The 237,058-nt window shown below is 44.2% G+C and overlaps 3 protein-coding genes and 1 long non-coding RNA gene across 7 annotated transcripts; 1 reads left to right on the plus strand and 3 right to left on the minus strand.

The window, feature by feature from the left end:
• Positions 1–16,635: 16,635 nt before the first annotated feature.
• UBE2V1 (ubiquitin conjugating enzyme E2 V1) lies at positions 16,636–34,229 on the minus strand. Of its 2 annotated transcripts, none has more exons than XM_068149902.1 (4): positions 34,136–34,229; positions 23,231–23,379; positions 19,777–19,902; positions 16,636–19,357 (listed from the first exon to the last, which is right to left on the minus strand). In XM_068149902.1, the coding sequence occupies exons 1-4, from the start codon at positions 34,149–34,151 to the stop codon at positions 19,211–19,213; spliced, it is 438 nt and encodes a 145-aa protein (XP_068006003.1). In that variant the 5' UTR covers positions 34,152–34,229; the 3' UTR covers positions 16,636–19,210. The 2 variants fall into 2 exon arrangements, with proteins under 2 accessions (XP_068006003.1, XP_068006002.1); XM_068149901.1 differs by having other exon boundaries at positions 34,130–34,206.
• Positions 34,230–37,179: 2,950 nt separating this feature from the next.
• PEDS1 (plasmanylethanolamine desaturase 1) lies at positions 37,180–58,340 on the minus strand. The gene is made up of 6 exons (XM_068149900.1): positions 58,041–58,340; positions 54,639–54,758; positions 43,140–43,231; positions 41,440–41,584; positions 40,589–40,801; positions 37,180–38,366 (listed from the first exon to the last, which is right to left on the minus strand). The coding sequence occupies exons 1-6, from the start codon at positions 58,303–58,305 to the stop codon at positions 38,245–38,247; spliced, it is 957 nt and encodes a 318-aa protein (XP_068006001.1). The 5' UTR covers positions 58,306–58,340; the 3' UTR covers positions 37,180–38,244.
• An 8,746-nt stretch (positions 58,341–67,086) lies between these two features.
• On the plus strand, positions 67,087–69,464 carry CEBPB (CCAAT enhancer binding protein beta). Its single transcript, XM_068149903.1, has one exon. The coding sequence runs from the start codon at positions 67,370–67,372 to the stop codon at positions 68,357–68,359; it is 990 nt and encodes a 329-aa protein (XP_068006004.1). The 5' UTR covers positions 67,087–67,369; the 3' UTR covers positions 68,360–69,464.
• An 11,598-nt stretch (positions 69,465–81,062) lies between these two features.
• LOC137446879 (uncharacterized) lies at positions 81,063–232,699 on the minus strand. 3 transcript variants are annotated; one of them, XR_010988744.1, is made up of 6 exons: positions 232,488–232,699; positions 219,070–219,137; positions 155,868–155,925; positions 87,273–87,480; positions 82,181–82,352; positions 81,063–81,682 (listed from the first exon to the last, which is right to left on the minus strand). It is a non-coding gene; the product is annotated as an uncharacterized lncRNA (long non-coding RNA). The 3 variants fall into 3 exon arrangements; XR_010988745.1 differs by lacking the exons at positions 219,070–219,137; positions 232,488–232,699 and adding an exon at positions 191,100–191,273; XR_010988746.1 differs by lacking the exons at positions 155,868–155,925; positions 219,070–219,137; positions 232,488–232,699 and adding an exon at positions 97,925–98,004.
• Positions 232,700–237,058: the final 4,359 nt, after the last annotated feature.

The following is a 237,058-nucleotide window of genomic DNA, read 5'->3' on the forward strand; positions in this document are numbered from 1 at the left end:
ACAGTGCCTTGTCCCCTTGACTCTTATCACCCTCTCTGTAGTTCAGAAGTGTCACCAGCCCTGTTCCCAGGTGGAGAACTGGAGTTCTGTGCCAGCGATCAAGGAAATCTGGTGCTTCCAAAGCACTGCCCTGCACGATGCAAAGTGCTGAGCTGGTGCAAACACATTCTGCCCCAGAGTGTATCTTCAAAATGTTTTGACAGGTCGATTTTGCCCATCCAGTTTTCACCAGCTGACATCTCCTCTGTCTGTGCCACACCAGCTGCACACCAGTACACCAGTATTCGTGTGGCCTCCACTGCCCACAGAAGGCTGTAAGATGCCCCCCACAACAGCCCTGGGACCAGCCCTATCCTGATCTCTGCAGCCCAGGAAAGGAGGTACAGCACATGCATATGCCTGGTCCATACCCCTGCGGTGCACAAAGGGTTTGCCCCAGATTTCAGGAACCCATAACAATTCCTTCTGTTGGCACTAACGACTTTCTTGATGCCTACACCTAGAAAGTGCTCTGGCAACTGCTGTATTTTCAGGCATAAGGGAATTGTTCACATAAAATCATCGAGTTTCTTTGGAGGATTTAGGAGTTGAATAAATCAAGTACCCAGGCAGGCTACAGCCAACACTACAGGAGTTATAATCGGAAGTGACACGCTGTAGATCTTTCTCCAGATCAGTGTTGGGTGGAAATTGCATCACTTGGGAAAAAGAAATGGATGTGAGGGGTAAAATGAATTAAAACCAAAAAAAAAGGGAACAAAAAGAGTGCCTTTTCAAAAGAGGCATTGGGTAGAAAGAGACCCCCAAGGACACACCAAACCAGAGGCAGTTTGGGCACCTTCAGCTTGCAGCAGTTTTGCTGCCCAGCAGTGTTGCTCCCATGTCTGGCATGGGGATGGAGACAAAGGAGCACTGAGGACTGCAGTACTGCTGTGTCCTGACTCAGGGCTGGGCACACAAGGCTAATTTTAACCCCTTCAGGAGCCCTCAGGCCTGGACGCTGTATTTTCAGGGTCATATTATCCTCCAGAAGAGCAACGTCTTTAGCTTGGTAGTTTCTGGACAGTCTCTCTCCCTGGCATCCACTTTTTATTATTGTCTGCAGAGGCAGTGTTTCTAAAATGAATGCAGTGAAGCTGCACACACACACACACACAGACACACAGACACTCTCGGGGATGGAAATGGGCTCAGGCACCAGCAGACACATTTGGAAGTGCCAAGATGGAAAAATGTCTCCGAGCGCCACGTGACTGTCGTGCTGCAGGAGCGCTGGGAATGCTCCTGCACCCTTGGCTGAGTGCAGAGAGGCAGCTGCCAGCGAGGAGGTGTCTGTGTCCGTGCAGAGGCATTAATGCACACACCCCAGTGTGTGCCTCCCCCGCCCACGTGCACTGGCACCCAGGTGCCCGCGCTGCTGCCTGCGCCCCGGCGGCTCCCAGAGTTCGCTCCTGCCCTGACAGCCAAACGGGTGTGCATCTCCCGTGCCGAGGGAAGGGAACAAAGGCTGGGATCCCCGCAGATGAGCGGGGGGCGGGGGGACAGAGGAAGGGCAGCAGCAGCCCACACACCGAGCCGCCCGTGGCCTGCCCCACCGCCCGCGTTCCCAGGCCACTTCCAGGGGCGCGAGCCAGCGTCCCTCGCCGCCTGCACCTGGCTGCTATTAACTGTTCAATCAAAAAGGGATCATGAGCCAGATAGAACTAATTCGGAGGAACTTTTTTAACACAACAAGCCCCTTTCAGTTTGCTTGTTTGGTTTTATATCTAAAGCTAACTCCGGCGGGTTTGAAAATGAGCAGGGCTCTTGGCCGCTGCGGGCGGCGCGGGGACACGCCACGTTTCCAGCAGATGGAGGTGGGAGTTCTCTTTGGTGGTTAAAAATAGCACTACAAAGAGAGGCGGGATACGATGCTGGCGGTGCTCAGAGGGAGGTGATGCAGCAGGACCGTGCACTGGGGATGGGACAGGCCCTTCAGAGCTGGAGGGTTGTCCCCCCAGAGCTGGGCTTCAGGTCCTTCACACTTGTCTTCCACTGCAGTGAGGATCTGGTGCTGCCTGGCTCTCCCCAGGAGAAACAAGGTAGTTCCATTGGCAAGGCTCACCTGTGATCTGCTCTTGGACCTTCCCCAAAACTGCATTCATGTAGGCAGATCGTGATGTGGGTCTTTCATGCCATATGCTTGCAGCAGAAGCTCTCCCAGTCCTGGGAAAGGCCCTGACATGCAGGTCCCATGGCACATGGCTGGCTTGAGCTGAGTGGGCAATACAGGAGATTGTCAAATGTTGCCCAAACTCAGCCATCGCAAAGCAGGAATCCCAGAGGACACATGGGGACAAGATTCTGACCTTCCTGTGCCAGCCTTGGGTCCCCAGCAAACAGCAAGCAGGTGTCAGAACTGGCCCCAAATGTTTCCCACCCAGTGTCTTTGACCATATTTCAACAAGGAGCCCCAAACGCCATCAATCATTTGTGACACTTCCTTCCTCCATGGCTAGAGAGTCCTGTCTTCTTATTTTGTTAACTATGAGAAATCCACACAAAACAGTTCCCTTTCTTCCACCTCAACAGAAGCCCAGCAGCAAACACTGACAGCTTCTCCTCAGCCTCCTCTAAATCCCCATCCTAAGGGCAGTTACTTTTCCAAAATGCAAAAAATGAAGGGAATGACAATAACAATCACATGTCCTACAGGTGCTGCCTGGGAAGCCTCTGGAGGTGCAAATGCCTTAACCCTTGTGAGCCCAGATGGGGAACAAGCAATGAGGTCCCTACACCTGCCCACTTCCAGCTCCACACAGCGCTGAGGACACATCATGACTATTCAGTCTGTCCTGATCACCCACCCTGAGATCAGAGCGTGGCTGTGCTGCTCTGGAAGTGGCAGAGCCATTCCCTCAATTTCATACCATCTGCATGAAGTAAATCACCAGTTTCCTTCTCGTTTCCCTCCTCCCAGCAGAGAAACTCACCCAGCATGTGGGTGTCCGGGCTTTTACGCAAGCATCAAGCAGAAACCAAAGGCTTCCCGCAGCTTGGAGGCTTCCCATCCTTCCAGCCCCCAGGAATCCTGCCCAATGTGCACTTATAGGGACCATAAGTGAGGCATTCCCGACGGCGCCCCTCTGCACATGGGCATGCTCAGAATCAGCTGGGACATGCTGGCTTTCAGGGGAAGGCTCCAAGGAGGTTTTAATTTAATGCTGGCGCTTACCATGGGAAGAATTCCCCAAGTAGGTGGAAATGCATGATCTCCATCAACACAAGGTGAAAGGAGGGCCAGGGAAGGCATCACCCTTCCATGCTAATGTTCCTCCTTTTGGGGACAGTTTTGGGTATTTATTCCCTGAACACTGATACTCCTCTTTCCTGGGAATTCTAGCTGCCTAAAAAAGTTGGCCAGCATTTGCATGTTATTTACTCTGGCTTTTGGGTTCCCATGTGCCTGGCTCCTGCTGGTAAGGGGACCCGAAGGACCGCAGGGGCTTTTCGGGCTGTGCTGATGCTCAGGCTCAGCTGCAGGCAGGAGCTCGCTGGCCAGCTGGTTTGTTTTCACTCAGGATCACACTCACTGCTGTCTCGGTGGCTCCCGACAGCTCATCCTCCCACGGCTGATGTCTCCTCCCAGAGGGCACAGGCCGTGCCTTTGCTAGAGGTGTCCCTGGGAAGCCTAGCATCACTGGGGCCAGTGGCTAAAGGCCCCCTCCAGCCTCACCAGCACCCCTCATTCAATGGCCCTGTGGGGGAATGAGGTTTCTCAGTTCCTTGGGATGCTGGCAGCATCCCTCTTGCTGGCCCCAGCCTCCAAAGGAGGGAATTAAGGAACGGATTTGGCTGGGAACAGCCTCCAGGTTGCTCTTGCAGGGAAAGGGGGGAAGGCAGATGTAAAGCTTTGTCCTAGAAAGGACATTAAAGCCCTTGCCCTGGAGAAGCACCGCAGTGTTGGGTGATGGCCAACGTGACTAAGCCTCCTCTTCCTCTCTCCTCACCCCTCTGTCTGCAATGTCAGAACTTTTACAAAGCACCTTTAGTTTTGCAATGCTTTTGCTCAGAGCCCCATTACTCAGGCTGAGCTGGCCCCGTTTCCTCACCAGCGAGCTGCATCCCATCCATGCCTGATAAGATAAGCTCCCCAAAGAAAGGTTTTGGGACCTTGACTCACTGGAGAAACTTTTTTCTGCAGGGCATTTGTACAGCCTCTAACACACTTAACTATTTGATGGGCTTATCACTGAAATTCAGATGCCCATCTCTGTTCATTGAAGGGGAGCCCCTTATCCAGGAGCAAGGTCATCCCAATCAGGTGTTAAGCATGGAGACTTGCCCTATCTGTAGGTCTCCAGCCTTGGTACATATTCACAGCCCTTTCTCCACCCTGTTTCCAAACCCCTCCTGCCCTGACCTCCTGCAGAGACTCCCCCAGTATCAGTGGTGCTGGAGCACTGTTCAGCTGGGGCTCTGAGTGGAGGTTAAAGACCCCTGGCAGGTGCCCAGCACCCGCTGCCAGCTCCCAGCCCTCCCCAGGCAGTGCTGAGGGTGTCTGTACCCAGTGGCCATGGTCTGAGCTCCAGGCTGCAATTCCTGATTTACAGGCAGGATCTGGCCCCAGGTTATCACTCCTGCTGCTTCTGGCAGCCCATGTCTGGCTTTGCTGCTGGGCAATAAATCCCCAGAGAGAAGCAGCTGTAAGGTCATGATCCAACTGACTGTGGACCCCCCCGAGAGAAAGCAGCTCCAGGACCCCAAATATTTGCTCTGATTTGCCCTCTTGAGAAGTTACCAGTGGTTTTCTTTTCTAGCTATGGTAAGTTCTCACCCTGAAGGATGCCAGCCCTGGGAGCTCTGATTGCATCAGCAGGGCTGCAGACACACCTGAAAGGAGGTGAGGGGAGAAATCCTCTTCCATGGGCAATAAACCCGTGACAGGTTTGGGAGTGGTCTCTGGGCGTGCTTGGCTCTTGGCAGGTCAATTCACTGGGCACTGCTAAGGCAGAAGGGACTTCAGAGACAGCTTCCACCAGCATCCAAACCCAGCACCTTGGGCTCCCCTGGGGCTTGCCCCCAAAGCACCCCATCCTCAGGGTGGGCTGCCCGGGCCCTCATAGTTGCTGCACTGGGATGATAAGTGTGCAAGGGCTCTGCGTGTACATCTGTGCCTCTGTGGCTGCAGGACCCAGCAGGTTAACAGGCAGCTCTGGAAGCCCCCAACAACTGCAAATGATCAACCCCAGGGGGATTTTTTTTCTTCCCCTCAGCTCTGGAGTCAATTGTCAGCCCTGCTTTTAAAGACACCCTTGTCGGCAGCCCGGCTATGCTTTTCTGCTTCGGAGGAATTCCTCTAAAACAATAATAGTGACATTGTTCCTCACTTTGCTGGCGGTTTTATAGGGCTCACGTTGGAGAAAGGTGACCATGGCTGCCTTTTGGCCACATGTGTTTACACAAGGAAATGCATGTGGGTTTTGGGGTGGCGCCTGGAGTCAGCAGCCGCTCTCTGTACTCCTGACCCTTACAGAGCTGCTTTCTTGCTTCTGGGTACGTTTACTGCACTCCAGATGTGAGCTGGCTCCAGCAAGGCTGCGGAGCGCCAGGGATCTGGCATCCCCAGACTCATCAGTCCGTGGGGTAGAATGCCATGGTGGTTGTTTTAAAAGCTGTAATGCGTCTTGGTAACACATCATGATTTATTCAGCCCTTGTTTGACAGGGCGCCTTTATCAAAAGCTGATGCGAAGCGCGGCTGCACCGCGCGCTCGGGCTCGGCGTGGCTGGCTGCCGTGGGCAGCTGGGAGCCAGCCCTTCCCCAGGGATGGGCTTCCTGGAAATGCTTCAGAGTGGGGCTCCCAGCGAGGTGGGTCTTCACTGTGCCACCCACCCCAAAGGGCTGCACTTGGGGACACCCATGCCTGTGGGGCCACCTCTACACTGGGCTTGACTGAGGTGTTGCAGAGATGAGCCCTGAAGGGTGTTTTGAGAAAACCAAAGTCCCTGCTGCTGGCACTGGGGCAGCAGGATGATGGGGTGGCCCCGGGGGTGATGTTCCCTTGTGGCACCACTTGCTGCTGGCCTTAATCTACCTCACAAGAGAGAGCTGCTGAAAGGAGGGGAAAGAAGGAGTTTGGGGAAACCCAGGGCAAAATGAGTGGAGTGTGGGGTGGCACGGGAGCCCTGGGAGAGCCCAAGCGGCAGCAGGGCTGGGGAGTCCCTGCCCATCCGCAGCTCCCATTGCCCCACCAGCTGCCCTTATGCTAAACCCCATGCTTTGTTTTATCTTTCTGCCCTGCAACTGAATAAACCACAAAGCATAGTTACAGGGGAAAAAGGAAGGGGATGGAGGGCGGCGGGGGGGGTGTGTGCGCAGCAGTATACAACCCGAGAGCAGCTTGCTGCTGGCCTTGGCTGGCAGCAGAGAGGAGCCCTGGGAGAGCAAACCCTGCCATGGCCAGGAGACTGGCACAGGAGCTGGCAGGGACCCAGGGAGGTTTGGGGTGAGCAGCTCAGGACAGGGCAGCTGGGCTGCATCCCTCACCCCAGCCTCCTCAGCCGGTGCCTCCGAGGCGCTGTTCTCATGGGCACAGAGGGATGCAGGACACTTTAGCTCTGGATTAGGAATGAGCCTTTGGTTCGGGGATATTTATTTGCTTTTTATCATAATGGGGGGGGGTGGAATAATGAAACAGCAGATAGAAGAGGAAGGAAAAAAACCCCAATCTAGGTCAGGATCTCACACTGGCTAGTTCACTTCACAGTTTAAGTAAATAGTTCTCATCCCCAAACCCTTCAGGGTCATATAAATGTGCCTCTTCGCATGGAAGGGACTATTTTGATAGTAGCTGGGTGCCTGATGAATTTGCAACTTTCCCAAACTGTCGGTGTCTAGAATGTGACTCGGTTTTTTTCACAGTGAGATATAAAATCCTATCAATTAATCTAACTTTTATTGCACCTCTGGGGCATGAACGTGATGTTATTTAAACAAATGGTTCCCATTACCTTCAATTATTTTATAAATGTTTTTCAGTGATTTATAGGCTTCTATTAAATGGACAATATACTTCTGTGCTCCTCGAGGGGGTAAACAGTAATCTAAGGGCTCGGGCCTGCTGATCTTTTTTTCCTTCTTCTCCTTCCTTTTCCACATGCATAAGAGGCTGCTGTTTAATTACTGGGGAGGTGGGGAAGAGCCCGGCCAGACGCCCTGCTGACGGCTGCCTTCGCCAAAGCCCAGTGCCCCTGCAGCGCGGCGGCAGCTCCCCGCACCGACACCCCATTTGCGACGTACCCCGAGGTGCTTCCCCCTCCCTGGCTACCCGGCTGGGCCCCCATCCGCCCTCCCTGGGAAGTCTCCTGCCTTCCCCCTCTGAAAACCCTTGCTCTCTGACAGGCCTAAGCAGGGGGCTGCTTATCCTTGATTTTTTTCCAGCATCTTTGCCCACCAGCTGCGCTCACGCTGGCTCAAGCAGTGTGTGAAAGGGATGCAGCCTGGGGTTATGGGGATTGTTCTGCAGTGCATGAGTGATACGTCTTTGCTTCTCCTCGGGAAGGGACAGGGAGATTCATATTTTGCTCCTCTCATATATCATTGAAGGAATTTCTCCTGCCTAGGATATCTCCCTGCCCGATGGAGAAAGCTCCCGGCCAGCCACTCTGCAGTGCCTGGTGCCTTGGGGACTCATGACACTGCCATCAGCAGCCTCTGAAGCCCATGGGGACTAGCAGCCCTGAGCCCCAGCAAGACCAAACCCCCTCAGCTGGCACGGGGAGGAGATGACAGATCATTTTCTGCAAACCCAGGCCCTTCTCCCGGGATTTTTATTCTGGGCCTGGCTTCGGGGGAAGGCCAGGGAAGGTCAGTGCAGCAGGATGAGACAGCGATGGGACGGCGCAGACTGCTTATCTCAGCAGGGGTCATGCCGGGACGTGGTTTCTGGAGCAGTGACCCCAGCTGCCACCCCGGCACAGGACCCCATCTATCTCCCTGCCACAGCGCTCCCCTGCTAACCCTCAGTGCCGCACGCTGACAGACAGGACGGCAATTAAGTCCTCGCTGAACTAATTCACTTGAGCCTGTCTACATTTCAAACGGCTCTGCAGATAGGCTCTGTTTACAGAGCCTGCCGACGTTTATTATTTTTCGGGGGATGTTGCATGGGGTAGGGAGGGAAGATGTCATTTGGGGAAGATAAATATGGCAGAAGACCCTGTAAAGACAAAGGGCTGAGTGTGGCCCCGCTCGGCCTTGGGACAGGGCAGCAAAGGGAGCAAGGAGAGGATTTCCCAGCTCCAGCTGAGGACGTGCAAAGCTTGGTGCGCGCACCCAGGGGCTGCTTGCAGCTCCTCCCCAGGCCTGGGCCACCCTGGTGCCAGAAGATGCAGGAACCACTCCAGCACAGGGGTACTTGGACAGGCTCCATCCCTGCCAACAAGGGTGATGGTAATTTGTAGGTGATCCCCCAGCACAGCAGCACCCTGGCTCCGCCCCCACCCCCCCTTTCCTCCCTGCCACCATGCCAACATGGGCATATGGGGGGAGCCACAGAGGTGTCCTTCCCTCCCTGCTGGGATCCATCACCTCTGTCAACCACAGTGCTAGGGCCACTACTCACCATCACCACACCTTCTCCCCTATGTTGTGCCAGGTGTAAGACGTGACCCTGTCCCCAGACTGACCAGGAAAACATAGTTTGATGCCAAGGCAGAGGACAGTGTGGTGTGGCTACAGCTGCCCTCTATGTACATCCCCAGGAGAGATGCCAGGGAGGCAGAAGGGCAGAAGCAGAGTAAATGGGAGAGCTGCTAGGTTGAAGGAAAGGAGCCTTTCCTGCAAAGGAAGCTTTGGGGAGCTCTGCAAGGGCACAGACACTTCTTCACACCTCATTACAGGGCAGATGACTGGGAGAAGATCTGGGCAGGACTCTGCCCAGTGGGTATGCAGATGCTGCAGCACCACAAGCGAGCAGGGAAGTCCAGACTTGTCCCTGTGCAAACTCAGGAACTCACAGCACACGCCCTACAGACATGGGTGAGGGACATGGGAAAAGCTGCTGGGGCTAGTGCCACAGGGGAGGTGCCCATTCAAAACCCTCTGGGCTCCTGGAATGACCCTTAACCCCAGTACACAGGTGCCAAACATGCCCAGCCCCTCCTCTGCCCACTGACCCCCACTACCCTCTGCCATCCCCACAGCCCCAACAGAGGGGACCACTGGCCAGGGATCCCCAAGGGCTGCTGTTTTCCTGAAAGGCTGATACCTGCCTCCAACCCAGGGCAGCATTTTTCCAGCAGCCCAACAGCCCTGGGTTTGTGCCTTGAAGGGCAGGCATGAGGAGCCTGCCTTGGCTGCCAGCACCCACCTGGTGACTGCTCTTGGCAAACAACTACTCCCCCCAAGTTGTTAAACCACTGAAAATAGCTAGTAAGGTTTCAGTTAATTAAAGGGAAGGAGGCCTCACAATGCCTATCATCACTTTTTCCCTCTGCCTTGCCCTGATGACACGTCCCAGAGGGGAATTACCCAGGCCCTGCTCTGGACCAAGCATGCGCTGAGGAAGGCTGTAGGGGCAGGGGTAAATAACAACAATCAAAACACCTCTTCACCTACCACCTTGTCTGTCCTTTGCTTAAATCAGGTCATGTCTAGAAGACAAAAACACTGCTTGGAAGTTAAGTTTTGGAGCGATACAAAGGGGAGTCTTGTCTAAGAAGCCTGGCTGGAAGTCAAGGCGGTGAAGCGATCGCTGTCCGGGGCTGTTTGCACAGCAGTGACTCCGAAATCATATTTCATGGCAGCAGCAGAGAGTCTTCATCAGGTTCTCCAGGTTTCAGCTCGGGTCTATTTCTTGCTGCAAGGTTATTAAAAACACTTGAACCTGAAACAGTCACATTGTATCCACACGTTTGCTATTTATTATTATAAACAAGGCTGCCAGGGCCATTAAAAATAAATGGAAAGGGGTAAAAACCCAGCGAGAAACGCAGGGAAGTGCCGAGATGGAAAACACCCAGCCCAGCATCCAGGGCTGACAATTCCCACTCGCAGGAATGTTGTCTGTGCTACAGACAGGGAAAATAACTTCTCATTTTTCTCTTCAACCAAACTGCACCCTTTTGCCAGCAGGGAGTGGAAAGACAAATGGATCCAACTCGCAGCCTCAGATCCGGCCACTCCTGGAGTCTAATTGGGAGCAGTGCCAGCACACGTTTGCTCCCACCACGGGGTTGGGGTCTCATAGCCAGCTGTGGTGAGCAGCACCCACAACTGGGCAGGGCCCACACACCTGTGCAGCACAAGTCAGAGCAGTGCCAGGTCATGAACACTGAATGAACTCATGCAGTTTGCCCTTAGACTGCCCACTACTAGCTTCAGCTTACCTTGGCAGTCTCTGGCTGGGGTGAACCACTGCACAAGAAACGATATGGGGTATCCCCAGCTCAGATGTGCTGCCAGCAGACAGACTGAAGGACAAGGCAAAAATTCTCCTGCCCACCCAGCCCTCAGCTGTGTGCCAGCAGGATCCTTGTGTCTCTGACCCTACGACACTGCCCAGCTCAGGGCCATGCCCAGCTCAGGACCATACGCATCTCAAAGAATCACAGAATAGTAGGGGCTGGAACAGACCTCCAGAGATCATCTCCAGACTCCCTGCTAAAGCAGCTTCACTAGAGGCCAGAATCATGCCCAGACTCCAGAACTAGTCTGGGCAGCCTTTAACCCTCTGAAACAGAAGGCACAGAAGGAGCTGGTTCATGGGCAGGTCGTGAACGATGTGGGAGCAGAGAGGGGGGAAAACCAACACAAAAAGCCCAGGGTAGAAGCAGCAGTCTCTGGGCTTGGATTTCACCTAGGAGCAGTGTGACTGTGGATCATACAGTAAAAGCCATACATGGGGCTTATCAGAGTCATTCCAGCCCAAACCCTGACAAATTATGGGTTATAACTGCACATTTCTGCCTTACAGAATTTTATTGCTTGTAAAGAGAGATAATTAATCTAAACCACAGCATGTGAACTGATGAGACACCACCTTCTGAGAAGCTGGCTCAAAAGCCTTATTTCCCAAACATCATTATTATTATTGTTAGAATTGGCCATTATACATGCAGGTAGGAATGCCATGAGGCTGTCAGATGGATGGATTCAACTTGTGGATCGCACACAGAATGCACAAGCAACATCAATCCTGGCAGGCAGAGGCAGGATGGTTCCACCCCAGGCAGGAGCCAAGGGCACTGAACAGAGCAGCCTATGGGAATACTGCATTCCTGAGGGGAGCACTGCCTTCCTGTTGGGAATGCTGCATTCCTGAGGGAAACACTGCCTTCCCTTTGGGAATGCTGCCTTCCTGGGGGAAATGCTGCCTTCCTGAGGGAAACACTGCCTTCCCTTTGGGAATGCTGCCTTCCTGAGGGAAATGCTGCCTTCCTGAGGGAAACACTGCCTTCCCTTTGGGAATGCTGCCTTCCTGAGGGAAATGCTGCCTTCCTGAGGGAAACACTGCCTTCCCTTTGGGAATGCTGCCTTCCTGGGGGAAATGCTGCCTTCCTGGGGGAAATGCTGCATTCCCAAGGGGAACACACTCTTGCTGGGAGTTCTGCCTTCCCGAGGGGAACACACTCTGTTCGTTAAGAGCCCTTCTCCCCCATGGCTCCACAGTAACAGGGAGGGTTTTGACAAGCGAGAAGCAAAGGCTGCCCTGACCTTCTCAGATTTGGATGTTTTGGCTGTCAGGAAGTGAAATTATGGTCCTCGATTTCAGGAGCTCCCGTTCAGTGCCCACTGCAGCAAACATCTCCCATGGTGATATTTTTGGGTTTTTCAACCAGAGCTATAAATAAGCTGTTTTGGGGGTTCATGTTTCAGCAAGTGTTTGGGCGCATTGACTGTCTCCACTGAAGCTGCCAGGTGCTGGATGAAGCTCCACGTTACGCCAACCCTTCCAGCCTAAATACCTGAACTATTTTTGTTAAATCCTGCCTTTTTGCCCGTGCCCTTAACACCTATGATTCCAAACCTTTCACAAGGAACAAACACCTCCGTAACGTGAACTGGGTCCAAGGTTGGACTGCGTGATCTTGGAGGTCTCTTCCAACCAAATACGTTCTGTGATTCTGTGAGCTCCTCCACTGCATCTCACCCTGAGCAGCTCCAGCAGTGATACCAGAAAAGAGGTAATCAGGAGCAGAGTCCATTCAGGGGAGTGAAGCCAACCCAAGACAGGTGAGCACAACACACCCCACATCCCCCCCACCACACACCCGCTCCCTCTGCTGCTGTGGCTCACACCAAGGAGTAACCCAGGCAGAGCCACATTGTCTTTGCAGGTTGTGATATGTCAACTTAAAAGCAAGGAGAGCAAGGGTCACCTGCTACACCACTACAGGCACCAGCCCTGAGGTATAAACTCATCCCCTAGGACCCAGCCCCAACACACTTTCGTCTGTGGAGCAGCCTCTGCCTCATAAACATCCTGCACCTCTGGCAGGAACCTGGCTTGGGTGTAAAATCCTACTCAGTTTAGGGCTAGCATAGACCAGGCCTTGGAGAACCGAGGCATCAAAACCTGATGAAAACGATGGAGAGCATTAGAAGGGTCTTGTTTCACACCAGTGGGAGACTAGAGAGGGTCATTTCTCATCGCTCATGTTTGAAGACTAAAGCTCCTGGGTGGCATTAGGCACAGTTCAGAAGAACAACACATCAAAAACTCTTTCTGTTTTTTTTTAATACAAGTAATAATTAAAAACATGGTTCTACATGCTGGATTTAATGAAATCCTCCCCTTCTGGCAGGCCTGCACAAGCCAAAACCAAGCTTAAAATGAGTGGACAGTGTGCCTCCAGAAGAAGGGATGCTGAAAACGTTTCTGTTGTACTCGTGGGGCAAGGGGAGGGGAAGGGACACAGGACCCGGGACTGTGTTTAGCTGGGAAGCATGACGACATCCAGGGAAGGAAGGGAACACTCTCAGCCTTATGGCCTAAATTATCTGCTAACACAAATAATCAAATTCCAGGGACCACACGGCTCTGGCGCCACTCGAGCAAGGGGGAGGCCTGGCCCCAGCGCTGCAGGAGCAGGTGGCAGCCCGCGCCTGACCCGCTCAGGATATCCAAGCGCGATACACAACACACTGCTGCTCTCCAAGGAAGCCAGCAGCGCTCACAGCATCGTGGGAAGTTTTTAATGGCTCACTCAAGGCAAGGCCTCTGAAATGTTTATATTAATACTTACATGTTGGATAGCCACTCACTTGGTCTCAGCTGGAAACCAGTCCAAACAGCTGAGAAACATCTGGCCGCTAACTTTGGACAGCATCTAATCTGGTAGCCCAGGGATTTAAGAGGTCTCTTTGGAGGGACAGAAGTTTGGCAGATACCTTACTGAGATCTCTGTTCTGCTATGGCTGTCTCTCAAGTGCTGCTCCAGGATGACAAGCACAGCCGGTGTGCATCCCGATCCCACTCACGCAGCATCCCAGCCTCAGCGATTGCAAAAAGCTGTAAGGAGATACTGCTCCCAGTTTCCAGGGATACTCTTGAAGGTGTGTCACTGTGTGCACTCCCCCTCCTTCAGAGGAGAGAAAGCAGCTGTTTGTCAGCTCACAAAACCTACATCTCCATGTTACCCTGCCCCAGTCTGCATGTGTGGGATCGGTGCCACCAGCCCTCCAGCCTCCCCTCTGCTCTCCTCCTTCTCCCTGCACTTACTACCATAAATAAGCATATATCTGCCCCAGAAAGCCTCCACTATGAGGCAAGCAAAAAACCTGTTCTCTGTAGATCTGGAGACCACTACCAGGACAATTATAAACAAGAGGGTTTAAAGCAGCTCAATAAAGAGTGAAACTGGGCTTATCATTTCTGATGAAGATGGCTCAAAAGTTTGCTCCCCTTTTCTCTCCAAAACTCTTTTGTTTTTTCCAAAAGAAACTTCAGCTTTGGCTGTCCTGAAACATTCTTTGGTGAGTGGAGAGCTACTGAAGTAAGACAACATAAAGAATAGACGTTGAGCAAGAGAGAGGGGGAAGGGACCTTCAGACAGACCATTGTCATTTTCTCCACTCCTATTACCCACCAAGGTACTGCAGGGCTTTCCAGACATGTCAGGGCAAAGCCACCACCAACCTGGCTCGAGTCAGAAAATTAGGACAGGACCCACATTTCTGAGAACCCTTTGTAGGTTTTATTTAAAAGGAGATAAAGATGAAAGAGGCGACCAGATGCTTGACAGATATAAAAAGATGAGAATCTAGCTTATCTCCTTATCTTCCACGTCATCTTCTGCTCTTGCTCTTTTGTTACAACAAATGTAGGGGACATCAGGGAAAATGCAAAGGCACAAGCACCAAGGATGCAGCCCTAGGAAGGGAGGACTGGGAAGAAGATGCTCAAGAAAGGCTGAAAAAGTCTCTTTCCTAGCAGAGGCTGAGCGTGCTGGCTCTGGTCCAACAATGCACTTAAGCATGTGCCTAACTTAAATTTGACTTCACTGGGGCTCTCTGTGAGCTTAAAAGTTAAGCACATTCTCCAGCAATCTGCTACAGCAAGACCAGAGAAAAGGAGAAGCTATTAAGGGACCTGAATCTCAGTGAACAGCAAGGTTATTACCATGCTTCTGGAGAGCACCCTAGCCAAGGATTAATGCAATATGGCAATTTCCACTGACTTCAGAAAACCATAAGCCATCAGAAAAAGCTTCTTAAATATAAAGTAATATGTAAAAAAGTTAGATATTAGGAATAATACCACCAAATTCTTTTCACTCTCTATCAGCTCAAGGTAGGTAGAGCCTGAACCAGACACATATTTACAGGTATGTGCAGAACTGGAACTCCCTTGTTTCAGTAGAAGCTAGTGCCAGCTTGAAAAAAAATACAGAACTCACTGTGCTGTGTCTTGATGTAGAAAACACTGCCCTGTAGGTAAAGCACCAACCTCAAATGCCTGATGGCCAGTTCCCACAAACAGCAAAATAAGCCACAAATAGCTCCTGCAACCCTGGCAAGACACTACTAGGCTGTTTTTTTGGCAAGGGAATCAGAACATGTCTCACTGCATCTCTGTTGGGCTTACTCCCTTTATCAAACCTCATGCTGTTCCTCTATATCACATCTGCCTGGTAGTGCCACAGGAGCTGCAGCACCACAGCCCTAAGCAGCACCAAGAGCACTGGGAGCAGCCTGCCCCTCGCTCAGGCTCTCTGCCCAGGACTGCCTCGCTCACCAATGGCTGTCCTTGCTCTGAGTCCTTGTAGGACTCCAGGGTGAACCACAGAGAGCACCAGCCTCTCACAGAGCAGCTGGTGACACTGTTTGGCTTAGGAGTTATTATTCTAATAGTAGTGGAAGATACAAACTTTCAATCCAGAGCACTGCAAGAAGTTGTAAAAGGCATGTTTGAGCGTAAGCTCCCTACATACACGCACAGAGCTTAATTACAACAAAGCAAGAAGCAAGCAACCATTAGTCTTTATTAACATTTAAAATCTCATTGCAGTGCTGGTTTCCCCCCTAGCAAGTTAATGCCTCTAGAGTGAGAAAATATTGATAACCAGGCTTTTTAAACTGAAACTGATTCAAGATAACCACCAGTGGTTCCCACCGGAGGACTGAAGGAAGTGAGCAGCTTCTGCACCTTGCTCGGCCCTAAGCCTTGTGAAGCTTGCTGGCTCCCTCTACCGTCCTCACGCTGTGAGTGGAGCCAAAAGCTTGCTCCACACCCACGGAGAGAGAGCGCTGCCCGAGAGGGTTTCACGGGAAGTTTAGCACACGGATGGCTCACAGACTCTCTGCAGCTGACAGTCGGGACCAGCCACATGACCATCTCTGCTCACACGTCCCCTCCCTGAGCTTTGCATCAGCCATCTCCAGCAGCACCTGCTCCCCCAGCAGCATTCATTTTCCAGCCAACCCACTGATTTATTACCATTTCATACCTTAACTCTTAGGAGACACTGGGTCAGGACATCAACTGAGGGTCAGTGGGCATCTGTGAAACATTTTACCTTTACACTGCCAGGGTTAGGGTAAACACAGGTAAGACATCATTTTGTTCCACCACCTCATTTGTGAAACATAACCCAGCAGCAGGCTGTGGGGGGATTGGTCTCTTCCATTCTTACCTAGGTCACACACTGACAAAGCTGCAAGACACAGATTCATCAGTAGCTGACTTTAGGCCATTACTTTCCCACACAGATCCTGCCTGGGTGGCAGTGGAACAGCAGCACACTGGAGCACTGCTGAATGCAGAGTGCAGCTCCTGGTTGAGAACACTGACAGGGAACCTCCTGGGTTTTTTCCCAGCACCAGCCAGTCTGGTAGAGCAGGTGCTGCCAGCACACAGCTCTTGTCAGCGAGGCTCCTGGCAGAGCATGGCCCAGGTCAGGGTGGAACGCTCTAACAAAGCAAAACAGTTTGAAGGTTTTAAAATTGTTACTGGAAGTATGAAGGTTGGGGGAGGCCCCAAATGTACACCAACCACACATATCCGCCTGAATAGGGCAAGGGCACTCTTACAACAGCTCTGAAAACCAGAGACAATCAAGCAGCATGCTGTAATTATCAAGCATTGCTCTGGTTCCCATTGAACAGCATTTAGATACCAAGCCCTCTGAAATAAACACACAGACACGATGCTGACAAAGGATTAGTCACGTTGTCTTCACAGATACCTCCGAGCTACCAAAGGATTGAGTAGTATTCCAGGCTAGAAGCCAGCAGCAAGTTTCACAGAGTTTCACAAAAGGTCATTCCTAACCCTGAAGAACCTTTGTTTCACCACAATGCTGAAGTGAGTGCAGAGCGCCTTCCGGCAATCCTCTGAGGTGGGGATGCTTTACACTTGGGAAAGGCCAACATTTCACAGCCTCCTTTTAATCCCGACTTGAAGAGCAGCTCAGCTTTTTACATTTCACTGTTTGAGGGACAACAGGTAACATCTCAGGTTGTGAAGTTCTCCTCGAACTCGACAGACAGCGTAACATGCAGCTGTACGGGGGATTTGATTTCCGCAGGACTACAGCACATAAAGGTGATGGCAAGGACAGAGCTCCTTCAGACAGCACATATATCTAGAAACTCGTTTCAGCAGCTCCTCAGCATCACCTAACAATACCAACAGCCAAGTCTGTGGGACTCTTGAGGTTTAAATTCAAACTAAAGATTCAACTTGGCACAGCAGCAGCAGCTGGATAAAGACAATTGCCGTTCGCCACCAGTTTGCCTCCTGTTAGCTAAACCCGATCTGTAGGAAGATGCTTCCAACAAATCAGGAATTCCATGAGGGATCAGAATTCTAAACATAAATACAATTAAAGCCTTCTAATATTAATGCACACTTTTTATTATATTAAAATCAGGCAATGGTCTGATACAATAAAAAGGCTGCTCATGGAATACTGTTAAACTTTAATTACAGAGGATGTTAAATCCTTACCACTAATATTTTCCTCCAAAGAGTTAATGGAAACATCAATTGTTCATTGATTGATAGCTGCTGCTTTAAAATGTGTTTATTTTGACTTTTCCTCTTTTTTTTTTTTTTTTTTTTCCCATTTTTCCTTTTTTTTTTTCCTCCTTTTTTTTGGTAATTTTTTCTTACACAAACACTGAATCTCTCATAAAACTTAGGACACACTGGGTTGGTTGTACGTAAGCTTGCATCCACGTTTCAGCAGCTAGTGGTCCGAAGTAGTAAACCAGAAAAGGCAGTGATTTGCCAGGATGCAAAGCCAAAAGAGGTCCTGATCTGCTGTGTGCACTGCTTTCCCCCAGAATCTTCACTGAAGAGATTTCTCTCCCATGACTTAAGGAACCCTAATAAAATCCACTCCACTGATTTGATTTGTCTGCAGTCATCACGTCTTTGCACGGGCCAAACGTTAAGTGCAACATTTCATTCATTAACATTCTTGGGTCAAACCAAAGCACCAAAATGCAACTGTTTGAGCTGGAGTGTGTGTGTGTGTGTGTGTGTGTGTGTGTGTGTTCAGAATCTCTGTGTGCAGAGCCTCCCCACTAAAGTTTGGCAGCAGAAGATTTCAGCAATCCTGGTAAATTACTGCTCTTTTCACCATGTCAAAGCCTATCTAAGAACAACAGCCGTGGCCAGCTTGGCGGTGTGGCAGCAGTGCTGGAGGGAGAGGGAAAATCCAAGTTTGCGAGCAGAATAGATACTCTTGTTTCCCAGGCTGGTGAAGACTAAATTTGTTGCAAAACCAAAAAGATAAGCAGGAGGAACAGGTCAAGTCATTGCCCCAGTATCACCCCTGTGCTGGCCAGGGGTGAGAAGAGTCACAAAGAGGGGCAAAAAGAAAGCAGCACCCCCGCTAAAAAGAGGGGAAGAGGAAAGAGATTAAAAGAACCCTGGAATCCCTCACCCAAAGCCCATGTCAGTGGTGAAGGCGACCAGGAAGAGAAATACAATCTATGCCTTGGCCAAAGGGAAGAAGGAAAGCTTGCCCCAGATTATCAGGGCATTAAAAAAAAAAAACCACAACAAAACCAAAACCAAAACAAAAAAACCCAACCCAAAATGACCACAGTCAGTCACATTCAGCCTTTACTAGAGATAGCACAAAGGGAGGGATGACTGAGGTTAGCACACATCCCCATTAGTAGTCCATAAAGCCCAGCGTAGCACTGGAAGCGAAAACCTTTGTGACCACTCTAATAAACAGCCCTGAGCTTCGACTCTATTGCAAAAGACAGAAAAAGAGAAGAAAGAAAGAAATATACAAATAAAAACCAAAGAAACCAAACCAAAACCCAAAACCAACTCAGGCCAGACACGCAGCAAGGTGATTGTGGGATGTATGCTTTCACAGTTAAATTAGATGTGCCACACTGGTCTTGACAGCAATCAATTTAAATAGACTCTTCCTGATAGCAGAAGTTCAGCTACGTGGACAGTGGTTACACGAGAGGATGATTTGTTATAGCACAACTTATATTTCAAATGAAAAAAAAAAAAAATAAAATAAAACAAAACAAAACAACCCCCCAAAAAAACACCCCAAATTAGTATCATTTACAGTATCTCAAGAAAAAACTTCCTTTGAATGGGAACTTCCTTTCCAGTATTTTGAGGTCTACAAGATGCATCTAGAAAATTTACTACTGTGGAAAATGGAGACAGCTTAAATTGAGTAAGGGGAGGGAGGGGGGTTGGGGGGGGGGAGGGGAGGGGGCATGTTTGTTTGTTTGTTTTTAATTAATTGCTGTAACATTGTCCTTCAGGTGGCTGAGGAAGTTTCATATTTTCTTTAGACATCATTAGACGCCGAAGCTCTTGCAGAACAACTTTGATACTATAAGAATTCTGCCATTTTGCTAGGACTGATATGGCTCTGGGGTCCACCTAAAACAAACAAAAAGAGACCATTCCTGTCAGAATTCATCTCTCTGATACACTGAACAACCCCCTCCCCCCCCACACACACCCACCCACCCACCCTCCAACTAAAGGTCCTACAAGAAATCTGGGTGGGAGAAACCAGAGAAAGCAAAAGCAAGCAGAGTGGTTTCCTAAAAGCATAACAGATCCCTGCACGATGAGAGCATTTGTGAGTGACAAGACAGCAAGCAAAGCAAATTCTCTGCTTTGATTTCAGAACACACTTGGCTCAGACACTTCCCTTCTACCCCTCTTTCCTTCTCCACAAAGAAAGCGGCAGCAGCAAGCAGTGTGTGGTTAAGCAAGCTGCAAGGATAAATAAAGCAAGCATTCAAAGCTGCACATGAACATCACATTGAAAGGAAGAAAAACCAAAGACTTACCACTCCATTAGAACTATTTACTCCATTCATATTAATTTTTGTTACAAATCTTACAAATGGAGGTGCTTCTGGATACTTAGGCCCACATTCTATTTTAAGGCTGTATATTCTGTTTTCATAAATTGTCTGAGGGGAAAAGAAAGGGGGGGGGGGGAACAATTACATCAGGCAGTTGAGTAAGCATTTGGTTCAAAGAGGGGTTAATTTAGCAACGTGCAAGCTACTAAACATCAGGGCAGACACTTACATAGTGTGCTGGCCACCTCTGGTTTGGGTTCATTTTAGGATATTCAGAGTATCAGCTGTTACCTCTTCAGGGTAATAAATTCTACTGGTCTTTTAAGCATCAAATTTTCACCTCAGGAGTGAACCTGGCATTGCTTCCCATTCACCAGCTGAATCATCATATCAATCAGATACCTACTTTTCAACCAATCTTTAGAAAGCAGCTTGGTTTTATCAGTTTACTAATCAGCCACACTGCCTTGAAACTGAAGCCACAACTTTAGCTTGTGCAACTGTCTGAAGTCAGCCTGTCCTAGAACTGCACTTGAAACATATTCTTTGGTCATAAACCAACGTGCCAGCTCTCAGAAAGGGGAATGCTCCAAGATTCGACACATTGCAAAGTACATCCTGATCCCAAACAGCTCTGTCACTTCATCTCCACCCAAGTAACATGCTGTGCTACTACTCCACAGATAATAGAAATCCTGAATCATGAGTCTGTAAGGAATCTATAGGTAAAGAAGAGAGACAAATTTAACATGGCAACTTTGATTTTTCAATAGTTAACTACAAGAAACAACAACAGTCAATGTTGTGCTGCATTCTGAGAACAACTGGGTTTGATGTGCTGATCTGGTGCAGCCTGGTGCAGAGCTACAGTGAAGGCAGGCAATGCAGGCAGCTGGCAGAAGCATACAACAGGAACAGGATCATCATGGGGAAGTTTAGGCAGACAAAGCTCTCCAGATTTAGAGCTTCTGACACAATTTCCTGCACCTTCAACACTGCAATGAACATTAAACTCCCAAGGCAGAGACCATGAACAAAAACCCAGGCAATATGTGAGTGCAGAAGCCCAGAAGCAGCCAGCAGGTCCTGCTCAGCTGCAGCAGCCAAGCACAACAGCTCCACCAGGATCTCAAACACAGCTGCCCAGGTACAAAACCTTAATAAAAAACTCCAAGTGAGCCCTTTCAGGAGCCTGTTACACTCCTGAATAACTTAGTATTTCCCTTCATACTAATGAGCAGTTTGATGCAAACGACTAAAAAGGCAAGAACTGACTTCCTGATTCAGCTGGTTCTCATCTGGGCAAATGAAGTGGCTGTGAACCAGCCTGCAGCTACCTACAGCAGGACCCAGCCAGCACTGGCTACCAGTGGTACCTCTTGGTCACTTCTCCAGCACCCCAGCCAGCCTTTCACAGCTGCCTGTCCAGCAAAGGCAGCAACAAAATGAATGCTGTCACAAAGTTTTGGGGGAAACAAGTCACCCATCATCTATCTTTGGCCTGCCCAGGTCTCCTGGCTAAGACCCTGAGCATGTCTTGTGCACAGAGCAGTGAACAGCCCAGAGGTCTGTGCAGGTTTTAGGGTCTCTGTAAATAACAGCACCACAGTAAGACTAGAGCACAGAAAGCCCTGGCAGTGCACATGTCCACAGCCAACGTGAAATATGTGCAGATAAAGCTGAAGTTTTGACAGCACCACTGTTTTTAAATAGCCTGTGTAAAAAAGATGAATCACTGGCTGCAAAACCATCCACACAAAGTCTGGGAAGGAGAAGCATGCTTCCATGTATGGTAGCATGGACACTCGGAGCAGCAGCATAAATCCAACTCCGCAACACAGCTCCTTTTTCCCTCTGGGATGCCCAACATAAGATTCTGCCACCTGCTACCAGTGTGACTGCTTTCCACCCAGAAAGAAATAGGATTTAGAAATTTATATATCCAGAGCCAGTACTCCCACATCCTATTAAAAAAGGGAAAAAAGAAAAAGGTAATAATATACTGGAGTATGGAGAGTGCTGAAAGCAGGACAGCCACCTAGCAAAGCTCCCAGAGCATCTCTCAATACAGGCTGCTGCTTTCAAGCAGTAAGCTCAAGTGAAGTCAAGACACTTTTGGAAAAGGAAATAAAAACCTACATTCATAAGCATGTCAGAAAGACGAAAGAGGCAGAGCTGAATCATCTCCTGTGCTAGTCCTCCAGCCCTGCTTAGCAGGATGACAGGAACTACAAACTTCTCCCGCCGCTGACGAGCCAGCACGTGCCTGTCTGCACACCGCAGCTGCTACTGCATTTTCTAAACCAGATTTCAAGCCTGCTTAGCTTTTCCAGAAAGTGTATGCACACAGTGAGTCTTCTTCACAGTCTTAATGCAGGCTCATTAACACTCTCCCAGTGTTCTAAAATCAAATGCTCTTCTACAAAAATTATGCAGGCCTTATCACAAACAAACAAACAAACAAACATCACTAATGGGGAGATGCTAACAACGGCAGACAAAGGAAAGGTAACTGAGAGAATGGAAACACACAGGGCAGTGGCATTATTTAAGGCCTGTAAAGGTTTCCATAACATAGGTGGAAAACACTGGAATTGTTGAGAAGTGATACTGAGGCCAGCTAGAGAAGACATCATCTACTGCTGTGGGCAGGAGAATCAGCTACTTGCACTTCATGGTCAGGATGTTAGGGAAACAGGCCAAGGATACACAGCGAAACTGGAGACAATGGACAACTTTTGCTTTTAGGACACATGCACAGGAACAACGCAGAACTAAGTCCCTCAAGTCCCCTGTTAGAGTGGAGACCCACAGTTTAGCAGGGTTTGGGGACAAGAAAAGAAAGAGAAGACAACAATACTACCACAAAGACCAGTAGCATTCTAATAAAGCTACTTCAGGAGAGAACATTGAGAGAATAAATCGAATTCATTACAATCTGAATTTCCTGAGTTAGCTGAAACTCTGCAAGAGCAAGTCAGTACTGCTGAAATAAAAACCAACCCATGAACTCAACAAGAAACAGCAGAAAGACTAAGCAGTACTGAACAAAACATCCATGTTTTACCTACATCAGCTCCACATGTAATCTCACTAGCCGAAGGATTTTAAACCTTGCTGTATTCAAGAGTACAGGACACTAGAATCCTGGAAGCTCAAAAGTTATGTCTTAATGAATCTGTAAATATAAAGCAGACATGTAACAGAACTAGCCAGAGAGAAATATTCCAAATTACAAGCAAAAAGACACATGGATACATGAAACCCATTGTTATGGAGAGCTGGAGCCTTCAACATAAATCATTTGCTAATAGCAGTGAGGCTTTTTTCACTTATTTGTGGTTTGCTTTCTACTTCAGTGGTTAGAATGAGAGGAAAAAAAAGGGAGAAGATTAAAAAGTAACAGCACTACTTTAATATTTAAGTGGATACTTACTCTTGGAGGCCCAATAATCATTCCTGTCCATCTTGTAAGTGTCATGTCCTCATCATCTTCAAGGCCCCAGCTAACTGTTCCATCACCTACTCCTTTCTGACCCTCTTCAAGTTCTTCCAACAGACGAAAATTACGAGGAACTTTTACTCCTGAAAAGAGTCAGGAAAATATTTTGAGTTGAGAAAACTAGGGGGGGGAAAATAAATAAATAAAGCTAAGAGTGATTTCCCTGACACTTTTGGTCATGCTACAGAAAACACTGTGGGTGAAAACGTAAACCGAGTACTATTCCTTGAATGAAAATGTTTCAACACTAAGAAAAAGATCCTTATATTTAGTCTGGCTTTTACAGACAAAAATCAAGGTATCTGCAGTTAAGCATGCTAGAATAGAATAGGAATAGGAATAGAAACAGACCAGACCAGACCAGGTTGGAAGAGACCTTCAAGATCATCGCATCCAACCCATCATCCAACACCACCTAATCAACTAAACCATGCAACCAAGCACCCTATCAAGTCTCCTCCTGAACACCTCCAGTGATGGCAACTCCACCACCTCCCTGGGCAGCCCATTCCAATGGGCAATCACTCTCTCTGTGTAAAACTTCCTCCTGACCTCCAGCCTGAACCTCCCCTGGTGCAGCCTGAGACTGTGTCCTCTTGTTCTGGTGCTGGCTACCTGGGAGAGAGACCAACCTCTGCCTGTCTACAACCTCCCTTCAGGTAGTTTTAAAGAGCAATAAGGTCACCCCTGAGTCTCCTCCTCTCCAGGCTAAGCAGCCCCAGCTCCCTCAGTCTCTCCTCACAGGGCTTGTGTTCCAAACCCCTCACCAACTTTGTTGCCCTTCTCTGGACACGCTCCAGCAAGTCAACCTCCTTCCTAAACTGAGGAGCCCAGAACTGGACACAGTACTCGAGGTGTAGCCTAACCAGTGCAGTGTACAGGGGCAGAATGACCTCCCTGCTCCTGCTGGCCACACTGTTCTTGATGCAGGCCAGGATGCCATTGGCCCTCCTGGCCGCCTGGGCACTCTGCAGGCTCATGTTCAGCCTACCATCAACCAGTACCCCCAGGTCCCTCTCTGCCTGGCTGCTCTCCAGCCACTTTGACCCCAGCCTGTAGCACTGCATGGGGTTGTTGTGGCCAATGTGCAGAACCTGGCACTTGGATGCGTTCAGTCTCATGCCCCTGGACTCTGCCCATCTGTCCAGCCTGTCGAGGTCCCTCTGCAGAGCCTCTCTACCCTCCAGCAGATCAACTCCTGCCCCCAGCTTGCTGTCATCAGCAAATTTACTGATGATGGACTCAATGCCCTCATCCAGATCATGCTGCCAGGCAGGAAAATGAAGGGCAACCTCTGTCCATTCAGAGATCCACAGGTGTTGTGAAGTTCTAATCAGCACTTGCCTACACAGAATACATACATAGAATAAACCAGGCTGGAAGAGACCTTCAAGATGATGTAGTACATAAAAATGTAGAAGATTCTGCAAAATGACACCATGTGAAGCTTGACATCACTCACCTCAGTCAGAGCTTTTAAATACACCATTCAAAGCAAGTAAAACTCTTTCATAACATTAGTAGGTTAATCTGAAGTTAATTTAAATGGGCTTTGTCAGCAGCAATAGCATCCTTTGTACTTATGACCTCCACCACCAAGGAACTTCAGTGCTTCTTAATTGCTGGCATTTATACCCAAAACACAGCAAACCAGGGGAATTGTCTTATTCCCATTACATTAATGGAAAATAATGGTATAGAGAGCTTAAGTGACATACCCAAGGTCACACACAAAGTCCATGGCAAAGGAAGATCTTGAGCCCAGGCCACAGATGACTTAATTACTCATTCTTCTTCCAGGTAACTGTACCTCAGTCACCACAAAACATAAATGCACTCTAGGGCACCACTTTTCCTTTGTATTGGGTTTGCATGGCAAGATTTTGATGGTGGGGGCTACAGGGGTGGCTTGTGAGAAGTTGCTAGAAGATTTCCCTGTGTTAATAGAGCAAATGACAACAGGCTCCAGGACAGACCTGCTGCTGGCCAAGGCTGAGACAATCAGCAGTGGTGTTTATGTCTGGGATAACATAATTAAGAAAGAAAACCACAGCTGTGTAACACCACTAACAGTCAGAAGAGAGGAGTGAGAACATGGAGAAACAGCACTGCAGACACCAAGGTCAGGGAAGAAGGAGGGGGAGGAGGTGCTCCAGGTACCAGAGCAGATATTTGCCTCCAGCCTATGGTTAAGACCACAATGAGGCAGGCTGTCCCCCTACAGCCCATGGAGGGCTCCAAGCAGAAGCAGGTGGATGCCTGAAGGTTGCTGTGGTCCTGTGGGAAACCCACAAAGGAGCAGAGTCCTGGCAGGACCTGTGGATCTATGGAAAGAGAGAAGCCCATGCCAGAGCAGGTTTGCTGGCAGCACCTGTGACCCGTGTGGGGCACTCACACTGGAGCAGTCTGTTCCCAAAGGACTGCACCCCACAGAACAGACCTAGGTTGGAGGAGTTAATGAAGAACTGCAGCCTGTGGGAAGGCCTTGTGATGAGGAAGTTTGTGGAGGACGGTCTCCTGGGAGAAGAACTCCATGCTGGAGCAGGGAAAGAGTGTGAGGAGTCCTACCCTTAAGGAGGGGGAAACAGCAAAGACCAAGTGTGACAAACTGACTGCAACCCCCTTTTTCAAACACAAAGGAGTCCATGCCAAATCTACACCTTCACCTCCCAGCAAGACCTTCTGTTTCCATGGCTGCTGAGCAGTGCACATCTTTGGCTTTGAAAGGAAATGAATCAGCTGCTGAAGCCATCACCATAAGACTAACCAAGCACTAAAGCCTTGGTGGTTACAGGGTATCCTGGGGACCACTGTCACCTCCCCATTTCCACTGCACAAAAAACTCCAGTGTTCCCCCTCCCAGTAAGTCTTAAAAGTGTGAAGTAGGTATCTTGTGTACCTCAGGCACACAAAGGTTCAAGTCTGCAGCTCATACCTGAAGGATGACAGATTAGCCACTTCATCTTTAATTACAGTCCCAGTGCTCTCCATGCTGTAGTTAGGGGAGGCAGAGAGCACAGAGGATAAGAGCTGGGGGACAAGAGAAACAGATGGAGTGCAAGTTGAAGGACAAGGTGCCACTCTGCCTTACACACCCCCCACACCTATCTGAGTTTTTCTGCTGCAGCAGATGCATGGCAGAGCTGGCGACTGGGAATGACTCACAGCTGCACGATGCCTGAAGCTGCTGTCTAGGCTTCAGCCCTGCCTGTTGGCACCCTGGGAAAGACAAAAGAGAAACAAAAGGTCCTTCTAGAGGGTGAACTCCACCCTCCCTCTGCCAGCAGCTCTCTGAGGCAGGTGATGCTGCAAAGGAAACCATCCCTGGCTATTATTAGAAGCCCAAGCGGAGCCGCTCCCCGCTACAGGAGTGAGGGGGAAGCCAGCGCAGGTCCTGCCTCACATCGCTTGTGCTGCTACAAAACACTTCTGCACCACAACATCACCGTGCTCAGCAGGCATCATCTCAGTCTCCATACTTCAATACCTGAAAACACCACTTTGCATTCACCAGTGGCCCAAGGACCATTTACTCATGTTTACACAAACCACCACGACTGACCTAGGAGGGATCAGCTTTATGGTGAGCAGACACAGGCCACACACCAAAGGAGGGAAACAAAAATACTGCCTGTCTGCCCTTCCTCTGAGCATCACACCCCCTGCTCACCAAGGCAGGAATCCTGCAGAAAGAACATGAAGTGATCATGTAATGGAAAATGACATCACCACACAGGTATCTGAGGAGGCCATGGCCAAGGCTGCAAGGCAGCCTTAATTCTGGCACTTGCTAACCAGAGCTAGGCTTGGCTTTTTACAACCTCAAGGGACAAGAAGGAAACTTCACTTCCGTGCTCTCCCCAGATACAGCTGCTCTGATTCAGCATGAATTCAGCATGAATCAGAGCCATAAAAGGCTCACACAGAGTGTTATAGTTCTCTGACAAGCCTGAGGTCTACAGAGAGCTCGCTAGTCATACCGGGAACCAGCTCTTAGCACAGGGAAAAAGTTAACTTAAATGATCATTAATTCTGCAGCAACTGCTCACTTGTGAGCACTACAGGAGGTATACAAAGTGAAGCACCTGTATTTGACTATGCATTTTGGAGAAGTCAAAATGCTCATGGGAGATGATTGGTCACTTTACAACAAGCCACACTCTCCACTAGTGACACCGCCTTCTAAACATGATTTTTTCCCTATGTTAAAGCTCAGAAGTGTAAAATGGAAGACCAGCACCTCAGCCACTACAGAAGGCATGTTCAGAGTCACAGCAAAGATGGTAATCAGCTCCCTTCCTGACATGTTCTCAGGAGATTCAACAGGAACAAAACCACACATATACATACAAAGGACTAGGGCCATACAATCATAAATGCTTCTAAATAATTGCTAAATAAGCTGTCCTCAAGCAGGGCAGAATAATAGACCAGATTCACCCTTCTGGTCAGCCTGGAAAGATGCACAAAGCCATTGAGCCAAGTCCAGCTCTTCATTTGCAATGGCCTGGAGCACTCATGGTCAGCTCCCACATCCTGCTGGGACCGAACCTCACAAACCACACAAACTTTACCACTTGCACAGGAACACACCATCAACACATTTGCTGTCCTCCAAGATCCCTAGAAAGTGATTTGATCTGCTCTAGGCATACACAGTGCTTGCCAAGTCAATTCCATGGCTAAACCATGGCAGATTCAGAGTTAGATGTCCTGTGCCAGCTGACACACCATGAGTCAACTACCTATCTCCCTCCACGCCCCCACCCCCCATAAATACATTGCATAATCTTTTCAGTGTAGCAATGGTGACTTTCAAGGCAGTAACCAAACCAACCTGTTTTTCTGAGAGTCCTTCACTTAACACAAGAAAACCTAAATAAAGAGGCAATTAAAAAGTAATCAGGTTGTTGAAAGTACTTTCAGTTATGCATTTTAATTTAGCCTTCACTCGGGCTCAAGACGACTCTCAAACAGCAGCTTTATTTGGTGCAAAAATACAATAACAGCTAGATAATTGCTTCACTTGCAGCTTGCCTAACCACACTGAAATACTGCCAGAAATTGAATGGAAAAACCATTTCAGAGCAAAAGGAGATGTTTACTATTAATCACTACAGCAAGGCTATGAGAGCTGAATTATGACTGCACTGTGCACCTCGCAACCCAGCTGCTTCCTCAGCAATGCGCCGCAAGGCTGAGGGACAGCAAACCAAAAAGGACTTTGACCATGACTGCTCAGAACCTCACTAAGCAAAGTCCTGCACTAGGAAAGAACAGAATTATTCTGGAAGAGAGTGTAATGCCAGCCTGGACTTTTACAGGCATTAAAGAACTCTCAGACTGAGTTTGTATCACAGCACTACCAGAGACACAAATGAATGTGTCTTTTGATAGCCTTAAGAGGAAACCTCACCAGTCTGAGATTTTTCTTATCTTAAATTTACATTCATGTGAAGGACACAGAATGTTTTCAACAAGTTAAAACCAACACATTCTGACAGATTACACTTTTCAATCTGTTCATTTTCCCCAGTCACACAGTGTAAGCAATTCCAAATTCATATACCTTACCGAGACGAAAGGGGGATGGTGAAACCAGCAAAGCAAGGTGGAAGTGTGCCTCTGAGAGCAGATCCTCTTCATCAAAGTCAGTAGAACAAAATACACACTTCTCACAGAAACTTCCAAAATACATTTCTCTTTCCTTTCTAAGGAGACATCAAATTACAAGCTACAAGCATTTCTCCTCAGGTTTAAAGCACAAACAGACCACACAGAGCACCCCAGTGAAGCAGACAGTAAAGGCACTTTGCTCATTAGGGCCTCTAAGGGGGAACCATCTTTTTGTTGAAGGTTTCTGGACATCTTCACTGATAACAAGAGACTTATCAAACTGGCTTTTCGTGTCAATTTTAGCTTTCTGTCTAGCTCTTGATTTACAGTAACTGTAGCTAACTGAAATCTGAGCTTTTAACACCTCTTTTACATGGTATGTTACTGCCCTTTCTGTTGCTTGGGTTTGTGCCTTTGATGTTCAGTCTTGCTTGCATCTTTCTCCATACATCTCTCATCTCTTTGCAGAGACTGCAACTACTGAAAACTGGGCACCTTACCCCTGCAGCGCTGCAACTGTGAAACATGAGGAAATCATTCCTTGTCACAGTGTTATATAAAGTATCTGAAGTGATGGAATGTTTAAAACTGAATGAAAAGGCTTTCAGCAACTGTCATAAACACCTTTAGGAGACAGGAACTGGAGACGTCTTACATATAGTCGTGATTCCCACTCTGATAACGCAGACGGGCTCTGAGATGTTTTGCAGATCCAAAATAGCTTCCTGAGCACATGAAACAATCTGAAGTGATTTCTCTGCAACGCAAACTAGAGCACTGGCTCTGTCTTTCAATACTTTTAGCAGATTACTTGGAAAGAGATTGCTTAAAACAGTTGTCTAGGGCAGACTGGCAGTGTCATTCAGGGCTGAAGCCAAGCAAAGCTTTCCAGCAGCAGCAGAGTTAACATCAGATGCATTCTGTGCTTTGTAGCACGGATGAAAAGCAAAACATTACCAGCTCAGCTAGAAGTTACTCTAGAAAATAAGTCACCCTGAACAAGCATCCTGAACAAACTCTTTACACTCCATCTCACCAGGAAAAGCCCACCCCTGCCTCCACGCGCTGCAAAGGACCAGTTGCTCCCCACCCAGTGCTCCTCTCCAGCTGCCTCTTCTACCCACAACCCATCCCTGGCTTCTCTTCACACCACCCACCACAAGGTGAACACACAAGTGGGTTCTCAGATTTTAAGATTAAACTTTAAGACCAAGAGGCCACAGGGATAGACTAAGGCAGTTACCTGTTGTGAACAGGACTCTTATCACCCAAGCTGACAAGCACAGGCAGGAGCAGCAGAGGAAAGATGCACTGCCCCCAGCTTTGCTTTTGGGCTGGGGCCAGGTCAGGCTTGGGAGGAAAATGCACAAACTAATCAGCAGCTGGAAACACAGTAATTTCAATCTGACCTGCAACAGTTAAAAAACACTCTTAGAACCTGAAAACCCCAGCCTTCATACACCATACCAAGCTTGTCAGCATTCTGCCTGCTATGATCCTTACCTACTTACATATTTAATACCCTAAAGAATCATTTTAAGTTCTCAGCCAGAATGCCACTTTTCAAACACATTATGTAATTTATATCACTATACATGAAAAGATTCAACTGGATACCATCTTGCAAGAGTTGTTGAATTATTTACCTTTTTATTTAATCTACTGCATCCTTCCATTAGAAGACACAAGGAAGCTCTGCACCAAACTCCTTCAGCACCTGCTATTTCAGGTGCTCTTATGAGCCACCTTATTTAAGAAGGCATATATTATCTTCCCATTTTCTCATTCATTACTTTTTCCCTACCCTTGGAGTATTTTACTTACAGAGTTAGAAGGCACTTGGTGGCTGGCAGTATTTATTTTGAGATAGCAATGACTACTGCATGCAGTGCACTCCAAAGGAGACATCACGGTCCATTTGCAGAGGCTGGGTACACCCTCAGTACCCTTCAATACACAGTTTCTCCTTCACTGGAACCTCTCCTTTGCTTTTCACAAGCATAACTTTGAGTTTCCTGTGACATTATGGGTCCTCCAAAGATATACTACACTTAAATCTGTGCTCTTCTCTCTGTTAGGAGCATTAAGCCACAAATCTCAGCACTATTATACACCTCGTGAATTGTCCCTTCTGGAGTTCTTCACATTCCTCTGATTCTGAGTAACTTAAATCTGGGCAGATTGGTTTACTACTCAGTTCTTCCATGTTGTTGGTAAATACACAGCCTTCCAACAGACCCCCTAAACAAGCCTAGGAGAGAAAAATGGGTCAAGTGAGATTGTTAAACTTTTCCCAGGATGAAAGTTAAGCAAAACAGGATTCCACAGACCAACATGGTCAGGTTTTGACCCACTGCAATACTGGAGACTGCAGCAGAGTGCCATGGAGCAAGCTTCTGCAGTCTAACTGCAACACTGACACTCCATGTAGCCCAACTTCCCTGCGTGGCCACAGGGTATGTGAGCCTCTCAGGAACCCTTGATTTCTGGGCTAGATCAGCTCTAGTACCTGAGCCAGGGGAGTGCCCCTGCCTGATGTTTCAGTCTGAAGGACAGACATATGCTTACAGCGGGGTGCCTGTACAGTCTTCTACCAAAAGCCTCCTTAGAATGATTAAAGTCAGTCCTCTTAATTGTGTATGAAATCCACATTATCAGGAACACAGGATCCTCCTCAGTGTAAGTGAAACTGGTGGTCCTTGCATCACAACATTTCTTCCAGGTGAGTATTGATTTTTTCCCCTGTTTATTGATACCAAAGAAAGGCTTACCTGTCTAAATCTCAGGAGCAGCCCTGTGACTTTAAGCTACAGGGACATTCGCTACCATTTCTTCCTCTGGGTCAGGGGCTGCTTTTGAAGAAAGGCTGAGGATTTTTCATCCTCAACCTCTGTTGAAGCTCTTTTGCTGAACCACTACAAACACAGGGTATCAAACACATCCAAGTGTTTTATAAACAAATATGAAGGAATTTGTGAGGATTTCATGAAACAAGTATTGGCAAAATCTTGTTTACGTGAGTGAAGCCATTACTGAGCTACCTGCCCAAAACCCCAGAGTCAATCAGAGGCAGAGGACAAGAAGGTGTCACTTCCAGCCTCCATTTATATGTGCTAGTCAATGCCTTCAGTGCAGTGTCAAGAAGGAACCACACACACTGCATTGCAGTGCCACTACCAGTACCTGGATGTTCTGTTCTTTTTTATCAGGAGACTCCCCAACCTTTACTAAAGCAGAAGACCAGGCCTGGCAGGTCAGGGTATGATTTACAGCAGGACAAAGCTCTAAGGCTCCCATCAATGTGAACTGCTGTCTGTATCTGAAAGTTCTCCCATACTGCATTTAGAGTTTACTGTAAAAGTTCAGTGTTACTGCAACACATGTACGAGTCAAACACTGATTTTGTTGTTGTTTCCCCCACCTCTTCCTCCAAGCAGTTTAACACACAGGATCTCATGAGCAGATGAAGCGCAGTGCTTGTCAAATGCCCGCACCTGGCTGCACACTGCTTCACGCTTCCAGCACTGAAGAAAGGAGACAGCTTTCAGAAATCCAGGAAATAACAGGAAGCAACCCAAAAGGCACAATGTGGCTAGCAGATGATGGTGAACAACAGCTTATCACACAGCCTGTTCACTGCAAAAGGAAAGCTGGGCTACAGTAGGACTAGCTTTGGACTTCATCGCTGCAGATAAGTCACACATACCCTCTGTGCCCACCCAGACAATAAACTGCACTGGCTCACAAAGGGAAATATTTGTCTTGTTCTCCCAGCCAAATACAAAATGAAAAGTCAGCAGCTTGAAGAGAAAGCACAACAGCCAGAATAAAGTGACATAAGAGAGGGGAGAAGTCCCTGCTACATTTGGGGTGTATTTTAATCAAGCGTTCCAACTCCTCACAGTCACGTATGTTCAAACACAGATCTGTGAAGCACAATTCTCAGGAGAGCATCCACTGCATTTTAGAAGTGCTTTTATAAACTTGACTACTATGAATGATCTGCACTGCAAGGGGTACTTTTAAAAGTTGAAGGTGGTTGACAGAGACAAAAGAACTCCGAAATGGTTTTGTGGTATCTTCAAGAGCAGCCTTCTGGTGATCTCAGAGTCAAACTTCGGAGGAAATAACTTGAAAGCAAGTATGACAGCAGCACAATGAAGCCCTCTATGCACTGATGAAAACAGGAAAATGAAAATGGCTAAACAGAAGTGAAACTAATTTATTTGATCTGTCAAGCCCATTAGAGGATGTCAGCAGAAAGAAAGAAAGAAAACCCACTCGAAATCTAGTTGCAGTATTTTGGTTTAATGGCTGACGATAAATGCAAAGATAGGATGTGTTTGGCTACTCAAAGGAGTGGAGGAGCAGTTTTAAAAGGGGGTAAAATTACCCCGAACAACTCTTTGAATCACACACATCCTGACAAGGCAGCTACATCTTTCTGATCTAACGGGAAGGTATTATCAGTGAAAAAGATTTTTAAAGCAGTTCATTTCACCCACGTAACTCCAGTCACGGCTCACTGACCAGAAAGCCGAGGGTCAGCCCTGACCACACGGAACTCGCCGGAAAAGGAGCACGTTAAGGAAGAGCCTGCAGGGCGGCTCTGCGAGGCCAGGACCAGCCGCCGCGCCGGGCGTGCTCAGGCTGTCAGCGGCCGGGGCACCCTCAGGACCGAGCCACGAGCTACGGGCCAGGCCAGCCCCGAGCAGGGGGTCTCGGCCCCGGCCGCCTGTCCCACCGCCGCTTCACGGTGCCAGCTCGCAGAGATCGGGGACAGGCATCCCGCAGGCCCCGGGCTGGTTCCACTCAGCCCTCCCGTCCCCGGACCGGACTCGCCCCGCCGGGGCCGCTCCCACCGCGAGGCCTCGGCAGCCCCCGGGGAGGAGCCGGCCGGAGAAGCGCCGATGGCTGGCTCCACCACTATGCCCGGCCGGATACTGGGCCCCTTTCTGGGCCTCGCTTCTCCGACCGGCCCCGCCGCCCCCGCCGCCCCCTCCTCCCCTACAGCCGCCGCCGCCCTCGCCCCTCCGCCGGGCGCCTCCCGGCCTAGTGCCTAGCGCCTGCCACCGCCCCTCCAGCCCAGACCAGGCTTCCCGGCCGCCAGCAGCCGGCCGCGCCGACGTGCGCGGGGGCCGTGGCGGCCGCGCGGCGAGAAGCGGCCCCGCCCAGCTCCCCCCGGCCCGCGGCCCCGCCGCCCCGGCGCCCGCTCACCCGCACCCGTGGTGGCCGCCATCTTGCGCCGCTGCCGCTGGAGCCCCGCCCCCTCCTACACGTCAACGCAACGCGGGAAGTGCGGCGCCCAGGGCGCAGCGCGGGCGGGCGCGCTAAAGACAGGTCGCGGCGGAACAGCTACACAGAGAGCTCATTGATTCACGTAGGGTGCCTGCTCAGCTCAGAGGTGCGGGCGGGCTCCCGGGTGGGGCGGACGAGTGCTGTCGGGGCAGCCGTGGCTTTGACAGAAATCCTGGGAAGAACAATCCCAGGGAGCTGGAAGACGCCAAGCATTTAACAGTCTATACAACTCCAATGGAAATAATATGAATGACTGGCGAGCTCTCGTCATTGCGACCCGTCTAGCTCTGCAGCTCCACAAACCGTCACAGCCCCTTGGTGACAGCCCGATGCTGTGCATCGCTAACCTATTCCTTCGCCGAGCCAGGGCAAGCCCGAGGACACGCCGGTGCCCTGAGCAGGGGATCCGATCTGCCGCTTTTTGCCTGTCGCCCTCCAGCACTCCCAGGTTCAGCCCCAGCAGCGCCCGGTCCGGCAGTGAGTAGTGGGCAGCCGGGGCCGAGGGGCTGCAGCCCACCGCGACAGACAAGACAGGCCGAGGGCCTGGACAGCCTCTGCAGAACAGAGGACATGGGACATTGCCACACAGAGCTCGCTGTGCTCCAGGGACTGCTGCAGTCCCCCACAGGCTTGAACTAGCTGATGGGAACCTAGAGGAGCTGTAGCCTGAAGAGATGGAAAGAGCATCTGGAAGATCTGCAGTGCTGCACTTCAGTCAATAGCATTTCTTTCCCTGTTCCTCTCCATTGAAAGGAAATGAAAAAGGAGGAGGGAAACTTCTGCTTTGTCTTGCAACACCTATTCCAAAACTCGTGCCCTAAGACACCACATGAAAAGCTGCAGAAACAACTACAGAGCAAAATGCCTTGGAGACCCATTAAGTACCTATCACATATCTGCTCTGAGCAGCAAACCACCAAGTTGCTGGTTTTATCAATTATTCTTTAAGGCTGCTGTAAAATAGCAATGTTGGTCTTGCAAGTTGGATTTTATTGAATTCTAAGCTTTAGTATTGGAATTCAGTATTGCTGTCTGAGAGCAGCAATAGTTGAAGCCAGCAGTGAAGCAGCTAGGTGGCATGAGAGTTCAGAGAACCTGGCCAGCAGATGGGGAACCAGCCTCCAGGAGAGGCCCTGCTGCTCACTGGACTGTCAAGCTCACCAAGACAACGCTGATAGGAGCAGCCAGAGCTTCCCTTTCACTTTTTAGGCCTGCCTCTAGCCAAGTTCCAGGAGGACTACAGACAGACCACTGCACCTGAACCATAACTTCCAAGTTCTAGCCCTATCTCATATAGGCGTCTGCTGATGCTGACCCTCCTATCTTGTGCTGTGGGCCAAATCCACTCTTCATCTTGTTTCTTTTCTGTTTTGAATAGTTCAGAACAAAAAACACACCAGAAAAGGACACTGCTGCCACCACACTTTGCTCTGTAGGCTGCCATAAGTTTATCACCTCAGCTCCAGCAGTCACTAACTCTGAGCAGGGCTTTTCCTTGTTTGTCCCCAATATTTTGCAGAGGCATCAGGTCAAGGCTGCAGACCAGTAGAGACACTTGATCCAGCAGGAAAGTAAAATAAAGTGGAGAAGCTGGGAGACAGAAAACTGAGAAGTTTGAAATGGGGCAATGGGATGTTCAAACACCAGCCCCAAACCCATCAGGCTATCCCAAAGATTAGATTAAGAAAAGGCCAAGCAGGATTTTAAGGCATGTTGCTGCAATTTCCCTCAGTTTTCCACAGTGCAATGCTTCCCCTTAGAGGCAAGACCCCAAACAGCTCTGCTTGAAGGACCTCTGCATCACCACAGATACATGCAAAAAAATCCACTTCTGCTTTTGCTAGATGCTCATGTGACTATGAGCAGCTGGCTCATTGGAGAGCAACTACAGCCTTGTTAGAGTGAAAGGCATGAAAGACCTGAAGGTCCAGGGAGCAAGAGACTGAGCACATCTTTCTATGGAGGTGAGAGACTTGAATAGCTTTTAAAAGCCTTTAGATGAAGTGAAATGCAGGCCATCTCTGGGGAGTTCAAAAGGAGTGCTTTATTCTGCTTTAGCTCTAATCTGTTCCTAATCAACTTAAGACAACTTTGTCTTAAGCCAGCTTTACATCTGTTAAGAAGGATCTGTGTACCCTTTTGCTCCAGAACTGCCATATTGATTTTACAGCAGCATCCACTACTTCAAATGAGTGGAACAGTTTCTGGAAACAAACTGAAGACCAAAGAACAAGCCAATCCATACAGGTGTTCATTAACCCTCCTCCATGGTGTAGGAAGCTTTAAGATAACACTTTGACTCACAAGAGGGAGGGAAAGATCAAGGATTACAATGACAGGACTTGCTCACAGGCCATGCCCCTTACCAGGGCCTCATGATCTAGTGACATGCACAGGAGACCCTGGGAGGTGCCAGCCATGCAGAAGCCAACTGTCATGTCTGCATTCAGCAGTTTCAACTGAAAGAAAGCTGCCACGTTCCAACCCTTTCAGAAGTTGTGGTCCATCTTATCTGAAGTAGTTGAGAGCAAGGTCAGCATATTCAAAAATGCTTTACCCTGCTCTTCAGGTAAAGACAATTTGAATCCAGAGTTCACAGCTAGGGAAAGGAAAATAGACTTGACCATTAGTAAGCTTTCACTTAGGAATTAAACAAGATCCAAATCATATTAACTTGATAAAGGGCCTGTTGGATGTTCTTAGGAGAACCTCTCCCCAATCCAGCACAGTTACTCCTTAGCATCCAAAGCAGAATTACATGCTGCTCTTGAAAGGTGTTGACCTCTGGCAGACTACAGGGTCAAGCTCCTACACCACCAACCAACAACTGATCACTTCACCCTAAACAAGACTTTAATGGGCTGCAAGGTGTTCCCAGTGGCTGGAACAGCAGGAACCCTTTTGCAACCGGTGATCACATTCTTGGACTGAGCGCTGACTAATGCATGAATAAAGAAGAGCAACAAGACTTAACAAACATGATTAGTATTATCCAACTGCTTTGTTATAAATATATTATATACATTCAAACATCACATTAAAATATTATTCCATTACACCAGAAGAGATTAAGGCTTTATATTATTTACAGAAACAAGCAAGCACCTTAAAAAAAAAAAGACAAAACCCCAAAACACCAGTCATTGACATTTCCCTTCTAACATGACAAGTTTGATACCTTGAGCTCCTGAATACAGCTATTTGCAATGTGCCCAATGCTAGAACTATTTTAAACATGTATTACCAGGGTTGGAAACACTTAATAGAAGACTCATCAGTGAGCACTCCACATGAACAACCATGAGCATGTGTTGTACTGGGTGCCCTCCCTCTCCTCAGAGGCTTGTGAAGTTGAAGGCTTACGCAGAAATGGTTTAATTCCATGTGGAGAGTAGAACAACTTTAAGGGACACCGAAGACACTTGAGGATTCGCGGCCCACTGGTGGAGTGGGATTCTTGAAGTCTGTTCCATGTGACATCAATTAGATTTAACATGATAGTGAAGACAGCTTTATTGATCACTAAGTGCATTGAACAGTGATGATTTTCTAGGCTTCCTTTACTCCGCCACGCTGTTTCCATGCAGTGCATTTGGACTCAACTGTGAAGCGACAAACCCTTGTCACCCATTCTCCCTACAGGTCTTGGGCAACAAGCTACTTCTGAAGTGTTAAATAATGTTGATACAACACACATTTACTACGCCACCATGTACCAATGGAGTGACTGTTCTGCCTTCTGGCTTGCCCAAGAGCCTTGAGATACAGTGATGAAGTGTTTTTGTTTTCTAAGATGTAAGCAGACAAGGCTAAACAAAAAGGTGCTCAGCAAGAGTAATCATCTTCATTTCAAGTATTGTTTTAAGAATTAGTTCTTTTCATTACAGTCTGTGTTAGCACTTTTTAGTTTGTGCTTTAGAGTCTGTTATTTCTTTGCAGGTCTTGATTTTGGCTGATGGCTTTTTTTTTTTTTTTAAGAGAAAACAACAAACAACATTGGCAACAAGTTAAGGATTGCAGAAGGCTGGCAAAAGTTATTTGATTTTCTGAGCCCATTTCATGTCATCTGCTCTTGGCTTCTCCCCAGTAACTGCTTGGATAATGTTCTCCAAACACCTCCAGAATCTTATCTTCTCTAATGGATAGTTCAGCCAACCTGAGTAAAAACAAAACAGCACACAAATAAGGATTAGTTTGTCATAGCATTCAAAGTTCAGTGTCTTGCAGTGTGCATCTTAAAACATTCACTGAATGAAACACAAGGTAAATGTAAGGGGAGTTGAGAGGTAGACCATAAGGCCATTGCAAAGCTATCAGATAAAGGACCACCAAGCTGAATGGTTTGTGTTAGAACCAAGACATCTGTGTTAATAGCACCTCAGATTGAGTGCTGAAATTTGAGTAACTAAACAAAAATCCCAATCATTTCTCCCCACCCAAATTCATTTCCCCATCAAAACCAGCTCAGGTTTCCCCTGTGCTTCAATTTGGGCAGTAGAGAAGAAAGATGGCTCTGAAGTCTCAAATACACTATCAAAAAATAAAGAAAGAAGTAATTTAAACAAATTTAAACTATCAAGATTTCTGTTTGGGACCCAAACACCACTACCAGAGGCTTAGCAAACTAAAAGCTGCTTTTTTCCCCACTTTCTTTTCTTTCAAAGCCTGAAGTTTAGATAGTTACAACATCAGTTTTTTGTTTTAAGGTACTTATGTGATGCTCTCCCTGGACAAAATTCAAGTTTGCATAACTGATTGCCAACGAAAGCTATGATGAGGAAACCTTGTTCCAGCACCATGCTGCACTGAACAGCAGCTGGTGTTGGACACTTCCTGAACTACAAAGGTAGCACTGCTTGCAGCAGGCTCCCAAAGCTCAGCAACTCAGCCAACAGAGCACTTCTGCTTCCCAGTAACCAGGATGGCTCTAACAGGTTGATATGGGACAGGTTTTTACTACTGTATGAGACAACAGCAATAAATGCAGTCACTTTCTGCAGACATGAGTTCAATGCATCTTTTCTAGCCCTGTTATCTGACACCTTCCCTGGCCATGACTCAGGTGCAGACCATTATGTACACAGGTCAGCTCTGAAACCAAGTGTACTCTATGGACTTGGCTTATCTATTCTTAAGTCAAGTCATGATGAGTGCTTTACAATAACTAGTTCTATTTTACACAGTAAAGGTCTCTTAAGTAGCTCATTGATTGCATACTTCTGCTCTCCTTCTCATTCTTCTCTGGAAAGAGGCAGCTTTGGACTGCAAAACCACTTTGTTCCACTGGGAAATCCAAGTTTACACTCTAGTGTGCTGTATTATGTCAGACTGGTGTGGTATGAACACTTAGAACACAGAGTGAAGAGAAGAACACATGAGATTTCCTCCTCAATGAGATTAAAAATGCAACTAGCCAGGCTTAAACTTCCAGGACACAGTAGGACCAAAAAAAGCTCTTAGGGTGATTTTTGCCATCATCTGTCAAGTCAGCCTCCTTCATTGTTCCATGCTACATGACATTCTTGCCATAAGAACTAGATTCTGTGATTTGATTCCTGGCAGAGATTCTAAAAGCCAAAGAGAATGAAGAACCAGGGTGGTTTACCTCCAGCTGTCTGATGAACTGATTAACTTATTCAGAGTTGTGTAACACTGGTGACCAAGTATGCCCAGCTGTACAGCCCAAATAAAGTTTAACATAGATACAAGAGGAACCCAAAGCTTGTTTTTCTGCACATCTGTCTACTCCTCTGCCCTAAATCAGAATGAATACTTAAAATCCAGAAGCCTTGCTTTAGAAACACACATTCAAGATAAGCTACACTTGCAGATGACAGGATCTTTTTAAGGAACAGCAGCCCTAAGACTTAATGAACAAAAATCCATTACTAGCATGAGATTACCAAGCCATCATGCAATGGGATCTCAGTATCATTGGGATAGTCAGGCTGAAAGTTACCTTTTAGCCAATCACAAGTTTTCCCCCCACATTTTCAGGCTGGATGTGAGGAGGAAGTTCTTCACCATGAGAGTGGTGAAGCCCTGGAATGGGTTGTCCAGGGAGGTGGTTGAGGCCCCGTCCCTGGAGGTGTTTAAGACCAGGATGGATGAGGCTCTGGCCAGCCTGATCTAGTGTGGGATGTCCCTGCCCATGGCAGGGGGGTTGGAACTAGATGATCCTTGTAGTCCTTTCCAACCCTGACTGATACTATGATACTACTATGATACATTTTTCACTCAACAAAGCCAGCTGTAGGTTTGCTAAGAGCACAGTTAACTTCCCCATGTCATTTAACAGGCTGTCACTAACTGACATCTGGCAGGTGAATTGCACTAGCCTACTGAAGAGAGCTTGCAGGATGAGCAGGCCAGCAGTACCAGTGGTAATGCAGAAGTAGGTCTCGTGTGGAGAGACGTGATGGATCCTGTGGTGCTTCCGCGGCAGGATGATGTGCCAGTCCTGCAGGAATACCACCCAGCGCGGCAGACCGAAGTACGTGTGGGACCACTTGTGAATCTGGTTTGTCATGGTTATGAAGATGATAAGGGCAAAGACATAACACTCCCAAGGACACGTTTCATACAGTGCCTCTGCAAAACAAGATGTGGATCTTTAAATACCATTCATGAAAAGGCAAATTTCTACTAGAAAAACGATGCCCTGTCTAGACAGAGTTGCCTGTTGCTGCAGCAACTAACAAAGGCCTCAGCAAAGCTGCTTTGGCAGAGGTGTCACAAGAACCAGTGAGCTACAGGCAATTCCAGAATGTCACAAGACAGGCTGCTAAGTGTCAGCATCTGCCAGCTCACCATGAAGAGCAAGTTACATTCTGAATTGACCATCTCTAAAGCTGAAGTCATCTTTTAATTCTTGCACTTCTGGTTTGCAAAGTGCTTGTACACAGATTAAGCATTTTTAGACTTTAGAACAAGTTTCCCTATATGCACACAGTTTGATCCCCCTCAAAAAGAATATTTATCTAACTCCTAATGTTTCCTTGCATGAGTCTTCAGCCACAGATTCTCTGCTGATCTAGGGGATTTAGCTGTCCACCTTCTAGCTGTCCCATCTCAAGAAAATAAACTCTCCTTCCCTCCTCCCAGCAGCATCATGATTCCAACAGCTGTCATCTTACAGTTACTGATTCCTTCTAGATTCACAGACAAAATGCTCACTGAAGTATCAACAAAAATGCTAAATCCACCTGAAGCCAAAAGCAGCAGCTTACCTGGGGGAAAAGAAACAAATTTGTATGCCATGTTTGCCAATGGGACCAGTGTCATAAAGCAGTTGTCTCCATTGGTCTCTATAAAATCATGTCTGGTGATCGCTGTGGGGTCAATGTGATGTTCTCTAAAGGGTCTGATGAAGGCCTGGAAAAAAAGCCAAATGGATAAACAATGAGACCATGGCTCAATAATGATCTTGGAAAGAAAAACACAAAAGCCCCTCAGAACCTCACTCACATTCAGAGCTGATGACTGAGTCTAAGAGTTCCATAGTACAGAATTCACGCAAGCAGGACTCAAATGTTTGCGATGACGACACTTCAGTCAATTTGATTTAGATTTGCAAAACAACCCAGCTCCCAGACTCAAAGGCAGGTTTGTTTTATTGCTCTTAATTTTCACTTAGGACCTTCAGTCTCTGGATCTCAACACCAAAGCATCAGCATCCTATTTTTCACAGGCAGAGTAAGCCTGTGAAATTCACAAATATAGGTCACTGCTAAGCAGCATCAGCCAAGAAAATGCTTTAAAATAATTCAGCTTAATATTGTGTATAGGCTACAGAAGCCAGTGCTAACAGACCAAATGCAAGTTAAATGACTAGACAAACCAATGTCAGTCAGCCTGCAGAAAAGTCTTCTCTAGTGGTAGAAATCCCACCTGAATACATAATCCCAAAGGAGACAGAGCAAAAGTGATAGGTAAGATTGGGACAGCAAACCCAGTATAATTATCTGCCTTGAACACATTCATCATGTGCAGTCTATGCAGAGGGGTCCTGACCAGTCTGAACTCCTCTTTGTTTAGTGCAGAACCTCCTGCAGTGCCTCTTTAAAAAAAGGAAACACCCCACCCCAAACCACCCCCAAAACAAACAAACAAAACCCCAAATAAACCAGAACCCCAACAAGCCCTGTGGTCCAGACAGATTCAAGGATTACCAAGTCTGCTGAAGGTGAACAAAAACCCGACCATTATTTGCTGTTCTGGTCCATGTATTTCTGGATAATTGCAAGGAATATCCCTGATACTTCTTTTTTTAATAGCAATCCCTCTAACACTGCAGGAATGAGTAATGTGTGAGGAATAAAGAATGGTAGCTGTGAAGAAGTTTATTAAGAAATAGGTAATTGCTTATTATGGAAGTCAGTGCATCTTCCACTAAGCATTTGTAGCTGCAGATGTATAATACACCCCAAATCTAAATCTTCAGTCATTGCCACTCTCATGCTACTACATGTAAAACAGGGGCCAGTAGCATTGAGAACTAGAAAGATTCCAACTGGAGTGTTTTACAAGCCAGCTTTTGGAGAGTTTAACTGCAGGAACAATTCTCTACATCTGTGTTATTGGCCTTTTAGAAGATGTACAGCTGTCTAGCCAGGTTTCTACCCTTGTGGTGTCACAGGCTATTCCCACAGTCCCTTGGGAAGGTCTGTGAACACTGGTCATAAAAAACTGCGTGCAAACCCTAGCAAGGTGATAAAATGGAAGCATGTCATCTTGCACGTCACCTAGGCCAAGCATAAACATGGCACTTCACCAGCAATTGAGTGTCACTGAGTGCAGGGGCTGGGTGTGTTGGCAAGACTGCAAGATACATAGTTTATAGACACTGTTCAACCCAGCTGGGATCATTGGAAACGTTCCAGAAAAGTATTTCATAATTTTTTCAAGCTTAAAGATAAGAAACTCAAACCTTTCCAACTATGGGTAGCTCCACAGATCCCCAGGTATCTGCTCCCCAGTGAAATAATCCTGACAGAAAGTCAGCTGTAATAACTCCTGCAACTTGAATGAGAGAGAAACAGTTAGATACAAGTACTTTTACTGGTGTACTCACATTTTATACTCAGCTTCAAGCTTACTTGTCTGCTTATTTCTAACTCAGATGTTTAGAATCATATGAGATCTACCCAATCTGAAGCAGCAAGGCCTGGCATCTAGAAAAAAGTCAACAAGACACCATTTGATAGTTACCATTGTCATGAAATGTGTTCAACCCATCTGACAAACTTTTACCATTGCTGGTATGGAAAACACAGACAGTTCAAACTGAATCACTTTGACCTGCCTACCCTCTTCTTTAGCAGTGTTTGACAGGTTAGTTGGCTGTAAACCAGCTGTTCTAGTATTATATCTGTTGGATGGCTATCTGCAGATCCTTCCTCTTCTCCCTTTGTCACTTATTACAAACAAGCAGCACTGAATTCTACTGACAAGCACCAGTTGTGGAGCCACTCCTGGGTGCAGGAATACTATTTACAAAACAAGACTGGAACATCAAGCAGCTCCAGGACTGTGGTATCTGCAAAGCTGCAGGCAGGGCCCCACAAAGCACGCTAAGGATTACCTGGGAGGGACACAGCGGGCCAGTAGCACAAGTGCACAAAGTTAGATACATCACCACAGGGAGTGACACTGTTGCAGCAAGCGTAAAGATTCTTCTGTCTGCCGAGCAGAGTGACATTAAATCTGTGGTCAAGCACAGCTCTTGCACATAAAGCCCTATTCTTGCCAGCCTGTTCTGGACAGTCTATGCATCCAAGTTTGTCACTCATCATGACATTTAAGAGTAAAGACAGAGATATCTGAACAGCTGTATGTTTTCCAGCTCACACCAGGCCTGGCAGATGCTGTCCAACAGGCAGCTATTGCTCTTCACCTGCACAAGTCATACAACTCCCAAGTTCCCAACCCTTTAGTAATGAACTCTCCAACACAGTTTGGGACACTCTTGAGTTTTATGCTTTTGAGGAAGAAAGTTCAGAGAAGACTGCCAAAGAAGTTCCTTTGTTTTTAAAGGAGAGGCTGGGGGAATGTGGCACAAAGCACAGAAATATGGCTACAGCAACACAAAGTGAGATATTGCCTTGGGGCCTCTATGCTTCAGGGATTTAGTACTGTCAGATCCTGCCCTTCAAAAGGCAGAGGCACCCAGAGGTACCAGCTCTAGCCTGCACATCTCACTCTGAGCAGGTTCAAGAGAAGATTAACCAGGCCTGGATGGAGTCTAGATTTCCTGAAGAATAAACCAGACTAAGAATCAGGATCCTTTTTCAGCACAGCACTGTCCCTTCAGGTTAATAAATACACCAGAAAGATCCTTCTGTTCATTTTTTCTAAGATGGATGACCCAGTGAAGATGTACACACACACACATATGCATACATATACATACAGAGAGGCACACTTAGTGATTCTCCACAGAGCCAGCACTCAGGCTCTGGAAGGGGGAATGCAGCACATACTTAGCTGCAGGTGTGGTTAGAAGAATTCAGTGGAAGCAGGGCCCAGATTTCAAAGCACCGATTGCACCCTATGCAAACATGAAGTACCTGGGAATTGATAGCATCTGAGCTTGCACAAGGCCCTCAAAACCACACACACAAAGTCCATACCAATTAAAGCACTACAGACTGATCTTGCAGCCTACTGTTCAATGAGTCACAGCAACAGAAATACAAAGTTTGTGTTCAAAACATGTTTGAAACCAGCTCAATTAGCCATTCCCCACTCTCATTTGGTGCTCAGAGCACAGGGCACCATCACTTACTGTTGTCGTGCCTGGCAGGTCTCAGAGAAGCCTGAGCCCATGCAAACCACAGCAGCAATCACAGGCCCAGGGCAGAGTGGCTGAAATACAGTGCTTTAGTTTTCCCCACTGATATTTACAAAGACCAGGTTGTTTACAGAAGTTGTCCATTCTAAGTGTCTTTGCATCAGAAACAGCAGTGAGTAGCAAAACCAGTGGTGATACAGCACATTTATTTCTTGCTCTGCTTGCCTCACCAGCTCTTCTTCAGATGTCTGGGAAGCTAGAATTGCTGGCCTTCTCCTCCATGAGCCAGCATTTGCTTTACTATGTGTCTGAAGACTTTCTTCAAGCACAGCCTCCTATCTCTAGCAGAAGCTGTTTGTGACAGGCAGGTATCCCTCTGCTTGCTAAGATATCAGGCAAAACAATTCTAATTCACTTGTAATCCAACCCAAAAGTTAAGAGTTGTTTTCATCTTGCTTTGACTCCAAAGCATCTTGTTACTCCTTCCTCTCACACAGAAACTTAAAAGCAACCTGAGATACATCAGGAAACATATTTCCCCCTAAATCACACAACTTTTATTTACCTTGGTCAAGATCTGGACTTCCTGATTTCCCTACTGCAGCTGGGGTGTCTTAGGTCAGCAGCCTTGAGAGTCCAGTTTAATAAAGTTCTTGTAACATCAGCAAGATTGCTGAGTAGCAGGTACTTTTTAGAACACAAAAGAGAAGCAGGTTGTCCTCCTACTATTGATCAAAAGCTCTTCACCTTCAGGGCACAGCAGTAACCTGCAGTGCATGCAGCACAGCATAATTCAGATGCACCCCTCCCTGTGGTCCCCTTGTGCTGAGCTGCTCCCTCTCCTCTGCAGTCCTTTCATTTTCAAAATGGGAGAAGGAAAAAAAACCCAATAAATCAGGAATAGTGTGGCATTCACCACCCTAAAAGACTTCATTTTCATATTGGAAATCTATCCCCAGTGCTGAAACCATTCTCTAGCTTGCCCAGACTCTGAAATACAGCAGGATACACTTCATCCTTTATGTATCACCTGATTGTCCTAAGGACAGCTAATTTGTATAGGCAGGAAATTCTGTGCACTTGGTTTTGTTTCAGAGCACACATTCAAGCTGCAGCGAGACAGGGTGGAGCACAATAGCTTTCAGATCTGCACCTAGCTGCTGAAAGAGCAAACGGCCTCGATTCAGGAGGAAGATATCCAAGCACTTTACTTTGCAACAAGTAAAATACCATTCTTGCTGAGGTAATCGCCCGATTAGCCCGCACTGCCTCCAGCACCCTGCATTACCAGAGCCTGAAATAACAGCAGGAAGAACAACAAAGAGGGAGGCAAGACACTGACAGTTCAATGGATACTTCCCATGTTACTTGGATGGCAGCTGGTAGAGAGCTAAAAGGAAAGAATGAAGGGTGCCTGAAGCAGTGCATTATACCAAAGCAATCTGAAAAGCTCTAACTACCAGAAATTGTATTTTAGCCTCTCTGCAGAAGGGCTTGCTGGCTCTTCAGCAGTTGTGCATGGCAAGTTGTAATAAGAGCAAAAACTGGACCAAAAGTTACGTGTGACTAGCATGGCAACACTGTTTGCATCCTGTCTCCAGTCAGAAGGCACATCAGACAGCAATGAACTGTCCTTAAATTGGAAACACCAAGGCACAGGTGTTCAGCTGCTTCTCTAAGATGCTCTATCATCACGGTTGGGAGGGTGAGAGAAGACTGACAGCCCTGAACATCAATTAAGAGTTAATCATGAAGTCAGAAAAAGCAGAATATCCCCAGTATAGATATCTATGAAGTGCAAACACTGGCTTTAGACCCTCATCAGAAGCAAAGCATTAGAGCAATACTGCTCTGAACACACTGGCCTTTCTGCAGCCTGCTGAGTGGTGGGGTGGAGGATCAGCCCAGCCACGGCTTCTATCTGAAGAGGAATTTAGTACTCAAAAACGACAGGAGGCAAGGAAGGCAGCATGGTAATGAAGAACTGAACTGCAGAACTTCCTTAAAACACCAGGATTTTTGTTTTGGAAGCAGACTGCTGAATCAGGAGAAAAGAAGAAGGCCTAGCATCCAGGCAGACCAAACGTGTACAGATGAACTTCAACCAGTAGCAGTTTTAAAACAAGATGACAGATGACTGACACATTTGCTAGCCTGGCTGTTCTTCAGCTGCCTGTACTTGTGATCCTTAACAGAGGCATGACTACAGGCACAGCAGCACCCTCACACACCACCAAGGAAGTGAGTCAGAGGACAAGCTGGAGCATGACACTCAAACAGCCAAGTCGCCTACCAGGAAGTGAGATTGGCCCCAACATATAATCGACACAAGCTGGCTTTGCTCCCACTCATGTTCTGTTCAGAACCCAGATCGTATGTAGGGGCTTGTATCACAGAAAAGCCCAACTCCTCCTCTTCCCTGCTTAAGTACCACATGGAGACTTTGCAACCTTAATGAAGGGCTTTTCTCGTGAGTCACACACCACTTCCCGCAGCCTGGCTGCTCCCGAGCAGCAGGAAGCCACATGAGAGCAGGACATCTGAGGTTCAAGGTGTTAAAGAGATAAAAACTGTTTTGTATGTTTGCAACACGATGTTGTACTGACTGAAATTTTACAGAGTCATGTGCAAGCCTGGCTTTGCATAGATATAATTGTCAAACTGTAAGCCAGAAGCCTTCCAGCAGAGCATATCAAGTTTAACATTTACAGTGAAAATTCCAAGTCTCTAGGGGTGGGGGGGAACCAAAACAACCCCACACAGTAGAAGATTTTATTAAGTAACTTGGTGGTATTGTGTAACATCCCTGAGAAGTGCAGTCACTTTCAATCAGAGACTGTAGGAACTAGCTAAATGTTGCAGCACTAAGGAGCCAGGGCAGGGGCTAATTCCAAAACAGAAAACACAGTGTTTTGTAGAACTCAGTATCCTAAAGTAACAGTTTGTTACTTACTTGCTCCAAAACATCTTAGTCATCTCCCTTCCACACTCAGTTTTCAGTAGAGGAGAGGCAGAGGTTTGATACTATGGCAAGTTACAGGCTAAGAAAATAATACTTCTTGAAACATTCAAGGGTTAAAGCCCAGCAGCTCAACAGCAAAAAAGGCAGGTTAGTCATTTCAGCTACTTAAAGGTGAGAAACACTCCGTAAGAACTGGACCTGGCAGCACAAATAACAGCTAAACTATGAAAGCAAAGGGCCTAGATATCATATGTAGTGTGATTATTAGAGTAATTATATGCTATTATAATGCCATGCCTACAACATACACACTCCAGAGATGGGAAAGTCTATCCTAAGTCACACAAGCTTCTTCTGCATGATTGGCATGCTGCTCAGAGCAGCCACCTCCAGACCCTCCCTGCTGTGGGAATTCTGTGTAATCACTGCCTCAGAACAGGGCAAACCTCTGCCTCACCTCCAGCTGTGACAGACCTGAACGCCAGCCTCAGCGCTGAAGCCACGAAGCTTGTAACACTGCCAGAAGCTACCAGCAAAGGGAGGTCCCCCAAGAATCAGAATCTCCCCTGGAGCTGAACAGCAGGAGGTCCCAAAGCAAATACCCATTTATCAAGAGCAGACCTTGGCTGAAAGTCACTACCTGATAATGACAGGAACAGCCAAATTGTATTTGTGTATCTTTAACCTTGGTCTGTTAGCACACAGCAACCTCTTCCTACTACTTCTCCAGCTGATGGAATGCTTGTGAAGCACCCATCACATGTAAATAACAAAATCCTCTCTACCTAGGCCTCAGGCTCTTAAACACAAAGTACCATTGTGTGGTTCCCCACCCCCCCAAACACATTACTAGAAAAGCAATTAGTCCATCCCAGAAGAAAGTGATTAAGAGAACAGAGAACAAAGGATTCTAAGTGCAAAGCAAGAACAAATTTTCTCTCATTAAAATACAAATAATAATAATGTAAAAATCCAATACTTTGATTAGCCACACTAATGAAACCAAGCCTCCAGTTTCTTCTATTTAAAACACTCCCAGGAATGGAGGAGTGTGAGCTCAGCTCTCAGGAGCTCTGACCAGCTGTGCACACAGACTGGCATCCAGAGGAGACCCAGGACCTGAACATTGCCTGGTGTGGGGTACAAGCAGCCATAACACTGGTTTTGTTCAAGCTCTACACTCTCCAAAGCTGATTACTCTGTCACCATTCACTATAAGTCACTCAATCAAGACAAAACCCCAACATGTGTCTGTGTTTTGAAGTGCAAGAGGCACTGTTCTGAGTGAATCAGGGCCACTGAGACCTATAGTTCTTAAATCCCTCAGCCAAAGTCCCCTGCAACTTTAAGAGAGCCCCTGACAACTCAGCAAGCACACAGAAGTTTCTTTGTCAGCAGCAGGGACTGGGACAAAGAGCAATAGCATGTCCACTGTGCACACAAGGGGGAAGGCACAGATGGGGACATGTCACCAGCTGCCCTTCACTAGCAGGGTAAGCAGTCTGGGGCAGGGAGGCCTCATCTGCCCCCATCAGGGGATAGCCTTCATCCACCCTGCTCAGGAACAGCTGCTAGCATGCCTGAGATAGTTGATCCTCTAACCCAGGTTACATGAAGAACAGATAACTGGTGTCAACATCACCTGCCTGAGTGCAAAGGAGCAACTGCACTCGGTAAATCCACTTTGAAGACCAACAGCCTCCAGGATCCTTCGGTGCTGGAAAGGCCTGGAGCTCCCAAGTTAATCTAACTGCTACAGAACAGCTCAACAGGAGAGGAAACACAAGTTGGGGTAGTGCAATGCAATTTCACTGGTGCCATACAATGTGTAACACAGCAGACCTATTTCATCCCAACTCGTGGAGTCACCCTCTTCAACAGATGATACACAGTTTAGGAAGGAAAACACAGAGTTACCTACAGCTAAGAAGTAACTCATAGTTACTTCAGGTGGGCTATATTAGGAGGTGACAATCATCTGGCTGATTTGGACCAACACTGAAACAAAGGACAACCTTCCTTTGTTAACTGAGGCTTTCCTGGTTAAAAAATGAAAATAAAAGTAATGCTAATGAAAAACTCCTTGAAATTACAAGTGGAAATCCACTTTAATATACAAAGCAAATCCAGAGTCAAGTGACATTGCTGTAGCTCTGTCTCTTGGTGGAAAGCAGCAGGCCTCTGAGGTGGCTGACCCACATGCAGAGCAGACCATTTTGAAAGCACTGGTGGTCTCCAGAGTGCTTTCACTCCAGTGTGTGCCAGAGCATCCCTACATAGTACACACTCATCATTTGGCTCTGCAATGCAGCTAAGCAAGGGCAACTCTGCAGAGCTACTCAAGCTTGAAACAAGAAAAAAAAAAAAGTGGTTTGGGCCTTGGTCAGAAGGAGTTTCTATTTTAAAAGCCAACTAAGCAATTCCTTTCTGCACACTCCTGCAATAATGAAACATGCACCTCAAACGAGGTTAAAGAAATAAGTTCCCCATCTGTCCAGTCAGCAGTGATTAACTGCATCTTGGGCTATGGCAGAAGATGTTTCTCAGGATACCTGCCCTCCAGTGGGGCAGTTCTTATGAATATAAGCAGGTTATAACACAAACTTCACGTCTTTGTTTTAAAGGCTACAATAAGCAATCGTCTGTTAAGAGCAAACATGGCTGCAGATTAAAATCAAGGGTTAGAAACAAGTCAGCCAGTTGGAAAAAAAGGCTTCAAAACCCTTTACAAAGACAAGAGGGAAGGAGGGGAAATTAAAACCAGAATCCATGGTGTAACCTGCCAAACCTTTATCTAGATGCTCTTAATTTACCACCTATATATACACACACAACTCTCGAGCCAGCAGTGTGCCCAGGTGGCCAAGGCAGCCAACGGCATCCTGGCCTGCATTAAGAATAGTGTGGCCAGCAGGAGCAGGGAAGTCATTGTGCCCCTGTACTCTGCTTTGGTTAGGCCACACCTTGAGTACTGTGTCCAGTTCTGGGCCCCTCGGTTTAAGAAGGACATCGAAACACTTGAAGGTGTCCAGAGAAGGGCAACAAGGCTGGGGAGAGGCCTTGAGCACAGCCCTGTGAGGAGAGGCTGAGGGAGCTGGGATTGTTTAGCCTGGAGAAGAGGAGGCTCAGGGGAGACCTCATTGCTCTCTACAACGACCTGAAGGGTGGTTGTAGCCAGGTGGGGGTTGGTCTCTTCTCCCAGGCAACCAGCACCAGAACAAGGGGACACAGTCTCAAGCTGTGCCAGGGGAAGTTTAGGCTCGAGGTGAGGAGAAAATTCTTCATGGAGAGAGTCATTCATCATTGGAATGTGCTGCCCAGGGAGGTGGTGGAGTCACCATCCCTGGAGATGTTCAAGAGGGGGTTGGACGTGGCACTTGGTGCCAGGGTCTAGTCATGAGGTCTGTGGTGACAGGTTGGACTCGATGATCCTCGAGGTCTCTTCCAACCTTTGTGATACTGTGATACAGAACTGCTGGATGGTGTCCTGGTTCAGCTACAGCTGAAAAAGCAGGGGGGATGAAGCTCCCATCACACCCAGTCTTCCTAACCAAGGCTTCCCTGGAGTTAAGAAAGCAAATTAAAAAAACCCACACCAACAAACAAAACCAGATGGAAATCTGTGTAACCACCATCTTACGTAGAGGAAAAATGCCATAGCTTCTCAGCAGCTGATGACACTCAGCACAGGGCGTGACTGGATTTAACACAGAAAGAATATCAACAGAATAAATCCATTGTCTCTCATTTTAGTTTTATTGATATTGGGGGGCAGGGGGAGAACAGGGAGGGAAGCACCTTGTCTCTTCCAAACCAGCCTGGAAGACAAGAAACTCACATGCCTCTTCATTTCTGGGAAGATCATCTTTAGTCAGCAGGAAACAGCCCAGTTGAAAAGCTACTCTAAACAATGCCAAAAAGTTCTGGCCTCATACTTCTTCCCTCATTCCGCAGCCAGAGTACCCTGCCCACGGGTGATTCAGCACAGCAAATGACAGCCTGCCACCTGAGTTCAGCTCTTAGCAAACTGCCTGCTCACACCACACAGGGAAGTAAGGGCTTATGGACTGCCAGCATGAGGAGGATTAGATCCTTTACATCCTAGGAATTAGAGATCAAGATATTTACAGTATTATCAAAGGCATGCAAAGAGCAGTCTTTAATTATAGATAGAGGGTTTATGATGTGTGAAATGATGCAGAAGATACAAACTACTCCCTATTTCTTAAAAGAAGATACATATTGATAACAAGAGTACCCAGGGGGTCCCAACCAGCCCATTGGATCACTGAGCACTTGCAGATTTCCAAAGACCTGAACTGGATCTAGGCAATGTCTTTATTAGCATAACTGGTATTTTGTGATCTCCACTCAAAGGTCAAGGTTCCAACTGAAGCTTCAGAAAAGCTCTCAGTGGGAATACATCTGATGATGCCTGTGACTCAATATTCCCTGTCTTACCCACTGTGTTGCATGTGGCACTTAGTAACCTGGACACATATGGAGATGAGCCTCACAAAACTTAATAAAACCTCATCATCACTGTGAATTAGAGACAACCTTCAGATTTTGCCTGGTGAAACAATGCATTGAAGAAAGACAGCAAAACAATAAAGCATGCAGCATGCATTTTATTGCACTCATTTTTGTACACACTATCAGTTATTTCCACACTACTTTATTTGCACAGAATCCAGATGCTGCTACTGTAATCATTCACTACTACTTAAATAATATTATCAGTGAATTAGCTGCTTTATCAGTTAAACTGGTAACCAGGATATCAGAGAACTCAAGTTTTTAATCAATATTATCTCTGAGATGAAAGCCAGTTGCAAACAGAGTGCACTACTATCATTAACTATCATTACTGATTCTCTTGTCTACATCTGTCCTCATCATCACGGAGCAGTTCTCATGCCACATTCTTCTCTATTACCTCCAACACCTCCACCTCATCAGCTGAGAGTGGGCATGATTAAATTAGGCCAAATGAATGGGTAGGATTCATAGTGGAAGAACACCAATTCCCTCTTAGCCCCACCACAAAGCAAATAACCTTTAACTCAACCCATAACAAGAGGCATCAGGAATGAGCACTTCTCAGCTTCAACAAACATCTGTAGCACCAATCATGCATCACTGCTTGATCCTGATGTTGTGTGGGGTTTGGCCTTTTTGTGTGTGTGTTTTTGGGGGTTTTAAACAAAATCATGAACAACATATAACACTGATTATGGACAAGTGCCATTCTCTTCTACAAGATACACCACCTCACAAAGCTTATGGAGAATTGACTCTTACTGTAAAGCACAGAAACTTTACACCTGTGACTAGCTTGTGTGGTGCTCTAATGAATGGTACCATTTGTTCTCCTGTCAGTTAACAAGGCTCTTGACATCAAAGTATGCAAACATGCATACACACCCAACATGAGAACATTCAGCATGCATCACAAGTACAGCAAAAGACTGATGCAGTGCTTACTGCTCTCTCCCCTCCCTCACCCCATGCTAGCAGCTTACAAGCTTTTGCTAGGAGAGGTGTGCACTGTAGAGTTGACTTCCAATTTCTATATGCAGGCCTGCTCCTTTCCTCACATCCCCTCCCCTACATATGTGGCCATACAGCTACAAGTCACCTGTGCCCGCCAAATAATGCCAACAGACAAACACTGCTTCAGCTCCCCCTGCTCCATTGCCCTCTCTCTCTTGTGCCTGTCCTCAACAAAGTTTCTGTAGAACAGCATTTCAACACTGCTCTGATAACACAAAGCTCATGTCAACACTGATACTCCTTGCTCCAAGTGTTAAGCAACATTCATGTTGTTCACAGGTTTAGATTTCCAGTGGTGCAGTGAACATTGGGGAGTCACTTTTCACACCCAGCTCGTTCTAAGTTTTCCCTTTAGTTAATTCCATGCAGTTCCAGACTTTATCGGTAAAGCCGTATGGCATCAAACTAAAACCTTTTACTAGCTCTTCCTCTCCTTCAGTGAGAGGCTGAAATGACCAACTCATGCTGCACCTAGATCAGCTAGCTCTATACTGCCAGAGTCAGCACCTAAACACCTCTTACACACCCAAGCCAAAGATATGAAGCTCGCCTACACTTCCAATCAAACCAAGTAATAAGAGAACAAGAATCAGTTATTACCACAAGAAAGCTACAACTTTGGTTATACTGATGGGGAAAAATTAAGTTATCACTTAGGATAAAAGCCAAACTTCATATCCTGACATAAAAGCATAATCCACCAAAATACTTGGGTTTAGTAATCAGTCCCCATGAACCAAGCCAGTGTGATGCCTGGAATACCTTTAATGAGATCTCCCTTGGGGTTTTGGTTTCTGAAAGTCCCTGCAAACATTTTTGTTAGCTGATGTTCTTCATTTCCAGCTCTGACAGTCCTGGCAGCTCTCAGAAGTCCTTACACTTTCAATGACTGTGTAAGAACACCAAATTTAATCAGCTACATGAAAAACTTCACCTTTTGAGATGCTGAGAAGCCACTGAAAGACAACAAGCCGTAGCTACTTTTGCAGATGGTCTCGGTTTCAGAGGCGCTACAATTGCACACACACAAACATCCCTCTGCCTTTCCAACAGCCAGTGCAAGCCTGAAAGCTCCCACATTTGTCTGCAGCATTACAAGAGAAAGAGCTCCTACTTACATATGCCCACAATGACAGAGGGTGTGTGTTCCAGGCGTAAGTAGAAGAGAAGATTGTAAAAATTGAAGCAGATCAGAGCGAAGCACAAGATGACAGAGATCCATTCTTGTAGTCTCTTTCCTGTTGGAAAAAAAGGGGAAAAAAATGGTTTACTTTTAGCTGAGAGGACATTTTGATGTCCACAATGCCACAGACAGACTATTCTACTGCCCAGATGACTCGTTCCATCTGAGGGGGAACTGAAACAGAAACTTATTTATCCGCAGGAGGTGTGCGTATTTTGTTAAATGACATTACTCATCCTTGGGCCACAACTAACCCCTTCCCACAGCCCTTGCCCAAACACCAGGGACAAATCAGACATCATCTCACACTGTCCTAGTTTCCTGTTCCCTGGGGTTGCTGGCATAATGTTCCCCTGCATCACATCTTTTTTCCAAATTTGCATTTCATTCAATATTCAGTGCTGCTGCTGTGGCTGGATCTGGGAAAGAAGTTTCTAGCCTCAGATGCCCTGTGTTTAAACCACCTTATGGCCTGCAAGATCTCAAAGCTCAGATCTTGTAAACAAAGCTGTCGTGGTAGCAAGAAAAAGCAATATCCTGTATTTTGGTGGCCATAGAACTGCTTGTCTAACATGATAGGTACACTTTTTCAGCTTGCCTACTTTAACTCCTGCAGCCTTGTCTTTGCCTTCCTGCTTCCAGGCAGAAGGCTACAACCTCTCAGCCATTCTGACATACAAGAGACAGAATAAGCAAAGAGAAAGAAGCAGCACAAATTCTCTCATACCTCTACAGAAGCCTCCCTTATTGCCTATAAAAAGGGAATAGACACATAAAAGTATAGAAACACTTTGAATATTTAGATTGGCAGCAGAAAGCTTCTGCCTAGTCATCAGTGCTAGATCTTCACAAGGCATTGATGCTGACAGCAAGGGAATGCTCAATCCAAGACCTGTATGGATTAAGGGATCAGAAACAGAACTTTAATGCCTAAATCCAGGAAGGAGATCTGAGCTGCCACCTTGACCCAGAAGGCCCTGGCTGTAGTTAGCTCTTCACACACTCAGGAACAGACAGTCTTTACCTATTTTAAGGGCCAGTCAGAATAACTGTCTCTTGCTTGGGGCTTCCCAGAGCAGCCAACCCCACAGTTCACTCCCTCCTGCACCCTTAAACACTTTTCACTGCTTAAGTCTGAGGCAAAGCCATGTGCAGGGGAACAATCACTAAGGACTACGTACAAGCTGCACGTCCTCTCCCAGCAGTAGAGGCATATTCACATGTCTGGCATGTGTTCAGGATAAGAGCTTCTTTCCTACTCCTCTATGTTGACCTGATCAAATTTCTTCTCCTAACTGCTAAATCAAGGCTGCCCTCTCAACTATACCAAGCAATGAAAATGAAACTAAGAACATCAAAGAAGGAGCAGTATTATCTCTCTGCAATATGACTGCAATTTTAAAGAAGCAAGAAGAGAGGCTTTCATAGTGCAGAGTTTTGTTCCTGCATACATGAACATCCTCTGCAGCTGCTGAGAAGAAAACTGTAAAATTAAGACACAAGAACAAATGTATTTCAAGACAGCATCAGGTCACAATATGAAAGATTCTATAAAGAGATCCCTGGAGTAATGAAAGTAAGAGTTAATTAACACTCACTTCCTGCAAAAAGCAAGCCACACCCTGATTAGAGGAGCTAAGTGGGGAGATCCTCAAGGAGCAATTAGCTGACTTGAGGAAACACAAGGCTCCTTACTAGCAAGTCCCATGAGATCAGTCTAAGCAAACACCACTGTACCCTGATGCAGGAATACCAACATGACTGTCTGGAGATACCTGAGTCCAGAAACACAGTCCCAGTTCCAGACAGACCAGGAAGGCAGAGCAGTTGAAGGAGCAAATTCAGCACCAATAATTTGTGTTCAAAGAGCACTCAAATTTAAGAGTATGTCCTGCATGAAAGAATAAGGTAACACAGCCACAAAGCATGCACTTAAAGAAGTCATGGAACTACTCCAGAGTCATGCTAACTGAGTATAGGATACACAATCCTTATTCTTAAGAATTCAGTAGTTCAACATCATGTACTTCCACCATAACACATACTCTGACATCATTTATGCAAGTTATGCAATGCCAGGAAAAAAATGCATGTCTAATATACTATCACAGCTCACTGCTGAGAGATATCACTATGCATATACTGCATCACAGACTTCCCCAGGAACTTTGGTCTACAGCTAAAGATAAGGGTAGCAACTTGTTTGGAGAGGAAAATCTCTTCCTTATGAGCAAGAACAGAGCATAACAGTAAAGCCACCGATTGCTGATAGCGGTTTCCTATGCCGTGTAAAGCACAGTGACCAGTCATTGCCTGGGTCCAAACTGTGTATACTGACCAGATGGAAGAGGTCACACACCACCTCCTCTCAAGGCATGGAAGATGTGATAAGTACAAGCTGAAATGGGCAGACTTGCCCTGAACAGTCTAGAAAACTGACAAACTAATGTACGCCATTGTTTTCTTATCATTACTTGCTCTGTGCAAGTAAGAACCCTTGCTTTGCCAGTAACTGCCTTGCATGTGTAAGCCAAGCTGTTCAGCTGACCTGCTGGGAAGTGCAAGATGCTGAAAAGATATCTACTCTTTCTCAATCCTTCACCTGCAAACGGATTCGTTGGGAAAGGCAAGAACACCTAGCACTACTCTCGCTGTCAGCTGACATCAAATGACACACTTTGTCATAAGGAGCTTGCAATTATTTCCACAGCTGCTGTCACTTCACTGTGCCCTAGACTAACTGCAAGCTTCAGGAAGACAAGGCCAAAACAAAATTCAAACATCCCTCTGCCCCTTTCTGGGGAGCCAGGACTGAGCATCTCTGAGTAGTTCACTGAACCAACATTCTGAAGTGACAGCTTCCGTTGTTACCTTGCTTAGCAACCAAATTTGTACATCTACTTTAGGTTGGAAAGGTTCACTTCTTGTTTGCTTATCTCTAAAGGGAACAGTACTCACTGCGGGCAATTTCCAGCTGGAAAACCTCCACCCCAGCAGCAAAGCTCATTTCTTAGACCTCTAAGCAGCCGCACTCAGCAGCTTAGCTCAGGCCGCGATGAGGGCGGGCAGCAGACGGCCGTCGGGCTGCCAGCATGCGGCATCCCACCGCCGACAGCCCTGGGCCGCCTCACCCAGCCCCAGCAGGGCCCGAGCCGGCAGGGCCCAGCCAGGTCCCCACTCCTCCTGGGCTCCCTGGCCTCCGAGCACCCTTCAGATGGGAGCCGGGCCTGAAGGCAGTCATCCCCCAGAAGTGCCCGGCCCCAGTGCTCGAGGGGAACCACCCGCCCTCCTACCCGGCCGCCCCCCGCGGGGCGCTGCCCGCCGCCGCCGCCCTCACCTGGGGAGTAGAGCTCGGCCAGCTCGCGGGCCCCGGCGTGCTGCGCGCCCCACCGCCGGCTGCAGCCCTCGGACTCTTCCGCGGCCTCTGCCTGCGGCCCCGCTGCCACCGCCCGGCGCGGGACACTCTCGGCGGTGCCGCCGCTCGCCATGGCCCGGCCCCGCGGCCGCGGCGGCTCCTCCTCCTCCAAGCCGGCGGGCGGCGGCGAGCGGCGCCCAGGCCCCGCCGAGGTGCCCGGCGGCAGCGCTGCGGCCCGCGGCAGCATCGGGAAATGGGGCCGCGCCGCGGCGCTGCGGTGGCGGGGAGGGGACGGCGGGCGCGGTTAGCCACGCCCTAGCACCGCCTCCCGCCTATCGCCGGCCCCGCCGCGCGGCCGCCGGGCCAATGAACAGCGTCGCCCGGCTAGGAGGAGCCAATTGCGAGGCGACAGGGTCTGCGGTCACATCTGGAGGCGTCCCACCCCGCGGGCCGCAGCTGGCGGCGGGAGCGGGCGGAGGCGCCGGCTGGGCCGGGCCGGTGGAACGAGAGTGGGGTGGGCAGGTCCCGGCACTGCCCCCCCGCGCTGCTCCTCCGGACGGTGCCTCGCGCGCCTCCTGGCGGCGCTGCTGCTCGCAGACGGTGCCACCGGCTGTCACCGGGCGCCGCCGGAGCCGTCAGGCGTGCGGTGTTAAGAGAGCTTTCGGGAAGCACCTGCGCTTGCCTCGACATGTAATCGCCACCCCTCGATAGGTGATCCGGCCCCTGTTCCTTAACCGGCGGGGTCGCGGCCCCGCACCGAGGCACTCTCTGTTCACAAATATACATGAAAAAAAAGCCCCAGCAGCAGGAGGTACTGCACCATGCTATAGAAAACATCGATGTCTGCAACAGAGTCGTTTGAAGATCAAATAAAATAGCGCTCAAATAAGGAATGTTGAAATAATTCCATAGATTTCACTTAAACATTAAAACGCATCTGTTTGCAGAGGGTGGACACTAACACAGGTATCTAATCCACAGGTGTGAAAAACACAACGTGAATAAAATGCTTCTCTATGCCACAACAGCTAGGGCAAAGTGACAGTGAAGCACAGGCCAGTGTCATCTGGGCACCACAGCTGTACCCACCCTAACAGCTCTGGACCACCACATCACCCATCCAGTGGGTCAATGCTGACCCTGCTCTTGCAGGATATTACAAAGGGGCTGCCTGTTGGGTCTCCTCCAGAGCTGGAAGAGAAGCACTAGTTGCATCAAATCACCTGGGAACTGCCCAAAACTTGACCACACTGATGGTTGAGGACTGCTGTGTGTGGTCACCTCATGACATTGCCACATTGCTGAAGCTGGCTAAACCTCTGCTAGGTGCCTCTCAGGGCCTGCCTGTCCTGCTGCTTGGGGACTACGAGCTAATTAACAAGGAACTGGAATCACATGCTCAAATTAGCAGTTCCTACAGAAAGAATGGCTCAGAAATTCCACAAGTCCTGATCAAGAGTTATGTGTGTATATACATCTATATATCAAAAGTTCTGGAAACTATAAATGATGGTTTGGCACTGACACAGGAAAAGGTATTTACCTGAAGGACTTTTCTCTTTTTCATTAAGAAATAGGCCAATTAAAAGACATTATCTTGGGGTGCCTCAGTTTGTAGGACTAGGCAGTGTTCTGTCAATGTTTGCATCACACTTTTGTGAGGTTAGGCTGCTCTGACACTAAGAGTTTTGCTAAGGTTCTCTTAGGGTCACAGTGACATCGATAACGTCAATACAGAGGGGATGTAAATGTGAGTGAATTAATGTCAATTCAGTGGGGTATGGCACCCTTAGATGTTTTGTGATCTCTGACTATACATCCCAATTATGAGTGTGTAAAGTACAGGAAAGATATAAATGGGTTTGATTAATGTACAGTTTGGGGAGTGTTTCCATCTGCTCCTAATCTTGTTTTGCCAAGGCAAAAGGACTGTGAGTATGAAGACAAGGCAGCACATTGCTGGGAACATGTGGCTTTGGATGGGTTATCAAATTATCTTGGAGAACATTTATTACTTTGGCCCTGGTATTTGCTGCAATAAAGCTGCATCTTTCTGTATTGATGTCCATGTGGCTGCCTAAAGACAGGCCTTGCAAATGGGAACAGGTGCTTTGAAGCCCTCTCTAATCTCACTTTCATGGGACAAGGCAGAGGGTTGGTCCTTCCCTAGAGACAAACCAGCACTTAGGCCACATCTGAAGAATGTTACGGTTTTTGTCATTGTCTGGGAGGGAAGGAAGAAGCAGTGAGTTAGTTCATCAACTCTGGTGAAACGTCAAGAGCTAGTACAGTCATAGTGCCACCATGTTTCAAGAAAGGGGAGTCACAAGGGTTTTACACTGTGCGAGGGCAATGCCTTTTAGAGACACCACCACCACAAAAATGATGTATCAGGCATCCTGCTGGTGAGCTGGTACAGGTATGAACACAGCTAGGACAAAGCTCTGTCTGTACTAAGAGAGTAATTCTGCAGGAAATCTTGATGCTGTTTGGAGAAGACAAGGACCACATCAGCATCACATCAGGTCGCATCACTCTAAGGAGGCCCTTTAAAGAGCTGAATCCCTGGCAGCAGACAACCAAGTGGCTGCCGTGCTGTTTTGCGTTTGGCACCTGGTCGCCGGTGCAAGGTTCCCACTTGTCCTCAGGCGCCCCGGGCATGAGCCGCCTGCCCGGCTCTGACACCGGGAGACCGAGAGAACGGGTGCGTGTCACGGGAAGTGGACAGGCTGCTCCGTCCCCCTCTGAGCAGTCCGTGCAGATATGGCCTCACAGGACACAGCCCCAGAGGCGTGAGGCTCACGGCTCCTCCGAGAAAAGAAGTTAGAACGGAGCGGCCCGGACCGGGGGTTGTCGCTTCAGTCCCGTCGGTGCCGCTAGGTGGCGCCCGAAGCCAGATGACGGCAAGGCTGCCTGGACCGGAGCGGCGGGGCTGTGCCCGGGGAGGTTGTACCCGGGGCTGTGCCTGGGGCTGTGCCTGGGGCTGTGCCTGGAGTTGTGCCCTGGGCTAGGCTCGGGGAGGCCGTGCCCGGGGAGGCTGTGCCCGAGGAGGCTGTGCTTGGCACTGTGTCCGGGGCTGTGCCCGGTGGGCTGTGCCCAGCGACGAGCAGAGTAGCGAGGCATTCAAATCCTGAGGAGCGCGACCCGTGTGAAGCCCTGTCCCCTTCCGAGAGTCCGACTCAGAGCCACCTCTGGAACGGGGCGCAGGGCAGCAGCATTCACGGGAAAACTTTCTATGGTTCCAGCCGCACAGCCCGTTTGCCTGTGAGTTATTAGGAACATCACCCGAGCAACCCGAGGTTTTGTGTATTCCACATAAAACTCATCACCTGGTCCTTCGCTGCTGTCAGCATCTGCAGTTTCAGCCGGGCCACCCTCCACACTGTGGTGGACAATGATTTCGGTCGGGACAGCCCTGGCTACTGTTCCACTCTGCGAACTCAGAGCAGTCAGATCACCTTCTTCCTTACAGCTATGCGCTCGGAGCTGACCACTACCACGGCCGGCTCCTAGCACACAGCAGCCTTCAAGCTCATCTCTCTCCCCTGCTCCCCTCATTTGGGCAATTCTGTCTCTTCCTGAGCCACAAGGCATTTAGGGAACAGAAACTGGCTGCAGCTCCCTTGCTGGACTCTCTCACATGGGAAATCGTCAGTGGGTGGGAGAGCTGGAACAGCCACTCCTACGGCTCCCGTCCGCAGCCAGAAATGCAAAGATAGGGAGATGACAGGGACCATGAAGCAAAGTATGTGGAGTACAGAGCACTGTGGCTATCCCCACCTGGTACCTGGTCCATCCAAGGCCAGCTGCCACATGACACAGACCAGCCCAGGAGCCGTTCTTAGATGCCAGTATTCAAAATCAACAAGTCCTAACTGCTTCCCTGGCAGCCCCACTTTCTCCACGGAGCTCAACATCAGATGAGAGCAGACAAAAAAAAACCCAAAAAACCAACAAATAAACAAAGAAAGAAAGAGGAAAAAAAAGGTCTGGGGCACAGACCTTTAATCCTTTTAATGAAGAAAAAATTTCACTTAAGCTCACTTTCCTGTCACCCTAAGACTGCCCTTGGTTTATGTCGCTCTTGGCAATGCACACCACGGAGTTTCAGCTACCTGGCCTACAGACTCAGGACCTCTGAATAGTGCTCCTCTTTTAGATGTTTCCTAAATGAATTACTAAATTCTGTTACTGGGAACTTCTGACACTTGGCATCCTTGGTGTCCTGGAAGGACAGGATTCCTGTTCCCCTGACAGACCTTTCAAAAACTTTGATACGTTAGAAAAAAACCCCATTAATACATGATCTATAACCAAATCATCCAAGTAGGAGGCTACAATCACCTAGGAAATGTCAGGGAACTATGAAGAATTTCTGGAAAGAGAGCTGCTCTGCCATTTTGGTCTGAAAACAGGGAAACAAGCTACTTAAAAAATACAAATCACTTCTTCCTGTCCCTGCTCAGAAACACAGCCCACATCTTGCCAGCCAAATGGCTTCAACATGGACTTTTTCGACAATGCAAGACTGGAGACCGCAGCTTTTGCTTTGTCAGTGCCCCCTTCTGTGCATGTTTGTGTGCTCTCTGGCTCTCCTTCCTTTTCATTCCTTCACAGGGCCACGGAATGGGTGCTCTGACCTCCCATTTGCTCTGGAAAATTTTCAGTCTGCTAGGGGCAGGTATTTAGCTCATGCTGTCCCACCGGCTGGAGGCAGTGGTGTCAATCCCCAGGTATCATCTCTGCAACACTTGGTAGGGCAAAGAGCAACATGTAGATAAAAGTGGAGATTGAGCAACCCAGCACTGCAAAGGCCAAGCATGCTAGGTCAGAGGTGAGCAGAGAATCAGCATAAGACCAACAAATACCCGAGCATCACCATGTCACATGGGAACAAGGGGTGAGGGAGCACTTAGAGAGGGGGAGGACTCTTGTCTGTAACAAAAGAACCAAAGGAGGCCAGGAGACATGGCCTGACACTGTCTGGGGAGCTCCCTGCCACTGGAGACTGCAAGGCAGAGTATTGCAGCTCCGGGTTCAGAAGTAAGGAAAGCATGTGGCAATCATCTTTTATGTTAAAATAAGGCAAAGCCTTGAGCCTGGTCTAAGCTGGGGAGGAAAGAGAGCCAACCTCTCTCCAAGCTGAGACATTGTCCCTGACTGACATTTCACAAGTGCTGTATTTTATGGCAGATAACAGCAAGTGGAAGGCAATAGATTGAATTCTGGCCTCTGCCAGGTACAACCTAGGAGTTGTTGGCATAAGGTGTGCAGCTGTATAAAGAGGGACCTGGGGCTAGGAAGAAGAAAAGACAGAGCATAGAGTGTGCTCAGAAATAAATTTCAATTTTATTTCTCTGTTTCGCAGCCTTTATTGCAACACCACTCTGCTTAAGGGCAACACCACTCTGCTTCAGGCAGTCTTGCAGGCAAGGTCCCCTCCTACCCCCCAGAGAACTTCCCGCACCACCTCTCTACTCTCTCCCAGCCTGCCTGCTTGCATGGATACTGATCTGTTCTGGAACCCCCCACATCCCCCTCTTTAGCTCCAACGTACTGCCTGCACTGCATCTTTCACTGATGCAATTGTCAGCTTCTGGCATTAACCTCCTTTCCTCTTGCCCTTCCATGTTGTTCTGGACTGCAAGTCTATGGGTGCGAAGCTGTATTCACAGAGGGTGTAGTGTGATGCAGCTCTGATCTTACTGATCTGATAAGAGCTAAGGGAAATAATACATGAGACAAGTCTGCAGCAAGAAGCACCAGAAATTACAGAACAGCATTTTCTAGAGGCTGACTCCTCAGTCCATGGACTTTCTTATAAACACCTCAGGGTTGGAGCCATCACCATTAAACTAATAGCATCTCCCTGAAGCTGGTGCTCTTCCAGGGACAGCTGCTGTAGACTTGGAGCACATGAACTGGAGAGCTTGCAAGAAATTCTGGAAAAGAAGACAATTTCCAGGAAGAAAAAGCCTCTAACAATGCTTTATTGTAGGTCTGAGTTTGGAGCTGGAAAGTTGTGGCTTCTACTGTACAAAAGGGAAACTGGAGAGCAGCATTTAATTCCTGACAGAAATGAGAATGAGATTCTTCCACTTTTCACTGTTCTGCTACCCTTCTGTTACCCTCCCAGTATCTATATTGCTTCACATGTGAATGTAGAGAACTCTGGGTTCTGTTGCATCAGATTTATTTTCCTTTTCTGCTCAGAAATGTTGATGTTCTTTCTAAGTAATTTGTGAGTTATGCTGCCTCCTTCCTTAGCTGACTAGCTCTGAAAACAACAAAAAAAGGCAAAAAGCAATGAACTCACTGGAAAGAAGATGCTTTTCACAGAAGTGCTGCTTTGCTGCTGAAAATTGCTCTGTGGGAGACATGCTGCAGAAGGGCTGCTGCCCTCCGGTTTTTCGTGGTGAAGCCGCTGCCTGGATCCCTGCAGCAGTAATACCTGCATCTCTTTTTCTATCTAAAGCATCTCTCTGAGGATGTGTTCCAGGATGATTTTTACCAGCCTCTGCACATCTGGCCAGGCTAAGCCATTGCATTCACAGGGACAGACTTTCATGTGCCCAGACCTCCGTGTGCCCAGACCTCCACCCAACCCTCTGTGGTGCGACTCTCGCTCTGCACCTGTTCCCATTTAAAAAAAACACACCAAAACCCAACAAACATTTCTGGCCATGCATTTGTTATGACAAGTGCAGAAGCAATTTAAAACAAACCAGAGTTAGCTCAAAACCTGCTTGCCGAATGCTAGGGTTTTGGATAAGTGGTTAGTCCCGCCAACAAGTTTCCCATGAGAAGCTGAGAATGGACGTTGGCTCTGTGAGAGTGGATGATGGGGTTTGAGGTGAGCTGGAGGAAGTTTAAAGAGATCCAGGTAAAGCAGGGAGGTGAGGGGGAGAAGGGAAGGAGGGGACAAGCTGGGCATCCAACCTCAATTACCACCCTGGCTGACGTGTGATCTTGGTGACTGCAGGATTACTCAGCACTGACCTGGAAAGGAGGTGTGGGCCACACCATCTCTGATACAATCTGTTTCACATGACAGTTGCAAAGACGTTTTATTTTGCTAAGGAAGATCAGCCTGGACAGGAGCACAACTTTCTGCTGCACAGCAGTGGAGAATAGGGCAGATATTTGAAGAAGGCAAGTGTAGATCTCCAATAACACCCTGAAAAACTGCCCAGGACATTTGCCAAGAGGCTTCAGCCCTCAGATTTAGCCAACAGCTGTGGCAAGCTGGAGACCTGTCAGGGTAATGCCAAGAAAGACCAACCATAGTTTTCAGCAAGTCACCAGAGCAGGAGACATTCTGTTTGCAGGTCCCTGAGACAGTTTGGAGGTAGGAAGCACATGAGACTGATTTAAGAGTTCGTTTGCAAGGGCCAGTTGGGGCAGCCACTGGATGTAACTGCCAGATCAGAATGCAGGATAAAGACACAGCATGAAGGAGTAAACAGCCAGAAGAACAAGCCCTGGCTCACTGCAACTTGCCAGCATTTGCACCCAATGGTGATGTTTGTATTTATGAAGGTATGGGCTCCAACTACAACCTCCAGCCCCAGCTCTCTGGCCAGGCCCAGCTCCAATTTAATCTCCGGTGCATTCACCAAAGATTAACTTAGCAGATAAAGATGGAACTAGAAGTATTTGCAGCCTGAAAACCTGTTAGGGTACTTTTGTTATGGAAAGAAAAAGTCCTTTTGAAAAGTAAAAAGAAAAAGCAAATTAAAGAAAAAAAAAAAAAAATATAAATAATCAAGCAAAAGTCCAATGGTCCACTGGCTGATTCTTGAATTCTTCCTCTTTTCAAAGTTTTGAGGTTTGAGCATGATGAACAGTTGACTGTTTGAATGGTATAATGCAATACCTGTTCCTCTGGCTTAACGTTACAATATTTCCCACACCGCAGGATTGCTTCACATTATTCTAAGAGGCAGTGTCATTTTCCCTGCAGTGCTAGGTCTTCTTTACTGAGGCGAAGGACACTCCTACTTCCTTTAATTATATGTTTTGTTTTAAATTAATGTCCTTTATTCTGGGGATGAATCACCAGCTTGTAGACAGGTAAATGTGGGAGTAAGAGAGTGAAAATATAAGTTTGATTCCCAAGGTGGGTGTCTTTAATTAAAACGGACATCAAGATTGAGTCTTCCTTCCCAAACTTACACCGCAATTCTAAAAACATTTGGATTCCACGTTTCTACCCACATCTCTCACTTTCCTTCTGAGTTGTGTCATGCACTGTCTGCTCTGGTTTCAGCGCCCAGGTGCCCTATCGCTGTGTACCCTGACAGTTGCACCACAGCATGTAAAGTCAATACATCAAGACAAACTCTAAGGCCATCATCCTTTCACGCAGAGATGGGGAGGGGAGCTCTGGGTTTGCTCCACTTTGGCCGCGGGAAGGAAGCCTGGAGCACGCCGTGCCCTGCTCCAGCTCCTCTTCGGTCGGCTCTGGGTAGGTCCGTGGGGTTATTTCACCCCGCCGGTGGGATTCACTTGTGCACGGGCTGGAGAATAACGGGATCTACCTTCTGTTTGCAGCTTTCTACTGCCTTGCCAAAAGCACTTGGAAAAAAATCCTTCCTGCCCCAACTTCCTCCCGGGTAAAAAGGGGTCAGGCGGGGTCTGCGCCCACCTCTGCAGGGCACTGCCAGAGCCCAGCACCGAGCCCCGCGCTCCGGTGCGAAGGGCGGCGCGGAGGCAGCCCCGCTGTCCCGACACACGCGTCTGTGCTCTGGAGCCACACGGTGCCCGCTGGCGTCTCCCCACCCACGGCCACCCTGGTGCTCCCCACACCGGCGGGGTCCCGCAGCCCGCTCCCCTGCTTTCGCCCGTTCCTCCCTAGCAGAGCCCCGTTTTTATTGCGGGCGGCCCGGCGGGGCACCGCACCGGCACACCCGCCGCGGGTGCCTCCTCCGGGGCCGGCGCTTACCGAGCGTGCGGCGTGGCAGGCGGCCAGGCGCTGACGCGCCTGTTGCTATGGGATCCACCGCCCCTATAAATAACTGAGGAAAGGAACTTTCCTAAGTCAGAGACTTTAGGACACGGGACCCAGAACCAGATGGTCCGGAGGAGACGCGCCAGCCCCCGCCGCAGCACCCGGAGCGGTGAAGCCCCGCCGCGCCGCCGGACCTGATCCAGCCCCGCTGGGCAGCGCAGCCGGGGCCGTGTCCAGCGCCAGAGACTGAGGCAGGGTCTGGACACCCCCCACCCCCCCATCCCGACGGCGGCAGCTCGATCCTCTGCCGGGGGGGGCCCCCCTGCGTCGTTTTCTCCTCCCCGCATCCCCCTTTGCTTTCATGCAACGCCTGGTGGCCTGGGACGCAGCATGCCTCCCCATCCAGCCGCCCGCCTTTAAATCCATGGAAGTGGCTAATTTCTATTACGAGGCGGACTGTCTGGCTGCTCTCAACAAGCTGCACCCGCGGGCGGCCGGGGGCCGCTCCATGACCGAGCTCACCGTAGGGGACCACGAGCGAGCCATCGACTTCAGCCCCTACCTGGACCCCTTAGCAGCATCCCAGCCGCCGGCGCAGCCGCCGCCTCCGGCAGCAGCAGCAGGGGGCAACTTTGAGCCTCCCTGCAGCAGCGGCGGCGGCCAAGATTTCCTTTCCGATCTCTTCGCCGAGGACTATAAAGGCAGCGGCGGCAGCAAGAAGCCCGACTACACCTACATCAGCCTCGCCCGGCACAGCCACCCCTGCGCCAGCCAGAGCCACAAACCGGGGGGGCTGCCGGGCTGCTTCCCGCCCCAGATCGTGGAAACCAAAGTGGAGCCGGTCTTCGAGACCCTGGACTCTTGCAAAGGGCCCCGTAAGGAAGAAGGAGGCGCCGGGCCGGGACCGGGGGGCATGTCCTCGCCCTACGGCAGCACCGTGCGCTCCTACCTGGGTTACCAGTCGGTGCCGAGCGGCAGCAGTGGGAACCTGTCCACCTCGTCCTCTTCCAGCCCCCCCGGAACCCCTAACCCCTCCGAATCCTCCAAGTCAGCGGCCGGCAGCGGGGGCTACTCCGCCCCCGCGGCGGGCAAGAACAAGCCCAAGAAGTGCGTGGACAAGCACAGCGACGAATACAAGCTCCGCCGGGAGAGGAACAACATCGCGGTGCGCAAGAGCCGCGACAAAGCCAAAATGCGCAACCTGGAGACGCAGCACAAAGTCTTGGAACTGACGGCCGAGAACGAGCGGCTGCAGAAGAAGGTGGAGCAGCTCTCCCGGGAGCTCAGCACCCTCAGGAACTTGTTCAAACAGCTGCCCGAGCCCCTGCTAACCTCCTCGCCTCGCTGCTGACCCCCGGCCGGGCCGCGGGGCGAGCGGAGCCGCCGGCTCGTTGCCCTGCTCAGCGCTCCCGGGCCGGGGCGAGGGGGAGCCCGGGGGCGGGTGGGTTGGTTGGTTTGCTTTTAAATTTTTTTGTTGTTGGTTGTTTTTGTTTGTTTGTTTATTTTGTTTTGGTGTTTTTTTTTTTGGTCTTTATTTACATGTTGGCGGAGGGTCCCGCCGCCGCGCGGGGGCCGCACCGGGGGCTGTTGGTGGGGGCCCAGCGGCCCCGGCCCCCCGTCACGGGCGGGCTCTGCGGGCTGCTGGGCGCTGGGGTTATTTAAAAGAGCGAGAGGAGAGCAAGGGCAAAGTGATGCAATCCTTTAAGCATGGCTGGGAATGCTGTGTACATGATGCAATCTCGTGTAACTGTCAGTCATGAATTGAGTAATCTGTTAAAGATGTTCCTACAGGTTTTTTTTATTATAAAGAATAATCTATTTCTATAAGAAAATACATATGTATATTTTGGGATCTATGCATTCTTGCTACATTTGAAGCATTAATGAACAATTTTAATAAACTTTATGACTAGGTTAAAAAAAACAACTAGCTTGTTTTGTTTTGAAGGCACATTGAAAGTTAGATCAAATGCAGGGCTGAAGTTATTGCTGTATCTCGTTCAGCTCTGTGATCAGGGATCAGGATTTTTGTTAGTCTTTTGGCTTGCTCTGTGTCTCAGAGAAAGGAAAAAACAAAAACATAAGCAAAAACCCCAAGAGAAACCCAGCAAAGAGCAGAGCTGGAACCTTTAGCCAGCTCTTGTTGCCTCATTTTATTTCCTCTAATCACTTGCTTTAGCTGCCGCTTGGGTGTTGTTTGGGGAGGAGGTGTTTGTGCTGGGGTTTATTTTTGCACTTCTTGCTGTTCTGAATGTGTAGAGTGAGACGTGCTGTCCAAACCATGACCAATCTCTGTCAAAGTAATGCCAAGTCTGAAGTGGGAGGAAGAAAAAGTAAGGGAGGAAACTTGAAATGAGCTTTTGTTTGTGTTTTCTTTACAGAGTTTCTATTCTCTAAGTTATGATTCAGCATTTTTTATGTTTGCAGTTTACAGGAATAAACATGAGAAAGTAGCATTTCTGTTGGATGTCGGTAATTTTGGTCATTGCTCAGGAGGTTCTCATGAAACCGGCCAGGTGAGAGGCACACAAACAAGTCTCTTCCCTTTTTTCTGGGGACATTCTTCTGAAATCTGTAGGTAGAGTTTCTCTGATGAGAGGTGGTTGTTCCTGTGTGCGTGTGTTTGCTGGGGGCAAGTAACAGAGAAGTAATGGGGGGTCGGCAGAGGAGGTTTGCATCAAGCCATAACTTTATTTCACAGATAACTAGGGCTCTGCCAGCCTTGCCAGGGCTCCCAGCCGTTGTTATTCCCCCAGCTGTATGCTGTTGGGTTGAGGTCTGTAGAAGTTAACAGGCTCAAGCTGGTATTGTGGAAGAAGTTGGGCAAATGATCAGCTCTTACTCAGCATTTTCCATTTTCCTGTTAGGCCAAATTTAAGCATTAAGTTTTTAGATTCAGATTCCCAGTTCCTCAGCAAATAAACTCCTTGATCATCTGTGCTCAGTTTGACAGCTGAAGGAAGAAGGAGTTTTCAGTATAGACATAGTGGACTTGAATTTGTTACTCTACATTCTAATACAAACAGGTTGCAGAAGGGAAAATCTTCTGTTTGATGCTTATTTCTAGTGTTTCTTTAAGCAAAGCATGTTTCCTCCTGAAAGTGCTGTTGTACCTTTTTTCTCTTCTTTCTTTTTTTTTTCTTTTTTGACACTTAAGATCACAGCCTCCTGCAGGTGAGTGTTCCAGAGCTCTTCCTGAAATGTGTTACCCATTCCCTGCTCCCGCAGCCCTCCGTACCTCCTGCTGGGAGCTGTAGGAAGCAGTGGAGTGTTAGTCCTGATGCAGATTTAGGTTTTGATTTGTACAGTGCAGTTAAGTTGTTTTTACAAGACCCTAAGAATAGATTTTCTTGGGTGAGCCTAGCTCCTGCACCAGCATGACTCAAGTTCTTGCAGGCAAGATAGACGTTAGATCTTGTCTTGACTGTCCCTCGTGACGATGATTACTCCAGCCTCCTGTGGCTGTTTATTCTACTATTCTTCTAGTTACGAAACTTATCCACATCGTTAGATCCTATTTTCTTGTTGTGCTGTAGGCCATGTAATGTTACCCAAACTTGGAAGCAATGCTCCCAGTCAGAATTGAGTGCTGCTAAGGGTGGAATTGCTGGAGGACTGAAGATGTCCTCAGATCCATTTCTTTCTTTCTTTTTCTTTCTAAACGACAAAGCTTCCAACAAAATTCAGTTTGTGGGGGCTAGAAGGCAGGGTGGATTGCAAGATAAGATGTACTAAAGGTATTTATATTTGTTTAAATAATAGTTTAGTTGTGGAGATAGAGCTCTATCAGGCATGAGTGAGCTAATCCCCATCCTTAAACTTTGCCTGCTGTAGCTTGGGAGATCCAGGGCAGTGTGGCTGCAATTTAAACAATGCTTAAATTATTGCCGTATTCCATTCTATCTCCTAATTAGGATTACAGATTTCTTCTCGTGAGGAAACTTGTGTGGCAATGTGATTTTGCCCAAAACATGCAGTTGCAGGCAGGAAAACTGGACATAAGTGCACCCATTTTACACTCGGCTCGGAAGGGATTTGTGAAAGAGTCAAAAAGAGAGTTCCTGAATCCTACATTCCTAACCTTGTATTACTCACAGAATTTATATTTTAGGAGCTTTGTAGTGCTAGTAAGTGTATGGAGGTCTTGAAACACCCTGCTTTATAAATCACACGGAAAAGCCCCTGTAATTAAAATGTCTCCTAGAAAAAAATTAGTTTGGAAATGAATCTGAGAAAACTCCAAGCACTGAAACAGAAAAAAAAAAGATTCCAAATACCTTTTCTAATCACAGAGGGGAGATTGGAAAATCCCTGTCCAAACAGTGGCTCAGCTCCAAATATTGATATAGTTTCCCATTACAAATAAGATTATGTTAACTGAAAGCAGTACTTGGTACATTTCAGTTGTCTTCTGCCAGAGCCTCTTGAGCTTCTTTTCCTGGTGCGACTCAGTGCAGCGTGTGGTGAGACTTTGCAGTCTGAATGCAGAGAAACCATCAAAGAAGCTAAGGCACTTACTCCAGCAGTGTTTTAAATGTCATGGAAGTTTGTAAACAGCACTTTTAAGGGGCTTTTATTTGTTCTTTTCAAATAATTTATTGCATTGATTTATTTATACAAAGTTTTTCTCCTTATCCCTGAAATAACAGATATTCTTCCTGTGTAGAACTAAGGCTGTGAGTTAAGTCCCTAGAGCTGACAACTCCTTTTCAAAGCCCCTAGCACTCTTCTACCATTTGCTAGGTGTCTGAAATCAGGTATGCTTAGTTCTGCAAAAGGAACTGTGGGTATCATTTTAAAACAAAGTAATTAAAAATACATCTATAATTTAATTATCAGTTCTTCAGTCTATTGACAGGAATTACTACTCTGCTTATCTGCCCAGTGTATGTGTAACCCTGTGCAGCCCTGACAGAATGGTGTTGCATTCACACTTTTCCCACTGCTTTCCATAAGTGACTCTTGGAAGATGCAGGGAAATTTGTGTTTGATTCAATACTAATTGTTTCTCTTGTATCAAATAACATCACCAAATTGCACCCAGGCACCAGAGGGTAACTGGGCAGGAGGCTCGATCACATTTGATAACAGTATGGGATTTTCTTCATTAGAATTCAGCCTTCAGATATTGAAATTGAAACCTGAAAAAAGCTTTGTGCACACTGTTTACCTTTACAATTTCATTGCCAGAACAACTGTCATCGATGTGGGCGTGTATAAAAATATGAAGTTACTCTCATACTACCTAGTTTTCAAGCAATGTTTCACTAGCTGTGACTAAAATAAAAGTCAATGCAACGTAGTATCTGCTTCAATAAAGAGAAAAAAATATGTATGAGGCCACATTACACATCTTCTTCTGTTATTTATAGTGATAGCATTTAAGATACAGTAAGCAGTGTCTTGCATCTTTCTGTCACTCATATCTAAAGCACCACCGAACTAGAATGGCAGGGTCCTGCATCCAGTTTGTACTGGATATGGATGATTATATGGTGGGTATGGGGTAATGATGGATTTGGTTCTAACTCCTTTAGCTACCAATTGCTAATGCAAGAATAAAGAAAAAGAGGGGGGAAAAAAAAAGTCTATTTCTACTATCCCAAGTGTTAGCCTTTTTTATGTTTAAGTCTACACAAATGCCTGACAGTCAGAATTTTAGGGCAAACCTCATACGTTAATGTGAAGCATCCAGAACCATTTAAAGCTATGCACGTATGTTGAAGGGGTCCTAAAACGTTAATCAGGAAACCCAGACAAAACTAGGAATATAGTTAAATACTCTCAGGGAAACAAACACTTTCAGAAATCAATCAGTAAAAATAAAGCCATGTGGCAAGATCTGTACATTAAAATTGAAAGAGAATTAGCTCTCTTTTGAGAGACACTTGCTGAACGGACAAGGGAAATCATTAAAAGAACGAAGTTTTATTTAACTCTTTGTTGGCACCTAGAGCATAGCCTGAGAGTTTAATCTTTGCAACATAAAGCTGAACTTTGGTACAAACTCTATACTTGGATAATATCCAAGAGGCTTTCTGAGGTTCCTGATTCTTTCATGTGAACTGAGGCTGTTTTGCCCCAGCTTGGGGAGATGAGCAGCACAATCTATAGTGAGTATGTAAACATCTAAAAAGATTAGATAGCCTTGGACTGACATCAGGATCATGTGAAATTTATGGTGTGGTGTTAGCCTGACTACGTGAAACTCCAGGAGAGTTTCTCTTCAAGATGATCCTGGAAGCTGCAGTGTGGCTGCCTGGAGCACCACCCCTGGGGCCTGATGCCAGCACACCAGTTTGGTGATGGCACACCAGGCCTCAGCAGCTGCAGTCAAACACAGCTCTTCGGTTCAGCATATCTGTAATTCTGATTTGCTCAGTTTGATCTGTTAGAAACTCTACTGGCAATCCAAATGTCTTTTTCTGATCATTTCCACGCCTGCTAAATTGTTTGAATGCTTTGTTTTGAATTAAAGGCTTTCCTCCCCTCCTAGAAATGGTGGTGGTGGTTACATCTGCCTGGATGTGAAAAACAAAAGGAATACTTTCTAGCTAATTAAAAGCTAAGGAAGACTTTGATCTGCATCCAATTTTCACCTTGCCCTGTCCTATCTCCTCTTGCCCCTGGGATTCCCCTGTATCACACATTACACAGCTAGCAAAGCACTTCTCAGAGTTCAGGGTATTTAAATCAGAGGTTTTATTTAGGTCTCTTCATTTCATACAATGTGGAGAATAAATCCTCTAAGTCACACTATAGAAGTGCTGGCTCAGTCAGCCAACTTGGTTTTGATGAACTCAGATGCAGACACCTCTGTATGTCATGCCAGTCAGAGCAAAGAACTGGATTTTGGGCAGAGGCTACAGGATGCTACAGTCCCAGCCCCACACAAAGCAAGCGCAACGGCTTGTTTGTTTTCTATAAATACCTTGGGTTTGCTCCTACATTGCAACAGCAGTTCATTAAGCCTGCGATAAACAGCTCATTGATGTTGTCTAGAAATTACAGTAACAGGAATCACAATTTCCCTCAAACAAAGCAAAAATCCCTCTAACCTCATCTTCTGTGTCCCCTTCTCTGTTAGCTCACCTGGGTCCTGAGCCCCCAAAAGCTGTGCAGTATCTTTTCTATAATCAAGCAGAGGAGCTTTGGTTATAGAAATGAGTGTCATGGTGACACGATGGGAAAATATTTCTGTGCAACATGATGAAACAATTACTTGGCTGAAGTAATTCAGGAAGGGAATCACAAGAACAAGAGAAAGTGCCTGGAGCCGGTTTGAGAAGCAGAAGGAGAGCAGTGGTGGCTGCTAGCAGAAACATTGTTCTGCTGATTTCCCCAGCCTCTGCCATCTAGACAATAACTTGGGGCTGGATTCTTCTGACAATGATTTGCCACTTTTCTCTGAGCCTAGGTGTCTGCCTTGAAGCAGTAAAATACAGATTCTCTTGGTTGTTATATGAAATACAAAAAGTCCAGGAAATGAACTTAGAATGTAATTTATTAACATACTTAAGTGTGTCCAGATTTAAATGTACACACAGCAGAATAAATCTGTGAGATAACTTGGCACAAGATGAGTAGAATTAAAAAGAGGAAAAAAAAGAGGCAAGCAGTAATTATCAAGGAGTTTGGTTGCTTACAGCAATGCAAGCTGGACTCTAGCACCTTACACTTCACTTCAGCACAGAAGCCAGCTGTTGTACCAGCTTCATGAAGGTAACTTCTGAGCAGCACTGCTTTCTTCCTGCTGAATTACTAACGATTACTTATGGTGGCAGAAAATATTTTGAGCTTTAAGTGAAGAATAGTGCTGATTGGTGGGTTGTGTCCTCAAATCTAAAGGAGTAGAGGAGAAGGCAGAAGGCCTTTATGTGTGACTTTAGCTACTGTGTACACAGTGTCCTTAATCGCTTTCAACGCAAATTACAGAGCTGCAGAACTAATGAGTGTAGAACAGTGACAGAAACTGGGATGCAAGAGATAAATGTTGAGCTTTGAAACAAAAGACATTTTTCTGGTCCTGGCCCTTTCACCAGTTTATAAGATATCTTTAGATTATCAGTCAGCCCCTAAATGTAATAGAAGTTGTGTGCACCTACATACATCTCTAGTCACAGTGCAGTTGCCATGGCTGCAGGTATATTTGCCTATTATATATTTAGATCCTGATCTTACATTTGTGCTTCATTTTATACATGTAGCTGTAGTGATTTCAGTGGAACTATTATTACTCAGATAAGTAATGATAAATACATAGATCTGTATTTACATGGATGTATTTACATGGATCTGTATAGACAAGGACCTGAGATCACAGTGTCTCTGGGAGCACATGCCCTGGCAAATGTTGAGTACTTTCATTTCATATGTTTTCAAATTCAAGAGAGCAATCCATGGACATGGGCTGATTTGGCTGTCTCTTCCCGTACAAAAGGAGATGACAGTTGCTTCAGCAGTTTTGCACTTCTCAGGGAAAAACAAAACAAAACCAAGCAAGCAAGCAACCAAAAAACCACAACAAAAAAACCTACACAACTCAACAAAATATCTGACAACTGGGGAGCTGCCTGTGCTCTAACAGCTGTCACTGGGGCCCAGTTCAACAAAGTGCTTGAAGTTCTACCTGAGCAAAACCAAAACAATGCTGAACACAAGCTTGAAAGTTTGGGATGTGCCAAGTACTCTGCTGAAGCACATACTTCCAGAGCCTGAGTGGCAGCTTCCTGGCCTCTGGAAACTGCTGTGATGCAGCTGTGGCATGGGCATAAGTCCTGGGAATGAAAACATGATAGAAAATCTGGCTGCCCAGAGGGATGGTGAATGGGATGCACTCAAACAGGCCAAAAGGATTCCTGATTTCCTCCTACTGTATTGAAGGAGCCCATCCAGTTTGTGTGCTGGCCAGGTCTGGCAAGACACTGCTTCAGAGCATGGCGTTAGTACCTGGCTGCTGATCAAAGGATTCTTGAGCAATAAACCACTGCACATCAGCAGGAGCTGCTGCCAAGAACCGTGGACTTCTATGGGCTGGAAGGCAACTGATACAGCAGATGCTGAGAAAGGCAGTGATGCCTGCATTGGGCAATGAGTGCTACCAATGGCTACTAAAAAAATGTTATTTTTATTACAGTTCTGCAGTTGCATAAGCCTGATTTGCTGAAGACTCACAGTGACATAGTGTTTGTACAGGGATCGCCTTTGTTGTTTGGAAAGGATTTTATTTAGATGAACAGATGCTCACTCTTTACAGGGGAAAACCACTGCTCCTTGGTAGTTCGTCCTCTGGCAATAACAAATAAGGGCTGACTGCACCCTTCTCTAGAATTAGCTCCTGTGGATTTTGGCCTGTGAAGGATGGGGCATTCAGAACAGGTGGGAATGATGCAGTCAAACTCTCAGCCCTGTGCCTGGCTGTTGTGGATACAGTGCATGGGTGAGGCTGACAGATCAGAAAGGGACTGGTAAAAAGGACAAGAAGGCAGATCTCCATGTGGTGAGGAGGCCTGAAAAGAAGGAAGTGATACCAAAGAGCACAGGGTTCTGGGAAGGCTATTGCAAGCTGTGGCAGTGATGGGAACCGTTTCCAGCAGACAGGCTGGGGGCAATGAACTGTTTTCCCACTGACCCTATGGTAACGTGAAGTGAAAATTCCACTCCAGTGTTTTCTGCCAAGTCCTTAAAGGCAAAACCTTAGCAAATGCCTCCTGCTTTTGCATTAATTCACTAACAGGTGCTCTTCTGCACGAGCCCTTCAAGAGCTTTATTACCAGAGGTACACTAACTATTAAACAGCCATAAGCTTAACCTGGTATTTACGGTAGGACGGTGCCTTTTATTGTGCAGAGGGAGGGAACTCCCTTCTCAGCCCTCCAGGTGGTCCCTTCAGGGCAGGGTTGAGGCACACTGGTGAGAAGGGGTGGGGTTGGGTGGGAGAGGCTTTCATTGCTGCCCTACCTGTTCTGGGCATAAATGGAAATGATCAGTCTCTAAATCCTGCCAATTAGGCATGCTTTACTGACATTAGACTCAGTATACTATGATAAGTATAACTAAAATGTTTCTCTTTAAAAAAACAACAAAAACAACAGTTCAAGGGCAAAATCCTGCTTGAAGACCTTTAACTCCCAGAGCAGGGGCAACAGTGCAATCTGTGGGGTACCAGACCTAGACCAGGAAGGAAGGAGCAGGGCAGCATTCTGCAACACAGAACAGTTCAGAGACAAATACCTCCTAATGGTTGGACTCAATGATCTTAAAGGTCTTTTCCAACCAAAATGATTCTATGATTCTCACGTTTGGGTAACCCTGTCCAGCAGCAACTAGAGAGCCCATGGAGCAGGGCTGGAGAGCAAAGTCTGCAGTTCCCTGCAGCACCCTCTCCTCTGCAGTAACTCCATTTAAGCATTCATGATAGCAATAGATGCAGGGGGAAAAAATAGTGGTAGCCCTTTCCTAGGCTCCACCTGCCAACAAAGCCCCACCTACACGTGAGAGCAAAATCAGATGCTTTTTATAAGACTATGAAACTACTCATCAAGATGCTACCTGTGCTCTTAAGTTAGTACCTTACTAATCTTCTCATCAACAGATTCCTGCCATGAAGAGACCAAATGGACCTCTTGGGTCTATTCTTGTTTTCTCCAGACTGTGACTGGCATTGTTCTCTTTTATGCACACTGCTCCCACTCTGAGGGTTACCTTGATTGCTATTGAGGCCAGAAATGGTGGGGCTGGTTTTTTTCCTCAAAGAAAAGTTGTATTTGCATCATGTATTTCTGTCTCTGAAAATATGGTTATGCTGTACTGCCATGGAAGAGCACAAACTGGCTTCATTCTCCCCTGCACTCAAAGAGGAATTTCCCAAGAGCCTTATACTCCTTTTCTTTGAGCCATTCTCACCTCTGAAACATTTTGTTTCTACTAGTCCAAAATAAGCGTTTATGATATCAGCATTTCAGACCTTTGCAGCCCTCACTGCCTTCAAAACAGGTTCTATTCTGAAAATTTTTCACTGGAACTTGAGTATGTGGAAAGTTGGGTTTTTTAGGAATCAAAGAGGAAACTGGAGCAATAATTATCCATCTAAAAACTCATATCATGTAAAGCTCGCCTGAGAGGAGTGCTGCCTTTCACTCTCATGTCCTGAGAACTCTGACCAACTGAGCCTCCTGCTTGTCAAGATCCAGAGTTGTTTCTAATCCAATCACTCTTGTGTACAAATGTATGGCAAAAAAGCCATCTTATCATAAGCTTCTTTACAAATGCAGTACTGGGTTCTTCCCTCCTGTACCTGCCACTGTGCCGTGAGGGGGGCAGGAAGGTGAATGTGACCTCCAAACAAACACCTCTCTCAGCTAATTTGTGCTCTCTTCCAGCTCCCCCAAGGATTAAACATTAGCTAGGGATCTCAAGAGGGCTTTGGACGTGCTGCACAGCTGAGTTAGCTGATGGGACCTGGCACAGTGCAGCAGGGTGCTGCACTAGTTCCGTGCTAGATGTTAAGCACAGATGGTTGCTTTCAGCCTCTGCTGCAGAGACTCTGCCCTGAATTAATTAGGTTGGACTGATGATCTAGTGATTCTGGAGTAAGGAAAGTAAAGTTTTGTGCCTGGCATTGCTACAAACTTGTTTCAGGATCTTGGACAAGTTAATTCATCTTTCTTTGCTTCGCTTCTTTTATCTGCAGACAGATACTTCCTGAAGGTGTCTCAGGTATTATTTGTTTAAAGAGCAGTGCAATATGAGCCATGAGACTATGACAATACCATATATTAATTATTTAAATGTTATGTTAAAAGCTAAAAATATGAATTAATTCCACAGGGAAAGTCTTCTAGTAAAAATGACTGGAAGCACAACTGTCCCTCACTCTAAACACTTCCCAGGCAGTAACATGACCACACAGATTTTGGCTCATTATACATGTAAAATAGGCAGATGCTATTAGAAAGTAATTTTTCTTTTTCCACCCAATGAGTAGTGAAGCCTATCCCTCATGATGAAATCCTCTGCAGGGGCCATATTTTTAACATGCCTCATACCTCTCAAGGTATTTGAGATCACCCTCAAAGCCTTTTCTCTCTTTGAATGAGCTCTGTCTTCACAGAATTCCATCAAGTCCTCAACATTTTCCTTTCCAATTCCCTTCCCCTTGACAGTCTGCAATTCCTGATGTTGGTGAGTATCACTGTAGTTTTTATTAAGCATGTAATAACAAGCTGTTCAGGGACACCATGTCATGATAATAAACCACCCAGGTAATTAGGCCTGACTTGTCAATCAACATGCAAAAAGACTGAATGAAGTTCATAAAGCATCTTTAAGAGGCTGATGGAAATGTCCAAAGAAAAGGGAAATTAGCAGTGTTTTGTATTGTTAAGTATTTTGCAGACTAGAAAATTAATTAGCAAGGGAAGGACACACTCTTCTGGAATGCCCATAGGTGGCCCATTATGCCCCATTTTGCCCTCTGAGTCATCCCTTGGCAGCCATGGGCTCTGTGCGAACAGGAGCAGTCGTGGCGGGATCAAGTTTTGTGACTTACTTGTGTGAGTAAGCAGCCACAGAGGGAAACTTCCCCCTGAGTTGCAGCCAGGATACCATTGTGAAAAGCTTGTGAAATAACTTTTCTAAGCAAAAAAGCTCCCAAACCCAAATCAAACTAAACCCCCCCATATTTTTGCATACTATTTTTTTTTGCTTTTTCACTTTTCACTTTAGGCATTTCATTATTTTAGATGAAATGCTATACAGGTCAGAAGGCTGGATGCGTCCACATGGACAATCTGAGACATCTGGCACTTGTGCTTGGGGCCTTCCTACACGGGAGAAATTGTCCCCATAAAGGGAATGTACACTTCCAAGGTGTGGAAATGGTGAAACAGAAATAACAAAAGAGTTCCCGGTGCACTTAAACCCCGAAACTGTACATGCAAGTTTGCAAGACCAAATCCAACTCTCTTCGAGACTATGTGAAAGGTCATCCACAAATTAGGAAGCAAATGATTGAGTTCCCAACACTGCAGCAACAGAATGAACTCTCACCACCTGATTTGCTAAGGCAGTGGGATATCACCCCTAGCTACGGGCAGCTGTCCTCTCACCATTAACCTTTATTAAGGTGGTCATCTCCAAACCAACCGAATGCATGGTTCAGTTACTGATATAAAAGACATCAATTAGATTTATGAAAGAGTATTGCAAAATACTAAATAAGAAAGGCTGCTACTAAACAACAGCAGGAAGCTTCACTGCCCTGCAAAGTTTGCTTCCCAAACTCACAAAGCCTGGCTATTTTTGGGAAATCACCCCACGACTGGTGCCAACACTTGCTCCGTGCATTTGATCTGGGGGAGAGAGGTACCGCTGGCATCCTCTGTCTGTCTAAATCTGACAGCAAGGCCAAGGCTGGCACTTAACTGCATGAATCACCAACTGCTGAAATTTAAAACCTTGCATATGCAAATTACTAATTAAACACATTAGCATAGTCAGTTACTCAAACTCTAATCTTAATCGTATCTCCACGTTAGGCATGCAATCACACACCCATTTTGCAGATTTGCATTTGTGAGTATGGTTTCCTGAGAGTTAAGTCCAGAAACTAGACTAATAACTAATTTTTCCTCATGTAGTCCCAAGGAGGATAAAGAAGAGTGAAAGTACACTGAGTGGCTTTCTCTCCTGAAAAGTAATGCAGAATTTTACAGACTCAGGAACTGATGTGGACAGCTGAGTGACAACTGAGAGGCCCAGGTGGTGAGCCATGCATGCTCTCCTTTAATCTAATGCCCATCTTGGTGACTCCTTCGACCCAAACACCGTGGATTTCCCTCCATTAGCAAATATTCAGACACAGGAAAAGACTATGTGCCAGATTTTTACTTTATTTACATCGAATTACCTGAGATTAGAATCTGAAACTAGAAACTTTCTTTATTCAGTTACAAATAGCTATATTATGCAGTTTTAAGGGGTTAAGAAAAGGAGGAAATCATAACCACAGAAGTCATAAAGGCAACTTATCCCAAGCCAAATAGTTTTGTTTCTAACGCAGAGCTTTAATTATAACATGTCATATAATGATGACATAGTGCTATAATAGGCAAATATAATGCATTAATCTGATATTATATTTTGGCTTTAACAATAGGTGCAGCGAACCAGCCTTAGTGGATAACTCATTCAGAACCTATCTGCACACTCCACCTAGATACTTATCTGCCTCTTTAATTAAGTGGAGGGAAACTTCTTGAGGCCATACCCATAAAGCCAGTCTCTGATGATAGCAGAGTTACTGGAAGCCTTTGGTAATCGTTTACACCCACGTACTGTGGTTAGCTTCCAACTTTGGCTCTTTCCTTCTTGCTTTGGAACCACCTATTTATCCCTTCGTGTAAATCCCCTAGTGGTTTTGTACCAAAAGGGGTACAAAAGACCTCTAGGGGGTTGTTTGCACTGTCATTGGCCTCCTCGGGACTGAATCAGGTTTCCTAACTGACGTGGCGAAAAAAAGAGTATTGGCAAATCTTTCACTTACCAGTGTATGTGAAATGGCAGAGTCAGACTGTGTCAGTGAGCACAGCAGGGCCAGTGCCACCTTCCATAATGCAAGGTCCCCAGGTTCTCCTCTGTTTGTCCTCAGCTTGTCCTCAGTGTGTGTTCATGGCTATCAGAGACACAGCAACAACCGGCTTCAGTGCAAGCAGGTTTGGGCCTTGTGGGATAAAATAATCTTGCCTGATTTTGTGGGTCCTATGTAACTTTATGTACATTGAAAAACACCCCTTTTGGCTTCTTCAGACACAAAGAGTTTGTAGGACTTGCACACTATGCTATAAATGAAATGCTAACTAGTGCATTGATTTGGAGAAGGTGGCTGCCTGAGTTGCAATGCTTGCTCTCCACTCAGACTGTGAGAGAAACGTCCTTCTGTGAGGCAGTAATGCATCAAAATCATAAGGACCAAACATGTAAGCAATATTTGAAGAAAGCACAGGGACACCAGTCATGAGGCCATGTGACATGACCTTCTGAGGTGACTACAGCCTACAAGTACTGTAGTCCTGTAGCAGAATAAAGGCAGCTGACTTGATGTTCCTACATTCAGTACTAGCTAAGCCAGCCACACAGGGTGAGCACAAGCAAAATGGCTGCAACACCTTACCTCCTCCTTTTCCTCTTTCTTGCCTTCTGCACGCTTCCATACTCTCATCCAATCTTTTCCAGTATGAAAGACTCTGCTAATGACCTTTGAACAGATCATGTTGAGAATGTCACTGCAGAGCTTCTTAATCTTATGGTGGCGCCTAGATAATATGGTGATGGGTACTGAAATGCTGAAAAACAGACAGACAGATAGCTAGATAAGATTAGATATAGAAGTAATTTAGTCAGTCATCATACAGAGCAGCTGACATAAGTTCATTTGTAAAGCCAACTGCTAAAATTGCTTTAGAAGTTCCTTACATTTTAATTCTGTTGAAAGACAGACCTTTGATCTGAATTGTTTTGGTGGCATGTACATTATTTGAATGGAACCTCACCTGACCAGGTAATACCAGACCGGTCATTCCTGGCATACTATTGTCATAGGAGAACAGTGTACATGCAAATCCATACCTACCAATAGCTTAAGGGCAGGCAGATAACTGAGCATCATGGAACAGATACAGACTGAAAGCATGAGCACCACTTTATGCTGATATGCAGAATGAATCACGGCTAATAAAAGGCTCACACAACCATCTATATGTCTACACGTAACCCCAAAACACTTTTAAATGAAGAATGATCAGAAAATAAAAGGAGAAAAATGAATAGATAAGTGTTATTGCTTCTCTTTTTCATTAATATTTATTAATTTACACTGCAGGGAAATGAGGAGGAAGAGAAATAAACCAGACCTGTCAGATTCACCATTGTTCATAGACAGTTTTGTAGCGCGGCTCTCAGGTACCAGCAAAACACTGGGGTGTTTGTAATGCACTCATTGCAGGGACAATTGTTTACATTCACATGTTGTGTTTTCTTTTCTTTTAAATTCAGCATTAAAAAAAAAAAATCAAAGACACTTCCTAGGGCAGTTTATTTTTGAAGTGGGTTATTTGTTTTCACTCTGAGGCCATGGTATTATTCCCAACTACAGAAGAGGTAAGGGAGTTAATATAAAAGTGCAGCTTATTAATCTATGTGTTTCTCTGAGCAGCACTCACCCCAGCACTTTGCACCAGTAAGTCCCACTAAAGCAAAACCTGCAAAGTGCATGGATGAACCACAGATAAGTGGCTGTGTGTCTTCACTAGTGGTAGCTGAAGCTCACAGAAGATTCTGTGGTTGAATTAGAATAAGCATTCAAAAAGTTCAAATGTTAATCCAAGCCTCTTTAGTTTATAATGATGGAAGTCACTCTCTAGAGCTGATTTACTCATTCTGGTATTAATATATCCTGACATAAGCTGGGTTTGAACTGCTGCACAAACAGCAGCTGTCACAAGAAGCAGCTCCCTCCTTTGTACCCACTTGGAGTCAGTAACTGCAGATGTACAGAGAGATCAACTGAGCAGCAGTCTGCTCATGGTATCTTGTGTCTTGTGACACACTACTTCTGCATAGACTTGGCTTTAAGGCTTCAAGACTTGGGTTAATCTTACTGAGCTGTTAGGATCCATGTTTCCTTAACTTTTGGGATGCTCAACCTCTTTTTGAAAGTAACTGCCTCTTGCCAGTGACTACAGTGAGGGAGATAATTTGAGCATCTCATTTATTTGCCTGTACTTTGGAAGGATCAAGGTCCAGCAGTCTTGTGAAATGCCTGATGTTTTGGTATCTCCCTGACCTGTACCCCATAGTTAGTCGGCTAAGGGATATTTCAAGTCAGCTTTCCTGCTCTTTGGTGTATTTTAATGGACTGCAATGCAGGAGGCTTGATTCTCTAAACACAAGTGCTCATATACAGTACACCTACAGCCTGAATCCCCAATGCCTTATGACTGTGCACTCAAACCCATGGGTTTGGCAAGTCCACAGGGTGTGTAAAATGCTGTCTAGCACATGTGGAAGTGCCAGGCTCTCAGTCTCTATAACTTAAAATCAATGGAGGATGAGACAGGTAGTTACAACAGCTATACTTTCATGCCTAATGTCTGCAATGGCAAATACTGAGCTTGTGAATGTATTTGACATTCGCATAGAGTTGTCCAGCTTGGCCATAAAAATGGAGTAGATGCATGTTTCCCTTGCACACCACAGGCCATGTATGTGCAAATCAAGCACAGAAGTATTCCACCAGATGAGGCAGCCATTTAAAACAGGTATCTTAAAGCATCATACACACTCTAGTGCTAAAGAAAAGTCTGAATTTTACAAACTAACAAGCAGTGATCAGCTCTTGGGGATTTTTGAGAACCAGACTCACTCACACATTTCTGTTCAGGATTTAGAACATGATGTGCTGGAAGGAGTCCAGAGAAGGGCCACGAGGATGATCAGAGGGCTGGAGCACCCCTCCTATGAGTACAGACTGAAGGAGTTGGGGATGTTCAGGCTGGAGAAGAGAAGGCTCCAAGGTGACCTCATTGTGGCCTTCCAGTATCTGAAGGGGACCTACAAGAAGGCTGGGGTGGGACTTCTCAGGATATCAGGTAGTGATAGGACTGGGGGGAATGGAATGAAGCTGGAGGTGGGGAGATTCAGGCTGGACGTCAGGAGGAAGTTGTTCACCATGAGAGTGGTGAAGCCCTGGAATGGGTTGTCCAGGGAGGTGGTCGAGGCCCCATCCCTGGCAGTGTTTAAGACCAGGCTGGATGAGGCTCTGGCCAGCCTGATCTAGTGTGGGGTGTCCCTGCCCATGGCAGGGGGGTTGGAACTAAATGATCCTTGTGGTCCCTTCCAACCCTGACTGATACTATGGATACTATGATACTCTGGTACCTGTTTTTTGAGGAGCATTGGCCAAATTGCTAGCTGTCACCTGCAGTATTTATCAGGAAATCTGTAACTGAACATTTCAGACCAAGCTGCTTGGGAACCAAAGCTGGGCAGAAACTTGGACAGTACGGTGGCAGTTCCAATGGAAGCAGTAAAAATGATTGAAGAACCTAGTTCCAGTAAAATTCTACTTCAGGAAAAGGGACAGAAATGTACTTTTGTGAACTCAAAATGTGTACTTTTGTGTTTGCAGCGATAAGAGCATTCTTTCTGCAGCACTGCACACTTGCAAAGCTTTGAATGAGTAACTGCAGCTAATGAATAATAGCACTTTCAAATCAAACCTTAATTGCAAAACAAAGGAATACTAAAGAGAAGTTAATACTTTCTTATTTATTCAAAGCTTAGAAAAGCTTAGGATGGAGTTTTGGGTGAAGGTCTCATTGCAGCCTTTTCCCCTTTTATCTGAGGCAGCTCGCTCAGACCTAATCTTCATCATCTAAACCACATGATTAACACACAAAATAACTTTGGAGCAAGCCAGGTCCAAGCAAGGAAGCTGCAAGTACTATCATGTCTTCATGCTATTAGCCAGCAAAATAACTGTGGTTTCTTCAGATTTTTGTGCTGGTTATTTTTCCAAATTCTCTACATTTGAGTTTTCCTTGAAAGGGATTTGCCTTTCTGTTTCTTCTTTGTGTTGGAAGCTTTCAGATTTACAATCTCACTCCCAGAGGGAATGCTTATTCCCTCAGACAATCCTCAGAAGACTGGGACATGCCTGGACCTTTATACAAGATGGCTAAGGATGTCTCTCACTCTACTCATGTTTGTCAGTCAAACCCAAACTGTCCAGCTGGATAGGGCCTCTCCCACCTGTTTAGAAGGTGGCTGTGACTATGTCATGTGAGGAGACTGGTCCTGCTGGCATGTATTAGGCTTGGTCAGAATATTCCATCTGAATTGGCTTTCCTGAGAAAATAGGTGTTTCTTTACTTCTTTCAGGATCCCAATGGGTTTTTGGTGGAAACTCTGTACTAAGCTGCTCGGATCACAGCAGTTCTGGGCATGTCTAGACATAAAGTTGCTGGTACTGGAAGAAATGTTATCCTGAAAAGGGAGGAACCTACTGAGTTGTAGGTGCTTAAGTCCTCTTAAGCATCTGGCCCTAACTTGCAACAGAGGAAGAGCCAAATGCTCAAAGGCAGCTTCCATATTATGGCTCTTAATTATGAAACGAAACAAAACAAAACAACAAACTGGGTAATTTTGCACCTGCATTTGTATTGGAGGTGAGGGAGAACACTGGCCAGGCAGGGAGAGTCTCTGATTCTCTGCTCTTTCTCTGCTTTGTGAATTCAGAAGTGAGAGAGGCCTCATGCTAGCAGAAATCATAGTCCCCATGTGTGTCATACACCCCTATGCAAAGCTCCATGGTTGGTACACTGGCTGCTCGTTGGGCAATGGCATGGAGAAGGCCAGTTTCCTTGGAACATTTTCTGTTCATTGTACTATTCCTTCCCAGCATTTCACAAACCACCACAAAAAAGACAACAAAAAAGGGGAAAAAAAACCTCCTGAAAATGAATTGTGTGTCTCTTCCCTTACTATCCCCATAGCCTTGGCAAACTCATAGGAGCCAGGCAGAGCTGGTTTCTGCTGGATGCTACCCTGCACAATTTTATGACAGTTTTGGGGAGTCTGCATGATTGAATGGTGAAAGCACAAGGAAGGAAGTCAGGACTCAAAGCCTTCATTCCTGGTTCTGCCAACAAGATCCTGTTTGTATTGGTATGACAGATATAAACTCTTTTGGTTGTCCCACTGGCATGAACTTTGTTTTATGTATCTGCTGTTTCTGTTATTTCTAGGGCTATCTGAGGCTCAAATCAAAACACTAACAAAATGTCCTAATTTATCAGCAAAACAAATTATAAACCTAAGAACTACGACCTCTCCACTCTGATTCAAAGCCTGTTAAAGACAATGCAAAGACATCTGTTGACTCTAAAGTGTACTTCACAGTGCTTGCCTTGGTCAGATGGAAAAGAGAAGGAAGGCCACTAGAACTCAAGGAAGTGGTGGGACATCTATGATGTATATTAATGGAAAGTAAAAACATCCTCAAGGGATGCTGGAAGTGAGACTTCTGCCAAGGCTTGGCTAGAATACATGCACTTGGGAACCCAGATTGTGCAGCTTCGTGGCTCATCCCAGGAAGAAAACAGCTTCCTGTCTTAACCTCTTAATGTATATTCAGTATTCAGTATTCAGTATATTCAGTATATTCATGTGAGTTCTATATTTGTAATTTGTAGCACTTTTGATACCTGGAAGAACAATTCAGTTGGGCTTTCATGGCAAAATTCCCAGGGATTTCATTGTGAGCAGAGCACAGCTCAGATCCTCTTATTCTCTGCTCCTGGGTCTTTTCCACTGTGAGGCTTGACTGGTCCTCTTCTCACTCAGGCTCATCCTTGGTCTTTCTTTCTCTGGCATGGAGAACAGCTGATAACTTTCTAAAGATCTTATTTGCTTCTGTAACAACCAAAACAGGAAAAGATTAAATTGATTGAAGCACTCTCTTCTGCATCCATTCAAGGCATCTCCTGCTTATAGTCTTTTCTCCTTGCTATTCATGATAAGCTTTATGGTCAAGCTCAGCTCTTCTCAAATGGGGCTTATGGAGGAGAACAGTGCAGCCAGACAGTCCTAGCTGTCATACTTGCAGAAGTAGTCTGTAAATGTAGATTGTGATCATCCCAAAGCACAAATTGAAAACAATAAAAAGGAGAAGAAAGAAAACAAACCCCCAAAGAATAAACCAAAACCCTCTTACTGTTTGTGAAACTAAAGTCTCAAGATTTCACCACGTAGCACAGCTATTTCAGTTTTGTGGTTGTCAAAACAGTCCTAGCGTTGTGATCCTTCTTTAGGTACCTACATTGCTGGGGATGCCACCTCCAACGGCACCTACAACTGTCTTTCAAAATCCTCTTTTAAATTAACAGAGTGGTTCTGAACAAGTAGCAGGTTACACACAAAACCTGAGCAGCTTATGTAAGAAGATATTTTTCCTAAGGTATTTCAAGCCTTTACCAAAATAAAAGCTGTGAAGAAGTGCAAGCATGATCCACTAATAACCACATCATCTTCAGTTCATCTGCTGGTGTGCAAAATGAAGGAGTTTGAAGAACATGAACACTGATTATATAAGGAAATACTCTGAGTTCTGATCAGAGGTGGCTCCTCTAAAAATATACTAGTTTTCATTCACCAGCAGCAGTTGTCACTACACATCAATATCAACAAAGATATTTTGGTTCACAAGGAAATGCTTTGAATCAAACATTTAATTTTGCTTTAAGGGTTTCTAAAAAAAGAAAAGGAAATAGCAGTGTGCCCAGGTGGCCAAGAAGGCCAACGGCATCCTGGCCTGCATTAGGAATAGTGTGGCCAGCAGGAGCAGGGAAGTCATTGTGCCCCTGGACTCTGCATTGGTTAGGCCACACCTTGAGTACTGTGTCCAGTTCTGGGCTCCTCAGTTTAAGAAGGACATCGAGACACTTGAAGGTGTCCAGAGAAGGGCAACAAGGCTGGGGAGAGGCCTTGAGCACAAGCCCTATGAGGAGAGGCTGAGGGAGCTAGGATTGTTTAGCCTGGAGAAGAGGAGGCTCAGGGGAGACCTCATTGCTCTCCACAACTCCCTGACAGGTGGTTGTAGCCAGGAAGGTGTTGGTCTCTTCTCCCAGGCAACCAGCACCAGAACAAGGGGACACAGTCTCAAACTGCACCAGGGGAAGTTTAGGCTTGAGGTGAGGAGAAAGTTCTTCATGGAGAGAGTCATTCGTCATTGGGATGTGCTGCCCAGGGAGGTGGTGGAGTCACCATCCCTGGAGGTGTTCAAGAGGGGATTGGATGTGGCACTTGGTGCCATGGTCTAGTCATGAGGTCTATGGCAACAGGTTGGACTCGATGATCCTCGAGGTCTCTTCCTACCTTGGTAATACTGTGATACTGTGATACTGTGATAATTAAGTACTAAACTAAAGTGGAAAACCAGTGAATCCCAAACCTAAAATATTTCTTCTTGGAGCATGCTAAAATGGTATTGTTTGATTCATTTGGAATTTCAGGGCAATGTAACTAGACCAGGCAGTTAGTTCACAAAGCATTTCAGTTTTCCTAGACTTGAACTTTTTGGCTAAGATTATCTGACAATAAATAATGGGAGGATGTCACTGTGGAGCAATAATGTACTGCTAGAATCAGGACTTCAATATCACTGAATACAGGTCTGTCACAACAGGATGCTGCACTATGTTATCAATGATACTTACAGACCTCTCAGCTGAGAGGTGGACTGGGTACAATAAGGAGTAAGTCACGGTTCACTTTTAGTATATTATTAGCTGTGGCAAAGATACATCTCAACAAACTCATGAACTCCACTTGACAGGAAAATAACATGCACATTTGTGATGCCACAGAAATAAAGTATCACAATTAAAACAGTGGTGCTTTTCCCTCGTGATTTTTTTTAGGCATGTCCTCAAAATTTATTTTGAGGCAGGTAATTCGTTGTTTACCCATATGACATTTCAGCAGCATATTTAATACTCTTGCAGTTCATACTTTAAATTTAAACATAATATCAATCCAATGAACTTTGGCAAATAAAAGGCAGCAATGGAGTGTCAAGAATTCAAGGAGACTCTGATCTAATTTAAATGGTGTTGCTCTCAAAAGCTGGCAGCAGGGAGTGCATCTTTTTCGACTGTTTCTATTAGAAGCTGATGTTTATGATCGCCCTCAACTTGGCAAGAAAAACACTCTTCTAAACATTTACATTTCACATTCTTTAGTACAGTTGAAAAATGTTGGCTTGCAGTTCTCTACATTGCAGAGAGGCTGTGAGGAATGCTATAGTAGAACATTAATAGCCATGGACTTTCCTTGTTCTTTGATTTACTGTGTGGTAGTTTTTATGCTAGTTATGTTCTTAATGTTTTCTGCTCTGATTTGAGTTCCACTAAAACAACATAAACCTAGGCTTATTTTTCTAGCTAATAAAACCAAAGTCAATTCATTTATTAACAATGCTTTGAACTGATGTTCTAGTCACCATTTGGAGACTTTCCCATTTGGATATGTTCACTAACACTATCACAAAACTCCTCAGCAAAGTCTGGAGATGCAGTCTCTGAAGAAGGGGCCGTTGCTGCTCTGTCCAAACAACATGGCCGTGTTCTAGTTTGCCTACATCTCTGATCACAATGTGCAGACATCAGCAACAAAAGTAACCATACAAAGTGGAGCCCCTTGTCAGTCCCTCTGGCTCCAAGGTAACTACTTCCATGAGTAACTGCCACGCTTGTGTAAGATATTTGGGTTCTGACTGCCGTGTGTCACCCATTGTGGGCCCCAGCACACAGCTCTGGTGAGCACTCACACACAGTGCCATTAAAGCAGCTGGACTGACTACCTGTGCCTGCTTAGTCACTGCCTTGAACACAGATTTCCCAATCTGATCCTACCTAATAGCACCAGGGAAAAATAAAAGAATGAGCATTGGCTTTATTCTTCACTGAAAGTGCTGTTTCCAATGCAATGTTTTCAAAGTGCAATTTAATTGCAGATGTATTTGGTGTGTTCCCCATTCCAACAATCACTGAAGGATGTGTATGAATCTTACTGACATAGTTAAATGAATTGCTGAATTAGGGCATGGGATACCATGAAGTACTAACTGCTGCCAGTTGCCAGGAAGGTCACTGAACGCTGATAGCAGTGAGGGAGCACGGGACTGAACAAACACAAGAATGTATCCATATGAAACCTTTTCTGTATGCAAATCACCTTGCTCCAGTGTTGCAATCAGTGGGAGTCCCCAGACCTGACTGCTCCTGCGGGTAAAGCTCACTCATGGTCTGAGGATCTGCAGAATCAGGCTTGGTGGTATCTGCTGGATGGCTGTGCACTATCACTTTAATTCAGCTTGCTAAGGTGTGTACACTCTCTGTTCAGGTACACATAAACCACAACCACAGTGGCATTGAGTCAGCTGCTTCAGGTCTGGGCCATTTTGCTGTCAGTTGAAGATGTGAGGCTGATGGAAGTGGTTTGTTTTACAGCACCTGGATGAGGAATAAAACTTACCACATGCCTTCCTGGTAGTAGTAGTAGAGAACTCAAGGCAAATGAATTTTACAAACTGCAAATACAAATTCTAGGTGTGAAGCCTTAATTGTCATTCATAACTAGGCAACAATGCAAACAAACTGTACACATATAATGCCCTCTGTCAGTGGAATTCAGGCAGCTTAGAAAGTGTATTAAAGTCTCACCAAACCATGATGTTGTGACAGTAACACACAGGGATCCCCTGCAGCAACCTTGTCTGGGCCATGGCAAAAATTCTGGACCTTGTCTGGCCCAGGCTGCTGGCACTGTGAGGTCAGGAGTGCACTCCATTCTGGCAGCTCCCTGTGCTCCCACTTAGCTGAGGGTTTATGTTGTTTAGGGAGGTGCTGTTATTTGGTAGGATAAAAGCTGGGCTTGCTGGCTTACATCAAACTTGTTTGGGAATATTTGCAAACTCATTGAAACAAAAGACAATGTCTCTTGACAAAACTTTTTAGTGTAATTCTGTGCAAGAACGCTCTCATTCCAGAATTAAAATGACCACACAAAGACTGACTCAAAGCTAACTCCCTGCCAGCCTTTAGAAACTGAAAGTCCCATTTTAAAGTTGAAGCCACTAACCCCCACCCCCCCATGTTTTTATTTAGCTTGTTGTTTCCAGTGTGTACATTGCCTGAGCAAATACCCAAAGTCCAAATAAAGTCAGGGGAATCTCGAGGTACCCAGTGACAATTGCCTTACTTTAAGGAAAGCACTCAAAATCAAATAAGATCAATTGAACCTTGAGCTGCTCAATGCCTCCTTTCAAGGCAGTCTTTAAAATTCAAGTATCTTTGAAGAATTTTGAAGGAGACAGGGACATAGGATGATTTTAAAGGCATAGCCTAAAACTACCACGAAGCTGAGAAATTCCTGTTCTCATAGACAAGTCCTCTCAGGCTAAATTGTTATCAATCAATAATCCATAACCATATAAATTAGCATACACAGGTCCCTGTAGGAAACCAGTAGCGCATCACAAACATTAACTTAATAGAATCTGTGTATACCCAGTGTCTTGAATAACACTAATAACTCTGTATAAAGAAACAAAGGAAGCAGCTCAGAGTGGGTGGGAAGCAGTAACCAGCAGGCTGGCTAGAAGGAAGAGAGAAATAATAAGGCACTTATTTCCCAGGAAGGGCCAGCAGCTGTATTTATAGAGGTCCCACACCTTTAGTCAATTAGGTCTAAACCCAGAGGAACGGCTGGCAAAATATCCATTGCTGCTGGCTTTGGTAAAAGCCAATTAGAGACACACTTATATTATAAAACCTAATTTCTAGGGAATAAAAGTGTGGAGAACTTCAAAGAAGGACAGAGCATGGTGCATGTTCAGGAGTGGGGTTAATGGATCCCAGTGTCTGAGCGTGTGGACATTCTTTGAGATTCCAGGGAGGATAGCTTGAAACATCACCCTCTGTTGCAAAACTTAATCCAGTCCTGAAATATTTGTTATTTGTTTACTTTACATTTTACCTGTTTACTTCCTCCCAGTCTAGTACCCAAATGTTTAAATTGTTTCTAAATAAGCACTTGCTTTACTGTGAGGCTTGTATGACACTGGGAGTACGATAAATGAAAACAAAGCTACGGTGTTTCAATGCCACGGGGATCAAAGATTGAGTCAAAGAAGCACGTGTGGGTAACCCTGAGAACCTGCACCACAGCACAGCTTCACAATCTGCAAGTGGGAGTATTTTCTGCCAGACTGCAAAGATCCGGTGCAGGAGCTGGGAATGCCAAGTGTCAAATTTTCCAAGGCGGTCCCTGTAGTAGGCACTAACAGAACCTTTTCTGAGGCACAGAGAGACTCCCCAGAGCTCCTCTAAACCCTGGTGCTGTACAAGTAGACCAAAGTCATACCACTGGTTAGTGACAAAGCTGAAGGGAATCCAAATTGCCGGCTCCCTGTCCTAAATACCAACTGTAGTCCTGCCTTCTCCTCTAGGATAAAAGCTTAAGGAAAAAGATTCTAAAAGCTTTCAAGAAGCAGTCTGGATTTTGCTGTTAAAAGGAGAAAATATTACCAAAGGACCAGAAAATTCCACAACAGTTACTGTTGCAAAACTCTGGGGGATCTCTGGGTACAGAGTTATTCAGCAGCTCAGATTCATGCAGGATTTCTTCGTTCTCCACAGTCATAAATTCTTTTTCCTGTTTTGTCTAAATTCAGTAAGCTCAACTCTTTTGGCCTCAGTGAGAGCCAGACCTTGCCTGAAATTTCCCTTCTTTATTGTTCTTTCTGTAGGACGTTTATGCTGTGTTTATCAGGTTAATTTCTTGTTTCATTAGATGTTAATCGCAATAGCTGTTTTAATGTCATGAGAATCACACTCTGTAGGGTGCATCCTATGACTGCCTCAGAAATCTCTCCCTGTGGATATTTTGTCTCTGTGTAACAGTCTGGTTCCAACTATTCATCTCTGCCAAGAAGAACAATGTTACCAATTATTCCTACAGTGGAAAAATAAATCAGAACAATCATTTGTTTTCTTGCAGCTGGTTGAACATATCCTTCATCAATAGGATTCAGCTCTGCGTTAGAAAAATTTCCTTTTGCCTTCCCAGCCTCTTCAGGTTGTGCAGGATCCATGGTATGCCGATGCATCAGATGAGTTATTTCACTTGGGAGGTAGGAATTGTTCCAAGTTCATACCTGCTCAAGATGTAATTCCGTTTTATGAAGGAGACTGGCATACTGCCTATCCGACAAAATATCTTCAGCAGTATTAAGTGGAGCCCAGCAGAGCTAACACTGACCCAGTAAAAGAAATGAAGAATCTGAAGGTGTTTTTGCAGAGAGAAAAGATCTGTCATTAGTGAAAAGAAAGCAGGTGAAATTACTGAAAAAGCAATTCTGTTTGTGCAATCAAGGAAACACAGAACAAAACTGCAGGGCACAGAGAGATCTGGGGGAAGGTACTGCTGGTACTTCTTCAGGTAAGGACACATCAAAATCCACTGCCTGAGCTCAGAACCCCAGATATTCATATTAAAATTACAATCAGTCTATGTGCAAGGATTGGGGCATGAGTAGCTTTAGGACTTGGCTTACACATGTAATTCACAAGAATAATTCCGATGTGCCATTACCTTGAAGGTATCACAAACCAGAGCAGATGCACGCTCAGGTTTTGAAAGCAGCTACCCTCCTGTGCACACAGCTGTGACAACCTGGCCCTACAGATTTTTTTCCCCCCTTTATTTTCACTTTGCAGAGGTGTTGTCCGAGGTGCTGAGTCCTCCTCAGGTCATTGGGAAGCTGAAGGAAGCTGCAGGTGCTCCATGCCACTGAAAATCACGTCACTGGCTTAATCATCAACAAAGTCTCATTACCAAGCCTTGCAGCTGGTATCCAATGAAAACCGAGATAGCAGTCAGAGTCACAAGCAACTAGTTATACCAGTTTTTCTAGAAAATTAATAAATGCAAATGTTAACTGTTCTAAATTCACTTAATAAACAAGTCACCTGGAAAGATTTGTGGTTTTCATTAGAATAGAGAATATAAATAGAAAAGGAAATAAAAGGCCTGATATTCGGTGTCCAATAAACCCCACAGTGTGGCCAAGTTTTGCAGGGCTCCCTGGGTATGCAAGGAATTCATTAGCAAAATGTCATTGTAGTCTTTCAATCACTATAAAATACATTTAAATGCTTTCTAAGTGTGCAGCCCATTAGTGACTAATGAAGCAGCTGCAGCTGATAGGCAGGATCCTGCCCTACGCAGGGCACAGCAAAGAAGATGAACAAGGCTAAACTGTGTGGTGGGCACAGAAGGCTGAGAAGCTCCAAGCAAGTGATTCTGTCCTCAGCTAGTGAAGGAGACTGACAAGGGAAGAGCATTGCCAAGCACCTGATGAACACAGAAGCAGTGAGTCTCAATACTGTGTCCAGTGCCCATTTGCACTCAATTAATTTAGAATAAACCTTTAGAATAAACCAAACCAGGTTGGAAGAGACCTTCAAGATCATCGTGTCCAACCCATCAACCAATCCAACCCACCCAAACAGCTAACCCATGGCAAAATTTGAGCTATCTGAGCAGATAAACTTGAGATTTGTCCCCATTCTGTGTAAGAACTTGTGTGCTGCACCAAGTCTTGGTATTGGTCCCGTTCTGGCCTTATCCTCAGTACAACAATTTGCTCTCCTGTAATAAGCAGACCAAACCTCAAGCAAAAGTTTTGTGTGACTGTTCAGTGCAGAAAAAAACTATGTTCCTCCTGAAGTCCTGGCTCTAGGAGACAAATGTGGATTCCCCTGGAAATCTGCCCAGATCTAAGTGTGAATATGGAGATGGGTGTTATTGCTTGCACTCTGTGTTTATGTCCCCGCCTGCAGTTTCCAGATTTTTCCTATTGACACTAGGGGTGAAATTATACATTTAAAGGATCTATCAAATAATTAAGAACCATCTTGAAAAAAAGAATTCTGGATTGAAAACAAGTCTTACAGGCTGAGAAAGTTTGAAAAGTGATGCACTTGCCTCTGAAGGAAAAGGAAAAGGGAAAAGGACACATAAGGAGAATACAATTACTGCACCACAGGTATAATGCCTTAGCAAAACTAACTCAAAGGGTAGATTGCATTCTGGGTCTGGACAATGAATCAGATCTTGCCAGCTTCTGCAGTGGCCTAGACATGTGTCACCTTCCACATTCCTCAGCAGTCTCTGAGGAAGCAGCTGTAATGTGCAGTCACAGTCCCCAGCCTTGAAGCCATCACGTGCTACCTGTCCAGTCTGCCAGAGTCCAACTGATGACACTGCTCCACTCTACTGTGTGGACTGCAGTAAAAACTGCCCAGCTGGCCTCCATAAAAATTAATTGAGTGGCCCTGCTGGAAGCATCCTGCTTCTTCCTGGAGTTATGCATTGGAAAGGACTCTCTGAGTCATCCTCCCAATTTGCATATCCCTTTGCATCTTGACATTAACAGTCAAGAGCCATTTGAGCCAGCTAGAAAAGCCTCATGTTTGTGCTCTCCCATGCAAATACCTCTTCTCCCTATATATTAGTTACTGTGTGTGGGTTTTCTCTCACTCTCTCTTGCCATATGTGTGGGAGTTGATGGCATCAACTTTATGAAATCTCAATGCATGCCAAGAACAGCTGGAGAAGTTGAAACAAGTTCTGGGTGAGGTGAGTTTCATGGGCAGGGACTGAAATTAGCAAAGGTACTGTGGCTGCTTGCCATCCTGGGAGTCTCACATAGAGCATGTGGGCTTTGCTTGCTCTAGAAGTAGATTCCTCATGGAAAAAAAGGATTTGATTTGATTGAGATAATGACAATGGCAGGTTAGCTGAATTAGAAGAATCTGTTCACCAGGAGAGACCATCTCTGCACCTCTTCCGTGACTGCTTCATTATGTAAATACAAGAATTTCATCATGACTCTGAGGTAATTAATATCTTCAGCCAGCATGTAGCACTCTTCATTATCAAAACACTTTACTAACATCAATAATTAATCACCACAACACTCTGGGAAGGTTATCATCTTCATCAGTGGGTAAACTGAGGCACAAACATTTAAAGGATCCCAACCTGCCAGTGGCAGTACTCCCGTGTCCCAAGACTGGTGCTCAGTGTGTTACAGTGCGTGGCCAAGCTACCTGATATGCTTTATGATAAGAAGGAACATGAGGGCATTCCAGGATGGATGAAATAAAACTCCCTCCAGCCTGCACACAGAGCAGAACCTGTTAATCACTGGCTGCTCCCTACAGGTCTCTGTGGTCTCAAACCCAGGACATTTGACCTCTTCTTGTAAAGTCTACATGTTTCTGTCAATCTTTCTGCATGTACCCTTCAGCAGCCCAGCAGTATTCCTTACGTGATAGATATACTCTGGCCTCAGCTGTAGCTACAACTCAGGTATTTACAGGTTTTCCTGGATAATTTTAGAATATAAAGAAGCAATGATATAGGTGATGAAGTTTAGTGTTACAAATTGTTTCATAACTAGCATTTGCTCTTGAAGCACTTTACACATCTGTCTCAGAAGTATTTCCAGCTTTTGCCTAAATCTTACACACAGGTACGTTTGAGTCAGGTTCAAAGTTTGGTCTTAAGCTGTTAATTGTCTATAATTAAGTCTGGCTTAGGCTAGTAAACACAGCTTTTACCTTATCAATTCCTGCCATAAGTTCTACCTGGACATCTCCATAGGTCACACAGTATCACTTAGGTATGCCATTCCCAGAAAAATCTAAGAAGGATTGTGAAAGAAGTGACCTTCCTGCCCAACTCAGAAAATGGAACTTCAGCACAGCCTACTAAAACCAGAAACACGCCAAGCACATCTGAAAGAAATTTTGCCTTTCTGGAGGCTTCACAAGGAGGATCTGTCAAGTGTAGCAGGCTGTCATTAAAAACAATTAACCTAATCAAACCCCCCTTTTCTCTTATTTTGCCTTAGTCAGGTGAATATTAAACACTAGATTTTCCAGGGGCAGAGAGAAGAAGAGGAAATCAGCATTTATGTTTTCATTCAAACATGCGTATGAAGGAGCAAGTACAGATTCGTCCTCGTATCCCTAAAGTATGCATGTAATTGGCATGACTGCACAGGGAGTCATGAGACTTGTCTACAAGACTGGCCACCTGCATGTCATTTGGGCAGTAGTCTCAACAGTGACAATGTTTGTACACGCAACCCTAGCATTTAAACATGGAAACACACATTTTCCTGGCAAAGCAGACTTGTGAGAGCCGCTCTCCCAACCCCGTGCTCCCCAAGACTTCTGGTGCCTGTCAGGACAACACTTCTCATTGAACAAGTAGGGTTTTGTACCTGTTTGCTTTAGAGTAAACTGGTTGCTTCCTAGCATCACCACCACAAGTACAATTCTTTCTTCAACACTCCCAAACCAATTTTGTGTTTTCCAGAAGTGGAGGAGGCAAAGCAAAACCCCAGTGCCTTTGAGGTGGGAACTCACCCCAATCTGGAGGAGAGGGAAGCTGACCTCCAGTGCATTTAGTGATCATATTTATTTTTAAAGGCACTTAGCCATAAGTCTCAGCCTATGGCTCTGCTTCCTGCAGGCACACCCAGCTTGTGGCTCTGAAGGTACTCACTAAGCGCTAGTAACACCCAGCATTTATATAGGGCTTTTCATCTTCAAAGCACTTCCCGAACATCGTTTAATTAATGAATCCTCACAGCCCTCTGTGAGGTATGCACAGTTATTACCCCCACATTTTACAAGTGAGGAAAACTGAGGCTGCGATTAGCTGAGGCAACACTGTGGGAATTGGGATTAGAGAACTCAGGAGTGCCTGGACCCCTGTCCCACGCAATGATTGTCAGGCTGCCTTCTTGGGAAATGCATGGGGTGCCTCAGCTCAGTACAGTGTCTTGAACTCATGATCAGAGCTGACCCTTTGGTGCATTGGCAACATCTCTTCTTTCCAGGCCCACAGAGATTTTATGTGTGGAGATCTGGAGAAAATTTCTATCATTATCAGTTCCAGATCCAGTCCCAGACAGAAGATCCAAAGAAAGACACTGGGTCTGAGCTTCCAGACAAGAATGGCTTTTATTGCTCATAGCACCACCTAACACATTCAAGTTCAGTGCCTTCAGAGTGTTTTCAAAATGACATAGAAGGGGGACTTTCACCCAGAGATCTCAGAGTGCTCTATGGACAAAGGACAGTGTTGCAATTCCAGATCACAGTATGGCTCTGTGCAGTCTGTCATCCTCACTCAGCCTTGGCCTCAGCTGTAGATCTGATGTTTCACGACCCTCAGCCCACATTCATGAAAGTTCAGTGAGTTTCACTCACATCCTCCTCAGTAACTCTGGGTTCCTCCCTCAAGAAGCCTCAGGGTATCCCAGTTCCCAGCTGGCATGTGGAGGACAGGAGCAGACTTCCTGGTCATAATGCTAGCCAGTAAGGTGAGAGAGGGCACCAGTGATGGGGGCTAAAACTGGATGGTTCAACCTTGTCAAACTTGAACATCCAAGAGAACCTGCAGGGCTTGGTTCCTTTCCAGCCCTCTGGGGCTCACACAGCCCTAATTATTATTGTTGTTGTTGTTGTTATTATAACAAAACATTCATACACTGCCATAAAATATAAACTAGATAATACACGTTCCTTGCCTGAAGAGCTCAGGCCATAAACAGGCTGGACATTCTGAATTGGATCCCCCAGGAGAGATGGGGAAGGCACAACCCTTCTGCAGCAATTTCCCCTCAACTCCTTTCAAGTGCGGCTGGACACTGTAAAGGGATAAGGGGATGGGGCAATCAGCAGCTGAGATACAGCATGCTCCTCCAGCTGTGCCTCAGCTCAAGTTCTGCTGTGCACAGCAGCTGTGGGAGAAAGATCTGTGGCTGGCAGTCACACTCACGAAGCAGGGAACTGGGGGGAAATGGGATTTCCTTGAGGGTGTGCTTCTCAAATAAGCTGCAGCTCAAAGCTGGTACCTATCACTTTGAAAGCAATGCCCTGATGTGGCAGCATCTCCCAACTCCTGCCAAGTTCTCATGGGCATTATCTGGGCATTACTGTCAATCAGCTAATCTGCAGGGCTGGGTTCTGCTGCATTTTTGCAGGTGGTACCACACAGTCTGGCCCAGACAGGCTGGGTGCTCCAGTCTGCCCCTGTACAACCATCCCACAGGGCTTGTTTCAAATGCACTGTTCTGCTAAACTGGTGGTGGAATTGCAATGCTCAAAAGAAAATGGGAGCCTAGCATTGTCCTGTGCCATGGAGTGTGCTGATGCCTTTGCACAGCTAACTGCTGGGAAGCACTGGGGAGTCTATAGTTCAAAAATACTCTTCTGATTGGGACTGACACCTCTTTCACCTGTGAGGTCCCTTCTGCTCCCTCCTGACACTGTTTCCCAGTCTAATCTGAACCAACATGAGATACCAAGCCAAGGGAGAAGCGGAAAGTGTTGTAATTCCTAAGCTGCACTTTGAAATGAAATAGTAGTACTTGTAATTAATAATAATCTCTAATGGAAAAAAAAAAATCCCTGCTTATTCCACTATAGGTAGCAGGGCGTCAGGCAGGCTTATTCAGCCTCTGGACAGACTCACCCACAAGGCCCAGCATCGACACGCCCTGTGTACACCCCACATCGTTTTGAACAACTGCACCAAAACAAAGACAAGGAGCACTTTAGGTCCTTTGTGTGTCTAAGTGCAGGAGAGGGATCTCTGGCCAGCTTTTACTAACTGAGGGCTCTGAGCCAGAAACTGTCCCTGCATCTATACTCATAAGTCATAAGCCAAACCCAAACAAAACCCCAACAAAATACATTTGCAATGGATGAAACATTTCTCAGAAGTGCTGCTTTTTCATTGCCTCCAGTGCTCTATGTTCTCTGATCATCTGACCACAAAAACATTGAGCAGACACTCTTGAAGTTTTTGAATGTTTAATCTGACCTATCTTAGACCTGGCACTAAACCAAGCAAATACTAAGAATAGGGGCATATCTAACACATTGTTAGGGGATGTAATTTTAATGTTCTTATTATTGTTGAACTCCAAAGCAATTCCTATCGTAGGACCTACAAGGCAGTAGTTCCATCTCACTGGAGACTTAGCATAAAAGTTCACATCACCCTCTGCCCCTTCCGCTGCCCCTTCCACTGCCCCTACCACTGTCTACCCCTGAACCACTGCTACTACTTCTTCCCATTCCTTCTCGCCAGGCTTCTATGCTATCCCCAAGTTAGGCTTTACTTTATCCCTTGGGGATATTGTTCATGCACAGACAGGTCAAAGACTCAAGTCTTCATTTTTTTCCCAACTGATCAGTCTCCCTGTGGCCAGTCACTCCTAGGCTGCCATGTTCTCCCAGATGGCTCACTGGCTACACCAGCTGAACTTGCCTTTTTCCCTGGGCCCTCCTTTCATTACCCCTGCCAACACTCTCTGCCCATTTCTTGGCTGTCACCAAAGCAGCACTTTTTCTTAGCTGCTTCTTTGCAGCACAGCCCTTGCAGCAACTTAATCATGGCACCACTTTCTGTGCAGTGGACATCTCTTACTGCCCTGATGCACACTGTTGCATTTCAACAGAACAGTGAAGTGTTTCTTTTTTTTTTCCTCATCTGCAGAAGGCAAACCAGACAAAATGGCTAATTTCTAAGCTGGCTCCTCATGATTTATGCTTCCTGCCATAGCAATAGTTGTCAATCAAGCAGAGCTTAATCTCAACTCAGGCATTAACTTGAACACAATTAATTCTTGGCAGCAGACATAAAATGCTATGAGCCCCATCTCTCCTGATGGTGATAAGGCTGACTGTCAGGACAGGCTCTGCATTCACTGCTTGACTTTAGCAAGAGTTAGATCAAGCCCATACAGACTAATAAAACAAATTACACTGTTGGCATTAGCAAGTGCAACTCTAAAAGAGTCAATTGATTCCTCTCTCACTATGCCAACCACGACTTTGTCTCAATTTACAGAGGTGGCTGGGATTTTCTTATTAGTTTTTGGTATAGCAATTCAAATTACAAAGGGGTGAGAATAGAAAGCACAAATTTGAGGCTTATGGCCTAACCTGAAGGGAAGGTGTTTGGTAGGCTGCAGTGTTAACACCATTCCCCTGGCCAGACACATGCCAGATGGGCACAGATGTGACCTGTTGCCATCTGGGTCAGTGTGATCTTGCCTTGCCTTCCTCTGCCTTGCTTCTGTTGCCTCACTGCATTTTCGGCATGGCATTTTTCAATCTTGTTTTGTCTCATTCCACTCATGGAGCTCATTTGTGTGGCTCAAATAAAACCTTGTTAACTTTGCTTGGGTTCATAGTGATTGGTGTTATAAGATGGCCTGGGACAGACTGTCACCAGTTTAAATTCAATCCAGATTATCTTCATCTTGAAGTTGAGGAGCCAGCTGGGCCATCCATTCTGCACCAATTGCAAGTCTGACACTCATTGTCTCACTCCCTGCCCTTCATTTTTTCTGGCTATTTTTCTGTTGTTACCCTTATCAAGTGAAGAACTTAACCAACCTGGCATACCAGCCTGATGCACTTAGTAGATTGTGGTGTGACTCAGTACAGAACTCTTCCTATGTTTTCACATATAAACACAGTCGGTGGACAAGAAGGCAGAGAAAAGAATATGTGATGCTTCATGGGGATTGCAAAACCTTGGAGAGTCAACAGATTGGAAGGTCTCTCACAAAACAAGTCCCCATTCACCACCAAAATGGCCTGTTCCTTTTTTTTTTGATTGGAACAGTCTCAAATTCACAACACATCTGAGATGCCTTAGGTTATGCACAGGAATACCCACATTATTAAAGGCATATTCTATTAGCAGTACTTTAGCAGCCATCCTGAAGGGTCTTTAGGTGTTACCCATTCACAAAGCCACACATTTGATGACTAGTGGTGTAAATTCCACCACTAATTAAGCTGCAATAAATATTTTGAAAGTGATCCGTGGATAGAACCACATTCATACTAACCACCCAGTGAAGAGTGTTATATACAGACTCAGGGGATGAAATGGCAAAAGCTACTCAGGTACTAAACCCATGATATTCAGTTTATACATCTCAGCAGAGTTATAACTGCTGATAGAGTGCTTGGGCAAGAAGCCATCTCTTCACCCTGGTGGAAAACCAGGGAGAATTTTGCTCTGCCCTATGATGACAGAATCTTTACCTAAAAATCCATTTAACTCGTCCTGCAAACATGCCTGTAGTTTGCACAGCTTCATAAACTGATCCTTTCTGGATATCCTGGGAGCTAAGGTGCCTGACGCATTGTATGTTGCATTGTCCAAAGTGTTGCCTGCTTTCAGTTTACAGGCATGTTTTTCAACTTGGGGGGGGGGGGGGAAGCATGGTTAGGGTCTCACAGATAAAAAAGCTTTAGAGTGAACATGGAGAAATCTGTCTTTACTACAAAGAGTCTTGAAGGCCTTCATTCTGAAAAGCTCTGTCTTGCTATGATTGGTACAGCTCAAAAGCTCACATTCAGTTTCTGAATGACTTTTGACAAGGTCCAAATGCAGTACATGCCTGCAATGACACTGCCAAGTGCTTGGCTTAGGGTAAGTAAAATCCTGCAAACACAGTTTTTTCTTTGGCAAAGCTATGCAGCACTGGCCTCAAAAATCAACTTCCTATATGCAAGTAAGTAATTTATCTTATTCAAGAAAAGAATTCAGTTGTGAAAACTTACATGATCTTAGAGATGTTTGGGAGACAGTTAATCCTCACAACCAGTCTTTATATGTAACATGTTATGCATTATTTCAGTGTCTGAGATAGATGCATGCAAAACATCTCCTTAAACATCTCCTCTGAATCAAAAGACACCAAAGGAAATCTTTTTCTGATTTCATTAGTAAAAGAAAACCAAAACCAAACCAACCAACCAAAACAAAAAACCTCCATGTCTGTCATAAAAATCAGTCTCTAGGAGTTACTGCCATAGATCCTCCATGCTGAAATAGTATCCTAAAAAACCTTTCTGTACTCAAAAATGGGTTAACACTTGTCTGATCAAACATGTTGAACCTGTCCTTTGTCTGCAGTGCTTCTGAAGGGCATGCTAGCTCTGTCCCCTCTTCTGCATGTGACCGTGACCCGAGGTCAGGCATGCAACAGACTGCCCAGAGCTTAAAGATGAAGAATTTAGTTAGGGGTGGTGGCATCCCAGGTCTCAGCGGAACAGGCCAAGTCCTACCCCATACCACAAGACGATGAGGGCGAGCTCCACATTGTACTGTGTGACAGGCACAAGCCTCAGGCACAGCACTGCAGACAGACAATCACATGCTTCTTTCCCTGCACAGTGCCACAGGCTTTCTCCAGCTCCCCGTATCTGGTATGTGGGACCACAGAACTGGAGAGACCCTGATGTGCTGGGGTTTGTGGTCCAGCCCAAGAGTGTGGAAAAAACTCTCCGGGAACTAAGAATCCTCACAATTCTCACTATGTTCCGCTCTCCTCCACTTTGATGTTGCTGTCTCTTAACATGAATGTTGTTCTGTATTGCTTGTGTATTAAAAACAAACAAACATGAAACAGGATACTGCTGCATGCAGTTTTCCATGTTAGAAGGCAATGAGAACAAAACCCTGCAACACATAATTATGCAATTAACTCTCCAACAGCTTGTTCACTAGAAACTAGGAAAGATAAGCATGTTCTCCTTGCTGTTTTGCAAGCATTATCTCCAGCAAAAAAGCCACCAGGAGCACAAATACTCTCTAACAGTCTTCATAAGTCTACTCTCCTTAAACAGTACTCCAATATTACAGGACATATCTCCAAATTAGCATCTATAATGGGTTCTGGCAAGGCTTGATATGGCCAGCGTTAACTGGCTCTCTGAGCTAAAGATGACAGTGCTGGGACAACTGCACTTGAACTTCCATCTGTTAAGGAACAAGTCCCCCTGTATTAAGTACCACAGATACTTCACTGCCTCCTTAAGAAGTGAATTGTGGAGTAGCATGAGGAAGTAAAGTGTTGAGATCTTGTGTACTGTATCTGCACTTGGGAATCACTAGATGTATGTTCATAAAGAGCTAATGCAGCAGAGCAGCCCAGCGTGGTCTTACTTTCACTACTGAGCTGCTCTGAGATCTTGCTCATCTTTCAGTATCTCATTTGGTCCTTCTATAGCTTGGGGAATAACACTTATCTGCTCCACTGAGGCACTGAGGTCTGTAACAATAAGTCTGAACTGCTTGATAAGAGATGATAGTGAAAGACAAAGGTGAATTATTGCAAAATTTTGTGGGTTGGCAACTTAGCTAGTGGCACTGTATTGCATCCAGAGCCCATTTGGCTCCTCACAATGAAATGAGAGTGGGGGGAGAGGAAATCAGGTCAGAGTTTTTGGCAGACCTGTTCAAGGTAAGCATAATCCAGCTGATTCATTATGTGCTGCAATCCTTGCTGGCAAGAACTCTGAAGTAAAGTAGCCTCTAGCCCTATTGCAACTCAACCTCCATGTGTGGGTGTTGATGCAGCACATTAGGGAAGGGTGTCACTGCTGGATAAACTTAAGGGGGTGAGGGCTGGATAAAGGACACAAAGGACTTCACACAAGTGTGCAATATCGGCCTTGTGATCCCTGCTGAGAAGTTTACTCCAAAATGTTCCTACCTCCTGCAAGAGATGGAGGAAACCTTTGAGAAGACCCTTCTGATATCTAATGCAATCTCTGTTTCGTGAATCATTGGCACTGGGATGTCCTTGTGGCATAATCAGAGCTCTGGTTATTATACTCATTGATGATAAAACAAGTAAATCTTAATGAGTTGTGGGAAAGGAGACAATAGGGCTCCGTGCCAGGTCTCGTTTACCTTGACAACACGCCTACAGCCCAAGTACAAAGATCACTATTGTTTATCCTGGGTGTTTGAGAAAGGGCCAGACAGTTCTTCTCATTTCAGTCTGATGGTACTCTCTTTATCTCTGCCTTAGCATTTCCAAGGTACTGTGCTATCTAAGCATCTCAGCTTGAGTCCAAGGTTAAATTTATGGTAAATAAACCACCTGGACAGCCTTTGAAAGTGAAAAACTGATATGTAGTTAAATAGTGGTAAATCTTTCAATTTCCACAGTGCCTCTTCTTTGACCAAAAAGACAAGTGAAGTCTTTGTTGTTCATACTGTAAACAAATCCTCTGTGTGTGATTCAAACACTAAGTAACTGAGTCTGTTACCTCACTAATACAGCTAAGCCAATCTACCATGTTCAGCATGAACTCAGCTTCTGTCCATGCTGGACTGTATCCACTCTTAGGGACTCCTGTCAGCCTGTCTCGATCAGGGTGACAATTCCTCACACCTCTGATCAGAAGAGCTACAGCAGCAGAATTATATAGAAAGGCAAATATATGAGAAAAATAGTATCATAGTATCATAGTACAGACCTATTCCATCTGACAGGCTATCCCCTGTGGGTGCTTACACTCAGAGCTGCTGCCCTCATTGCAGCTCCTGCCCATCCAAGGCTGGCTGTTCTTGCAAAGCCTATTGAATGGGCTGCTGAATGGGCCAGGGAAGCTTTCACCTGGTGAACACTTGTTTACAGTTTTGTCATCTACATCTGCTTGGGAATCTTCAGTGAGAAGGATTGCTGAACAGGAGGAAGAGAACTCCATCAAGCTACATTTTTGTATTTATGTTTTTAAGGAAGTTTTTCCTAAGAAATGTAAAGCAGATCCTGGATATTCAGCATTCCAGCAGCCAGGCACTTGCTAGGGGTAAGGGAGAAGCAAGACCAGCACCCAGCACATTCTTATCCCAAATGGCTGCCAGAATCACCGGGCTAGTACTGACACTGGCATGGGTGTTTTCTGAGGGTTTTGTGCAGCATGCACGGAAAAATGTGAGTTTCAACTCTGTGTGAACACAGGAACATTCTCTAATTTCTGAGAAGTTTGTCAGGATAGCAAAACACTTCCCACTCAGATCTGGAGATAAGTGCAGATTTCAAGCAAGAAACAAAAGACAGACCCTGACATTTAGATCTCTGAGTGAATTCCTTGGGACAGCAACAAGAGAAAAATATCTTTCTACTTGTGCTATAACTGCTTCAGATCAGTTGCTGATTTATAATGCTGAGCTGGGAGAACATTAAAAATAGTGTCTTGTTTTGCCCTCTGTATTGCCAGCCACAGGGAACTGAAGCTAACTTAGGGATTGTCTGCTGTTTGCCTCTTTTAAACAATTTTTTCCGTTCTCACATGTTCTCGCCCTGTTGGCTTCTTTTGCTGCTGTCAGCTGGAGTGCTGCTCCGTGACTCACCCTGCAGAAAGACAAATGACAAACCTTCCCCTTAGGACAGGGGCAGTGTCACCTCCACAACACACCTGTGGCTGCTGGATTCACATCCTAAGTCTCCACTGCCCCCCCTGCAGTGACTTGATGCAAGTTTCTAACAAGCTGTTTCTGCTTTTTCCATGTAAAGAGGCAAGAAAGCTGCAAGCAGGGAAAAATGACAAAGCCAGGCATGTACAGTAAGACCACTGCACCAACCCTACATCAAAGGTCTTGGTATGCACACAGAGTTGTGCTTCATAGGGAAGGTTGCACAACCCACCAGATGCTCTTCCATCACATGGGAACTGAATGTCTAACATGCAAGGGGGGCTATAGCCTGGCAACTTCCTTCCTCTTTCCCTTAAGAAGAGCATCACTAGGCTGACTGCTTAAGGTCATTTCACAAATGGGAGAACTGCCTTCCCACTGTATCCTTGTGCAAAGAATCATCTCAATCACATCTTTTTCACATATTGAAAACAATTATTTACTGATAGAAGCCACTTAAGAAGAGCTTAACAAAAGGTCTGAGCAAAAGGAACAAGGTTAACTTGGAGACAAATGCTTATTGCCCCTGCTTGCTCACTTCTCACAGAAGCAATACCCTGAATTCTGTTTTCACTGGTACTGAAATAAATAAGCAGCTCAGATAAGATTACATAGCTACAAAGCTTTCATAAGTGACAGGAGAATCAGATCCCTTGTGTAAGCCAGAAAAATAATTTTAGTGCTCTCCCATGGAGCAAAATTACTTCTTGGCTCCTCTCTAGCTTCTTCCAGCCACAGGCAGCAAATGAACACACAGGGTATAACCCGAAGCAAGCTTTCAACCCTCTGAAAGCTTCCTTACTCATTACTTACACAGGATTCCCTTTGAAATCAGTCACCAAAGTCAAGTGATGTATACCTTAGCAACACATGAATGATGCTTCTCAGTCTCATCTCCTTCAACACACAGAAGGGATAGAAGCAATTTCTACAGGAGTTCCACCCTCCCAAGATGACTGATTTGTCACAGTCTTCAGCTTGACCTGCAGGGTAAAGAAAGGCTGAAGCTTCATCCATAATCCAGTCCGTTTTCTACAAGCTTGTGCCAGAGAGACTTAATAGTTTTGTGGTCACTCATGCTGTCACAGTATTTTTCTACCTTCTGGAAGAAAAGCAGCATTAATTTAAATACTTTTAAGACCTCTCTCAGCTTTCCAAGAAGCTGCCAAGCCCTTGGAAAAATCCATCCATTAACATCACAGAAAGAGCTTCAAGGCAGTGTCCATTCTGACACCCAGTTACAAAAGTGTCAGACTGAGAGGGGGGCTGCTTTGAAAATATGGCCTCTAATTGCAAGTGCTGAACACTGGAAATCTAGATCTGGTCTGTGATGAAATCTGAACTACCAGTACTTAACTACATCTGTCAGCTGGGCAAGAGCCCCAGAGCGTTAGTTGTTACAAGGCTTTCTGGTCAAAGTGAAAAAAATCTCCTGACTAAGCCAGAGTAAAAGACCAGCAAAGAATATGAGGACCCTGAAAAGCATCATGAGCTAGTGAAACCATGCAAACAGCTTAAATATCACCCCTGGAGCATATAGTAAAAATCAGAACAGATCTAGGTCACTTCTGCAAATGGAGGGCAGAGTCTTCAGCAGAATAAAATCCTATCAGAGGCAATCAGCTCGTTCAGAGTGTGCTGCTCTTTGCTCCACAGGGACAGATGAGTGTGTCATGAAGTTCAAAATTCATCACTGCTCTTCAGGGAAAAAGTCAACTGCAGAAGAAGCAATGGGGATGGGGAAGATAGGATGTAGGCACATCCTACAGAAAGGTTAGCTTGTTGTGTCCTCAGATTGAGACTTCATTCCTGAAGCCTTCTCGCACTGAATGAAGTCCCTAGACGTCATAAAAATCCCGAGTTGAGCACTTGCCAATTTGTGCATGCAGCTGTAGATGTGCAGTGTGCAATTGCATTTGCCATCAGGGTAATTGTGTGTGCAAAATTGTGTAATAAGTATTTTGTACACATGGTCAGGCTTTTAACTTTCCTTTCTCTCTTTTTTTTTCTTCTCTTTTCTTTCCCCCCCAAGAATCAAACACTGTTTGAAAAATACCCAGGTAAAAGAGTTGAAATTAGTCAAAAGAATTTAACTTGCTTTAATGATAAAGTCACAAGGGACCCACAACACTGTGTACACACACAGAAAAGACACATCACATCACTGCTGTGGCATTAGCATCTCTTGGTACAGCTCTTTAATTTGCCTGCAGAAAGATGGATTCCTTAGACAGAAGCTAATTTGTTGCATGTTGTCTGAAGTCTAAAGCAAGTTAAGTAGTGATCACAGCTACTATGCAGTCCTTGGCAATTAATTGGCTACTTTTGAGGAATTCTTTAATTTCCTATTTGGGGAAACCAAGGAAGAAATCCTTCTGACAGAGAAATCACATCTATTGCACAAAAAAACCTAAACCATATGGACCCACACCCAGATACAAAATGGCCAGGCCAGACGGTGCAAATTGTGTAGACCCGATTACCTTCACTGGCCCTAGATGGTACCACTGCTAAAAGCAAACATCATCAGGGAGCAATGCACATGGCACTGCATCTGTGAACAGAAGATACCACTGAGTACCCACAGTAAGGCAGTGTCATCCTACAAGAGCAACCCAGGCCACCATGCAGCACTGCTGAGCACAGCACCTATTAGATGTGGCCAAGACATAATAACTGGATACTGCAGCACACAGCACAGTGCAGATACTAATCAGAATGTTATTTCATAAATACACATATATCTGCATACACATAGGTCTATATGCACACACAGAGGATTGTCTGCAGGGAAGATCAGTTTTGCTAGGCAATGAGACGTGTTTTTCATTGAAAATTAAATGTTGTGAGAAAAGATTCTTAGAGATTTTAAAACAGCCAGGTGGCAGGGGGAAGTAAATGAAGCATCCCAGGTAGGCAGTGGGTTGCATCACTAAGATGGGCTAGGTGAAGCACAGGCCTGCGTATGCTAGATTCGTAACTTCCAATGTCCCTGCCAACCCACTTCAGAGCTCAATCACTGTAACTGCTATGCCCAAGGAGTCTGAGATCTTTCCATATACACATCCTGTTTGTCACAGATTAGACTAGGAGGCACTCTGGCCAAATGTCTGCTTGTCCAGTGCTAGAGAGCTCCCAGTCACTTTCAGCTCTTGGGCTGCTGCTGGACCTCTATGTTTAGACCAATGCAATTAAAAAACTGATGTTAAGTGATGCAGAGAAGATACAGCCTAATATTGCGATACAGACTAATCTTGACATCTGAGGTACAACTATCCAAAGGACACATTGCATTTAGAGTGGATCAAAGAATCCCAGAACAGGTGGAATCCAAACTGACAGCTTCCCCTTTGGCAAAGAGAGGGACACAGGGGTGCTGGTTGATGGTAGGCTGAACATGAGCCTGCAGTGTGCCCAGGCAGCCAGGAGGGACAATGGCATCCTGGCCTGCATCAGGAACAGTATGGCCAGCAGGAACAGGGAGGTCATTCTGCCCCTGTACACTGCATTGGTTAGGCCACACCTCGAGTCCTGTGTCCAGTTCTGGGCTCCTCAGTTTAGGGAGGAGGTTGACTTGCTGGAGCATGTCCAGAGAAGGGCAACAAAGGTGGTGAGGGGCTTGGAACACAAGCCCTATGAGGAGAGGCTGAGGGAGCTGGGGCTGCTTAGCCTGGAGAAGAGAGACTCAGACGAGACCTTATTGCTCTTTAAAACTACCTGAAGGGAGGTTGTAGACAGGCAGACGTTGGTCTCTTCTCCCAGGCAGCCAGTACCAGAACAAGAGGACACAGTCTCAGGCTGCACCAGGGGAGGTTTAGGCTGGAGGTTAGGAGGAAATTTTACACAGAGAAAGTGATTGCCCATTGGAATGGGCTGCCTGAGGAGGTGGTGGAGTCACCATCATTGGAGGTGTTCAGGAGGAGACTTGACAGGGTGCTTGGTTACATGGTTTAGTTGGTTGGGTGGTGTTGGATGATAGGTTGGACACGATGATCTTGAAGGTCTCTTCCAACCTGGTCTATTCTATTCTATTCTATTCTATTCTATTCTATTCTATTCTATTCTATTCTATTCTATTCTATTCTATTCTATTCTATTCTATTCTAGAGTTTGATGTAAATGCAGGTAAGGTTTTGGCAAAGTGAATGTTGCAAAAAACCCACTGATGCATTACAGAACTGTAGCTCTCCTGCTCCAGTCAGTAGCTCAGATTTGCAGAAATCTTGACACCATTGTTTTGCCACTGGTCACAGAAAATGCAGCAGCATTCCCTGCTACGGAAAAGCCCCATCCAGAGCTGGGCAGGCAGCTGTGCACATGAAGGAAGCACATACACACAAACCCATCTTCCCACAATACTCAGAGGTATAACACACAACTTCCACCACACACTGGCTTACAAAGTCACACATCAATGTACAGCTACACCCGTATTTACTCAGTGTGTGCAAACAAACACATGCATCACGTGTGTTTGTGCACGCACCTGTATAAACACACAAGCTGAGACACGCAGGGCTCTCGGGAGCGCACACAGGTACTCACACATATGTGCTTACATGGATACGGGCACACACCCAGCCCTTGCTCAAGGCAGAGCCAAAACAAAACAAAAAAAAAGAGAGATTACAAGGTGAGGAGTTGTCCCCACAGCTGAAATGACAAGGCCTGTCCCACGGTCCTTCCCTTTACAGAGGGTGGATATCTGTGTGGGCAGTCACGCGTAGACAGGCACACACATGAGCACAGGCTTGCGCCCAGACAAACCTTCCCCCTTCCAGTGGTGCCATGCACATGCCCTGCTGCCACTCCTCCCTTCTCATAATCCTTTCTTCGCACACAGCTTTCCTATCACTCTGTTTCACTTTCCAAATAATGCAGCTCCCCTTTTGTTTACAGCCATGACGCTGGGCTTCTTTGAGTCAGGTTCCGTGACCACCTCGGCCAAGCCAGTCCCATCTTGTTTGTTTGTTTTTGCAGTGACTGAGTGTGTAAGGAATACGGAGGGTGTAGGCGGCTCTGCATGTCCCTTCACCTCTTGTGGGTTTTGGTGCATTCCTTTCATAAATGCTCTCTTTCAAATGCAGGGGACAGGATGCTTTGTTTATATAACCACTGCTTTTTTGCTGAGGCTCAAACCAGCCCAACACATCTCTTTCCAGGAGGCTCTTTTGAGCAGATCCACGTTTCTAAGTTGTCTATGACACGGACTCTGGGTAACAACACAGCTTAGAGAGTTTCTGGAAAAGGACCTAAACTGAGTCAAAGCCAACTTCAGAAAGCTGGAATGTGATAGTTTAGCACTCAATTTCTCCAGCTTTCTCTTCATCCCAGCTGGCCCTGAGTCTCAATAGATCCTTTAGGAAATGGAAGCTTCCTAGAACCAGCTCTGACTCTGCTGATTCTCAGGACCATCAGACAGTTTCTGTAAAACCATGCTGCACTGACTGATGGGAGTGCATCCAAGCTGTAAGGAGCAAGAAATTAGAATAAGGAAGGATATTTGCACACAGAATAATGGATTCCTTAAAAAGGTTTTATCTACCCAAAGAAGCTGAAATGCTTCAGTAAACCCCTGCAATGATGCTCCTTTTCCTCTTCTTTTTCTCCTCTGAGGTGGATATAATATGACCCCTTACTCTGGAAGAGCTGTTTCTGATGCCATTAGTTGTATGACTTATGGTAGTGTAACCATTTCACTTTGCATTTCTCACATCCACACGACCATTTCTACATCTACTCAGATCCAAACCCACAAATGCTGTTGAATTGCAGCAGGTGCTGTGCAAAGACCAGGCTTAAATTAACTTGCCGTGTAACTTACACTGGTAAAGGTGCCTTTACCTGAGTGTGATGAGAGCCATCCCTGCTCTAACTGTATATCTTTTAACTTAAAGTGATACAAACAATCCCTTTTCAAAATTTCATGTCTTCTGGGTATTTCTTTAGCTAAAGTCAGGGGCTGAATGAGTAGAAACAACAGCAGTAAGTGGGAAGAGCAAGGTGCCAGAGCAAGGTGCCAGCCCACTGTGTCACCCACAGTGGATGGCTCTCTATGTTCTTGTTGAAGACCTGCATGCTATAAAAAGCATCTGCTGGTATTGTGCACACATGACCATAACACAGCATTTGCTATCATCCAGTAATTTATTATGAATGTTTCATAACAGAGAGTGGGAAGAAAAAACCTGAAATAGTTCTAGGGAGTTTTCTAGTACCACATTGCTAGGAAGATCTGTTTCCCTTAGCCAAATTATAGACACAAACCAACCACTAACTTAACCACTTGAAGGGAAGTGAGTGCACAGCCATGCCAAGGAAATGATACCCGTGACACAAGGTTGAGTGTTGCTTGTCAAACACAGCAACAGACAAGAAGACAATTTTGGCATGTTCCAGTGACTGCAAACTTAAGATTAACCAGCATAGACTCAGGGCATTTCTGCAAACAGCCTGTGGAGTTTTTGATTAAAAAAAATAAAAGATATTAAAAAGGAAAAACAATTATGCAAGTAAAGGAACAGCAAGACAAAATAAAAGACACATATATTTAAAGCTAAAAACGATCCTTTTTCATTCAATAATCATTGCTCTAACACTCATTCAGAGATGACATACATCATGCATCTCTAGGAAGCCTGTAGAAAATCTCCTGCAAAGCCACTCAAAGGTGGATCATCTGCATTTACAGTCAGAAACAAGAAAGCCAGAACAGTCAGCACAATTTGTTCAAGTTCATTTAGACACCAGAGATCAAGGAGGCAGGAATGCCTAAATCCATGGTGTCAGCTCCTATTACTACTTATGGAGCAGCAGTGCATTTGCAGGCTAAATCATCTTTGCTTATTCGCTGCATAGAATCATAGAATCATAAAATGGTTTGGGTTGGAAGCGACCTTTAAAATTCATCTAGTCCAGCTCCCTGCAGTCAGCAGGGGTATCTGCAACTAGAGCAGGTTGCTCAGAGCTCCAAACAACCTGACCTGGAATGGTTCCAGGGATGGGATATCTACCACCTCTCTGGTCAACCTGGGCCAGAGTCTCACCACTCTTAGTGTAAAAATGAGGTAGCCATGGTTGTGTCTTTATCTGGTAGGATCATGATCACTCTGTAGATTCCACAGTGACAGGACATGCTGGTCAGTGTGTATTCCACACAAACAGAGAAGGGCCTAGGCCCACTCTCCTGAGGTCACCTTCATCTTCCCAACCTTCTGATCTAAAGCTTTGTTGGTGCTGCAGCTAGATTAGGTTCACACACTGTAAGAGGCACCTCTTCTAAGATACTCACATTTCATTTTTATTCCCCAACTCAGCAAGACAGAATTCTATTCATGAGCTAATACAGGCAAATATGCAATACTTTGACTCGTAGCTGCTATACCAAATTCCCAGATGGGCTGCTACCCAAATAATATGAGGTCCTCTTAAAGTCCATCATGAGGTGACTTCAGCTCATAGACTTCAACTAAAAAAGCCTTTCCACTGTGTATTCACATAATGACTCTGATAGTGTCAGAGCTGAAAGCAGCAGCACCACAATGATGTGGAGTGATGATCTTTGAGGTCTCTTCCAACCTTGGTGATTCTGTGATTCTGTCCACTGGAATGCGCTGCCCAGGGAGGTGGTGGAGTCACCATCCCTGGAGGTGTTCAAGAGGGGACTGGACGTGGTACTTGGTGCAATGGTTTAGTCATGAGGTCTGTGGTGCCAGGTTGGACTCGATGATCTTCAAGGTCTCTTCCAACCTTGCTGATTTTGTGATTCTGTGATTCTGTGAGTGCACCATATTCAAATCTCTGCACCTGATCAGACCATAATGTTTGAGATCTCTCCTTCTAAAACAGATATCAACAGCATACTTTACTGAAATAACTACTTGCTTACAAACAGCATACTGAGAACTGCCTTAGCCAGAAAAAAACACTGTTTTTCCATGTAGAGGAGAGACAGGTGGGTTAAAGTCCTTCAGAGTGTGTGAAAGCTGCTTTTGCAATAACAGATTTCCCTAGTGCAGGCTGCTAAACTTCCAGACCAGTTCAGGATTTTTTTTCAATTATTACTTTTTTTTTTTTGAATAAAAATCTTCCAGCACTTTAAATATTTAAAACCTGCCCTCACATCCTTTAATCACACCTTGAGTGCATCAGGATTATGTACGTGACCCAGTTAAGTATCTTTTGTCATCAGTTCCAAGAAAAGGGTCCCAGAACCAGGAATTAGTTAATTCCATAATCCATGAAAGAAAGTTCTAAGAAACTGTGTGACTCGAAATTCTCCTTCTCAGTCTTTCCACTTTAATTGCCCCTCATTCTTCTCATAAAAGGACTGTTGACATGCACCCATTCCACTTTCATTAATGTATTTAATTTGCAAGCCTCACACATACTCCAGCTAACCATACCTGCATAGTCTTTAAATAATATGCTTAGTGCAGTAATGCAATAAGATTAAAACAAATAATTGGATTGCAGAGGGTTTTGGGCAACCCTGGGGTCAGTGAGAAGGGATGACAAGACGGTTGTGCCATCTGTTTCAGCTGGTCAGTTACCTTGGTATAGCACCCTGTTATTGCAGCTCTTTCTGGAGGGCAGGAGAGGGAGATGGTCTGCGGTTTGAGTCTTCCTTTTTGCCAGGGCTACATCTGACATAAGGGCCTTGCTTCAATGACTGTAGCTGGCATTCAGTCTCCAGTGAGCACAACCTCAATTGAAAAGAAGCACCAGAGGAAGCCTCAACCTTTTCTAATCAAAATAGTTCTAGAGCATCTTCATGGCGCCAGGAGCTGTCTATTGTAATTACAAATATTAGCAGTTACCAATTTGTTGCAGCTGTAAGTCATAGACTCATACAGTGTTTGGGGTTGGAAAGGATTTTGAAAGGTCAGCTAGTCCAACCTATATATCTAGAAAACCTATATATAATGTTATCTCTTTTTCTTCATAAATGCTTTTAGCTAAGTCTTATATCCCCACACAATTGTAAGAGCTGGACACTTCAGGAACTGACTCTTGCACTCCAAAAAAGTCTCTTTCACAATAAGTGAAACCACTTTCTTCCATACCTGAAAAGTTCAGGCACATGGTTTAAGACAAAACTATTTCCAGCTTTCTTTTTGTGCTCATAATACCTCTGTTGCATCTCTGACACAGTGACAAACATTCCAATGAGTACAAAACAGAGCTATGACCACAAGAAGGCTGATTTATACCGTGAGATATTTTGATTACGAAGCGGCTTTTAAAATCTGCTTCAGCTTTGGATTTTTTGAGTCCCAACTGGTTATTTGTGCTGCTGTCCCCTGCCTGTATTCTTTGACCTTCTGACATACAGTTACTGCAGTCTGTTGCATGTGTCCCCAAGCAGAAAGCAGATTGGATAGAGATTAGATAACATCGTGGTGTATGGGTTGGGTACTTCTTTTTTTCTTACCAGTTTCCTGTTGATAGAATCACACTGATAAGGAGTTTAGTTGGTAGTTGAAGTATGAAACTGCAAAAGGCTGCCTTTTAGAAGACATGTCCCAACTGGGATAGAGATGCAGACAAAAGATCATTTGGTGTGTAGCTGTGCTCTGGTGCTTAGGCCTATCGCATCACTACCCAGAGTAATGAGGATTTAAGGGGGCTCAGTGTGGGTGCACAACACAAAGCTACTTTCAAACCCATTTATGAACACTGCAGAAACAGAGGAAGCTGAGATATTACTTCATTCTGGCTACATCCTACCAGTTGGTTTCTGAAAGTTATTGCACCACAGTGCTTTAAGGGAAGATGAGTGTGCACTGGTCTCATCTGCTTTAGTACGAAGTCATCCAGGTTGCCTCTAACTATCACAAACAGCTTAAAGTAAGGCAGCTGACTTTGCCCAAAGTGGACATGCAGCAATGCCACAAAGTCCTGCCAGCTGGGTTCCCATGAGCTTTGGCAGCTATGTGGGAACAAATAGCTCATGGGCAATGATGTTTCACATTGCCACATTTCTATCTGCCATGATCATACACAGCTCCAAGGCCTCCAAGACCCATAATGCAAACATGAGAGCCCAGTGAGAGCTGGGGTTGGAATAAACCTCAGAACAAACCAACTGATCACCTGCACTTTTGTTTGGAGGCTTTTTCTTGTAAACATTTGGACCTACTGGGTTGAAGTGATACTGGCTCAACAGAATTTGAAAGCCCATCTTTATCTTCCACTACCTGCAAGAAAAATGAAGAACTATCCAATGCCTTTGCTGTTAGTGGTTTGCTGGCATCAGAGCATGTTTCAGTTGTAAGGATGGAGGCTGTGGTTTCACATTCAGTGGCATGGGCAACCCCCCCCCTCCACACTCACCATGCTGCTGGCACAGCTGTTTGTGCAGCTGCGCAGTCGACCAGAACAGCCAAAAAATTCCTTTCAGCTGACAGTTCAGTTTACCCCACACCATGGAGAAAGGTGTGCTGATTCAAAAGAGGGACAGTGTAAATCCTGGGACAACTGTCCCAGCTTCAGGGAGAGAAGTGATCACCGAAAAAAATGACAAGAATTCAGAGCCTGAGAAACAGAGGTTGTCCTGGAAGATCTTGATAGGAAAGTTCAGCAAAGAAAGGGTCAGTCTACACATGCAGTTCCCTCTGAGGCAGAAGGGAGTTGCAGATATGAATTGAGGGCTGTGCAAGCAGCAGTACAATGTAAAGCAGATTTTCTTTGATTAGCCATGGCCTCTAATCTCTCCTGTGCCCCCCTGCAGCGAATTCCGGAGTTCAACAGCCCCCACTGGACTTTCCTGTTAAAGCTCAAATCATTAAAACTATTTGTTTAGTAAAGGCTAAAGCACTCAGGTCCCAGTGCCTGAGAGCTCTTTGAGGTTAAATGTTGTCAACCTTTGAATGCAAGCCATATTCCACAGGGTCTCAGTGATTCACTGGTAAAACCATATGGAAATCTTATCTCTAGGCTTCGCCCTTCACCCCAGCTCATTTCAGTAGCTAATTAAACTGCTTGGTCAAAACGAGCTACTGTACTCCCAAATACAATTCTGAGCATGTGGCAAAGCCTCTGCCAAAGCTTGCACACTCAGCAGAGATGTCACAAACTGGCCTTCTCTCACACCCAGGAAAGGATCTTCAGCTGGCTGAAAGTGGCTGAGCTTCATATCAATGTTATGTGCAATTCTGCTGAGCAAAACAAGTGTAACCAAGGGGAAAAAACCACCCCAAAACCCAACAAAGTAGCAGGCTCTCCACCAGGTAACTTTGTCAAATGTAAAATTTCCTATGTCTGAAACCAAGAATTTACACTGTCCCAGGACTGAGGTTCTTTATCTTACCATTTTTCACTGGTGATGATGCATTATTCCATGAGAATCAGAAAACAAGGTTTAAGTATTGTGAGCTGGACCCACATCAGCATTGACTCAACACTCTTGCTTAGGGCAGAAGGCATTCAAAGAAGGGAAGGATCAGTTCCCAGGGTGATCCAGGATTCACTTTGTCTATAACTTCCAAAAGGATGAATATTTCTCACAGAACACTCCTAGTCACGCCCTAGAGAATATTCCTCAATTGGCCTCATCTCAATTTCAAGAGTCACTTCAGTGAAATTGCCATGAATTAGCAGACAAATTCACATACCTGAAAAAAAATTAATAATTTGAATTGAATCTGAAGGTGATATGGGCAGCTGGAGAGTCTGCATACCTGCCCTCCAGGGGAAATGGCTGTCTGACCCTTAGAGGAGACAACAGGTGGGAACCTGCTAGCAAGCTATAAGCTCAGAGCCTGAGGTCAGTGTTAAAGACTGCAAAAAGAGCCCAAGCCTGGCTGGCTGCCCAGGAGCCAGAGATCCTGAAGATCCCAGCAGTCAGGAGAGAGCTGTTATTCTGGAAGACCTAGCTAGAAAGAGTCCAGTGATGGGCTGCATAGAGCTATAGCAGTCACCCTTACTAGACCACCAGAAGAGGAGAGAGATTTGAAGAACTACAGAGATGAGTTTCTGTCTGTCAGCTCCCTGTCCGTCTGTCAACAGCGTCCCTAGGAGCTGGGCGGGGGAGCTGGAAGGAAATCAAGCAGGTTTTCAAACCTGCCTGGCAGGCAGTGAAAATCCTCCCTGCTTTCTGTCAGTCTTGCAAAAAAATGCCATATTCCCCCAAGCATCCAAGCTGAGATAGCAGGAAGTGCTCTGCCTTTCCTGTGAATATTTCTGAAATCTCAAAACCTTTCCTAGTACCTACTTGGCCAAAATGTGGCTGATCTTCACAAACTCACAGTTGAGGGGAACACAACAACAACAAAAATTAAACCAAAAAAGGATGAGTCAATCAAAAATTGTGTTTCAAAAGCTGTTAATAGTTTTTTTTGTTCCATGACAAAGCATTCACTGGAACCAATTTTGCACCTCTGAATACTTCCTTTATAGAAATCTGACATATTGAGCTGAATAAGATGCCCTGTTCAATAACAGTTGGGCTCTTATTTTGAATGTCTGTCTGTGTCATTTAGCTATTAGTGAGCATAGACAAAGCTGTAAAAGCCAGGGGTTTAGTTCTGAAGCTTATTTGTACTGCTGGTTATGTACAACACCTATGGTACTTCCAAGCAAACAACCTTCAAAGCCCAGACCTCACAGAAGCATCAGACCCTGCAGAACATTTTGCCAGCATTTAGACTTACTTGCCTATAATAAACAATCCCTTACTGAGAATTTCACACTATTACCTTGAACAGTCCATTTGAGGTCTCTTTAAGCCCAGTGAAATAGGATGAATTTGCTAGTTGTCACCAGTTTCTTCCTTCTGTCACTTTGCCAGGTACCTAAAGTCTGGCCGTTCAACTCCAAATCCAAGCAGCAACACAGATTAACCTTCCAGTCTCAAGCACTCCAAATTCTCCTGCCTGGCTCACTTATAGCCCAGATAAGGCAGGGTTCTTGTATTGGAAAGTCCTTACTATGAAACACGCCTCACAGAAGTTTTCAGCTGTTTGGCACTCCTGCAAATTTAGGTCAGGAATATAATTTTTTCGTAGATTTAAACCCAAATCCAAGGTGGCTACGTTCAGACAGGCAGCCTGTGATGTTAAAAGGAAGGTAATGTGGCCACCCAGGGAGACATGATCAACTTCCACTTTGTATTTGATGAGAGACATCACCAAAGAAATACCAAGACCTACTTTTTCACTTCCTTTCCAGCTCAGCCCTCTGAAATACTCGAGTGCATGTTAACTTTTACCTCCAAAAAAATATCATTATGTCTTTGACCTTTAAAACAAAACAAGAAAACAAACCACAGAGTCACAGGCCACCCTTAAACAATGCTTGGGTTCAATCCAGTCATTGCTCTCTGTTTGAGAAGGGAGAGTAATCCCTGCAAATGCACAAACTAGTCATGTGCATGAAAATAGAGAAGCAAGCAGAGTACTGCCATCAAAACCACCACCTAGCCCAGGTATCAAAAGGCAGCTTGTGTCTACTACTTGCGATGGTTACCTGCACCAAACAATGAAGCAGTAAATTGTCTTTCTAAAGGACAGAAATAAGGGTGATGATGTGGTATCCAAAGAGGTATTATTTGTTCTTCCAGGTTTCATAATTCTTCTAGTTCCTCCCTGGTCAGATTTTGGTATGAGAACCATCCAAGAAAGCACTGCAGAGGCTGGTTGTCTCATCTAGGAGCTGAAAAAGAATGCCTTCGCTGATGTACGGACTGAACTGGGCTCTTTGATTGTATACTTTAGGGTGTTTTTTCATTACTTTAAGCATTTAGGGAAAGAGAGAAGGAATGATCTTCCAGAGGGCATTTCAAAATACATTTACTTCTCTCCATATGGGGAACCTAACCCTTAGTTCCCAAACCAGGCACACAAATTTGGGCAGTTTCACATGACCACCTCTCCTCTAGTCATGCTCTGCTGATTTTTGTCCAGTTTCTATTTATAGTTTCCTAGATATGATGGCCATCTTGTTTGACCTTCTGCATAACACAAAGCCACGGAATTTCACTCAGCTTCCACTGAAATAAACTCATCTTGACAACAAAATGGTGGCTGTTGCATAACATCAAACAGAAACATGTTTATAAATGCTAAGGTCCCATGAGCCTGAGAAGAAATGGGCTGTATAGAAGCAAGAGATGGCCACAAGTTGGATTTAAGATGATCAAGGCAAACGTAGCTTAAAGAGCCATTACACAATCTTGTCCACCGTCCACTGCAGTCCTTGGAATTGGACACTGAAAGGAGGTCACAGTAATCCTAATGTGGGGAAGCATGACAAGCTTCTCTCAATCCCTAGGAACATGCACATAACAGTGGGAGAGGCACACTTAACCAGTATCCAGACCAGGATAACTGTCTGTACAAACAAAAACAAGGAAGCCTTCCAGAACAAGTGGGGCCCCAGGCATACAGAACACCTGGTGGTTTGGCATACTTTTAGAGAGCTTAGATAAACAGTTCTAAAAGTATCCTGGGATCAGGGAGAATATTCCCAGAATCTCATGTGGCATTTAAAAAGGGATTTTTGTGCCATGTGTTGGTATCTAGGGCAATAAAGTTCATCTTTCAGAGATGGAGATGGGCATGCTCCTCATCAGGATTACAGCAGTCTGTCAACCCAATGGCTGGTCTGGTTTACCAACAGTGGGAAAAGGTCTTGGCTAGAAGCCAGATAAATAAGAGAGATGTTACATTACAAAAGATAACCATTTTAAGTTCAAAAACTTCCAAAATGTCCAAACCCCCAAATTAATCTGACCAAGACAAAACAGTTTGTAGCCAATTTGATGGTGCTTTTATGATCTCCATTAACATTTGGAGGGTAGCAGTGGTGAAAAATAGATCTGACAACTCAGTCTGCAAACTAGCTACTGTGCAAGTATGGATCCAGTCAGAATGTCTTTGGGGTCATATTCACTGATACATACATTGAATTGCAATAAAAAAACCCCACACCAAAACCCAACCAAAGACACACAAAAAATAAAGAGCTCAAAGCTGCTTCCTGAAACTTTCTTTCAAGATGTGAATTAATGTCAGTGGATTTCCCAGGATCTGTAGTACAATCAGGTATTGGAGAGTGTTTGGATTTTGAATTGGTCAGCTTTTCAAAGGGGACAAAGTGCTCATCCATCAGCAAACAAAAAGGCAAAAGCTAAGGCCAGCCTCAGACCATCCATGCCATCTGCCAGCTCACAGGGCTGAGCTGATTTCACCGCAGTGGAACTTTGCCAGGTTAAAACAAAGAAACCACAGAACTTATGGGCAGCCATAACAAGGAAGCAGGGACTGTGCAGGAGGTGTTGAGCATCTACCTCCCCCGGCCTGGCTTGCAGGCTGCCTGCTCCCAGAATGCCTGCGTGTTTGAACTGCACGGTGCAAATGAAAGCACAGGGAAGTGAGTTACACGAAATTAGCACACTGTGAATAGAACTAACAAGAAACAGAAAGGCTAGAGCAGCTGAAAAACACCTCACATGCAAGGGGTCAATTCACACAAATAAGACTAAGGGATCTTGAAAGAGAAGGAAAAGTTGGAAAAAGGAAGACAGAGTTAAGTTCTAGTTAATATTGTTGCTGTATTTAAACTAGACAATGCACTATGGAGGCAGCTGAAGGAGAAGCTAAGAACATCCTTGCTCACATTAAAAAACTTTCACTTCTTCCTAAGACCTCAAAATTCAGTCATATTCCAAACAGCAATGCATTTTCTCTTTAATATGTATTATCTAATGACTCTTACATGAGATCAAACTCTTTTTTCTGTTCCCAGCAGCAAGTGATACTGGACAAATGACTGAACTGAACCATGCCTCAGTTTCTTATTCCACAAAATGGGGGACTATCACCTTTTATAAAGCACTTTCAGCTGTTTGGATTAAGTGCAAGTTAAGTGTGTAAGTTTAAAACCCAGTTACTTATACTAAATAATTCATTAAACTGGCCTGTGTGCTGGTGTTTTCTCCCCACTCCAAGCTCATGTACTTCACAGAAAATCATTCAGCTTACTGCTAGTTGGGGATGGAGAGCACAATCTGTCAGGAAGGAACACATTGGGGGGAAATTTCCCCTCCTCTGTAAAAAGTTTAGGTCTCCCTGAAAAGGTCTGTCATGAACCATCCCAACCACCTCCCTGGACAACCCATTCCAGCCCTGGAATGAGTTGTCCAGGGAGGTGGTTGGGGCGCCGTCCCTGGAGGTGTTTAAGACCAGACTGGATGAGGCTCTGGCCAGCCTGATGTAGTGTGGGGTGTCCCTGCCCATGGCAGGGGGGTTGGAACTAGACGATCCTGGTGGTCCCTTCCAACCCTGACTGATACTATGATACTATGATACTATGACACTGTATCCCTTTGTGGCTGTACAGAAGATACCCAAACAAACTTAGATAGTGAGCACAGATGAGTAAGTTCTCTACACATCTAACAGAGACCTGTTCACTGCTTTAGCCCACAGAAGGCACTTAGAAACCACAGAACATACTCTTCAATAAGAAGGGTGACAGCAAAGCCACTGGTTTTGCATTGTCCACTCTCCTCCCTGCAGGTACATGGACAAATGCATATTTTATACAGTTCTTCTGTGCTGGTCTGAGGAAAACAGACCATACCCTGAAGGTCAACATACAGTGTAGCCAAGGAGAAAAAAAAATTAGTTTTTTCTTACACTGTTGGTATCTGGCCTCTTCTTTTTCCATCAGCAGAAAATCCAGATTCAAAGGGAAAGCAGAGTCATGTGCTCACAGTGCCTTACAAATATGGGTCCTGACAGCAATAATGAAAGTGAAACATCCTCCCCTACTCAACAGATGTCTCTGAGCAAAGCTGAGAAATTCTCTTTACTGAGTGTAAAGCTTGTTCTCATCGAACCATGTCACACTTCCCTATCTTTACAGTGGAGGGATGCACCACTTTCACATCCCTTGTTTTGCTGAATGAAGATCTGTTGTCCATTTCTAGGTGAAGATCTGATTTAGAATGGGATCCAACTGATGCTGTTGCCTTCTTATTCTGATGCTGTGCACTTGTAATAGCCCTGCACACTGAAATGGAGACATAACCTTCACCAGTTCAGAACATATCAAAATGCTCATCTCTGAGCCACATTAATTTCTTGACCAAGACTCCTGACTTCTTTACATTCTGAAAAAAAGTGACACTGAAACAGTGGGTTGGGAGTTCTGTTTCCTCTCTGTTATAGTTTAACCAGCAGAGCTCACAACTGTGTGCCCAGGAGAGGTTGTCATCGATGACATAACCTTTTGACAAGGCTTTGGGGGTCTACTTTAGGAGAACTGAGTGCTAATTCACTATTGTAGTCTGCCTCCCCTGGTCTACTGGATCTGAACCAAAAAACAGTTCCACCAAAAATGACCTTGGAAAAAGCATTCTTCCTTTATCCGGTCAAGAGAAATGCTAGAAAACCAAGACAATTTTTGGAATGAACCAGCACTAGGACACTTTCCAGAGGCCAAATGTGCACAGATGTTACACATCTGCACAACCCAGTCAGTCAGCCCTTCCAGCAATATCTATTTGTTGATAAAGTACTACAGTTACAAAACCAGCTTAAATGATGGAGTTTGTTCTCTTTGATCATGTTTCACTACTTTGTTCTAGCTGGATGTTCAGAAATCTTCCTCATATATGGACATTTCTGTGGGATTATTTCCTACTTGACTGAAAGACTTCATTTTCTGACTGATGGGACATCTTCCTTTCTTTCTTGTATGTTATTTCCAAAGCAGGCAGTGGTCTGGGTGAACAAACAAGCAGCACAATTTTTTGTTCTAGGAGGATACGAAAAAATTCGTGGCTAGGCACATAAAGGTTTCTACAAGCAGAACTGAACCCAGCATTATCACTGGACATCAGATCAGAACGGCAGTGATTTGTGCCTCCATGCTCTAATCTTGGCCCTCCTATCTCAGATGGATACAGTAATTGCCAGTGTGCAACAGAACCACATGAAGGGATGTGCTCCGACACCTATGCACCTGGCAAGCATCCAAACAGTGCCAGAGAACTGCAGCCTGTGGGATATGAGGCTAAACACGGAGGATGGCAAGGCTGAGACTGGCAATTTGCTAGAATGGGGCTTCATTTCATTCTTTCCAGAAAGGCAAAGGGTAATGACTGAGCATCCTACTGTGCTTTAAAGGTTGGCATGATTCTCATCACAGGCAGACATGGTCTTCTACATGCAGGACTTTTCCCATTTCCTACAGATTGATTCTAACCAGAAAATGTAAGATGTAGCATCCTTTGCAAAATCCATTTGTTACCATTAACTGTGATAACCCTGTCCCACCTGAGGACACCCAGCCATGCTTTTGGAACTCACAGAGGTCTTGGCACAGAGAGATCCAGGCTTAGTTACTCATGGAGGAAGTATACCATTTTTCTGTCCAAATTGTGGAAGCGATGTTTCTATACATGTGTAGGAGTTCCTAGAGGAACTCATGGGGATAGAATACCTTAGGCTCCTTGGAAAGTTCTGTTCTTTTTCACTCTAGCCCACAAAAATTAGGAACAGAAATTTGCAAAGTTCAGAGGCCAGGGTTGAGACCTGATGAACCGTTTGAATGACAATCTGAAAAATGCCAGTGTTCAAAGGGTAGGAACTACCTGAAAAACAAGTTATAAAAGGCAGGATCAAGAATTTCATCCCATGGTGGAACAGAGTTATGTGCGGGCAAGTGGCCCACATGGGTCTTAGGCTGGGTTTCTGATATAGCAGCATGGAGGAGAATGGGTGAGACTTGCACTGGTGTACCAAAAGTAGACCAGTTGGCTGGAAAGAAGAAGCTGCACAGCTAAATTGGACCAGCAAGCCCTCACTCTGCTAAGATGCCTGAAGCCCAGGTTGCTTGCCCCATTTCAGAACAAAGAAAAGAAGTGAAAAGATCTCAGGCCAGGTCGTGCCTTGTGAAAATGGTAACAGTATATTCTTAGGCTAAAAAAAACCCAACAAATAACCCCCAAAAAAACTCTCTCAAAAAAAAACCCAAACACCAAAACCCCCCACAAACACACACACACAAAAGGCAAAAGGAAAAGAGGAAAAGATCAGTCCACCCACTCAACCATACTTACACAGAAAATAGTAACAGCATGGAGGTGGAAGCAAAACGTGTTTATTTTTAGTGTTGATGTTTGCTTACAAACTGCAGCTCCCCCAGATATGGGGTCACTGAGGTAAGAGATCACAGTATCACAGTATTGCTTAGGTTGGAAAGGACCTCGAGGATCATCGAGTCCAACCTATCAACACAGACCTCATGACTAGACCATGGCACCAAGTGCCACGTCCAATCTCCCCTTGAACGCCTCCAGGGTCGATGACTCAACCACCTCCCTGGGCAACCCGTTCCAATGACGAATGACTCGCTCGGTGAAGAACTTCCTCCTCACCTTGAGTCTAAACCTCCCCTGGCGCAGCTTGAGACTGTGTCCTCTTGTTCTGGTGCTGGTTGCCTGGGAGAAGAGGCCAACCCCTTCCTGGCTACAACCACCTTCCAGGTAGTTGTAGAGGGCAATGAGGTCACCCCTGAGCCTCCTCTTCTCCAGGCTAAACAATCCCAGCTCCCTCAGCCTCTCCTCATAGGGAGGACACATTCTTTCAGTAAGTCTTCCATCCATGTGAAACTTGCTTCCCTTCTGGGTGCTGTCACAAACACAAATTTCATAGATTTGGGAAAATGATTGAAATTCTCTCTTTTCTCCAAAGAACCTAACTCCAGAGTCCAGGGCGTCTGTTCAAAATTCCCATCTAAGCAGAACTGAGCAGAACTGGGTTTACTGGGACCTTCAACACCAAATGGAGGACAGAGAGGTAACGGGAGAATGAAGGGATTCAGTCCGGATGGACAATGAAACCCTACTGATAGTTAGGGATGCAGAATGAAACATCTCCCCTCAAGTATTTTTTAGTGTTCAGGTGAGACAGTCTGGAGAGGGACTCAATGCAGAACGCAGATGAGACAGTCTTCAGGTTCAAGAATATCAGGCATCCTTGGAGAGAGGAGGGGGTTTCTCAGGTAGGTGTCACAGAGAAGGTTTGCCCTGAATTCCGGAATGATAATAATGCCATGGAGGATCCTGAAAGAAACAAGCATAACTGTAACAGGTCCTAGACCTGAGTATTAGGAGCAGGTTGAACTCAAACCAGCATTGCTATATTTAGGTGCATGAATAAATAGGAGAGAAAAGGGAAAAGGCCATAGCTGTTCTAATAACTGGTGCTGTGCCTAAAGGAGCTGATGTGAGTATGAGCAAGATTATTCAAGAGATCCTTAGCATCACCAGAGTGTGAACAAACTGGGAGCCCTCCTCACTAAACTCTTCATACCACTTCAGCCAAAAAACTCAGATGCGTGCGTAGCAGCATTCACCAAGCCACAGGCTGTGTACAGTTCTCTTCCTTCTCCTTTTCATTCTCTGGAGGGTCCTGCCTTCACTGAGAAGATTTTCCCTTCCCTGATGTTTTTTGGGTTGCTGACCTAATGGTTTCTTTTTTTTTTTTCAGTGAAAATATAGCAAATAGCCTGACCATGGGGAAGAGGGTGGGTACAGCACCAGAACCCTCTGGGAGACTTGCCCCCATGACTGTGATTCTCCCATGTGATGGTTTCCAAAGGCAAATAGAGAAGGCAGCCAGGCAATAAGGAGGAGATCCTATTGATGAAGACTGGGTTATTAGGGTCCTTGTGATTTCAGTGTCTTTTTTAGTTTGAGTCTCTAAGCACTGGGAAGGGAGAGGGGAGGACAGGGAAAGTGCACTGCAGTCTGCTACTGTCTGCCAAGGAAAAAGGTCCTTCTTGGAGCAGGAGCAGGGAGAATTCCTGCAAGGGTGAAGGAAACAGTTTAGGAGATCCTAAACCGAATTAATGTGTGGTCAACTCAGCAGTATTGCTTCTCAGTGCTACAAACACATAAAAGGGAGAGGAGAAAAGACAAAGTGTCTGTCAAAACTGCCAGTGCTATGCCCAGCAGAATGGAATTGAGCACAGAGAACACAGGACTGGAATATATATTCCCATGTCACTGTGTCAGGCCTCTGCTGTCACTGGGAGGCACAACATGAGCAGATAAAGATCAGTCCTGCATGTTCAAGCACAATTTAGTCATGCATATATATACATATGTGTGTGTGTGTTCCTCCCACCCACACAGGAGGTCTACTAGTGGTCAGGTACAATGAGACCACTGCCTTTCCTTTAAGCCCTCAACATGAGTATGAAGAAGCAAACTTGCAGGCCAAGAAGGAAGGATAAGGGGGAAATGCCAGCCATGAGAGCTGTTCCAAAAAAAAAGTTGGAAATTACATCCAGTTCAATTACTAATTTCAGTCACTTCCTGAGGCCATCAAACACACCATAGTATTCTGCTCACCAAACCAGAAATTTAGGAAGTGGCAAAATCCTGAGGAGAGTATGATACTGCTCTCATCTGTGTGTCCAGCAAGCACATACACACCAAGGACATCAGCTGGGCTGTGGCTTCTGCAAAGGAACATCACTAGCCTATGCTACTCAACATGATTTCATTCCTTCTCCTCTCCACTGACCAAGCTTCAGAGTAGGCCATGAGCAGCAGATAACTCCTCTTGTTTACCCTCCCTTTTGTCATTCTTCAGGACAGTGGGAGGCCATGAACTCAGTCACCCTTGCCAGTAAATGGCTCTAGAGTGCTAGTGACCTTGGGGCCCAGCTGATCTGGATCAGACTGGAATGAGCCAACTGGAGCAACTGGGAAATCTTATATGGCATCATCTGTCATCTTTGGCTTGGGTTTGTCCTGAGCCAAAGTTATGCAAACAGCTCATGATCTGAGGCCAGTGACAGACTATTACTCACAGGCTGGCCTCTCTCAGCCCTAAAGTTTCAACTCTTCATTCATCACCTGCTTCAGCAGCTCTTTCTGGTCAGAGGAACATGTTGCCATAGGATACTACTGGAGTCCGAATTTGACAGCAGTCGCCCGTCGGATGCACATGTGAGCATTAGAAACATCCTCAAGTCATTACAGAGAAATCAAAATATTGCTGTTTTGCTGCAGCACTTACCAAGATGTTTCAAGTTAGAGAGAGACTTCCTCTTTCACACTGGGGCAGCTTCGTGTTTACCACAGGGTAAAAGTAAGCACACAAGGCAAACCACAGCCACAGGTTATATGCAGCAAGCTCACACCTTACCTTAGCCTACAGTAATGTATTCACATCTCCATATCCTTAGAAATAATTATTTTTAATACCTCCTTAGGTATTAATGCCATACATTATGCTGTCTAGAAGTTTAAAGTTAGGTGCTCTATCTCTCTGGTTTAATATGAGGAAAAATTTTATGCTCAGTGTCTTCTGATTTTCTGAAAGCAGTGACTAGGAGGTAGGAGATACATTTCAACTATCTTAGTCTCATCTTACAGCAGTATTCTGTGAACCCCAAAGAACTGTGGGATTTGAGGAAGTTTTGGGGTGGTTTGGGGTTGTTTGTTTGCTTTGCTTTGTGTTGTGTTGTTTTTGTACTGCTAATTAATGCTCTGTGTGGATGTTAATTTGGAATCCACTTTGGAAGCAAGTGAAATTAATTTGCATTACAACACACATATCCTGGAAGAGCATCCATGCCACTGAGGAACAGTGATCCATTTAAAATTCACACAGAGGCATAATCCAAATTAATTACTTGGTCTAAACTAATCATTTTCACTCAGCCACAGGGAGGAAAAAACCCGTAACTTGTCTCCCAAATAATTTTCATAGGTAACTTTAAACCTCCAGAACCATTGAGGCCGGGTCTGCGTGGGTCAGGGAGTGCTTGTTGACAACTCTCCACGCAATTCACCATGCCCTGGAGCAGCTTCTGCTGCACTGGTCCCGGGCTCCTCCTGTCCGGCCCGCCCGGGCTCAGCATCGCCACTCCAGCCGTTTTCCCCCAGCTCATTGTCGGGATCCCGACACCTCAGCACTGGGCTCCTCCACCTCGTTGCTGGACTGGCTCCCGGCGCGGCAGCACCCCCTCCTGTCCCCGCCGCGCCCGCGGCTGCCAGGCCCTCTCGGACGGACACTGCTCTCCTGAACTCGGGTGGCTGCGGCGGGGCTCCGGGGGCTCCGCAGACCCAGTCACGCCGCCGCTCCGCCTTCAGCGCTCAGCCCCGCCCGGGCCTTGCAAGGGGATTTCCCTCAGCCCAGCTCCGCTCGGCTTCTTGTAACCAGAAGCACATGATGGTGAGGCGGCTTTACTGGTACTGCAATTACCGCTGTTGGTAACTGCGACTGCATCACCTAATTAGAGCCGCACGCAGAGCAACTCCCTGCAACGCGACGCACAAGGATCGGCAGCAGCGGGGAGCAGAGCACACAGCCTGCGCCTCCAGCTGGCCAACACCTGCAGACCGGGACCCCCGGTTCCAGCTCCCTCAGAGAATTGTTACCTGGGAATAGACCTCTAGGGTCACCGAGTCCAACCGTCAGCCTAAGACCACCATACCCATTAAACCATGTCCGGAAGTGCCATGTCCACACGTTTCTGGAACGCCTCCAGGGATGGTGACCTCACCACCTCCCTGAGCAACCTGTTTCAACGTGGCCACCAGATGCAGCCAAGCCGGGGGGGCAGTGCTGGGGATGGACCCTTCTGCGTCTGGGAGCGGAGCTGAGCAGAGCCTGGGCACACAGCAGAGTGGCTGCCCCTGAGAGCTAGCACCTCCCCACGGACTGGCACCCCCTGAGGGCTGGTATCTCCCCAGGGCTGACACCTCCCCTAGTACTAACATCCACTAAGGGCCTGGAACCCCTCAGTGATCCACTGCTGCAGGGGCTCCAGTTCCATGCTTCCTGAGCAGGCAGCCCACAGCTATGTTGTGTGGTGCTACACCCAAATCTCAGCATGGCAGTGGGAGTTCAGCAGTACGTGTGTGCACGCACATTGCTCTCTTCTGGACATGCATCCAGCCCCTCTGGTTGCCCCCTCACACCCACAGTGCTGCCACTTCCCATCCACGCAGGATGGCAGTGCTCATTACTCACCGGAAGACACGAGTCACACTCGAGTTCTGGGGCTTTTCACACTTGCAAGGCTGCCATGCCCTCCCACTCCAGACATGGGAATCTGATGGTACATGTGCTTTCACTTTTGCATTCAACTGACCTACATAGAATGCAGTCACTTGGAATCACATTGCCTTCCCAGCTGCTTTTGAGTTCAGACTTTCAAAAACAAAACAGTGTCTTAATACTTCTAATGTCCTTGCTGATGCCACATGCATGGCATCATTCAGGCAATCCCTTTTACAGAAACCTGCTGTTCTTGTTACACTGTTCCCTGACATCAGTTCTGGCTTGAAGCCCGATCATGATGAAAATCTGTGCTGCAAGTGTGCTTGCAAGCATTCACATTGTGACAAGGGAAGTAGGATGAGGAACAGTTAAATCCAAAATACGCTCAAACACAAAGTGCATGGATTAAGGCACCTTCCAATACTGCAGGCTCTATATTCACTGGATCACTGATCTCAGATGTTCACAGAAGTATGTGGGATGAACTGTTCATATAATCAGCTCACCCTGAGTCTGCCCAGTGGTGAAGCTATGATGAACGGTAAGGGGGCTGGTAATAAATTGAACAAGTATCTTGTCTGGGGACGGTCTTTAATTGCCATAGCACTTAGTGAAACTCCAGCACAACTTGGGAAGAAGAAAAAGGAATGGATCTATTCAGCTGTGCATTGCTCAGATCTGCCAAAGTTCAACAGGAAGTGGGAAGAAGAGTTTTAATTTTCAAGTCATGCTTCCCAAAGCATTTGAAAATCTACTGTGGAGTGGAGGCAGATTTCCATAGCAATTCTGCAGCGGTAGAGCTTCAAAGGCACCTCTGGATGTGAGTAAGCCTCACATTTGCAAGTGCAAACAGCGCTAACAGATACAAAACACAGGCCCAGGTTTTCAGAACTGCATGCATGCTTTTATGCAGCTGGTATGCACATAAAATTACTGTAATTGTACTTCCATATTAAAGGTATGCACCAGCCCTTTTAATTTGTATAGAGATCGCTGTTTAATTACCTGCAGTATGCTATAATCTAACTTCAAGAAGAATTGTGCTATGACAGTGTATGCAGGCACCTGAACACACATATATATATGCTGATTGTAAATAAGAATATTAGCTGGTGTGCTTAGGGTATCCAAAGAAAGTAAAGAAGCCTGGGGTCTGCACAGTATTGCATACAAAGAGTAAAATCAATCAGCACCCAACTGGAGCCTGCATTTACAAAACATTGGCTGTAGGAAGAGCTCTGTGTGCTATGCCTCTTTTATTTTTGTCTTAATAGTGAAATTAGAGCAGAAGTAGAGGACATAATTTTTCTTGTCTGGGGAACTATCTCCAGAGTTCTGCATGACAGTCCTTGCCTACAATCATACACATCCATATTAAGAAGAGAATTGCTGAAGTTTGTATAGAAAACAAAAGACATTTCTGGGAGTCCATAACACCTCCACAATGTTACGTATGGTAAGGCTCAAATGAGGAGATGACACTGATCCACCTAAACCATGCCATGAAAAAAATCCCTACCATTGATACCTGTGCATCCAAATATTAAATCATAGAATCCTATAATGGAAGGAACCTTAAAGATCATCTAGTTCAAACTCCCCTGCTGTGGGTAGGGACGCCTTCCACTAGACCAGGTTGCTCAAAGCCCCATCCATTCTGGCCTTGAGCACATCCAGGGAGGGCAATCCATCACTTTCTTTATAATCTTTTGTCCTTCTCATCTGAAGTGCTCACAGACGTTTCATGCCACCTCAGCAAAGTCATCAGGGACAATATTCTTCACCCATTCTCAACAGAGATAAGAACAGACTCCTCAGCTCCCAGGCTGCTGCTCCTCTCTTAGCACTCTTTGTTGGCTATTTAGGAGGCGAAGGGCAAGCTGCCTTTCCAGAAGCAGTTATACAGTTCCCATTTCTGAAGTGTAAGAAAAAATACATTTTCCATGCTGGTTGGCAATAAACCACAGCACGTCCGATATCCTGCCTCCACACCCAACAGTTCAGACATCCCCTCACACAAGCACCTCTGCTATTGTGCAACGGCATAGACGGGGAAAATAATTCTTTCTTAACTCCAGCAGTTGAACTCTTTGCACTCTGCAGCATGAGACTGGATCATACTGTTCATTATCTTATCTTCCTCAACTGCATGTTACTAATGGTCTAAAAATTAGCCAGGCCTTCTGTAAAAATCCACCCACTCAGCTGACACCTTTGACTCAGTTGAATGGCAGTGTTGGGGTTGACACATTCAAAAACCCCCATGTATCTCCCTAGTGCAAAAACAAAGCACACACTTACAGAACCAGTTGGTCAGGGACCAACATCTGCACCCTGTGTTTGTTGCACTCAGAGCAAGTGAGTTCTGTGGAACATCTGGGTCTCCAACACCATTACAATAGAGACAAATAGTTCAAGCACATGCTTAGGTGTAGTGCAGGGTATTATCCAGTCTCAGCATACAATCATACAGGACCATTTTACTTAACAAGATGCTGACCATTCCCAGTATGAAGCTCAGCCCTTTTCTGGTAGATAAAGCTCAGCTCTCCCTGTATTGGGAGATAAAGATGGCTTGTGTTCCAGCAGCATGCAAAACTAATCTCTCTCTTTGTTTTTTTTCAAACCTCTAAGCTGCAAATGAGTTCATGTCAAACCACAGCCCTTCGACTTCATCAGATTCCCTTGCACTGAGCACAGAGCTCAGGCATAACATTATACTCTATACTCTGTAAAAAACAGGTTGTTCTTCAGATCCAGAAACTAAAAACATCATCTCTGTCACTGGCACTTAAATACAGCGAGAATTTGAGATAACTACTGCAATTAAATAAACTAAACTCAACTAAACTAAACTAAACTAAAATACAATAAAATAATCTAAGAAGGCAACAGAAGAGAATACAAGGTTTGACATCATTTGTCTTGACAGTGGTTCTCCAGATGTGTTCCCAAGTCCATTTTAAACTTTGTGGTGACATATACAACAGAAAAAAAAAACCCACATTGTTTACTTTGGACATGATATTCATGGGATTTGGAAAGCTCAAACACTTGGGCAAAAATACAGCAGTGCATAAAAATCATGTAACTTCAGGCCAAAACTGCAACATCTGATGAGCCATTCAAGAGTATGGCTGCAGCAGTTACCACAAATCACTAGATATAACTTGACTCTCTAGAGGAAGAAAGGGGTTTTATCCCACTTGGAGGTCCACACAAAGAGGTGATTAATGCACTAGAAAATCCTCAAGGTCCAGATGAAGTGTGCAAAGAAACCAGCCAAAGGGTTTTCACATGCACAGGAGAGATTCCTCCTGATCAGGAGTAAGGGGTTCACTGACAGTGGGCAGCTGGATGTCAGAGTTGCTCTGCAGCCTTCAGCGTCCCCGGCCAAGCAGTACTTTTCTCTTTCACTAAACTTGGCTACAGTTTCTGTGTAAAAGGAAGTCTGCCTCTTTCTATCTTCTTTGTTTCTATCTTCCACTTTATTAGACTCTCATTTAGCAAAAATAACAGTCTGAATAGGCTGAAAAACTGGTCTCTGGAATTGCCCCCAGGCCTTTGGGCAAATCACACAAAAGGAATAGGTCTTCAGATTGCTTCACTTGGGACAAAGATACCCATCATTAGCTGATGCTGAACAACACCCCAAACTGCTCTATGACTGATAAAGATGTACAGTATGGTAGGTAAGGGGAAAGGGCAGGGCCTGTGTTGTCTGGACAGGGCGTTGGTTGGTCCATACTGATTTCCTGTAACCCAAAGGGCTCCACTTCTCCTTTCCTTCTCATGGCATTTGTCTTACAAGAAAGCTGCTTCTATGCCTTGTTTGGACACTGTGATTGCTGAGCATAGGCCGGTTGCATAAGCTTTAAGGGCACCTCTAGGTACCTTATTCTGCCCCCTTCCTCATTAGATATGTGCTTATTGCCTCTTTTCCTTCCTCTTCTTCATTTCCTTGCTGTTGCAGAAGAACAAACACTAAGTGAGTGGGGAAAGCATCCAGAAAGGAACTTCAGACGGGGAAGCATCCAGTGGTCCCTCTGCTATGGGTAGCATTTACGGAACCTGCTGTTAATCAGAGATGAAGTTTCTCAGCGCAGTGTCATACATCCCCTGTTGCTGTCTATTACTTAATCTTTGCTTCCTCAAATGGCACCAAGAATTGGGCAACAGCTTTCCTGAAGGTGACAGAAGCAAGGAAAAGATAGCACTTCAATGATAAAAATGGAAAGTTTATCGACAGGGACTTTGTTCTATGTCCCCAGAAGTGGTCAAGTAGGTTGTAGTGAATGTGACCAGGGTTCCTCAGAACTTTCTTGGGTTTTGCATAGACTCATCCCTTTCATGGGGTTGATCCTTGTCTTAGCTGTCAGCCTTGGTGAGCCCACTAGACACAAACAAACAAACAAACTTCACACTAAATGGTGCTGGTTTTTTTTCCATAAGTAAGTATCCATTTTTGGTCAGTTCCATCATGGGGCAGTTAGCTGAAGACATAAAGCATGAGACAACCATGAGATAGGTAATTTTATCCTGAAGAAGCTTCACTGAGAACAGGCTCAGCAGCCTGTTTCTTATCACTGATGATAGCATTATGTTATTAAGGACCAGTAAACAGCTGGCATTCTTTGTGCTCCTGAATGAAGATTAAAACTTCCTAAAAGTGCTTGACTTGCAGTTTGTTAATCATCCATAGAAGTGCTATGTGCAGGTACAAATCTTCCTGATCCAGTGGTTGTAGACTGGGAAGCTTCAAGACTTTCTTAGGTGACAAGGATATCCAAGGCAGGAGTGGATGTGGCCCTTGGTCTATTTGGCATATAAAATGCCAAACATATTTTCCAGATAAAGCACTAATGTGTGGACCTATATTCTCAATCCTAATCTTAATTCCTCCAAATTATACTTCTGATTTGTCAAATGAATTTCCTCAAGAGAGTGGAGAAGTATGAACACAAACATTTAAGCATCTAGAAGGCAATAAAATGCACTTTCCTTTGTAGGTTTGGAAGAACTGGGGGGGGGGGGGGGGAAGGAAAAGAATCAGTGAAACAACAATTGGAATCTTTTGAGACTCTGCTGCTGCTGCCTGCTCATTTTACTTTTTCTGTTTACCATCTGACATTTTTATTACTTCCTTAGCTTTTTAATATTAAGAAACTAAGCCCTCAGAAATAAATAGCATTGAGAAGCTAGACAGCAGCTAGAGAAAAGGATGGCAGGAGATACACTCCATGCTGTTCTCCTGTGTCTGCATGCTATTTACTGCACTTCTCCAGCTTTACTGGCTCAGCTGTGTGCACATAAGGATTGCTGTGCTTTGCTTAGTGTGACCATTCCCACAGAGAAGCTGTATAGTATGCTCTCTTGTGGCAAATTACTGTTAATTTTGTGCCCTTTAGTAAAAGAAGAAAAGTCTCTTCTGACAGTATGAGAAACTTCTTTGCATTTAGAAGGAAATTGTTTTTCACAAGGTTTTCCAGTGCAGCACTTCACAGAAGTAAAGGAAGATTAAGTGCCTGAGGAGCACATCCACCAAGAGGACAAGCAAAACTTAATTCTTGATCTGGAAACACACAAAGAATGCTCCAAACAAACTAGTATAATGGTTCAAAGGGGAAGTTAGCTCCTCTGTGACAGCAACAGGGAAAGAGAAATTGGATGGCACATTTCCACATGTGCACACACAAAGGAAAATGAGTGCCATCAGGTCCAGCAGCAAACTGCAGCACTCTCAACAATAGATAATCTGTGCCAGTTCACATGCACCTCATACATGAACTACTCTCCATTTTAAATGATTTGTTTCCTAGAGCAGCTAGGTCTGGCAAGAAAACAGCACATTTCAAATGAAAAAGAAGGGGTGAATTTTTAACAGATGTGACAGAAAGCATTGGAACAGGGTTCTTTGTTCAGGCCAACATCCTCAGTGGGCTTTCAGAAAGTGGAGAAAGTATATCTTTACTCTCAGGAGGACTATGGAAAGGGAAACACTGAAAGCATCTCTTCTCAAGACTAAGAGAAGTAAACTCTGCATGTAGAACAGCCCCTTGGTTGCCAGCTGCACTAAGCAGAGGAGGGAAACATGTAAAAGCACATAGCTTTTGGTGGCTTGCACTTATTCATCAAGGATTCTTCCCAAGCTTTAGAACTTAGAGTCTTTTAATGGTTCCTATTAGCAAACTTGGAAATAGTATATTGTATGGAAGCCAAAGCCACAGTAGAATAAAATAAGCCTTACCAACAAGAGTAAATATTAAGTACCCCTACAAGCCAGACACTTCTCAGAGCAGCTGCCTGTTATTTTTCTTTGGCATGTATTTTTTTTGGATATGAAACACCTTCATCTTCCTAATCCCAAACAGACAGAAGAAGAGAACATACTGTGCCTATTGTGGGCCAGATCCTCTGCTGACATAAATCAGATTCTCTCCATTGAAACCAGTGGAGCTGATGTGGTTGATATAGATTTGGACTCTGACCTCCTATGCCAGCCACTCACACATCCAGCATTCGTCTTCCCTGAATAGGTTTCACTCACAAAATAACACAGGTCTAAACAGAACGAGCTTACAGTCTACAAGGAGGCAGGACCAGTTGCTAATGCAGATCCTGCACAAGGGCTTGTGGGCTTTTACATTAATTGTTAGATTTAGAACAGATTTTCCCAGGGTTCAAGACTCTGGGGAGACAGCAGTTGGCAATATAACTTGGAATATGATAAAATTAATCCCTGAAGAATATGTGTCTCACTGGCAGATTCAGTTTGAATTAGCACTGCCTTCACTGTACAGTAAGAGAACAATATAAGAGTCCATAATACATAAACCTGTTGTTTCCTACATAAACAAGAAGCTTTTTTACCTCAACTTTGGCAAAAAAAGGGCTCTCTAGGTTTAAAGGTACAGTGCACAAATATATTTGTTACATTCCTGTTGGTCAAAGAGGAAATGGTTAGATTATTTTCATTTTTAGTATTGCTTTTGAAAATCCTGAGATCTTGCTTAAACAGAAGCTGGGTCTGACTTTCAGCTACTGAGATCCATGCTGCCAAGAATACAAAAAGAAAGGTCTATATTTGGGGACAGATACAAGATCAAACATCTTTTGGCCTGGAAAACAGACTGGAAGAAATAGTAAGAGGTCAACTTGCTCATTCCAACAGCTATCGTTGCTGATGTGACTGTCTGCTCGGGAGCTGAGCGAGGTCTGTTGTGTACTGCAATCATTCTGGCAGGATCTTGGCAGTGTTTCCAAAGCTATTAATTAGCAGATTACTCATCAGCAGAGCTAGGGCATCCTGTAAAATGATGCCCCACTGACCCTGCTGAATTAATTTTCCATAAATAAAATGCAACCCTCACTGATGTTATTGGTCTTTACAGGACTGATTTTTTTCCCCCCCTCCATTTCCACAGTCAAAGCAACTATTCCAAATAGGATGAAAACACCTGCTCAGAAACTTAGCAGGGAAAATAGCCTGAGAGTGGATCTTGCAGAGTCTTGGACATGTATGTCACTGAAACAAAATACATTGAACACTCAGGTAAGCACATCAACACATTTGCAGGCTTCTGTAGTTTGCCTGCAGCCTTGAACATTAGAATCTAACTTGTTTAGAGGTGAAATGCTGACAAGGACACTGTGATTTACTCCCTGTTACTTTGAAAAGTAAGGGAGGACTTTTAACTTCTACCTGGTGGGCAGATGGGTTGATCTTGCTTTAGCAGAGCATCTGATGAATTAGCACTTGCAGCTGGGCAGCACATTCTTTTTACCATATCGTGAATGCAGCACAGGATACAAAGCTGAGCAAAATTTCACTTATACAACTGGTGGTTAATTCTGTGCCAATAGTAATTAGCTTCTGTAAAGAGTTTATAACAAGAAACCACAAAACAGTTTTATTCTGATTAAACTGATGGGAAGAACCCATGTGTGTCTGTCCACGGGGTGTGAGCTCCAAGGCTTGGCAGGAGAATTGAGAAGCTGGCTTCCAGGCCAAAGGCAAAAGAATGCTTCACTGAGCTACAGAGCAGCTTCCTTTTTAATACTTGCTTATATTACAGCAGCATCTCTAGTCCTAGTCAAGGATCTGGGCTGCTTGTATTATGAAGGAACAGCTACCCAGAGGTAGGACCTTGCTCCCAAGCACGCACAATCTAGGGCCCTGCTTTGGCCAACACTGACACTGAAGCAGAATCCAAAGTATATTTATGTACAGGAGATTGCTGTCAGAACTGTGTGAAATTCTATAGCCAATTATTAGTAAAACCAAGGTGCTAATTCATAGTATTGATCTTAAAAGAGCAGAGATCTTAACCCTGCAGGTGAGACTAGTATTAATTTAATCCATTCATATAAGTAGAGAAACTGTGCCTAGTTTTGAGCATAAAGGCTTGGATTAACATCTGCATTCATATCAGAAGTATGCTGAAATAGGGATCCTGTTCCAATCTCTTTCTGGCAGCATAAAGAGCACACTGCAGTAAGCCCTGGGCAAATACTGAGGTCTTTATCTTACGCTGGAAACAGGAAAAGGAAGAGGAGTCATGAAATTGACTCTATCTAGCTACCTGTGGCCACACACCAGAAGGAAGATGGGAATAGAGACCAGGTCATCTGTGTCATTAAAACACTTCAATAGCTGATTAAAACAAAACAAAACAAAACAAAACAAAACAAAACAAAACAGACAAACAAAAAACTTCACACAATCTAGGTTTCTTGGAGAAAGCCTGCTGAGGAACAGGTTCTTGCCAGACTTATAGAGGAGAGCTCAAAGGCATATTGGATAAGGGAGAATCGATTTTAACAGGCTGGAAATTCCTGTCAGAGGAAGCCTCTTCAGGAAGCTAGTATGAGTGAGCTGAAGTGGGGAAGAAACTGCTCTTACAGCTGCACCATGGGGAGATTGCACAAGCAGCATGCTCCTATTGTGACTGTGCTACAGCAGCGCACACAGAGCCATCTCTGGCAGGGTGCTGCTGTAGTGCTTGTTAGAGGACATAGCAGTGGAGTTTTATTGCCACTGCCTTCAAGAAACCATGTTCTTAGAATTCGTTCCTTCTCAGCCTGACACTTGGGCAATCTGCTCTGCCTTTTGTGTAAGATGCTTTCTTAACCAATCTACTGCTTATTGGGTAGGACATCAGCACTCCCTCCTGCTCCCTCAGCTCACCTCTATCCCGGGATGTGATGTGTGTGTGAGCACTGCAGAGGCCAGAAGTGCCAGGCAAGGCAAGGCAATGAACGAATAACATCGAATGATTAACAACAGCAAATTAATAACACCAGAGTTCATTATTTCCAGTTCTGTCACACAGAGTAACAAATTGCCATATTAAATGAAAGCATGCTGAGGTTACCTGAACACACCATCCTGTAAAGATGAAAGTGCCAGAGTAGCTGTTTTCTTTAAAGTGTTGTATCCTTCAGTGTGTCTGTGCATCAGAAAATGGGGGAAGGAATAATTGCAGCATGTGCTGGTTTACTTGTGTTAGCCTAATACTGATTGGTCATACTAGTAGCAAAACCATGGCAATGTGGGTTTAATAGCCAAAGTTATGTCCACAGAGGCTTTCCTAGTTTGTAATCAGGTTACTAGCATGTTGAAGACTTCTGGGCTGTATCAGTGTGGCTGTTATTATTCATGCTAATTAGATTAAGCTACTAGACATATTTTTGCACATGCTACAATGCACATTCGTTTTCCTGGGTGGAGCATGCAGGGGAAGGTGTGAATAGATACTGTAAGTTTCTCCCAAAGTGCAGATGGGCTAGGCTATTCCATCCTTCATCCCAGCAGTGCAGGGGTAAGGAGTTGTCAGTTCCATGATGGAGCAGCACACAGCAGCTCATCTCCTAATTTCATGGAATGAGCCCTGGCATTGTACAAAAGAAAACCCTTAACTGAAATTTGCAATAACTTCCAGAACTTCTGGAAACATGTATCAGAATGCAAAAAGGAAGTGGGCAGTGTGGTAAAGTAAATATACTATTAATTACTGAGGAGATGTGGGTTCAGTACTTGGTTTTCCCTGACCAAGCTGTATCACCAGCGCTGTATCATAGTACCATTCAGGGTTGGAAGGGACCACAAGGATCATCTAGTTCCAACCCCCTTGCCATGGGCAGGGACACCCCACACTAGATCAGGCTGGCCAGAGCCTCAGCCAGCCTGGTCTTAAACACCTCCCGGGACAGCACCCCAACCACCTCCCTGGACAACCCATTCCAGGGCTTCACCACTCTCATGGTGAAGAACCTCCTCCTCACATTCAGCCTGAATCTCCCCACCTCCAGCTTCATTCCATTCCCCCTAGACCTATCACTACCTGACATCCTGAGAAGTCCTTCCCCAGCCTTCCTGTAGGCCCCCTTCAGATACTGGAAGGCCACAATTAGGTCACCTCGGAGCCTTCTCTTCTCCAGACTGAACAGCCCCAACTCCCTCAGTCTGTCCTCACAGGAGAGGTGCTCCAGCCTCTGATCATCCTTGTGGCCCTTCTCTGGACATGTTCCAGCACCTCCACATCCCTCTTGTAATAGGGGCTCCAGAACTGGACACAGTACTCCAGGTGGGGTCTCACCAGAGCTGAGTAGAGGGGGAGAATCACCTCCCTTGCCCTGCTGGCCACACTTCTCCTGATGCAGCCCAGGATCTGATTGGCTTTGCGGGCTGCAAGTGCACATTGAGAGCTCATGTTGAGCTTTTTGTCCACCAGCACCCCCAAGTCTCTCTCTTCAGGGCTGCTTTCCAGCCAGTTACTGCCCACCCTGTATTTGTGCCTGGGATTGCCTCGACCCAGATGCAGGACCCTGCACTTGCTCTTATTGAACTTCATGAGGTTGGCTTGTGCCCACCTCTCCAGCCTGTCAAGGTCCCTCTGGATGGCCTCCCTTCCCTCCAGCGTGTCTGCTGCACCACACAGCTCGGTGTCCCATTCAAACTATTTCCCCTCCTACTTTTGTTTCTTTTCTCACTGTTTCTGTTTCATTCATTCGTGCCACAGTTTCTCTTCACAATTTTGAACAGTGCTCAGCAACAGGGCTCAGAGTCAGTCTGAGATTTTGGGCACCACCACATTAGAAGATTTGGTATTGATGTTACTGCCAATGGAATACAGAAAGGAAAAAGAGCTTTTGTTTTCCTACAGCCTTGTGTGCCTCAGGAGAGGAGCAGGTGATTAGATCCTTGGGTTCTGCTCAGAGCAGAAATGTTGGCATTTGGGACTCCAACTGGTAACTTCTCCTATTGCTCACAGGAAAGCCAGCTCGCTCCTGTGCCATCATAAGCAGCACTGTGCAGTCTTTCAGAATTTGCCAATGTTGCAAACATACTCCAGGTGTAAATGTTTGCTGCCCAACATCCATAATGGCCTTGTAAGGTAAGTGTGGAAGTGATGGCAGTGGAACAGAGGAAAGCCAATCCTGGAGTGTTAAGTCACTGGTTTGTTGTGATTGGATTTTACCGACAAGAGGTGGCACTGACACCTTTTTTGTTTTGAAACTACTGGGAAGTCATTAGCTGTGATTTCAAAGCCAAAATCTACTGCATTCCCTTTAATATTGGCAAGAGATTGTGATTAAATAAGATGTATAATTTTTAAAAAAAGGAAGATTTAATCATGGGCAGCAGAGAACTAATCAGTGTAACCCTGGGCTATATTCTACAGGGAAAAGAAACCAGAAAAGCTTTGTCCTTGGTACATTTTCAGCAGTGTGCCATTACATCTGGCCCCAGTAAGTGTCACAAGTAGGCAGGTGAGGAAAAGAGGGTAAGAAGCAGCAAATGGCTAAGCCCCTGAAGGTACAGAACAGGCTTCCCCTGTATCTTCTGCCTCAAGGAGAAAGGCTGGGCCCTGTATCTGGATCTTGCTGGAGGCATTCTGCCTGTGGGGAGGGAACATCTTCAATGCTAACTATGAAATGCACTATGCTCAGCTCCTGGGAGGGATCATTTTGCCTGTCAAGGAATCATCAGGGTTAGAGCTGAGGAACAGAATCATCCTGTGTAATTCAACGGAGGCTGCTGGTTCGGCCCTCAGAGAGAGGGAGGGATCAGCCTTCTGCCCTCCAGTAACCTCCAGCCCAAAGTGGATGTTCTGTATATAGCCATGTCCCAGTTCTTCAGATGGAAGAATGGACCAGCCTTCAAGGAGAAGGGAGCAGACACAGGCAGAATAGAAAAATGTTAACAACATATTTTTGTTACAAAATCATTAAATACTCCACTGACTTAGAGGCTTGAAATAAACTATGTGGAGCCACTAGGTTCAGATCCTTCAAGATAAGGGAGGATGGACTGTGTATGGGCCTGTCTCATGACATTAGTTCAGCACTTAAGGCATATCCACGTCACTTGGTGCAGTTACTTATTAAAAGAACAACAGCAACCAGCCCAGATTCCTCAAAAGAATGCTGGAAGAAGCAAAGAGGAGACTGATGCTAAGCAGTCCAGCACCAGATGAACCCTTGATGTGTGTTCCCAAGTTCAGTAAGCTGTGTAGCTCCTAGTGAAAGGCAGCCATTGTCACTATACAGACAATCCACACTGGTTCAAACAGAGTGGGTTCCTCACTGGAGTAAACATTACATGTCAGCTTGCAGGGCATCTACACACTTTTGTGCTGCTTTGTTGTGTTGATGGCATTCCAAGCTGCTGACTGATGGAACTTCAGAAACTCAGTTAGGGTTACCAGGTCATCAGAGCTCTGTTAATCTTGATTGTGCAATGAGTATCTAGAACATTACTGCTAGTTTTTTTATTATCCTCTCACTATGATCCATCATTGTGCAGGAAGCAGTTTTTTGGATCGATGGGGAATGATGCTGAAAATAATTTGAAAGGAAAAGAGGGCTAAAATACACTGTTGTGATGTTTCTGAGTAAATAAAGATAAGAGCAGGGGAAGCTTCCCTGGCAGGGACATTAGCAGAGCCTCAGCAAATTAGTTTAGCACTAGAAAATTGACATGGAATGGAAACAAGGCATTCAAAGCAAGGATGTTCTTTAACAAGGCACAAAGCTGAAGTTATTCAAGAAAATGAAGTGGAGTTGGTTCCAGAGTAACTAATTCATTTCTCCTTATCTTCCCTTGGCAGAGGCTAGCTGCTTAAAGACCTCTTGATGTATGCCTGCTGCTGCCTGTCCTCTCCCCACACTTGTTTGCCTTGCAGAAAACAAATCTAGTTCTGCAAATGACTTCAGTTCCTCATGGGCTGAAAAGAAACAAGTGGCAGCTTATTGGGCATCTGTGTGACATCCCAGCACTCTGATGCACATGGCAGTGTTTGAGCTTGCTCTAAATTCAGCTCTATGCTAAGACATTTGCTGGAATACAAATGGCAGTTACAAATATTGCTATTCATTACATTTGTGTGTGGGTAAAAGGTCTAGTAAACACAGATACACTGTCTTAAAACACTTTTCAAATGCTTAGTGAAACTCAGCTGAATACAAATCTTACTGCCTTTTTCTTTTTCCTTGGGTGGTGTAAGCTCACTACAAATTCCAGGGAGATACTGAAAATAACAGGTTTGATATCTGCAAGGTATATAACTCCTTAGTCTCTGGTAATTAAACTAATTTTCTCAGTGGCAGAGCTAATATTATAAGGGCAAGACACTAGAACATCCTGCTGGAACTTTTGTCATAAAACTAGTCCTACTCCACACTGCTCTCTGAAACAAACTGGTCCTTGTTTATTGTAGCTTGTAGCTTGAGTTTCAAAACGTGTTAGGGTTCAGGCTAGGCATAGGCCAAGCTGGGAATCAAACTGGGTTAACCTTGCAACTAGAATCTTGCAACTAGAGTCTCAGCAGCTATCCCAGTCTAAGCTGTACAGCCATCAAAAAGCTGACCTCTGAGCTTTGTGGTGTCTAGCACTGATGACTGATAACTATTTTGAGATGATTTTAAGATCAGTCCTAATTATGAGTATAGACTAAAGCTGCTAATGCAGCTCCTCTGTTTGAGGAGAGACTGTCAGTTCACCAAGGCTACAGACCTCTTCTGCCTTCCTAAATCTAATAATCAAAGCCATCCTTTATGCTTCTTTCTTCAGCCACTCTGTCATATCATGGTCAGCCTTTGCACATTTCTTGCTGCAGCTCTTGTCTGAGTTTGGGAGAATGGGCTGCTCAAAGTTGTATAGCTTGGTTTTCCCAGAGCCACAGAAAATGCAGGTGAGGATTCTTGCCAGAACACTTCCTTCATCTTTGTATTCAGCCTGGCAGTTTACCAGTTCCCAATGATACTTTTTGTGAATGTTTTGCTAGGTTTTTGGAAGTGGAGCAAAAGAGGCTGACTCAGTGCATCCCTCCTGGTTTATGCTGAACTGACTACAAGTCAGTGCAGATGATGTGAACCCAGCCTCTGGTTTTATACATTGATAGTTTCCTGTGAATTTCCAATTTCTCAGAAAATTCTTCTGCGTTATTCATAGCTCTAAGCTCCTCACTTCTTTTCTCTGTTACCACTTCCCCCCCGCCCAACCTCTTCAGAGGACTGATTGTGAGAGACACATTTATCTAGTAACAAAGTACATGTCCTAGATTAAATAAAACTAAGTATTAAAAATACCCTAGAATACAATCTTCAGCATCTGAAGACAAGAGGTGACTATCTTTGAGTAATGAACTCATAACTATGAATAGAGCTATATGAAATATGCAAAACATATTTATATTTATTTTAAATGTATAAAATAGATTAATAATGCATTAAATAAAGAGCTGTAAGATTCTGCTACAAAAGCAGCATCCATGGATCACAGAATCACAGAATGTAAGGGGTTGGAAGGGTCCTCTAGAGATTAAGTCCAATCCCCCTGCCAAAGCAGGATCACCTAGGGCAGGTCACAAAGGAACATATCCTGGTGGGTTTTGAAAGTCTTCAGAGAAGGACACTCCACAATCTCTCTGGGCAGCCTGCTCCAGTGTTCTTCACTGTAAAGAAGTGTCTTCCTGTGTTGAAGTGGAACCTTCTGTGTTCTAGCCTGTACCTGATGTTCCTTGTCCTATCACTGAACACCACCAAAAAGAGCCAGGCACCTTCATCTGGACACCAAACCCTCAGATATTTATAGAGGTTAATAAGATCCCTTCTCATCCGTCTCTTCTCAAGACTAAACAGCCCCAGTTCTCTCAATCTTTCTTCACAGGAGAGATGTTCAAGCCCTGCAGTCATCCTCATAGCTCTTGACTGGACTCTGACTCCTCAGTGGAAAATCCGGGTTGCCAGCTTATTGCTAGCATCTGCTGCAGCAATGGCAGTGGCATTTAAAAATACTATCTCCAGTTGGTAAGTTACTATTTTAGAGCAGATGTATAAATTCAGCACACTTTCATCAAAACCAGAGCATGCATCTAGTAAATTGGAACTTGATGTCAGCAGCAAACATTTGTACAGTGAATACAAACACACAACATGAGACAATCCTGTGTCATTCTTTTGGCAATCCAGGACTGGAGAGGCTAGGGACAAGAAAATATTTCATACCAGCTTTCTGGACTGAAGAGACAACTTCTTCCCAAGAAAAAGGCCCACATGTGCAAACCAGAAACTGATAGTGACCCTGCCATATATGGAACTGCTGATAAGGGATTTGTTCAGCCCTACAAGTTTTTAAATGTATGGACTGGTAAAGTGAGCATGAAACCTGTTCAGCTCTCTCTTAACCTCATGGCTGTGGCTTCTAGTGCCAGGAATAGTCAAGACAAACATTCCTGTTCAGTTACAGCACACCAAAGGAGAGAAGTAACTCAAGCACAGAACAGCAACAAACAGTACAGTCACAGAGGCCTTGGTGCCAAACAGTTAAAAATACTTGAGTCATGTCTTTTCAAGAATTGAAGGACTAGCTGTGAAAGGCTCTGTTGACTTCCAGGGAACCAGGCTGTAAACAACACAGCTCAAGTGAAGACGAGGACAGTATAATATATCTGACGGGTACAAATCTTCCACATGGCCAGCATCAGGCGAGGTGCTTGTCAAAAAGGCATCTGCAGCTGTTCCTTTTTCAGGCTGTTTACTCTACAGGAGGATTTACCATCTGTGCAGAAAAACAATGCACACACCAGAAATCAGTGCCTGTCAGATGAAGCCCAGTCTCGTGGCTGAAGCACAGGACAAGCAGTCAGGAGATTCAGATTCTATTTATTGCTCTCCTAGTAACTCCTAGAGCAAATAAGGGGAAATCACTTTACTGCTTTGTGTCTTGTTTTCCTCCAAGATTCTACTTTACCTGATTAGTGCTGTGAACACCCAGTGTTTGTGTTTTATAAAGTGCTTTTAATTCTTTGGATTGCAGTGCTAAAGCAGGACAAAGCAAGATGTATTCCCACAGAACTTCTAAAGCTTGAGGAATAGCAGGAAGCTTTCTACTGCAGCAGTTGAAGGTCTATAAACTGTATTACTACTCAAAAGTAGTCCAAGAGTCACTGTGCTCATCTGTCCATCAAACTTAGTATACTGAAGAAGTCATCTTTTAGAGACCATGGCAATGAGAACGCTAGGAACACTTCTAGATCATGGCAGTGAGAACACCAGGAACAATTTTAGCCCATGGCCACGAGCACACGATGAATATGTGACACAAGAGACAGAAAGATAAATTTGCTCAGAGGTGAGCCAATATAAATGACCACAAACTTTAGGGATTTGGATAATCTGCCCTGAAGTATTCCACTTCTTATTGGCATTGGCAATTGAATGGCACTGCAAAGTCAAGCTATCCCATAGATAATACATTTTCTTCTTCAGAACAAATTCTGTAGGAATTTTCCTAAAGGAAAGCACTACAGCTGTGCAGGGCTCAGCCTTTCATGTCAGATTTCCCTGAAAAGCACTGAGTTCAGAACTTATAGTTCCTAGCATTCCTGTGCTTTGGAAGCACAATAACTTCACAGAGTGTCCCAGTAGAGTCGTATGGAATTGAGCTCTAGTTTGCTTAAACATTTCAAGTTTCCTGGATTGCCATTACTCTGGGATCAGCCCTGAGTCTACAGCAAAATTACGGAGGAGGTCACAGATGGATCCTCAATGATGACACTCTTCTAAAGCCTAGAAATATTGCTTAATGAAAAACATTTCTGGAGAAAAACTGAGTACATAGGCTAAATACTACTACCAGCTCCAGGAACATACCTTGCTTGGTAGGATGTATGTTGAGTTAGGCTCCTCTATGGCACTTTGCAGGGTCCTGCATCTGGGTCGAGGCAATCCCAGGCACAAATCCAGGCTGGGCAGTAACTGGCTGGAAAGCAGCCCTGAGGAGAGAGACTTGGAGGTGCTGGTGGACAAGAAGCTCAACATGAGCTCTCAGTGTGCACTTGGAGCCCGCAAAGCCAATCAGATCCTGGGCTGCATCAGGAGAAGTGTGGCCAGCAGGTCAAGGGAGGTGATCCTCCCCCTCTGCTCAGCTCTGGGGAGACCCCACCTGGAGTACTGCCTCCAGTTCTGGAGCCCCTATTACAAGAGGGATATGGAGGTGCTGGAGCGTGTCCAGAGAAGGGCCACGAGGATGATCAGAGGGCTGGAGCACCTCTCCTGTGAGGACAGACTGAAGGAGTTGGGGCTGTTCAGTCTGGAGAAGAGAAGGCTCCGAGGTGACCTAATTGTGGCCTTCCAGTATCTGAAGGGGGCCTACAAGAAGGCTGGGGAGGGACTTCTCAGGATATCAGGTAGTGATAGGACTAGGGGGAAGGGAATGAAGCTGGAGGTGGGGAGATTCAGACTGGATGTGAGGAGGAAGTTCTTCCCCATGAGAGTGGTGAAGCCCTGGAATGGGTTGTCCAGGGAGGTGGTTGGGGCCCTGTCCCTGGAGGTTTCATATTTTCATAGTTTCATAGTTTCATAGTTTCATTCAGGGTTGGAAGGGACCACAAGGATCATCCAGTTCCAACCCCCCTGCCATGGGCAGGGACACCCCACACTAGATCAGGCTGGACAGAGCCTCATCCAGCCTGCTCTTAAACACCCCCAGGGACGGGGCCTCGACCACCTCCCTGGACAACCCATTCCAGGGTTTCACCACTCCCATGGTGAAGAACCTCCTCCTCACATCCAGCCTGAATCTCCCCACCTCCAGCTTCATTCCATTCCCCCTAGTCCTATCACTACCTGATATCCTGAGAAGTCCTTCCCCAGCCTTCCTGTAGGCCCCCTTCAGATACTGGAAGGCGACAATTAGGTCTCCTCGGAGCCTTCTCTTCTGCAGACTGTACAGCCCCAACTCCTTCAGTCTGTCCTCATAGGACAGGTGCTCCAGCCCTCTGATCATCCTCGTGGCCCTTCTCTGGACACGTTCCAGCACCTCCACATCCCTCTTGTAATAGGGGCTCCAGAACTGGACACAGTACTCCAGGTGGGGTCTCACCAGGGCTGAGTAGAGGGGGAGGATCACATCCCTCGACCTGCTAGCCACACTTCTCCTGATGCAGCCCAGGATCTGATTGGCTTTGCGGGCTGCAAGTGCACACTGAGAGCTCATGTTGAGCTTTTTGTCCACCAGCACCCCCAAGTCTCTCTCCTCAGGGCTACCCTCCAGCCAGTCACTGCCCAGCCTGTATTTGTGCCTGGGATTGCCTCGACCCAGATGCAGGACCCTGCACTTGCTCTTATTGAACTTCATGAGGTTGGCTTGTGCCCACCTCTCCAGCCTGTCAAGGTCCCTCTGGATGGCCTCCCTTCCCTCCAGCGTGTCTGCTGCACAGGCTGGATGAGGCTCTGGCCAGCCTGATCTAGTGTGGGGTGTCCCTGCCCATGGCAGGGGGGTTGGAACTAGATGATCCTTGTGGTCCCTTCCAACCCTGACTGATACTATGATACTATGATACTTTAGAATAAAGCTTTGTCCCACTCCAGTTAAGATGGTTGCCAAAGTACTGTAGCACCAGAATTGCTTTTTGCTGAATGTCCTGGCTGCCACTGAACAACTGTGTGGTCAGTTCTACTCTTTTCCTCTCCGTGTGCTTGACTGTATATACAAGGAAAAGAATCTAGCCATTTTTTGTGTTTTCATGTAATTCTTCTGTTGTTATTGAGTCCCAAATGATCTTGGGTTTTGTTTTTGACTGCCCTGTAATGAGTCACCGGCTTATTTAATTTAATTTTATTGTAATTGTTATCTTTTCGTCCTTGTTTTTTTTCCAGTCAGTTACTCATATGACCACAAAACATAAACAGGACACTGTTGCTTGGACGACTTCTGTGGGTAACTTTTTTTTCACTGTCACTCAAATCCAAAGCAAGTTGCTAAATGGTCCTCACTTCCTTAGAACTTTCACCTCACTCCATGTATATTTTCCCATATTGCAAGTTTCTGCTGATCCTTCCATTTCCCATTGTCTGGTTTGGTTGTTGTTTGGAAGCTTTTCTTGGGCTTGAAAATCATGCCTGATCTAAAACTGGCCATGGGCTATTTAGTGATAGGAAAACAAATTGAATTTTCTGTAATTTCTTTTGCAGAAAAGAATTTTCCCCCCAAATTTGGGAGAAATGGTTATCCACTGAGATGTTAACTTTTCCTTTGTCATCTCCTCCGTTTTCGTGCGATCTTCCTCTTTTGTGGAGTTTTCTGCAATGACTCTTTCCTGCTAAACTTGGTATCTTTAACCTGATACCCTAAGGAAATGGAATTTATATGGATGTGCTCTCTTTGCATGCATTACATGCATGTATCACAGTATCACAGTATCACTAAGGTTGGAAGAGACCTTGAGGATCATCGAGTCCAATCTATAAACACAGACCTCATGACTAGACCATGGCACCAAGTGTCACATCCAATCTCCTCTTGAACACCTCCAGGGATGGTGACTCCACCACCTCCCTGGGCAGCACATTCCAATGACGAACGACTCACTCGGTGAAGAACTTTCTCCTCACTTCCAGTCTAAACCTCCCCTGGCACAGCTTGAGACTGCGTCCTCTTGTTCTGGTGCTGGTTGTCTGGGAGAAGAGACCAACCCCTTCCTGGCTACAACCACCTTTCAGGTAGTTGCAGAGGGCAATGAGGTCACCCCTGAGCCTCCTCTTCTCCAGGCTAAACAATCCCAGCTCCCTCAGCCTCTCCTCACAGGGCTGTGCTCAAGGCCTCTCCCCAGCCTTGTTGCCCTTCTCTGGACACGTTCAAGTGTCTCAATGTCATTCTTAAACTGAGGGGCCCAGAACTGGGCACAGTACTCAAGGTGTGGCCTAACCAATGCAGAGTACAGGGGCATAATGACTTCCCTGCTTCTGCTGGCCACACTATTCTTAATGCAGGCCATGTGTCTCTATCCATCAGTTCTTTATCATTTTGAAGCAACTGGCAACTTTCCAGTAAGTCTGATACAAAGGTAAATGTTTACACTATGTTAACACTTTGTACTTCACTGTGGTAGTCAGATAGAGAAGAGATTTTATTAATGTATCTGTGGAGGGAAAAGCTTCAATAGAAGTGGCCTCATATTCAATACCACAGAAAGCAGATGAGAAAGAACAGTAAAAGCCCAGCTACAGGAAAAATCTCCCAGTGGAGTTCACACCCATCAGAGCACACACCACAGAACATAAAGGCACAGAAATCCAAGATTCATTAGTTCTGCTACTGTTTGTCCTTCGAATCCCATGAAACTAAAGTCCTCAGAAACTCTGAAACTGAGTTTGATCAGTTTGATCAGATGGGTTTGCAACAAGTTTGATGAGAATTGGTTCATATCTTGGGGCAAATAAATGATTTAGATTTTTTTAAAAGGTGATGTGCTGCTCTTAAGCTGCATCCTCAGTTATTGGTAACCAGAGGACTAGCAGACTTACAAAGACTTTAGAAAGCTTAAATCTATGTCTGCATGCCTTCATTTCTCATTGCCTGTGCCACCTAGGATAAAAGAATTTCAGAGCTCCCTTTATAAGCCATAATTACACCTCTCAGTGATGATTTTAGACATACCCTAAGATGTAAATTGTCTGACATGAAATAAGATCTTTTGCATACCCATTTGCAGCTTTTACATGGAGTACCACAGAACTTCAACAGCCTCTGCAAGTACTCTGCATTGGATGAAAAATTATTGATAAAGATGCAACAGAACTGCTGCAGATATTAGCCAATGTCCTGCAGCATTCAACAGGTTGGATATGTCATGCTTCAGAAAGCTTTTCTAATGAGGAACCTTGGAAAGCCATTGCAAGTAGTGGTGAATTTTAGGCAAAGGCTTTGATAAATTCCAAGTGGTGTGGAAGTGGCCTTAGAGATTCATAACACAGTGATTTTCTCTGATTCAGCAACGAGCCAGCCCACCTCTTCACAGCAGGAGGTACCAGGATGTTTGGAATGCCACCCACAGGACAGAAGGTCAAGCTGAACTTCTGACCAGAGCGATCATTAAAAAATCTGTGGCTGCTTTTGCAAGAGTTAACACCACTTAAGTGAAGTCAGATTCCAGCTTGGGTAATTCCACTCTGCCTCGCTAAAATTCCCCATTTATTTCAAACAGATGCAATATTTTTTCACTTCCTCCATTAAAGGCTGCTGAGTATTTTTGCATGTTTTGTTGAGTACTTGATGTGTTTTACCCCAAATGTATCTACAAAATCCACTGAATGACCCAGTATTGAGCTTTGGTGCAAAAAAAAAGAACCTTAATTTAACTTCAGAATAAGTTGGCTTGGACCCTTAATTTCTGTGCCTCAGTGCACATTAGTAACAGTGGAATAGTGATACTAATTAATGTATTTGTAATATTTACTATAATGAATGCTTTTTTAGACACTTTCAGAGGAGATGTAGTCCTATTTCCTATTTCTTCTGACATACTTAAATTGATGAATGAACAAATTGATCAATTTGTGCCATACGCAGTGCTAGACAACTCGTAGTGCTTGATGGCAGCAAAAGGAAACACAGAAGTAAAGCCAGAAGCACTAATTAAAAGCACGTTGAGACAGAACTGTAGCTTGGTCTTAACAAGTGTGTGGTAGAGATAATGTAAAAGCAATTACTTTAGCAAAGGCAATTTACTGAAAAATTGCATTTACTGAGCACCAACTTATTCAGTGCACGGGCTTGCTGCCAGGAAACAGAGCCAATTAGTGCCACTTACTATGGGGACACAGAGATGTGGCCATCTGCCTGATGAGACTCACCCCATATCTTTTCACCATGCCACACAGTTCCTCTCTGTCACTATGCAGACCCTTTCCAATCTATCCTCAGCAATATAGGTTGACATGGCATCTGTCATCCCAAATAATAACCCTGCCCATTATTAACACAATAAACTAATCCAGAATTCTCTCTCTTTAGAGTCAGAATCAGAACATCTCTCTTTTTAACGATGATGTGTGGCTTTGCCGTAGTGGGAGATACATTGGTGTAAACCTAGGATTTCCCCACTACTTTCTGAATTTCCACCAGTATAACTAAAGGAAGGATCCTACCCTTAGATCATGATGTACTTCAAAGTATCACAGTATCACAGTATAACCAAGGTTGGAAGAGACCTCGAGGATCATCGAGTCCAACCTATAAACACAGACCCCATGACTAGACCATGGCACCAAGTGCCACGTCCAATCTCCTCTTGAACACCTCCAGGGATGGTGACTCCACCACCTCCCTGGGCAGCACATTCCAATGACGAACAACTCACTCGGTGAAGAACTTTCTCCTCACCTCGAGTCTAAACCTCCCCTGGCGCAGCTTGAGACTGTGTCCCCTTGTTCTGGTGCTGGTTGTCTGGGAGAAGAGACCAACCCCTTCCTGGCTACAACCACCTTTCAGGTAGTTGTAGAGGGCAATGAGGTCACCCCTGAGCCTTCTCTTCTCCAGGCTAAACAATCCCAGCTCCCTCAGCCTCTCCTCATAGGGCTTGTGTTCAAGGCCTCTCCCCAGCCTTGTTGCCCTTCTCTGGACACTTCTTACAGGACTGAAGTTCAGATAACCCTGCAGTTTACCAACAAGCTGGAAACGTAACTGAAAAATGTAAATGAAAGGTACATCCAGGTTTCCTTATCAAGGACAGCTTTGAACCAGCAGTGACGTAGAAACCAGTTGAAAGAAAAAGCTAACCCTCGGTGCCTTGTCTGCCATTCACAGGATCTCTGCATTCAAGTGACACAAAGTTTTTATAAAAAAAGTAAATGTGTAGCCTTTTGGTTGCAATTCAAGTTCTAATAAAACTGTTTATTGAACTCCTTGACCCCTTCCTGGAATCTGCTTGAGCTTCCCAGAACTTTGTGTCATGTGGTTCTCGGTCATTAATAACTAAGTATGACACAGCAGTTTAGATGCACAGCAGCTTTTTCTCCGTTCAAGCAGGCGCCAGGACAGAGCACAGAGAACACAAACAGTTCAGCCCAGGCTTCAGGATCCAGTCCCAGAGCAGCGCTGCCGTGATGCAGCAGCAAGCAGAAAGGGCAAGGGCAGGAAGTGATTCATCTGAGTACAGTACAATGTGTGGGACATGATCAAAAAGATCCCAACCTTCTTTCAGGACAAGTACAGTACTGGGCAAATGGCTCTAGCTTCATCCTGGATACTAGATGCATCTCTGACTCTGTTTACACTGAAGTGCTCCTCCACCAGCCAGCTGTGCATTAAAAGCAGCATCTGGTGCTAAAGAGGGTCAGTGCATCTAAGGACCTCTGAATATAGGGCTGATCTATTCTGTCCACCCACTCATTTACGTTTATATAGCCCTGCTGGCTTTTGCCTGGAAATCTTTGGCTTTCAAACTAGAGATCTCTCCAGCAGTTCTCCAGCTTTTGGACTGCTTTACTGAATCTATTTAGCAGTCTCCCTGCCAGTTCCCAACGCCTCAGCCCCCACTGTCCCGCCCCAGCCCCATGGCTAATTAATCATCTCTTCTTATGACAGCTGCAGGACTGTAGCTAAGAAATTCTGAGTGTCAGTTTCCAAAGGGCAGAGCTGTTGTGTCTGCTGCGGTGAGATATATTCCAGGTACACTCTGCCTCACCAAATCTATGCTTTAAATTAAAAAAAAAGGCTGGGATATTGCTGTGTGGAGAAGCTAATCACATTCTAGTGTGAGATGCTGTGTTTCAGCTACAGTGGAATGAATGAGACTCATTGTGAATTGATTCAAAAGTCACATCTTTGCCAAATTTGGATTTAGTTACACATATGCATTTCCTTTAAATCAAAGAAGAAAAACAGTATGAACCTATGGGGGAAATGAGTTTAAATTATTGAGCTCCTAGCAGTGTCAATCACTGTAATTTCAAAACTTGCTGTAGGAACTTGGGTGGTGAGGGAGAGGGAGGAGAGATAATTGAAATCTCAAATTAGGTGAGAAGTAATACATTAAATCAAATGATGATGGGTTTTTTGTGCCCTAAGCAGCTTCTGCTTACTTCAGCCTCTCTCTTTCCACTGTATTTACAATACATATTTGCAAATACCATAGCTCTCCATGCTCAGGTCAGTTAAAGTACATTTGCTAAGGAAACAGAGATGGCCCTTGAGTCCCTGGTATAAACTCTCCAGTACCTGAGGTTCACTGTTACCTTCTACTCCAAGCATAAGGCAGTGCTATGACCCACCTTCTAACACAAGTACAGTGCAAATATGTCCTTTTCAACAAAAACTGAGTCTACAGAAAGAAAAAGATTTACTTTCAAACCCACTTCTTCCTCTGGGGAGAGAAGGAGAGAATGAACTGTATATAGCAGGTCTGGTTTGCGTTGTTTTTTGCAAGGCTGGATGGAAGGTGTTCAGAAAGTATGGAGATGGGACTGGTATTGACACTGCTCTGGATAGGACCAGGCATTAATTTCAGAGAACTAAAGGGCTCATATAGACAAGGAGATATTTAGTAGTAGCATATCTAATGAAGTCAATTTAAAATGAGTCCAAGCTCGTTGTCTTACCTGCTGTACTGTTAACTGGTGTTAGCTAACACATTCCACATCCTGGTCCAGACAAAGCCTAGAAGCAAGGAAAACAAACAAATGACACATGGAGTGCAGACTGTACCAGAGAGACACAAAGAAGAGAGACACTGTGAGAAAAGAAGCACAGAAAAAAAAAAAGAATACCATGAAATTTGGGGGGGAAATAAACCCCTCACTATCTTTATAATGAACAGGACCAGCTGAGCTTTCGAGGGGTGCTCTTTTTCCTAATCCATAACACATGTTTCTCCTTAACTCCAGTTATGTGTGTTTATTTGTTGTGTGTTTTTGTAAAATGAATCACCCTTAGAAAAAAAACAAAACCATGGATTTCAATTACAGAGGGCAAAAATCTCATTGTACGTCAACTACTTTGGCAACCCCCATAGGTAGTTCAAGAGGAAAAGCTACTTGGGAATTTTCCGATGAAGAGTTTCTCTGTTGTGTTCTTTAAAGGAGAACTGCACCATATTGAATGTGACATTTTTCATGGGAATGTGGCCTTGAGACTGCCATAATTTTGTGTAAATATTAAATATGTATTGAACTTGGTCTTCCACATCCCACAGAAGTACTCTGGCTCATAATTATCTCTTTATTGAGGTCCGGTGGTATGCTGAATTTTTAATGGAAACAGAGTAGCACAACCGTAGACCCTTAAAGCAACCGCTGGTCTGGTGATTAAAATCCTCATGTTAGACTTGGGGCATAAGTTGCACTTTAGGGTTTGACTTTATCTCAACCGACTGGACAGATGGGTGGAGTCCAATGGGATGGCATTTAACAAGTCCAAGTGCCGGGTGCTGCACTTTGGCCATGGCAACCCCATGCAGAGCTACAGGCTGGGGTCAGAGTGGCTGGAGAGCTCCCAAAAAGAGAGGGACCTGGGGGTGCTGATTGACAGCTGCCTAAACATGAGCCAGCAGTGTGCCCAGGTGGCCAAGAGGGCCAATGGCACCCTGGCCTGCATTAGGAATAGTGTGGCCAGCAGGAGCAGGGAAGTCATTGTGCCCCTGTACTCTGCATTGGTTAGGCTGCACCTTGAGTACTGTGTCCAGTTCTGGGCCCCTCAATTTAAGAAGGCCATTGAGACACTTGAACGTGTCCAGAGAAGGGCAACAAGGCTGGGGAGAGGCCTTGAACACAAGCCCTATGAGGAGAGGCTGAGGGAGCTGGGATTGTTTAGCCTGGAGAAGAGGAGGCTCAGGGGAGACCTTATTGCCCTCTACAACTACCTGAAAGGTGGTTGTAGCCAGGAAGGGGTTGGTCTCTTCTCCCAGGCAACCAGCACCAGAACAAGGGGACACAGTCTCAAGCTGCACCAGGGGAGGTTTAGGCTTGAGGTGAGGAGGAAGTTCTTCACCGAGAGAGTCATTTGTCATTGGAATGTGCTGCCCAGGGAGGTAGTGGAGTCACCATCCCTGGAGGTGTTCAAGAGGAGATTGGACATGGCACTTGGTGCCATGGTCTAGTCATGAGGTCTGTGGTGACAGGTTGGACTCAATGATCCTCGAGGTCTCTTCCAACCTTAGTGATTCTGTGATACTTTTGAAATGTCTCACATCCCAGCTAACTGTCCTAGCTATTGGGCTGTTGAATATTCTGGAGTAATGCTTATGTGTTCTTCAAGGACAGTTTGGGAAGGTGAACATTTTAACCCAGTGTAAAGAAGAAAATGTTTCAGGATCTTGAAGATTTTAACTGGACTGAAAAGCTGCTTCCCCAAATCAACACACTGAATGATGCAAACTCTGTGTGATGCACCCATCCTACACAGGCAGTAACTTGGCTTTTTGGCTTTGTGTTTGCCAGGTTTGATGTGTCTCTGCTGCATGTATGTGTTTGTCTCTGGATCCAGGATGTGGAGCCTGTGGCCAGGTATTTGGGGACAGTGCTGTATGTAATGGATGTTTCTCGTACTGTGGGTTATATGTTGCATGTTCCTTTGTACATAGATGGGTTTAGTGGATGTATCTCACTTGTGACAGCAACTTGACATGAACTAAAGTCATATGTAGCTAACAATGATTTAGACTGATAGCTGCACTAGGCTTCTTTGATTGGCCCCTCATTTTTTGTGGGGTCTCATGACTTTGGCACACAAAACTTGAAAATAAGTTTTACTAGGAATGAAAAACATACAACCATTGGCATGAGTTTACGTGGTGAGCAGTGACAACTTGTTGGATAAGGCATCACTTTTGGAACTTCTTAATCAATGGGGATTAGTAAGTAAGAAGTATCTGTACATAGGGGCACCACAACATGCCTCATATTTCTAGATATCTATCATAAACAGAAAACACATCTGGAGAAAATCTTCACATTTTGGTTTTGCCTCTTAAATGCCACATGTAAAAATAAGCACAAACTCATCCTTCCATCCACTGCCCCTGCCCTGACAATGTGAAACAAGCAACAAAACAGCAAGTATGACATCTAACCACTATTTCCCTCTTCTGAAATCCTGATGAATAGAAGTCTGTCACCTCTCCTCTCCAAGGAGTTTTGTCCAAATGCTCCAGGCCCTCTCCATTCAGAAGTAACTGATTCCCAAAGTTTTCTAAAAGTCACATAAATGTATGTGGGAATTGAACACAAAGCTGGATCAAGCAAATACTGACTGATAGGTAACAATGGTAATGTTAAGATTTAAATCAAAATAAGTAAAGACACTTTTAAAATGTTGGGTATGTGACCAGTTTGGAATATGAATGGTGATGGATTATCATAGTATCATAGTATCATAGTATCATTCAGGGTTGGAAGGGACCACAAGGATCATCTAGTTCCAACCCCCTTGCCATGGGCAGGGACACCCCACACTAGATCAGGCTGGACAGAGCCTCATCCAGCCTGGGCTTAAACACCTCCAGGGCCGGGGCCTTGACCACCTCCCTGGACAACCCATTCCAGGGCTTCACCACTCTCATGGTGAAGAACCTCCTCCTCACATCTAACTTGAATCTCCCCACCTCCAGCTTCATTCCATTCCCCCTAGTCCTATCACTACGTGACATCCTGAGAAGTCCCTCCCCAGCCTTCTTGTAGGCCTCCTTCAGATACTGGAAGGCCACAATAAGGTCACCTCGGAGCCTTCTCTTCTGCAGACTGATCAGCCCCAACTCCTTCAGTCTGTCCTCATAGGAGTTTAGCATTAGATTAGCAGTGCCTCGTCCCTTGGTGATGGTGGTTCCTACTGAAAAGCTTTTGAGGACAGTAAGCCTTGGTCCTTCATGACTGGGTGGCCAGAAATATTTTCAAGTGATGGAAATGGAATCATTCCCTTGTTGCACCAGTGCGTGGATGCTCTGTGACAAGATGGGCCACATTCTGGCATCACTGTTGTACTATTGGATCCAAGGCACATCTGCAATTTTGGTCATATGGCAGACACACCTCCCATCATTTGATAGATAAAAGGTAGCAGAGAACAGGCTGAAGACCACTTCAATTAGGCACTGGGCTCATGACCTTCTCCCTGGCCACTTGTGTCCATGGGAGAAGAGGCAGCAGGAAGTAGGCAACAGGGCACAATGTCTGGGAAATATCACTTAATGGTTAAAACCTCTATGTGAATGAAGCCTTGAGTCTGTTTTGCTACAAACAATGTTCCATTCAAAATATGATTCAACTTTTGGGGCCTCATCCAAAGCCCACTAAAGACAATGAAAGTTTTTCCATTTACTTGAGCAGCCTGTGGATGAAGCCCTTGATCCTGAAAGCCGGATTCACATGACAAGGGCTACACTGGAAAGGTCAAATCCAGAAATCTTTGTTAAGATTGCACACAGTCCTTTCCTAGGTAGGGATTCCAAGTGAAAAATTGAAGCCAATTTAGTCTGGTGGTCTGAACTTCACATAGCATTTGATGACCACAGGGATTTGTAAGGATAAATTTTTCTCCTACACTTCCACAGAAAGTGTTCATGTTTGCAAAGCTGATAAACTGTTTGTTTTCCCTCTTGACTTTATTTTGACTAAAAGCATTACCAGAATGTACTTCATGAGCCATTTAGTATAGGCTTCAGTACCTGCCACACGGCTCATGCTAAAGCCTAAGCTCCAGTTACACTTAAATGTGTCTTACTTACAGAAAGATAAGGCACTTCAATTTGTAATGCAGGTAAAATAGATAGAACTTACTTTCAGTAGCTAAAGCTTTCACATGCAGGTTTTGGGGGCAAGGTTTGGGTTTTTAGTAGAAAAGATCTAACCTTTTTTAGCCCCTTTGGAAGATATACCTCATCATGCTCAGATAAGATGTCTTTAAACTCCAGTATTCAACTATAAAATATAAGAAAGAACAAAATGTGACATTGGGGCTTCACAATTTCCTTCACATAGCCTGATTGTCAAAGCAAATGCCATCTGTCCTGCTGGATCACGTCCAGAGGAGCCCACCAAGATGATCAAAAGGATGGAGGATGTCTCCTGTGAAGACAGGCTGGAAGAATCGGGACTATTCAGCCTGCAGAAGAGAAGGCTCCACAGAGACCTTAGAGCTACATTTCAATAGCTAAAGGAGACCTCCAGGAAGGCTGGAGAGAGGCTGTTTAGAAGGGCTTGTAGCAATTGGATGAGGGCAATGGTTTGAAAGTGGAGCAGGGTATATTTATCTTGGACATTAGAAGGAAGTTCTTTACAATGAGAGTGGTAGAATAATGGAACAGGTTTCCCAAGGATGTGGTTGAGACCCTGTCCCTGGAGACATTCAAGATCGGACAGAATCCCTGGGCATCCTGATCTAGTTGGAGGTGTCCCTGTTGACTGCAGGGGGGTTGGACAAGATGATCTTTGAGGATCCCTTCCAACCCAATGCAGTCTGTGAATCTGTGAATTACTCTCTGTACAAACACACTCTGCAGCTGCAACTCTTTGAGCAGGCAGTTACACCTTGCTTGCAAACATAGAGCTGGAGAGCACAGTGTGCATCAAAATTTCTTGGATGCTACTAATTATAGATTCTACTTATACTACCAATCATAGATACTAAATATAGATTCATCTCAGCATGTTTGTGTTGTGCCTGACAAAGCTTTCCATCCAAATACTCTTAGCCCTTTTCTTCAGTGCACACTATAGGGTATATAAATAACATTTGATTGTCCTGGTGGAGTTAGAACACCAAAAAGAGCTTTTACTCATATGGTTTGTATTAACTTTACAAGGGAAATAGAGTAGATGGGGGAAAATAATTTTTTTTCTTTTATGCTTGTATAACCATGTCTACACCCTAGCTGCTGCCACAGGACTGTCTTGGCTAACACAGAGAATACGAAGGCCTTGGTACGAATGGGGTACAACGTGTCAAAGAGCACAAGCAATATAGTGAGGCGTGCCAGAGAGGGGAATGGAGATACAACAGCTCCTTTACCTCCACGTTGCAGAAAATCTACTTTGGTGGTTTCTGTCAGAGCTTTTCCTTGTAAAGTTATGCTGCCTCGTTTTTAAGCATAGCCAAAACCTCAGATTGCCTCATACAACTGAGTGCTCCAGGATCCATCAACGTCATTTCCCAGGATAATCCTTGACTTTTGTTTGAGTCTGTTATTACCCACTTAATACCCACAGCTTTTTAATTGCTTATTATTATTTCTTATTATATTTGAAAATTTTAAGAGTCTCTTAAGAAGCAAAAAAGGGGACATAATTAAAGGAAAATGTAGAGAATAATCCAAATCCCATGTGACTTTACAGATGCAACAGACGTTGATTCTTGCCCCTGGAGAGGGAGACAGGAAGCTGTGGTGGGCCTGAGCCTTCAGCCATCAGCTGACTGCAAAATATTCCCTTAAGACTGACTTTGTAAAACCATCAGCAGCTCCTGCACACAGACTCTGTGACGTAGGCTGTACTCTTGCTGTGTTAAGTTAGGATGATCTTTTACATTATTTTGGTGCCAGTGCAATACAATGGACATTTATTTACTTGATTTAAAAACAACCATTGACCTGCCACATGACTTCAGGCAAACTGCTTGTGTGCTGGTTTTTATCTTCTGACAGCCTTTCAGACCTTTATTTCCTCTTCTAATGCTAAATAAATGTATAAACAGTGATGACAAGAAAAGGCAAAGATGCAAAATGAATACGACAACAAGGCCTACAAGAGGGCCTACAGGAAGGTTGGGGAGGGACTTCTCAGGATATCAGGTAGTGATAGGACTAGGGGGAAGGGAATGAAGCTGGAGGTGGGGAGATTCAGGCTGGATGTGAGGAGGAAGTTCTTCCCCAGGAGAGTGGTGAAGCCCTGGAATGGGTTGTCCAGGGAGGTGGTTGAGGCCCTGTCCCTGGAGGTGTTTAAGCCCAGGCTGGATGAGGCTCTGGCCAGCCTGATCTAGTGTGGGGTGTCCCTGCCCATGGCAGGGGGGTTGGAACTGGATGATCCTTGTGGTCCCTTCCAATCCTGACTGATGCTATGATGATACTATGATACTGCAGATGGAGACTGAAGAAGGTAATACAACATAACCAATTTTCAAGCAGCGTCTGCATCCAGACTTGGTACAAAATCAGACTAATTTTATATGTATGGTTTATTTGCATCCTATTTTGAATATTTAACACTTTGGATTGGTTTGTTATGGCAGCTCATATACTGTAATTTCAAGTAGTAAGTATACAAGACCAAAGTACAAGACAAATAAGTACAGGACCAAAACTCAGTTTTAAGTTGGGACTATCATTTGCAATAAACAAGGCAAGGGAAATAGAGCAGATGAGGAACAACACTCCTGCCCTTGACTTTGGTGGGTGCTGCATTCATCTGCAGATGGCATCCTAATTGGTATAAAACTTCATATGCTGTACTAAAGACTTAAGTAAAGCATATCATTAGCAGATTTAAGGACATGCACAGACAGTTCCTTGGATGCCAGATCTCCTACTCAGTGGGCTATGCACAATGACAGCCAGACACACTGTATAGTATCTGTAAGACATCCTGATCATAGTGTTGATTAAAATTGAAGCTAGTTTTCAGAATACAGCTTTGAGACTGAAAAGGCACTGATCATGAAGAGAGGATCTGTAAAATCAGAAATGGGAAGATAAAGACAAAACTGGAAAGCACAAAGGGTCTCAAAGTGACTCCCAGTGCTGGAATGACCCTAGCCTGACCAGTCTAAGACCTGATTATAAAAAGGGTGGTGAAGAGGAAAAGATGATCAAGGGGGAAAATAAACACACAGGGCTGAAATAAGACTGATGCAGAAATCTCGTGCACTAGTTGTTGTTAATAGTCAGTGTCTGTGTGACACATTCACACCATAACAGGGTGGGTGGGGCTGGGTTTTGATCATTGCCTGATTGACGTTAATGACATTCTTCCAATGGCTGTGGCTTTCCTCATACCACACCCAGGAGGGGTCAGAGGCACATTCCTCCTGACTATTAATATGAAAAACCATATTTTTAGTCAAGTTGTTAAATGATGCCAGGTGTTTGCTCTGGTTGCTTTAACAAGTCTAGCATAGTCAAAGCTCAGCCTGCACTTCCCAGCAGTGTGTAACTCAGCTCTCCAGACTGCTCCAGCTCTCTGTGTTTAATCCAAGTCCAGCTACTAAACTGATTGTACTCATCCCAATGATAATGCCTGGAAGACAGCAACATCTGTGAGTGCAGATCCAAGCCCAGCATACTATTGTGAACTGTCCTGTTTATTTGTGTTGCCTAGAAGCTCCATTTACAGATCAGCAGCATGTGTGACAGACATAAACCAAAAGCATTGCATGCTCCATGGAAGAGTTATTTACCTCTCTGGCTTTTGCTCTGTCTGCTAAGAAGCCTTACTTCTGCCAGTGAAAAAAAAAAAGAAAAAGCACCACAAATGGAAACAGGCACAGGCCCACTGCCTTAAATACAGCAGTGTGAGATATAAAGCAGTCACCCAGTCCAGATTATCAAAGCATTCTGCAAAGCTAAACCCTTGTAATGAGCTAAACCCTGAGCCTCTGAGTCTAATTCCCAAGGCTACTGCAAACCTCCAATTGACAGCAAAAACCCCCATAGCCTCTTAAGAAAGAAGACCATACAAATGCATCTGTTTCAAAATGCAAGTGGGTGTTTTCAGATGCTGTGTACCTACATAAGGTGCTTGGCTACATGGTTTAGTTGATTAGGTGGTGTTGGATGATGGGTTGGACATGACGATCTTGAAGGTCTCTTCCAACCTGCTCTATTCTATTCTATTCTATTCTATTCTATTCTATTCTATTCTATTCTATTCTATTCTATTCTAAGAGGTCACACTGCTGTGCTGAACACTCAGCAGGATTTCAGGAAAACTAGTGGCAATGTTAAAGCTCAGTATTCCTGAAAATTAGAATTATTCTGCTACACCACACAGAAATTTAACAATGCCAATGAATCCACCACAATAACTATGGTGAAGGCTTCTAGAGACAGTTTCATGACAACTCTATAGGCTGCCTGTGAGACTTGTATGCCACGGCTTCAGAGTAGCTGTGTTACTACAGCCCTGGCAAGGGTGGTGCTTGCATGTTCCATCCTGTTCTCTTTTCCACCCTTACAATCTCACATTAGGATCAGTAACAACCCTATGGAAGCAAAATGCAGACTAGCCTGGATTGCTCCAATCTCTCCAAAAGTGTGATGTAGCAGAGGGCTGCACAAGCACTGAAGGAAGATGTCTTTCCCTTTTCTCCCTTGTGCACCCAGAGGTGATGGCTCCGCTGACACCTGAACAGAACAAGATGTCTGTTGGCTGATCAGGCACTGCATGTGGGCTGAGCACATGTTCCTCTCACTTAGCAAAGAAAAGGTATGAGCCTTTTGAGTTAGAGACGCTGGAAGCACCAGAGATACCCCTGCACAGAACACAGACCACTGCCAGGCAGCTCTCAAGTTTGAACTCAGTTCATGTGGACAGGTACATCCTTATATATACAGACAACCAGGAATCTTCCAGGTGTAGAAATTCCTTCAGGGTCTGAAAACCTGGCTATGGGTGTGAGTGCAGATCTGCTTCCAGCAAGATAAATATTTGTGTAAGCACATAGAAGAGAGAAGGCAATTAAAAAAATTAATTAGAACACTTTCTGAAAAAGTAAGATTAAGTAGTGAGAAACTTTCATATAGCTATTCAGGATTCATTTCCTAGGTAATATTTTCTGGAACAGAGATATAAATCAGTCTTTTAACAGTGTCTACTTCCAGATTCTACAAGAGCACTTTTTTTTCCCATTTCCCTGGTAAGTCAGTCACACATATGCATTTCCTCAGGATTACCACAGTGATTCCTTTGTGATGATGGTTCTGCACTGCACTTCATATTAAGGCTGAACATTGAGGCTCAGAATGTTAATCATGAGGAGAAGAATAACAGAACAATCAGTGTTTGCTTACAGAGCAGTGAAGTTGCAGATCAGCTGCTGAGGACAAATACCAGACATGAACAAACTTGAGAAGAGTCCTGAAATACTTAAACACAATGTATTTCACTTAACCTAGCCCTTTGAGGTCACAATCTTTCTAAAACAAAATGTTGGGCACCAACTTGAACATAGGAAGTTGCTTCTAAACATGAGGAGGAACTTCTATACTTTGAATGGTAGAGCACTGGAACAGGCTGCCCAGAGAGGTAATGGACTCTCCATCTCTAGAGTCATCTCTGGAGTCATTCAAAACCTGTATGGATACCATCCTGTGCAGCCTGTTCTAGCTGAACCTGCTTTAGCAGTGGGGTTGGACAAATGATCTCCAGAGGTTCCTTTCAACCCCTATCATTCTGTTATTCTGTCTTCCATACAGAACACACTCAGCAGCCATGTCAGGCCTTTCCACAGGAAAATAGGAATCACAGTATCACAGTATCACTTAGGTTGGAAAGGACCTCGAGGATCATCAAGTCCAACCTATCAACACAGACCTCATGACTAGACCATGGCACCAAGTGCCACCTCCAATCTCCCCTTGAACGCCTCCAGGGTCGATGACTCCACCACCTCCCTGGGCAACCCGTTCCAATGACGAATGACTCGCTCGGTGAAGAACTTCCTCCTCACCTCGAGTCTAAACCTCCCCTGGCGCAGCTTGAGACTGTGTCCCCTTGTTCTGGTGCTGGTTGCCTGGGAGAAGAGGCCAACCCCTTCCTGGCTACAACCACCCTTCAGGTAGTTGTAGAGGGCAATGAGGTCACCCCTGAGCCTCCTCTTCTCCAGGCTTCCACCAGGTAGTGAGGTCTGCAATTGCATGATTAAAAATGCCGCTTCTGAGCATTCCCAGTATCAGTTATGTGCATCTTCAGCTACATCATATTACTTGATCATGTTTAATCAATTCAACTAAACTCAAAAAGTAACAGTGGAATTTTGTGTTCTTGCAGGTTGAAAGAGGAAAAACCAAGTTTTATTATTATTTCTATGCTAGCAGGATCTGCAAGCCAATGAATGACTGGAGACCATGAATGACATTTCATGCACACAGGCAGGAGAACACCAGACAGCTTCGCTTAGGGCGTAAAAGGCCATTCCAGAGAAAGGAAAAGTAGAATATCTGAAGGAGTATTATCCACAAATTATAGCTAGGCAAAATGAAGCACCAAGAGTTGAGTATGTAGAAGCAGGATGGTTTGTCTTCAAATGGCCTATGATCTCTTGTTTGTGCTCAGAGGTATTTGGGTCTCAGAAGAACTTCCTACAGAGCAGAACCACAGCATGGACTTGGCCTGTATTCAGATTGTTTTTTCTTGTATGGGCAGGAAAGATACAACACACTGAGCAGGCAACTCAGGAACCCTGTGGCCAGAGTAGGTTTCCAGCTCTTCTGACATACTCTAGAGCATCTGAAGCAAGAGTATGTTCTCTTTGGGGTCCACTCAGACAGACCATTCTCTATAAATGCAATGTGCTACATAAGACTGGAAACAGAAGTAATTCACATTCAATCTCCGCTTCCGGAGTATGGCTTCTCCTGCACATCAAAAATCTTTCATCTAACATCTTTGGTGGAATCACAGGCTGCAGGAGATTTGGAGTGTTTGTAAACTGCCTCTTGTCACTGCTTTGCCAAACTGAGTCAGTCACAGAAATAAGAGAGAGAGAGAGACAGGAAAAAAATAGAAAGGGAGAAGTGGTTAAGGCATTCCTCTGTGACGCAAAAGGCAGTGATGTCAGAATTGGAGACCACAGACACCTCTGCCAAAATGAATGGGATTCCAGCAGGCTCCAGCTGGTCTCTTGGTTTGTGCATTCTCCGTTGTTTCCTGGATACCAGTGATTCCCAGCTGTAAACTGAACAACCATTAACCCCTTCCCTGTAGTTCGTTTCCAGGCAGTCACTGAGGGGGGAAGATTTTCCCTTGCCAGTGAAATATTCCCATATTTCATAATCAAGCATCTTGTATGATTCAATGGCTAGCTCAAACATAACCACTTGACCCTAAACTGCATGGGAGAGCCATCAGAACAATGAAAAATAGCAGCTTTTAGAAAAATCAACATTTCTTATCTGATCCATCAGCTCCTTTCCCTGTGCCCTTGAGTTTCATGCCCCATTTACCCATGTGTCTTGCTACCTTCTTCACTTTTCCAGAATCTCAGGTTTTGTTTCCTACTTCTTTTTCTTCTTCTTTTCTCTTCCACTCCCTCCTCCTTTTTTTTTTTTTTTCCCCTATTTTGTTTTTCCCTTCCTATCTCTGGAATGAGATGAGGCATGGATTTAGTTCTGCACTTACACTGGGAATAGATCTGAAATCCTGGACCTGACATACAACTCCCAAAAATTTTTTGCGAGGGAAAGCATCCAAATTCTTAATCTAGTGGCTGATTCCCTCCTGGCACTAACTGAAAACCTAATTTTGGATCTCAAACCCCTGAACTTCCCGAAAGCAAAAATCTAGGCATGGATTTTTTTTTTTTTGTTGTTGTTCTGGCTGAACTAGCCCTCCCACTGCTGGAAGTGAACAAGAGTTTGAACTCAGACCAAAAGAATCAAATACCTGATTTATTAATCGCTATTAATCAGGTCGCATTTATGCTGAACAGGCAGGTTCTCTCTGAGCACTGACTGAATGAAGAGACAGCCAATGAAAAACTGAACACAGACTGAAACATCAGAACAAATCTCATCAACTGAGTACTAATCTTGAGAGCAGAAAGTATGAATTACTGCTAGGTAGTCAAGTAGAGAAAAGACAAATGCATACAACATCAAAGCAAGTTAAAAGGCAATGATTGCATTTTTTAACAGAGAGAGTATACACTTGTCCAAACTCTGCAGATTTAAAGTAACTCTATTAAGAGCTAAATTCCATTTCTAGCCTGACCAGCACAAACTGCTGCTGCTGTCACACCAAGCCCACATACACTCTGATCAACCTATCTGACAAGAAATGTGGGTCAGTGCTTCTCAGTCTGTGAGCACTACAGTCCTGTTTGAGACAGGCTCTTTGCTCTACATCTGGTGCTGATGTAATAATGAAGGACAGGCTCTCCTGTCACCACTGCATGGCACTACTGGTATAGCCAGCCTCACCTGTTTGGTTCACATTGGCTTAACCACTTGAGAGTTTAAACATGGCAAAAGCAGGGTTAATTTTATCTCCTTTCTAATCTTTGAGCTTTCATGGTTCATATATTCAAAGCTGTCTCTACTTACATGAAAAGTGGTAATTCTCACGTGGCTGGAAGAGCTCAGCTTTAAGAAAAATAACAAAACATGAAATATGGAAAACATGATCCTGCAACATCACCTTCCTTGGCATGTGGATAGGCTGCAGTAGCAGTTGGCAGATCCTGATTGACAACACAGGCCCCAGCCCCCAGCAGGGTATCACAGGACAAATTTTGTGGAAGCTGAGCACAAAGACAACCATTCTGGCAATGCTGGAGAGAATGGAGAGAATGGTTGTGCCACTGCTTCCTGTCTTTCATAAGCCTGCTGCAGTTTAGCTCATGGTAAGGCTTTAAAGTAGTTGGACAGATTCATGTTTTTCTGTTCCAACTTGTAAAACACCATGCACTAGCCTGTTTGATGGGATGGGAGTCAGTAGGCCTTATTTTGTAGAACATTTTATTTCTTTCTGCAGTACTGCAGAGATGTATTATTTACCACAAGCTCATGCAGTGGGGAGATGTAATTCCAGCCCTTCAGTTCTTCTGTAGAAATAAGAGAGGTGAATTTTCCTTCAGCAAAAGAGTGATGGAAGATAAAAAGTCAGTAACTTTTCAAAATGAAGAGTGAAAAATAATTTCATTTCTGCCCATAAATATAGGAAGAGGAAAACAGGAAAGGAAAGAAAAGCTCAGATTAAGCTCACTGTTATTGCTGGTATAAAGGCAAATAGGCATGAGCTGATTACTAACAAACTAAGGATGAAAATTAGAAGGCTCCAAACCAATTCAACGACCTGCTTCTAGCACTGAGAAAATGGGAGCAGCAGAGATCAAAACACTAGCTTAACAATAAAACTGGTAAGGCAACAAAAACAATTGTACAACATGCTTCTAGGAAAGTGCTTGAGTCAGCATCCCAAGCAGTTCTTCATGGGCCAGTATTTCTGAAGGTTTCCCTTTTTCCCCAGCTGCTTTAGCATAGCAAGACAGGCATTTCACTTTCATTTCAGTTCCAATAACGTTTTTATTTCTGAGACCAAAGAGGAAGAGAAGAGATTGTGCTGCAGTCCAGGGGCCAAGACATTAAATACTTGGCCAGTTGGGTTTGTATTCCCACCTCCTCAATCTCTCAGTCACTAACTTCTTGCATGATCCTTCATCATTCTGTTTCCACCTGTTTTGACTCAGTTCATACCAGGTCAGACCTAAAAATAGATCCATATCTTTATTACTTTGAATGTAGTAGTGCTGCAGGCCCAAATGCCACATTTCATGTGGAATACAATGCCCATCCTCCACAAGCATTAGGAGTAAGCATAAGTCAATAGGAGTTGATACTGATCAATGATGAGACTCTCTTATTAGCATTGACAAGACCTTTGGAATCTTTAAATTCCAGAAAAGTGACACCATCAATACAGTTTAAATTATCTCTTAAGGCCCTAAATGGTACATCAATAAGAGTGTGGCCACAGGTCCAGGGAGGTTCTCCTTCCCCTCTACTCTGTCCTGGTAAGGTCTGATCTGGAGTACTGTGCCTAGTTCCAAGGTCCAAAGTTCAAGGACAGGGAACTGCTTGAGAAGATAAAGCAAAGATGATTAGGGGACTATGATTCTATGACTTGGGTCTTTTTAGCCTAGAGGAGACTGAGGAGGGATCTTATCAATGCTTATAAATACTTTAAGGGTGGGTGTCAGGAGGGTGGGGCCAGTCTTTTTTCAGTGCTGCCCTGTGACAGGACGAAGGATAACGAGCACAAACTCAAACACAGGAAGTTCCACCTAAACATGAGAAGGAACTTCTTTACTTTGAAGGTGGTAGAACACTGGAACAGACTGCCCAGAGAGGTGGTGGAATCTCCATGTCTAGAATCATTCAAAACCCACCTGGATGCCATTCTGTGCAACCTGCTCTAGGTGAACTGGCTCTGGCAGTAGGGTTTGGACTGGATAATGTCCATAGGTCTCTTTCAACCCTTACTACTCTGTGATTCTGTAAAGATGCACAAATATGGTAATAGTAATAAACAACTAATATTAAATACAAAACTACAATAATGCAAGCAGTATAAAAATATGATTTGTAGAATTGTACAATAATTTAGAAGAGACATCAGGAGGTTTGCTAGGCTAAACTCCGTGCTCACAGCAGGCCAGCTCCAATCCAACTGAACAGAAAAGATCCCTGCCAAGGCAGTCATGCCAGAATAGGCCTTTTCAGTTCTATGATTGCCAAAGAAAGTGCATTCCTGCATGGCCTCCGCAGCTCCTGAGCCAAAGTTTCTGTGATATTCACTGTGATGTTCACACAGACTTCTTGGTTTCCCAGATTGGTAGAAAAAAATTTAATTTGAGTCTTGCTCTTAAAATCATTGTTTGGCCTACAATAATTATTGACATGGAATCCCATAGGAAGATGCTGCAAAAAGACAGTCATTAGTAATATCAAGCTGTGTTAAAGAGCAGCTAGCCTAGCACATCATTATTAGTCACAGCAGAGATTAAACAAACCTGCTTGGCCTCTTTCCCCTTTGCTTTGTACTGATGTTCACAGATAAACCTATGCGGGAGAAGCTGGAAAGAACTGAATGTCCTTTGGGAGCTCTTATCAAGACCAGGGAGTGAACAGCGAATAACCACTCAGCAAGTCACTCTCCGAGTTTAAAAAGCAGCCTGTTGTTCTGAAGTATGTTAGTCATCAACAAATTGGCTGGAATGTTCTTCATTCCCTCAGTTCCCCCTCTCCAGTCTCCCTCTGCTGGGATTAGTTATCTGGTTTTTCTTATGCTTTTTTATAGACGGCAGAAAAAACCTTTTGCCTGTTTTGAGACTCTTAACTTGTGTCATCTCCTTTGGAAGGCTGACATATGTTTGTTCTAACATATGTTTGTTCTTCCTCCTTTGAACTGTAAGCTCTTGAGACAGGGACTTTTTCTTATCCAGTATTTGTCCAGTACTAGCACAGCCATCTTTATTAGAGCCCTCCCTCTGTTCCTGGCATACAAACAGTGACTCAAAAGTACAGAAGTGTTTGCATCTGTGATTCTTCACCACTGGAAATAGACTCAACTCCTGGCAACTAGAACCTGATCAGAAAAGGCCACCATAAAGTTCAGCCCATGGTGTCTCAGGAGATGTCTGCGATGTGAGATGGGAGTTCTCCTGACTGCAGTTTTCTCTCTGTGTTCTCTCTTGTGCACAAAGATGCATTTCCCAATACAACACACAGTCACTTCCTTTTATTCTCCCCCACACATTTCTATTATTTGCAAACAATAGTGCACACAATCTGCACAGGATTGATTGACTGATCGATTGAGGCCTCTCTAAAATGTGGATTCAAAAATATAAACATCAATTTTTGGCACAGGGCCAAGCTGACCATGAAGAGCAAAACAGCCCCTACCCAACTGCACTGCCATTATTCCAGCAACAGGGATTCCAGTACCAGCTTTGCTATTCCAAATTCATTCTGACTTCAACTCCACACCAGTAACAATTTCCAGCCCTTCTTTCACTTTACAATTCCCTTCCCTTCTTACCTTCTTCAAGGAAAAAGAAACTAAAGAGTCCTTTTTTTTTTCAGTATTCTCTAAGGGTGTTAGGTTATCCTGTCCTGGAGGCAATGACTGTTATTAATCACCTGTAATTTTAGAAGCATAGATGGTTTGCTTAGGGAGTACAAACCACAGAGTCGGCTGGGACAGGAGCAGGTAGATCCTTAAGAAACACCTCTACTCCCAGTTCTTATCATGGTTATTTCTTTGGAGCAGCTTCTCATCAGCACTGCAGTCACTGATATTTTCAGTTTGCCAATTTGGTTACAGCGTTTGACTCCAACTTGATCTCAGGATCAACGCTCTTAGGGAAAATGCCACCACTGCCCTCTCCTGTCCTTTCCTTGTCTTTTGTTTTCATCCCTTCTTTTCCCATTTTTTCATTAATTCTGGACCTACAATCTTCTCGTGGACATGACACAGGAGCATGTCTGGCAAATTTGTTGTGCTGTCTTTTCTGTGATATTTTGAAGCCTTCAAGACACAAACTGTCTCTTTGCTGCATTTGTTTGTGGCACACGACAGAAGAGGTGCTGCCAGGGGCACCGACTAACAACAAAACATTACATCCGTTCCTATGACTGTGGTACACCCTGCTTAGCTTTCCAGCTCTCACTCCTCACTGCTGTTACAAAATGTCCAGTGATATAAAATTGGCAGCATCAGGCTGCTGTTCTCCTGGCAATTCACCCCAGTATCTACTTGGAAAACCTCTTTACTAGATCATGGAAGAACTTTGGGCAAGGCTGTGTACTTTACAGAGCAAGAAGAGCACTCCAAGAGTAAGGACAAGTTTTGGGTAGCATCTCTCCCACTAATCCTTGAAGACTTGAGTCTGTGCAAAATATTTGTAGGTTTTGCTGAGAAATTAATTCTGCAATAGACAGCACAAAAATCTGAAGAAGCAGAGGCTGCCATGGTATGAAATGGGAGGTCAGTGAGCATGTAAGAATGTAGGCAGTGGTCATAAACACAGCTAAGCATACACACAAATAATTCTGATTCCTTGCATGGACAAAGTGACATAGCTACACAAAATCTGGAAATCACATCTGAAACAAGGCACAGAGCCATGCACACCTACCACAGAGCATGTCTGTGCTTCCCTAATGTGTACCCTAAAAGTACAGAGGTCTCAGACTCAAAACTTCATTGAAGAGAGAAGTTGCTAGAGAGACAGAGTATTTGGAACAATTAGGAAAATATGAATCATACAGAATATGACCAGAATCTCCTTTTGTCCTCTGTAAAATAGACAGACTTAGCATTTTAGAGAGAGACTTAGTGTTTTAGTCTATCCTTCTCCAAAATAGTTGAGAAATAGCAGATTCCACATTCCACTACAATGACATTGACTGATAAAAGAAAAGATAGGGATGTGAAGAATGTATGTAAAGATATGTTCCCGCTGCCTGTGAAAGGCTGGGCAAAAGCATGTATATTTTACCTCATGCTAGGATGGAGTAGAGGTCAAGACATACTCTAAACATCACACACACTAAGTCATTTCACCTGAAAAGTACAAATGTAATTAGACAACAACCAATTTATTTCTTTTTATTCCCAGCTTCATATGCAGGAGTTACTAAAGAGGAAAAAATGTCAAGAGACCATTTCTGACCACATTAGAATAGAATAGAATAAAAAAATAGAATAGAATAAAACCAGGTTGGAAGAGACCTTCAAGACCATCGTGTCCAACCTATCATCCAACACCACCTAAAAAACTAAACCATGGCACCAAGCACCTCATCAAGTCTCCTCCTGAACACCTCCAATGATGGTGACTCCACCACCTCCCCAGGCAGCCCATTCCAATGGGCAATCACTCTCTCTGTGTAGAACTTCCTCCTAACATCCAGCCTAAACCTCCCCTGGCACAGCTTGAGCCTGTGTCCTCTTGTTCTGGTGCTGGCTGCCTGGGAGAAGAGACCAACCTCTGCTTGTCTACAACCTCCCTTAAGGTAATTGTAGACAGCAATAAGGTCACCCTGAGTCTCCTCTTCTCCAGGCTAAGCAACCCCAGCTCCCTCAGTCTCTCCTCATGGGGCTGTGCTCCAAACCCCTCCCCAGCTTTGTTGCCCTTCTCTACACATGTTCCAGCAAGTCAACATCCTTCCTGAACTGAGTGGCACAGAACTGGACACAGTAGTCAAGGTGTGGCCTAACCAGTGCAGTGTCCAGGGGGAGAATGACCTCCCTGCTCCTGCTGGCCATTAACAACAAACTCCTGTCCCATCAACGATCCATGTAACAAAATCAATTTCTCCTTCAGCTATAGAAGGCAATGGACATCCTGAACTTCCCAGCACATCAGCCTCTAGACCAAAAGAAGTTTCTCTGAAGTTGATAGGTCCAAATGCTGGAAAAGCCAGAAGGGAATATCATGATCCTCTAATTTGGCCTGAATAGAGAGGCTGTAATTCTTAAGCCTAAACTAACACGTGTTCTTGAAAGATATCTGACCTCATTAGAAATGTGCAAAACCTGGTGAAGCCGTTGTTGGCCCTGATAGCAGCCCAGTGTTTAACTGCCTTCACTGCTGGCAAGTTGTGTGGTTTGTATTTCAGAAATATATATATTATTTTTTTTTACTTTTCCTTCAAGCATGAAATCTTGGCACGTCTTTGTCCATAAAACTGAAATGCCCTAACTACTGCATGCCTGCCTTTGCAAACAGCTACACAGGGTGGCCAAGTAATTTCTACAATCCTTCCTCTGAGATGAATTCAGCTTCCAAAATGTGTTTACCAGCTACTGGATTGGGTTTGTCTTTTTAATCTGCCTTCAGGATTTTTGCATCCCGTGCTGTGTAAGCAGGCATCAGAACAAGGCATCCTGTTCAAATCACAGCATTAGTAACATGGAGTAATTTTCAGTTTTCTGGAGGTACCATGAACAACTGTGTGACTTCAGGTGGCAGCCTGGCTCTTTAGCCACTCCTGATCCTGTCTGTTAAATGACACTGTTTGGGGGGGCTTATTTTTTGTTTCTTCTCAGAGTTTTTTTGGTGTGCTATGAAAAGAAGCTCTTCATGAAAAGCTAGAGGAGACCAACCTCCCTTGGCTTCTCTCCAGCTCCTGGAGGTAAAGACATGACAAGCAGCATTATTCCATAAAACTGACAAGTAATCTCTGCCAGATTTTGCCCAATTAGAGCCTATCAGTCTTTACAATGAAGCCCTTTATTTGGCCATAAACAAAGTCCGATTATACCGCACTAGGAAAAAGCAGGGGCAGGTGTTTCTACATTCATAATATCAGCACTAGTAAGATGGAAGGGCTTTGTTCTTAAATGCCTTAACTCTTTGCATGCCAGAGCTAGTACAAGCCCTATGAGGAGAGGCTGAGGGAGCTGGGGTTGCTCAGCCTGGAGAAGAGGAGACTCAGGGGTGACCTTATCACTCTCTACAACTACCTGAAGGGAGGTTGTAGACAGGCGGATGATGGTCTCTTCTCCCAGGCAGCCAGTACCAGAACAAGAGGACACAGTCTCAGGCTGCACCAGGGGAGGTTCAGGTTGGATGTTAGGAAGAAGTTCTATACAGAAAGAGTGATTGCCCATTGGAATGGGCTGCCCGGGGAGGTGGTGGAGTCGCCGTCATTGAAGGTGTTCAGAAGGAGACTTGCTGGGGTGCTTGGTGCCATGGGTTAGCTGTTTGGGTGGGTTGGATTGGTTGATGGGTTGGACACGATGATCTTGAAGGTCTCTTCCAACCTGGTTTGGTTTATTCTATTCTAATAAAGTTTATTCTATTCTAAAGCTGTGCTGCACTAGTAACTTAACTCTGGATAACTGAGCAGAGAGTGACTACTGATCATCGGTGACTACTGATGAGCGTTGATGTTATCCATCTCACATAGCATACCCAATTACTTCTAGTGAGCATTTTCCAAAAGGATTTCTGGCACCATGTACAGTCAGGATCCATGCAAAGAACAACTGAAAACACAAATGGGGCATTTAGAAAGTTCTGTTGCTACAGTCACCACCAAGTTCTGCATCACCCAGTTGAGTCATCACTGCCTTCAGGGTAGATGTACCCTCTACCCTCCCTAACAGAACCATTCTAGATGCCATGGGAAAATCAGGGAAGTGGATTTCAGAAGTGGGCCAGGCTCCTGCCTTCCTCTAAAGGCATCTTCTTGATCCACTGGCAAAGACACGCTATTGGACTGGCCCTGGAGGGTATTTCCTATGTCAAACTTTATTGTTCGGAGGTTATTCTTAAACACAGTGTATCCAGAGAGCTTTGTATCACAGTTGTCATATTTTGTGTGTAATGTTTATTTGGGTGAGGATAGTTCCATTTTGAGATGATTTTTCATTAAGAAAGATAGTGACAAACTTTTTTGTGACTATCTTCTGTCACTGAGCATGATTCACCACTCTTTTAGTACAGGCCATGATTCATTTGGCCGATGTTTCTTATTAGGAGTCTTATTTTAGCAACTTGGCTGTCCTTAATCCATTTGGATTAGATTTGATTACAGAATTAATACACTGGATAACTATAATTTTTCACATAAAACAACCATTCACCTTCACATTGGTGGTGGTGTATTTTATTTCAGCTTGTTGAAACATCACAGTGCATCTTTTCCCACCTTGTATTTTCCATGTGTCAAATTGTGAGAGGAAACCTTACATTGAATGTGCTGTTAAGATTTGTTTTCTCCTTCATATTCAGAAAGAAAGTTAATTCACTGCAAATGGGAAGTGTCCAGCGTTTCTATGGTGTGAAGCCACAGGTTGCTATTACATACCTCAAAATGCAAGTCTCCTGCATTACTGTGGGACTGCAGAAGGTTTGCGTGCTAGCCCTCTACAGCTGGAACCACACATATGGGAGACAAAATTAAAACCAGAAGTTAAGCAAGTTGTAGCTTCCCAACTATGTAGCTAGAGTTTCCAAAGTGACAGGATGTTGTGGTATCTCCCTGAAAGCTGTCCTCACCTTGCTGATGAATTACAGTTCCTGTAATTTTTGGTCACATAGCATCATGTGATCCCATGATGTCCAGTAGTTTCATCAAGAGAATCACAGCAGGATAACCAGTTTGGCTTCTGATGAATACAGAAAAAGCTTGCTCATCACTGGGTTAGAATGTGCATGGCAAAGCAGCTGCTAAACATGGGATTTGTGACTAGGCTTCTCCTTTTTAAGGAACTAAATATAGATTTAAATGCTGTGTATTTTATTGAGGCAGAGTAAAAGTGCCTTGAATCAAACTGGCAATGGAATGGCAAACATATAGCTGTTCCCACTGACAGGGCTGGATTTCTGTTCCTACTGGGACAGTAAAAGAGAGAGTGAAAAGGAAGTGGTGAGATGTAGGCAGTTCATATGTTGCTTATAGTCTCATGGCAAGAGTTTTCACATCTCATCAGAGACTAAGGACTCAGCATTCTCTCTTTTTTTTAATTATAAAAACTAGAAGATGAAAGAAAAGTGATAAATTGTGCATTCAATTATTTCCTTAGCAGGGGTTTAATACTCTGGCTTACAGAATCTGACTGCTCAACAAAGTTTGTTATAAAAAAATGCAATTACTTAAGAACTGAACTGCTACTCTGACCAACAGGCTGCTCTAAGATAGGTGTCTCCCTTTGTTACACCTCATCAGGGATCAGGGCTCTGTAAAAGAAGCAGAGCAGGGCTCTGCCTTGGTTCAGGAAGTCATAGGAAGGGACATCTGTATTGAAACGGGAATGGGACATCTCAGTAGCTTTGTAATTGTGACAGTCTGCTTAGGAGCTTAAGCACTTTTAAAATAGGACTTTGAAATCTGGAACACAGAGAGGGATCCCAGGTTAGAGCTAACTACAGTGTCCCAGCTCTTAAAATGTCCATCTTCTTAGATGCCATAGTTTTTCTATAAACCACACTGGTTTAGGAAGAATGGATGCAATCTAGGAGATCACACACCAATGTGGAATTTGGGAAGAGATGTAGGTTTATGCCTGCTTCTAGCACTGAGCACAGCTGAGCAAGCCTCTTGCCTCTCTAGCCCTACTTCCTCTCCCAGTATTTTGGTAATAAAGCAGATGATTGTTTCCTTCTCAGTTGTGAATGATGTTGATTCTTCTGAGGACAGGTCCTGCCTGAATCAGCTGGGCACTCACTGGCATCAGAGGACAAAGTAGTAACTTTAATACTATAGAGGTTTTGCTTTTCTTTGTTGCTGGTAGCCCAGCAGAAGCAGCTGCTCGCCCCACAGCAATGTACAAGCCACATGAGTTTATCCAAAACAAACAGCATTTTGTAATACAACATGCATAAGCTTCCCTTTCTGTTGCCTAATAAAGCAAGTTCAGACTTCATGAGATTTCTCACTCTCACTAAAGCAAGGTGTTTATACAATGAGTGTTTTCATTTTGTACAGAGTAATGGCATGAGAGTTGGGATAGTATTGGACTGAAGTGTTGTATTCTCCTTTGTGATATGTGTACACTGTAGAGCGCCATGGAAGGGCTTGTGAACAATTCCTACAGACTTCCATATAAAACCAGAATTGACAAAGAATCTTCTCATCCCCCAGCACTCCAGGCAAGAGTAAGGCATCATCTACAGAGGAAGCATACCCATAAAACAGTCAAAGGATTTGGGGTTTAATGCTGCTTATGCCATAAACACTCAGTGTGACTTCAGAGAAATCATTTGAATCTATTTTTTTATTCAGTGATGGACTTTGGTGGCAGCCAGTTTCTGGGTGATTTGTCCTTAGTTTGTGTGTTATTTTCCTTTGAAAAATAAGTGACTGGGTCTGAAGAAATCCTGTGGAGGGAGTGAGAAATTGCTTCTTCCCTTGAGGAGCAATTGAGACTGGTCTGGGACAGAAGCTTCCAGACTAGAAGAAAGAGCATGACAGACAAATGGGAGTGAGACAGTCACAGCTAGGAGCCACGGGCCTGCGGCTCAAATAGTGAGACTACTGAGAGAGTTGATTGAGCAAGCACCCAGGGCTAAGAGGTGATGGGAAGAGACCAGAGGAGCCACTGCCCACACAGTGGGCAGGGGAGCTTGTTTATAAGTTCTTTTTATTTCTGTTCTGTCTTAGCTAATTATTTGGCATTTTCTTCATTTGAAAGGTTAAGTATTTTAATTTATATTCCAAAACAACTTGGCTTTTGGGGATTTCTTTTGTTCTAGCTAGTCTGGGTCACTTGGTAACCAGTTCAAAAAAGTTGCCACAATTTACAGAGTAGCTCTACTGATCTGTTGGTGTTTCAGTTCTGCAGATGGTAAACCCTGACTTCTCCAGCCTCTGCCTCTTTCTAGCAGGACAACAGACTTTAAATACAGTTCTTTATAGGAAGTATTTGTTTGCATTGTGATCAGAGTCTTCAGTATTGATTTCCCTTCTTGAAGCTGTTGATTATTGGTGCTGGTTTGAATTGCTAAAATGGCATGACAAGGTTGCAACAAATTTCTGACAGCGTTAAAGCTCGGATGAAGATCTGAGCAGGCTTCTCAAAGACTTTGCTACTGCTCTTTCATTCTTGTTTTGAAGCTGATCGGTAGGCTTCCAGTAAGATGGCTTGGAGCCAAGCTTGGCTGTCTTTTTTTCCCCTCAGTGATAGAAGGCAACATGTTGAAAGACCTGCCACAATTTTACACTCCAGCCACGTGAAAAAAAAATTAAAGCACTTGAAGGCCAGATTTCTGGATGATGTTAACAATTATTTCTCCATGAATTCCAAGTAAATATGCATATTAAAGCTAGCTTTGTATCCACAAGTGCAATTCCAATTTTTGTGCCTACAGGAAGTAAAACCTAAAAGTAGTCATTTTAAGTAAAGAATATAGGCTAGACAGAAAACTTTGACAAATGCAGAAAATCAGGCATGCTCACTAAAGCAATTTGCAGCATACAATGGTGAACCACAAAACAGTCACACCGGTTCACATAGAAAGATGTAACCTGAAGCATAAGATAGTTTGCAGTAGAAAAAAAGAGAAAGTTGATATCATGCCTATGTCAATATTCCTAGAGGTGTTGGTCCAAAAAAAGAAGAGAGACTAATTGAAAGGAGATGCTGACAGAATTAAGCATCAGAGTAGACTTATTTGGATGGATGCCGATGCCAAAAAAAAATCACCACATCCCAAATATTCAAAACAAAGAAAGGCCCTGACTTGGCTACCTAAAGATAGCACACTTGTTGGGAAGAGCTCTGTTGGGACTAATGGGAAACCTCTATCATTAGCTACTTCATTTCACCGAATTGCTTTTTCTTTCCCCAGCTAGAATATTACTCCAGCTACTAAAGACTTTCTTATCCCCAAACTCAAACATAAACCAAATAGGGTTTCACTACAGAATGAAAATCACATTGGGATAAAGGAAAGTTTTTAGAATAGAATAGAATAGAATAGAATAGAATAGAATAGAATAGAATAGAATAGAATAGAATAGAATAGAATAGAATAGAATAGACCAGGTTGTAAGAGACCTTCAAGATCATCACGTCCAGCCTATCATCCAACACCACCTAATCAACTAAACCATGCAACCAACCACCTCCCCAGGCAGCCCATTCCAATGGGCAATCACTCTCTCTGTGTAAAACTTCCTCCTGACCTCCAGCCTGAACCTCCCCTGGCGCAGCCTGAGACTGTGTCCTCTTGTTCTGGTGCTGGCTGCCTGGGAGAAGAGACCAACCTCTGCCTGTCTACAACCCCCCTTCAGGTAGTTGTAGACTTCATTTGCTCTAAACGTTCAGAGAAGCACACTTTGTTTTCCTAAGAGGTCGTGAAAAGAAAATCCAAGTGGGTTTGAGCACGGATAATTTCTAATTCAAAGTTCTTCAAATGTTGAGGATAGATTATAAGTGTTTGCCAGGTGCTTAAATCTCACTGAAGTGAATTATATACAATTGCATTCTTAAAATTAAGCACATCATGTAGTGCTGTTGTGAGCAGCTCGCTACATTGGTACTTTCCTGGCCTCAGTCTGTGGGATTTTTTCTTTCATAAAAAGGCAGGTACACAGACCTGAACCTTCCCCCTTCCCATATCTGTCAGCAGTTATGAAAACCAGTGTGTAACACTTCAGAGCACCTGGACAAATAATCTGTCATGGTAAAATGCTTCAACTGTTTTCACTTTATACACTACATGTGATTGTTTATTTTCTTTGGCTCTTGCCCTGACTGAAGTGGAATCTCGCTATAAACTAGGAGAATCACACTCTACACAGTTATTTGTTTTACTGAGAACTTTCATTTGTAGAACTGAACTAGCTTCATTGTCAAGGTTTTCTGGAACACAGAATCCTTTGGTTTATGTCCTTTTAAGTCACTGTGAGAAGTTCTATGCCATGGGTACTATACCTTGCAGGGAGCAGCAAAGGCTGGAGGTCAGGAGGAAGTTTTACAGAGAGAGAGTGATTGCCCATTGGAATGGGCTGCCCAGGGAGGTGGTGGAGTCACCATCGCTGAAGGTGTTCAGGAGGAGACTTGATAGGGTGCTTGGTTGCATGGTTTAGTTGGTTGGGTGGTGTTGGATGATAGGTTGGACACGATGATCTTGAAGGTCTCTTCCAACCTGGTCTATTCTATTCTATTCTATTCTATTCTATTCTATTCTATTCTATTCTATTCTATTCTATTCTATTCTATTCTATTCTATTCTATTCTATTCTATTCCCTGAAGTTTAGGTACAAATCTGGATGCTCTTGTCACTATTAGTCACTGCAGTGATATTGTCAAGATCCTGGTAGAAATCATGTGGCTTAAAGAATTAAATTGGCTCCCTAATATCATCTAATAACTGACAGGAGTGAATCTAGAAGCACATGTGTCTCAAAAATGTCATTAATTGCAGAGGGATAGGAAGAAGCTTTGTGGAAGATGAACAGACTGAGACTGCAAACTTTCTACGGTGCATCTCTTTCACCACTTCTGTCATAACTACAGTTGTTTACAAGTGTTTTTGAGTATGGGGCATAGAGAACAAGGCTTACTTGAGTGTCTCCAGAGCCAGTGCATAGACAAACCACCAGAAGGGGACCTTACCAGTAGAGGCATCCAGATGAGATGGAGAATATGACACCTGGGGCCTTTACACTGCCTGACCTGAAGATTTTGTGGAGTGAAAATGGGGACAAGGAAATATGAGAGTAGCAGTGCACTTCCAAGGGCCCTGAAGGAGACAGGATGAAAAATTAGCTGCTGTTACACAAAGAACTGTCCTGTAAGAAGGACACCTGGGGTCTTTGGAACTGGTAAAGAGAGAGACTTTTTCTTGCTGGGCAGACAGGTGAAATGCGTATCATCTCTCTTTCCCACTTTCTTTCCCACTTTCCCAGCTGCAGCTGAAGTGAGGCAGACACAAGCCTGAATACACAACTGGGCAGACTGCAGGCTTTGGGCACTGAGGAGGAGCAGTATCTGCAGCTAAATACTGTGAGATGGTTCAGCTCTCATTTGGCAACTTCTGTGTTAGATCACATCATTAAGCTTCCTAAAGCCTGTATGTGTTGTTCCTTACACAATTTCTGGAAGTTTTCCATAATTAGTTCTACATTACTACACACAGAGATCTCCCACTACTTTCTTATAGCATTTCATCCATAGTTTCCAGTCTGTCCTTATTAAGATCTTTATCTTTGTTCTTATTCATCTGATAGTAATTCCATGGTTTAGATACTTAACTTTACACTAAGTATCATATAAAATTAAATCAGTGTTGTCTTTCCACTTCTTCAATTGGTTTTGCTTTAGTTCTCTTCAGTTTAAGAGAGTTTCATTGCATAGATTGTAAGTACCTGAATAGTCATCTTCATCTGGAACTATCAAACTCCAAACTGTCTCTACTTCTTCCTTCATGTTTAATCTATTGACTATGTGACTGCCTCTCACTTCTGTTACCAGTTACCAGTCCAATTTTAATGAGAGCAGGATCTGTATTTTAACTAACCACATAACTGACCCTTTATGCAGTACCAGAGACATCCTGCAGATCACATGGGGACTGCAATTTTTACTGCCATATTTTCCTTTAATATAGAAACATCTACATCTATTTACTTTTCCATTTTCATAGTTTTAAATAGTTTTAAATTCCATTATCTTGTTCTGTCCTTACTGACTGATGCTGACTGGGCCTTGTATCTTAAAAACTCTCCTTACTGACTGATGCTGACTGGGCCTTGTATCTTAAAAACTCTCCTTACTGACTGATGCTGACTGGGCCTTGTATCTTAAAAACTCTCCTTACTGACTGATGCTGACTGGGCCTTGTATCTTAAAAACTCTCCTTACTGACTGATGCTGACTGGGCCTTGTATCTTAAAAACTCTCCTTACTGACTGATGCTGACTGGGCCTTGTATCTTAAAAACTCTCCTTACTGACTGATGCTGACTGGGCCTTGTATCTTAAAAACTCTCCTTACCGACTGATGCTGACTGGGCCTTGTATCTTAATAACTCTCCTTACTGACTGATGTTGACTGGGCCTTGTATCTTAATAATTCTCTTGGACTTGAGTCACTTTTTGTTCATTTCAGATTGTAAAGTTACCACTTACTACACACTTAGAATAAGCCCAGTCCATGTTTGCTTTGATAACTGGTACAGATTTTGTACTGCTGAACCTATGTACTCAACAGCCTTGTCCTGCTTGCCTGAGCAAGTACGTGAGGGATCTAAGAGCAGAGTGGAAATAACTACTGCATTAGTTGTCATGAATCCCTCAGAGAATAGTATTAAAAACCTCATGGTAGCTGAATAGACACTGGACATCTCCCAGGCTGGACTATGTGCCATGTGAGTTATTGAAGCATGTGAAGCAAGTATTGAACCATCACTCAGTTGCTCTCTGGGAAAATGATGTTAAGGCACAAAAATGCCACATGGCAATAAAGATTTGCATTAATCCCTTTGTGTTTAGTGGGGAGGAGTGCTGCAAGTGATGTGTTCATATACTAGCGTAGAAAATCCTGGGTTTCAACAGAAAAAGACTGTAAAACCCAGAATTTGGGACTGACTTAGATTTTGAGCCCAGCATAGCAGGGAATAGAATAGAATAGAATAGAATAGAATAGAATAGAATAGAATAGAATAGACCACACCAGGTTGGAAGAGACCTTCAAGATCATCATGTCCAACCTATCAACCAATCCAACCCACCTAAACAACTAACCCATGGCACCAAGCACCCTATCAAGTCTCCTCCTGAACATCTCCAATGATGGTGACTCCACCACCTCCCTGGGCAGCACATTCTAATGGGCAATCACTCTCTCTGTATAGAACTTCCCCCTAACATCCAGCCTAAACCTCCCCTGGTGCAGCTTGAGACTGTGTCCTCTTGTTCTGTTGCTGGTTGCCTGGGAGAAGAGACCAACCTCCGCCTGTCTACAACCTCCCTTAAGGGAGTTGTAGAGAGCAATGAGGTCTCCCCTGAGCCTCCTCTTCTCCAGGCTAAGCAACCCCAGCTCCCTCAGCCTCTCCTCATAGGGCTTGTGTTCCAAGCCCCTTACCAACTTTGTTGCCCTTCTCTGGACTCGTTCCAGCAAGTCAACCTCCTTCCTAAACTGAGGGGCCCAGAACTGGACACAGTAGTCAAGGTGTGGCCTAACCAGTGCAGTGTACAGGGGCAGAATGACCTCCCTGCTCCTGCTGGCCACACTGTTCCTGATGCAGGCCAGGATGCTATTGTTCCTCTTGGCTGCCTGGGCACACTGCAGGCTCATGTTCAGCCTACCATCAACCAGCACCCCCAGGTCCCTCTCTGCCTGGCTGCTCTCCAGCCACTCTGACCCCAGCCTGTAGCACTGCATGGGGTTGTTGTGGCCAATGTGCAGAACTCATCACTTGGATGTGTTAAATCTCATGCTGTTGGACTCTGCCCATCTGTCCAGCCTGTCGAGGTCCCTCTGCAGAGCCTCTCTACCCTCCAGCAGATCAACTCCTGCCCCCAGCTTGGTGTTGTCCACAAATTTGCTGATGATGGACTCAATGCCCTAGTCAGTATCCGTTAACAGATTGCTGGGTGCTGTGCTTTGTGGCAGGCTGGATTGCTGCATTTTCTGTTGGTGCTTAAACAGTCATTTAGGTTATCTTCACACAGCCCTCAGCTGTACCTCGAGGATGCACTGCTTACTGCTGTCATTCTGTGAACCCTAGAAAATATGCTCTAAGCTACAACTTCAATTTCCTCACTTTTACAAGGGAATTTTCTCACAAAGAGCTTGACAGCTTGGTTACCTGATTCTTTCTACATGTAATAATGGTATACTGCCAGTAGAAAAAGTTGTTCACTAAGGCAGATGGAGAGTTAAGCTACTCAATATTTCTAAATAAATAAACCCATAGAAATTGGAAAGCACCTCTGGAGGTTATGTCATCCAATCTGCTCAAAGCAGGAGTATTATCAGTGCTAGATCAGATTGGCTGTGGTTTTGTCTGAGTCTTGAAAACCTCCAAGGCTGGAGATATCACAACCTCTCTAGGTAATCCGCCTCTGAGTATCCTCTTGCTGAAAAAGTTTTTCCTATGTCGAGTTTGAACCTTCTAAACTACAATTTGAAATCATTTTCCTTTCTCATATTGTTTGCCGCTGCAGAAGAGTTTATCTCTGTCACTGTCACAATTCATTTTCAAATAGTTTTAAACTGCTATGAGATCCCCCTCCACATCCTCCTCTTTGCCAGGTTTATACATACAGTGAATAGCTCTAGGGCTGCCATCTTTTGTGTCTTTGCTGTCCTTTGGACAAACAATCAATATAATTCAAAATATGAACACAATGATGAAATAAGACATGTGCTTTGTGGGACTAACATGTGACCAGCATGACATATTGCCTCTAGGTACACATGTGGTCTGCATTGTAAAGCTAGATCAGCAGTTATAATCTAATCAGGCCTAACTCAAGTTGAGACTAACAGAAGGACACTTTCATTTGCTAGAATTATCCATGGGAAATTTCAGCTTTGCAGACACAGCATTTTCCAGTCATATCTTGGTTTTGACCTAGGGAGATGCTTTTCACTTCATACATTCTAAAATGGCAGGTTGAGGCTGAGATTGTTGCCGGCTTGTGTGATAGATGCATCTCAGTTTCAACATATTCTAACAACTTGAAATACAAGCTAGGAAACCTTGAGCAGAAGCTAGACCCACTATGATTTCCAAGACAAGCAAAAGTACTCTCCAGCTCACCTAGAAGATCCCAGTCAGTTATAACGGTCCTCTAAAAGTGGCATGAATAAGGACCATCTCCTACTGTGCAAATTAAAGTCAGTCAAGAAGCCACACTAGAGGCTGTAATTTCTTTCTGTCTGTCATTCTGAAGTATTTGGTAAAGTAGGTATTACAGTATTACAGTATTTCAGTATCACTAAGGTTGGAAGAGACCTCAAAGATCATCGAGTCCAACCTGTCACCACAGACCTCATGACTAGACCATGGCACCAAGTGCCACGTCCAATCCCCTCTTGAACACCTCAGGTAGGGCCTGAGAGGTTAGAAAGACCATGAAGGCATTTCCTCTTGACAGCTATACTTACTGAAAACCTTTCCTGCATTCTTCATAACCAGTGTGTGCATGGTTCTTACAGACAGGTTACTAAAAAATGTCCCAACATCACACTTACTTGATTTCCTACTTGGCGCTTTCAGTCACCAAAGTTTCACCCTGAACACTGACAAAGAACCACAAAAGACCACAGAAAAGGAAAAGATAAATCTTAACATCTCTCACCCATTCACACAACACAGAGAGAACATCCCTTTGAACTGCACAAGGGGACCATGTTAGATGGTATCAGGCCCAGTCATTCTATTTCATGCAGACACTCAGATAATGGAACTGACTCAATATAGTTACAAGAAAAGGCTGCTGTGTTATTAGTTCCTCATATGTACTTAAGCCCTGTTATAACCTTTTTTCATTACATTCCAGGTTTTGACACCACAAGTGACCCAAGCTAATATTTTGGCTATTTGAACATTTATTCAGCAGCAGCGCTATCAAATGTAGCACCATCAAAACATATGGCAGTCTCTGCCTAGAAATAAGAAGTCTACTGTAATTTCAAATGCGCAGATAAAGTGTCTGATAATGGTAGATATCAATTTTTTTCCACAGAAATATACTTCACAGCTTGCTTTCTGATTAGAGACTTCTCGGATCTCTTATTCAATATGGAAGCAAAAATCAAGATCCTGATTAACTGCAAAATAAGCACTGGATAAAATTAAATCAACTCCTGCTTGTTCTTTTCTCTTTTCTCAAACATCTTCACATGTGGGCTTGATCCCTTTCCACAAAAGGGAATGCTGAGAGCGTCTGGCAGGTGCTTTAACCTGTTACATAGCCTGTCTACTTTGCCTGGGAGAGCCACCTACACACATCCTCCCTGCCAGCAGGTGCATTAAAAAGGTGTGTCTGAGTCCCAGCCATTGCTGTAATTCAGAACAAGCTTTATAGATGAAAATGCCATCAGAGCAATGAAACAGCTAGTGCTGTCAGCACAGCAATTAAGCTGTCAGGAATCTGATGTCTACTGCTTTCTACATAATCATTAACTGTTTAGTTTATTCCTTGCATAAAATCTTAACTTTACTGCCAACTGTAAAAACATGAAAGGAAACTTTACTAGTTCAGGTAAAATAATTTTCATTTCAAGTGGCACTGCTTTCCCCTGGCAGCAGCCTGTTGTGACCTGGCTCACATTTCACTTCTAATATGGTATTTCCATTTCTCCTACAGTTTAACAGACAAAGATTCTTCAGTCTTGTGCACAGCAAACTTTTCAGACTGCTTTCTGGTTCAGATTAGGGGGTAACAAAACACGAGCAAACAGACAGACCTGTATAGTAGGAGAACATATATTGATATACATTTAACAGGCTACCACCATGAATGAAAGTTACAGGTTAGTCTTTGATCAGGACCCACTTTATTAGATGCTCTACAAAGATTTTAAACCCCCTTTCTCTCTCAAAAGAATTTATGACACAAAGCAGAGTCCAGCACATGGTCTCTGTACGGCCAGCATGTCTAATTCATCTTTGGGAGAAGCTGTGGGTGGGAATTTCTCTGGATGTGACACTCTCTTCCTAGCCATGTAATTTTTTCAGGTGCTTTCAGTCCCCAGATGGAGATTGATGTGCTCACTAAAAGCATACAGGTAGTTCAGTCGCTCTGAAAATACATGCACAGTACATTTTAGCATTGACATAGTAACTCTCCTGACCACAGGGAATGTCATGTGACAACAAAATCCATGGGATAGAGAATAAGGACACAGATCCTTAACCAGAAATCCCTGAGCTTCAGCTCTCCAGTGAGCTGAAGTCAGAGCTATGGCTACAAGTACATATGGCATATAAAGGAATGATCATAGGGAGGCAATGAAAGCAAAGGTGGCATCATCTGAAGTTGTTAAGGAGTCTGAAGAAGAAATGTTCTCTAAACCCCAGTTTGGTTTGTTGGTTTGCTTTTTGCTGTTCATTGTTTGTTTGTTCTGTTGTTTGGAGTTATTTCCTAACTATTTGGACCAGAATGTCTGTTTAGAGTTAAAATCTTACTTCTCCAATTTTAAATGATGCAAAATGTGGGAGAAGGAGGCTGTGCAAGGTGAATACAAGTAGAGGAAGAATGAACAAGAGCATCCTATACAACTGCATCTTATTATGACATTAGGAAATGGAAAGGAAACAGCAGTTCAGCCTTTTTGGAGAAGCAAAATGGTCCAAGTTCCATTCAAAGCAGTCTCTGGTATCAAGTTAAGTAGTAGGTACTTGCACTTGTATTTTATATATCCCAGCTGAGAGGTGGAATGAACGGATTGTACAGTACAGAGGAAGATAAACACACAAAAGCAAACACTCCCCTCTTAACTCACTCTCTGTCAGCTGAAAGTTTCCATGAAATCCTTCAGTCAGCACGTCACAAAGATAAATACACATTTTAAGCTAGAGTCTAATCCAACAAGATTTATTCTAGTAAGTATTCATCATTGCACCTCTGTAACACAGCAGGAGAATGTCTTTCATGCTGGAAATACTCTACATCAAAAGGCGAAAGCATCAAAGTGGCTTCTCATATGGAGTAAGAAAACATTGCTTCAGTAAAGCTGGTAGAGCTATATCACTTTGCTGGTAGAAAAACTGGCCACAGCAAAGCTATAATTGAATAACAAGAAGATTATATTTCTCTACAAGCTATGACAGGACTGAGATCACTATCTTTTTCTAATAGATATAAACAATATTTAAAGATCCATTTGCAAAATGAAACACAGAGGCTGATGAGTTATTCTGTGGAGGTGGACAGACTTTATGTCTATGATCTCTGACCTTCACTTCTATTTTCTCCACTTCATGAAGCGCTGCTGCTACCTTGAAATATACATCTCTATATATAGCATTTTATGTGTGTAAATCAGTCAAATGCTAAGGAAAACTAAAAGGTTTAGTTTCAATGCACAAAAGCAATATACTGGCAAAGGAGCTAGAGCCCTCAGGGTGTCCAAGCAGCGTGTGGACCTGGCACTTAGGGACATGGGTTTGTGTTGACCCCTCTGCTGGACTGGATGAACTTTGAGATCTCTTCCAATCAGATGTTCTGTGGTTCTGTATTGCTGACTTCACTGTTATTGAAATTCTGTGTATTTTGCTGAAATATCTCAAGAGTATAACTTTGGCTTCTCTTTTGATGGAAATTAAAGATATGGAAGATGATTGTGCACCTTGTGCACCAGGGAGGTGGTTGAGGCCCCATCCCTGGAGGTGTTTAAGCCCAGGCTGGGTGAGGCTCTGGCCAGCCTGATCTAGTGTGGGGTGTCCCTGCCCATGGCAGGGGGGTTGGAACTAGATGATCCTTGTGGTCCCTTCCAGCCCTGACTGATACTATGATACTATGATACTATGATATTCATGTGAAGGGGTCTGTACAGAAGGGGGAACTCTGATAATCCTGGAGTTCTAGCCAGACTCATCAACCCTGGAAAGGCATCTTTCATAGTATCATAGTATCAGTTAGGGTTGGAAGGGACCACATTTGTTTCATAGGAAAGCTACTGCAAAATATTTTCAAGACAAAACCCTCTATTTTTGTCTCTATCCAGGTCTGGATAGTATGTCCCATCAGCGTAGGCTTTTAGCCTATTTCATAAATAAAAGTAACAAAGCACTGTATTTATTACAGGATCAGGCTCTAATTCATTTAAAAATTGTTTTCCAAGTATTTGGGGGCCATTACTGTAATGGGTGAGAAATTCATTACACAGTAAATTCTTACGTGCAGTTGCTGAGTTTGGGGTTTAGCTGTAACTAATTGTAATCAGCTAAAGAAGACAAAACCAGTATGTAATGCAAAACAGAGCCTGGCAATGAGGTAACAGGCAATAGGTCAAGTAAGTACAAAACCAACTGAAACTGAAAACCTCCTGCCAGATCAAATGAGCTTAAAAGGGTTAAACAGCAAAGGAAATGGTGATAAGACTCACACCAAACTTGAAGGTGGGGGGAAAAAACTGCTCACATTTTTGCTCCAGATTTTACATCAAAATGTAGCCCACAAATCTCCTGTCAAGGGCTGTTAAAAGAATTCTTAGAAAACATCAAATGTTAATAGCCAAAAAGTAAAGGACTAACAATAAAATAGGGATCTAAGATTTGCTTTCACCTGAGTTCCTTGCCCTCAAGTGAAATTGTGAAGAAAGCCACTATTTTCTGTGCTGTATACTAAGTAAAACGATTGCCTGCTTGCAGACCTAGCTGTTATTTACATGGAGAGAAATCTTTACTGAGGTTTTGACACTGTCCTGTGCCAGGTCTATGAGCCAAGTGGCTGAGTTCCTTGTGCCTCCTTCAGTCTCTTCCTTCCAAGTTCATGTGAGTTGCTACATCTTTCTATTTAAGAAGTGTCATTGTTCAGATCTCAGTTTAAGTGCTGGCTTGTCAAAAAAGCACAGATTGGAAGTACACAGTCTGGGAGAAGATCATTCCCAGGGTTACACAGGTTTGTAACTTAGAAGTAAGATGCTCTTCAAACCAGCCTCTTCTCTCTTTCTGCTGCTAGTATTGATTCAAAATGTGTTTTTACTCTTACCACTTCCTCCATCCTGTCATGTATGTATGGTCCAGCTGTCCCTGTTCTGCTTGTTGTTCACATGATTGTTACCAAGAGGTTTGCTGATGGTAGAAGACCTTTCAGGTTCTCTCTGGTCACACGTATGTGGCTTCTCTATCTGCTACTCTTTAGCTGACTGCCCCACATAAGAGATTTCAGCCTTTCTGTTTTGGTGCCTCCTGCCACTCCCAGTGCTCCTATATTGTGAGAAAGGGATTCGTTCCTATCTGCTCTGCTTCATCATTAATCTCTTGGCTGTTGACTCAGCCTCATATTTACCTTATTGAACATGGAGATCTGGTTCTAAGTTCAGACTTTCCCTCTAGGTGTTTTCTTCCCTTAAAAACTTCTTTCCTTTTCTCAAATGCTGGCAAGAGCTCCCAATGACTCCCAACAACTATTCTCTCTGATTTCATGCTGAGAATTTTCTAATGTCACATTACAACCAAACTTAGTTTGCACTGTCGAAGGCAGTAGATGTGTATGTCAACAACCATAAACTTCAGGTGATAACATCTTTTTATTATCACAGGTTTCTTATCAACACACAGTATTTGTCTACTAACCTCAGAACTGCTCTATTGTAAACCCCAGCAGTTGGGCACATTTCTTCATACTGACTTATGTTTATTGTGCATTGCAGCTGGCTGCATAATCACATTGATCACTGATTACAGAGCACAGCTGCAAACACAGGAATCATACCACTGGCACCTTCTTTTATGTTGTGTATTCACTGGCAAGACCTTGGACCTGGTGTCACTATTTAGCAGTTAGCTGCTCCTTCATGGGATATTTCTGGATTCTAGGGCACTGTGCCTGACGCTGTTTTTTTTCAGGTGAGGCTGGTGTGTCATTGGGACCTTATATGACATAATATGACACTTTCCCACACATTTTTCATTGCTGCAGTTGAAACAGACATGAGTATTTCCATCTCCTCGGCTATTTTCTATGGCACACATGCTAGAGCACAGTGGATGCTACAGGATGAAGCCTTTAAGAGGCTCTGTGCTTCATAAAGAGTGGAACATACATGAAATCAAAATATAAGTATGTTCACAGTAGGAGGCCAAATCCTGACAGCAGTAAGATTCACTGAGACCAAATCTTACACACAGAAGTTGAAATATCTCTGCCTAACTGTCTAAGGAGCTGCCTGCAACCATACACTAGGACAACAGGAGCCTGAAGCTGAACATTTTGAACTTTGGGAGATGGAGAAGCTGAAACCTGGGAATATAACTACATTTAATGTAGTTGTGTATGTTGGGGAACATCTGCAGGAGGCGAGAAATCAGCTTGTGGCTGAAAGTTCTCCAGTGTAAGCTCCTGTCACCAGCTGAAGCAACGTGTGTGTATATTCTTACCCTGCCACAAGAAAAACACATTTGGTGAAGCCATCATGACAGCAATTTGGGACCACAGGTATTGTTTCTCTAGTTCTGCTAATTATGGTTTACCCTTTGTCTCAGTTTGAAGGTAAAACCTTCTACTTCCATATCAGGGCATTTAACTGGTCCTTAATAGCTACCATATTTGCTCAGCATTAAGGACACCTCCATTGTGGCTTTCCCCAATGAGAAAGGGATCAACACTCACCATTAAAATTAATCAAACTGTGATTACAATTAAATTTAAGTAAGATGCCTTGTAGCATAATCACAAGCATCAATTTATCTTTGTTTGAAGCCATACTAGGTAAACATTTAGAGCATTCGTCGAGGAGCTGCAAGGAGGAGGGCAAACAAGACTGAAAAACCAAAACCAAGCTGAAAAGCCAAAACTCAGGAGGGGGTTTTGCAACAGCGATTTATAGGCATATATTCTAATTAATGAGAGCCATAGAAAGCCTCAAGGGAAGGCTAAGGCAAATCCAACAGGTCACAACAGAGCGAGAAAAAATTCATAGAATGCAGTGCGTCTGGTCTGTCTTTTGATTACATTTGCTGCTCCTGTTGTTTGCATCAGCTTATTTTTAATTGCTGGTTGCTGTGTTACTGTGGCTTGAATGTGATTTCCCACAAACCAGAATTTCACCTAAAAGGCTTTTTAGCCAGGTGAAGCAGTAGGCATTCTGGTAGAGAAGACAGGAAAGGAATGATACCATTTTCAGGAAATGTTCTTCCAGTAATTAAAGACAAATTAAGTATAATTTGAGTGTATGTAAACAACATGTTAAATTGTATACATCTAAACTGTATATGAGCCCACAGGTGTAATAAAGGAGCCATAGCAGAGAGCAGGGCTTTAGAGCACTGGGAATTGTGTGTGTATAGATATTTGTAGATACATATGCATGTAAACATAGACCATATATACTTAAGCAGATATCTGAGGACACTTCAGAAACGTGTGCTGCTTTTTATGCTTCTATATTGTCTTAAATGCAGCTTCAAGTTATAACAGTGCAAAGAGTGGATCATATTGAATTCTAGGCAGATGAGAACAGCATATTGCTCTGAATCTCTGTTGCTTGTGATGGCATCAGCATGTCTACTCCTTTTCTTTCCATTCTTACAGGTGAATTTTTCAGGAGTGACAGGAATTACTGCCGCAATTGTCCCAAAGGTAAAAATAATACTCAGATTGCAGGCAATTGCAAGAATGATGCAAAATCAGGAAATCAGCTTTGTTCACATGCAGGTTTGATCTTTTGTTTTTTAAAATCCACCCCCTCACCCTTCCATGCTTTGCATCACATTTCATATTGCCGGCCCCCCAAGGAATACAGAGGGAGACAATATTATTCTGCAGGTGCTTATTTTATTGGCACTTCTCTCTACTTCTGAATCTCCAAATCAATCCTATGTCCACATTTTCCCAGCATATCATTTCTCCTGTATCCCATCACATGCTCCTCTTCCCACAGCTCTTTTCTCTTGTTTGCTTCCATCACTCCTCTCCACAGTGAGTGCTGCAATGAGGATGAACATAAACAGTGATCCCAGAAAATCTGAGAAGCAGGGCAGGGGAGCAGTGAAATGGCCCTGGATTCTGTGTTCCCTTTCTCTTTGTGGGAAAAAAAAAGTTCCCTAGTAGCTGAAAAAGCTCTCAATCTGCCTGCCCTTCCCAGTAAACTGAGAGCTTACCCTCACATAGGTCTGATAGACTTCAGAGGGCACAAGCTTCTAACAAGTTCTGACTAGGCCCAGCCAAATCTTGCCACTCACAAAACATGAAAGTAAATCATGAGTATTTACAGCAGTGCTGCCATTCCCTGTGCTACAACTCTACGGATCATAAACTGCATCACTGGAATCTCATTCTGCAATTTCTATTCCAGATATTGAACATACAGAGTGACTTCCAAAATGCCAACATTCCTGTTTCTATCAGCATAAATAAGTAATGCTTCCAAGAATAAAAATGCAATAAACAGTTAAAAATGATTTGCAACACTTTCCATGCTGACTGACAACCATCCCTCCCCCCTGCCATATTCACTAAGGAATGCAACCAGATGAAGAATGAAGACATTGTACACATATGACTCAAAGCTGATGGAAACAGCTTCATTAGTCAAACAAATACTTGCCACTAGTATTCACCCAGATAACTCAGGATTTTGTCCTCAGTTTGGCAATATTTCAGTGTTTTTCTAAAGGTGATGGCCCAGAAATGTCCAGCCAGTTCCTGACCATAGGCTACTTTTACCATTCAGACTCAGACATGGAAGCAATTCTGCCCAAGATCTGTTCAGTATATGATATACATAGCAGCAGTACATTTGCTCCTGCAAGGATGTTGTCTGTTTTGCCTCTCTCCAGCCATTTCCATCAGCTATGTCTTTTCCAACCAAAATACTTCTATGACTCTATAGTTCTATGATTCCTTTGTAAACTACATGGTGAATGAGTGACAGATTGTCCTCTTCTGTCACACACTAACAGAAACTCTAATTTCCTTTGAAAAAATCTAGTCTTTGTGAATGAAGCCTAATACTGCCAGTCTATCTGAAAACACAGAAGGTAAAGAGCAAAAATCCATGTTTGCCATCATTGCAATATCCTAAGGTTTTGAATCTGATCAAAATATGATGATCTGGGGCCATCCAACTGGAGAAGGGGTTGGGTCACTATATAATCCCTATACTTGGCTATACTGCTCATGGTGCAAGAACAAGTCTTGGCACATGTCTCTCAGCTCCCCCGGCTGTTTTGGTCTCCATGCTACCAGCAGGTCCAGGCACGGGTTGTTTTTTTGTGTACAAAGGGTGGTATTGATGGAAACAAACAGTTGAGGCTTGTGGGACAAGTTCTTCAGGTGGCTTATGGGAAGGTGCTTGGGATTTTCCCTGTTCCTCTTCCTCTTTGTTGTTAGAGTTGACTCCCTCTATCCTCAGCAGAATTTATGTTAGATTCAATCCATACCAGCAATGCTAATACGATGCCTACGGGAATTTGGAGGTGGTTTGTGAGATTTACTATTAGATCAAAACATGGCTGATTTAGCAATTTCAGGTCAGATGCTCACTAAAGGGGGCTTTCTCTTTCACCTTGTTACAATTTTTCTCCCTGTAATTCTTCTAGCTGTAACTTCCTCAGATACAATTCGTCCTCCCCTTAATGAAACTTTGTGCCTTATGCATTATTTGCACCTTTAGATCATTTTGCTATAAATTCTAATTGTATGATTTATTAGTTTCCATTCACATGACTCAAAGACAGAAAGGGCTGTCCCAGGTCTGGTCTGACTCCTTGTATGTCATGGGTCATTTGATATTACCCCAATAACCATGACAGACCAGACAGGATGTTTGGCTACAGCAAGTCTTTCAGAAGGGTACCCAGTGTCGTTCAGCCATGGACAACCTCCCTCTCTGTTTGACAGTTAGCTCCAATTGTTTTGATAGTCATAGCTAAAAATATATGTATTTCTTATACCTGAATGCCTGATTTAATCTTTTACTTAGTTCTTCTAATGCTTTACTGCACATCTTAATCATTCTACCGCTTGCTCTTTTCCCCCTCCAAACCATTCACTCCTTAGTTTGTTGTTTGTTGGGGTTTTGTTTGTTTGCTTGTTTTTCCCTCAAAGAATAATTTCAACATTAACAACTTTTCAAAATGTGGGTATTAGAACCAATGGCATATTTGATTCCTAGAGATACTTCTCTTGTACCATGTTTGGAGTCTAGAACAACACACTATACAGCCAGCTTTGGAATATCAGCCTTTGTGCTGAATAGCACAGGCAGCATAGAGCAGGAGGAGAATCACAGAATCACCAAGATTGGAAGAGACCTCAAAGATCATCAAGTCCAACCTGTCACCACAGACCATGTGACTAAACCATGGCACCAAGTGCCACATCCAGTCCCCTCCTGAACACCTCCAGCGATGGTGACTCCACCACCTCCCTAGGCAGCCCATTCCAATGGCTAATGACTCTCTCAGTGAAGAACTTTCTCCTCACCTCTAGCCTAAACTTCCCCTGGCACAGCTTGAGACTGTGTCCTCTTGTTCTGGTGCTGGTTGCCTGGGAAAAGAGACCAACCCCCTCCTGGCTACAACCACCCTTCAGATAGTTGTAGACAGCAATAAGGTCTCCCCTGAGCCTCCTCTTGTCCAGGCTAAACAATCCCAGCTCCCTCAGCCTCTCCTCACAGGGCTTGTGCTCGAGACCAAGGGAAAAGCTGCAAATGCTTAATGTGTATGGAGGAATATTACAGGGGCACAAAGAGATCAGCTCTTTGAGTCCATAAATTAGATGACATTTGGAAGGCACATAAAGCATTTTAAAAAGAATACAGCCCTTAGAGAATGCATAGATTTAAACACACCAAAATACCTGCCACATGATCATATAAGGTCTTCCATATCACCTGAACTGCAATAAATTTCCTTTGTCAAAAGATTTTTAATCATAAAAATACAGTACTTGGGTGATAGTGTTTATTCACTGGGAATTACTTTGCAGTTTAAGTATGACCATCACACATTGCAGTCCTAAGAGACAACAGACCATGCCTTTCTTCTTTTCTAGTTTTTAAATGTGGATAGGAGATGTCTAAGGTTAGGTTTTCTAAGGAGAATTTGGCCTTTAATCTTCTTTTCTTTTTGCTTCAGCCTCTGATTCCAATTATTGTTGCAGTTCCACCCAACTTGGCTATTTTTTGTTGTTCAAAAAAGTTATGGGCTAAATTAATTTCTGGTTTAAATCAGTGGGCATGTATTGGCATAAAATTGATTAGTGAAATAATGATGGCAAAGAAGTTGAGCTAGATGAGTTACTGTGCTAAATGCAAAGGCTGGATCCAGCTGTTTCTCTCAATTCTTTATCTGGGCACTTGAAAATAAACCTTTATTTTTTCTAGAAATGTGAAAGTGAGGAAACAAACAAAAGGAGCTGCCTGGCAGAAGAAATACAGCTCTATCAGAGATGTTATATGCTGCCTGCTAGGAGATTTTCATATGCCTCATACCTGGTTTGGTGGGTTTTTTTCTGTTGGACAGACATATAGAATATAGGTGCCTCTATCTTGATTACCAGCAGATTATGTTAAATTGTCCATATTTCTAATTGGCAACATAAATAATTGAGCAACAGTACATGACAAGAAAATTACATTTTGAGCTACTGATGACATGCCTTTGGTAGTGTTGGCAGAAGCACATTATTGTGAAATGGAGTATCAAAATGAAAAAAAACCAACAAACTGTGAGAAGAACTGGAGCAAGTACAGTCTGTTTGATGTCAGGTAATGCTGCTGCCAGTGTGAATCTCCTGGCAGCCAGTCACAAAATCCCTGCTCACACCAAGCAGGAGCGTGCTGCAGTACTGCAGAACCTGCTGAGCGCACAACTGCACTGCATGCCACCTGTGTTTATATAGGGAACAACGAGGGACAAACCCTGTGCACGTTCAGCCCTGTCTTTAGGAATCAAGACATGATCATTTATGTGACTATCACATGTCTACTGGAAGCAAGGTGGGTGTCAGAGAACAATGGGGGATGATTCTGTGGTTGCAAAGTCTGAGAGAGGGAAGGTGTTTGGAGAATTTAGGAATTACTCTGGCTCACTAGTAGGGAGTATAGGCAGGTAAGAGCCACAGGATGCTACTAAAGCTCTAAAGAAGCAGCAATGTTTGCATGATAATGGGTGATCATTAGGACCAGAAGGGCTGTCCATACCACTTAGTCCAATTCCCTGTGCTGGAGAAAATCACCAGGTAACCCTGTTCATATTCACACTTAATTCCATCTTAAAATCACTGAAGCCCTCTGCATTCCCTGTTTTTATAAGGACATGCTTTGCCCTGTTTCTCCTTCCCTACTATTTTTTCCCTGAAGCATTTACAGAAAGCAACAATCATCTGCCCCAAGTCAGTTTTGCTAGATGAAGGACCTGGTTTTAGATACCTGTTGTAATTCAGGTAGTCTCTTCCCCAGCTCATCCTTTCTCTGCTCTTCATCATTCTCTATGTGCAGAAGGCATTCAATGTGTGGTTTTGTTAATCCACAATACTTTTAGCATGTCATTATATCCACTAAAAGTAGTGGGTTAAGTCTGAGAAAGAGATGCAAAACAAGTGTTTGCTGCAGAAAGATCTGTTCTGTTTTAAGCCACAGGCCACACTGTAAATAAACAGTGAGGACAAGTCAAGGTCATCATTACATGAGTAAAAGTGTATAGAATTGGATATTTCTACTCATGACCTTGCATAATAAGAACCACCCCACAAAACAAGAAAAGAAAAGCCTTGTAACAAACAAGAGAGCAAGCACTGCAGCTACTACTCAGCAAGACAGTGGACAATTACCCACCATTGTAATCCTGCTTCTAATCAACAGAATTCTTATGAATGCTGGCTAGAATGTTATTCCACTCCCCAAGCTGTCATGTATGTTGATCTGTGGTCAGCAATGGTACAACACTTTCTGCCTCCCAGGACCATGAGGGATGACTCAGAAAGGGAGGATGTCTGCAAGATGCTACACTGCATTTTGTGCTTTCTTCTGCTATGCAAATGTCTCTCTGAGGCTTTCAGAAGAGCAGGAAAAGCTTCATTAATCTATTCTCTGTACTGGTCTGGAAAGCAGACCAGAGAGATTAGTCAAGGGCCTGTTACAGATCTGTAGAATGCTCTTTGTCATGCTTCCCACTGAGAAAAAGCAGCCTTATTGTGATCTCTATACAAGCTATGCCACAAAACATGGTAAAACAGTAGCAACGTGGCTGTCCAAAGGCAATGAAGTGATTTATATCATTCATTGCTGTCATATGGCACATTTACATGGCACATAAAATGTGACATTTTGCTATTGAGCTTTTTCAGTGGGGTTTGGTGAAAAAGAAAAGGACTTTATTTCCTTAAGGGAAAGAATAGCTCGGGAACTGCAGTCCTGCCTAGACCTGAGTATTTCATAAGCACCTTTGACACAAACCCCTTCAGGTATCCAGTACTTATTGACTTTGTACTCCCTTATGTTCCAAATAATTTTTTGCTCTGGATGTGCAAAACTGCATTAATCCCTCAGGGGCAAAACTAAAGCAGCAAACACTTAAAGAAAACAGATTTGTTCCTTTTATTTGATTACCAATTTCAAGGAAGAAAAAAACAGACCAGGAATTAAATAAGCATGGAGGAAAGGAGTTGATACAATCCATTGTAAATCCCTGGTAGCACTGGAGAATTCTGCTTGCTGAGGGCCTCAGAAAACAATTGTAGTGTTTGTAGTTTTGGAAAGACAGAGCCAGTCACTGCTGGCATGCAGACTACACAGCCTCAGCCATTCATGGCAAGTCCTAGCTCTGGAATCACTGGAAGCTAGGCTTAGAAGAAAGTTCAAAAAATCATCTCACAAAGTGTTAAGATGGGATTGATTTCCCATTTACTATCATATTGAGAGAGGTTGCAGACAAGCCTGTTCCAGCTGCTGAAGGGGTTGACATTGAGCCTGATTATTTACCATTGCTATACCACAGTCTTGTCTGGCAGATGTTCCTCATTGCTTTGTCCATCGCTTCCCACCTCCAAAAAAATTCCCCTTTCTTTTCACAGAGAACACATTATCACAGGTTTCCAGGAGTTAATGATTTACATTATGTAAACAAGAGCATGTCACTGAAAATCTTATCAAAAGACCTAAAAAATACCATGCACATGTCAGATTGTTCCACAGTTTGGAGAGTGAGAGATTTGCTTGAATGTTTAGGGTTTTGGCATCAGCTGTGACCTTAGATAGAAGTCACATCTAGTTGTCAGATGACTGCACTGTTGTATGATACATGGTCTTCTGGAACAAGCTACAAGTCTTGACGCTTGGAATACTGCTGACCTTAGTAGTCCTTGCCCAGTTTAAGGAGTGGCCTAGGAAGTGCACTTCACTCTTTCACATCCAGTCAATTACTGAATCTCATCTTCCATACCAAATAAAAATCAATGTTTCATTTTCAAATCATTATCACAAGTGCCATGGGTTTTGAGCAAGTTTTGCTGTGCTTATACTCTGATCATCCTGATGAAATTAAAGGACCATTGCAGGTGATCTGAAGCTAAGTATAAGGGGAATCTGAAGATAAACCTCAGATCAAGATACTCACAAGCTTCAGTGATGCTTTTTTAGAACTCAGGTATCTGTGAGGTTTAAATCTTCAATTTTCATTAATGTTCTCTGTCAGCAACATACAGAAAAATGATGTTAGCAAATCTGACTGAGCTGTGATTCTGCATCTGTACAATGACTAGAAAAATATTTCTCCATTTGGGGTTTCAGTGCTACAATAATACAAATAATGTGGCATAAATGTATACCTAAAGAAAACTGTGTGCTTCCATAGTTTCTATTTCCATTCCATTCCTCCAAGATGATTGTAAAATAGCTTTATAAAAGTTACAGTCAATCTGAGTTGCTTTTCGATCTGAATCTGATGTAAAACTCAGACAAAACAGGTATCATGAATCCATGGGTTCCTTTGGTATTACTGGCTGCATGTCAGCACACAAAACTCACAAGCCAACAAATGCCATTTATTTACTTAAAAGGTGGTCTCCAGAGGGTGACATTAATACATTGTGCACACTCATGTAACTAGATTATGGTAAAACTACGTCTTTGTGGTTATGGCTGAGGGAGCTGGGATTGTTTAGCCTGGAGAGGAGGAGGCTCAAGGGAGACCTTATTGCTGTCTACAACTACCTAAAGGGTGGTTGTAGCCAGGAGGGGGTTGGTCTCTTCTCCCAGGCAACCAGCACCAGAACAGGAGGACACAGTCTCAAGCTGTACCAGGGGAAATTTAGGCTTGAGGTGAGGAGAAAGTTCTTCACAGAGAGAGTTGTTGGCCATTGGAATGTGCTGCCCAGGGAGGTGGTGGAGTTACCATCCCTGGAGGTGTTCAAGAGGGGATTGGATGTGCCACTTGGTGCCATGGTTTAGTAGTCATGAGGTCTTGGGTGACAGGTTGGACTGGATGATCTTTGAGGTCTTTTCCAACCTTATTGATTCTATTCTAATTCTATTCTATTCTAATCTGTGGTGGAAGCTGACTCCTAGTATGGTAAGCCTACACTGCCTGTCTTTAGGTACAAGGTTGATGCTGATGATTATAGATTTTCTCCCCTGTAAACATTAGGCTTCTGAACAGATGTAGCCTCAAGATCTACAATTTTACATCAAAACAATGTAAACTTGAAAGGTTTCTCTATTGGTTTTACATGGCTTCACCATTTTGTTCTATTCTCTCCAGGTTTTCATAATGAACCCTTAACCCCAGTATATGCAAACGCAGCCAGATAAGCAGCTGGAAGTCACTCTTAGATGTCACAAATCAAGTAAACAGGAATATTTGTAAACACATGTAAGCAATCTCGAAAAGCCAGCTCAGACCATCTGTATATATCATATATCAGTCTGTCTTTGATAATGAAACAAACACTTTACAGAAAGTCAGTTAGCCCATCTACCAACAACAACAAACTAAACAAACAAAAACCCACACAGAGAGGGCAAAAGACAGCTAAAAAGTCTCAGTTTGACAGGAAGAGCAATCCATCTCAGTTGTCTGCCTGTGAGTGTGAAGCCAGCTTTACCTTGTTTCACGTTGCTTTGACATTTTTCACTCCATCCCCAAATTATTTTTAGAATGTTTTCCCTGAAACCTTGCTTTCTGAGTGAAATATATTGATGTTAAAGAATGCTATAAGCTTCTAGCTGATTGCAAAGTACTTGCAAATAAGCTTTTGCTGTTAAGTCTCTGAATCATTTCAGAGATTAAATACTCATCTCTGAACCCTATCGAATTCCTTTTAGAAATTTATCACATCTGCAGTTTGTATTTTCCCAAACCAAGTATCCTGGCTTGCTTTGCTAGCTCTGTGCATGTGCTGCCCTTTGATGACTGGCTGTAAGACATACAACATTCTCTGGATCTGGTCAAGTTCTACAGAAGAGAAAGTCTACATTTGTCAAGACATTTTTGATGGCTATCATTTTTATCACTGATAAGATGAAGAGTAACCATGAGAACAAACCAGTTATTGGGAAGACTCACTTCCTGTGATAACATCATGAAGCCTGTAAATGTTGTATGGACTGCAGATAAAGTATTGTCCTCTAAGACTGGGACAGCTGAGTATCACTCAAATCTGGAAGGTCACACACTGCAGGATGAAAGGTTCCTTCAAGATGCAGATATAAACCATCAATTCAGTGTAGTTACCAGCTGACTAAAGCTTGATTCACTGTGCATTGGAAAGCTTGATTCATTGTGCATTTGATAGGGATTAACACACACAAACAGAAAACAAGAGTCTGACTTCCTTGTCAGCTGCAACTGCCTTTATTTTTCAGCCATGCTGGAGCTCAGATCTGATCTGGTTTTGGATATGTGAGAGAAAGCTCTTTGAATTTCTCTTTTAGGACATGTTAGTCCTCCTCTTAGCTCTTTCTGAATTCTCTCTTTTTATTCAATATGCAGTCAGAATAAGAATGCTGAATTTATAGTACAGACACCTTTAGCCTCTAGGAAGAGAAATGAGACCAACTGTCTCAGTCTTGTATTCTACAAAAGGGCTGTTCAGTGAAGACTACCATTCAGGTAATAACTGCCAGTTGGGTTAGAACTGATAAGCTACATATGAAAAAGCTGTCTAGTCCACTACCAAGACTACAGAACCAGTTGTTCTCCAGCACACATTTTACATTTACTCTATGAAACTGGTTTTCCTTCTTAAAACTCCCTTTGGAAAAGTCTTATTTATGAAGTGAAACAACTGAAATCGGAATAGACAAGTTTGCAAGATGGTCGTGAAACCGTCTTTAATTAAGAAAATGGTTGAACTCCAAACCCAGGGCAGACTCTTTGCATCTGAGACAGACAAGAATAACAATTTCAGAGCCACATGCCACTTAGAACACACAAGCATTTCACTAGAAAGAGCAATCTACTGTTTCCTTCCTTTGCTCTAATTTCAAACCAGATCAACACTAAAAAACCCACCTGATCTGTAGCTTCTCCACTCATTCTGAGAGCCTGTACTTAGTTTCTCACTTGAAAGGATGTCACACATAATCCCTAGTGAGCAGGAAGCTGCTTGAATGCTTCTTGTGGGTTTGAGTTTGAGATCACACCAGTGGCAACACAGCAAAGGCAAGCTGCCTTTACATTACTTGGTTCTTTCCAGTCACGTCCTATTTTCTACAGCAGGGCAAGTGAACAGCTTTATAGAATATCTGTGCTCAAAGACACAATTACAACAGGAGTTAGCAACAGCAATGGGAAAGAAGAGGCTTGAAATTCAATACAAATCATCATTTGCATGTATTGACCAAGTTCTCAATGTGCTCAATCTTTTGTAAAGTTTACGCTGCCATTCCATCATTACTATTGTTTAAAGGTAGTTCAACCATGCCTGTACATGTTGCATTCATGCCTCTGATTTAGTGTAGACATATCCTCAGGGCTTGTTTGAATTAGGATCTCAGTCATGTTTATAGCTGAGTAAAGTCCAAGCACCTAAGTGTAGACGTGACCTAAAATCGTGCTGTGCTGGCTTGAATTGCTGCAGTTACCCTGAGACAACTCTGCCTGCTTGTAAAATTTGGATCCAGTGACAGAGCGTGTTGGACTTAGTGACTGCTAAAGCAAATTGCAATAGAGCTGGAGTAGAGAATAAAGTTAAGACAACTAAGTATGAGGGGGTAGAGTGGGGGGTTATTTTAAGCAGGAACCACTGTCTCTGTGGTGACAAACTGACTGCTAGAAATAAATGCAAGCGCTGTATTTGGCACCAGAGTGCTACTCTGCACTTATTCAGAAGAAAATTTCAGAAGCACTATCACATCCTTCCTTCTTTTCTCATAGTCAAATTCAGGATAATAATTCAGGACTCACTAGTCCTGCTATGTACAGCTTATTAACTCTGCAATGGAGGCTAATTCTCCCCCACCTGCCAGTTGCAAACTCAGCATAATTGAGGATATAGCCCCTTGACCTCTCTCTGATTTAGTCCCAGAACACTGCCATTGCCAGCCAATGACCCTGAGCTATGTATTCAGAAGAAGAGCTGGAGCACTCTGTAGAACATTCCTATGAATCACATAACCCAACAAGAATGTGGTTTTACAATCTTTTTTACCAGTGGGGGAAGAATTTACTGGCACCAAAACTTGAATCCAGATGTTTTCATCAGGCACGATTTTGTTTCCCTTTGCATTCAGTCGTGACACTGAATACTGCCTACAGTTGCATTAAATTAATGCAGTTACAAACAGGCAACATTCCTCATACATTTTAAGTTACTTTGCAATATGCATTTACTTAGTTCCAGCAACACAGCAGTTACCTCTCACACCATGTCAGCTGAGCAGTTTAAAAAGGCTAAAATTTAGCTAATGGTATATTTACAGCAAAGTTATTTTTCCTGCACTTTGCCTTTATGTAAGCCCCACTTGTGGCCACATAGGCACATTAGCTATGCCAGCATGAATAAAGATTTATAAACTGAACAGCCAGTTGAAGCTCAATACAAAAATGAATTCTTGCTCCAAAATTCAGCAGCAAGACAGACTTCAGCAGATCCGACATACCATAAAAAAATGAGTCAGTGGGATTACCCCTACAAAGTTAAACTCATACTGTGGCCTGCAAGTTCAGTCCTGAGACAATAAACTTCAAATTCAATTTCCAAATGGATCTGGATTAGTAACATTCCATAGAAAATCTTCTCAGGAACTCTTCCTGCATAGGCATAAAATGACCTACTGAAAGGCACTTCATACGAAACCAAATTAATTCAGAAGTGCTGGGGGAAATCTATGCAAATGCTTCATAGTTTTGGTTCAGCTAATAAAAAGTCAGGAAAAACTAGTTGATATCTAAATGAGGGGTTTTTTATTTCCCATTAGTTTTTCTCACAGAATGTCAGAAAATTGTGTTTCATTTCATGTGCTTCTAAGAAATGTAAACAGAACGAAAACAGCCAACTGCACAAAGCTGCCTAAGCTCCCGGAGTAAGCAAAGTTTACCCTCTCAAAACTGCATCCCCACCACAAGGCCATACTGTGTGTTGGCACTGAATTAAGACCTTATGCTGCAGTTTTCCTCTATTGTGCAAAACATTAAACAGGCACTCGGAGAGATCAGCTGAAAAATGATTTTTTACTGAAGACCATGAAGACTGCTGGGAGTTGGATATGTCATTCATTTATCCTCCTCTCACTGTGTCTAATTTGGCAAGTCAAGTGGTGTAATAGAGTGAAGGCAGTTCAGTGTAACTGAACTAACTGGCATGGAGGATGCAGCAGTCATGCTGCATATGCAGCAGAAGTTTTCTTGGGACTACCTCTAGAGTCTTCTCAAGAACAGAATTCCCATTTACAGTTGGAGTTGTTCATTGTGCTCGTGTAGCACATCTTCAGCTCCCTTTAATCTAAAAGCAACTCTGTATACGAACTTTAAGAACACCCCATAACACTAGCCAGAATGCAACTGGCCACAGCTGGGAGATTCACTTCAAAAGCAAGCTCCTCACCTTGTCTACAATATCAGTGTATGTGCATCCTTTACATTTTCCAGCATAAATAGTTATAGTGATGGAGCACTGGAACAGGATGCCCAGAGAGGTCATGGGGTCTCCTTCTCTGCAGACTTTCAAAACCTGCCTGAATATGTTCCTGTCTGAGCTGCCCTAGGTGATCCTGCTTTGGTAGCGAGTTTGGGCTAGATGATCTCTGGAGGTCCTTTCCATCCCCTAACATTCTGTGATGCTGTGATTCTATGTAACATGAAGAACATAAGCTCTCTACAATCAGGAAATAAGGTGACTGGCCACACACTAGGTATGGGAACAAAGAAACGTTGAAAGAAAGTCACACACACCTGCACAACAGACTTAATTAAAATGAGAAGTGATGTGAATTGTGGCTGTTGTTTTTCATGTATTCTTGCCAGTAATTTTTTTGCTAGGAAAAGGTGTTTTTTGCAGTGGGTTCTCATCCACAGATTAACTGCACCTTCTTGCACATTTTACATACTGTCAGGCAAATAGCCGGAAGAAAAGCAGCATAACTGCATCAAAAGGTAATGTGAGCCAACAAAGTAATGATATAGTGATTTAATTAAAAGCAATCTTCATTTGAGAACGCTGAAAACTTGTCCATATTTCATTTGAATTATCCAGCTGGACTGTGAGCATGGTATGATCCCAATTTTAGACAAATGCTGAAGAAGGAAATTATGGAGCAGGTAACTACTGCACCGTGTTTTGTGGCTTTCTATAGGAGATGTAACAGCTATAACCGCAGTATTGTTTGCTCAGTGAAATCAATTTACCTCTTTTTCTCAAAGATCCTGAGAATGTATAAATTGTTCTGCTGGCCTCCTCAAACAAGTTGCAACTAGTCTTTCATGAGGCAGAAAAAAATAGGCCCGAATAAATCTAGTGTTTATGCAGAAAATAACTTCCCTATTATTCAAGCTGTACCCTGGCTGATTTCAGAACTGGTCTGTGCTTGTGCTAATGCACTGAGTGCTAATAAAAACTGTCTTGGATTAGAAATAGGACTCTTTATTCATCATTCCAAATGGAAACATTTAGATGACTGAACAGTTCATTTACCACTTTGATTTTATTCAGAAACATTGTTTCCATTGCATGCATTTATGAACTGGCAAAAAACTCCATCCCAGGATTGTACAATAACGTTTTCAGTGCTGTTAGATCCATGCCAGTAAAACTGGTCTCATAAACCCAAATATTCACAATATACAGGACAAATGGAATCTCTGTCATTTGGTACATGCTTGGTTGCATCATGGCCTACTTTCCACCACATTAGGACGCTGAATGCATTTGCTCTAGTGGGCAGGGAGAGTTGGGTCAATTTTCTTGTATTTAGCCTAAAACTAAACTTGAAGTTTGCATAAACATAGCTACTCAGCACTATTTCTTTGCTTGTAATGTTATTGTATCATCAGATGGGCAGAATCCAACAGCATGAGATTTAACACACCCAAGTGCCAGGTTCTGCACATTGGCCACAGCAACCCCATGCAGTGCTACAGGCTGGGGTCAGAGTGGCTGGAGAGCGGCCAGGTAGAGAGGGACCTGGGGGTGCTGGTCGATGGTAGGCTGAACATGAGCCTGCAGTGTGCCCAGGAAGCCAAGAGGGCTAATGCATCCTGGCCTGCATCAGGAACAGTGTGGCCAGCAGGAGCAGGGAGGTCATTCTGCCCCTGTATGCTGCACTGGTTAGGGCACACCTTGAGCACTGTGTCCAGTTCTGGGCCCCTCAGTTTAGGAAGGAGGTTGACTTGCTGGAGTGTGTCCAGAGAAGGGCAACAAAATTGGTGAGGAGTTTGGAACACAAGCCCTATGAGGAGAGGCTGAGGGAGCTGGGGTTGCTTAGCCTGGAGAAGAGGAGACTCAGGGGTGACCTTATTGCTCTCTACAACTACCTGAAGGGAGGTTGTAGACAGGCAGAGGTTGGTCTCATCTCCCAGGCAGCCAGCACCAGAACAAGAGGACACAGTCTCAGGCTGCACCAGGGGAGGTTAGGAGGAAGTTTTACACAGAGAGAGTGATTGCCCATTGAAATGGGCTCCCCAGGGAGGTGGTGGAGTCACCATCATTGGAGGTGTTCAGGAGGAGACTTGATAGGGTGCTTGGTTGCATGGTTTAGTTGATTAGGTGAGTTGGATTGGTTGATAGGTTGGACAAGATGATCTTGAAGGTCTCTTCCAATCTATTCTATTCTATTCTATTCTATTCTATTCTATTCTATTCTATTCTATTCTATTCTATTCTATTCTATTCTATTCTATTCTATTCTACTCTACTCTACTCTACTCTATTCTAATTCTGCTTGCAGTTGTTGATCATCTCTGTAGACAACCTTAACATTTCATGTTAATTTTCCAAGCAGTCAATGAGGCCAATTTCTCCTCTCATTTATATTGGTGTAAATTCTCACAGATGACAAAAGAGTCTTGCTTTTATCTAAACATGTATCAAAGAGTCTCTGAGTTTTGTTTAGGGGTTGTAGATCCAGCACCTTCATATATATATATAAAAATTAACCACAACTTCTCCATCATTCTATGAACACTTTGAGTTCATACAGTTGCCAATTATTGTGAAGTAGAAAAGCTCGAAATGCCCCCCTGCTCCTCAGACTAGGGGCAGGGTGGTAGCCACATGTGCATGTCAAAGAACCCTTGCAGTAGAAGCATGGAGTCTAGTGCCCTGAAATATAATTTCTGGTTATTGTTATTTGTGTAATTCCACATGCCACAGAGAAAGCAATCACAGCAAATTCAAGGAGAGGAAAACCTCCAAAGAAGCATCACCATCAGAAATTAGACCTGAAAAGAAAGCATTGCTGAAAACTGCTCCAGCAGCTCCCTGGCAGATGTGCTGTCGTGGCAGTAGTAACCTGTGTGGTGACTCAGTCACTGTGCTGCCATCAAAGGATGTTACACTGCTTAGCAGGCTGCTGTTTGCAGCCTCAGAAATACTGGGAAATGGAGCTTCAGCCTCACAACAAGACTCATGAGGAACACACTTCAGAGCTGGTTTTAGACTTTGTAAGCCACATACTCTCAGCAGTTCTTCCAAGCTTCAGGCCAGGCCTGTGTGGTCCATCAATGCCTACAAACTGTTATGAAAGGCTCACATTGGCACATGTCCCAGCAGCTAACTCACATGGGTGCTCAGGCTGCGGAAGGACACGGTAACTGTCGTTCTGAACAGTGAGGCTTTGAAGTTGGTATTCATTTCAAGATAAATCTCAACTTTGTCCAAAAGAAGAGATAATTTTGGCTGACCCTAATATATTTGACCTGAGGTATCTTTAATGAAAATTTTAGCATCTAACAAAAAACAAAAATGCAAGCCAGATAAGACTTGGTTCTTAACATGAAATCAGCTGAAGAAAATGGTAGGGGAAAACACAAGCAGAATTGATAAATGTTGCTGGTGAAGTTCCAAAATGATAGCAGGAAAATTAATAGACTTTCCACACCTTCCCTAGCTGGGTCACCAAAAGTGCAGCTGTCCCTAATATCCTGAAAACAAGCATGCTTACTGGTACTGAGCACTTGGTATAGGCAACATTGGCTGCAGGCCAAAGGAAACTTAAGCATTTTTCACCATGTGATTAACAGGCACAACAACCTAAAATAAATAAACTTATCACTTACCTAAGTTATCCTATGTTCTGGGAGTGCAGTACATATAAATACTTATTTATTACTTCTCCATGTAGATATTTTAAGTTAAATATCTAAACCATACAGTAACACAACCATCAGAGATTCTTCCCTGCATGGAAAACCCTTGCTATGCTTTTTTAATAACTCTGTACTCGGGGCTCAGTCAAATCTTCCCAACACAGCACTCTGCTCATTACCACTGTACTTCTTAAACATTCACTCCCTCTCAGCCCCCACCCTTTTTTTATCTTCCCACGAGGTACACACCTGTATAACCCTTAAGATAGAAAAGCAAAGTAAACAACCTCACAGCATCGTGCCTGAGCTCTCAGGGTACAGTATGTACAGCACTTGCCAGGCCTGACAGTTGACAGTACTTATTTTGGACACATTTGCTGGTAAGGACAAATGAGTTTGTACATTTCCTCAAAAACTCCACATTCCATGAATAAGTACCTGAGAGGAATGACTGGTCTAGCAGTAATCCTGACACCCCATTCCACTCCTCAACTTTTTAAAGTGCATATTCTAGAGAACTGTCTAGTTATCCCCTCAGGATTGCATGAATCCTTTGCTTGGAGATCTTTGGTGCATTTTCTGGCTTAACTCAGAGTTAAGCTTCTCATCTCAAAGCAGCATCAGTCATCAGAAGGGGCTGAGAGGTTGTAACAACATTTCAAACTTATGGTTTAAGCCTATGAATATCTCATGTATATATAACATTAGTCACATTTTGAACCACTTCAGGGGTAGGTATTTTGTGTTTCTGTGACGTAATTGATATTAAAAGATTATAGTCTGAATTGCAATCCCTTCTTTTACATCTATTGCTTCTTAGGCCTTCATGGTGCTACATGGTGCTTGAGTACTGTGTCTGGGCTCCTCAGTTTAAGAAGGACATTGAGACTCTTGAATGTGTCCAGAGAAGGGCAACGAGGCTGGGGAGAGGCCTCAAGCACAGCCCTGTGAGGAGAGGCTGAGGGAGCTGGGATTGTTTAGCCTGACAAGAGGAGGCTCAGGGGAGACCTTATTGCCATCTACAACTACCTGAAGGGTGGTTGTAGCCAGGAGGGAGTTGGTCTCTTCTCCCAGGCAACCAGCACCAGAACAAGAGGACACAGTCTCAAGCTGTGCCAGGGGAAGTTTAGGCTCGAGGTGAGGAGAAAGTTCTTCACTGAGTCATTAGCCATTGGAATGGGCTGCCCAGGGAGGTGGTGGAATCACCATCGCTGGAGGTGTTCAGGAGGGGACTGGACGTGGCACTTGGTGCCATGGTTTAGTCATGAGGTCTGTGGTGACAGGTTGGATTTGATGATCTTTGAGGTCTTTTCCAACCTTGGTGATTCTGTGATTCTGTGATCAAAGGAACTTTCTGGGATCAAAGTTCCTTTGATCCCAGAGGAATCAAAAACTTAAAAGTGAGACATAAGCAGAGTTTGAAAATTGTATTGAACAATACCAGTATCAAAAATCTACATGGAAAAAAACCCTTTTCTCCATGTGACAGTTTTCCATCACAATTGCTACCTGTGTACAATGTCACTACATTGATATGAAAACTGTATCACTGAAGATCAGTTTGCATTATGATGGAACAACTCCTGTGAAAGGGAGGGAGGGCCCTGGGTAATTATAAAGAACACCATTGGGTGGCAGAGTCAAGCAGATACCAGATCTAGAAAATGTCATTTTTTTCTCTTTGATCTTCCTGGGTATTCAGTTGAGATTCTGCAGAAATAACTAACAAAAATGGTGCAATTATATGCCAAAGACTGTTAAGATGAACGTAAGGCAGAAGCAGTGTATCACAAATGACTCATTAATTCAGTGGTAATCAGGAATAATCTTGAAATGTTTCGCAACACAAGTTGGTGACAAAAAAAAATACTACACCCACTTCAGCTAAAAATCTGAACATGAATCTGAATTCTGAAATTCCCATCTTCAGAGATTTAAAAAAACCATCATGATGCTGTTCTTATTTGGATCCTTCTGTGTATAACAGCTGAGGAATGAAGAGGCCAGAGTAATATAAACCAAAGCTTTCATCTGAGGTCCAGATTACCATGTAAATTTGTGTGTTCCATTTACACCCTCTGTTATTCAAAACAAAGCACTGAGATGGGAGGAATCTCCTGTACTGAGATAAAGACTTTGAGAATTTAAAGGATTTGCTCTGCTACAGAACCATGTATATTTCAATACAGTCTTGTATACCTGCTGATGTTTTAAGGGTTATTAGAGTAGTGGCTTATTTCACAGATGAAAAAATTAAGGTTGTGATCAAAAGTGTGCTTAATTTGGGGTCTCTCAGTATTCTGTTCAGTATGGCCAAATAATGAAACACAGAAATTCAACTTAAATGTGGAGAACATAAAAAGGTTGCTTTACTGTGAGGGTGGTCTAGCATAGGAACAGCTACTCCTGTGAGGAGCTTGTGGAGTCCCTATCATTAAAAATACTGAAACTCGACACAATCTGAGTAAACTGCTCTATATTGGTCCTGCTTTGATCTGGAGAGTTGGATTAGACAACTTCCAGAGGTCCCTTCCAGCCACAAATATTCTGTGATTCTATGATTCTTTCACCAAAAATCCCAAACCCCTAACTAAGCAAATTATGCTGATTTTACAGCAATTATTTTAAGCCATATTTATTAAAAAAATGTGCAGAAGGTTGGGAAATCACAAAAAGTAAACAAGCACAGGCTTTTTCATTATAAGTATATGCATGAGGGCCTGGAAATAAGAGATTTTGGCATGCGCAGATTGTGGCTTTTCAGCTACCTGTCTGTCATGGCTTGAGTTGAATCTGCTGCTGATATTCAATACCATGCTGCTGTCATGCCAGCCTCAAAATGAAAGTGCTGGCTGGAGCAAAGTGTGATGAGGCTTGAAGTTCAGACTGTAACACGAGAGGCTTCATGTCCAAACGGCTGCTTTCAGTTTCCAGGTTTGGGGTGTTGGTGTTTTCTGCTGGGGTGGCTGTGGGTCGGGAGGGTGTGGGGTAGGTCACTGAATTCTGCTGCTGCTTCTGCATTTCCCACACTTTTCTGCAAACAGGCTAAGGTAACTGTGCATTTTATCATCTCATTAAAGTCTCTCTGTCTCAACCCAGAGGGTTTTTTTGTGTTACTTTCCCACCCATCTGTGTGTGGGGAGAGGAGTTTGTGAGAGCAGGCTGTGTTAACCCAGGACGCCATCCCTTCAACCAGATCTGGCTTTGGCCGACTGCAAGTGAGCAGCACAAGAATAAATAATATCATTGCTACCTTTTACAAATGTAAATGATGAGACAATGTAGAGTTAACAAAGAAATCTCAGTCAGCACTGTCTCTTAACACATGTTGCAAACACTTGCAGTTCTTCTTTTCCCAGCTCTGCGTTCTCTGAAGGATATTATAATTTATTGTCTTAAGCCATATTTGGTATTTAGTGCCTGCAGAAGCTTGTGAAAAAAAGATCTGTTTGTTACATGAAAATGAAAACATGTTGTGGTTTTACCTCAATTTCTTTTCTTCTCCTCCACTTCTAAGGAGAAGAGACAATTTTAAGGAGCAGGAAAAGTAAACAAATAAGATGCACCAAAATATACCAGCACACATACCAATAAAACAACTCATAAGTCAGGAGAAAACTTGAACATCTGGCTGGGATAAAGTATGTACAAAGTGGTGATTTGTTCAAGGGCAGAATTTTGGCATTTTTCTTTAGCTTCAAGTAAATAAATAAGACAAAGAAAAGTCTTTTCATTTGATTGTTTTACAGTGCCTGGGGCTATGTACATTGGATACTGTTTGCAACTGTTTTCATTTAAGGATGAGTGAAGTGGTTCAATTAAAACATGAGCAGTTCTGAACCTTTGCTGTGCATAAAATGGAATATTTCTGGGGAAGTTCAAGGAAGTCCAGTTAATTGTCATTATTTACCTCTTTGTACTTGTTTGTGACACTGCCTGGATTTAGAAGTGCCACCACATAAGCCAGATCTATTATATTGTGCTTAATTCTGCTGATCAAAACAGTTTGAATTGGTTGGGCTAGCAGCATGGAAATTTTGGGGCACCATCCCAAATAAAATTTGAAGTTTTGAAGTCCACCCTTTACAAAGTTCACACACCCACCACCATGTCCTTTACTCCTCTGAGGGGAGAAGATAAAAAGATAAAAAGAGCTGTTGCAATTTCTAAGGAAAAGAGCACTGGAGCACTAAAGCTTCAGGCTAGCTCTACACTACAGACCTCTGGAGGCATATGTTGTGTAGGTGAGAAGTGTGAAGGGTGTATGAGATGTGCTAGGAGAAACCTATAATGTAGAAACAAACCTGGGAGGAGTTGTTTTTCTCTGCAAGGATAGTTCCATTACATTTTGTACCACTGAACTGTGTCAGCTGCTGGCACAACCATACCAGAAGCACCTCTGGCTCTATTACTGATGAGTCTTTCTGCTACAGTGAAGGCCCCTTATTGGAGGTGTAAGTGTACACATTGGCCCCAACAACCCCATGCAGCGCTACAGGCTGGAGACAGAGTGGCTGGAGAGCAGCCAAGCAGAAAGGGACCTTGGGGTACTGTTTGACAGTAGGCAGAACATGAGCCAGCAGTGTGCCCAGGTGGCCAAGAAGGCCTATGGCATCCTGGTCTGGATCAGGAATAGTGTGGCCAGCAGAAGCAAGGAAGTCATTCTGCCTTGTACTCAGCACTGGTTAGGCCACACTTTGAGTACTGTGTCCAGTTCTGGGCCCCTCAGTTTAACAAAGATGTTGAGATGCTGGAACATGTCCAGAGAAGGGCAACAAGGCTGGGGAGGGGTCTGGAGCACAAGCACTATGAGGAATGGCTGAGGGAGCTGGGATTGTTTAGCCTGGAGAAGAGGAGGCTCAGGGGAGACCTTATTGCTGTCTACAGCTACCTGAAGGGAGGTTGTAGCCAGGTGGGGATTGGTCGCTTCTCCCAGGCAAGGTCTTTTCCAACCTGGTTAATTCCATGATTCTGTGATCTCACTTTGAAGCTAGGTATCTCAGTGAGCTACAGACAGGGGAATGTTCTCCCCTTCTGTAATCCATCCATGATAGCTGCTTCCCACTTCATAATACAGGGTCATTGCATCCCTGTTCACTCACAATCAGCTGCCAAAATAATCCTTGAAGGTACAAAGTCAAAACTCCTAGAAAATTACAGACATGCTAACAGGCAGAACTGACTGCAAGCCCTCTATGGATCCAAATTTCACCAGCTCAGGTTCTGCTGGTTCCACCAAATTTGACCCAGGAAATTGGCTGCTGAATGGCTAACACCCCAAGTGCTGTTAAAGGCATGATATATCCATAGCTATCCCAGCCAGATTTCTCACAGGTCATGTAAGCTGGCTTTTTTTCCCACTGACAATATTGTCAGGCAGGATATACTGAGTAATTTTGCTTTGTTTACCTTTGGTTTCTTCAGAAAAGGAGGGAAGAAGCCTCTGCTACTGCTGACATTTTCTCTCTTTTGTATGCTGAAAGATACATTGTTCTGGGATGTTTGCTACTGCAGTCTTTTCTCTGCATCCACTTCTGCACTAAACTTCGCTTATTTGAAAGGTTAAAAAACTATATTGAAGAGATTTGTCTCAGCAAGTGTATTGCACTGCATACGAAGAGATCATTCACCCCTGACAGAGCTCTCAGCCTTAAAAATGTATGGTACATCACTTACAGGATATAAAATCACATCCAATAAAACTGGAGTTTAATTGATGGTGGCAAAATTATATGAAAGAGCCACAATGAAATAATCATGCTAGGTCAAGACAGAAAAACAGTTCATGCCAGTTCCACTTAATAATTCTCAAAACAAGAAGCAGAAGAAAATAGTATCACCATCTGCTTAAGGGACTGGGTGTCATTATTGTTCTCTTCATAATTATGTTATTATCTTAATTTCCAAAAAAGAGAGTCACAAAATATCTTCTTGCTCCATTGTCCAAACCACACCAATCTGATGGTCCTGCAGAGAATGGCCGTGGATTTTAGAGCTCAATGATGCCAATGTTTATCTACGCTCTGAACTCTCATGTGGATAATCCCATTGCTGTCAAAAGCATAGCTGAGGTAAGTACAGATGTAAAGTCTTGCAGCATTAGACCTAAATTAGTGAATTTAGTCACTTATGCAGAAGAATGGGTTTTATTTATCTTTGGATTCAAACATGTTTGTCCCTTTACACAGCACTCAGGAAGCCGTGCTTTCACCACAACGCATGCATCCTGTCAAAGAAATAAGTAAATGCATCCAAGAACCCAGGTGCTTTCTACCACAGGGTAGGTATTGCACATCTTATCGGTGCCAGAATATTTACAACTCTTATAACTCTTTCCTACCAAACAGAAGACCTAAAAGTGTGCCTTTTTATATTCAGGCAAGAGAAGCAGCCATTAGCAAAACTAATTTTAAAGTGTGAATCATTAAAAATCTGAAACACAACATTTATTATCATATTACTTTATGAACACACAGATTTGTTTACTTAAAGACTGGGATTCTTAGCATTGTTCTTCACTGTGTCTATAAAAGAGCCCTGAACACTATTAGACTGTCTGTAATTCAACAGTTACTGGCTTTACACATCAGAAGGCCTGTCGTGGATCCCAGCTGCCATGCCATGCTATTGTTCCCTCTTTGGCAGCTCTTGGACAACTGATCCTTCACATAATTCATCATCTATCTTCCTTATAAATTCAAGAGCATGCACTGCTGCCCCGCCAAATCTGGGCATAAGCTAACTTTTGTGGATGTTCTCAACATTCAATTTACTTCCTCCATGCATCCAGCTGTTAAAGAATTCTGTGTCATTAAAGTGAAAGTCAGCATGTGCAGTACTGTCATAGAAAGCTTATTTCTAGCATGCTAATTTGGTCATTAGAAAGGGCATGGAAACTGACTGAATATGCAAAACTTCATACAATGCATGTCAAGCCCTGAAAGGAGCTGGCTGAAGTCACCTCTTCCATTCAATACAGGTACAAGATGACTGAAAGCCTCTACATACAAACTGGTTCATGTATTCTAGGGCTCTGAGGAAGCCTTCCCTAACAAAGCCTCCAAAGTCCATCTGACCTCAGATGTTTTCTTCATATCTGATTCCACAACTTTATTATAAATTTCAAAGTACTGTCTATTTTGTTGCTATTTTTCTCTCTTGGTACTCACCACAACAAACACACTATCCCACTTCTTTAGTGCTTCTTTATGCCATATGCAGAGTGAGCAGATTTATTCTAAGTATCCAAAGAGTTTGTAGTTCCTTTTTTATTTCTCTTCAACATAACTTTCTATTTCTTTCATAGTTTTAATCATGACATTATTGGAATCCTTCCTTTTTCTCTGAACTAAGTAGAAGGGAAATTTAGTGTAATTGTTTCTGCAATGCTACATAAACCCTCCTAAGGGAAGAGCACACTGCCAGTGCCACCAACACAGTGAGAACTGCAATACCTATAAAGAGGGAACTGACTCAACCTACGCAAGAAGCAGCATTGGGGGACCTTCTAATAGCTCAGAGGGGATAACAGAGGAACCAGAGCAGGGCTCTTGCCTGAGGTGCATGGTGGGAGAAGGCAGGGATCAAAACTGCAATGGGATCTTCTGGCTGGATATACAGAAAAAGCTTTTCATTGAGAGGGTAGTTAAGCACTAGGACAGGCTGTTCAGAGAGGTTAATGAACTGGTCTAAATTCAGTGCTGATTCTATTTTGAGCAGGAACTGAGCTAGAGACTTCCAATCTGAATGACTTGATGCTTCAGTGACTGAGTGAGTGATAGTGCATAGGGCTAAGACTTCAGAGACTAAAAATCCTTCAGCTGTCTCTATTCCAGCTCATACTGCTATAAAACTACATTAAACCAAGATTTGCACATTGCCATCAAGAAGTGAACTATTGCCATTTGGGTTTAGCTACACTTCATTCTTCGATACCAAATAGATCATTTACCCCTGAATACAATAATGAGAAAAGAAATGCTACAAAGTTACCTTATTTATCCTGTTCCTGGCAGGACTCAAGCATCAGGAAATCATGGAAATTATCTGGCAGTAAACTGAACGTCAGCTTCCAGTTCAGAGAGACATTGTACAAGATGATTTTCATAATAATGAGAGCAGAAACTCAGGGCCAAAATGTTATCAGCATTATTGGATTCCTGAATGTACAGCAGTAAATTCTGATCTGCACTCTAATTTTGACCCCTCAGTTCTGCAAACATACATATAAAAGATGTGTCTTGTCACAGGGTATTAAGGATGTTTTGGCTTTGAACAAAATGCATACTACATCAGCTCACAGAAATCTTTGTCATTTGCAATTTGTCTTCCTTTCCAGTTTCTGAACAGTAGATAGTAACTATTCCAGGCACAGGGTTATTCCCTTACTATATTTAGAATTTAGCAGCCACCATGCATTGAATCACATCTTTCTTCCTTCATGGCTCTAGTGATTATAGCCTGTTCTGAACTTGAAGCTTACCACAATATTTTTTTCCCAGGTTACTGTACACACTGTGAACCCTCTCTGAAGTTCCTACTAGTTCTATTAACAAATATTAATACATTTATATTAGCCAGTTGACTGAATATTACAGGAATATTCCTGGCTTCAAAAAGGCAACTACAATATGAATTGAAAAATCCATTCATTCATTCAGCTCTTCCCAGCAGCATTCCTTGGCCTGGAGCCAGATACCATTTGACGTCACGGTTCTAACCAGGAACATAATGTGCTGGCACGGGGACAGAAGTTTTACTATGGAAAAAAACCAGCAACAAGTAGAAACTTATCACAGTAGCTGGGGAGAGTGAGTTAGGAGAATGAGATTGAAGGCATACCAGCAGAAAATTAAATGAACTATGACAGGCCTAGTATTTTGCTTTTGTTTTACTGCACAGCACTTTCTTAAATTAGTGCTCATAAGTGCTAGTCTTGCTACCACAAATTGCACATGCAGAGAAAAGATGTCTTTAAATACTTATTACCTTAAATACTTATTACTTCCCATTCTATTTTTCGTAGCACTTGCTGAGGTATTACAAAAGGTCCATTCTTGCATGGTTTTTACTTTAAACGGTTTGAAACAGAATAATCCAAGGATTTTTTTTGGCCCACAATAGCTAGTTTTGTAGTTAGGAAAATAAAGAAATCTCAGTTCTGTTTATTTGAGTTAAATATTAAACAGGTCTTGAGGTAGGGACTGAAAAAGTTTGCAGTTGTTAAGAGCCAAAATCTAGAAAGTGGTTTAAGGACAGAAAAACAAACTTACCAGTCTCTTCATAGCCACAGTTAAGGTGCTGGGTGAAAAATGAAGGCCAACAGGTTTCCAAAATAACACTAAGTATGGAAACAAATAGAAAAGATAATAAGATATAGGAAAGACTGTGAAATATTTGGGTAGCAACAACTGGGACTGGGATTGCTGTTATGAATTTGGAATGCCAGACTGAGAACTAACAAATCACACCTGCTGGGGAACAGGAAAGGTTTCCCAGCATGACACTCCTGGATTTGTTGAATGAGCTCAGACCCAAGTTCATGCTGGAGACTGAAAAATGATGCTCCACTTCCAAGATCCTTTTTCAGAGGATTCCTGTGGGTGGTGCACTGGAGTGAGACACCTGTCCCATTTCGCTTCTGAATTGTCACTGACAAGCAGCCTTCTTTCCATCAAGTACCTTTACCTCTCCATAATTCTGATTTTAAATAAAACAGAGATTAATATCACTTACAAAACACTTCCAAGAGCTACTACTGAAACTCCTATGACAGAACTAAAATTACAGTTAGTGCCTGTTGTAGTGCTAGATTGCTTTCATAAGATGAGGCTAAAGAGAAACTGGACTGAGGCTTGCCAAGCCTTACACATCACACTTAGGAATCACCAAAATTAACTGAGTCACATTCAAATTTCTGTCACTACTGGATTTAAACCTGTGACCTACAGATAAGACTGATTCAGATACTGTCATAAATTCTCTTTCTGAAAAATCTAACACAGACACCAGCAATCTGTGATAAACAGAGGATCCGTCCAGCTGAAGATGTCCCTCATGGAAAGCGTCTCACATTGGATTCTCCTTATTGATTCTAGATAGGAAATTTTAGAGGTAAGGCTGGTTGAAGAGCAGGGAGAACAATCAGATATCTGCCATACTACTAAAATACTCACTGGACATTAAAAACTCATGAAACTAAATCAAGACCAGTAACCAAACTGGCCAATGAAACCTAGCAGAATTTTACTGTAGAGGGAACCATCAGAGATTACTCCCCACAGCTCTATGTTTTACACTCCTTGCTTGCCATGCTTTGTTTCCCTCACAACATTTAATTCCATACATTACAGAATCACATAATCAATAAGGTTGGAAGAGACCTCAAAGATCATCAAGTCCAACCTGTCACCACAGACCTCATGACTAAACCATGGCACCAAGTGCCACGTCCAATCCCCTCTTGAACACCCCCAGGGATGGTGACTCCACCACCTCCCTGGGCAGCCCATTCCAATGGCTAACAACTCTCTCAGTGAAGAACTTTCTCCTCACCTCAAGCCTAAACTTCCCCTGGCACAGCTTGAGACTACAAAGACATTTTCCAATTACTTCACATCATCAATTTTATTTAACAAAATCTAGGTTTGCTCATTTCTAACCACGTAGTTTCTAAGTGCAGGTCTACTTCTGAAGTGTTTTTAAATTTACCAAGCAACTGGTTTAAAACATTCCTTTAGAGGGCTTTTTGTGCAGAATATTTGTGCAGCTCAAAAGCAGGCCTCTGATTCATCAGATCCACTGTTGTGTGAGAGAACGTTTAGGAACAGGACCTAAATCTGTTAAGTTTGTCTGATGTAGTCTGCTCATTTTAATCAATGTACTCAGTATTTATAGCACCCACTGAAGTATTCTTACTAGCTCTACCATTCTTCAGAATACTGATATTTCAAATGGTATTGCTTTCAGCCCAAAACTTTGATAGTCAGAAGTTCTTGGACTCAGTATCCAAAAACTCAATTACTGCATATGGCACCCAGTGCATAGTTTTTGCAGTCCAGCCTATAACTTATATCCAGTACACTAAATTAGATTTTGGGGTCAACCCAGTGCCCTGTACCTGGAGAACTTTGAGGACATAAAGAATGCAGTGCAAGCTTGTGCAATTAAGTGCTGATTCTGAAAGTCATTCTGAAATTCCAAAAGAGCACCTTAGGAAAAAACAAAGGAAATAGTTGTTGATTTTAAATGAGTGTTCCCGAATCTTCCATAGAATTACATGGAATGGATAATCAGCTGAGCAGTCCCAAAGACAGCTGAGCAGTCCCAAGGACTGCTGAGCTGATAATGTGGAAAGAGGGCCATCCTGAGAATTTTAATAGCACCAAAGACTTCATCTGAGAATTCCAGTCACTGATACCCAAAGTTGTACCTTTCCAGCCACTCACTTCTAGAAGGTTATAGGAGAAATCTCCTGAACTATCCCTAAATATTATAGTAGTCTAACATGGAATTGATTTTGAAAAAGAAAATTTTTGTTTGGCAGCTATTTCAAATTTATTCCTCCAGAAACCCTTCTCCTGAAGATGTCCATCAGGTTGGAATTTGAGACTGCTCAGCCAGCCAGCCCTCTGTATTTCAGTGCCTCTTCAATGTTCAGTTCAAAGCAGGACATACTGGGAAATGAGCTAGGTACATCCTTCAGCAGTTTGAAACTGAACTAGGATCATGCACAGTACATTGCATGTACATTCCAGAAGCCAATTTCACCAGTTTCTTTTGGCCTAGGTCATGACCATCAGAGACACAGCATTAGTAAGTGGAGTGTTCAAATCCCTGTTCAGCTGAGTATACCCAGTCATTAGAGACATATGAAGTGGAAAAAGTTCACAAACATCATGTTTTGTTGAAATCTGGAACTACTTAGGCTCAAATTAGACAAATATGGACAATAGCATACCCACTCTGCATGGAAAAACAGCCTGCCCAAAGTACAGATAACTGTTCCAGGGAGAGTTTCAACTGGGGTGCCAGTGCCCATTAAATTTCTCACAAAGCTTGGTTTTATCATTATCTCTGCAACCTGGTAATTAGCAGTATAATTAACTATGCCAACTAGTAAAAAATTAGTACTGCTGAAACAACATTCTGTCTAGTCTCCATAATGTGAGCTATAAGCTACATACAGCCACATCTGTGAATGTATTCATTAAAGTGCAATTTTCTCAAGTTATATTATCACTGAAAAAAAATATTCTGGCTTCAGAAACGTTAGTTTGAACCCACAAACCCACCTGGGCCCTCTTTCTGTGCCTAAGTTTCACTATGTGTTAGACTGCCCTAGATCTGATGTTCTCTCTTTGCACCTTCCTTGAGCACTGGCAAACAGATAACCACACTGTGCATCACTCAGCAGCTTAACTCTTCCAGTTGCTCAACTGTTAGGCATCAGAGTGCTTAGGACTTTTGGTGTTCTCCCTTTAGTTACCAACGAGCTGTTCACATTGCCTAGAAGAAAAAGTACTTCCTATCAGTTGTACATTATTTCAGAAAGACAAAATTACAGATAGTGGTAAAACACAAATGTCCTAACCTCCTAACACTTTAACCATAAGCCTAACACTTTTTTTTCCATGCCCTTTGTAAGTTCTACTTACTGATTGCTCTTACTTTGAGCAATAAAGACTGTATTTTCAAAGTAGCCACAGATTCATCTCTTCATTTGTAATAGATATTTTACTAGTTCACATCCTGTTAAGCCACTTTAATTTGACTGAAGTTTCATTACTGAGTATTCACCACAGTTTGGCCACTAGTAACTGTCTCCAGTGTCACATAAACTCTTCCATGCCTGGCTTTACATTGAAACAACTTGCTTCACAGGGGTGGAAACAAAAACTAAAATTCATAATTCACTACACTTTGCACAATCCCCTAAACTTCCAAGCTGTAATGCAAAATTCTGACCTCACCTCAGCTGGACTTTGCCTGAGGACAGTCTGGATCTTCTCTAATCCCTGAAAAAACTGCTCTGCTGCAAAAACAATTGGTTGGATGCCACTTGTGAAATTACTAATTTGACAAGTTCTATGGTATTTTGAATAACTCATTTAATGGCTTTTTCTCTCCTTTATTATTTACTTGGAATCGATGGCTTATGTGCAAACCTAAATACGAACAAGCCCAAACCATCTTATTGTCCAAGCACACATTTGTGGGGTTGGGTGTACACAGCCCCACCTATTGTGACCAATGATACAGTGCCAGAATTTCAAGTGATTAGGTGGGTCACACATCCCTTGGCATTTTTCATCTGGGTAACAGATGTAAGACAAACATCCTATGTATATATCTCAAAGAAGGAAGAGTGAAATCAAGACACATGGTAAGATTACACAAAAGCTAGAAGCCATTCTATTTAAACTACTTATGGCTGGACAGGGAAAAGTAAAGAAAAATCATGAAGTATCAACACTTAGCTGCAGCCCAGACTGGAACAAATTTAAGACCTTCCACATTTCTCCAAGAGGACAACATGAGCACATAACCTATGCACAGGCAGCCAAATTTCAAACAACCATTTCTCTGAGGCATAGGAGACACAAGTTGAAGGTCCTGATGTGAGTGACAGCACTAATCATTGTACCTCCTGATTTTCCATACTGGGAGTATCTCACATTTCCACATTCTTACTAGAAATTCCATTCTGGATCTCAGTTTTTGTAAGAAGTACAAGAAGTCCACAAAAGTTTTCTCTTCTAACCAAGCAGTGTTTTCACACAGAGAATATTTTGCTTACAAATTTTGAGCAAGTACCAAATCCCTCCTCTTGCAAGCTTCGCAGCATATGTCTGTTTCAGATGAGGAAAATAAAACTTTGACCCCCAGAATTTTGTGACTCACTGAAATATTGAAGGGTGGAAAGTATTTCCCAGATCTACATGACATACATTCACTCAAAAAGAGTCCCATTTTTTTGTGAAGACACTGCTTTTTCCAGGGCTTAGAACTATGCCCTGGCAGCAGAGATTTTTCACCTCATAAAACAACATGTTCTAATATTTGAAATTGTTCTGCTGTAGCAAAAAATTAATTCCCTTGCTCCATCTTAAAGTTCTTTGTGAAAAAAAACAACCAACCCTGAAACCAGCTGTAAAATAGTTACACTACAATTTCTTTTTAAAATGAGCATTTGATCTGATTTTGCTGACTCTGAAAGCCATGCACAGTCATAAAAAGACAATTTAAAAGGAATTTTGTTTGTTTTCTTCCCTTCTGGAGTTCTTGGCAGGTTTTTATTAGAACAAATGAATTACTGCTGTAAGGAAATAATTGTCAAAGTCTCCTAACCTGCAATAAGAGCTCGGGCTTGCATTCACCAGAACTGCCCCAAATGGGAGTGCTTTGTGGGGGCAAACAATCAGTAATTTTGAATTTATTATTAAGAATAGAGGTGGAAATTCAGCCTACTGGTGTGCTCCACCGAGCAGAGAGCTAAATGGAAGTTAGCTGTCCTTACTCAAACCACTGCCAACACAAAGTGACAGTATCCTTGGAACACAATCCACTGCACCTAGCTCCAAATCACCATCTTCTTTTAATTAACTGTACAGGCAGTTAAAAGCTGTGTATATATTTAGGCTGTAAGATGTGCCTGAGAATATGAATGCCATTCAATTTCATCAGGTAAAAGCACATACTGATTAAGAAAAATAAAAGAAAAAAAAATAAACAACCTGCCTTTATTGGTTAAGTACTAAAACCCCCCTCTGTAGTCAAAAAAAGTACGAATATTTATCAAGCATAATGTGAACAAAAGCATCAATAGAGAGTTTATACTGAATAGTGGTATACTAGAAACAATTTTTCACTATGCATACCATGGCTTCTCTTTCAGGAGTTGTTCTTGACAGTCATACATTTTTTATTATGCTGGAAGAAACTAATATATTTGAAAGATTTTACATGCCAGCATATATACCAGAAGTGTCAGCCAAATCTTCACCAGGTTTAAATCTGTATCAACGAAGTTCTACAAACCCATCAAAACATGGGTTACAGATAACAACATTTCTGCACTATCTCTGCATCTGATTTTCAACTTGTCAAGAAACTAATTCCTTGCACCACACCTGGACACAAGCACTATGTCAATCAAACACTCATAGCCGTCTAAGGATGCTTTATTTTGGTCAGCAATTGGCTGGCTAACAGCAGTGTCCCCTGGTTTCTTCCTGTGGGCAGCTTGTTTGCTTAATGCAATCCACATGAGCTGAAATTTCTGTAGCAAAGTACACATTTCAGTGGACCTAATCAAGTATTGTTTCCTTCTTCCCCCTTTCATGCTCTTTCTGGGAAAATAAGACTTTTGTTTTCTTGCTATTATTCCTTAATAGCCCAGTTTTTATCACATACTTAGATCAGAAGCAACACTGCTGGAGTTGATTCAGTTATATAAGTGTAAAATCCCAGTGAGAAAAACGAACCACAAACCCTCATTTTTCCTGTCCTGTCAGATGTTAACCAGTATTGTTGTAAATCACAAACTTACAGTTGTTAGTAAGGAATATACAGCATTGCTGCATAGCATTGAAGTCTTTAAGTAAGATCTAAGATGAAAAGCCACAACCAATGCATGATTTCTTGATTCTAGCTCAGCACAGGACACATCTCAGAACTGGCATGGACTAAGAAACGTTGTGAGCAGTGACTACAGCTCAGCACACAGACAACCATCTATGCAACATGGTAATTCTTGGCTACTCTGGGTGAGGTGGCTACACCTGAACTGGGACATACTTTGTGCCTTCACAGCACTCAAACTAAAAAGAGATGCTACAGAGAGCTGTGGGAAACATCCATTATCAAAAGTTTAGGAATGTGAGGTCTGTTGGCTAAGAAATACAAGAGCTGTTTACAGCTATGCAGGTTTATATATATTTGTGCCAGATTTTTTTTGTCCCATGTACTTCTGGGTCTCACTGAGCTGCTGTTCATCAGCAATACAAGGTCAGACTCAGAGGAATCTGGTGGTAATTTTAACTGCTAGGTCTTTAGGATGGAGGAGAATAGATGAAAGTTTCCATCTTGCTTCTTATTTATTGAACACTGTATTGAGCTGTGATGTTTAACGGTACTGTACAGTATCTTAACATGTAATAGATGAACAAGGAAAATGAAGAGACAATGAAGGGATATATCCCAGATTCCCTTTTAAACAGACAAATTCCTTTTCAGAATTTTGACTGATTTTGCAAACCTGCTAGACATGTTATTAAGCCTGAGTAGACACCACCCTGTCAAACATTTTGCTGACTCTAGTCTTGAATTTAGATCCCAAATATCCATATTCTTTTCTGATTTTGCTATTTAACTTCAGAGTTTAAAATTAAGTTTCAATTTAAATGTAAAGCTCTCCTCAGTACACCAATCTTTTTCTGACTCCTGATTAAACTGGAAGAGTGCTAACCATAAATCACAGGGTATTACTGGAAAATGCATTTAGGTACCAAGAATTCCTTCAAAGACATCAAGATTGGACAATACCTTAAGGTCTTTTTATTTGTTTTATCATTTAGCTTCCAGCTGGATTCATATTTTCAGTACACCACACCAGATCTGCAAAGACATTCTACAGAGTTACCCTGTGACTTTCCAAAACAGGAGCCTGAATCTATAATTTCCAAACAAATCTCTGATATGTTCACATACACACAGAAGGGACACACACCTCAACCAGAAATGGCATAGCTGAATCATGGCAGAGTTGTGATGCAATCAGAAATGGGGCAGGGCTTACTGAAGTTTTGCTACACCTAAGTTCTAGTGTTTAAAGCTGCCAAACATAATACCTGCAGAAGTGTGTTGCACCATGCCTCTATGTCAGTCTGGCATCTCCTTCACTCATAGTAGCACATGGCACAGATGTGCCTTTTAAATGCCTTAGTCAATAGCTTTTGAAAATATCATTCCAAGCTAGAGAGGTGCACAACTCAGTGCCTTCAGTGGTGACAATTGCATTTCATCTGGGAACTTTTTCCTCTGTTTGTACTGGTTACAAATGTTGAAAGGTATCATAGTAAGCTAGTCACTTGACAAAGAAGGAAAGTGAAACAAGAAGAAATGCAGAATATATATTTCTAGATTAAATATGTCTGCCTGTATTGCTGAAGGTTTTCTTTCTGCTACAATGCAAAGTTTAAAGAGCCACCTTAGTACAAGATGGTTCAGACCCATCTGATATAAATTACCCTGTTGGGAGCAGATATTCCATGGACAGAGGTGGTTTGTGGGTTTTAAAGAACCTTAGATACATGTTAGTTTTGGTTGTCATACAGACCTGCTCTCTGAGAGGTCACTGTGACCCGTTCATATTGATCTACACGCAGATAGGAGGGAAGCATTGACATTTTCTAAGTACTTTTATGTTTTCACAGACAATGTTTTTTGTAGGAACCAGAATAAGTTGGTTTGGTTAAATTTCCTCCTATTTTATCCATTACAAAAGGGAGATTCATCCCTGCCAGAAGGGCTTTCTTCATGAATAAGGAGAGCTTGTGACTTAATCCTTCAGCTAAAGCATTCAGAAGTTATTCCTATGTGTATGCTTGCTGCCTGGTGCCACAAAGCAGTTGATTTTTAAAAACCATGAACACAAATACAAGCTCAAATAGTCCTGTATTTGAAAATGCCAACAGCAAAGAACTGAAAATCCAGTTTCTTGTTTAGACCCTTCAGAAGGCATTTATCAGGCTTTGTAGAATCAGAAAATTAGCATACAATAACGACAGCTGCTCTCTAATTGATACCATTGTCTCATGTACCTGTTTGGGGCAGATAGAGTACTGGCCCCTGGATACATGCTAGCAGCTCTCACCAACCACAGTTGTGTACTGTGCAATGTCATTGTCATTTGAGAAAACAGTTTATACTTCCAAGAGGATTTTGGAAGAGTCAACGGAGGCTAAACCATTCCCTCCCCAATCCCACCACTCTGTGCATTCTCCACCCCAACACCTCCTCCTGCACACGCACAACTTCTCCCTTCTGTTTATTTTTGGGTTTAAACCCTCTAAGCAAAAATTGACTTTGGCTGATCTTCCTGAACTCTGAAGTGTTTGAGCAGATAAGACTCAGATAATAAGTTAGAAGAAAGTTTCATAGGTCTCTTTTCTCCTGGCAGGTAGTCATCAAGGCCAACCACACACTAAGGCTTCTTTCCCCTGCAGCAGAGTTTTTCTGGCTCATCTGCTTATCAAACTAAGCCAGATTTGTAAATTTTACTGTATCTGACTTGGGAAAAATGTTTCACTTGAAAGATACTTGTTTATACACAGTGCTGGGGAAATACAATGTGTAAACCCACCTACTGTCATCACAAAGGTGGTGTCAGCTTCTCAAGCAGATTTATTGAGCCCTTCTCAGACTAAGCGAAAGGGAGTTGATCTGATGAGTTCCTCTCCCATTATGGGAAATAAATTAGGAGTGATAAAACTCACATACTACAAAAGAAATTACATGCTTCCAGAAATAGCTGGTCTTTAGGAAAGAGTATGAAAATAATCACAGCTGTTTCAATGAAATACTGATTTAAGTGGACATAGTATTACTATTTCTCATTACTATTTTTTTCCACTTAAAGGCTTACCTGAAATAAAAAGGCTCTCACTCTACTCCTAGGTAAAAGGAATTTGAGGACACTCTTTCCACATAAGACATTTTGTGTCATTACAGTGATATTACTTATGGTTTGGGGACTTTTTTGACATAAATACTAACTGCAACATTGAGCTGTGCTTAGAACTGTTTATCTATGCTTGTCAGGGCCCATACTAAGTCTGTATGCTACCAGGAGATGGCATATGGAAGTTGCTCCACATAGAATAATTTAAAGTATGACCTTATCTTAACCTAAAACACAGTTTACTGTGAATCATTTAAATCAGAGATTCAATTGTGGTGTCTCAGGATGAAGTCATTAGTGGTAACACTGGCTTATGGTATTGCTATTTGCTTTCTGTAATCTCCCTGCCCCAGCATCCATGTGTTCTGATGTTCTAGGAAAACTATTTATGTACTCATGTTGTTCACTACACTGGAGACCTGATCTTGCTTAAAACTAACCCAGAAGAAAACTTAACTGTTTGGTTTGGGGTTTTTTAGTAGCTCCATTCCCAAGTGCAGCTGCATAAATAGTTGGGCTGGCACAATTGAAGGGGTGGTATACCACAGAAACCAGCAGCAGGTGGCAAAGGAGGTAAGGTTAGGTCAATATTGCTGCCAAACACTTTGCCTTTGGATACACAGCCCCAAGTCTAATCAGCAATTAAAGTATATAATTCCCTTAGCTTCAAACTAAGTGTAGTGGTAGCAAGGAACTCAGAACAGACTGCAGTCAGGCAAATTTGCAATTGGCTTGCTTGCACTGAGTGCAATGCTATGGCCACAGTCAGGCCAATGGCATCCTTGTTTCAACATCAAACTAATGGTGTATCAATAACTCAAATTTAAGGTAATGTTCCCTTGCATATGTAAAATCAGCAGCCACAACTTGGAATGAACTGCAGATGTTCTCTTGAATGCTTGTGTCTCCAACTTGATGTGAAATATATTTATGCTTGCAGGACTATAGCTCTGCAGATGTAAGCACTCAGCCATTCTGCAGCCCTGGGACAGGGCAATCCCAAACTCAGATATGCCAAGTCTACTCTAAGAGAAAAAGGATTATTTAAAGAAAAGGGTTGCTGAAACCATTCTCTCATCAATATAAAGTATTGTATAAAGCATAAAACAGAGACAGCCCTGGTATAAAATACTCTATAATCACAAAACATGCACATAATATCTTCTATGACAGAAGAGAGCACACAGCACCTGAGTCTCATATGACAGAATCAACTGCATTTTCAAATCTTTAATTAGAAAACTAAGCAATCTGGCAAGATTTCAACACAGACTTCCTAAAATCTAATGCCCACTCTGCAAGTGTCATTTTATTTTATCAGGATCACATTAAAAAGTCCTTTCACTAACTGTTTCTACACTAGTTGCTGCTTGACCTAAAATTCTCATGAAGAGTAGAATTATTCAGGGCTGTGAGTACTATGAGCAGTAAGGACTAGAGTGCCATCCAATGGTAAATGGTCTTCAGGCAGCTAGGTCTTAAAATTTCTATCTCTAGCTCCTTCAGCCACAGCTTGATGTTAACCCTAAACACATCCTGCAAGACCCATGAAGGCTGAAAACTACCAGAAGCAGCAAAATGTGCTCATGCATTCTGAATGCCACACCAGCACTGATGGCTGAAACATCAATGGACAGGTAAGAGGTAGTTATGCCTTATTTGCTTCTCACACAGAATTCTGATAAATTATTTTAGTGTAAACTGATGTTTTGGAGGGGGGAAAAAAAAAATCTGACTGTCTTTGAACAGAGGGAGTAGCAGGGAGTTTGGTATCCTGGTACTGCTAACAGCACTCTCATTATCCAAGCCTGACAGCTGACAGAGCAACTATGCCATGAAAAGCCACACATCTTTGACACTCCATAGAACAGATTTTGTGCCTTAATCATTTTCTTCAAGTTGCTTTGAACTATGGAGAATGAGGAGAGGATATAAAACGTATGCTTGAGTCTGGACAAGCACCTGCCTTTTCTATAGAGTGGAATAAGGAACAAGATCCAACCCTTTCTTTTGGATTCTCATTATCTTTTCAAGTGCCAGGTTCTAATAGACAATTTACCCACTAAAACCCCTGAATCAGAGTATACTGGGATGAAAAGCAATGTGCCTCAAGTTACCCAGGATGGAATTATTTTGGGGAGGGATAGCCTTCCTCAATGAAGGGCAAGAAGGGCTGTGTGCTGAGATCACAGACCATTTTCTATTACCTAATCCTCCATTATTATAAGGATCTAAGTCACCAGTAATGCTTTTAATCTCTTCTGTGCTTTTTTTTCTTGCAATGCTTTGCAGATTTTGCAACTTTTGGAATTTTGTAAGGTAGATCATAAATTTCATATAGGTTGTTAAGAAATGTTTCTCTGCTCTGGATTTGCGTGGAGACTGCAATTTGAGGACTAAATAGAGCACAGGTCTCTGTGATTCAAGTGGCCCTTTTCATCCCATCTTCTTGTCTGGAATTTAAGACCTTTGATTCTCCTGGGACAGGCATCCAAAAGCATGGAGGCTCTGGAGCTCCATTCAGCATTAGGGAAAACAGGTATTGCTCCTTTTGTCTTCAAATGAAATTATAAACCCAGAGATTAGTTATAAACCCAGAGATTAATTCATCCTCTTTGCATTGCAAGCCAAGACTAAAAATGTCATGAAAACAGATCTCATAAAAATACCAAACCAGACATTCTTATTCTATTCTATCCCAATCATCAACAGGCTATGCTATTTCAATTTTTTAAGGTTCTTTTGTTGTTGTTGTTGTTGTTTTCCTTTTCTTTTAATTTGGACTGCTCCCTGTCAGGATGGAAAAACTTCAGGAGGCACTGAAAAAAATAAATCTTCAAAAATACCCCAAGCTGTGCAAGGGCCAACTTTTCTTGCAAAAGCATTTGAGACTGAAACATTTTGCCAGTGGAAAGTTGCATCTTCCCAATGAGGAATGGAAAGGAACTGCATAAAAACTTAAATGGCTCAACTCTCAAAAACCTTCCATTGACACTTAGGGCCAAGTTTGCAAAAATAATGACAGTTTTAAGACCCTGTAGTGAAGGAAAAGAAAACACAACTTTATTAGTTGATTAAATGGGTCAGAGGCAGTCTTTTCATCCTGCTTTCATGCAGAGCCTAATTGGGAAAGGGGCAGTCCATAGACAAAACCATCCACATATGAGCCCCTGCAGCGTTGCTGGAACAATAATTTAGTGCTAAATTTAATAATTTCCATAAAATGAAAAATGACCTTCATGGCTTCCTAACAGAATACAGCAGCTGCTCTAGTACTTGTGTTGGAGCCAAGAGATGGGCAGTTAAGACATGCAGCAGCGCTGCAGCCTTCTGCAGGTACATTTGCCCACAGTTTAGATGCCACATCTGCTCAGGTTCTAAATTCAGCCTCGTCTTTGGAGAATCAGAGGCACTGCAAAGAGCAAGACAGGATATTGCTATAGTTATCATTACAAAAACCAGCTCATTTCAGAGATCACATAATCACAGAATAGATTTGGTTGGAAGAAACCTTCAAGATCATCCAGTCCAACCTTCAGCGAGGCACTGAAGGGTTGACACTAAACCATGTCCCTAAGTGCCAGGCCTCAGTGCTGCTTAAACACCCACCCCCAGGCATGGCAACTCCACCATGGCCCTGGGCAGACCATCCCAAGGTTTGGTAACCCTTTCAGTGAAGAAACATTTCCTAATACCCAGCTTAAACCTCCCCTGGTGCACCTTGCCACCATTTCCTCTAGGCCTGTTGCTTGACACCAGGCAGAAAAAGCAGCTGCAGAGAGCAATGAGGTCTCCCTTCAGCCTCCTCTCCTCCAGACTGGATACCCCCCAGCTCCCTCAGGCACACCTCGTAGGCCATGGGCTCCAGGCCCTTCACCAGCCTTGCTGCCCTTTCCCTGGACATGCTGCAGCGCTTCAGTAGCCTTCCTACAGTGAGGGGCGCAGAACTGAACACACTACTCGAGGCGTGGCATCACCAGTGCTGGGTACAGGGGAATGATCACCTACCTGTTTCTGCTGGCCACAGCGTTCCTAATGCAAGCTAGGGTGCCATTGGCCACCTGGGCACACTGTTGACTCATATTCAGTTGACTGCCAACCAACACCCCCAGGTCTCTCTGCACGTTGCAGCTTTGCAAAGGTGTTTCATTGCGCGGGCAGCTCTGCTCCTACCCCGCTGACTACACAAGCTCTTCCAAGGGGAGACATACTTTGAGCAGTTCCTTAGCTTGGTACGGTACTAGCGCCGGGAAAGAGTGACACCAAGTGGTCACTGTCAGTGGTGCAGGCATGTCTGACTGCTACAGGTAATTCTGTCAGGAGCCTCTTATCAGTGATGGGGCCCAGATGTCTTACGAAGGTTTGAGAAGAGGTCAGCGTCATGGAGGGCGTTAGGCTGAGGTAAGAGGCCCACAATGACCTGTTGAAGCTCCACGCGAGGCTAGGTACCCTGTGCAGCCGTTCCTAAAGCAAAGGCAGCACGCCAGGACTCCCCTGTGCCGTGTGAGGCACCCGTGCGCGCCCTCCCCGGCTCTGGCAGCACAGCTGCCGCAAGTAGCGCCTTCAGCCGCTAGATGGCGCCATCCGAACGGTTCTGCCGGCGTGACGTCAGTTCCGGGTGCTGTGAGGCGGGAGTTTGGTGCTGTGGCTGAATGCTTTTGATCTGTAATGTGCCATCAGAAATGGCTGGGTTGTTTTGTTTTGTTTTTTACTTTATTTTTACTCTTTGCACTTCCTTTTCACCACTATTATCCATCCTCATTTACCACTCTGCAGCTGAACTCTGATACCAGGTTGTCCCCAACCGTGGCATCAAACCGTCCAGTTCCTGTAAAGCTCCCCAGGAGGCCACCTCTACACACCAGCTAAAGCAAAACCAGCTCCTGATGGCTGCTACCTCGCCCTAGTTGTTTAGGCAATGAAGAGTCTAGCAAACCAGACTGCCCTCCATGCTGGCTTCCCCAGCCCTCCATGAAGCTGCATTCTGTCAGACTGGGTATCTGAAGCCTGTGACCCCATGTGCCATTCCTCTCATTCCACTGAGGACTTTGTTTTCTATGGTGCTGCATCTGCTGCTGAAGGTGCTTCATTGAAGCAGAACTTCAGTGCTTCTGTAGCTTTTCTCTGCAGTCTAAGCTGCCTCAGTTCACAAATAGGTTCTCTGCACTTGCACTATAATGCAAGATACAACGAGAAATCTCATCCTGAAGACATACTCCAAGCACCAGTAGTCTGTGTTCTGAAAAGAAGGGAGCTGTGCGTGAGAATTACTTTTCAATACTGCAGCGGTCAGGTCTCTTACTACACCGGGATGTAGCAGACCTGTGCTCATCTCCTGCCTCTGCGTGAGGGAAAGTTTCACATCTCAGCAGTGCCCTTACTCTGAGGTCATGGAGTCTGGTATGGAGATCTTTTAGCTTCTCTTACATATGTGGTACTGTTTTGCACAGACATTCACCACCAGCAGGACCATTATCTGACTGTCCTTTCCAATGAGTCACCCAAGACTTGGACTGCAGGAGTTTTGTCCTTAACCCACACCCATTACATTTTCTTTCTATCTGGCTTGTGCCTCTCACAACTGAAGGTGGCTCAGATTGATGAATTTGGAAATGCACCCTTTCCTGAACCCTTGACTTAGGTGCCTAAGCCTCTCAGAAATACATGAACTAAAACATTTAATAGTTTCCTGTTCCTGCTACTTCCTATTGCAGTCTCTCAACCTGTGTCTCCACTGAGCAGGCTACCTTTCTTAAGTTCTATTCTTAACCTCTTACCTCAGGTTAGTCTGACAATTTGTGTGCATAGCCTTACTATTAACAAATTACAAACTAATGTATGTTTTCACCACAGTTAGAATATACCAGGCTTTATCCTGGTCTCATATACAGTATTATAAATCAAGAATAACCTTATCACATTAAAAGTGATGCTACCACAAGGACAAAATCAGAAGCAAACCAGTTTATTTACACCACATGACCATATCCAATGGCACTGAATTTTGCTCATGAACAGGTACTTCAAAGTAACCAATGTGTAACATGAGACTTGTTAGAGCCTTGTGTGATGCTGTAATAATATTGTGAGAGCAAAAGCAAGACAGAACTGAACTTTTCACAGTAAATCTTGAACACTCAGATACAGCAAAAATCAGAATAATGAATGGCTGAGATGTTTACACCCAAAGAACATACAAGAGGATCCACAGCTGAGCTCTGTCTCATGGGATTTTATTTCTGTTAAATATATAGTATGTGCTGTGCAATAGTATTGTGTGCTGAATATGGGTGACAAATTTCCCAGTTGTACAGTGGAGATGCAGCCTGCTAGAACTAGCTTAATGGAACTATGAAATTGCATTCAGCTATCAAACAGTGAAGGAATAACATGCATCATAGCTGCAGATACTTTAATGAAGATTTAAGATATTGGCTGGTTTAAACTTTGTCATCTCAAAATGCTGAATGTTGTTGGCAGAAAGGCAAATTAAAGACTTCAATGGGATGACATTTGGCAGGTTTTAAATTAATTAAGAATAATAGAGTTGGTGGCATTTTTCTGCTAATGCCCATTTTTAAAGACAAGGCCCAGAGTTTAGTGTATATTACAGGACAAATAAAAATGACTACAGCTGTTACAAACAAAACAAGTGGATGGGGTACACTTCCCTACTCAGCAGGAAGAATTCCAGAATTCTCTCACCTTTACAATGCACTTGATGGTTCCATGAAGGGACCTACGTGCCCTTTACATTGCTGTAGCACCTAAAGGTGCCAGTTATGAAGCTTATTGTTTGACATCAACTAGTATCTAAGCACATATTGTAAGGGTCTTGAAAAGCACATATTGTAAGGGTCTTGAATTTTTAGTTATGAATGCCATTGCAGATACTATTGCTGAAATAGTATCTGAAAAGGAAAGCCAATGACTCCAGTGGCACACGCAGCAATGAGCTGTGGTTTTCTGAAATAGGCATCACAGTGTGTATCACTGCTGCTGAGAAAGGGTTTCTTACTTCTTCTACACAGACATAGATAAGTAAATATTTAATACATAATCTATCCAACATTTCCAGTTATTTTTAATAAAACCATGCATTGAACCAGACTGACATTTAAAAATGTTACTGGTCACACATATTGCAGCTGTGATGGGGCAATGAAGAAATGCAAGGTACACGGGTTAAGTTTTATAATCCCTCATTTTCTCTGTTACTCTGAAATCTTCAGCTGAGTATCAATTTGCTCAGACATTGCCCTATATGAGGGGTTTTGTCCTTCAAGGCAACTATTTCTGTGACAACAGTACACACTTAGCAGAATTCATTGCTGATGAATCATGGACTGAAGAACTTGCACTGATTTTATTAAGTCAGTTCAAGTGACATAAGCATAAAAGATTGCATGCTGTTTTTTACAAAATGCTATATACTGCAGCAATTTAGCTCACATTTAGCTGTACATAAGCTATGTCCTATTCTAGATAGGATCAGCTTTGTGCCTGCATGAAAAATGGGAATCCACAGGAACTGCTCTTTGGTGTCATTATAAAGACTCATCTCTTGGTGTGTGATTACTAAACCACAACGCTCCCCACATACATTCAAAATTTGTGACCCTGAAATAAGAGAGAAGGGGGAAAGCCACAAAGCTGCCAGATTTGTTATGGTCCCAGCTCCAGTAGGTTAAAAATTCACCACCTGGACTCAAGATAAGGACCCTGCTTCAGAGCAGCCAGACTGGGAGAGAAGATGCAGTTCTCCATCTGCTGCTTTTATTAATATGGAAGCAGGTCTCAATAGGTGAACCCGCTTCATTCATGGGACTAACACTGCAGCTGTCTAGCTTCAAAAATAAGGTCAAGAGAAAGGCCATGCAGTAAGAAAGGCAAAAAATCTTTTTAATGCCATCTGCTAATGCATCTATGGTACATGCAGCAGCTGACTAGAGAATAATGTTGCATTGTCTTACAAGGATAAATGACTTGGTGTAGGTAAACAATTTCTACAGCTTGCCTTTACTGTGGATGTTACTATTAACCCTCACCCAAAATTGTAAGCTGCTCAGCTCACATCTCTGACTAGTATTCTCTCCACAGAGAACATCCACTTGCACTGAAGTAGCCTAACAAGTGGTGGCATTCTGGGGCTGAACGCTGAAAGGCAGCCCTTCCCAAAGGCTGCACAGTAGAATGGTTAGGAAAAGCAATGGAAAAGCTTCTGCGATCAGGAACAGCTGAGTGTTGCAAGGGCTGCAGCTAAGCTATGAACTACTCCTGTCTTCAACAACACCGATACATCTCACCTACTGAGAACTCTACCACTTGCACCATCTTCTATCCATTCTGTACTTAGGGTATTTATAATCAAATTCACTCACGAAAAATGATGATCCTGCAACTCCATTTTCACCACCTTATTTGGAGTCACCATTCATGCTGCAGAGACGCTGGGTATGCCAAGCCTTCACCAACCCTCAGTAACAGCCTGCTGGGAAATAGTAACCTAGCAAACAAAACCTGGCTGACACGAGGAGTAAAATTCCTTACTCTGGAAACAAAGCATGCTCCGGCATTAG

Source organism: Melanerpes formicivorus, unplaced genomic scaffold (assembly GCF_026170545.1).
Source record: "Melanerpes formicivorus ecotype bairdi unplaced genomic scaffold, bMelFor1.0.p_v2 SCAF_19, whole genome shotgun sequence".
Lineage (NCBI taxonomy): Eukaryota > Metazoa > Chordata > Aves > Piciformes > Picidae > Melanerpes > Melanerpes formicivorus.

Bases quoted from the DNA above. Each gene is read 5' to 3' on its own strand.
- CEBPB (XM_068149903.1), top strand. From the start codon at position 67,370: ATGCAACGCCTGGTGGCCTGGGACGCAGCATGCCTCCCCATCCAGCCG.
- PEDS1 (XM_068149900.1), bottom strand. From the start codon at position 58,305: ATGCTGCCGCGGGCCGCAGCGCTGCCGCCGGGCACCTCGGCGGGGCCT. The intron at 43,232-54,638 runs GTAAGTAGGAGC...CTCTCATTCAAG, and splicing joins CTCTGTCATTGTGGGCATAT to TTGCAGGAGTTATTACAGCT. The intron at 38,367-40,588 runs GTACTGCTGGCC...GTTTTTACTCAG, and splicing joins CTACTTCTGCATTACCACTG to GTTGGCTGAACTATCCATTA.
- UBE2V1 (XM_068149901.1), bottom strand. From the start codon at position 34,151: ATGGCGGCCACCACGGGTGCGG. The intron at 19,903-23,230 runs GTAAGTATCCAC...TTTTCCCCTCAG, and splicing joins TGATTATTGGGCCTCCAAGA to ACAATTTATGAAAACAGAAT. The intron at 19,358-19,776 runs GTAAGTCTTTGG...TGTTTGTTTTAG, and splicing joins TAAATAGTTCTAATGGAGTG to GTGGACCCCAGAGCCATATC.